Below are 243793 nucleotides of genomic sequence, written 5' to 3'. Positions count from 1 at the left end.
ATCTTATAGGACACATTTCCAAAATGAAAGTGTGCACAGAGAAACTCCACTTGGAGCTGGGAGGTCCCACTCCTGCAAAGCTCCAGCGGAGGTGGCACCCTGTGCTGGGTCAATGCATCACAGCACTGCCATGTCCAGACCTGAAGGTTTGGCTCCATGAGATGGGTTTACATGAGCAGCACTCCACAGACTGCAGCAGACCAAAGACCCTTCCCAGCCCATCTTTTTTTTCCAAGCCACCCAGTATCCTGCAGCACCCTGCAGGACAGGAACTGTGCTCATGCAACATTCCAAATGGCACAACTCGCCCCATGGGAGAAGAGCTGGGTGATGCAACCAGGTACCACTGCATCCCCTTGACCTCACAGAGACCAACCCATCTGATACAGATTCTGCAGCATTATTTTGCATTAATGAAGTGGAAACTGTTTCCTAGTGGTGTGGCCTGTCTGAGATTGTATCTACACCACAGCAGCCACACGCTTGAGCAAATGGAAATGTGAGCTGCATTCTTGCAACACATTGCACACAGAACAAGATGTAAAAACCTCTCTCCTTTTTGTTGGGGTTTTCCCAAGAAGAAGGTAATTTCCACCAAATGATGCCTTTTTTTCCTTACTTCCTGTGGCGCAAAGAAAAAGGGCTTGGACAAGATGGTTGGATTTATCTTCTTTCCACGTTGTTGAAAGTTGTGTGCTGCCCAAGATGAAAGCTTGCTGACTTGCAGGGGAGGCATTTAACCTGGCAAGGTGCAACACAACATGAGCTCTTCTTGGAGCCTTACCCCTGTCCCAGCACCAACCACTGAATTTTCCATCACAGCCTCAAATCCAAAGGTCAAATAATTTTATCCATATACAGAGCACAAAGAGAAGCAAAATCATCCACAGCCTTCCCTCTTCTCCTCTCCATCTGCCTCTTCAGCAGCCATGGGTCACCTTGAAGTCTCTGTGACAATGTTTACGGTGAAGGGAGGCTTTGATACAGCAAATGACTTGTCATCAACAAGCGCTGATGGCACGCCATGGGAATCAATGTGAGCCCAGCAAAACATTTACCTGTGCCGTGCTGCACAGAAACAGTGCTCAGTGCCAAAATATTTGCCAGGATCCTGAATCAGCACACTGGGAAATAAGAGCTGTGGGAGCCAGGCTGGGATCACAGCAAGCTGCAGGAAAGCTCAGGAAGGAACCTGAGGAATCCCACTGTTAATATGGGGTTCTGTGGATTTTAGGGATAAAAAAAAAATTGAGCATGTTCATTCGTATTTTAAAGCCACATCCTCTCTGGCACACCTCAATCCATTGCATCAAGCTGCAGAAATAGACAGAGATAGTCCAGACCCCAACCCAGAGACCTGCAGGGTTTGGCTTTGCACAGCAGCCAAAATAACAGGCACATAAATAGCAGCTATGGACAAACCTAATTGTATTGATCCATTGCCAAAGGAAGGAACACTTATAAATAAAATCTGTATTAATAGATGCTCTCCTTTCTTCTTCCTTGCTGGTAAGAAAGAGCAAAGCCAAGAAGAAGGCCATGGGAATGGAGCATCCCTTGGCATCCCCAACACCTGACCCAGCTCCCTGCAAATCAGCCGGGTGCTGCAGCTGCATGGTGATATCAGGCTGGGTACTGGGAACAATCTCTTCTCCAAATAGTAGTCAGGTGCTGGCACAGCTGCCCAGGGAGTGGGGAGTTACTGTCTTTGGGGTGCTCCAGAACATGGGATGTGGTACTGGGGTATGTGGTCAGTGGGCATGGTGAGCTGGGCGTGGGGATCTGAGAGGTCTTCTCCTACCTGAATGATTCTGCAATGCTGAATTTTCACACAAATTTCTCACAGAAACGCTATAATGAGGAAAGGTTTGAGCCCCGTGATGCTCAGCAGGGCTCAGTGACACAAAGCCAACAGTGACACCCTCACTGCTGTAACATCGTATTTCTTTGCTCCCAAGTCAGCTTTCCTACACCCACAGGTATTCAGTTAATGTGGTTTGCCAATTGTCTTCTTTTCATTACTTGGAAAAAATGATAACATCCATAGTAGAGTGGAGACAAAAATCAAATAGATGCCTAAATTAGTCCAGAGCAGCAGAGAAAACTGCCGTGCGCTGCCTTTCCCCACAAGCAAGCAGAGAAATGCGGACACATTTACTCCTTCCTTTTGATCTAACAATCATCTAAATGGAAAAGTAATAGAGCTGGAGAATAAAAGCAACTAAATCACACTGCACAGCCCAGGCACTGCCTCTTCTGTAGCAGTCAGTGCTCCATGCCCAGCTCTGGGCATCTGCTTCATGCCACACAGAGCACACAGCAGGGAATGTTCCCTGTGCTGAGGCCTGAACTTCAGGCTGTCACTGTGTCACACTGTGAGAAGTGGGTTTGGAAATGGGGCTGTAAGAATCCCTTGCAGCCTCTCCAGAGTTTTCATGTGAGGGACTCAGCTGTAACGCTGTAATGCCACAACCAAACCCAAGGTGCAAATCTCTGCCCATTGGCACCCACTCTGCATCTACCAGAGCACCCAGGGCTTGTCTGCTCATTGGGAACTGATCATCTTTGGCTACAGCATTATTATACCAAGGTCAGCATTGCAGACCGATCCTCAATGACTCAAACCCATTGTAAGGATGAAAGAAAATCATATAAGCCCGACAAGAGTGCTACATTGGCACGTGGTGAACACCAGGATCTTGTTAAATCCATCAGCATGGCTACCACGTTCCCTCAGCTGCACAGAACTGAGTCCAATGGGACAAAGCCACCAGAAGACCAAGACTACATGCAAGAGCAGCAACCACAAGCACACGGCTACTGGACTGAACAGGATCTGAGCACAGAGCCATCTCCCTTGGGCAGCCTGGGGCCTGTGAGGGGCAGTGGCAGCACAGGACTCCCAGGGAGAAAGGTCAGGCTGAAGTCACCATCCATACCAAAATAAAATGGGTGAGGAATTAAGGGAGGCCATAAGCCAGAGCCACACCTGGATGGATGGACACGTGGGAGTAGCAGGGCATGCAGAGAGAGATGTGTGGATGTGGCAGGGTGGTACTTACAGGATGCCCTGGAAGTGGGGAGTCACCATTCCTGGAGTTGCTCCAGGATAAGGAGATGGGACACTGGGAGAATATGGTCAGCGGGCATGGTGGGATGGGGTTGGACTTGGGAATCTAAGATGTCTTTTCCAACCTCAATGGTTCCATGATTCTATCACAGGGTTGGTTGTGCAGTGTGCACATGGGGCCCCGGGGAGTCATTCCCCACTGGTTCATCTCTGCTGTTGTCATAAGCAAACCTTTGGATCCAGTAATGGAGCTCAGAGCAGCCTCTGGGGCTCTGGGCCCAAAACACTGTAACAAACACTTGCCTGGTCCCTGAGCCAACTCCTGCTCACTGATTCACCCCTGGAATTCCCATTGGGCAAAACTAGCACTGTGTGAGTTTTGTTACAGTTCAGAAGAAGCTGACTGAAGCAGTCAAAGGCACTGACTTCAGTGTGAGCCACCAGGATGTTTCCAAAGACAAAATGCAGAGCAGTGATATTCAGTTCCCTACTTTTTCATCATTTTCAGATTCAGAAACATCAAGTACACATGCACATAAATAATTACAACATGTTTTCCATTCTTGACACTTCCCAGCAGAATATTTAGCTAATGATGCAAAGCTGTCATCTTTAAAAATCATTTCCCCTTTGTACTTCTCCTTGGAAGTCTGTTGTTGGATGAAGGGAGAAATAGCACAGGCACCGAGCCATGCCTTTCTGCAGTGAAGATGCTTCAGATTCAAAGGACCTAGTTCAAGGCCAAACCCTTACACATCTTATGGAGAAGCGCCTATTTCAGACCCACATGGGTTTTTTTAGTCCAGACACACTTTGAACCATCACGACCCGTCCACAAAACAACGGGACCCCAGTTCAGCCCTGCCCACCCAGCACGACACACGAGCACACATGCATCCCCACGCACTGCCCTATTTCACATACCCACTGCAAATAAGCAGAAAGTGCCCTTACACGCTGCTGGAGATGGACCGACCGAGTAACGCCTCAGGATGATTTGAAAGAAATTACGTAACACACCCAGCCGTTCCTCCAGCCCTCTCTCGAGCTGCCGCACCATCTCATTGTGTGCTCTCAAGCTGCATGCATGCAGCAGAATATCAAATTTTCACCTCCATAATCACCCGTGACATTCAGCACCGGCTCCCATCCGATTGCGTTTTCCCCGTTTTAATCGGAAAGTAATTAAATAGCAATACCCGTGCTGAGAGGCCGGGGAACCGCTCCCACGGTCGGGATGCTCCGTTCCCGGCTCGCTTCGGCCGGGCCGGGCCGCGCTGCCACCGCGACCCCCGCAGCCCCGCTCTCACATCCCTCGGCGTTCGGGGAGGGCCGTGGGGTGTAGCGGGGCGGGCACTCACCCAGCAGCAGGCAGCCGGAGCCCGCGGAGCCCAGCAGCAGGGCGAGCATCCCTGCGGCGCGGCCGCTCCCGCCGCGCACTGCGGCGCGCACACTGCGCACCCGGCCCGCACCGACACCGCGCGCTGCCCGGCATAGGGCGGTATTTTTAGCATCCCTCCTCCTCCTCCTCTCCCCATCCTGGCCATCCCTCCGGCTCCTTCTTACATCGGGAGAGGCTGCTCGGCAGTGTGCGCAGGTCCCTTCCTCGCTGAGCACCGGGGGAGGGACTAAAAGGAGAAACTTTATTCCTCAACGATGGGTATTTTCGCCTTTGGTCCGTGAAATTGCCTCTGAATAGTGACCAGCGCAGTAGCCGAAAGCCTCGACCAGCAGAAATACCAGCAGCTCCATCAAAACTGCCAGGAGACAGACAGGCATTGCTGTGAGATACATCAAAACCTTAGAAATACAGCAAATGGCTACAAACAAAAGGAGATGGAGCGTGTATGTTGGCAAAAACATGGGGTGCGGTGGGAGGAGCCAACAGATTTATATTCTTAACGATTTCATTTCTCCCTGAACGAAGCTGGTTGTAGAAAATTAATCTGAGCTCCGTGGAACTAAAAGAGCTTTGCAGAACAAAGCTCTACAACGGCTGCGCCAGCAGTGAGCTCAGATGTCACAGCCCCCGGTAAGCACAGCCAGTGGGAAAATGGGTCAGGAGTGGCAAGGAGTGGAACACGCACCGTGTCCTTCTTCTCGAGCAACAAGCGTGACAGATCTGCAGGGCAGGCAGAACAGCAGCAGGCAGCTGTTTAACTCCTTGTGAGCATGGAGCAAGATGAACCCAAACATCCCCTGCACTTGAGGAATTAGCCCTCATTTACCAATGATTAAAGCTGTCCTGTCCAGAGCATGATTTCCTTTGAAGATAAAGGCTTTTGGCTTTCTTAAAGGTGAGAACAGAGCTGATGTAAATGAAGAATTTCCATTTGATGGGCAAAGACACTTTAAATGTGGTTTCCTTCTGATTCACTCAATTTAAAAAAAAAAAAAAAGACTTAAAATTTCCTGCTTACAGAAGACCAACATCTGACTAAAACTGATATCACCTGTTAGTGTCACTACTGCCCACTGCTGAAAGCTGTAAGGAAACTGCTACATCCAACCACTCAGGTAAACTGGGCTTCCAAAATCCTTCATCTCAAAGCAAAAAACAAACAAACAAAAAACAACAAACAAACAAACAAAAACTACAAAAAAACTGAGGAGTGCCGCATTGGAGACTTAAGATAACCATATCTCTATCCTCAGACTTCAGTTCTTATGATAAATGCCTCCAGAGACTACAGAAGTTGTGACTTCAGCTACACTGGGTCCCGGAAAGATCAAGTAAATTAGATCGTCTAGCAGCAAAGAAATTATCTTGCCAAGGCCTATTTTATGGCTGTTTTACTTAAATGCTTTTGTCTAGTCTGTTTCTGAAACATTCATTCTTGATAAGGAAGAACATTTTCTGCCCCACTTTGTACCTTCTTCCATGCTTTTGAAGGCTGTTAGCACGTCTTGTTCTCTGCAAGCAATCTGCCTCCCACAGCAGCTAGGACTCCCACCCCAGAGCACCAATGTTACTTGCTGAGCCTTGCCTCTGGGCTCCTACAAGCCTAGATATGACAACACTGGAGCTGAAAGATAGGAGAAAATAAGCTGTCCTAATCATATAGCATCTCTTGGTCTTTCAGGAGATGGACTTACAAATTAATGCCTCATTAGGAAAGCTGAGGGAGCAGTAGGAACCAGTTAAAGCCCAGCAGCTTCCACTGAACTCCACTGAAACTTATAGCAAAGATTTGCACGTTGAGTTCTGAAGAGGCCTTTCCTCCTCCCAGCCAAGGAGTGAAGGCCATTGACACAACAAAAACCACCTGGGCCTCCTGGTTCTGGGGACCTGCAAGGCACCCGCCTATGTTCTGCAAGGAAGAGCTTCCCTGACCTCATCAACTCCAGCAGCAGCTCCTCCAACCTCTGTGTCAACTAAAAAAAGACTGCTGACTTCCTGTGCTTCACCACAAATTTCCTGTCTTTCTGTGAAGTTCTCATGAGCCTTTTTCTAATTCTTGACTTGGGTTTCAATCCTTTGGTAGCTTTCCATTGTAACTCAAGACAAACGTTGCCCAAATGGCCATCATAAAGTCCAGCTGTGGAGATCATTTTCTGAAGCTGCTCACATTTCTAATTTAAGTGCTGTCACTCACTATTTTCTGTCGCCTAGGATGAGAGCAATGGAGACTTTATTTCATGAAGTGTGAGACACCTGTCACGATGCTGAAATTTTCCACAGTAAGAAACCACCCAGAATCCTACTCAGAATTCATGAGTCAAATAAATGTTTCAAATAGCTACAATTTCACAGAGCTGGCTCTGTGACAAAGGTCATACCTCTGACCATCAGTAGATACAGACCACAACAACGGGCTAACAACTGTATTCCTAATATCCAGACCAAAAAATACCAACAGAAAAGACTGGTCAAGGAATCTGAGCATACATTTCTCTCTAAGCTATGTTAAGTTTTCCAGTTTATCTGTTATCTGAAGTTCCTGCTGCTCTGCTCCTTCACACTCTGGGCCATAGGAAATGCACGCCATACCTCATCTTGAATAATACTAAAGAAATCTAAAATTGCTCCAGCTCATCTCACCATTAGAAGATTCATCTAAAAGAAGAAATATCCATTTCTTTTTTTTTTTTTTCTTTTCAGTTCTCTTCTGAGTTCATTCAATATTCTGCTGTAATCTTGTTGCTCAAAGTAACACTAAATACAAAAAACACTCTTTGAAAGTGTTCAGTTTTACTAATTCTTTTTTAAAAAGCGTGTGCTATATTTCAAGCTACAACTTGCCCAATTTTTATTTCAGGTTTTTCAATCTCTTTTCATCCCCAACCAGCTGGTAAATTGTTACTATGGCAGCACTGAATGCAGTGACTCAGCACTCCCCCACATTTTAGTATCAGCTGTCTGCCTTCCTTGTTTCCTATGATGGTAATCATGCCCTCTTTTCTGTTTCATTGCAGAATTATGAGATCATTCTCCCCTTGTCTAATTCAGCATTTGTTGAGGAAATCAGTGTAAGAATCTGCTAAGCAAATATCATAACTATCCAGGATATTGTTTTAGCTTCCATTTTGCACTGATCAGAAGGATGCTCGAACTGCTTCCATCAACTCTCAGTGCTTTTCTGGACTTATGTTACCCATTGCTAAGTGAGTTATAGTCTGACATCAAACCACAATATGCCAAAACATATCCCAGCTACATTGGGTAAGCAGAAACTCCCCCTCCTTTCATTGCAGTTCATATGTCCTTGCTTCCTGCACCTGGGCAGGAACTGTCTTCCTCTTCCTTCATTTACCTAGATATGAAGTTGCATCGATGCCTGGAGTTTTCACCTGGTCTGGTCTTTTGTCTGGTTTTCACTGGTGAAGTAATCACCCAGTTCACATTATTACAAGCAGAACTACTGATTATAGAAATAGAGAAGATATATATACACACACATATATTTTAATCTGTACCTCCAAGTAAACTGGGAAGATGATGAATCCAAAGCAATCATCCAATTTGGTATGTCCAAAAATGTAAGAAGGTTTTGATGAATCATCATTTTGAAAACAAGTATTTTTGATTACTGTGGAACTAAGAAAGCCCTTGGCTTTCTGTCTTCTGGTTGCCTTATCTCAGAGCTAGAAAGGCATGAGCTATCTCATCTAGGCTTTTCTCTAAGCTGAAGCATTTCCTTTACCTCCTTTTGGCACCTAATGACACACGTGAGTTTAAATTGGCTGGCTCAGGTTGTCACAAAACAAACTCCTCCTTCCAAGGTGCAGCTTGCCATTGCAAGTATAACAAAATTTACCTTCACTGTCATTAAGTGCAGTGGAAAATTACCTTCTTCACAAATATTTGTTACAACTTTTGTGTAAGACTGCCAGCCACAATTCTATAAAGTGAAAATCAGGAGATGGGTTCAGATAATAGAATCAGTAAGGCTGGAAAAGATTAGGCTCATCTGGCCCTACACTGACCCACCCCCTCTGCGCTCACTAACCACATCCCCCAGTGCCACATCTGCCCTCGTGCTCTCAGCCGACGGCAGTAGAGCCGGCGCCTCCAGCACCACGGACAGCGGCCTCCGCACGCCGGCACAACCCGTAATTACCGCCGCTGTTAATTAGAGAAGACCCACTCGGCCCCCATCACCTCACATAGATTTGCGATGGGCTCCCAGCTGTGCTACGTGCTTGTTCCTTCCATGTCTTCTGCTCCAGATTCCTCAGTTGTTTCTTTTTTCTACCTGTTGAAGAGAATTCACTTAAGTCTATGCTGTGTGTACTAACAGTCATCCGTACAGAGGAATGTGGAAGGAATGTGGACTTCTGAGAGTTGGAAAGAAATGAGTGCTTGGAGTAAGGAGATTTTACATTTGCAGGAGCCACAAGACACAGACCAGCATTATTTGGCAGCCCAAATCAGTAATAAGCTGACCTTACAGTAAATCTTAGCAAATCTGTTCTGCATCCCAAGGCCAAGAGAAAAGTGCCTAGTACTTCTAAAAGCTATATAATCATGCTGTATGGTGTCAACTTACCCTCCCTGTGTGACTTTGACTTTAGGATATCTTGGCCAGATGAAGAGAGAAGTAAGCCTTCCCTCAAGTCAACAGAAGCAACTGCTTCCTCTGCATGATACATAAGCATTTAAAGCATCCTGATGTTTTATGTCATTGATTTTTATTGCCATGTTTTTTATTATTAACTTGTTGAGAGCTCTTCTTTAAACTAGTCTTCTAACATCCTGCATCAACCTTATCAGCAAGCACAGTTACTGTAGGAATACAGAAAGAATCACCTGCTACCTGGAAGACAGGGAGCCAGGAGCCAAGTACAATGCAGCTGACAAGGCAGGTGTCTCACTATCAGAGTGCAGCCCCACAGCAACCAAGCACAGCAAGTAGGACAGACCTGGGGATGGCAGCCAAGCATCTGGTCCACCAGCAACCATGTGGTGATAAAGGAAGTCTGAGGTTGAGTCAGGATCAACCCACTGTTTAGGAAGGGCTCGTGGCCTGACAGAGGCATAGCTGCAGCTGATCTGGAAACCAACTCTTCTGCAATACAAGCAGGAGTTGAAAGAGCTCCAGGGCTGAGCTTAAACGGGCTCCTGGACTGTGGGCGGGGTGTGAGCAGAGGCCCAGCTGAAGCTGGTCAGAGCCAACAAAGCTTGTTGTTCCACAGGGCTCCATCTGGTACAAACCTTAAGCAGCAAAGGCTGCCTTTCAACATTTGTCTCTATTTGGTAAAGAGAGCACCTCATGTTGTAACTGTTGATGGCTTTTATCAGTCAAACTTTTACAACAGGGACATTTTGTCAGGCAAGAACACATACAAATTGTAATTCTTGGACTCTGAACCAATTTATCATGTGTGAATTTTTAATACCTCTCATTAATTTCATTGTATTTAACTTATGTATTACTGTTAGCTGGTGTGAATGACTATAGTGACAAAACACCTCCCGGTTGCAAGAATAAAAGCTGGATAAGAAGCTTGTACACAATTATTTGCAGGAAAAGTCAGTGAACTGCTGATGCAAACTAGAAAAAATAGAATATTTCATTTTGAGAATTCAAAACCCGCAGCAGGTATTAGACTAGAACTGACGTAATGCCCTACTTTATGGATCTGGTTTCTGTTCACGTCTATTTATCACCATCATGAACTCTCTGAACTACTTCTGGCAGGGTGATGCAAAGGGGAGAGTGGGTGCCACCCCTGCTCTGCTGCTGCCCCAGTCAGAAGGCTCCAGCTCCAAAATAAAAGCAAAAACATACAAGAGCGGATTGAGAAATCTTTGTTCAGCTCTTCCTACATTACAGTAACAAGTGAGAGAACAAGTAGTTCTATTTTTATTTTTTATTTTTTTCTCAGAACCAATTAAGATATCAAGTTGTTGTACCTCATAACCCTATGCTCTGCCATAATCGCATAAAGCAGATAAGATGTTCAGTGTAACCTCTTCTGGTTTAAGGGACACATTTACAGCTGAGGCCCAAGAGACTCCTGTCAGTGAATGGGATCAAGAGCTGATCTCACTTAATGCTGTGGTCAGTAAGCAATTCAGTTGAAGTAAATTATGTTACACATTTCAGACTGGGAGTAAAGCATCTACTCCCTTGTACAAATAAATATAAGCATACATTGTAATGACCTTTGTGCTTTCATTACATTAGTTTGGGTTTGAATAATGGAGCACAAAGATATCATGATTTGGGTTGTGGCTAATGGGCCACACCTCTTGGATAAAGAAATGACAAAGCCAATATCTTAGCATATGTGAAAATTCCACCTTACAATACATTAGTTCAAAGGATAGCTTAAATTAATTTTTTGAAACAGATTTGGGATGAAGGATTCACAGGAGTATGGCAGTTTCACACCATCTGTTAAACTACCCTGCTTCTCTTTCCCTTCTCCATCAGCCCATGAGCAAATCACAGCAGGGGGAACAGAGAGCTGGAGGCAGGTCACTTAGTGACAGTATTGCATGTGCAGGCAGTGATGCTGTGCTGTGACTATGAAGCCACAGATCATACGTACTGGTGACTCAATGAAGTGTTGATCATATTATTTTAAAGAGGACCAGATTACTTTGATGCTTCTAATACAACACAGAGAAACAAGGCACTTCACTTCCTCTGCCTAGGCAAGCATGGAGATGGCCCCATGGCTGCTTTTTGCCACTGATCAGGGATATGACCTTGTCAACAGCAGCAGCCTGGCAGAGCTTTCTGCTCTGCTTTCTCCTGTAGTAATCCTTTCTGCCCCTCTGTTTCTGAGTGAGCTGCCATCTGCTGTCAGAGCTCAGCAGACACACAGTGCTGGGACGGAGCCAACGCCAGGGAAAGCAGAAGTCAAAGAGCTGCAGAAAAGGCTGCTGAGAGTGCAGTGAAAATGCCGTTTCTATGACGTCGTTACTATCTCACATAGTTATTAATGAATTAATATATTTAGGTTGCACTGAAGCGGAACGTCTTTTAAACAAGAGCCCATAGCATTTTTGTTGCAGACAACAAGCTGTTTACTGGGGCTTTTGTGTTGTTCCTCCACATGCTGTGAGCATGTGCCAGCTGCTTATTTATGCTGGTTTAATGTAAAGATGGACAGGGTCATGTAAGCTTTGTAATGGCAAGGTCAAGGATTCAGGAAACTGTTCTAAACTGAAGACAGGTGAGATAGGAATATTAAGGCTGAGCCAAGATTTGGCAAGGGCTATGAGAGCATTGGTGCAGAGTCTACTTGGGCCACATAGAAAGAAGAGTTCTGTGTCATCGATGTAACAGAAAAAAAAAAAAAAAAAAAAGTAAAAAAGTCTGAGAAATAATAAATCTTTCATTACCACTTGGAATCAAAATCATATCTCACAATGGGTACTATGGTTAGGCTGTGGTTGGACTTGATGATCTTCAAGGTCTTTTCCAACCTGGGTAATTCTAATGGAAAGAAATACACAGTATGCTCTAATAATACAAACACAAGATAAATGAATCCTTGTCACTGGAGTTGTGAGGAACCTCAAAGTCATGCTCTTACCTGCTCCTATTTCTTGGGCTTCAGCTCTTACCTAAATTGTTCCACGGGATGTTGCGTATTCACACCCATCGGCGGTGATTTTCCTAGGAAGGGAATTAGCCACGCAGTATCAGTCTGACTGAGCCGAGTTTGAAAGACATGGATGTAGAACCAAAAAGGGGAAGTTGGTGAGTGAAATAAATGAATACAATGAGCAGGAAAAAGGAAAAAAAACACACATGTGCTTTCGATGAAAGAAAAACAGAAACAACGAGCAGGCAAATCCTGGGCACAGGATTTCTCCCAGGTGACGCTGAGGGTTTCTATTTTCAGTTGCCTACAGAAATATGTGACAGCACTGTGAGGTGGCCATCGATACTGATCCGCTGGGCTCTTACAGCCACAAGCAGGAACATGCCTGAGATCTATTTCTCAGTGCCCTAGCTAGAGAATAACAGCCTGACAGCCACATAGCGGAGGCTGAAATCTCTCCCCTTTCTTTGCCCTTGAGTGACTTGAGGCTGACTGATTTTCAGCCCTTCCCAGTGTGCCATTCCCATCAGCCCACGTTCAGGTGGGGGATGGCCCTGTGTGCTGCCCGGATGGTGCTCAGTGATGGATGTGGGCTGTGTAGGACCGCTGCCATGGCTCTGTGGGACAAACACTCTGAGTCAGAGAGAAAAAAAGTCCTGGTTGTTTGAAATGCATGGCAGATTAATGAGCCCACTTTTGTTTAAAAGCCGTACAGCAGTTTTTAGGGTTGAGGTTCCTCTCAGCTGATTCAGATAGGTCAGGGTTCCAAAGGATGTGATTAAACTCCTGGAAAGGGTCTTGCAGCTACTGGGGAATCACGGTGTGATGTGGGACACTTTGCTGCACGTGGTCAGGGTTCTCCATCCACCAGCTGTCACTGTCTGTGTCAGCAGGGCACTGCGGGCCATGCAAAACATCCTGCTGGAAACATCCTGCCTGCAGCCAGAGCAGCCCCGCTCCTCCTGAGAAGGCAAAATGTGTCCCCAGGAGAGGGTGGACTTTGCTATCTCACAGGGTCTTCTGTTTTCACTTTCACCTCTGGTTGTGACCAGCTACAAAACAAAAGAGATTTGGACCCCAGGCTAAGAGAAAGACACTGAGGTGCTGGAGTTTGTCCAAAGAACGGGTAACAGAGCAGTGATGGGTCTGGATCACACACCCTATGGGGAGCAGCTGAGGGAACTGGGGAGGTTCTGTCTGGAGAAGAGAGGGCTCAGGTGGGACTTCATCACTCCCTACAACTCCTGAAAGGAAGTGGTAATGAGGGGGGGTGGGGTTAGGGGGTTCAGCCTCTGCTCCCAGATAACAGAGATATGATGAGAGGGGATGGCCCCAAGCTGATGATGGGGAGGGTCAGGCTGGAAATTGGGAATAATTTATTCTCCAAATAGTAGTCAGTGTGGGCACAGCTGCCCAGGGAGTGGGGATGTCACTTTCCTGAAGGTGCTCCAGAGCTGTGGGGATGTGGCACTGGGGGACATGGTCAGTGGGCACAGTGAGGTGGGTTGGGCTTGGAGGTATGAGGGATCTTCTCCAACCTGAATGATTCTATGGTTTCCCCAGTATAACTCATGGTGCTTTTCAATTAGCCACTTGAATTAGAACAATATAATTTCTATTTCCTAGCAGACTGAAGAGAGAAAACATTAAAGCAAAAGGAATGTTCTCTGTATATTGACCAGCTCACAAAGCTGGAAATGATGGCTAAGTCCCCATAAATTGAATAAACCCATGGAAATGCACATCAGAAGAACTTTGTCCTACTCTAAAGGTTACCCGTAGGTAAGGCAGCTGCCTGTGAGAAAGTTATTTTCATTTTGCTATGTAGCTCCATGAAAAAGTGGATAAAAAGTAAACATCATCTGTGATTCAGCTTGAAAGGTGATGTTTCTTTCATATTGTAGCTCTGTACTATTTAAGAAAATAACAATAAAAGAACAAAAGCAAATAACACAATGTTAAAGACAGCATTTCCTTTTAAGGACCGAACTCCAAGACCGTGCCCTTTCCTGCAGCTGGTGCTGAATTGGGTTCCCTGCATGGGAATGCACCGAGTGGTACTGAGCATCTTGGGATGCGTCAACAGCCCCCAAACATCCTCTGGTGTAGAATCCCACTGGCTTTATCAAATGTGACCATCTCCTCTAACGCACTTTCAAAAGTTGAACCTTTCCCCTATATTTTTTTTGCAAGCCTCACATGCTGCCTGTTATTTGCTGTTGCTAAAAGACTTACCAACATGTATTTTCCACACTGATCGAGTGATTGCCTTAATGCTGTCAGACAAGTTAATGACTTCTAAGAATAGAACTCAGGAAAGAAGTTGATTAGTAAGACTGAAAACACAAAAAATGCCTTTTTGTGTGACCTTATGTAGCACAGCTCACCCAGCTCCTGACCATGCCGGAGAAATGAGTCTCTGCAAGGCGTTGTGCTCAGGATTTTTGTTTCACTTGATAAAACCACAAACTTAGATAGGAAGAAGCTGCTCAAAAGGACTGCTAAGGATGCAAAGCAACTGCCTGAATGTTGGAAAATGTTGAAACATGAGAAGCCTTGCAGTCCAAGATAGCCAACCCTGAGCAAAGCATAAGGCTTCCTCAGAAAGAGGGGGGAAAAAAAGAAAAAAGGTCAGTTGTTAAGAATTTTGATACTGCCCGGATGGCCATCAGACTCTCCTCATCAATTTGGGCTGTTTTGCACCTATTATGTAAAATCTCCTTTTTTTTTGTTTGTTCAGAAATCAACCTTCTCTTCCAGATCTGGCTCTGGAGCTTCATTGAGTTGTGCCTGTGGGCCCGTCATGGTGGTTCATTTTGTTCTCCAGCACTATGGGCACTGTCTCACAGTCCTGCAGTGCCAACATAGCCATCTCAAGCTCACAACATGGGAGTATCCATAGGCACAAGACCTGGCTGTACTTTCTGCATCCAGCTGCTACCATAGAGCAACAAAATACCACAAGTTTGACAAAATAAAAGTAACCAACATGAAAAGCAGAGACAGTGAATGAGTTCCTCCAGTGACTGCTGAGCTGACGGCAAAATGCCACTGGGGCTGCATGGGTGCAGAGCCCCAGGAGCAGCAGTTGCCCACCACAGGCTGCACTCGAGACTGGGATCAAGTGGGATTGCAGTGGGGCACGCACTGGGAGTCCCTTGCCAACCCGTTGTTGCATCAGTCTGTGGGTGAATGATCTATTGCATCAAATTGCATCAGACCAGCAGCTATGGCTGAGGTGTGATGGCCAGAGGAGCACAGCAAGAACCTTCCATAGGGCCCAGAATTTGGCCACGCCGTCACAGCGCCGAGATCTGTAGATTAGATCTCATGAGGGCAATGCTGAGAGCACTGAGAAACACTTGCTATCTGTCCCTGTGGTTTTATGACGACACACCGGTAAACCTTCCATAGAAGGCTGGAAATGAGATCTACATAATATAAATCAGTTTTCTGACACATATATTTCTGTTTCTCTCTTATTCACATGGGAATTCGGCTGATTAAATGTATTTAACAGGATTATTTAATTGAGATCACCCGGTAGCCAGTTTTGACAGCTCCAGGAGGAAATTCACATTGGTAAACACACGCACATTTGGAAATAAACCATTGGAAAAAGAGTAATCCAACTGGTGTTACTGAGCACAGGGGATACCATCCCTCTTGGAGAAGCTCACTTCAGAAAGTAAGCACTCCACAAATCTACACCTTCAGCTCAGCTTCATGAGCAGCTGAGTGTGAGGAACTCAATCTCTCAGAAGATCTGTGCCGCATACATGTGGTCTGACAGCGGCCCATTGATTCATATGCATATTGCCTTCATGTTTCCAGTAACCCATCGCTGTGGAGGAAAGCAAACACCTTCCTACATGGTGGCTTGTCATGGACAGTGATGACAGCTGGGGGAAGGCTTAGCTGGGCCTTGGGTTATGTACTGAATCATTAGGGGATTGTTCGGCATTTACCGTTAGCGTAAGATTAGTTTAATTTGCTAATTTCAGAGAAATTAGCTTTATCTTGATAACATGAAGTTCAGTTTGGCCACCATTGACCACATGCAAATCCTCCTCTACACCACCTTCTGCTACACAGCAATACCAGGGATTTGGCACAGGTTCACAGTTTCCAACACGTTGATTCTTCAGTTTTTGTAGAGCAGACCTGCATACTTGTATGCTATTTTGTAAGGAATCTGTGTTTTCATGCACTGGTGAAGTTTGCCTACCAGCAGAATGGTCAGTGTTTCACAAAGCATGGCTTTAACTGCCAATACCACGCATCTTGTGGGCCAACCTACAAGGGGCATTTGTAGAGGACCATCTGTACACTGGCACCATAACCTCTGTATCTGGGTTATTTTTCTGAGGCTCTTCCTTTCACACCAACGCACAGTTGTTCTTACTCATCTGATGCAGGAGTTTGAAAAGATTCTGTCAACCAGGATGTAGGTAGGAAACCTGGTCAACAAAGTGCACCCCTTCAACTGTGTCTTGTGGAAAAAAAAAACCACAAAACAATAAAAAGATTAAAAAAATGTGTAGATAAGGTTGCCATCAAAGGGTCTTTAGGACGTGATGACACTCCGCTCTGCCCAGTCCCCTTGCAGATGAAGGAGAGGATCAATGGAGCTCATGGCAGTGCTGACATGACTGCATTGCCTGGGGATGAGCGCTTCAAGTCAATGGCAGCCTGTGGCATCTCATGTTGTCCTAAAGGATGGCTTCTTACAAATGGAGAGAATCCATTGCATAGGTTTTCACAGGAAGGTGTCCCATCCTCAGGCGTAATTCAAAAAAGGATATCATGGATTATTTGTATCATAAGCCTGGCTGCTCCTTCTCAGCGTTGGGTTTGATGTGATCTTATGAAAAGTGAGAAAAACTGGGAATCTCAGGCTGCTGAAATCAGCGAGGTGCCATGGAAGGGCAAGGCTCCATGTGCAGTGCTTACAGAGCAAAGCAATCAGAACAAACCAATACAGAGTGGTCAGGCAGCAGCAAAGGGTCACAAACACCAGCAGCACCGGCCCACAGGGTTTGGTGCGGGTGTGCCTCTTGCATTTGTTGGTGGGACTTTTATTGTGGGGTTTTTGTTCTGTTTTTTGTGGATTTTTTAAAAATCTTTCATGCTATAAATAGGCACCGTCCCCTGGGGATGCAGACACAGCTGTCTGCCGTGACAGTGACTTCTTCTGTCCTGCACATCCTTGGAAACGCCTCCGTGGCATGAAGCCCTTCCCTAATGAAACCCTTTCCTGATGAAGCCCTTCCCTGATGAAGCACTTCCTTCACAGCCATGATGTTGGCGCCAGACGCTGTTTTTCCACCCGTATCAGCCCAGCTACGCACTTACTCTAACAATCCAGACGGAATCCAACAGAATATTCATCAAACTCGCAGTCCCAACGTTTATCTCAGAGGGTCCCCCCAGAGTGCAGCACTGGATGATGTTTTTTCTGGCCAGCATCTCAACTGCAGGACAGTGTGAGTAACTGCCTCGTGCTGCTGCTCTGCATTACTTGCTGCATGTTGGGTATTTTATTAGTAGATTTGTTATCCCCATGAGTTTTCCTCCTGGAGCACTCTTTGAGCTCTGCAAAGTCCCTCTGTAAGCTCAGCCTCCAGCCTGAATGAATGCCCAAAACACCAAAAATCTCCTCCCAAAATACGCATGACTGTGACAGCTGCACCAAAAATCTTGGGAATTACTGAGGAGGTGTCACTGTTCAGAGAGAAAATATGGAAGGAATTATTGAGCCAGGCTAAAGAATCAATAAAATGACAAGGAAACAGTTGCTCACAGCTGGAAACTACCCCTTAGGTGGAACCCTATAGATATGGGGGAGTGGTGAGGTAGATGGAAGAAAGCGCACTGATGCTCTGAATTGATAATACGTTAACCTGAGAGATGTGCTTTCTACTTTTCCCTCTAACTTCACATTTTAAGCAAAGTCATATAGTTGCCTACAAAGAGCTCATCCCCAGGTTACAGCAGGCAGATGCAGGTTGCTCCAAGGGGGCTGACATTTCAGGAAGTAATGAAATTCATAAAACACATCCTAGGAATGAGAGAAAAAAAGAGCAAAACTTATGTGTGGATTCAGCACATCAGCTGACCCGAGGGGGAGCACTTGGTTCCCCAGCCTACAGGGTGCCCAGGCTCCTGCTGGCAGGCTGAGGGAGCTTTGCACTGTGGTTCTGGATGAGTAGAGCTGAAACAAGCAGGAGTGAAGCAGATAACAATGGAGTATAATGTCTGGAGAAAGCTGTTTGCTCTCTGGAGTTGGGTTAGTGGGCAAATATTTATTGAAAGTTTGCCCAGCACTACATCCATCTCTAGTAAGCAAACAGTGAGGAAATAAACAAAAGTGAATTGCTTGATACCTATTTAACTTCTCAGAAGAGCAGACTTACAGTAATTCCCCACTGGCTTGGAAAGATGTGCTGAGCTCCTGCTGCAGGGCTGCTCCAGCCCTACAGCTTGTCATGATTTAAGTTAGCAGTACCAGACAAAAGAACAAAGCACATCCTCAGAAAAGAAAGTTGTGGATGGCACTTTAAATAAAACATGGAAATAAAACACAGCACACAGCTGCTTGGTGTCCAGAGCCGTGGGTAGCCCAGGGGAGGAGCAGCTCCTTGCCAGGAGTGCTGTGTCCACATCAGACCCTGCTGTGGAGCCCACCTAGGGACAGCTGCTCCATGAAAGTAATTTTGTGCTCACAGTCCAGCAGGCTTCTGAATCACTGCTTATCAAATTCCCCCACTGCTGTTATTAATTAGCTTGTCCAGTGCACCAGCAGCTCTGCCCACATTAAAAGAGATTTGTCTGCTGCTCTCCTGCAGTTTGGGGACGGCTGCCTGACTGGCTGGAGGGGCACTCAGCACTGACTGTAGTTCTGGATGGGACAGCACATGGCAGGAGGGGCTGGAGCAGGAGGCTCAGGTAACTATCTTTCCTTCTATATACTTTCCCTGCTGCTATTCCACCCAGAGAGCCACGATGCTGTGCCAGAGCTCAGCGCTGCTGGCTGTGGGCAGCCCGGCCTGAGCTGAGCTGCACGTGTGCTCCTAAACCTGACATGTTGCAAATGTATTCCAGACTTCATTCATTCGTTCATTCATTCATTCAGACTTCACTCACATAATCCTGTGTAGAAACTGCACAGAATAATTGCATCAGCTTTAAGAGAAATGCTCAAGACTGTAAACCTTACAATGTTGAGGACCACCATCCCAGGTTTTGGGGGGAGTCTGTCCAGTTTCTTTCTTCTTACAAACTTTTAGAAGTGCTGAGGGATTAATATAGAACAAGATGTAATTCTCTACTGTCTGTATCTGTGCATGTCTATCTATGATTCACAAACAGATCCTCTCCTAACTTCACACACTCTTGCACTTACTTGCACCACTTGCTCCACTTACACCTTATCTGCATTAAGGGGTTGGAAGCATGGGGTGCAGAGGGGTTTGGGTACAGCATCTACAAGCTTGCCCTTGGTGTAGAAGATATGTAGACTCTTAATCATTTGAAAAAAACAGTAGATTCCATTCTTCAGGTAAATTTTCCCCGCCTCCCCTTCAGCATGAGCATGTTTGTGGTGAGATATTAATCATTTCCTCCTTCCAGCAGTGTGTATATAAGAGGAACCCGGGGCAGAGCACACACAGCTCACACCGAAGCACAGCTCCACGATGCTGGCCCAGCTCACTGTTCTGCTTGCCCTCGGGGTGCTCTGCAGCCCTGCGCCCACCAGCACACCCCTCCAGTGCTCCACAGTGTACTCCATCATTGAAGAAGTTAAGAGTGACATGAAGAACAACAGAATGACCGTAGCAGTAAGTTCCTCTCAGTGCCTTGCACTTGGCTGCCTGCTGTCCCAGGGTTTGTTTCAAGTTTGCTAACTGCATTTTCTCTTCACCAGGATTTGTCCTCGATTCCCATGGATGTTGAGGTAAGAAATGACATTTCTTCTCCTTGCAGTAGTTTCCTCAGCTCCCAGATTTCTTTTCTGCTTCACAACTTACATACATGGATTTGCTCCAGGAATACAGGGAAAAGTACAGGTATTGCAAGAGCTCACAGAGAGCTGCTGCTACAGCATCCCTGAGATGGCTCTGTGCAGGCAGAGGTCCCACTGGGGCACAGTCACTCTGTAGCTCCAGAATGCAGTTTTAGCTCATAACTACTACTGAGGCTATACCCCATGCAGACCCATGGCTGTGCTCTCCCACAGCCCCATGGAAAAAGGTATTTCCATGGAGATGAGCAGCACAAGTGAGAGGTAGGAGCCCATCTCCTGTTGGCAGACAGCAGGAGGCAAACAATGTCAGTGCCTCCTGCCTTTGGGGGGAATGGCTTCAAGCACCCACCAGCAGCAATTGTTGCATGCATTCCACCAGGACAATTCCAATGTGTTTTCAGCAGAGATAGGACAGCAAGAACAGAGAGAGGATTGCTCCTCCCTTCCCTTGAGGAAGGGATTTCCCCATTGGACCTCTGCAGGCTGTAAGGCCCTGGCAGCACCTGCAGCACAGCAGGAGGCAGCAGGGCTGCCTGGCTATAGCTTGCTTCCAAGCCAACACTACATATTTTATCACCATTGTCTAAATATGATGTTCGGTAAATTGCTGAATAGAAAATCAGGGGTTGTGCTTGGAAACACGGCTCTGAATCCCCCAGGTTATTGTTTGGGATGGGTATATCTAAGTTCCTGGAATACAGAGAATCATGCACATGGTCCTGATGTATCACACAGCTGCTGAGAACAGTTGTATGCTTGCTATTTCAGGATAAAACCTGCATGCGTAACAACCTGAAAACATTCATGGAGTCCTTGAAAGCAAACTGGACGGAGAACAGAAAAGCCATCTTTCAGCTGAGCATAGTTCACAAGTGTGAACACATCTTCCCGAATGCAACCTCTCCCCAGGTAAGCCTGGCATCGTGATGCACACACTAGTGAGTGCTCTTCAGGATCAGCTCTGCAGGGACACAGTGCCTGAATGGGCACAGCTCTGCCTGCTGCAAGCACTAGATATCTCATGCCATGATTGGTAAGAAGGGTATAATATAGGCATTATAATCTCATCTGATAATTAATAAGATGACTATGACTGCCCACTTCCAACCTTGAACACTACGCTCTTCCACGTGCTGCTGCTTTCACTGCTGTAATCTCAATTGCAAGAAAGATAATGATGTGAAAACCAATCAGATCTGGGCAGCAGTGGAAGCAGAGATCCACCTGAGGATGTGCACTGTGGCTGTGCCCAGTGCTTTGAGTGGAACCAACGTGGCCATAGCCCTGGGGCACAGGGAGCTGCCCCAAGGAGCACACAGCTGTAAGCAACAGCCATACCCATGGGACTAAGTTGTGCTCTCTGTTTCTCTTTCAGGTTCCTGATAAGGAATGTAGACCTGCACAAGTATCACGGGACAAATTCATGCAGGAATTCACAAACTTCTTGAATTACCTCCAAAGTGAAGGACTCTAACATGGACCTAAAGAGAAGGAAGGACTGCACCAAACACCAAACCCAGGAAGAAATGTGTAACTCTACTGCAACCCAAAATGTGATTCTACTATTAACTTATTCTCAGGAATATTGATTATATTTATAGACAGCTGTGTATATATATATATGTATAAGTGTGTGTGTTTTTATATGTTTATATAAATTATATTAAGAGGGCCCTGTTCTCTCTAGTGACTGAAACACACTGCTCAGTCAAAAGACTGAAATATTTTAAATGAGATTTAAGTTTTTTATATGGTCATACTAGTTTAACTCACATCATATCACTCTGTAATGAAAAACGTTATTTATATATTTTTATTTATTTATTTATTTATTTATTTATTTTTCTTAATGGATACTTTGAAATAAAATATTTGTTGTGACAAGGATGTTCTTGCATTGGTTCTTTGGGGTTCTGTTGTGTATTGGTGTGTGGAGGATGCAGTTCCCTTTCCCTTCCCATTATCAGTACCCAGGCACACCTGTGGGGCTTGGTGTTGCTCAGAGCTGGGCAAAGGTGCCCTGCAGGATGGGGACAAGGATGGGAACAGGGCCAGGAATGGGGCCAGGGATAAGGCCAGGGATGGGAATGGGGACAGGGATAAGAAAGGGGATGCGGATGCGAATGGGGTCAGGAGCAGGGACAGGGATAGGGATGGGACAGGGACAGGTGCCGCTGGGGCCCTCATTAGCAGAAACAGCCCTATGGCTTCACCTTCCTCCTGGCCCCAGAAGCAGCCTTGTGCAGAAGGTTCCAGCTTACTTTGATGAATAATAACTTGAGCCTCTGCCAGATTTATTTTTGACTAAGCAGAATGATGTCACCCAAATGTAACCAAATCCTGAACAATGCAAACACAAACACTTCTCTGTCAATCCCACTTGCTTTCCCTTGGTTGTCCCAGCTGACTGGAGGAGTTTCCCACATCCCATGCGAGCTGACTTATTGAACTGAATGAGGCAATACTTGTTTTCCAAATTGTTTGGGTATCCATGGCTATGGGAGGTACTTGGAAAGTGTGTACACTTGTAAATCTATGTCCTAGTTAATATTTAATAACATTATGTTCAAGAGGAATGTAACTGCCCAGGCTGGGCTGTAGGGATGTATGCCATGCATCGCACATATTGACACAACCATTACTAAACATTTGTAACCCTTCATGAAAGTAAATGGATTTTCCAGAAATAAATCTTCCAGAATTCAGCATCTTTGTCAGTGCTTTTTCTTTCCAAGGGGTGGTTTCGGAGATCCCCATCACTCAGGGGGGGTACACAGCACCAGGTGGGACAGAAACACGGATACTGCGGGGCTGCACCCTCTGGCAGCTCCCCCAGCAGCCCCAGGCACTGCAGTGGGTGGGGGGCACTGAGAGGACAGAACCTGCTGACAGTTCCCCAAAGCCACCAAACCACAGCCACCACAGAGCAGTCAAATACAGAATGAAGTGCAAAAAATGCCTGAGAGGCGCTGGCTCCTCATGGGCAGCTCTGTGCAGTGGTCCCAGACACATGGATGGAAGGATGGATGGACAGAAAGGTGGATAGACAGACATACGGATGGATGGATGAACAGACAGATGGACAGACTGATGGATAGACTGGCAGGTGGACAGATGAATGGATGGAAGGATGGACAGATGGATGGATGGATGGATGGATGGATGGATGGATGGATGGATGGATGGATGGATGGATGGATGGATGGACGGATGGATGGACGGACGGATGGATGGACAAACAGATGGACAGAAGGACAGATGTTCCCCCACAGCAACCCAGCAAAGCCCCACAGTCACCTGCACGACGTGTGCACTGCATTCCCACCAGAGCTGGGTGGCTGACACTGAGCCATGGGCCTTTTCCCTAAAGCAGTGAAACAGAGTGAATGCTGCACTCCATGCACTAAACAGAACAATCTCTGGTCCTTAGTGCTCTAATTTTGCACAAAAAAAAAAATCCCAACAGTAACAAGAATCACCCCAAAGAGACGCCTGCTGCTTCCAAATGTCAATGGCTTGAATTATCAATGAAGTGTTTAATTTTTCACGTGCATTGTTTTAAATTCTGCCTGAATATTTTACACTCTAATTCATCCTTCAAATAAATGGGAAGTTGTGGGTTCACAGGCATGTGAAAGCAAGACAACTTACTGTGTTTTAAGTAGAAAACATTACTCAAGCTCAACATTACTAGCACAGCAGTCCAGGAAATTCTGAAGCACAAAAGGGAAAAGTGAAGCTTTAATAACCAAAGTCAGCACTGGGTTGGCTCTGGATGGACACAGACTGAGTGTTGCCCAGGCAGCAGACAGCTGGAGCAGCACCTGCAAGATAGACCCAGACCCCATGGTTGAGATGCTCTCAGGATGCAGCTCCCTTCTCACCACCTCCCACACATGGGGATCCAGTGTGCCTCAGCCCTGAGAAAAGCTCAGCTCTACCGGCATTTCCAGAGCCCTGCCCTCAGCTCCCATCCCACGCCAGCTCATCAATAGCCCAAATATTGCTAAGCCCATTAGCAGACTGATGTGCAAACAGAGGTGCAGGGGCTGCTCAGCCTCAGGCAGACAGCACACTCATGTCGCTGGCATGGCTTCACCGATGCACGGAGCACTGATGCCACACTGCTGCCTCACTGCTGTAACACCGCTGATAAGAATCTTGCATCAAGCTCAGTGAAGCGCACCTGCCTTCAGACTTTGCCTCCCGAGGGCAGCTGCAGACCTGCTCGCATGGGCAGGAGGGCTTTGCTGTGAAATAGTTGTGTTTCGTACATCCCCAGCAGGAAAGGTGGTGAGCACCAGTTCTGTGCAGTGGAAGGGACTTGTGAGATCATGACGCAGCAGCGCAAGTCACTTGCAGGGAGTGCGCTCAGCTTCTGGAAGCTGTGAGCTGTGTTCACCACTGTTCATCTGATCAGAAGCTCCTCACAGTAACACCCACTCTGCTCTCACAGGACCAGACCCAGCCATGACCCCGAGGCTGTTCCATGCAGCCTCCTGCCCAGGTGTCCGTCCTGCAGAGCCACTTCCCATTGCAGCCTGGATCAGATCCCCATCATGCAGAGAAGTGCTGTCCCAGCTCCCTGCTGGAGGGCCCCTGGGGCAGATCTGTCCCCCTGCTCCATCCCTCCCCCCTCCTCTCCTGTCCAACACTGCTCCGGGTGACATTTCCTAGCCAGAAAGAAGGGACAGTGCCTCAGGGGTGGCATCACCCTCCTGATGGAGGTGGTGCTATCACAGCCAGGTAAAAGCAGCTCAACTCCATCAAGCTGTAGTCAGCTGTTATATCTGGATTCATATTCTTCAAGAGAAATTCCCCTTTTTCCTTACATGAAGGATTTGGTTAGATTACTCACTCCCCTTTATTATTTTGTTCCTATTTTATCTTCATCTTTTATTAGTCACTTGTCAGAACTCATAAACTATTTACATTTTCTGCCAACTGTAATCCTGTTTGCACACAATAGTGTTTGGAATACAGTCCTTTTTCTCAATAATACACGGTGGTTTTGCAACTGAGAAATTAATTGTCCCTTCCTGCCGGCCCCCTCTCAGAGCCAAATGTGAGATGGTCGGCGGGTGGGGCAGCAAGCTCAGAAGCACCATTACAAATTGTTTGGGTCATCTGCAGGGTTTCAGACAGTGCCTTCTCTGGCTGTGAATCACTGCTGTTAAACGCTGCCCGGCTGCTCGCCTGAGCTCCAGCCAAAAGCTCTTTACACGTCTGAGAACAGCAGCAGGACTGCAGGAGGTGAGGGTGATCCCAGGGAGCACAGGGGTCCGTGGGGAGCTGGGGCAGCATGGAGCAGAGCCTGGAGCTGTGCACCAACCCGCTGCCACCAGGGCTGGGCAGGCACAGGGGATGCTTGTGAAATATCTACTTTTGGAATTCAACAACAGGCTGCCCAGGGAGGCAGTGCTGCCTATCCCTGCTGACAGGTCAGGCTGGGGGGCTCTGAGCACTGAGCTGTGAGTGTCCTTGCTTGCTGTGGGAAGTGGGACCAGGTGGACTTAATGGTCCTTTCAGACCCAAACCAAGCCATGAATCCATGAAACTCCAAATCTCTAATTGTGCCTGAAAGGTGAGGAGCCTTGGCATTCCAGGACAGCACCACTGAGCAAGCAGGGAAATTTCCCTTTCTTTCCCCAAAACTGCTGAGCCACAGAAAAAGCCCATGAGTCCAAAGGCATCCAGACCTGCTAATCGCCCCCAAAGAGAGTCTGCCCGGGCACAGCTCCCAAGACAAAGGCAATGCAGGCAGGGGTCCAGCAGCCAAGATGTGACAAATGAGTCGGCCTTTCTGAGCTCACGCCTCTGTATAACACTCTCCTGGCAGCGTAATGGAAGGGCATGCCACTGTGACTCACAGGTATTTTTTGGAGTAATCACTGAGGAAGCCATAAAAAACAAGGGGAATACCTTTCCGTTAATGAAAAAGCCATCCTGTGCCCAGCAGTTATCCCAAGGCGCGCAGCCCTGAGCGTGGCTTCACCCGGCTGCGCTGAGCTCGGGGCCGCCTCCAGGCGCAGCCCACTCTGCAGACACCAGACAGGGACCGGCAGCCTCAGCCAGAGCACGGCATAGGGAAGGAATGTCCTCGGCTGGGAGCGGGCTGCACAGCTGCTGCAGATGCGTTGGCTGAGCACAGTCACCGGCGGCGACGATTTTACTTTCTGCTGTTTCTAAACAACATTAGAGCTCCCCCTGAGCTGCACGGGGAAGCTCGGTTTTCTTCATTCTGCAGGGGCAGACCACAGAGTTACAATGCTTTTAACTCCTTGCAGTGCTGAGACAGGAAAGTACCGATGCTGCTGTGCAAAGTATGTTGCAAATGCATTTTGGCTTCCTGCATTCAGGATGAGTGGAGATGCACGGGAGAGCCAAGCAGGGGAGCCAGGAGCCCATCACATCTGTCTGGATATCCAGGAGACCTGCTCTTAGCTATCAGCATGGGGAGAAACACAGACACCTACAGGTTGCACGAGAACACATGGATGGAAGCTTGATGCAAGTATGAGGATGCTGATCGGAAGAGCAAAAGGGGTCCTTAGTCCCAGAATCACAGAACATTCAGAAATGGAAGGGACCCATTAGGATCACTGAGTCCAACTTATAGATCCACACAGGACAACCACACAAGAACTAGACTTGTTCCCTTTTTGCTCACTAACTGAATTCTCCATCTAGGTAGGACCCGGGTATTTTACATGGCTCTGCCCAGTGAAAACATATCAGTGAAATCACATCAGTGAAATCAGATCGGAGCCCCACGTTGCCCTCACACAATCCTGCCCGGATTTTTTTGGTGGAGGTGGTGTTGGCCGCAGAGCTGCTGGGAACTCCCCGCACCCCCAGCATCCCACAGAAGCCATCCCCGTGCTGCAGAAAGGAAAGAAAGGTCAGCTCTGATCCTGCCATGAGATGAGCAGAGTGGCCACAGTGGTTTCTGCTCTGAATGTCTGCAAATGAGTCAGCGTGTTAGAGGCCAACTCTAGGTGTACGTACAGCAGCACACCGCAAGTTCCATCCTCCTTTCTGATGCTATCAGATCTTTCTTTTTCCACCCTGGCTGCAATCTAAGAATGTATTTGCATGTCATAAGCTGCTATAAAAAGAATAAAGAGAACTAGGTGGGGTTCCAACCAAGCAGTTGTTTTTTTTTTTTCCAACAGTAAAGGTCCGTGCTGCCCACTCCTTTCCCTTCTGCCCTTCCTGTAGAGACTCACTTCTTCAGCCAGCTGTGAGATGAGCATCAGTTCCCACTGCCTCCTCTAGGGGAAGAGATTCCTCCACACCTGGCTATGATGGATGCACAGCATGTGCACTCATTCACCTGAGACCTGTGAATTCCCTTTGAAACAAACATTCTGCTTTCTCCCCACCAACCTCAGCAGGGCTGGCCATGCACAGAGCCATAGGCACCATTTCTCTAGGAGGGCAAATGGAGGAGAGGGCTGAGCCAGTGGTTCTGCTTCCCCCTCTGGGGGATACACCACTTCCGCGGACTCTTTACAATCAGGAGAGAGTTTTCTTTAAAGAAAGCAGATGAGCATCACAGGGATGGATGTTCCCCACACTGAAAGGGTGCAAACCCCTTGTTGGCATGAGGCAAAGCTGGCCTTCCTCTGCTTGCCACCTAAGTAGCTCAGTCTCAGCTATGGGATAATGGCACTCTGCTGGCTGCAGGGAAAGTGGGGAGGCAGTGCCAGGGGACTGCAGCAAGGCAGGAAACCAATCCATGCAGCAGCAGAGTTGTGAGTGCAGGGAGGACAGGCTGCTCCAGACCCCATGCCTGCTTCCAGAAGGGCTCGTGCAGCCCACCAGCTTGTAAATGTGAGCAGGGTGAAGCATTAAGGAGTATTAACTAATGGAGAAGTATAGAATCATAGAACAGTTTGGGTTGGAAGAGACCTTTAAAGGCCGTCTCATCCAACCCCTCTGCGATGAACAGGGACACACACAGCTCCATCAGCTGCTCAGACCTGGGGTGGGGCACCACCTCTCCCTGGACAACCTCTGTCAGTATCCAATACAAACCTCCCCTCTTTTAGTCTGAAATCGTTTCCCTTTGTCCTACCACACAGACCCTGCTAAAGTGTCTGTCTCCTCCCTTCTTACTGTCCCTTTAGGTACAGAATGGCCACTCTCAGCTCTCCCTGGAGCCTTCTATTCTCCACCTGCACAGCCCCAGCTCTCAGCCTGTCCTACAGAGGAGGTTTTCCATCCCTTGGATCATTTCTATGGCCCTCCTCTGGACATGCTCCAACAAGTCCATGTCTATCCTGTGCTGAGGACTCCACATCTGTATGCAGTGCTCCAGGTGAGGTCTCCCAATGCAGAGCAGAGGGGCAATAAATGAGTGTTACTTTGAATAATCATAATAACATCTGGGTAATGTTTAGGTAGCTTTGTTTTGTACCAGTACTTTCAGCATCATAAAATTGCTTCAGCCCCTGAAAGCAAAATGGGCTCAAACATCTGAACTGCATAGCAGCTACTGAACTTCTGGGGGAGTCTTTATTTTAGACACATGTAGTTTCCCGTGTCAGATAAGAAAGTAACAGCTTCCACTCTACAGGTGACTTCTCGCCTTCAGCTTGAGCCTCTTTGTGGTGAGGTATTAATCATTTCCTCGCACAGTGCACGTATAAAAGGAAGCCAGGATGCAGCCATACCCAGCCCACGAGAGGAGCGCAGTGCCTCGCCACGATGCTGCTGCTGCTCTGCCTGCTGCTGTCCTGCTGGGCCCCCAGCTGCCCCAGCCCCGTGCCACCAGCCAAGGGCTGCCCCACCAGCTCCCTCCTGAAGGAAGTCATCGAAGATGTTCAGAGACTGCAGGTTCGCCTGTTCTGTTTGTTTTGGTTTTTGTTGCACGCCTGAGCTTTTGTTCTGGTGGAGCATCTGCTAATGTGGTTTTTTAACAATCTCTTGCAGGGCAGCAATGAAACCATGCCTCCGGTAAGGTTTTGTTTCAGCTCACATTGCAATTCTGCACGCCCGTGGTGTGGCCATGTACTTTCGGAGATGGAGGGAGGATCTGGCAGTTGGCAGAGCCCATCCTTTGGCAAGCTCTCATGCTCTCGGAAGAGGTGTCCCCTGGCTACCATGCCACCAATGGGTTATGACAGTTGCTCTTCTATGGGCTTCACTCAAGGCAAAATCTCCCCCCCTGAAAAATCAGTGTTCAGGTGCTGCCTTGATTAGAGCCACATGTAAGAGCTTGCTTCCGCCAGCACTGGCTCTCGCTCTTATCACAAGGCAGATCAGAGCCCCTTCTGAAGGCACTGGGGACATGGTCAGTGGTCATGGTGGGGATGGCTCAGTGGTTGGACTCAGCGATATGAGAGGTCTTTTCCAACCTTAGTGATTCCATGAGGCTGTACAGAAAAGACAGGAGTGACTGTGCTTTGTTATTGCAGAACAACATAACTCTCATGATGGAGCAAGGAGAAGAGAATGCAGTCGTCTATCTGGAAGAATTTATGAAGGCCCTGGAAAGCAGCAGAAAGAAGCCACTAGAGAAAATGGTCATGCACAATCTCCGGAGTATCTATGCTGCCAGGGAGACATGTACCGGGTGGCTGGTAGGTCTGGGGTGGATTTTCTGCTCACTCTTCTATGGGGTTTGGGTTAGTACAAAACCCATTGTTTTTCCAGGCAGCAGCAAAATGTGTGCATTGCTAAAGCATGTGGCTGCTTCCTGGTTTGGTGCCTTCATGGTCTTAAAAAAGACAGAATGAGACAATCTATAGTCAAGAAGCAAAATACAACTCGCACATCCAAGTTGGTCTGACCCTTCTCCTTTTTCCATCCCCAAGAAACATAAGTGGGAGCCAATGGAAAACGATGACTTTTTCAAGAATTTGGAAGAACTATTAAAGTTCCTGAACACATATGGCTACTTGGAGTAGACAACACAACTGCAGAACAGCCTGCCACGCCATGGAGTTCCATGAACCCTCTTTTGCACATCCTCATTGACAAGCAAAGCTCTTGGGAGACATTATTTATTCCTATAATTATTGATATTTATTCTATTTATTGGTAGGAACTTCAAGTTATTTATTTTTATGATGAAGAAACGCTGTAATTGTTTACTTCACTCTACTGGTGTGTGGGGAGGAGCTCTGTGGATGCTGTTCCCTCTCCCTGTGCACCATTCTGTGCCACCCCATAGCTGGCCACACACTGGGGTCAGAGCTTTGTTCCTGCACCTGAAGTTTCCAGATGCGTTCAGTGCAATTTTGCATCTCTTTGAGAGAGTCGATGGCAACTTGTGGTGAACATCCTCCTCCAAGGATGGGACTGTTGCTTTTAGACGATACCAAAGCACCTCTCTGAGCTGAAGAATATTGCTGTGCTACAAAGGCAGTGACAATTGCTTCAAAATATAGGAAAAAGTGGGGCGCAAATTGCCTGTTCCCAAAGACCCGAGTGCTGCCAAGATGTCCAACATGCATTTTGTGCAGTAAAATACTTGGGAAATTTGCATGCAGAACTCTATGAAATGTAATCAAACTCTAATGGGATCTATGCAAAATAAATCTCTCACACAAACGTGTAACCGCCATCATTTCCTTTGTGGTGATTTATGGTGATTTAAAGAGTGTTAGATCAGAAAGTGCCAGACTGATCACCTCAGTCCCTCCTAATAGTGAGATTCCAGCAGTTTTGGGGGCAGTTTTAGAGATGGTTGATACCTTTTTGTAGGGTCCAGATACCACAAATCACCACATTTGTTTTCTAGTTGGGATGAAAGCAGCCCATGCAGCTGTTCCTTTGTGCATTACAGGGCAGAGAGCTGCTACAGCCTCTTGCCTTCCCCCTGGCTCGATGTTCTGACTTCAGGAAGATTTGTCCATACAGAAGAAAGAAAACATGCATCAAACTCTTCCTTTGGGGCAGGATGGGATGGGAGCAGCCCCAGCCCACAGCTACGCCCACATCCCTGTGGAGCATTGCACACATATCTTCCCCCCAAGGGATTTTCCTGCTGGAGTTTCATTATTTCACAATACCATCATCACCACCTACTGCTGCACATCTGGATAAATCTTTCCTATATGCTCTGTTTGAGGGAGGGCATCTCCAGCAGCAGCACTTGTGCCTACAGGATGCCCCACAAATCACTGCTTGCAGAAGAGGCCTGGGGAATGCCACAGCCCATGGGAGGCTCTGGAGGGAGCTGACACATCTGAACAGTTTGCTGGTAAAAAAGTTTCTCCAAGGCTGCAGAAGGGCAGACATGGCAGACAGGGTGTGAACGGGGGGAAAACCAAAAGGTGTTGTTATCACTGCACATCCCAAAGGTATTCCAGAACAAATCATCAGCCAATGCTACCAAAGTAATGAGTGCTTAGAAGAAGCAACTCAGAATGCCTCCAGAAGAGGAATAAACACGGGCAATGGGGCTGACTCCAAGCCAAACAAGTGGCTAAATTAGCTAAAAACCAATGGATGCAAAAGGATGATGTGATTTTTACCATCGTGAGCAATGATGCATACAGCCTTCCAGAGAGGAAAGCGGTGCTTTGAGAGGGGCCATGATCCAATGTGATGAAGGGAGCTGTGGCCAAGGACTCCAGCCACTTCCAAGGAGCCCACAGACACACCCCGAAGGCACATCCCTATTGCTCGTGTGAACCCTCTCACTTACCACTAATATCCCCCCAGATGCTGTAACCATGTCCCACCAGCCGGGCTTTCCGAGCTCCCAGAGCAAACGGCTTGTCTCTCTGCGGCTGATGCATCTTAGTCGGTGCGTGCTGAGGTTTGGCAAGCGCTGCTCCTCAGGAAATTAAGCAGCAGCAGCACCAGCGGTCCGCATGCTGCTGGCGCAGGCTGCACTCTAGGCGGCACTCCTCTCCTGCCGAACGCCCGCAGCGCGACACGAGGGCTGCAGGGAGGAGAGGAAGGGCTGAGCGATGCCATGCATGAGGGAATGAGGGAGGAGGGCTGGAGGGAGGAGAGGCTCAGGCTGCCTCAGAAAGGTGGAGGAGCACGGAGAGGCTGCGAAGAAAACTGCAGAAGGGACCGTGTGCCTGAGGGTCCTGCACACTCCTGTCGTTCCTGCTGGGAATGCTGTTACCTCTGTGTGCAAACTCCGAAGTTTAGGCACTTGTGGTTTTGCTGTACTTCGGAGGGCTGTGAGTGCTTGCTTCCCCCACCTCGCAGTGCTCCCCACTGGTGACCACAGAAAGTCTTCAGGTGGTTACAAACGCCGACAGCTTTTCTCATTGTGTTGTTGGTACAGAGCATCCTCCTGTTACAAAGGACCAAGGGCCACAGGGAGGTTAAGGAGCAGTGGTGATTCTTGCCACAGCCACTGCACCGCACCAGCAGAGCAAGTCACAGGATCCCATGGGATGAGCACACCTGGCTATGTTGTATTGATAACATCTCACTGCTTGTCTGTAATGGCTTTAACTCCCTTCAGTGATGGGCCAAGGTGGTCCTTCCAAAAGGATGAGAGGATACTTCCAAATCTGGCATGAAAGCTTCAGAAAATAGGTTTAATGTGTGTCAGTACTTGCCTAATGGTTTGGCTGAAGACACAGCCCACACTGTGGCTTGTACCTTGTGGATCGAGCTGTTCCATCCTCATACAGAACACAGTGGCAGCGAGCAGCTGCCAGCAGCTCCCACCAGGGCAAACATCCATTCAAAATGTGGGAAAAGCAAAGGAGATGCAGGTCCTGCCCTCACCTCCTGCTCCATGTCATTGTCAGGAGACTGTGAAGCTTGTATCAGAGAAAGCAGAGAAACATTCATTGGTTTTCACATCATTCACTGTACCATCTTAGCATGTTTAAACATTTAAAAATGTGACTCATTTTTAATGATCTCTACCCCAAGCTGCTGGACAGCCAGAGCTTGCAGAGCTTCAGCTCCTTGGTTGGGAAGTGAGGGGCCAGGAGCCATTTCCTGAGCAGTTCAGGACTGAAGTTTGGGGGTGGGGGGGTTAAGAGAATGGGTCAGAACTTTCTTTAGAGAGAGGAACCATGGCAGAACTGGTGGGCATCTCCCATACAGCTGCTGCTGGAGAACCTTCACACAGTGCTGGAGGAGGGCAGCACCCACTCTGCAAACTGGCAGAAAGCAAGGAGCAAAGCAATGGGAACAAAGGGAACGTGCAGTTACGTGTTTTATAGTTGGGCCAATCCAAAACATATATAGACAAAGAGCTTAAAACACCATTCAGGCTCAAATTTTCATATTACATTTAGAGCTCTCCAAAGTAAAATGCGGGCTGAACCAACAGCAAGGATTTCCCTAATCACTTCCAGTAAAACCAACCTGCCACTCCTGCACTTCAGCAGGCATTTTATTTGAAATACTGCCTTTAAAAATCCAGCAGATTTAGAGAAGGGAAACATGTGGGACATATTTGGGCCAGACGCTCTGCTGGCACAGGCTGATGAGGATATTTGCAAAGCTCTGCACCGATGTGCTCCAGCTGAGAGCTCTGTGCTAACCCTGGCCCAACAGCACTTGCCAAGCTCACTTCTGCCATTGCAAAATGCCTTCCTTACAGAAGTCAGAGCTGTTACAGAGAGGACAAGAAGCGGGGCAGTGGGGGCTGTGCTGGCAGACATCAACGTCTCCCACTGTTCCACCTGGCTGCTCCAGTGCTGGTCACCAATAATTTCACTTTTCCCCATGGCCAGGAGTGTTTTCTCACCATGGACTCCCTCAGATGCTACTCCCTGTATGAACCATACTATCCCTTGCCTCCCAGCATGGAACAAATTACATGACTTCTTCCCTTCAGAGCTGTAATACTGCAGAGCTACCCCAGCCCTGGTTCCCCAATTGCTCTGCTCAGTTCTGCTCTCCCAGCACTGCATTACCAGGAGGTGAACCCCTTCTGCCTTCCCCTGCCTTGAACCCACCTTCCCCCATCATACCCAGCCCCCAACCCCCCCCCCCCCCCCAAAGCACTGCTGCAATTTCCATCTCATTCCAGCCCTTTTCCCCCGGCTCACATATTCACAAGTGCAAAGGAAACCAAGCACCAAAATTGCCCCCATGAAGTGCTGCATAAGGGCCATACAATGAACCAAACAATCCATTCTATAGGCAGCTCCCCCAGAATGCTGAGAATGCATTGCAAAATGCCTTCCTTACAGCTCTGTCAGAAAAATTAGTGATGTCTGGATAAGGTCTGCTCCCCACTCTTACTAATTATGGCAAACAAACGACCTTCTGTTTCACTGACAGGTCAGAGATAAGACATTTCCTATTGGAAATGGCAGTGCTATACATGGACGTGAACCTCTGCTCCCACATTCCTGCCAAGGTCACGTTGAAGACAATTGCTTTGCTCCTGAGGGCTCCATCTTCAGCTGGCGTCACCTACAGAGGCACTCAAAACATTAAAGCAGGATAAAGTGCAGCAATATGGGATGCAGTCTCCACTGATGAGTAACAATGGTCTTCCTAGTTGTGTTACTCCAAGCAGAATTATTTCCTCCGGCATTAACGAGTCCTGCTTTGGCAGCACCTTGCACAACATTAGTGCCCTCTCATGGCTCCTGCTTGCATAGAAGCGCTGCCCCCGGGGCTAGAGGTTTTAGGAAGTTTACAGGACCATTAATCAGAAACACTTCTCAGATCAGATACGCTGCCAATTCGAAAGCTCAAGTTGTCGCCTCTTTCCTACTTTATTGATTTGTAAATGAGATAAAGACACTGATCACATCCTGCCCTTACTGAGCTTCTCTATATAAGCGAGCCCAGCAACCACCAGAAGAGATAAGCCTGAATTCAACGCGCTCTTCAGGTTGAAGCCTGAGCCCCCAATCCAGCACCTTCCAAATGCATCCATATATGCTGCTGCTGCTGCTGTGTGGATGGAGTGCATCCAGCCACTGCCTGCCTCCAAAGAAGATGCTACTTCTGCAGAGCAAGAATAAGTCTTCCCTCATCGAAGAAATGCTTTGCTTACTTGAAAATGAAAACACAACTTTAAACGTAAACCCTTTTCCACTTGCCCCTCACCAGATTTGCTTCTTGAGGTGGTTTCCAATTTGTAACATGGAGTTTTCTGTCTTTTTCAGAAGCATCTCACCACACCGACCTGCATAAGGGTAAGGAACAGCCGTTTCTCATTTCTTATTGTTGGGTGGACTCATGGTTTACCATCTTATAACTGAGAGGAAAGCTCCAGGGACATTTGAAGGCAGCATGTCCTTGGCAGTGAAGGGCTTACCAGGCTCCAGCACAGCTCTGTAAGCCATGGGGCAGGGGGAACCTGCACTCAGAAACCTGGCCCAAGAGGGGCACAGGGCCATCATGAAGACCCAGGGTTGGCTCAGGGACAGCCCTGAGTGCTCTGCTTGCTTTCCCAATATAGCAGACATCACATTGTTCAAGAAATTGCCTGAGCATGGCTTGCATCCCATCCTAACAGCTCTCAGACATAGATTGTGCACCCTCCTCAGTATCTCTACGTTCTTTTTAATGCTGTTCAACTTCCAGCAAGATTTGTAAGGTCTTCTCACTAAATGATGCAATACAAGGAAAACTGCTTGGAGTAGCTGTCTATGAGCATCCTACATCCAAGACAAAACACTCTCAATTTAGAAGGAACTTAATTCCAAGAGTTGTCAAATTCTCTATCAACAGAAACAGTAGTACTTCCTCTGCAGAATTTGTGGCTCTAATAGTATCGAATACCACACTTATGTACTCCTAAAGGAAGGTATAACAAAGAAATGTTTCCAGAAGTGATTCATTCAAGGTGGTTTATGGACAACTAACTTCCTCCTACAAACCAGAATGCCACTTTCCTTCCCCTTTTTTTCCTCCTAGTCCACAAACTGTGCCTGTAACAACACTGAAGTGTTTATTCACCAGCTGAACAGTTTGGAATCACCGTGTATGAAGATAGTTAAAAGTGATATGAGAAAGCTAAGAGACAGCTGCTCAATTCTGAAGGTAAGCTTCTGCTATTCAGTGGTAGTTTCCAACATTTCCCTGCAGTTCTCTATCTGCATAGGCTTGCTGCGCTTGTTGATCTGCTTCAGTCTCCTGTTAGTTCTCTCAGATAGCACGGATCTGCTGGGAGCACATGGAGCATCCCACAGGCTCCACAGCGTTTCCAGAATGTGGATATTATGAGGGAGATTGGATGTACAAATGGGAGCTGGATTTGATGATCCATATGTGTCCCTTCCAACCTGGGATATTCTATGATAGCCAGGGCTGAGTTCACTGCTAGTCTGCAAGAATAGTGTGAAGTGGTGTAGGGCTGGAGCCTCATCCCAGGCAGCTAAAGAGCCCTAAGCCTTGGGGTGGAATGCCTCTGTAACTCCTGCATCAGTCTCTACTCTTTTTTCTTAGAGAAAATCAGCCCATGAGAATTCCTGCAGTGAGATGAAAACAGATTTCCCCAAATTCAGGGACAACCTGGAGGGATTCCTGAGGTGGCTCAGCCAGATGGACCACTGCAGGAACATCACGAGGGATGAGCTGGATCTGGATGGCAGAAGCGAAAGCAGCTGCTCTCTGCACTGTACAAAGCGGCTGTAGGAGCAGTTCCCTCAGCAGCAGTGGGGCTGCCTGGGAATGGGGGGGAAGGAGGGGCTCCCGCAAAACAGAATCTGTGCTAAGAGCTAATGCAAGTAAGTGACTGAAAGCCAAAGGCATCAATTAAAACTTTATCGACCACGTGCAGCCAAGTGTTGTCATTTACATAGTCTGCAGTTATCAGATGTGAAATGTGGTTGTGGCACCTGGGATACAGGGAGAGGAGCTGGGCCTGTGGGTTGTGCACACAGGGGCAGGAAATACAGCCCTGACCTCCTTCTCACGTGTCAGATGGGGACAGGAAGGGTCTCCACATGGGGAGGAGGGTTAAGGGGCTGGGATTGTCAGTGGGTACCAATGGGACCCAGAGCAGCCCCATTGGAGATGTGGCACCACCAGAGCCCACCCTGCACTGAAGTCATTGCTTGTTGATGGAGTATGCATTAAGCTTCAATAGGAATCCAAACAAATTAACCTGGAGGCTTCACCTGTTGCCCTCTCACTGCACTTTGAAGAGCTTATACTCAGTTTTTTTCAGACTTTTTCCAGCATACATTTATCCAAAACATATCAGACAGCATCCAGTGTAGAGCAGGATGTCAGAATTGCTGTTTGCATCTTATTGAGCATTAGAATCACAGAACACAGAATGTTTGGGTCGAAGGGGCCTCAAACTGTTGGACACCTCCATGCTAAAGCAGCCACTGGGACTGCACTGTGGGTCTCAGGTCAGCTCTCTGCACTGCACAATGACCACTATGGAAAGACCCATGGCACAGTGACCTCTAAAAGCTGATAAGAAGTGATACTGATCTAGTGGAACAGCCAGCACTCAACCTGCCTCACAGAGACTACTCAGCACTCCGAGCAATACCCAAATCTGCTCACGAGTTTGGCTCCATCTCACCTTCCAGCACGCTTCAAAAAGCAGCAGGTTTTAAACAAACCACTTTTCAAGTGGCTGTCTTCCAATGTTTCTCATTCCTGAAGTCACTGTTTCACATCATTTGCCTGCAAACTTGCCATACTTCCAGCGCTTTACTCCAGGAGATGCATCTCCCTCACCCACCAGCACTGCTATCCCAGGAAATACTTCTGTTTAAAGAAAGAAAGTTACTGAAGAATGCTTAGTTTGGCTTCATACAGCCTAGAGATGAACAGAAGTGCTCCTGTCCAACACTATAAGAAAGAACAGAATCAAACCTGCCAAGCACCCAGAGCTGTCAGCTCAAACAAGCACATGAAGAGCTGATCCACATTAGCAATATCTGTAACTATTTCCAAAAATCACAATCCCCACAGAAATGCAGGCAGATACATCCTTCAACATATGGACCACAGTGGCTGGCAGAGTCGTAGTGCTTTTGTAATAGGCATTTACTGTGGAAAAGCCCATGATTTCAAGGAGCTGCCAGTGCCATTCCACACCACCTGCTGCTGATTTTGCTGAGCCACATCAGGGTTCTGCTCTGAGAACCCACCCTGCTCTTACCTCCAAAGCATCAGCATTAATTTTACTGCTAATATCCTGAGCACAATGCTTGGTCTTACTTCAGAATCAATGGCATTCTGATATTCCATTGACCTTTCCAGAAAGCCCCCAGCGTGATTCATATTTGCTTTAAGTCCATACAGAGGTAAAACCCGAGCCACCCACTCTCACCCCCATTGTGCCCACACACAGCTCTAGCTCACTATCTCCGTATCGACATTTACTTCTCAACGCATCCAGCTGCAGGCCCAGCAATGCAGGAAGGAAAAAAGGTCTGAATTAAATCTTAACCACTGAGACCAGGGATGGAGCAGCATTTCCTCTCTATGAGCGCATTTATGTTGCTGGGTGCACATCCCATATGTGCTCACACAGAGCCCTCCATCCTGCAGGGCCAGGCCATTCCTCCCCTCCCAGGTCACAGTGCTCAGAATTTGTTTATCCAGACACCTTTCTCCATGAACTCAGGTGATTTCTACGATGAAAATTGCTCTCTCTTGCTGGAAGGGAAAAATAACAACAACAACAAAACCAGGCACTGCTTTTGGCTCATAGTCCACCCAGGAAAAGCCCCACAGCTCTGCCAAGGGTGAAATCCCAGCTTCTTGCACAATGCTTGAGGTCCCATGGCCACCAAGTCCCACCTGAGACAGATGTCCATCCCCATGGCCAGGGGGCTGCCAGAGCTCTGCCCAACAGCTCCGGCCCTACCTGCACGCACCAGTCCCCATCTCATGCTACCAATCCCCACCAACCATGCACAGCAGCTGAAATAAGAAAGGAAGATAGCATTCACACAGCATTACAGAGCTCTCATGTCTCTACCAGGAGGCTTTCATTGGAAACAAGTAACACCACAAGTTTTTGTTCCAAGAGATGAATCAGACTTCTGGTGCAAATGACACATTTGGAGCAGCCCTCCCTCTGCTCCTCCTGCCCTGCTTTAGGGGTGCACACCACTTCAGTGCTTGGTGAGAGCAGAGCAAGTGGTGAGCTGCAGGGAATCACACTGAGCCTTCATGTGGCCATCACATAACATGGGATTTGGACAAGAAAGCAACCAGAGGTGGGCAGAGATGCTGAGAGACTCTGGTACAGGTTGTGCTTAATATCAATACCTCTATGGAAAAACAAAGAGGCCCACTTAGGGGGATGGTTGATAGCATCTACCACCACGGCAATCTGAAAGCAATATTGAAGTCACGGCAGGAAGGAGATGGTGCCAGACCCGCAGGATTTAACCCAAAGAAGGCACAGTCAGACACTTTCAGCACTGAAATGGTTTCTCCCTTCCCATGCCTTTATCGAAGAGTGAGGAAATACACCAGGCACTGAGGTTACAGTACCTCTTTATCACAGCAGAGATATTTCAAGCTTTGTTTTTCTCTTTAAAGACAGAGCTGTTAGCCACATCCTTGAGTCGTGAGTGCAGTGAGCTACAGGGGGTAAAACACCTGTTCTTATTTAGAGGTACCAGAGCCTTCTCTAATAATATTAGCACTAACATATAGAAAGGAAAAATAATCTCTTTTCTGAGTATGCAATTTTTAAAAAGTCAGAGGAAGAATTAACAAGCATTAAATCATTTAATTGCAGTAACGCTCCATCAGAAATCTATAGACTGGAACAACAGCCGCCAGTACCAGTGTCTCTATGGGAAGTGTAAGAGAAATCATTTCTCAAAGGCTTCAGTTCTGCAGAAGCCCAGTCTGGTCCTGCTCAGGAACAGTCAGTCCTGAACTTGCCTTATTTCTCCACATGCAATTTCCTAAGCTATTTGAACCTTCATCCAGACTTTGCACCACAAAACTCTGAGTATTCTCGAAGGCAATCAGAAAAAAAAAAAAAAAGGGAAATTTGGATCTGATATCATTGGCAACAGCATGGCCTCTGCTCTAACAACTTCCATAAGTGCTGAGCTCTCGTGTCTTAACGCATATTTCACATGTGATACACTCCGCACGAGAAGGATTTTAATTCTTATTACTGCCAATCAAACATCCCTTCCCTGCCCTTATGACAGAGTCTGAGCTGCCTGAGTGGGCAGCAGCAGTACAGGGAGCACAGTGCCCTGCTGCACCTTCAGTACTGGATCTATAGCAATCAGCAGAGCAATGCGCCCCAGAACTCACTTCAAACACTGCAAAACAGTGGCTGTTCTACTTCAGCTTAAACACTGCCACCGAGGAATTGCTTGGATTAAATGGTGAAAAAAATGTACCATCAGAGCAAACCATGTTCCCACTGGTCAGAGGCTGCCTCACTGCATCAAGCTGCATCATGGAAAGACACTTACCTGATGGCTTTGTTGCTGTGGACATGCTGCTACAGGAACGGAGCTGCCAACATGCACAGTCTGCAATGGGAGGCATTAACAGCGTGCTTCAGATTTTGAGGAATCATAAACAATAGCTACAGCAATAAAGAAGAAAGGGAGAGATGCAGGGAGCACCCACCCTCAGACCACGGCCTGTGACAAGGCTGTGGTTGAAGAGCAGCAGGAGCTCAGAATGCACGCAGTGGTCATTGCTGTGCCTCAGCTTCCTGCACAGCCCAGCTGTATTCCCAGCAAAGGGCTGTGGCATGCAGTGAATTCAGGCTGAGACCCAGCACAGAACCCTGCACTTGTAGCATCCCCATCTTGCAGAGCTCCAGCACAAAACCTTGCATCTGCCATGTCCCCATTCCGCAGCACCCAGCCCCAGCAGCCCACAGGAAGCACAGTGCAGCTTCCCGAAGTGCAGGTGACTTGTCTGCAACCTGTGCAGGATCCAAATGACTCATCAGAGCACCCCTCATCCTACTGTTACTCAGCCCAGCATCTCTGTTCTGCAGAACTCTCTTTAGCTGCAGCTCTTCCAATTCTGCAGCTTCCCAACGAGAACAGCATTTCCAAATTGCAGATAAAGAGCCTTAAAACGCAACATGAAGCACTACCTGTTTGCACTGTAGCCCTTGTTCCTTATTTCCAAAGTTCTACAAGTTATAGCTATCAGTTTAATAACACAACATCTCAGATGCTTCCATGCCTACAGGCAACCCATGTTGCACAGAAAGGTCTGCTCATAGCTGCTGCTGGCCAAACTAATAGCTGCTCTACCCCAAAGCACCTGTGGAAGATTGCACCACTCAAAAAAGCACTGCAGCCATCTCCAATTAATTTATCCAAGTGCTGCTTTGCAGCCAGGGTAGATTTATTTACAACAAAATCAGCTCTTGAAAGCATCACTGCTACCACATTTTAATAGAACTGTAATCCCAGTACCTGGTTCATGCACTTCAGGTCTGCAGCAAGTAGCAGGAAAGGAGAAGACACAGCCCTGGGAGGTGGGCACAGAGCACCCCAAAAAAGCCCTCACACTGCTCAGTGTCCCAGGAGGAGCAGCACACAGAATTCTGCTGCCAACAAATCCCCTGTCCCACAGAACGCCTCGACATGAAGCACAGCCATCAGTTTTCTGTCTCACGCTTTGGGACAGGTCTCTCCAATATCCCTCAGGCTTTGGGTGTCACCTCCACCAACCCCCACCCTGTATACCTCACCCTGAGGTGTCCCCAGGTGCCATTGAACATACACAAGGGGATACAAACTGCACTTGGTGGCACCAGTTATTCTTATGCACCAAACCCTGCAGACACCAGATGAACCTTCCCAGTCATCAGCTGGGCACAATCCTACCCCATGGAGCTGCTAGTACTGGGCGAAATATATTTACTACAAACAACAAGCCAAGGAGACAGAGCCACTTCTGCATTTTCCCCTCTTCATGAGGGTCTTTCACAACCTTACCATGCAGACAGAGTGCAGGAACTTGATTCAGATTTAAGACAGGTGCAGTAGAAATAGAAGAGCACAACTCTGGAAAGAACCTGCAAAGAACCAACCCTAAAGGAAGTGACCACAGTAAATAATGCTAGGAGAAAAGCTCCTTGCTACTGTTTCCCTCTAAAATTAAATGCACCCCAGCTTTTACGACTTCACAACCAAACACTGCTCACTGTTTCCCACTTCCTGTGAGCGCATCATGCTGCTTACCAAGAAAACCCAGGTTATCACACTGAGCAGAGAGCACAAACCAACCACAGCCATATGGGCTGTGCAGAGCTCTCTCCACAGGCACAGGGGCATAGTGTGGTACAGTGCACAGATGTGGCACAGGGGCACAGTGTGGGTACAGGCAGAGGAAGGCTGGGCAGCATGAAAAAGTTAACACTTCTGAGGAAGTGAGAGACTGAGGCTGCGGGTGGTAGCAGGGATACAAGTTCACGCATTGCACAGAGTCAGAAGTCTTGTCTGTCTCTTCTCATTGAGAGCTGAAAGTGAAGGAAAGCAGTGTGGAACCCAAGCAAAGGCTGTGAGACCACAGTGCATCGCCCGAGCTGCCACAGCTGTGAGAAGCAGCACTGCTGCCTGTACCATGGCTGCTGTGCTGGAAGGAAGGCACAGAGCAGTGCCTGCACTGCCCAAAGGGCAGGCCCACGGCCCAGCTCAGCCCTATGGCACAGGGACCAGCTCCCCTGCAGCCTGTAGCAGGTCATCACAGAGAAAAGACCATTTTCCTTCCTCATTAGTGGATCTACAGCTCTGCTGAGGTACACAGCCCATCTGCATGACACTCACCTTCCCCACAGAACACCAAGGCTGCTCTCTCTCTGAGAGGAAGAGGTCAGCAGCTTTGCTTGCGTGGCCTTCACCACAACTAAACCTTCTCTCCAGGCACCACTCTCTACACTTTAGGTCAAACGTCAGTTTTCCCCTCTCAGGTGATTAGATAGGAGACGCTTTTCCGCTGTAACCAGAAAGCAGCAGCTTCTAACACAGAAGATAACATCCTTCACTGAGTCTACAGAGCTGAATGTCTGTGCTTTAGGTGATTCCTAACCTGCATGTAGGGCTACAGTCCTGCTCCACAACACACTATATGCCCACACAGCTGGGCTGGGGCCACAGCTTAAGAAGCCACATGCTCACATTGGATGTTGATTACCAGCATGGTCTGGGGGTGGCTCCTCTTCTTTTGAGTACAAAAGCAGTGATAAGAGACCATGTCTCCATGACAGTTCGTACGGTATCTGCTTCCATCAGTACCTAAAAGACCACATCAGTGAGTGACAGGACCTGAAGAGCTCTGAAAGACCTCAAAGCATAAATATCTGTGCTAAGTATTTAAACCCGACAGAATAAAGCAAAGTCAGCGATATGTCAGAAAACACTGTCTCAGTCCAAACCAAACTTTTAAGCAACAGTGATACATTACAGAAGCTCCCTGTCCCTGGATGAAGGTCTGTTCAAGCATAAGAACTCTAAGTCTAAAAACTACTACATGAGCTTCATTTTAGGCTTACCATCATATTCTGTTCAGCCTGTAGTATGATACAAGACAGAATAGGGAATATTAATCTGACAAACTACACAAACACACCTGTGAGGTTATGGAATGCCGAGTCACATGTGCTCTTCCCCCTAAAATAAGCATTTTGCTTCAGCTGAGATTAGCAATAAGCATATCCTCAGTACAGCACAACAAGCAGTTCTGCACACACACTACAGCCCAATTCAGGGATGGTCTTAATCAAGTTGGAAGACAACTGAAAAACAAAGCTTTTTCCTAGAGAAAATAAGCAAGAAAAAACAGCATTAACAGTTCAGTGCAATACAACTCAGCTAACAACAGCATTTCCAAGCCAACAACACAGTTTCAGGAGGAAGATGTACAGGTTTTTGGCTGGAGGTCTGATGAGAACTTCATCTGTCAACATGGTATGTTGATAGAAAGCCTAAGTAGATTCTTCTTCCTCCCCACAGAATCGAAATGGTCCAACTAGAAATTGAGGGTTTGGCTCACCACCAGTTCTTCACATCTGCGAGGCAGTCATGTGTCAAATGCTTTGTAATAAAGCAAAGCTCCTTGTTTCCCAAGTTTATGCTGCGCTGAGAGATTTTACTAGGAAAAAGCAGAGGTCAGAAATGAAATAGTCTGAGCAGCCTGCCAACAACCACAACATTCATGGCAGGCGAAGGAGTGCTGTGAGATTAGGCAGCAACTACTAAACTCCACCCTGCAAAAGCTGTTGCTGGACTCCACTGAGTCTGGAGCAGGTAAATGGGGACGGCCTAGGTGACAGAGTGCCTGAGAGCTGCTTAAAAAGCATTACCTTTTTCTTGCTCATTCAGTCTTTATACTTTTTTCACTGCATACTGTGCAAAGGAACTCAGTGTAAATTATGTTTGACTTTAGGACTGGCTGAAAGTCCCAATGTAATTGAAGTTTCTCCCACTTACAAGTCTGTCTCATATGCTGGGATATTAACAACTGCCATATCAAGTGCTCTCATAGGGAAAAACACTGTCAGCATTACATCAGTGACAGTTACTCTTACAGTCAAAGATCATCACCACTGCTTGGAAAGGGCATCAGGTTTTTCTGAGAGCCTCTCACGCAAGAAAAGGTAACACTGGGAAGGGCTTCTGATGAGTGTGATACTGAGATGGCATTGCTTCACTGGCCCTTAGCGTGCAGCCTGCCTGTTCTTTACAGTACAGTTCCAAAACAAATTAATCTTTCCAACTTCAGCAGAAGCTGCAAGAGTTGTGTCATGGTCCAATATTTAGCACTGCCCAAAACCATGTTGTTTTTCTAAATGAAAGGGTAATGAAGAAACAAACCCTCAAAAAGGAAGGAAATAAAGGCCCACTGTTCCCTAAATCCAGTACTGATCTCCATCACGGACACAAGAAAATATTCTTTGAAAGAACATTTATTTATTTCAAAACTCATGATCCATAGAAATACAATAAAATTAACATGTACACAAAACTTTAAAAAAAACTTTGGTTTGAAGAAATATTTAACATCTAAAACTTATGAGGTACAAAAGGCACAAGACCAGGCACCCAAGCATTCTGGATCACCCACAACATTGTTTGCACCATTACTAGAGAGAACGTTGAGGGTGGAAGACCAGTAAAACAATGAAGATGGCAGGGGTGAGGGAAGATGGAGACAAATGACAGCAACTAAGACAAGAGATGTGTACAAAGCCATTTACTTTCACTCACAGGTGTTACATTTGTCATTCTGTGACAAGTGCCAGGACTCTTGTGGGGGGGGGAAAAAGACAAATCATTTCTTAGAAATGAACTGGAAGAACAAACAGTAGAAAAGAAGACAAAGAGACAAAGGTCTGCAGCAGGCTGGATTTCAGTCCACTTCTGTTCTCCCACAAGGTCTTAAGAATTCATTTCCTCTTTCATGAAACCATTTGTTAGAAACTGCGGAATGAAGACATGGAATTGGTTACCACCATGCACCCAGTCTGTGTACAGCACTGAAACCCATTACTTCCATTGATGTTTTACACTTCTCCACCCACCCAGCAGGAAGCAGAAAGATTCACAGGGCCAGTATAGTTAGATTCTGGTGTCATTAAAGGTCATTGAAGAGAAGAGGCAGCTGAACAATGTAGCTGCTTAATGCTACATATTGATATGTGAGTTTTCATTACAGCCAAGTGACTCCAGTAGTTAAAGCAATAATACCCAGTTATTAAATGCTATTATAATGGTTCAGTATGTCACCATCTTTGTACACACCAAAGGTTTTGTTCCTAAAGCAGTTTTACTTACCCCATTTACACCCTACTAGCACTGGACAAGCTGCATGCCTTGTTCTATAATCACCTTCACCACTTCTGAATAGGTTGTACCAAAATACTGCTGTTCCCTGCAGAAAAGATACCAGATGTGGATTAGCCAGAACCCAGCCAACATGCTGAAGTTATTGACATGAGGAAGAGGGATAATGCCCAAGAACTCAATTGCAAGCTCTTATGAAACACTTCAGCATAGGTGACAAATAGCAGAACATGGAAAAGACAACTTACTCTCAACTCCAATTCAGTCGTGTTCAGAGAGTGAAAACAAGACTTATTTAGTAACAACTCTGCATTGAAACCATTTCTGCTATAAACACTAAGAATCAAGCAAGCTGCATGGCCACATTAAGTGACTTAAACAGAAACAAGACTAACAAGAAAAGACAGTAAATGGAGAGGGGAGATGAGAAGCAGCCATACCCAGAGTGACTTTACCTTCTTGGGCCATATTGCTGCCCCAAAATCTGGGAAAACTGTAGCTCCTCCAGCTTCCACATCACTCATCTGATAAAACAAAGTGAGAAAATAAAGTCAAACCGATATTTATTTACAACACCTTTTGTACATAGAGTCCCACAAGCTTAAGTGTCCCTTGTCCCAGCATAACCCACCCCTCTGTGACTCGCACTAACAAGGAAGAGACGGATTTCAACCAGCATGAACTGCTAAGCTGGTTATTGAAGGCTATTTCAGCTGAAGGCTTTTATTCATGAATAAGCTCAATGAAGTGCTGACCTACAAGTACATATTATACAAATTAGCCATAAAAAGAAACCAAACTGTGAACCTGCAGCATTAATAAGCCATCACTGCAGAACAAGGGAGAAGACCTCAGAGTAAAGTTAATTTCAAGAATTGCATTCAGGTTTCTGATTCAATTAGAAAAATAAGTTCCTGTTAATACCACATTTTCTCAAATTGAAACCATGTCCTTGGAACTCATTTTCATAACTTAGTTTAGCATCTTGGTCAACCACTTCAAAAACACAATACAAGCAGAAGACCTCACCTTTCTGCACAATTTTTTTGCTGCTCCCCAATATTTCTATTCTACTTCAAGTGCTTTAATACATACACCAACAAGGCTCTAAAGAAATGCTTACATCCTTATGCTTTGTCGTTCTATACTGGAATGAATTTATACCTATTGAATTTTTTAGCAATAATGGACTCACTCTGAGCTCTACAGACATGGCTCAAAGCCCCTGGAAACACTTCCATTAAACTAGGTAATATTTTCACTGATCTCCATAAGTTTTTAATCAGGAACTAATGGAAAGAAACAAATTAATCACATCCAGTTCCCACAGAATGTAAACAATCAAAAACAACCCCCACATTCTTCACTGCAACTTGGATTTCTGTTGAAAACAGATGTTATTACCACTCAGGTGTCCTCCTGCTTGGTACCTACAATGCAAGGGCACAAGATACCAAAGGAGTACAGTGTTTTGCCCCTTCCAGCTAGAAAGCTTGTGCACACAACTCCCCAAGTGTATACCTACATCTTAACAACAAACCACTCTTCAGTAGAAACAATGCATGTTTGATATGTTCTACACGGGACACACAAAGGGCGAAGTGCCTTTGACCACATACAACTAGCAGAGCATAAGCTTCGTATTAGTCACTGAGAATAAAGGTTTGTCCAGGAGTCTGAGAAGCAAGACTGAGAAACAAGAAACCTTGAGGTGCTTTGAATTGAAGCCTACTGGCAGTCTCAGACTTGCTGCCAAAGCTGAAAGAAGTTCTGGCTTGGTTCTGGGATGCAATTTGCACACAAAGCATTAGCTTAGCTATAACCATTCCCTCACTCTTTACATTTGAAGTTTCATCACTCAGAAGGCAGATATAGCAGACTGGGTGCTCGTAATTACCAATACAGTTAAGTATAGGTTGACCAAGTATTGCCAGAACAAAACTACAATAACAGTAGGCTACAAATAGCTGTGCAATTACGTTAATTGCCAATTAAGATTTGGCACACATGGTCTATAGCTGTATAAGGCATACAGCTAATGACTCTCTTCAGTTTTGTTTATAACCATTCCCCACTTGCATCAGGTTTGTGAACCATGTCTCTTCCACTTGCTGAAGTGACAGTTATACTGGAGCATTTCCAGCTCCTGTCAATCACCACACCATCAAGTGCTGTCAAAGCAGTGCAACAACATTCCTGCCTCACAGTAAGTGGTTGATAGTAAGTGCTCAACTGAGCATTGTGAGGAGTACCCCACATATACACATTTAAGAAGTAAGTCAAATTCCTCTCCCAGCAATGAAAGTAAGAAATTTCATAGCAGAGCAGCCAGAAAGGAAAAACTAGGCCCTATTTAATTTTTCTGTTCTGGGGTTAACAAACATCCCAATTCTACAGACTCAAACAGGACAGCACCTGATGCTGTTGAAGAGTTGGAGACTCTCCTTCCAAGCACCAACAAACCCCTACAAACAACCATGCCCGCTGCAAACAACACATCACTAAGATACACCCAATTCATAAAGGAGCATCATACTTACATAGTTTAAAAAAGTGGCCACACGATTTCCAGTCCCTAACCGCTTGAAAGCATCTGGCTCATCTTTCTATAAAATTAAATGAGAATAACTGCAAACTTCAAGCTCACAGACAGCAGACAAACAAAGGTACTTACATAGTTAAGAAACGTCGCTAGCCTATTTCCTTCCGATTTGAGTGTGCTGTCAAAGGGTCGCTGTAACAGACAACAACTTTAACCTCACATTCCGAATGGACTCACACTAGAGTTACATATGCAGCTCCGCATGAAGAGCCGCAGGGTCAGAGAGCTGGAATTAAAGAGGGGATTCACAGGGCAGCACTAAAGCCATCACAAATTGCAGCCACAGTGCATAAATGCATGCACATTGCACGTTGGTGCTATAAGGAGAAGTAGCACGCAAGTAATTCTCAGGGCATTAGAATAGAAGCAATGCTTTTAAGTGGTCTTTAAATAACCAATAGGCTGTTACTGTAGTGGACACTGATCTAAAGTCAACAATTGATGTTATGAAAAGTTCAGCTTGAACAGCATTTAGATAAGACATTAGAGTCTCAACGTGTGATTATCTCAAATGTCCCAAGAAAATTCATACATTTCTAATAGCAATCAATTAGAAAAGCAGTAATTATCTCAAATGGTCGTCTATCTAGAATTAAGGACCATATCAAGAAGATCAAGTGTTGTAAGTTTCATATGTCAAAGCATGAGATCATATGGGTGTCACTTTAGAAGCAGAAAAACACCCAGAAGCCCAGTACAGCTGAAGGGCACAGAGAAAAATGCAATTAGAAGTTTATTTGTATTGTTAATTGTCAACAAGTTTCAGCCATGTAACATTAAGATGAATTCTTCAATATAAAACTGATCTTCAACACAATAAATGCAGACCCACATTTGGAAAAGACAAACAGCAAGAAAAACTCTAAGATGTTGTAGTTCAATCTACGTGATTATTTCAACAAAACATTTTGTTTGAAATGGGTTTGCACTAAGAACTACATGCACAAAATTCCTGCATCAGTGCATGCAAATTCAAGATTTGCATAAGATTCTTCTGTAACGTTTGAGCACTCAACACAATCTGAAAGTTGAAATATGTAGGTATGAAAGCTTCCCAATCTGAGAGCTGTGAGGGAACAAAAAGCTGTGAGGCCGATCAGACAGTGAGAGAGCAATGTCTCTGGATTCCAGTACTGGAATCTGTGACGCACAGAGCCTGGCAGACCAGTCCAAGCCCACGGCAAACTCCCCGATGGCCTCGCTTTAACTGATGACTGCAGCCAAGGCTACATTCCAAATGGAGCTCTGCCCCAGCTGCCTAATCCAAAAGTAAAGACCATAATGACCAAATTGATATCTGAGGTCCTTGAGTTCAAAGGCTCTGAAGACAATTCAAGAGCATTGGCTTCACTCTGGAAACAAAGCACTCCTAAAGTTCACAGCAAAATTCTCTCAACAGGCCAAAGCTAAAGAATAGGAGCCTCCACAGTGTTGAGGATTAAGTTATTATTATTATTTAAGATTTATGAACAGCGTTAAGTGGGGCCCCTTCCATTCTGTACTCAGTTATTGGGTTACCCTCAGGCTGCAGCAATCCATTCTTTCTATCCGGTAAAAATACTATAATATTTTGAATTAATATGGATTCAAGTGAAGAGATGATTCTACCTGTAACCAAGGCACCACACAGATGGATTTTGTGTTTGTAACAGCAAGTCATCACAGCTCTTCAGTGTGATTCATGCTCCAAAACTGTCTTAAAATTGCAGTGAAGAGTTTGTCTTCTCCCCTCCCATACAGCTAACCTCAGCTCACACTGCCAGGTAGAGCCCTCTAGTGCCTGGTATAGATCCAACAAGTGCCAGTGGTAAGCTCCCCTGCTGTCATCACAGCACTGGCATCCTGGACAGAGGTCACAAAGCCCTGCTGATCCCCTGCAGCTGCAATCACAGCTTCAAAGGTTTTCATCAGAAGGGTTCCAACTCAAAGGCTTCCATAAATGCTGCTCTTTTGGAGGCTGCTCAACCAAAGTACCTTAAAATACCCAAAAAAGGACTCTGACAACCTTGCTAAATTTATTAACACAACGGTATACTGAATATCAATTTAATCTCCATCCAGGATGTGTTTCCTAATAGGTTAACAGAAGGATTACATATAAGAGCAGCATGGCTATCACTCAATATCTCCACGCTGTGCAAGGAACCAAAGGGTCAAAGATAAGCAGGCAGTCAGATTCATTCATTGGTCTCTTGAACTTCTAGCATCAGGGAAAGGAGTTTTCCAGAGGTCATAATCCATTCCATGCAACTGAGCTATACAGTAGAGTGTTTTAATAGAAAAGACATTTTAAGAAGGGTTTTAACAGTTCCCAAAATGATCTGTTCCCACCCTACATCCAAGGAGCAATTGGAAAAGAAACCTTACCCTAGAGAAATCAAAGTGTGGCTCATACTGCCCTCCCATTCCATAGTTAGCAACCTGCAGAATAGAAGAACAAAGTGAACTGCAAATGACTGCTGAATAAAATAACTCTTACAGATCCAAATCATCCTTTGAAAAAATGATGCTCTGTGGCAAGATTGTTATTTACATGCTTAACTCATTTTTCTTCAGATTGCCAGTAATGAGGTGTGCAGATAAGCATTAAGTGTTCCTTCCCTTTCAGTTTAAGGGTTTCACTGAGAATTTCTTAGTACTGATGTTGCTTAACAGCAGCTCTCTTTGCTTATCACCACAACAACCTCAATAAACATGAACCCGCAGCAACAGTTGCTATCATACTTACTCCCTACTCCTCCAAAGAAGCAGGATCTGAGCAAGGGTATTTCTGTAGTACACATCTGATCAAGGAGATGATACTGTTCATGACCTTCCTCACCCACTCACCAGGAACCCATGAGTTCAGTTAACAGAATGCCTAGGAAGGGCTGGTGAGGAGCACTGCTGATATTTGTTTCTGGATTCATACCACACCACCCCATCAAAGAGCTACTTGTCAGATCTCGTCCTGGTAAGATGACAGTGTACCAACCTGCAACAGCTCAGCTGTTTTCACTGTTAACCCCGTGATCTGCTGCATTCGTTGATTCACCTTCGCCACAACAGGATCATCATCTTCCTCCAACCATGAACTAGGGCAAGAGAAAGGGATGGGAAACACTGAAACATCATTATGAAATACAAAGCCCCAACCACCAGTTTCCCAAAAGAGAAGGATTTCTTCTGCCCTAAGTTACACAGATGAGCCATTTACCATGCATTTGTTGTGCAAGCTTTTGCTGCATACAAAGCATTTCTAGTTTTCACCTTGAGGTAGCACACGAGGGCTGCTAAGCACAGAAAACTTAAGGCTGAACTCTTTTCTAGGCTTACCTTTTTGATACCCTGTAGCTGGCCACTGTAAGGACACCGGTTTTGGGATCACGTACTGTGGCTCGTGCCAGCTGTGTCAAAAAAAAATCCCAAACAGGAAGAAACATCAACTACAGGTCAAAAAATAGACTTAGATCCTAAATAAAATCAGCAGCTGGTTCATCAAATTTCAGAGTATCACAGGATGAAAGTTAAACTCCAACCTAAATTTTGTTCCAGTTTCAGGGTAGAACAGTATACACAAATGCAATCTACCACCTGCAGCTGACTCTAGAAAAAGCAATTGACTGCAAAAGCCAGGATATCCATTAAATCCACAAGCAGTGCTAACTGAAGTACCTTTTAAAAAGCAACTTCTTAAGCAGCTGGACTCCATATTAACAAGATGGAACAACAAAGTTAACATATGAAGCTTATGTTCTTGGCAGAAAGTGTTGGATGCTCCATACATTTAATCAGCCCTCTCTTCATGTGGACTGGAAAAAACCTCATTCTTAGACTTAAAAAAACACAGATGAAAACATTTGCAAAATGAATTACAAATTACATGGCAGACAAATCCACTTGTCCTCAGGACAAGACTCAATATTACCACACTAAGATTTTCCCATTTGGAAAACGCCTGCAACATCTGCTCTCCGTGACAGATACTTCTAAACCAGCTTATCCACACATTTTGTACAGCAAGTAATGTAACACTTTTAGGCTACATCATATAGTTACATATAGGAGCAGTCTGGAACCTTGCAGAACTGACCAGATTCACAGTGGCAGCAAAGCAACAGCCTGCTGCTACCTTAACAGGCCACTTGGGTTTCATACTTGCAACTGAGAACAAGAACTGGGACACTGTGAGGTCAGACCACACTTAAATTTAACTCCTGAAAACCACAGACACTTAAAATCATGCCTTCTTCCTTCCGCTTAATTATAGGCCCCAGAAAGCCTTTTTATTTGCACTTTCTTCACAGTAGGCAGCTATTTCCTTCATTTCTCCTCAAATAAGCCTCCAGCCAGTTTTACAATCCTTGCCTCGTCCCTCTACAAGAGCTTCTGGCACATCTACGCATCTCATTCTGACTCAGTTATTCTGCTCCAGATTTCTCCTGCATAAATCATATCAGAATAAACAGGCTGACAATGCTGTTCTCCACTGTGCAATGAAGCATAGCTTTGGGGATGCAATTCAGCTTTCCAAACTTTTTATTATGCTGCTGCTTCAGCTTGTACATGCCTGCTTGATTTCTGCCCTTTGCATTTAGATCTAGTGGCATATCTTTGCCTTTTCAGGCTCCCACACCAACAAAGTCGAGAGTCTTGGTGACCATTTCCAGCACTGAACAGCTGACAACAGTCAGCTCTGATGTATTGCCTGTCAAGTTGGAACTACTTCTTGGATCTGGAATAAAAGCAATAGCATTTTGCAAAAATAATAATGAGAACCAACTTGAGTATCACATACAGATGTTGTTTCTCTACAAAATAAGAAATACTGGCAAGCATAAACTGTAGATAATACCAAGTGTTTGGACCCAGATGTAGAAGTTTCTTGAAAATGCAAGAAAATATTCATCCTTCCAGGCCCAAAACTAACACAGTGCTTTAGAGTTTGTCTCAGAGCTTCCATGATTACTAACTGAAATTAAGCTACATTCACCATCACCTCACCATAGGATTTGAATTTTGCAGTATTTCAGTAGTACTGCAGAACTCAAAGCTATTCTTCCTACAGAACAGTTCAGATTTGAGTAATAAGTTAAAAGGAACCACTTTCTTATAATTAAAGTCCAAATCTTAAGACGATAGGATCAGCTTCCAACAGGAGGTAGATACTAATGTTACAGCTGCATGGGTGATACAAAGAATTTCTTTGACATTACTGACATTAGCAAAACCTAGCAAGCCTTAATATTTTCCATCATTAAAGCTTTGAACAAAAGCTGTAAAACGAACAAAAAACTAATAGCTGCCTTACTTAGAAGGTGCTTGAATCATTAAACTTCATAAAATCAGTCCTTCAATGTTCCTATTTTATCTGAAGCTCTTAAAGTTTTACAGTATGACATAATAGGAAAAGTCTGTTTATAGAGCTGAGTCCTCTTGGAGGAGGAAGGGTGCTGCCAGCACTCCCACAGCTGGCCACTACTCACAAGCCCAGAATAACAAGTAATTCTGGGTGTCCGAAGAAGCATCAGTTCCTCAAACCATGTCAACATCAGTTTATGTTTACACTTAGAAATGCATGAAGGCAATCCTTGACTGGAATTCTATCACCACAGTTGTTAGTAGCAGCTACAGAAGTGCTAGAATGAGCTATTCCTATATGCAGTTCTACTCTCATGTGAGACCTTACAACACATAAGATGGAGCATCTACTGCTGATCTCATATTGACAGAAAGGAAACAGGTTGTTAAATCCACCTCTAGGAAAGTCAAAGAAAATCATTAGCTATGTGGGGTTACTATTTTATCATGTATACTCACATCATTGGTTAAAGGTACTGCCGTTCAGTTCAGCCTCAGTTCAAGAAGCTGACTGAAGGTACATTGGACATCTACCACTGTATGCCAGGCAGCCACCTACCTTTCCATGTCCAGCCCTTATTTACTGAGGAATTTCACACAGCTCAGTGCAACACTGCATGAACACCTTCAGGAGCCTTGGCTTTAGGGTCCCACATCACCAGGCAGTTCTGAAGTTGTTCCCTTTAATTTCACAGTGTATTATCTGTGAGTATGAAATTGTTCTCTCAAATCCTTTGCCTGGCCTTTGCTCAAAGATGAAAGCATTCAATTAGCAGTCAATGAGATGAAGGAAAACTTACCCTTGGTTTTGCCAGTTGTTTAATTTTCTCGATTTCCTCATCAGACATGACATCATAATAGCGTACAATATGAGGACTATCCCATTCATCTTCTTCTTTAAAGGGAGCTATGATCAGATGAGGGTTTCTGTTTCCATTGTGGTACCTACAGAACAGCCTTTTCTGCCTCCGAGGAGTCTGAAACAAGACACCAGGTAAAATGCATTATTAGCTCAACCACTATTCATAGACGTAAAAAAAAATAGGCATAAAAAGTGTGCCTTATTTCACAAGCACCAGCAAAAGCTGTCAGCACACAGCTAGTGTCAGAGGTAGGCAGCAACAATACTGCTATTTATTGTGAATAAAAACATGCTACTCAAGATGCCACTGAAACAATCAGCAACGCTAATCTCAGTTAAACCCTAGGAAGGCAATAAAATTCAGATTCAATAAATATACAAAATTAGGCTCTTAAAAAATGTCTGATTCTTATAATTTCAGCTACGCAGTGCAATAAATGGATTTCTTCCTGCACTTTGAAGTACCAGAGGTTGGCAGGTCGGTATGGTCACCCCAGAAGGACCCACCAAGATGCACAAAAGGGGATTCCATAACAGTGGCAAAGCATAAGAAGTTCTCAGTGGAAAAAGCCTCCTATTGTAGCAATAGAGCCAGCAACTAAAATGACTGAATAGACAAACCATCAAGAGACTCAATTCTCAACCTTTAAGTTGAGAGCTGTTCTGTACAGGATTAACAGATCAAGACAGAGGCTGAGACATAAGTGCAAGTCTCAGACTGGTCAATTGCATTTATTTTTTCTTGCACAGCTTAACAAATCAGCAAAGTCAATCGTCCTTACACAAAGGCTGTACAGCTCTACATTTCTCTTACCATTTTCACCCCTTCACCTCTGCAGAGGGCCTCATAGATATCACGCTCTGGCAAGTAGTCAAGAGGTCTCTCATAGGCACTACTTTGCACCACTGGCTCTGTAGCTGCCACAGTCTTGTTTGATGACTTCTCTCTCTCCTTCTCCAGCAGCTTCTCAAAGTACCGCAGATTACTGCCTGCTCTCTCATGAGTACTGTCTTCAGTGGGGAAAAACAGACAGAACTAGTAACTCATACATTCTCAGAAATTGTTAATAAAAGAATTTGAGATTAAAGCCTCCTAAAGCACCATCAAACAACCAAATGCTCCTGTGTGTCTTTGCAAAGGGAAGCTGGGCATTCTTCTGTAGTAATTTCTGAAAGGATCTCTTACAAAACGTTCAATTCTGAGTGGAAAAAGGTTTTAGTCAACACAATTTTCCTGTACTTTAAATACTGTCTGTCTAATTCCACCCAGGAGAAGGAGACCATGAGAGATCAAGCCAGGCTGCTTGCAGCACCCTGTATCATCACACCTCTCATCTGCACTGCACAAGTAGGCTTTAGACCAGTACTACAGTAGAGCCCAGCCACAAACCTCAGTCTCAAACACTTCCTGTAAAGTCTGGAAGCTCAGAAGTTAAGCATTGCCATTTACCAGCTTGCCTATACCAGAGGTATACAGGAACACATTAGACCTATCATTAGTGATTACTGCTGTTGATATGAACCAGTAAATACCATCAATAGATGGCTTTAAACATCTATTATAGTTACCCTAGAGAAGGAACAAGTCACAGTTCACCACTAAGTGTTTCTGGACATAGCGCTTACAACACCTTTTTGCTTTTGACCTTCCAACCTCATTGTCTCTCTCATTTAACTGACCAAGATGGTCACTGAAGTAACCACCCCTTAAAGCACAAGCTGATATTGGCTAGATAAAGGTTAGCCCAGAACAGAGGAAGCTCCCACAAGGGACTGTCAAGTCTGTTCCACTGTCTGATGCTGATAAGGCTTTGCATTGTGCTACCAGTGCTATGCATAAGTGCAGAGGGAATTAGATTCAATACAGTCATTCTTGTAAACTTTAATCTAGGAATTTCAATGTCTGCAGAAGTTACTCATCTTTCCCATTCTCCTCCCTGCTAATAAAACAGCTTCACTCACTCTCAGGATGCAGCCAGCATCTAGATTAAGAACCACAGCTGATTTAAAAACCATACAAATATTTCAGCCAGAAGGTGTTAATTAAAGATAATAAACCTTCCCAACACAAGCAAAGCTGTATTTAAATGAATGCCTACTTGCTTACTCAAAAGAAACCTAGAAACAAACCACAGATAAAACCAAGCCTCAGGAAATTCCATCTATAGTCTGACTGTTCAGAAAAATATACTAAGATCTCAGGCAAAGAAGCGATCTAACATCAAAGAGCATCTGCACAGAAAAAAAAAGAAAAGAAACATTAAAAAGTCAGTAGGATTTGACAGAAGAGGTAGTACCCTGCCTGAGCCCATGGCAGCCTTGTTATCCACTGGAATCCTTAAGTCCAGGCATTAACCAGTACCAGACATCACAGTTCAACAGAAGATACAGTGGTCAGACAGACACTTGGGTTTCAGGTAATAACAGCATGGCCTACAGAACAGCTTGCTGAAGATGTTTCATGCACAAGTAGGTTTTTCTCCATAACCTATATTTGTTTATATACCTGGCAGAAAATCCTTCCAGTCAGCTCACCCATAAGTATGGGCCATGACTGTTCTTGGCTGTTACTGACAAAGCACTTACCAAGGGATATCAGGCGTCTTGTAAGCTCCATGGCTCTGTGCAAGTCCCCAAACTGGAAGACAGCATAGCTGAGATAATCTAGGATCTCCACTTTGCTGACTGTAGTATCCTCACCCTCATCATGCTGTTTTAAGGCTTGCTCCATCCAGAGTACTGTGTGATAGTAGTCACCATCATTGTAAGCAGTCTTGCCCATACCAAAGCAGTCACTCACTGTCAAAGACGATCTATATTTTGTTCCTAGTAACAATAAGAAGATCTTTAAGCAACCCGCACAGAAGATTCCTTGCCCTCATATGTGGACGCACATTGAGAAATCAGTAAATATCAGAAATATCTTCTGCTGTAGATAAAGGCAAAAGGGACTAATGTCAAGCCTGCTAAGCTAAGTTAACACTGTTAAATCATCAGAGATGTCTGGCTATACGCCACACTGCATTGTTTGCTCTTGAGGTATATATTTGTGCATAAGCAAGCTGATTGTTATTTAGGCAAACTAGGTTCAATTGTGAACAGGTTTCCGGTTGCTCCAGATCAGGGGCACAGATATGGCTTCATTTTAAGTTCACTGTCAGTGACCTACATTTAACTAAAGCCATTTTGTAATCATAACTTCCCACATTCTGATGAGGTCTAGGCAATTTGTAAGCAGTGTTATTGAAACAGGTTACAGTTGCTAGCGCATCTCTTACAAACAGCTATCAGGACTCCTGAGAGAACAATGACACATCATAATGTATTTATCTAGTCTTGAAAGTAACTTTGTGGTAAATATTGTTATAGTCTTCATTTCATAGATAAAGAGGGCAAGAAGAGAACCATGCTTTGCAAGAAGCCATGAGAGCAGTGAATTAGGGAGCATCTCCTTTGCTCAGCTCATAAGCTCCCAGGGAACAACCATTCCATTTGCCTACATAGCTACCAGTATGAGTGGCTTTGTAGCTTTGGTACTGAGACTACAAAAAAAGCCAAAACAGATTTCCCCTTAAAGTAATAGAAATAAAAACTGTGCTACTCGAGCTGGTCACTGCAGATCACAGCTCCCTGGCTTGGCTGGAAAAACAACCTCAAGGCTATTCTCAAAACATGAAAGCAAATGCAACCTCTATTGCTTGAGCTACACAACTTCAGAACCATAGTCCTTCATTCCCACTCAAAACGGACTTGTGGAGAGTTTGAGGGTGTTGCTGTTTGCATCCCTTTGAATCAGAGGACACCATCATGCACTTGCCTGGTAAGTTCCCTCGAGAGAGTGTCTCAGGATCCAGTTTGTAGGTGTCCTGCAGGCGCATCAGAGCCTTGGCAGCTCCTGTCTCATCTTCTTCAGTTGGAAAAAACTGACGCTGAATGGTGAGATTTGTGATAAATCCTTCACAACAAAAGGAAAAGATGCAACTTTAACTGTTTGAATAAGTTCAATCAACCAGATTAAAACAGGACGCATCTGCTTTGTTTCTAAATTCTAAGATTCAAATTAACTAGATTTAAAGCCTCTCATTAGGTTCTTCATTTATACAAGCACTGCTTTCTGTTCCACTATAAGACAGTTAGCAGGCAAATGACAAGAGAAATAACCATCAACAATTTCATTTGCACCACATAATTACTGACATACAATGACAAAAAGTCCTTTACCAATTCAGTACAGATCTCATTTTGATTCTTATCTGCTGATCAAGATGGTCAAATGTGACCACTTACAGAGGCAGCGTATTGGGAAGAAGAATGAGTAAGCTGCTACACAGAGGAATATATAATTCAAGAAAAGATATAAAACAGCTGATAACTGCTGGCCACTTTAGGACATCCTATTCTCCTCTTTGCTGCAAACTACACAAGCAAACCAGATGTAACATGCTTATGACAAGTAACAGCTTGAGTCTTTAAGCAGCAGGTTTCACCCACTTGGGTAAGCAATAAGAAAGAGCCCAGTCATTAGTTTACGTTTCAAACCAAATTAGCAACAGTATTTAAGCCACAGCTGAGTCTGCAGCTTCCAGAACATGAGGGGAAGCAACGGTGCTGCTAGGGGACTTCCCACCAACACCTTCCCTGCAGCTCTTTACCATTTGTTGTATCCTGAAGAACCAGGTTTTCTAATTCCAGCCAATCAGTATTTAAACGCTTCACCAGCTTATATGCATTCACAGGGTGTGCCAGGTACCCTTCCGGATCCGAAGTGGATTTGCTTGTCAGCACATCCATTTTTTCAGCCCAGCTGGAAAGAGAGAATTGTATGCCTCAGCCTGAGAGCAATTTCTGAATGCGTGTCTTCCTTCTGAAGTCATCCTAATTACATAGCTAGAACCAACTGACTGCTGCTTTTGCTATCGTAACCAGATGTAAGGCTTTTAACTTCACAAGGATGAAGTGAGGCTCATTGATTACTTTTAATCACAACATTCTCCTTTTCAAAGAGATTTATTTCCCTGCCTATTAATTTAGATCTCAGCAGGCATTCATCTCCCCTGCAATGAGTCTTAGCCATCAGTTCTCAGCATATTGCACTTCAGAACAAAAAGCATCGTTTATCTATCTCAGAAATGTGTGCAAATTCCTATTATTCCTTATGACAAGCATTCAGCCAGCCTCTCTCCAGTACTCAGTAAGAACAACTTTGCTGAGATAAGCCAATAACTGAATGCTAGAAATCCCCTTTGAGTCTAACCCCAAACTCACTAAGCCACGAGTGAACCACGGCTGTAAGCAGTTTAATACAGCCACTGGCACATACTGCCTTATTCTGTGTATCGTGATGCTGCAACAAAGCAAGAGCCCTCTGCAGAGATATCAGATTAATGCCACAATAAGACACCACTTCAAAAAACATATCAGCTTTTACTGCATCCAGTATTTATTTTGCAGAGTAGTGATAAGGTGAAGTTTTACTCTGTTCACAACAGTATATTGAATCAAACATCTCTATACATAGAAAGCAATTGTGTCAAATGCCACCATATTCAAATGATGAAATTCAGCATCCCTGTTACACAGTATATCTCTCAGATTAGAGCTCAAGCATTGTGACAGTTGAAATATACTCTTGCTTACCAATACAGAATAAAAGTCAACTGCAAATTTCACACATTCAAAGAGAAAGCTGACATATGCAAATGGTTTCTGTTGCTTTGAAGAAAGGATGCATAGCTTGAACTTGCATTCCCTTTAAACATACTTGAAAAGGAGACAGTTTTTCTTCAAAAGGGCAACTTTTCAAGAAATAAATATTTGTGTGTACAGAAGTGACAAGGAATTTGGATCATGTCACGGTTTCATAACCCTAACCCCACCCAACAACCCCAAAGGGAGACCAAGCTGCCAGTTACCATCTGGAGTTCAGAAAGTCCTTGGAAAGCATAGCTCCAGTTACAGGCACACAGCTCCTACCAACCCAGACCTCAGACCATTCTGGTGTCATGCCCTGTTAGGTATAACTTTTAGCTAGGTAAGTATTAACAGCCTTCCTAAGGAGGACTGCATTGTCAGCAAGAGCCTTAACTGATCTGAGGCACCAGGATAACGTGAGCTGTGCACTGCTTGCAACAGGTAGCCCAGAGCAACAGCACCCACAGGCATTTAACCCATGCAGATAAGGCTCCTCTTTGCTGCCTTCTACATGGCAGCACTACTTATACTCTCATTATATTTATTGGGGAAACGCTTACCAGAACAGGAAGGAGTGCTGTAACTGAACACAACAGGTTATGCACTTTGTTGCCCTTTGTCCTTATGCAAATCTCTTCCCTACCTTTTAATCTGAGACAGTTTGGTCTCTTCTGCTCGGATGTATTCTTTTAAAGACTGTACCAAGTCCTTCTCTGCATAAATCAGATCTGTCATTTGACCTGAAAACAGAATACAAGCAAGTGTTAATCACAGTTATGAGAAGTGCCCCAGCAGCACCAAAGACCTCAGTTGCTGCAGCCCATTTAAGAACAGACAAATCAAAGGTGCGCACTTAGAGCTGGGAAGACCTACTACACATACAGGTCTGACATTTCAAAAGCCTCATGAAGCATTTAAATTTCAACTTCATTTGTTCATGTAGCTTTGTGCCTTCTTTTAAGCCATCTCCAAATTGCTTTGCTATCATAATTATATGCCAGACAATCAAAATAAAGGTTTGACATTAATGAAGCTACTGAGTCAAAGCAACAAGAGATCCAGATGCCATAACATCTGTTCAGCATATGGACAGAAATGAGGTCACACCAGCCAGCTACTACTCTACCATCCAACTGACTTAAAATTACAGCTTTTCAATAGTGGTATCTGTGGAAACACAACCTACCATTAAGGAGGAACTTCAGACTGACGTTTACAGACTGACAGTCTCTCCTCATCACCATTGAAGAGAACTGCTAGCATATCCATTTGAAGGTTTGTGACAAGCTTTGCTTTTTAAAGAGCAGCAGACCCAATGGATATACACAGCAACAGCTTTAGTTTCAGCATTCCAAAGTCATTATTAGTGAGGCATAATTAAGCAGAAAGGTAACAGGATGTTCTTTTCCCATAGACAAGCAAGATCCAGACATAGGCAAATCCAAAGAGAAGATGGTCCTTCACAGTAACCCTTGCAGCCACATAGGTAAGCACTATTCAGTCAACACTGGAGCACAAGAAATATGTGCTCTCAACTCCGCTGCTTTGCTCTGGCTGATAAATTCCATATGGGATGGAGCTTTATCATTCAGAAGCACTGTTTCACTGAGCTCAAAAGTTGAGCATACCTTATCTTTATGGGGGGATTCCACAGGGAAATATTAGACCAAGTCACAGCAGAACTCAGTTTGTGCTTACTTCTAGGATTGACTACAAAAGTCATACACTGATCACAGCTGCTAGGACTCAAGAACAAGAATCTCATAAAATCAAACTATTTTCAAGGCCTGTAGCAACATGAATTAATTGGGATTTATTGAAGTCTTACAAAAGCAGATAGGGTGGAGGAGATATTTTTCCTTCCTATTCCTAAACCCAGCTTAGTTAGAAGACAGAATGTTACATTTTGCAAAAGAATATTTCATGTATTTATCATGGGAGTCCTCTGCATGAAATCAGCACCTCAGGATGAAGCTTTTTATCATAAGCTTTGTGCTGCATTCAGAACACCAGATGCACAGCTCTTAATAAAACACAGACTGTCATCTTTTACTCAGAGTCCTCAGAGAAACTTGTACCAAGTTAGTCATAATGTGCTGAGCTCACCAAATGTGAACAACATCCAGAGATACAAAACCTGCAATGCAGGACAGCACCAAGGATATTGGTGTTGCTCTCCCTGATGAAGCATTTGATAGAGCCATACAAGGACAGTCATATGATTCATCTGTAAGTTTTAACAGTTTTGGCAGTCACTTTAGCTGCATCATAACACTGTTCATTGGTTGGTTCCATACCTATTGAAGTGAAGAACTCTGCCTCTGCATGCCAGATCAAGAAAGCACTGGTAAAGAACACCAACCACAGCCAGGGCTTCATCTTCTAGAAAGCTCAGACCTGGAAAATAGGAGTTTTAACATCTTCCAGCAGCAATAAAGTCTCAATAAAACAGTCAGACACACAGACATGGGAAACAGTTATATAATACTGTCAAGAAATACAATTAGTGAGAAAGCCAAATAAATAACACATTTTGTAGGGTAAAAGTGGCAGCAAACACTGGAAAAGTTTAAAGTGAAAGTTTCCAGCTCTACTCGTTCAAAATACATCATCCCAATAGTATGACCTCTGGACACAGCCCTTATGGCTTTTGGATTTCAAGGCCGCTGCTCAGCGAGTGGAACAGCCACCAGAGGAGCTCACCCAGCATCCCTACACTGCAACAAAAGGAAGGAGATAGAAGGAGGTGGCAGGTGGATGGTGCCTTCCCTTCCTCCATTATTCAAGAATGCAGTATGATAGGAGTCCCATCCCTTAATCCAAGATCCTTGGTACATAGATGCAAACTACAAGCACACCAATACCACCACCATCACTGAGAACAACAGACATACACTATTCTATTACCACACTGCAAGATATTTCCTACATTTTCCTTTTGATTGCCTTAAGAGGCTGTACGAGGAGTCAGAAACAATTACTACAACAGTTTGCAAGCATGAGTAAGCAGTAGAACACTTTCTCAGATGGAATACAGAAGACTTCTTATGGTGCTGTTTCTCACCCCCCCTGCAAACCACGTATTCCCAAACAATTTGTTTAAGCTCATTCAGAACTCATACATGGGTAACGTGAGAATCAAGCAAAGCTGAATGAACAGTACCACGCAGAGGTCTGCCAACACTAAAAGCCACTATAAGTGATATAGCAGAAAGCACAGGGACTGGAGAGCACTTGGGAAGCACATCAGTTTGGATATATTGAGCCAGAACTGTCCATCTGCATGGGCTGTTCTTGTCTCACAGAGTGGTTTTTTGGACACGCTACACAAAGCCTGGCAAAACAATTACAAGGGAGTTTTCCAGTTTAAACAACACAACTTTGCTTTCTCCCTGCACCTCCCCACCATGTTCGCTCATGGCTCAGGATATCTGCCAAGAAGAACACTTACTACAGCTAGCAGCTTGTCTTTACAGCATATCTTTAACAGCTTTGCCATCCCACTCAGATTTTCTAGAGTCAATAAACAGAAACCCTCAGTAAACACAAACCAGCTCTTGCTCGAAGCAGCAGACACCTGGCTGTAGGACTTCCAAACTGTTTGTATACATTCTTTTCATAGCTGTTACTCAGAAAACCAGCAAGAAATAATGAATTACAGGAGACTAAGAGTGATGTCGTAACAGTTTTGGAAAGCACAAGTGCACGTGCATACACACACGTGTATGGCTCCCCTCCTCCCCCCAACACACTACAGCCAGGCCATCTGCTAACACAGAACAGCACCAGAAGGGGCATTAGCACCTCCCACCATGACCAAGACACCAGTAAAGCCAGTCTACTTTCTTTGGACCATGGAAGAACTTAGTTGCACAGGAATGCCTTAACTCTATAGATAAGAGAGCTGCAGGACAAGTATTTCCTGCACTTCTGGCTTTTTTCAGCAGCATCTTCAGCATGGTATGTCTATTATCCAGGCAGGTGAATTCAGGATTTCCTTTTATTCCAATGAGAGCAGCTACATTGCTCTGCAGCAGGATCAGGAGACTTGAACAGATTCTCCAGGCTCAGTTCAGCCTAAGTTAAACAACACACAGGGCTCATGCAGGACCTGAGAGCAGGCAGCATATGCTGTGTTAAGAGCACAGATACCTTAATGTGTTCTGCTCCCTGGAGGTGAGCACTACCCAGCCTCTGGGACTGCAACAAGAAGCAACTCCAGGGACACTTAGAGCTCAACAGCTCCACGTACAGCAACATCTTGTGCTTTGCTCCTTTCCTCCCCCTAAAAGTACCCAGCCAGCAGCACAAAAAGCCAACCAAATGGATACTGTATAAACACTTTTCGGGAGTTTAAGCCCTCAATGAATCATTGCTCCCACTGGAAAGAGCACCGTCAGGCTGCAATGAGCACTGGCCACAGGAAAAAGTTCTTCTAGACCAAATAGACCAGGATGGAATTTTTCTTCTCAAGTTAGACTGAGTTCTTTATTAAACACACTAAAAATTCTCAAGAAGATATAAGGACACAGACCCAATCTATACAAGTTAATTGCACACCTACTAGGATTATCAGCTTTCCACCCACTAATCAGGGTTACAGACTGACTCTTCTTCGGTGCCTGCCTGCGCTATTAAAGAGACCTGGAAAACCACTGCTAAAATAGTCCTTCCCCACTGCATCTAAATTTAACACATCATGGAGCAGCATAACAAGCAAGTCACTATTTCAAAGCCACCTCAGGCCACAGATGGGTTCTCAGTGCATTTACAGCTGAGGTCCACATGCCAGGGTCTGAAGAACAGCCCATCTTCAAACAGCAATTTGAGGCTGGACTCCTGGATGAGCCAACATTCTCCAAATGCCAGTGCTTTACACCCAGCATCTGTTACCTGCAGACACAGCAAGAAGTGCTCCATCCCCTTGACTCCTTACAAGGCAAGTGGCTTCAGAAGTTGTCAACAACTTGCCATTAGTCCTAAAGGCTACACACAAGGCTAATTATATTTAAACACAACAGTACAAACAAAAACCTGCTGGATTGTTTTCATACTTAGAGCCAGAGGATGGACTGAATTGTAAATGCATTCAGGATCATTGTAAAGATCTTCTCTTAATACAGCTAGAAGAAAAGCAGCCATAAAATCATCCAGCTCAAGGCAGCAAGTCTCACAGCCAGCAGATCCTTGGCACATGATGCAGCTCTAAAACTAATTAAAATGATTAAATAGTGAAGAAACATTAATTTTATCCTAATAGAGCAAACCTTCACTGCTAGCAGAAATTGAGACATTATTCAGGGTCATAACCCATTATCCATATGTAGTCAGGTGCTCCAACATCCAGCTTCTCCCCTGACCAGAGAACGTATAAAATCTAGGGTTGATCAGCATCCCACCCTGATGCAGTTTGAACCTCACACCTGGATTACTGACACCATCAGTGCAGCATGCAGTTACCCTCCTAGAACAGACAGCTCCTGCTCACAGCGAGAAAGAGAAAAGGCAATGCTTCCTTCCAGCATTACATGACTCCTTACAAACAAGTTCTTTTCTCCCTTAAGGATCACCTAATAATTGCTTTCCAGTTCCCTCCTCCAGTATACTTGGAGTTTTCAGCTCAAAGCAGCTTATGCCTACATCACCACCTTTCTTGCCAAAGGGCTTAATGTGCATCTGAAAACAATTACAATTGCTTAACAAATAATACAACATCATTTCCTCATACGTTTCATGGCAAGCCAAAAGGAAAAGAGGAAAAGCTGTTCACTTGCACGCACTGACAAGGACATGGTATGTCTGTGCAAAACTGCACGCTTTGTTGCTTTTAAGTGTAAAATGTTATGCTTGCTGATACTCCCCTCAGAAAGCATAAGCATCTGGATCAATGCATGCAAGCTCATCATACAGCTGAAGCCAAAGTCCACACTGTTGGTAAAGATACAAGCAATACAGCAGGCTCTTCTCCCACTGCAATATGCTTTCCAGCATTATGATCCAGACTGCATTTTCCTGTGCAAAGCCCATAGCTTTGGTATATCATGATGCTTTAGACTGCCTTCCATATGTTCATGTTACATGAGGAGATTTTCCATTCAGAAAGACTTGTTTAATGACACATCAGTGGTCAGCAAGGTACTCCTTTCAACTGGAAACAGCAACTGAGTCAAAGCTCAGACGTGGGACAGGATCTCAGATCACCCTGGAACACATCTCCTGACATACCCAGCATTCTTCATACAGAGAGCCATACATAAAAACCAGGCCCAGCCAGAGGAAAGATATCTATGTTTACTGCTCACTTCTTTGGAGGCTCGCCAGCATGCACAGCACTGGTATTATAAACAGACTTGATTCCTGACTTAAATCTAGACAGAACTTCTCACATCGAGCAGTAAATCATGCTCCCCCTGCTGTTACAGCCTGAAATGCGCCACCAGGTTTCACTGCTGTACTTCCTGAACTGAAACGTATATCTCAGTAAGTTACAGCATAAGCAGAATTCTTTCCCTTAGAGTCACAGCAACGGCAATTTACAGTTCTCGGGTGGCATTCTGTCTGAGAAATCACAGCAGCAGTTATTGGATTTGTATATATTATATATATACAACATACCTGTATTCCCAAAGTCCTCGATGCCAGTAGGCTGCAGCACCCGCCTGGAGAAGATGGCTGTGTGACCTTCCAGAGCCGCTTCACCCTCACAAAGCACTGCAAAGTCAAAGGAGAGGAGGTTTGATTACACGTTTATCTTCTAGGAAAGCCAGTCGGGGGAGATGCTGCCCGAGAGCAGCCGGCACAGAGCTATAGAATCCCTGTAGCACTGCCCGCAGGTCACGGAAAAGCTCTCTGTGCATCACACCCCAGCACCCCCCCCATGTGCATAGTGACAGTCCGAGCGGTGATCTAGTGACTCGGCACACAGCTGTGCCTGCGGGCTGAAGGGAAAGGATTTCTATTCGACAATGAATCTCAGCTGAAAGCGAAAGGAGCTGCGAGCGGAAGAAGCGCGTCCCGGAACCATCGCAGAGCTGCAGCTCCGAGCGGCAGCCGGCATGGGGAGCAACATGGGCCGCCCCGGGCAGTAACACGGGACGGCCGCCCTGCAGCTCTCGCACCGCTGCCGCCCGCAGGGCACCGCCTCCAAAGCCGCCGCTAATAACCAGGTGCCGCAGCCCGCAACGCCGCCTGCTTACAGACAGCCGTTCTGGCTCTTTCCAGCCCCGCCGAGACGCGCCGAGTCGGGCCGGAGGCAGAAGGAGCGCTGCGACAGCCGCCCGGTCACCGGCAGCCTCCGGGGACCCGAGAAGCGGACACACCCGACCCTAAGCACCGCCCGCAGCCCATCACCCCGGTCTTACCGCAGCCCCTCTGGGCACTCTACCGGCCCGCACGATCCCGTTCCCCGCTGCCCCGCCCCGTCCCCAGCCCCGCTGCTCTTGAGCCGCCGCCGCGCTCCGAGCCGCGCCCCCCGCCCCGCCCGCGCCGTAATGCCGCGAGTGGAGGCGCCGGGCCGCCCCGCGCCGCTCAGCCCTACGGGGGTGGTGGGGCCGAAGGCAGCGTGGGAGCTGTGGGACAATTCCTACCCCTGGGAGGCGGCCGCCAATTAAAAGCGTTCATTACCAGTCTTCACAATGAACAGTGATCGCTGCCGATCATCATTACAGTCAACCAAAATAATTCCTAAATAATAACTACAATTGGAAACTCAACCAGAGCTTAAGGAACACCACAAACAACATCCCGCTTTCCAGATTGACTCCTCCGTCACCGCTCCGCTCACTGAGCAGAAACGCAATGAAACAAGGCTGAAGAAGCAAGGTTTGGGGAGATAACTCCTGCCAGAATCCAGAAAGAAAGGGAGGAATCAGGGGAACAAACAGCATATGGAGATTATTTCACTGGAGCTTTTAGCAGCTACTCAAATCACAAGCCGTAACAAAAAGGCCCAGCTGCCTTGTCAGCAGGGCTTCCTACAGAGCTCCATACGTCTCACATAGTACATGCTGCACGTTAACAGTCATTCCAGCTCTGTTTACAAAGGATTGCATGGCTGTCAGTGACAGAAGCAGCCTGCAGGACTGTGGCTGCACTGCAGGCATGGGAGCCTGTTATAGACTATACAAACAATGTCAGCCTCGGGAGATAGAGCTGTGATTCACAGCCAGAGTTTTAAACCCTTTTAACTTCTTTTTATGGCAGACTTTTGCTGTTACGTCATGGATATGTTGATTTCTTTACTCTCATTTAGTGCAAAAGACTGAAAGTGTATTTGTAAGGGGAGCACTTGGGTCTGGCTTTCCTCTTGTCAGTACCCAGCTGTGCAGTCCTTCTGACTGTGTATACAGCACAAAGAGCCTGGACCCTGTAACGGTTCTACTTCCCATGTTGAGCTATTCTTGTACAGTACCATCCTTTCTTTAGCTATATTTGCTTTGAAGTCCTTTTAGAAGAAAACGCTGAGCTCGCAGAGTGCCCTTGGCTGGGAGTGGGATGTGTGTTGGATTAAAAGCAGCTCCTTTCTGCCTGCACTGGGGCTGAGAATTGCCCGAGATCTGCCACCAGCCAAGGGCTGGAGAGAGCACGGGGCCACAGGTGGGTTTTAATGTCAGACTCAGCTGATCTCCTATTAGCACTGCCCACACTGGCACCTGGAGAGCTGTGGCACAGAGATCTGGTTTAAGAACAGGAGAAACACACATCTCGCTGGAGCTTCTGCTGCTTTTCCTAAGAGTGGAATTAAGATCCTTCTGCAGAGAGCTTTGGCTGCTCGATGCACACACAAGTATTTTTTGGATGCCCCCCCATCTCTCATGTTACGAGGTTTTCTGTCTGAGGCCTTAGCAGAGGAAATATTACAATTATCTCTGAGTACTTACATAGAGCAGTGTAGTATTTCCCATAAATCAGTGCACTGAGTCAGACCGGAGGAGGCAGGGATGTGTCTGAGTAACAGAACTCTTTCTGACCTCCGCGGGGCTCAGATTTCTCTCTAAAACAGTGCTCTTAGAAGTACGCATGTAGAAAGACCTTGTGCACAAATAGATCCAAATTTAGCTGTGGGCCTGTTGCACTTCCCTTGTTGTTTTTTGTGAATAAGAAAAAAAAGAAGACATTGGATCCTGAAGGAGCAAAAATAGAAGCCCAAAACACAAGAAAAATTCAGTGCAGCAGGATGTGACCACCCTGATATCCCAAACTTTGGTGCAATTTACTCTTCTAGTGATACACTGCTGCCATGAAAGCCACGCTGTGTCACTCCATTTATTCATCATGTGCTTCACTCAGTGTCTGCTTGCTGGATTTCATTGCATGACTCAGGTACAGTGCTGCCCTGTGCAGACTGAGCAAATCCAGAGTGTTAAATGCTGAGAGGTCAGCACTCTGCTCTGAACACTTCCTGAGCAGCCAAACCTGCAGCAGGACCCTCCTGGAAGGGGCAAATGGCCCCTCAGCCTCACACTGCTCTGTGCTGAGCCCTGATGCTGCTGAGCACACAGTGGTATTCAGGATCACGCTGATTTGGGGACACCGAAGTGCAGCCACTGGAACTGAAAGGATGGGATTTGTTCCTTACTTTCTGCTGCAGATAAGCCAGACGAGAATGAGTGTGAGATAAACGCTCCCATGGAAAAGGGCTGTCATAGCAAGCAGCAGCTCCAGCTGTCCCTGTGCCAGGTGGGAGGCTGAAACTGGATTCACGGGGAGACGAGGAGCACGGGGAGAAACCAACAGCTCAAATTCCTGCTCCACGTAATTATGGTGCAGTCAGGGCCGGTCTGGCAGTGCTCTGAGCCGTGCCCAGCTGCACGTTTACAGGGTCATTTAAACTACTGCACACATAGGAATTACCAGCGGTTGCTTGAGCAGCTCATTTAAAAGTGCACCCACAGAGAATTCAAAGGGTCCGACTACAGGGAAGGGAAAAGCCATATTCAATCCTCCTGATGTTATTTGAAGTGACACTGCCCATATTTTAATTATGTTTTCTAAACTGTCCTACAAAGGTACTTGGGGATGTAGGGATGCAAACTGCAGCTCTCACTGAGCACTGGTGAAACAGGGACTGAGGCAACTTTATAAATGATGTCCTGGATATCCAGCTCCTAAATCTGCTGGTACTCACTGAAGGAGGCCGACAGCACTGCAAAAGCACTGGGAACACAACCCCCATCACCCACACAGCCCAAGGAGGCTGTGGATGCCCCATTCCTTCAGGCATTCAAGGCCAGGCTGGATGTGGCTCTGGGCAGCCTGGTCTGGTGGTTGGTGACCCTGCACACAGCAGGGGGGTTGAAACTGGCTGATCTTTGTGGCCCTTTTCAACCCAGGCCATTCTGTGATTTTATGGCATGCATGGGAGGCACCACTCAGGGTGAAACATTTTCTATATCACATCCATGTTTTAGGCTTCTTAATCAAAGTTTGGCTCCCTCCTTAGCAGATGAGTCAGCTCTCTGCTACGCCTGCCCGGCAGGACGGTGAATCACCCTATGCTCCCTGTCTGCATCAAGGGGGAGTCCTGGCAGCAGTTTGAGCCCTCAAGAGCTGCTGATGGCTGCAGCAGGGCTCAGCCTGGGACATGCATCTTCCATCTCTATCACTGAACCCTGAGGTGAGAACAAGGAGGAATGCATCTGGATCCTGGGAAGCTCAACTACTGAGCATCACCTGTCTGAGCTTTATGTTCAGTGCAGAGCAACAATGTCACTGCTAACAGCTGAAAAAAGCAGAAACCATGATGGAACACAACAGAACTACCAACCAAAGCCTGGAAGGCAACCTGTGAGAGATTTAATTGAGGGCTTTGTAGAGGAGAAGGGCGTTTTGATACAGAACAAAGCCCAGGAGAGAGCACAGAGGAGGAGGAGGATTGTCCTGAGCCACGCAGACCTTCCTGCCTGCACACAGCCCTCGCATGAGGCCAATGCTGAACAGCTCTGAGTCATTCCTTTGCAGACTGCAACATAAATCAAATCCAGAAATAGGAAAGGCCAGTCGGTCACGTCATTCCTTTTAGGTTTAGGGAAAGATGCAGTTAAGAAATGTGGGGAAAAGTCATTACAAGATCATGAGAAGAAAGAGAAAAATAAAAATAAAAAACTCAACCTTTATCTTATTGAGGCTACTAATTAGTGGATGGAAAGCCTTAAAAAACCCAGCAACTTCTTGAAGCAGTCAGATGGGTATGGAACCTTTCTCTTAAGGCAGAGGATGGTTTGCAGTCGCTGTGCTTTATGTGGTTATCCTCCTGGTGTGTAACTCCTGCCTGTGTGGGGTCAGTGCAGGAGCTGGGATGGTTCTCCAAAAAGGATGTCACAAAGAACAGAAGAGTCCCAGCTCAGCCCAGCCCAGCACCCACCCTGAGGGGAAACCCAGCTGACCAAGAAGTGCTCACACAGAGAACCTGTTGGCTTTGTGCAAGCTCTGATAATTCATCATCTGAGCTCCCGTTCAGTACTGCAGCAGTGCTGGCCCTCCTGGAGCAGCAGCAGCAGCAGCTGCCCAGCAAAATGCAGCAGTGCAGTAACTCCAGGAGCCCCAGAAATCCGTTCTGGCACGTCATTGGATTTTAAAAATATTTGGCTGGCTGGAACAGTAGATCTTTATTCCTTCCCAGGCAGCACAGTGTGTGCACTGTATGCTCAGCATAAGTAAACAATGAATGCCTGAGCGTGAACATTGGCATAGAGGTATGAAATAAAGCAGTGAGTTCCTTTCACTTCTGCTGGAAGGAGGAAGCCCGTCCTCTGCATGTAGCCATGCTCCAGCTCTGTGTGTAAATTCACACCGAGCACTTATTGGGGTTACTTCTGGGCAAACACTCCCATGATGGGAGACGTGAGATGTGACCCTGCTCTGCTTCAGGAGCCCAACTCTGCTCCCACAGTGGCTGCAGAGCACTGTGTGTGATGGAAGCACCATTCAGCTTCTCCTTTTCTAAGCATGTGTGAATAAGCCCAAGAGCTTCCATCAGGATGGGGTGTGTTCTTCCTCTGTGCTACGAAATCACCAATTAAAAAAGGAAAGAAAGAGGTAAACAGGCAAAGGATTTAAGCTGCAATGGCAGCTCCATAACGTGTAAGGAGATCAGTGTAACATTGTAGCAGATTTGAGGTTTCTTTACAGGAATTTTCAGAATTCCTGGTGTAATTGGGGTGCTATAACTGTGTGTTTATACTTCCCAGTCTGCTTCTTGTTATATATGTATTTACTTCAGCTCTACTTAGCAATTAGTGAACGGAGGCATTATGGCTAATGAAGATCCAAAGCTCTGTGGTTAATGTAGAAAATGAATACACTTGGAAAAGTGTAATATTAAACCAAAGAGGGTAACTAATGATGCCTGTGGTAGAGATGTTAAATGTCCCTCGGCTTTTTTGCTTTCTCTACAGCTGGATGGAGAAGTGAAACAAAAGAAAAAGGTTTTTTATTTAAGAAATACATTAAAATATCATTAAAATAATCTTTGGTTGTCTTTCTAGCCTACAGGACTTGGCTTATGTTGCATATGTGTGGATGTGACAGGGAAGACAACACCAGGAAAACTGTTTTGGCCTACAGACAAATCTTCAGCAAGTGCAAAGAGTGAAACCCTCCTTATCTCAGAATGGCTTTGTCCTAATCAGCAAAGCTCCAAGCCCAGGAGACAAAGCTATTTTGGATTAGCTGGGGACAGACTCTGACATTGCAGCCCTCACACTGATTTTGATGAGCCAGATAATTAAGTGAAGCATTCCAGGCAAAGCTACCATTAGTGCTGGGTTTCTTTAAGAATGCAATTTGTTGCACCTGGTGCAAATACCACCACGTGCCCAGTGTGCAAAGCTTTGCATTTTCCACCTCTCCTTTAAGAATGATTTTTGCTGCACAGCCCACCAGGCACCTCCCACGGGGGTAAAACACCTCTTTATTTTTGTATGGTGTAAGATTGAATTTGGTTCCTACTGCTATGTCAGCTCCTCGCTGGGTATTGCCTCCATGGCCTGGCATTGGTCTGCACCCCAAGGGCAGGGCCGGGCTCACACCACGCTGGGACCTCACACCGTAGCCGGGGTTACCAGCAGCACATCCGTGCTGCTGCAGGACCCTGCACGCCCCGCTGCCCGCCACCTCCCATTCCCCTACGGGTTCTGACTCACGCAATGCCTGTTACACGAGCTTGATGCTCACCCCGCTGATTCTGGGCTCGCAGGAGGTGTGCAGCACCCGGCTCGGCGCAGCTGGGGATGCTCCAGCGAAACCCAGCGCGGATGTCCCTGTTCATCGCAACGAGTTGGACCGGATGATCTTTAAATATCCCTTGCAACTCAAACGGGTCTACGATTCCACGATAATCTCGCAGCAAAAGGAGCAGAGAAGGGTCCGGTAGAGCAGCAGCCGAGCGGCCCGGCTGCGGTTCCCGCTGCGGCCGGGAGGGAGCAGCCCGAGCCCGGTCCGAGCCGCAGCGCCGGGGATGCTCGGAACAAACCCTTCTCCCTCCGTGAGCCGCGTTGGCTCAGCGTGGCTGTGATGAAATGATTATCGCCTAAGGGGAAAGTCTGCGCTACCCAAGGAAGCAGAACTGGGTAATAGCGAGTACGTGTTACCTCAGCTCACAATTAAACATAAATTCCCATTTTGCCTACATGCTGCGACTCCACATGCAAGAAATATGTTTCATTATACATCACGTTTTGTTGGGGTTTTGTTTTGTTTTGTTTTTACACAATGCCAACTTGTACTGTACATAGTTTGGGAATGAACAAAACTGGCACGGAAGTCAGAAAACAGATTTAATGCTTCCATTGCAACCCAACTGGAAAACAATGGGGATTTGTGTATCGAGGATGTGTGCTCGTTTTCTCTTAAAGCAAAAGAATGGATTTATGTTCTGCAACACCTGAGCATCCTGACCTTATCCTTGGAGACGGCAGACATACCTAAACAGAGCAGCTCAGCAGCTTGGTGGTAACACACGGTGCTTGTGGGCTCTCGTTTTCCTTGGATGGGGAATTCCAGATTTCTCCCCTGATCCTGACAAAATTATTTGGGGTTGATATGATCCACCTGGAAAGGAAATCTGCTTCCATTGGCCCTGCCCTGCTGCCCGTGCAAATGCTGGCTCTGAACGGTACACACTGTGATGGCTGCTGAATCTCCAGCACAAACAGAGCAGTGCCAGGTCCCCCGAGCTGCCACCACGGTGTGGTGCTAAATGCAGCCTTTGTCACTGCATCCCCAGCGAGGCTGGGAAACAGGAGCAGGGGAGCACGAGCTGCCCGATTGCCCTCAGCCCCCCAGCAACCTACAGAGCGTGTGTGGCCTGGCAGAAGCTGTTTCTAAATTAATTTACTTCAATTGGCACTGCTGCTTTCTGGTTGGGAAATGGGGTGAGCAGCAAATCAGCATCAGCAGCTCTCCCTCTGATTTTAACCTTGACCAGCCAGGATCTATACCTCCAGCTCCATTGGGTGGAGAAGTGGCTGAGACATACCAGGGCTATTTCTTTGTGTCGTCTTAGAGACACGTGGCAGGGGGTGAAACCCTCCCAGAAAGAGAGAGAGTGAAACCAGAACTTTGACAACGCTCCCGAATGAGCAGAGAGGCAATTAGCACGCCAAGCACACAGCAGGAGCTCAGCCAGCCCTGAGCAGACACGGTCAGCTGGCTCTGCTTCCCGCAGCAGTGCAGCACGTTGAATGTACACTCCCATAAAGATGTTTTAAAGCACTTGTGAAGCAGCCTTGGCCTGTGGCCAGGCACTGTGATGCTGGTGAGGGCCCCATGGGTGAGGACACTTAGGATGCTCCATGGATCTCCATCATGGGGTTGGGGTCCCCCAAGATGCTGATGGGAAGGACTTTGGGGACAGAGCAGGTTCTGCTCTGCCAGAAGCATTGGGAAGCCATCCCTGCTCTTTGCAGCACCTGCCCCAGGGCTCAGCAGGGCCATACTGTCTGCAGGACATATGTGGGCTGCGTGTCCTTCCCACACATCCATGAGAGCTGCAGATGTGCTCACCAAACACAGAAGTGCTTCGTTCCTCTTGGAATCTCACTCCTTTCTGGATAACAGTGACCAAATCAGTGGCTGAAAGATGGAACATCTTTCCAACATCTGGGTAGAGGACAGAGGGGTGTCGTGCACTTGCATGTTAACATCAGATATTTATGTGAGCTGAAGGTGAATAGAGTCTTTCATTTCATGTTGAAGTCACATAAAGAGAGAAAGGGGGGAATGCCTTGTCCCATTTATTAACATAAGTATATGGAAAACCACATAGAATGTAAGCTTTTATTATGAGATGATCACAAGAGGGACAGTTTATAGTTAAAGGTCACAAGAAAAGGAAGCTCAGCCCACAGAGCAGCTCTCAGCCTTTCATGCCTCACTCTTCTGCTATGTCATTGTTTGACGACAGGGCCATGCATCCTACGCAGCGCACAGGCTGCTTGCTGTACTTCTGGTCCGAGCTCCTGTTCCCAAGGCAACCAAACTCAACAACATTATTGGTATTTTCCATAGGATCATGCAATTTCTCCCTGCCCGGGAATGGAGGCCACGTGAGCACTGAGGGATGCAGACGTGTGGGCCGGCGAGTGCTGGAGTGAGAGAAGCAGCAGAGGATCGTTCAGCTGTTGGGAAATGCAGCAGTGATGGGAACAGCCTGACCCCACACTGAGGCAGATGGGCAGAACCTGCGATGTTTCTCACATTGATGCTGCAGCCTAAAGTCAGCCTGAAGCTGAGCTACTGAGCTGCCAGATGTTGGAGCACTCGAAGGTGGGAATACCACAGGAATTGATGAGACTAAAGGGTGTGAAACAGGGCTACAGGGTGGTGGCAGTGCTGCTCACAGATCTGCTTTCAGCCTGTTCATTCATGGCATCCCAGGTTCTCCAAACAGTGTGGGCTGTGCATCCTGAGTTGCTCTGTGCTCCAAGAGAGCCTTCGTGCATGGCACATCCCTGGCACACCCTTGAGTACATGGCACATCCCTCAGTTTCTTCCCAAATGACAACAGGAAAACTGATTTACACACTGAGATCTAGAGATTAAGAAGGTACTTGAATGCCATTTCTGCTCCTTTAATGAAGACAGATTAAAGAGAAAAAAAAAAAAAAAAGCACAAGGGGTAAAGGTCTGGTTTTGAACTTGAGATCTCACACAGCGTGCCAGCAAGTGCAATTGTCCAAGCACAGCTGCCATTGGTTGTTTGCTTCATGCTTCTGCCCCAAAGGGCATCCCTCAGCCACAGCTGAACTTTGGCACTGCCTCTGGCTGAGGGACTTTCCATCCCCCACTGCCATGGGGACAGCTGCCCCTGGTCCCCCCCATGCAGATGCCAGCAGCTCAGGGCTACAGTGCCTGCACGAAAGCACAGTGTTCCTGCTGCATTCCTCCACTAAGGCAGCTGGGTTGCATGATACTGAATTTGAAGTCAGACCAGGGAGAAGGCAGCGCGTGGCCAAGATGAAGCTGCTGCTCCAACACCTCTTTCCATTGAGAACATTTTTTTTCCTGGGGGTTCCATAGTGTGTGAGTCACTCCTCCTTTACACCTCCCTCCCCTGAGCACATCTGTCATCCCCAGCCGGGGTAACGCAGAGGTCATGGGGAGGAATAGAGGAGAGGCTTTAGGAACACCTCCCCCAGAAAATATTCCCTCTTTGTAGAGAAGAAATACAAATCACACCAAATCCATCAAACTCCTCAATTATGCAATTACGACATGGCTGTAAATACACCTCACCTTGCCTTTCCCTTTTTTCACCTCCTTTCCAAGAACCCAGGGGATAGGAGCCCCTGTTTTGCACAGCTTCCTGACACCATGCCAACTGCAGAGAGCAGCTGAGGCTGTATTGTGTCAAATCAACCAAAAGCCAGCATACTTGGCAATAAATACATGCATGATGTTATGGTCATTTCGATACAATGACTGGTTTCCTTCCAGGGCAATCTGTTTTCACTGGTTCTAAGCGTTCGTGGTAATGCTGTAGCTGTGCAATTCGTTTCATTCACAACCCAATTAGCAACGTGGCCCTCGCTAATGTCATTATTACACTGAATTATAAGAGGGCTTCCAGGCCCTGCTCACATCTGCTGTCCACCTTGGAGACCAGCAGTACTGCTGCACTTGTGAAGCCCACCACTTGTGATGGTTTTGCTGGTTAAAAATAAAAATCCCTATTGAAGCATCACCACTGATATCTCCAAATAAATAATTAGCAGTGAGCCAATCAATTAATGGGGCTAGAAGCTCAGCTGTTCTGAGGTGGCAGAGCAATGTTTGCAGAGGACTGCAGCCACGTGGCCAACCCAGCAGGGCTCTGGGATGCACAGAGGGCAGCACGGGAGCTGCTCCATGTGTTGGTACCCAGCTTTTGGGCAACATGCCCAGCATGCTCCCTCCTTCCTCCTGGAGGTGCTCTCCCAGCTGTAACCAGTGGGAAGGCTGGGACAGCAGTTTGGGTTTTCTGGCTAAAACACCCAAATTTCATGCTGGGGCACAGCAATGTGGGCTCCTGGATGTGAACAGCTGGAAGGGAAGGAGAGGGCAGCAGCTGAAATAAATCGTGTTTAGCCAGGATGAGCACAGCCCCATAACAATGAGGTGATGTAAAACCAAAGCATACCTTCAGCAGTTAATTAATGGGATCCGATGTAAACAGCCCCACTGGTACCCCCAGCTTGTGCTCTGCTGTAAAACCAGACACTGACTCACAAAGAGCTGCAGGCCAAGGTTTGTAATGGCTTTTTTGGCTACGGTCAGACAGAAAAAGGGTAAAAAATTGCAGCTTGGGCTCAAGGAATAAATAAAGAGCAAATGTGTACAGACCTCAGAGACTCTTTTAAAAATAAAATAGATATTTTTAACAAGTTTCTCCAAAACACGGTGTCTTTGTGGAGATTCCAACTGAGCTAACAGCACAGAAAGCTGAGGTTTATTTGGGGACCAGACCCCAAAACAAAGAGGATGACCCTGGGAGGTTGTTGTGCTTGTGTGTCTCCCCCAGCAGTGAGCTGGGGGCATAGGGCTGGGCTGGTGCTGAGCACAGGGCAGCTCATGCTCACCAGGTGCCCTTATCCACAGATCTGAGCTCTGAAAGCTGATTTATAAATCATTGGCCTTATGAACTGGTTGAAGAGCACCCAGAAGCATCACACGTTCAGGAGAGATTATCCATGATGCTTACTGCAAATCTGTTGGGCTTCAGCAGCTCTGTATTCGGCTTCTGTGAGAACTGTGGGAAGGGAGATCTGAGACAGCAAAGCAGAAAGATCAGTTCACTCAGTAAAACATTTATCTGAAGCAATCAGAAGCCCAGGTTCTGCAGAGCATCGCTGCTGCCCTGAATTCAGTCACAATGTGTCTACACTGGTCCAACTAAAATTAACCATGACCATCTGAGCTCAATGAAAGAACCCCATCAGATACACTAAGAGTGGGAACAGATTTTCTTAATGGGACCATCTTGTTTCTCTGGTCACACGTGGAGTGACATCGGTTTTACATTAGCGGTGGCAGTCAGCCTACTCACACTTTTCTCAGCAAAGCTCTTTGTGAACACGCAGTCCTAGGGCAAAAAAAAAAAAAAAAAAAAAAAAAAAGCAGAAAACCTAAAGCAAAGAAAACCTTACAGCTTTTTCCTTGGCAATCACAGCAAGTGGAATATATGATTTCTCCCACAATTTGAAAACATCAGGTTTCCTCAGCAGTACCCTGAAGTGAACTCCATTTCGGGCCCCAGCTCAGCAAGGCATATCGTTCCGTTAACTTTGGTGGGAACCAAAGGCTCACAGAAAACGTTGGCACATCTTTAACAGCACAGTAATGTTGTACTGAGCCCTTTGGGGAATGATGACTTCATTCCCGGCACAAGGAGCTGAGCTGGGGACCAAAGATCTGAGAAGAAAGTCACTGGGGCCAGGAGACATGGCTGGGAGCGGGGCTGGCTTCCATGTAATATGTGCACCATGGTGGTCCTGTTGGGGAGTTTACTTACAGGCAATGAAAAACAAATGGGGTGGTTTTATATGTCAGAGAACACTGGGCTGTGGAAAGCAAAACAAAAGCAAGAGCTGCATTGTGCTCAGAAACATCCCTGTTCCATTAGCAACCTGATAGATTTCGTATTCAGTAACTACAAAGCAAAGACCTGGGAAATTTCACAAGCAATCCATTCCTGTTTCTGGCCCGACCCAAAAAGCCACGCTGACAAAAGGGCTGACATTCCTTGGGTCAGAGCCAACACTCAGAGCATAGGGCAGCTCCAGCTGACGTCCATCAGCCCCGGGCTCCTCCCACCCTGACCACATCACCACCAGTGGGTACGGGTCACCATTGAGCCACCAATGAGGCTGGGACACCATGCTGCCTTTTCTACTGCCCCAAATTAATGTGTGTAACCTGTCCCTTGCAGGTCTGCTTGGAAGAGGTGAGCATCTGTGGGTAGGAGCTGCAACCTTCTACACTGGGGGGGTTTGGGGAGCCCAAGGGAGGGCTGGAGGCCATCACCTGCTGCTTCCTGGTGACGGCTTCCTTGGGGATTAGGAGGAAGTGACCAGGAAGGGCGATGGAATGGAACCAGGTCTCATTATAAACTAACAGGCCACAAATGGGCGTTCAACGGAAATTGCTTGAGTTTCTTACATAGAAAACTTTAGGTGACAGTGATTGGACTGCCCAAGAGAGAAAAAAACAGGAGGCGGAAAGCCCCTCTTGAAAACCCTTTATAGCAGAATTATGCAATGCACGGCCCTACACAATTACAGTATTTCCTTACCACTTACAGCAACTGCTCCAGCTTTGTCAAGGCCTCTGCTTTCCGCAAATATCAGCACTGCAACCAAAGTTATATGAGTTTTCTCAGCACAAGAACATGAAAATATATGAGGCAGACTGTTAGCTGGCACTAAGCAGCAGAGATTATTGGGCTTGGAGCCGGCGCAGACTGACACCGGCCAAGGATACAGCCCTGCTGATCGGCCGCCTCTAGGAGGATTACAGGAAAAAAAGGCCATCAAAAAGCCAAACACCAAACTTGCCACCTGGGTGCAATTTGTGGCTTTCAGTATTTGTTTAGGTCATCACATATTTCGTCTCAAATGAAGCAGCCGTGAAGTAGCGCAGCACTGTCTGGCATAGAAGAGCTCCTTAAATGGAGATAATTAGCAGGAGTTCCGCTGAACCCAGGCAGGCTCTGCTGCACATTCAGCTACCGCGTCCCTTCCTGATGTGCTGCTGCTCGGACCCGACGGAGCCAGCAGTTTTCTCTCTTTTTAGCTTTTTACAGTGCGTGACCCAACCTGATGAGCTAACAGGAACCTCACATCATTCAGGACCAGAAAGCTCTGTCCAGGACTAAAAATACCACAACTTGCTTGTCCAAAAAGAAAGACAAAGTGTGCTTCCCTGAGTGCTGTAAATATTCCATTGGACACCATCCTTAACAGCCTCTTACTCACAGATTCTGTCTTCTCCGTCACTGAAACAGAGACAAGGCCCAATGAGCTGCCTCACTCATGTGGTGAAGAATATTTTCCTGACAGCACCGTCCAAGGTTTTTTGCCAAGATCAGCGAGTGGCTTCCACCATTTCCTTTGTCAGATCCCTTGCAGGATGAAGAATACAGGGCGGTTTTCCCCTGGTACCTGTTATGAGTTGGATCTCCTCCCTGCCTGGTGGCACGGGGCATTCCAGACGGCCTCTTTGCTGCAAAACAAAACCTCTGTGCCAACACCATGCAACAAACCCAACGTGTCCCCAGTTTATGCCATTCTCTGGCCATGGGCTGCCCTGAGAACATACCCCGCGCTTCACTTTCCCTGCAAAGAATAATTCTTCTGTCCAGGATTATTGTTTCAGTCTCTTAAAAGAACAACATGACACCTATTCAGAAATCCTGCAAAAGCACAATGCAGAGAAATACCGGGGGATCCATAAAGCAGAAAGCTTCCTCCAGCACATGTTTAAACTATTCGTGGTTCTCCCGGGGCATTCTGAACCGACACAATTGACTCCGCGTCCATGAAAACAGAACAGCAAACATCGACCTGAGCCAAGTATTTGTGTGCTCACTCCTTCAGCTGTGACTCAGGCTGATTTAAAAGTGGAATTGTTTGGTTTGGGAAGAGGAGGCTCAGAGAGGACCTCATGGCTCTGTACAGCTCCCTGAAAGGTTGTGATGAGATGGGGGTCAGCCTCCCCTCTCAGGTAACACTGATGGGATGAGAGAAGGTGGCCTCACATTGCCCTAGGGCAGGTTCAGGTTGGATATCAGGAGCAACTTCCCTGATGGAGCAGTCAGACACTGGCACAGCTGCCCAGGTAGTGGGGTGTCAATGTCCCTGGGGTTGTTCCAGAATTAGGGGATATGGCACTTGGGGACACAGCTAATGGGCTTGGTGAGGTGTGGGTTGGACCTGAGGATCCTACAGGTCTTTTCCAACCTGATCGAGTCTTGAACCTCAGGAACATGGTGCAACACCTCCTCCTGAGGAGAGCCCAGGTGATGTCCCTACAGCATGGGGACAGGCATGGGTCAACATCAGTGCTGCTGGGAAAAAAACAAGTGAGCTTCAGAGCACCGTTATGGCTTACAGCCAACCAGAAAAGCATATTAAGTCTTCAACGAGTCATGGCCAAATGGAATGGTCTGAACAATTCCTTCTTCCTCCTCATTTTATGAGCCCCCAGAACTGCCAGGCTTTGTTTGATCTTGTAACACCTCACCTTGCATTCCTACACATCCATAAAAATTCCATATTCTTTGGCAAACAAATGCTACTTTGTACAATGCCTTTTAAAGTTGAAATATCCTCCTCTCAACAGAGCCCTCAGCTGCTCCTGCTCGTTGGGGCTCTATCCAAAAAGGTGCAAATCACAGGGCAGCCACAAGCTCTTGGTCCTAAGGGATTTCAGATAGATCCACTTTGAATGAACCCATAGGAGCGTGGGGCAGAAGGCCGGGGTCTCCAGCACAGCTGCCTGATAATTATAATGCTCATAATATTTGCCCACTGTCATTATCATCCCTGCTGTCCCTGCTGGGTGCACTCCTATGGGCATCGCTGTACCTCAGTCAGAGCTTTCCATCCTGATAGACATGGTTTTGTACAGGATCCCAAATATCCTTTATTTTATTTAAACTCTGAGGGCAAATTCTACTCCAAATGGTGCTATGTAACACTCAGCCTAACTGAGCTGCCCTCAAGGAAGCAGAACAGAGCCATGGCCTGGCAGAGGCAGCCCTTGGGTCAGGCTCTACTTTCTGCTCCTTTATTGTGCTCGATTAAATGGCAGACCCACTTCTCCCAGTAATGACAAATCCTTCAACATACTTTAAATGCTGTTTTCGGGCTCAGCTTTTCCAGGTCTTAATAACAGCATGCTTGGAATGAAGGGAAAGAGGAAATTAGGTTACCATTTGTGCAGGATGAGTTTCTCCATGGGGTTGGAAGGGATCAGGGCTCGTAGCCTGCAGCCCATCAGCTCCCTGTGTGTGAGCAGACCTCAGTGATGCCAGAGGCAGGGAGTGGGCAGGGATGTCCACACTTCTCAGAGCCCTGGGTGAGGATGGCCCAAGACCAAACCTGTTCAAACCCATCTCATTTGGCTAAAGCCAACCTGCCAAGCGGGTATGGGGAGGGATGAACCAAAGGGGACAACCTCTTCACCCACACGGCTGGAAGGGATGGGCACCTCCACCCCAACACTGCTCATGCAGGGAGGGGACCTGGAGCAGAGGCAGCAGGCAGGGCTACTGGCAGCTGGGTGAGCAGTGATGGATGGTGTTGTGGCAACAGTCGCTGCAGGAGCAGAATGGGAACAAAGGGAACAGGATGCGGCTGTGAAGGAGGCTGATGTGTTACATTCCTGCAGGCATTTATGAATCTGTGCTTATGTGCTCAAATCCAAACACTGGCAATCACTTGTACTTTTTGCCCACTCAGCAAAGCTACCTCCTGTGTTCAGGGTTCCAAACGTGGGCTGTTACATTTTTCTGTGATCTCACAAACACCAAGTTAGGGAATATGAAGGGAGAAAAACAGGACAAGACATAGAGGGTGTCACTGTAGATAACTTCTGTATAAGTGCTGTAAGTGATGAAAATGGAGGGGAAAGGCCTCAGTGTGGTGCTGGGTGTTGTGGTGTGTCCTGTGCTCACCCCCAGCCCTGGCACAGTGACCACGTGCCTTTACCCCACTTCTTAGCACGCTCCTTGTCCCTCTGTCCTAAGCAGGTTAAGTCTGTGGAGTATTCTGGAATGATTCTGGGAAATCCACCTACAGAAACCTCAGTGATTCCTGAGGTTTAAAGCCGGCATCTGAGGAACTCAGCCTTCCAAAAACATTGCGTTTGCTGAACTTATCTCTGAGTGATAAAGGGCAAACTCTTCTTGACCTGCATGGATTGGGAACTTTCAGCTTACTTCCCTGCGTTCTGTAGCAGCATGACACCCAAAAAAGGAAGCACTGCTATCAATGAAGGCCAGAGGTAGGATGATAAATGCCAAAATCCCAAGGAAAGGCTTAAAAGCTATGCTGCTGAGTAGCTTTTCTTTCTACCTTATGAAATGATGATGATGGTGATGTGTGGTCTGTCTGCAGAGCAGCCGTGCAGCCAACGTCTGCAGTGATTTCACAGGGGCGAAGCAGAGAAGTTCAGGGTTTGCTCAGGAACCAGATCAGTACATGTGAGGCTCTGACCCTGACCTTCCAGGAGCTGCTTCAGACAGGAAATCAATCAGTTTAATCCCGTAAGGGGAACAATTAGCCCTACAGAGCAGCAGATCACTGTAATCTCGTCTTCTGCCCACAGCCTTACGCCTGCGCTTCCCTTGGAGTCCCTGACTGCAGCTCTAGGTCACGGGGTAGATTGGGGCTGGAGGTCCTTTCATCCAAAATAGACTGTGCTCTGCTTTGAAAACATACAATGGAACACTGTGAGCTTCCCATCAGCCTTGAAAAGCTGCCTTGTGCTCGTCCCTGGGGCTGCCCTTGGTGGGGAACAGCCATGCTGTGCTCCAAGGCAGCTGAGCATCGTGCTCCCACTGAGGGGTCCATGTGGGGCCTCATCTGCTTCAGCTGCAGGCTTCTGTGCTGAGACCTGTCCTGCATGCAAAGCCCCAGCTGTGTGAAGCTGCAGTGGGTGACTGGCAGTCTGCTGAGCCACGACTGGAAGAACGTGTAAATGTTCCTTTGTTAGCAGTTGTTGTGGCTTAAGAACAAAGTGCATTTTGCTCTGTCAGGCCCTACTGCTTTTCATCCACTGAACACATTTGAAAAGACAAAGGATTTGCACCATGGATCTGCCTACGCTCTGGTGTCTGGCAGCAGCCATGCACTGCACTGCACTGCACGGCATGGCCATGCACAGCCATGCACAGCCACATACAGCCATGAACAACTATGTACAGCCATGCACAGCCATGTGCAGCCATGAACAGCCATGCACAGGCACATACAGCCATGAACAGCCATGTACAGCTATGCACAGCCAGGCATAGCCACGTACAGCCATGTACAGCCATGCATAGCCATGCACAACTTCTTGCACTTTTCTTTGCAGTCACCCCACGAAGCTGCAGCCCATCCTGCCCACAGCTCCCAGGTGGGATTTCTTCCAGCTCCATTTCTTCCATCACACTGACAGTGTCTATCACAGCTTGGTTTTTCACCACGGGATGCCTCAATCCGTGAGATAAACTTTTAGATAAATGATTTGGACAAACAAAAGAATGAACCAGAATTCCAAATGACAGCTTCCAATACTTGGGCACTGGCCAAGGAACTTTCAAAAGCTGAAATAATAGCTCAGATCTGAGAGATTCTGCAAAGCCCATAAATTAAATAATCCTTTTCAAACCCGCCGCCGGATCTGCCATGGGGCTGAGATTTGCCTGGACTTCATCCAAATAATGGGCTTCAAAATTAAATGTTTTCACAGGATGTTGTTTCTTGGATAGTTTGGATGTTTTTAACTATTAAGTAAAGAAATAAACTGAAACCCCACCGAATTTGTTGTACATGAACATAGAGAAGGTCCCCTTGGGTCAGAAAGGCACCAGAAGGTGCTAATTTAGGCTGGGGTAATGGAAATGAAGATGAAACTGTCAAGGACAAGTGATGAATGCATGAAAAGCTACACTCTGAGAAAGACTGACTGCTGGGAGGGCGAATCCAGCCCCAGCTGCACACGCACCATGAAGCTTTGCATGGAACTTTCCTCCTACAGGGACTGCGAGTGCATGCAGTCAGCATCGCCTTAGGGACCCCTTCCAATCCCAAATGAGAGTGGGACAGCCCATGTCAGAACCTGCATTCCCAACCCATGCAGCCAAGGAGCTATGTTAGACTCCCACCTCCATTTAGAAATGAAATACAGGTGGTTGTAAAGGACTTCTTAACAATGGAAGTACTTTAATTCTCAGGTGATAACATTAACAGGAGCTTGGAATTTTACACTGGCTACATCAGATAGAAGCACAACAGAAGCCCTTTGAGACAAGTCATTCATCCAGAACCTGCAGGCAAATAAAGCTGAAGGAAGCATTTCTGAGCTTGATGAATGTCCCATTAAAATGAACTTTTCATCGCATAGGATCTCATTAAGTGAGCAATGTGGGGAGCTGCATTCTGCAGCACACAACAGGAGGACGCCTTTGGGCTCAATGCCCACCTGCAGAGATGTAATATTCTCCACATCCACTCTCTGCAGCTCAGTTTTTGTGGGAGCTCCCTGCAGGCTTCCAGCACAGCCCCAGCCCCTTTGCACACACTGCTTTCACACCATCTCACCCATGTGCCAATCATGTGACCAAAAGTGTCCTTTGCAAAGGGTAAATTGTCATGGCTGGTGGACAGTTGGTCCAGTGGTTGGCAACCCTGCACATAGCAGGGGGATCGAAACTAGATGATCATTGTGGTCCTTTTCAACCCCGGCCATTCTATGATTCTATGACCCTATGAAGCGCGGTCCCCAGTGCATTCCCTGCTGCAGGTCTTCCTTGTTGTATTCCTGCATGCATTCTTGTTGTACACCCAATTGTGCAGTGAAATGTATTCCAAATAGAAATGGAAAAATAGAAAATGTAGCTACAGGTGCTATAGGGGGTCAGCACTCATGCTGGGAGTTCCAGAACCATTTGGAGATCCTGCAGGACAATAATGCTGTGTTAAGAGTGCAAAAAGTGCTGTGCAGCAGCCATGAAGCCATCCACAGACACCAGATGTGCTTGCCAGGAGCAAAGCAGAAATGCTGAGCATCTCCTCAGGGTCAGGGCAACTCAGGAGGTTACATTCATAACCCACAGATCAACATTTAAATAATTGCAAAGATATCAGAGGAACTTACATCAGTGTTCACCAGACCCAGCATCACTCTATAAAGAAGGCTCTAGGCTGCACCTGAGGAGTGCAGCCCGTGCCCAGAAGAAAGTCATCTGAACTATCAGGCTGTGGTGATCCTTAAAATCACCCTCGTGTGGGCAGATGTTCAAAGTCATTATGGGAGGGTCATTATTGGGCCTTCTGGATAAGCATGGGGCCTCTGCTGGACACTGGAGGGTGGCACATGGAACACAAAGCTGAATATCTGCTGATCTGTGATAACAAAGGAAGGAAGCAGAGAGACACCGGTGGCAAAGGGGAGCTCGAATGAAGTGCTTGAAAAAGAAACAAAGAGGTGATAAGGCTCCAGGGTGGAAAAATACTGGAAGCAAACACCAAGCAAAACACTGGGAGGAGAAAAAGTACAGCAAATGGTGTGGTGAGATTGAATTCATGAACACGTCTGACCTTCCCTTTGAGTAATGCATGGTCTGTGTTAGAGCTTGCTGGAGAGTTTCATGCTCAGCAAAAGGAGCACACCAGAGATCCTGCTATCAGCTCAGGGCCAGGGTTTGCTCCCACAGAGAGGCTCGTATCACATTCAGGTGATCCTGGTGGTTTCTGATCCAGAAGCACAACTTATTTTGGGAAACGACTCAAAATACAGCTGAAAAGTCATCAAGTTATCAGAGAGAAAACAAAAAGGAATAGAAATCACAGAGTCCACTTTTCTTCACTGGAATGAGAGTAGGACTGGGCCCTTTTCAGGCTGCAGAATTGCATTGGCTTTGCTTAGAGAAAGCAAAGAGGTGTGTGAGCAATTAGGGAGAATGGGGCAGTGGGGAGATGGGGTTTTGGTGTCCTCCTTCCCAAAACCTGGAAGGAATGCTGGGGACTGAGGGGTCAGGAATGAATTCCTGATGCTGTGCTGTGACCCGAGGGCTGGTCCACACGTGGACATGTTCCAGGGGGAGGAAGTCAACTGCAGATACTTCTATTCAGAGTAAAACTGGCTCTCCTTCAGCTCAGTTTAATGCATTTTGGAATGTGATTTAATTTGGAAGGAGCACACCCACAAGTTTAAACCAATGTGGTCAATTCCCATCGCTCTTCACATGGGTTAACATTCAGGTTAGGTGAGGGGCAGCCTGTGCTGAGCACGTGAAAGGCCTCAAAGAGAAAATGTCCCCAAGTCAGCAACTTTCCACCCGATTTTTGAAAGGAATGCTTTAACAGTGGGGATTTCTGTGTTTTCTTCATCTGTTTCCCAGGCCAACAAATTACTTTGAGAACCCAGCAGAGCTGGCTGCACTCAGAAACCACCCTGGGACCAAAAGCCCCATCCTTGCCTCCCAGCACCCGGCAGAAGGGAATTTTCCCCTGCAGGATGGTGGGAGCTGCTCCTCCAGCACTGCACACTGTGTCACTGCTCGGCTGGGAGGGTTTTCTAATGCAAGAAGGAAACCTCCGGCCGGGCGGCTCTGCGAGTGGTGATATCACCCAGGAATGAGGGATGATTCATCGTTGCTGCACAGACAAAAGGGAGCTCTGCAGCCTGCGCCGGTGTGGACATAAAGGATGGGTGAAGATCCGCTGCTCCTGCTGCACCTCAGCTCTCCTGGAGGTGTGACCCCATCCAGTTGAACAAAGCTTGCCATGTTTTGGGCTCAGAACAGCCACACTCTGCCCCAGATCACGAAGCAGAAGCTCCCACTCAGCCCAGGCCAAAGCATCCCGCACAGCCCAGGCACGGCAGCTTCAGACAAACCCTCCTATGGCACGAGCAAACACGCAAAAACATTTTGCAGCGAATAGCACATAAATCAAAGTCACAGAAACTGGGCAACATGAAGCCACTGCGCAAAACTGGACCTTTCTAACAATGCCTCCTTTGTTCAGCCTATTTGGAAGTCAGAGATTCCAGCCCAGCCCTGCCCAGGCACAGCGGTGTTTCCCAAGCTCCAGCATTACGAGGTTCCTGCTCACACCTCTGCTTCCAATGGAACCCAGGTCTGAACTTTGCCCACTCTGACTCCAGGCTGCCACCCAAAATGTCCTATCCAACACCAGGTCATCCACTGTTGTCCTACCTGATGCTGTGCCGCCCAGTGCTGTGCTACCAAATACCATGCAACACCCTCTATGGTACAAGCATCCTTCCAGCATCCCAGTGTAATTTGGGGGATGCAGTGCATTAGGTGGCAGCCCCATTCTCACCATACAACAGTGGGGATGCAACACTGTCCTGGCAGCCCAAGACCCTTCATGGGCACAGCCACGGCGGGCTGGCACAGTTTCCCAATTTGAATTGAGCAGATCATTTCTGTTTGGAGTTTCAGCCTTCTCCAACATGCAGGTGGTGGTGAACAACCAGTAAAGCCTCCTATTTCACCAAAATATCACAGCATCTGCCTCGCAGTCCCAAGGAAGTAATAGAAACACACATTGGCTGTGGCCACACAATTGGTTTCAGTGACTTGGTTCAGTTTTGTTTTGACCACACCAACCATTCAACCACCCCCAAAATCAAAGCGAAACCAAACTGAGCACCTTAAAACTCCCGGGGTTGTTTGTTGTTTCCCCAGGGATGCTGGGTGCTATCGGGGGCTGGGAGCCCCCACCCCCAGTGTCCCTTCCAGGCAGGGACAAGAAGCTCTGCTCACCTATCAGGATGCCACCAGCTTTATAGCACAGGATCGGGACCCCTCAGGGCCACCCAACACGGGGACGTGGCCCATCCTCCCCCGATGGGACGCTCTCCTCTGTCTCCCCGCCGGCCCCCACCCGGCCCCGCACCCCCCCCGCCCGCCGCCCGGGCCCGCCCCCCCGGCCCGCCCCACTGCAGGGCCGGCCTCGGGGCCTCGGAGCCGCTTTAAGTGGATGCGGCGGCAGCGGGCGGGAGCGGAGCGCAGCGCTGGGCACGGAGCCCCGATCCCGCTATGCCGCACTCGGTGGCTCTGCGCGGCCCCTCGCCGTGGGGCTTCCGCCTGGTGGGCGGTAAGGACTTCAGCACGCCGCTGACCATCTCCAGGGTGAGCGGGGCGAGGGGCTGCCTCCATCCTTCCCTTCTTCCTTTCTTCCCTCCTGAGTCAGTGTTCTTCGGTCTCCGGTGTAGATGCTTTTCGGATCCTTTTGTAGTCTTTAGTTCCTAAGATTTGGGTTTAAAGTTGGCAGAGCGCTCGGGCTCGTTCTCAGAAGCGGGTCTGTGGGGTCTCCGGGGGGCACCGGTGGGGTCGGGGTGGAGCCCTGTGCGTGGCTGCGGGGTCTATGGTAGGACGAAGTGTTTTCGTAGTGCTGCATGACAGCTCGAAGATGCGTTCTGGAAGCTTCTTAAGAGCATCTCGGTGAGCACACGGTGGGCTCTGTGCATAGAGAGGTTGAGTTGAGCCCCATGCAGGATGTGGGAGGCTGGGGGTGCACCCGTGCTCCATCTCTGTGCCATGGTGGGAGTGGTGCCCAACGCTGCTCAGCCCTTCCTCTGAGTTTGGGGTTACCCGTGGGCTCAGGGTGGCTCAGCAAGCACTGAGAGCCATTGAGAGGCTCTGGGAACAGCTGGGTCGTAAAGCTGTTGTCCTAACACATAAAAGCTGTTTGCCGTCTCTTTCTTCACCCGCCAAAGCCATGACAGAAAATGGAAAGCATTTACCCTGAGCTGTAAAGAACGAATTAGGGAAGAAAGCACCTCTTAAAATCAGTTGGTTTGTGTTGGAGCTCAGATGTGCCTATTTCATAGTGCCCAGTGGCTGCTTTTGTTCTGGTGCCCCTTGTGGGGGTGAAGGATGGATGTGGCGGAGCTCGGGGAGGGTGGATGGAGAGGAGGTGAAGGGCAAACTCTCTTCCCCTCAGCTGTGTAGGGTAATATTGAACTTCACTGTTGCCTCTGGTGTTCGCACAAGTGTTTCTGCCATGAAATGGAACATCTTAAGGCAGAGGAGGGAGCTGCTTTGCTGTTGCTTTGAAAAAGTTTGGCTTAATGTTCAACAAGAGAAAACAAAGTCTGCTTCTGCACATTGAGGCAGCGTGCAGCTGGGATTTGGGACCTCTGGAGGTGTGAGAATGATGTTTATTGGGATGGACCCTGCTCTGAGCAGAGGAGTGTGTGTCCCAGGGTGGTTCTCAGGTCGTGGATTAGGCTCTCCTCCCTCCCATCCAGCTGCCTTGGCTGGGTGGAAGGCAATGCTTCTGGGATGGTGCAGGGCACAATGATGGGCACTGGGCATACTGCAGCCCCCATCCTGGGCTCAGCTCCCACTGTAAAGAGCCATCGCTGGCTTGGGAAATAACACCCAAAAAAGGTGAAAAAAACAGTGAAGGAGGAGCTGTTGTGTGTGAGCTGCTGGGTTCCCCCTACAGTGAGTGGTAACAGTGGCTGGGTGAGGGGGGTTCTAAGAGCTGTGCACAGAGTAGGTGTGCTGCTGTGCTCCTTCCATCTCAGAATCATCCATGAGGTAATTAAACTAATCGCCTGAGCAGCAATTAGATCCCACTATTGGGCCAAACCAAAGCTGTTCCTCCTGGTCCTCCAACCTGGGCAGGGGGAGATCTGTAGGGCTGAAGACAGAAGTGTGGGAGGGATCCTCCTGCTGCAGCCCATTGTTGAGGCTCTTGGCTGGCTCCCGCCTCCTTCCAAGCGCTTTCTTATTTTGTATTAAAATGTCATTAAATTACAAACAGAGGCTGTAAAAGGCACAAGTCCTGGTGGGAGGAGGGAGCAGACCACGGGGCTCCTGCATCCTGCTGTGAGCATCGTCTGCCTGCCTGCTGCCCTCCTATACTGCATGGGAAGTGGGGTGCTGGGTGCATGGCTGTGTGCTGCTGGGTTCCACTGGGAGCTCAGGGGCTGTGTTTTGGGATCTGAGATGGCTGTGGGTGGCTTTCAGACAGGTCTTGGTGCCAAAGGCTGTCTGCCTCTTTCTAATCCTACTCCTACTTATTGTGAAACGTGAGTTCCCTGTGTAGGGATTTGGGGGGGGGGGGGGGGGGAAGAAAAAACCTTGGTTGCTCATACGTTGGTTTCTCTGGTTCTTTCTAGACTGCTGAAGGAAATTATTTTTTTCCAGTCCCAATAGCCCAATGTTGTTTGGAGCCCATGCTGCTGCCTTCCTGGAGAGCCCTCCCACCTGAGTGCCATTGCTCTGTGGGCAGAGATATTAAATTGGTGGAGACCAATCCCAAAGTGAGGCTGGGGGGGGGGAAGGAGGAGAGATAAAGAAGTGATGCTGTAAATGGAGCTGTTGAAGCAATGGGCGCTCAAAGCCAAGCCTTAGGGAGTACCTGCAGAGGATGAACATGAAGAAAACATAGCTTTGGCAGTATGGGAAACAATGATGTCATAGAACCCTGGTTTGGAATGGGGCTTGAATGAGTTACCAGGGCTTGCTTTACCCATTAGCTCCCTATGTGGCCACAGTTGCACAGGTGCAGCTGGTGCTGGTGAGCCCATCACTTGCAGCTGTTTCCAATGAGCTCATTAAATTGATCCATGATCTATTTGAAAGCAGTTCTCTTCCCTCTGTGCTTTGATAATGACAAATGGGGATTGCATTGAGAGCAGCTGATGCTGAGCACGAGGGTTTGAGCTGGATCATGAAGTTCTTCAGCCTTAGAGATAAGGAAATGCTGATGGGTGGGTGGGCTTAGAGCAAGCAGTGGGGGGCTGCAGCTGGGCTGTGTGCTGGGGAGGTAGCCCTGCTTTGCTTTGCTCCATGGTTACAGAAAGTTGGAGCTGGGCGTAGTGCATTGTGTAATTAAAGGTTCCTCCTTCTAGGGATATTTATAGGGGATGGGAAATAACCCAGCGCATCTGCTTAGAGTTGGTTTAATGACTCGATAGGGGTGGGTTTAGAGCTTGGTTCATTTTCTGGTAGTTGTCAGCTGCTGTTCCTTGGCTGAGGAGGGTGACAATGAGGTAGGCAAGGCCAGGGGCTGCTGTAGCTCCATGCAGGTATGCGGAACAACTGACACAGTGCTGTGCCCATAACCACATCAGTCACTGCTGTGTGTCTGAGTGGGATCGCAGCTGGTCTGCCCCTTGTTGGGATTAGAAGACAATCAGTCATTAGTGTAACTAGAATGCATTTAATGGCCTGAACTTGCCCATGGAGCTCCTGCAGCAGCTGGCATTGCCTCCTGTCTGGCTCTGCCAATGCCAGGCGCTGCTGCTGTTTGTCATAGCTCAGCAGATATTGACAAATGGACTGAATCCCGTGTTATTAAATGTTCTTTTCTTAAATTAAAAGATTATTTAATGGCCTTAAAAACAAGGCACAGTTATTCTTTTATCTGCTGCCCCCAACACTGGTGTACCCATTGGCCTCCAGCAGAGCATGCATTTTCAGCTATGGGTGTGGAACCGTAACATGAGGAGACTGAGAAATAATGGGTCTGCAATCCATTATCCGGGCATTGTTTGGCAAGTTCGGGTTGGCTTTTCAACATAAGGAACTTTTCTGTTTGAGCAAACAGTTCTGTTGCAGGCTGGGGTACTCGAGGAGGGGTTCTGTCAGTGGACAAATTCCTCTAAGGGCTGCTGTGTTTGCTCCCCCCTTGCTGTGTTCCTGCCCACTGAATGCAGTGACTTACGGGGTGGGTGTTCTGCAGGCTGGGATGGCAGAATGGGGCTGGGGCTGATAACCCCATAGATGCCCACCTGCTGGCTGCCTCAGAGCACGGATGGAGCTGGAGATGCTAGCAAAGGGAATGTAGCTTTCCCTTTGCTCAGCTGCTAGGCTGTAAAGCTGTTTCCTGGCTTTATATGCAAATAGTGTGGATTGGGTTGTTTGTTAAATGGAAATAACCCACTTTGCTGTGTGCTCTGAAATAACAGCTCTGATAGAGCCTAAAGCAAGGAACACCTCTGGCTTCTGCTGCCCTTCAGCTTTATTGTCCCCGTGAAAGAGTTGTGTTGCTGTTTATTACACATCTGTGTTTGTTCCAACATGATCCAAATGGGAATTATGTTTTTAAATGGAAGGAATTCATTTTGCTTGTTCTTTCACCATCAATGGTCTTGCAGTGATGGCTGTAAGGACTCAGTGGAACATCTGCACCATTCTGGTACTGAACACTGAATGTGAACAGCAGATGAGCACTCACAGGTGTGTTACAGAGATGTTTGCTCCTGAGAATACTGAGTTGTGGAGGCTTCATTTAATAACTGGAAACAGTGAGTGCTGGTGCAGGAGACAGCAGTGGTATTGCATGTTGGAAGGAAAGCTACTGCTAATTACCCTAATCAAGCAGGCTGATAATCCCAAGTGGGAAACCAGGCGGAAAGAATGATTCACAGAGGTCTATTCATACCCAGGCTGACCTTGGTGCGGGTGCAGCCAAACAAATGCAGCACACCCCTGAGAATGGTTCAGGCCTCTGCTGGGTTGAGCAAAGCAGAAAGGGCTCTTTTGGCTGTTGTTAGAGAATTGACATCACCTTCATTTCAGAGATGGAAAGATTGCCTGTTGGGACAGGTAGGCAGAGCTGCTTGGAGAAGTGCATGGGTGTAACCTGCTTGATGTAAGGATAAAGTAGAATAAAGTGAGGTATCGGAGTGCTCCTGTTGGTGTGGGCAGCGTGCAAGGGAAATACCTGGGGTGTTTGATTTGGTCTTAAACTTTTTGTTGCTCTATAGCACAAAAGGTGTTGGTTAAACATAGAATCATAGCTCGGTTTGGGTTGGGAGGGAGCTCTGAAGGCCACCTGGTCCCACTCCCTGCAGTGAACAGGGACACCCACAGCTTAGTACTCAGAGCTGCCCCGGCCTGACCTGTGCCTCACCACTGCCTCTCTAAGCAGCCTGTACCAGTGCCTCACCATCTTTAGCATAAGCAGCTTCTTCCTTTTTTCCAATCTAAATCTCCCCTTTTTCAGTCTGAAGCCATTTCCCCTTGTTCTGTCACACAGTCTGTTCCCCTTTAGGAACTGAAGGGCCACTTGAGTAGGTATGCTTGCTTAGGGGACATTGGTCCTTGACTTTTACTTCACATATGCCATTATGGATTATGCAGCATTAACACAGATGGTTGTAATTCACTCCTCTTTCTGGCTGAAGGAAGTGCAGGTGGTGTCTGCAGGTGGCACAGTGAGTCCTAGAGCATGCACATCCTCTTATAAATAATATTTGAACTTCTGTTTGATTTGAGCTCCGTGTCATCTCATGGATACCCAAACACTCAGTGAATTATCTATATGCTTTAAGTCACCTGTGACCACAGCTGCTGGAGTGTGGGGCTGATAACGCAGCCAAAGCAAACTTGTTAACAGGAGGTGCACACTGTGATTTGCTGTGGGTGGGGACTGCAATGAGGCACCAGTGAGCACTGAGTGTGATGGGTTTGTGCATAGCCATGAGCACCACGTGTGTGGTAAGCCCTACAGATAAGGGCTGAAATGTTTGGTTTCAACTTCAGTACTTGCTCATGGCCCCGAGCAAGAGGAGGATGTGTTGGGTCATTGGAGCAGTGACAGATGTAGAGCACAGTGTGGTTCAGGGGGGTTTGCAGAAAGTAAACTTCTCTCACCATACAGGAGAGAAAAAAGCCTCTGCATGAGTGTATTTCTACCCATAAGTTCTCCAGACATCACAAAGATGCCTTCAGAGCCCCTCTGTCACTCCACCCTTCTTGTCAACTGGAGAAGCAAAACCTTGCAGCTCACGTTCTCACCCATTCAACTCTATGTAATTCTGCAGAAATACTGACCCTGGGAGCTGTCACCTGCTGTAAGGCACACAGTGCTGCCTGGAAGCCTTCAGCACACACAGGGCTTCCAGCACAAAGGCCAAACCCTATGGAATATCTCAGTGCACAAATAAAGCAGGGAAAGGTGGCAGCAGCAGCATGGGGAGGATGGCATGTTGCTTTCACCAGGCTGGGATTTCAGGTTAGCTCTCCAGCTGGGTGTGAGCTGCTTGTGCTTGGTGCCTTCAGCTTGGTGGCTCCAGCAGGGTGTGCTGGGTGCACCCATGCTTTGAGGGCAGAGCTGCAAACAGCTCTGGTGTCCTCTGCAATGTGCTCAGTGTGTCCTCTCTAAAGAACCCTCAGAATTCCCAGAGATGCTATGGGAAGTTGGGGCTTTCCTGTGGGGCTGACCCCAGCAGGACAAGCCTTAGGTGTTGCACAGCATCCCTAGGCAATATCTTTAAGATGTGCTTCTATATAAGCAATTATGAAAATGCAACTGGATTAGCAAGGAATGTACACTGGCTCAAAGCACTGGCTTGTCAGTCTTAAATCCAGTGTAGTGTGTTGCAGGTGAGTGGTGTGGCCTGCATAGGATCGTGTGGGACTGTGCATCTTAACCCGTTAAATTCTGTGAAAGTGACTTCATTAATGGACGGGATGAGTTGTTTTATTGCTGTAGCACTCAGTATGTTAGTCTGCTAACGTAACTTGTTAACGTGACCAATAAAGCTTTTGCTTAAGCATTAAGATAATCTTACTGATCTTTCCTAACCTTAATGATTCTATGATTCATTATTCCAGCTGGTGATATTGGCTTGGTTCTGGAGCTCTCCCATGCAGAACTACTGCTGGGTGGGACTGTGGTGCTTGGCTTGGTCCCTGCCTGCCCATGGGGGTGGTGGCAATGCCCTCAGAGCAGCACTGGGTTCCTTCTTGGGGTTGGCTCTGTGCTTGTGTGAGGCTGGTGCCTTGCTGGGGTTGTGCTCCAGGACTGAAGGAATTATGCAATGCATGTTTCAAGAGTCAACTCTTAGTGCAAATAGCATTACTTACCAGACTAGCTGGTGCTGGGAGCTGTGCTGGCTTAGTGGAACACTTGCCTCAGTGTGCATTATTTCCTTGGCCTGAAGTCAGATGCTCGCACTCAGTAAATCACAGCGGGGCCCCAGCGGCCAGATGAGAGGCACTGCTGGGCTTGGGGTTTTTCTCAGACCTGCTCCAGCATCCCCATGGCTGCTGGGTTGTTCCTATTGCAGTTAGAGCCTGGTGGTACCTCCCGTGGGCAGTGCTGGGATGGAGCTGCCTCATGATGTGGTGACACGGATGTCCTCGATGGGGGGCAGTGCTGGGGTCTGTTGCTGTAACTGTGCTCATGGTCCCCCCAGTTCCTTTGTGCTGGCACTGGGCTGATGCTTTCAGCACAGCAGCCGTATCTCTGACAGGGAGAAAGGTAGTGTGCGGGCATTTGCTTCAGTTTTAGTTCTCTGTCTTTGTGTTTTATGTTGATAACATCCTTACCCATATACACGCTGTGAGAGGGGAAACAAAGAAGCAATCCTTTACTCCTGCGGAGGGGTTGAATGCACAGTGTTGCTCTCTCCTGACAGGGCTTGGCTCTGTTGGAACTCAGGGAATGCCCCGTGTTGTGCATACACTGTGGGGCACATGGGGGGGCTGGGTGTGGATGGAGCAGCAGGGCTGCGTGTGCCAGAGGCTGTGATGGGGGGGGAGGAACTCCACAGCAGCTCGTTCCTGGCACTGCTGGGCACCTCCCGAACAAACAAGCCTTGTTGCTGGTTTTCATAAACATGTCCTATTCTCAAGAATCAGCTTCTCTGGTGGAGGCCCCTCCAGAGAGCACAGAGCCCCAGTGACTCAGAGCAGGTTTGGTTTTGCAGTGTTTGTAACTTTGTGATGTATCCGGTTACTCTGAAATTCATGAGTGCTGTGTTCATGTCACACGTGCTGCTTGCAGCAGAGCAAAGCCCTCTCTCAACAGAGGCATAGATTCATGGGTGTCTGTGTTAGTGGCTCCCTGTTGCCATGGGATTTCTGTGCCCTGCAGATGTGCTGTACATGTCAAGTGCATGGCTGAACTCCACAGAACTGTGGCTTCAGAACATGAGGGCCATGGCTTGAAGGGAAGCCCTGTCCCTGTTTGTGGATGTGGATTCTCAGTGCTGGTTTGGTGGCAGCTGGCATTGGGAAGGAAATGTGGCTTCTGAAGTCCTCAGAGCATTCTGGTTTGAGCTGACCCACGTCCCTTTGTTCCTTCATGTCTACTTGTGCATTTCCATGTGGTAACCTGGAGGCTGGACTACAAACATATGCTCCAACAAAGCTTATTGGACTTAATACTGTGCTCTTAATGGCTTGCAAGAGGCTGTATGGTCCTGCCCTCACAACAACACCGTGGCACAGCCTGGTTTGCTTTGATCTGGCACCTTTGGTGCTGATGGTGTCACACAGCTGTGGTTGGGAGAACTTGGCTTGAAGCATCTTGAGCACCATTCACTGACAGATGTGAGCTCTTGTCCTGCCACGTGTTCCTGTGCTGGTTCCCAGACTATGACCCTGATGCTGTATCTCAATCTAACGCGTTCTTGGAGCTCAGCTCCATTTCCAGCCCTCAGTCATCTCCATGGGTAGTGTAAAATGCTCATATGAAGGTGCTGCCAAAATAATCTGAAATAAACCAGAAACCAAAACTAGGAAACAGCAAAGAGCCCCATCCAGAAGCAGCTTTTCTCCAAGGAAGCTACGATCTGGTTAAGATCATTGAAAGGGGAGAAATGCATCAGACATGAAGAACAGACGATAACAAGATGTGGTGGTGTTGGGTCGGGCTGTCAGCACAGGGCTGGGTGGCCAACACCAGGGGATGCATGTGCCAGCACGTTGTTGTGTAAAGGTGTGTGCTTGGCAGTGCTCCATGGGCTCCTGCCTGGCATAGGGCAGGGCTGGCAGCTTCCCAGGCTGCTAAAGGAGCCTAATGCTGGGGAATGCCATTGTTTCTAATGTGGGTTCAAAGGAAAACAACAGGACAAAGTAATTCCGGAGGGGGGGGGGGGGGGTGAAATCTCTCTGAGGTTAAAATGCCGCATGTCACAGCTCTGCAGCTGATACGGGCTGCGGTGAGAAATGCCTCCCTTTGTTTGCTGTGGGCTGAGTCAGAGGCAGCCAGGAGGGGCAGGAGGTGGCTGGGCAGGTTTGTTTGCAGGAACTATTGAAGAGCAAAGGGTGAGCGCTGATCTGCTCCGACAGCACGACAAAAGGCTCAGCGTGGCATCAGCTCCGCTCAGCTGCACAGAGAGTTCAGAGCTCCCCATGTACCTCCACGTTCAGGGTGCAAACGCTGTGATGAAGTGCTTATAGACATGCTTACCTGTCCTGCCTGTGTTGCACCGTTTTGTCTTATCCTGAAAGTTAAAAGCGTAATTGGGTTGATGTAAAGGAAAGGGTGACTTCTCAAGGGTTTTTTTTTGTAGGCTATGGGATTGGCCCTATGTCCAACCACAGGCAGTACCCAGCTGTGTCATTAGTACCTTGGGGAGAGAGTTGGAAGCTCTGTAAGGTTTGGAAGGTCCTACACAAACAGTCAGGATGGGCTGTGGGGATGGATGGGCTGTGGGACGCTTCATACAGAGCTATAGAGTGTCAGTTCCTTGAAAAACAGTCAGGGAAAAACTGATGTGAAATGCAGCATCCCAGCAGGAAGCAATTAGGGTGACTGCTCTCACCCTTAAATTACATCTTTCTCTGAAGTTTTTATGTGCATCTAGGGGCTGATGCTCAGAGCTTGTTTTAAGGCCTGTGGGCTGAGGGAGTTGGACTTGATAGTCCTTATGAGTGCCTTCCAACTCATGATATCCTGTGATTCTATGGTGAAGGTGGGCATTGTGTTGTTTGAGAGAGACCTGGGCATGTGCTGGGGCTGATGGGAGCCCCATGGGCTGAGAGCTGGCACTTGATGGCCCCTGTATGCGGCATGACCTCCAGAGATGTTGGCATGACCTGAGGTGGGACCCGAGTGCTGTTGGCTTAGAAGAACACACAGATCTTCTCCAGAAATGGGCACATTGAGGGAGTTGTTGCTATTAATAAACATTAATTTCTTTAAATTGAACATTCTTTTAAATGCATCTTTTATCTCTTCTTGCCTAGATTAACCCTGGAAGTAAAGCAGCCTTGGCCAACCTGTGCCCAGGAGACATCATTCTGGCCATTAATGGGGAGAGCACAGAAGCCATGACACATCTGGAGGCACAGAACAAGATCAAGGCGTGTGTGGAGCAGCTGCTGCTGTCTGTGAGCAGGTGGGGAAGGCTTGCTGTGCTCATGTGCTGTGTCCTCAGTAGTGTATTGCACTGGTGCTTTGCTGTTTGTGCTCTCATGTCAGCTTTGGTTGATGCTTCTGCAGAAGGCCAGGTGTGACATGGGGTTTGGTTCTGGTTGCATCCTGGTGCAGTTGTTCTGTGGTATTAGGCACAATGAGGTGAAAGCTGTTCTTAGAGGGGTACTGATAAATGAGTGGATCTGGATTCTTCTCAGCACCTCACAAGGTTCCTGAAGGCTGAGCTGAGTCAGACCCTGCGGATCTCATATGGGGTCATGCAGCTCCTACAGACCAGAGCAGGAGCAGCACTGGGGCCAAAACCCCATTTGGGAGAAGCCTCCTGTATTCTATTGGCTCCTACTCATCATTTTCCTAAATGTCTCTTCCATGAATGTACGTTTGGAGGTGCTGCCAACTGCATGTGGCATTTTTGTTTCATAATATTTCAAAGCAAAATGAAGGTTTGTTTGGATTTCTTTGCTTTCTGTTGAAGTTAATCTTTTAGCTAAAGGCTTTGGATGCAAGTCACAAATGATCTATTCCTTATAAGGCTCTTAAATGGCTGCTATCTCTTAATAGATTTAAATAAATTTGTCCTAATTATCCACTTCAGATTAAAAAGGCATTTCCTGCTATGAAGAGCTGTCACTGAGTGTTTATGCTTCTCTTAGGAAATATGTGGCTTCTGACTGGTAGCCGGGTCCCAGAGCGTGGTGCTGCTGCCCTGCTTGGTGTGTGGGGAGTGTTGCTGTGAAACACAAACATGGTTTTGTTCCTGGGGTGTTCATGGGGCAGAGGCACTTACAATGCCTGACTGCTGCATGGACCGCCCAGCCATGCTATAGTGGTTATAGGGCTGCTACTATGGGAAAGAAAGGATTTTTCATGCTGGTGGGATTTCTCCTGGCTAAGGAGGGTTGTCCTGCTTTCACCAGGAGCTGTTTTCAGGAGGCTGCTACTAAGTCCTGTTTCTTGGCCCCTTTTTAGCCACTGGCATCAATTGGCATCTCTTTGTTCATAGAAACATAGAGACTCTTAGATTGGGAGGGACCTTAAAGCTCATCTTGTTCCATCCCTTGCTATGGGAAAGGTGTCAGCCTCTAGACCAGGCTGCCCAGCATGTCATCCCACCTGGCCTTGAATGCCTCCAGGGATGGGGCACTGCAGCCTACCTGGGCAGCCCGGGTCAGTGCCTCACTGCCTCTGGGAAAAAATTTCTTCCTAATGTGTAACCAACGTTCCCTCCTCTTGTAGTTTAAAGCCATTCCCCCTTGTCCTGTCACTATCAGACCGTGTAAAAAGTCTGTCCCCTTTCTGCTTGTAAGCTCCCTTTGAATACTGGAAGGCTGCAATGAGGTCTCCCTGAAGCCTTCTCCAAGCTGAACAGACCCAACTCCCTCACACTCTATTCATAGGGGTGGTGCTGAGCCCTCTGACCATCCTTGTGCCCCTGCTCTGGTCCCATTCCAACAGCCCCATATCTCTCCTGTACTGGGGGCTGCAGCCTGAATGCAGTATGCAGATGGGGCCTCACAAGGGCAGAGTAGAGGGGGAGACAGTCTTTTGTTGGCTGAGATAGAGTTGCAGGTATTCTTTTTTACCCTGAACGTTGACTTTCTGCAACGGTGATGGTACGTGCAGTGTTGTCCTGTAATGCTGAAGTTATTCAGTACTTATATGTCCATGTTTATATGCAGAAGATAAAACTTAGCTGAATAGTGAAAGGGAACATTGTCATCACAGCAGCTTGAAGACTTCTTTCCATCTACCCAGCCAGATGTGGGGCTGTGCCAGTGGCCATCACACACTTCGTGCCCAGCAAAGCTCCAATTGCTCTGTGCCGTGCCTGCTGGAGGTGGAAACTTTGTCATGCCTGGAACGGGGCTCTGCCAGGTGTGACTCAAGTGCCTTGATGAAATCATCAGACTTTTTGACTGACTTCTTTTAGTCTGTAAGCTCAAGGCTGCATGGCTGCCCCCAGTTCATGGCTGTAAGACAAGGGCATGAGAAGGGGACTGAGAGAAGCAGGGACAGAGATTAGAAGTTAGCCACTGTGGGCATTAAACTCCAAGCTGAAGCATTGTGCATCCCATTGCCTGCCGTAAGGGACTGATGGAAGTTGCTGTCTTGAGGCAAGATAATCCAGGGGTTTCTGACCTTTATTCCTGCTGGCACATTAGGACAAAGAGATGATGCTTTTGTTTTACTTCATTATACTGTGCTGACAGCACAGTGGTTCAGGAGCTGCAGCAGTTGCCCTGTGCAAGCACTGTGCAGTCCTGCTGTTCACCCATCTCCTAGAAAGGAGGTGGTTTGTTCTTCAGAGCTGCTTCCCGTTTTGGTGCTCTGAAGCCCAGGGTTTGCTGGCAGCAGTGTTTGCTCCTCAGAGGCTCTGTCACGGCTGTGTCATAGAATCATATCTGAGAGGTCTTTTCCAATCTTCCTGATTCTGTGACTGTGTGTGTAAATGCAGATTTAAATCACCTGGATGGATGCAGAGAGCAGCGGGGGCCAATGGGGATGTCTGTGTGTGGGGTAACTTAGCTCAGCAGTGAGGCCATCACAGGACATTTTGGTTATTCTGAAAGCAAATGCTTTGCAGGGCCCTGAGAGCTTTCTGTGACTCCTCCTGATGGGGAAACTCTGACATTGTGTCACTGTGACATACAACAGGGTTGGTTTAGTTTTCAGGTTGCATTCAGTGAATTGCCTTTGATTGAGAGTAGGAAAGTCAGAATGGGTGAAAACCATATGGGAAGAAAAAGGGAAGGGTTGTTGGCCATCCAGTGGGGCAGGCACACAGACCTGGGTGTCCCAATAGCAGCCTGACCCACCTGGACACTGTGTGCATGGGGTGCATAGAGCCCTTTGGATGCAGTGGGAGATGCTGATTATCAGATTCACCTGATGAATATTCTCAGTGACACTGTTGGGTAAGCAAATAAAGAACCAGAATGAGTGTGGTAGTTTGTGTACAGGATAGATCACTGGGGTGTAAAGCTTTTCTATGCAGCACAGATAGCGTTTGTTCCCCATGCTTGGGAGGAACCAGCTGAAATGGGTTTTGTATTGGGATAGGGACTGGCACCAGTGAGGTGTGACAGTGTGGATGAGCTGCAAATGGACGTGGGCCTCTTTCTTAGCACAGTCTGTCATTACAGACCTTACACTGGGTTTGGCTCTCTTGCCCGGTGGCATGGCAGGGGCTGCCTCTGCATTCAGTCTGGAAGAAGACAGAGTGCTCCTTACCAAAGGCAAACATGCAATTTCCTGGCTGCACGATGGGAAGCAGTGCTGGGAGCAGCCTGGATCTGCACTGAGTGCTGGGAGGATGGCAGGAGGGGCGTGCAGTGTCTCCTCTGAGTGAGAAGCTGTGAGAGCTGAATAACTGCAAGCTGAAAAATCACATCTGGATTCTCTGTGGTGCTTATAAAAGTTATTTTTCTCCCCGTAGCCCACCTTGTCCTTCTCCTGGAAGGCTGTCAGCCCTCGGGCTGGTGCGTGCTGTGTTCTCTGGCCCTGAGCTAACTGGTACAGCAGCACAGCTTGGCCTCCTCTCATGTAATGCTGTGTACTGTTCTCACTGCTTCTAAAGAAAACCTCGGCTGTTCCTTTACAGTCAGTGTCTCTTGTGGTTCTGGTGCAGCCCCAGTTATTAGGCAATACTTATTTCTTCAGATGGGGGTTATGCTTCAAGTGAAAGCAGCTACAGAGCTTGGTTGGAGCTGTGCTTTGCTGAAACCCATGCAAGGCTGCAGCATGGGCTCTGCTCCCTCCTGCTTGTCTCAGGGTGGGGATTCTCTAGAAGGAGAAGTCTTCCTTCCCTGGAAGAGGATGCCCAGTGATGAGATCTGCCTGGACCTGCACACTGCTGACTTTCAGGAGTCTCCCTGTCTCTGCGCACATCTTTCTGGATGCTCCATCACCCTGAGACACACTGCTGGGAGATGGAAGAGTTACAGTGCATGATGTAGCCCTCCTGGAAACTTGAGAGCAACTGGAAAAGTGAATCACAGCTTCCCCTCTGGAGCCATACGAGGATGAATGGAGGGGAAAACCTGTGGCATTCCATTGCCTGGCTCTGCAGGAGCAGCTTGAACTGGGGCAGGGGAAGAAGGCAGCAGCCCCACAGCTGTGCCATGTGTGAGCTGCTGGTGGGGATCCTGCAGCCCCACAGTGAGCTTCAGCATCGCAAGCATCCCCTCCAAGCAAGGCAATGTCTGTGTGGGCAGCAGGAGTCATCTCTGCAGCTGAGACCTTAATGGTGGGTGATGGGCAGAACCAAAAGCTGCTGCTCTACAGAGACGCTGAGCAGATGGACTGCAGCGATGTGGTCATGGGGAGAGGTGGTGGCACGTCCTGGGCTGCACTGCTGAGCGCTGCACATGAACCTGGAAAGGGCTGCAGGATGGGGATGTGGGGTTTCTTGCAGTGCATGAATGGCTCTGTCAATGCAGAGAGCGGGAATGGCAGATCGTTACCAGGTGCAAAAACATTGCGGTGAAAATGTGCGAGTGTATGTGAGTGATTCTTTGAAAGCGATATGGAGTCTGTTAGAAAACAAATTGTGGGGTAAAGGGTGTCTGCAGCTTGCTTTATTTGTTTTGGGTTTATCTTGTTAATGAGTCTGTTTCCCACGCAGCCTCATGTTGAAGGCCCTGCTCAGGTTATTTTCCTTAGGATTGTTGGGCAGCAATCAAAATAGAGCAGAGCGTTGTTAATGCAGAGTAATGATTTCCACATAGCTGACTTTAATCCCCTGCAAAGCATCTGAAAACACTTTTCCCATCCTTGAGCTGTGAATTCAGCAACTTGGAACATGTGAGTGTGGTGTCTGAGCTCTCAGCCATTGTGTTACAGAGTGTGATCAGCTTTTGCTGTAATGGAGCAGCGCAGGAAAGTGCCTCGGGGTGGCCCTGCTGAGCACAAAGTCCTTTATGGGGCTCCTTGGTGCTGCCTTGGGTTCACTCCTGTTCCCTGGGAAGAGGGGAAGCCTGAGCAGAAATGCCCCCTAATGCTACAGTAGACCTTGATTTCTCTTGGGTAGAGCTGACTGCTGCCCCAGTCCCCTCAGCTTGGCAGGAAGTCTCTGAAGATATTGGATAGAACCAAAGCTGTGCCATATCGATTTAATTTCAGAGCAGCTCAACTGGAAGCTGCTGCTGAGGTCAGTCTGGGTTTTTCCGGCCGTTGCTGGGGGCTCGTGAGGCTTCATGTGTATGTGGGAAACTTCTGGTGATGGCAAAGCTTCTGAGATTCGTCATTAAAAGCACCAACTATGATCAGGCTTCTAGCTGGGTGCCTGCACTCTGCCCACCTCTGTCACCAAGTGTGCAGACCCACAGCTTTGGGAAATGCATGTTTAGCTGCACTCTGAGTTGGGGTCAGTACATGGAGGGCTGCAGCCTGGCAGTGTTGGTGCGGAGATGATGTGCTGCTGCTTATCACTCCTATCGACTGCAAGCAGAATGGCTTTGTGAATTGCACTTATTTACTGGCAAGTCAAAATCTTGGGGGATTTCTTTTTATGTGAGCTGTGTTTGGCATGTGGGCTGCAGAGCTGTGCAGACAGGAGAGTCGTAACCTCAGCAGCAGCGTGAGCCAACATTGGGCTGATGCAGTGCGTGGGGGGAAAGCACGGAAACTGTAATGAGGTCTCTGCCAATGCAATTAGGAGCTTTCATTGTTCTGGGCCTCCAGATGAGATTCTGAATGCAGGATTCTGGTTCTGAATGTGGAAGCAATACATGCAGCAGCAGATGATGGTGAATGCTGGGAATGCTGCCGTTCCCAGAAAGGTCAGCTTCCTCTGTCCCAGCAAACAGCAATCTGGGAGACCAATTGGGGCAGAAAGAGCCTAAAGTCAAGTGATTGTGGTAGAGAGAGCTTATCAGAACGAGACATCTAAGTAGGAAAAAGAGCAAACTCCTTCCTGTGGAAAAAGCAGCGATGGTGAGACCGGGTGGTGATTTAGAGCAATAAAGCCTCAGTCCTCAAGTTGCTGTCCCACTGTGCATGAAGGGCAACAGCAGTCTTTGCTTTTTATGGGCTTTGGCTCAGGCCCTGAGTCTGTGGGGTGTGTGTGGCAGTGTGTGTGAATCAGGGCTGCATGCACGTGGATTTCAGCGGAAAATACTGAACCCAACACCCCTCGTCATGGATTCCTGGGTTAAAACTGTGCTCCTCCTTCTTCACATTTGGACTCTGCAGATAATTAAGCCCAAACTGAACGCAGCACATATCAGGGGCCAGAGTCCAAGGAAGGGCACTGGGCTGCAGTGAGTGATTGGTGCCTCCTGGAGCAAGAACATCTTCGTTAAGGTGTGTGTGCAGGCAGTGAGGTTAAGCACAATGATGTGTGTTGTGTGCTGGATTTCTCATCTCCCTGCTCATCCCTGGTGAGGATGAGAAGCAGCAGAGAAGGCTTTGTCCATTCATGCAACAACATACAGGTGGTTGTATGGTGACGTCTTTGAAGAACCAATGTTATCTGCTTCCCATTTGGTTCCTGAGCAGTACAGACCTCCATGTGCTGCCTGGTGTGGCAGTGCTGGAGGGATGCACGTGAATGGAAACTGGATTTCAGGACTTTCCCCAGTGGCTGCATTGAAAGGGGTGAGATGGCTTGTTCCGTACATGCTTTTTCACTGGGAAGCAGCTGTTGTTCCTGCTGTTCCTGTATATAGTTTGTCATGATGTACATGTATGTTCTTTGTTATCTGCATCTGTTTTTGGAAGTCTCTTTTTAAGTCTAAGCTGAATGTACCTGATTTCCCATTACAGAGCTGAGGAGAGGAGCTGGTCACCACCCATATTGGAGGATGGGAAGGCACAAGCTTACCGCATCAACATCGAGCCTGAGCCGCAGGTAGGGGAGCAGCAGGATGGCTGTGCTGGGTGGCAGAACTGGGCCTGGGAAAGTGTTCTCCTGGGTCTGTGGGCAGAAATGTCAGTGTGGGGATGGGGTAGAAACCAGGGCAGGAGATGAACTGGTGTCTGCCTGGAGCAGCAAGGCTGGTGCTCAGGGATGGAGCTCATGGTCCCAGCTTGCTAATGCCCTCCCACTCTGCTCCTTCTGCACCTGCCGCCTGCTTTTCTTCCTGAAATTCACCATGTCCTCTTAACCCTGTGGTGGTGATCTGCTTTAAGGGTGGTGATGTGGGGTTTGCATCATGGTCTCCTCTCTTCCTGTCTCACTCCTTTCTCCTCCTTTTTCTGTCTTTCAGCAGTTCTCCCCTCTGTCCTCAGCTCTTTCTCTTGACCTTCCCGTGCACTCTGCGTGTCCTGGCCCTGTATCTGCAAGGTGATGGCACTGCTGCCTGCAGAAGGAGCCAGAAGGTGATGGGCTGAACTGATCTCATCCTGTACCCATCTCCAACCCAGCAGCTCCTTAGAAAATTCACAGGTGACTCTGGTTCTCCTCAAAAGGCAGAGGAATGCTGTTTTTCCACTCCTGCTCACGCCCCAGCTAGCTGAGTGTGTTGCATGGGCATAAAATTCTGCAGTGGCCACAGCCAAGATGTTGTGCTGGTGCTGAGTTCTCAAATACTGATCATATGGTTCTTTACTGCCTGAAGGTGGTTTGTGTTGGAGGCTGTTCCATAAGAGCCCTTCTCCAGTGCTCACAAAACCCCTGGGAGTGGATGCTGTTGGCTTGACTCTTCTGCTCGTTGTAGCAACCAGGCATCCTGAGTGAACTCTGAGACTCCAGGGTGAATAACAAGCTAATGTGATGCTGCTGGGGGTAGTGTCTGTCTTGTTCCCTTCAAGGAGTGAAGAATTGCCCTGACTGCACTGGAAGTTACCCAACGATGAGCTCAGTGCGGGGAGAACAGGGTCAAGTCTTCCACGTGCCACCAAGATCTCTGCATTCACACCCATTGAGGCTGTGGCCATTGCAGCCAATCTGCCAAAATTTTGCTTTCCTATATGGTGAGGAGGGGCAGCAGATGGGGATGAGGGCGTTCACTTGAGCTGCAGCACAGTGGCCGTGTCCCTGTAGAAGGGACCCCTCTTGTCCCTCCTGCAGCGTGGGGACCAGCTGGAGCCTTGGCGTTGAGTTCTGGCTGTGCGTGCTTCATTAATCCATTACGGCAATCTCTTTTCTGACAGGCCTTCTTAATAGACTTTGATGTGCCCAAAACCCTATGAATAATGTTAAATAAGGAACAAATGTGCAGCGGTTCCACTGCCAGATACAACATTTCTGACATTTAATGCAGATTGGTTTTGATTCCTACTATTAATATATGCTGCATATGGATCTTTTTAAGAAATTAGACAGTTACAAAGAGTGTCAGGAAGGGGGCAGGGATGGATTTCCCTGACTCCAAACCTACACAAACAACATCTAAATCTGGAGCAATCAGTGGCTAACCTAAACACATCTGTGGCAGGGCACCAGGAAAGGCCTGGGAGCATGATGGAGAGGGTTCAGAGAGCACATTCCTGCTCTTGCTCTTCCCAATGGCTGCAACCTGGGGCTCCATGCAGCTGGTGGGCATAAGCCCATTTCCCATTTCTTCTCACCCAGCAGCCTCTTGGTTGGGGTGGTTACTGGTTGAGAATCCACTCTCTGGTATTCTGAGCTGTGCACTATCACAGAAACCCTCTGGCTTGCCCAATGCTGAGGATGATTGAGCTCTGATCTGGTTTACTGGGTGGAAGGGTTGCCCAACGTGTCTCTGTGTGCCTGTGGGGTTTGTTCTGTGGTTTGACATTGAGTCACTTGGAAGCAAATGAATGTTCTCAGTCCACTGCAATGCATCGAGCTGCTGTAGCTGTAACCTATGTGAGGTCATCTCTGTACCTCTTCTGTAAACCAGCATAACTAGCGAGTGAGCTTCAATAATCCCAATGCGTGAAAGAGGAAAGAGTGTTTTGAGGGGAAAAGGGAAGAAATTAGGATGAAATTTTCAAAATGGTGGGCCTTTTTTTTCTATCCAAGTATCTTGCATAGCTTGCTCTCACTGAAAGTGAGTAGGAGCTGTACTAAGATAATGACAACCTGGGCAGATTTAGGACAAAATAGCCCTTCATCCAGTGGTGTTTCCTAAGGGAAACGTATTGTTGTCCTTGATAACATCTGTTCCAGTGGTGACTGTTAGCACAGGGAAGGAGAGATGGCATGTTGCTGCACTGGGGAATACTGCATGTCTGTGTGAAAGCACACAGAGCTCCTGGTTGGGTCCATGGGGAAAGCTGACTCAACATACTGCAGTTTCCCTTTCTGCTCACCTACAGTGATCATTCTGTGCAGCCACTCGTTATCATTTCTAATCCCAGTGTGTTCCTGAGCCACCTACGCAGTCAGTAAATAACCCTCAGCACAGTGATGCTCTCTGACTTCCCTGCAGGAAGCAGAGTGCTGCCTGTGCAGGAGGGCTCTGCCTTGGAAGCATTATGGAGCCACAAGGAGCACGTCCTGCATCCTCAGCAGAGCACACACTCCCCACTTGTCCTGCTTCCCTATGACAGTGTTAATGAAGCAGCTCTGCTTGTACAAAGCCCTCCTCTGTCTGCTTGTTAAACACACCCTTGCACTGCTGATATTAAAAACATGCCCTCTGTGCTGGAGCGGGCCAGATAAATGGAAACACATTTTGATCATTCCTGCTGTTCTTGGGTAACTTTTTCCATTGCTGTGGGTTTCTAAGAGGCCGTGGGGGAGCTGGGTCCCCTCGGGGGCAAAGTGCTGAGGGGCTCCGTGTGCTCCCAGTGCAGTAGTTGCTCCTGGGGGTGGGGACCCTGTGCCTCCACCAGCAGCCGTGAAGCTCTGCAGTGCTTTGCTCAAGGGGAGAGATTGTCCTGCAGTCAGATGTGTGCTGTGCAGAACATGTGCGAGCACAGAGATGGAATACTTTCCTAACTTATCCCAAAAGCACTTTTTAATTTTTATTATTATTATTAATAATAATGCCTCATTTTACATCCCAGAGCAGCTTCTCCTGAGAGCAGTCCTTCAGCAATGGGTCGGTGCCTCCCGCCCCTCTGAACAATTTTGGATGTTAAGAAATCCCCAGCCATCGCTTGTGGATGATTTAGGAGCTTCCCCATCTGTGCAATTACACATTAGAATGGCTGCTGTCAGGGCTGTTGTAATCCCGCTTCATTTAGCACTGGGAGGAAATGTTCTGCTGTTCCTCTTTGCTGCTTTAATTCTGATCCCCTGCTCCTACACGGGGGGACAGCAGGGCTTATTTGGGTGTTGGTGCGATTACTCCTTGTGCACAAATCAAGGCTGCTGTATGGAGGGATATGTGTCTCCAAAATGGTCTTCTGTGTTTGTGAACTCATGTCAGTGTCAGATGGTGGGGCTCAGCCCAGCCCTGCTCCGTGCTGTAGCAGCTTTAAGAAATGCAAAGGGAGCTTTCTTGCACTGCTGGCAGAGATTTAGCAGTTACAGAATGTAGTACAGAAATAGGCCAAACTGAGACCTTTTGGAGAGAGCTCTCATTGCAGAGTGCTGCCTACAGCATCCTGAGCAGTGAGGGCTGGGATGTGGGGCTGTGTCCTGGGTGGTGGGACAGAGGGCTTTGCTGTTGGGCAGATGTCTGCAGGATGTGTGCAGTGAGGTGTACGTGGCAGGGAGAGCTCTCCTTTGTACTGTGGTTTGTACTGGAATAGAGTTTTGGCAGAAGAGCTGAGGTCCATCTCGTAAAATAACTCACATTCTCCGTTCATCCAGCTTCAGTAAACTGTGTCCTTATCTGACAATCTTCTGAGCTGAGCTCGGCAGCAGGGCTGTGCTCAGTGGTGCTGACACCCACTTGTTTGCAAAGCAGCACGCAGCCAGGCCAGCAGTGTGCTCACAGCGTAGCAGATCTCTGTTGGTGAGCTGTTAAAGTGTGCATGGCATGGGGAGGGTTGGTGCCCTCCTGTCCCAGCTGCCTCCCACCAGCAGTCACCTTCCTGCCCTGCTGTGCTGCCCGGCTCTGTTCCCAGCTGCTCACCCAAGAGTGACTTGGAATAGATGGAGAGAAGTGGCTGCACAGCATGGGCTGAAGCTGGAGGGTCGATCTGTTGCTGGGGGCATGCCACAACCTCTGTCTGTTCTTTGCATTAAGATGAACACGATGCTGTCTGCCCTTTGAGCTCCTTTGTGTGCTAATAAGATTTCCAGGACTTCTGAACCACTTTATCAGATACGAAGCGCTGTGCTTGCTGTGCTATTGAAAGGCTGGATAGAGAGGAAGGGATGTCTGTGTTGCGGTTTTGTGCAGAGGCTGAATTTCAGTCCTGAGGGATGTGCTGTTGTACACCCATGCAGTATCACCATGCCCAGGGTTACAGCTGGCTTTCCCCAACACTTGGGCACTGCTGCAGCCCTGCACGTATTCCAGTACAAATGTGACCCTGGCTCTGCAGAGCGATACCTCTGCCCTCTTCTCCCCCACGGTACCTATCATTTAGCTGAATAGTGCAGAGGTCAGGGCAGAGGAATGCTGGCTGTGTCCCTGGGGCACATCTGAGCTCAGTGATGGCAGCTCAGGGAGCAGCTGGCTCCATGGATGTCCCTGCAGGAGGGACATGAGTGACTGCATGGTCACAGTGAGACCTCTGCACAGTGACCCTGGCGCTGAGTGATGCACTAACTCTGCATTTTGACAGCACACATCAGGCTGCTGCTGTCCTGCTTGTAGGAAGGCAACCGGTCTGAAGCACATCAGGGAGCTGCTGTTGGCTGAGCTGTCAGTGACCTTCATCTCTGTTAGGTCTGCTGCTGGGTGTTTATAAAGGCAGCAGGATTGCCCCCCCTCTGCTTTGCCTTAGGAAAATAAACAATGCACAGAGCAAAGCTCGGTTGGTGCCATCCCATGGCTGTGAGCCCTGGATGTGCCCTGGTCCCTTGAGGTGCCTCTCACACTGATGTTTTGGTTTTAGTCTCTGTAAGATGAGGTTCATTCTGTGTTCCTGCACTTCTAAGAGTCTAGCTGAAAGTGACATGAAGTGAACACATTTTAAATGCTTTGGGTCACAATGTCATTACATCCTTTGTTCTGTGAAGTTGTTCCTAAAGCGTTTATTGGACAGAAATGTGAGCTCCCACAGCTTCAGAAGCAGCACTTGTGCAGTGAATGCCTGCAGGGCTGTGGGCAGTGACTGCTGCAGCACTGTGCAGCCCGATGGAGGCAGCTCTGCATGCCAAGGGAAGGGCTTGGGTGTAAATCCATCATTAAAAGGCTTCTAGCTCTGGATCTGGGTGTTATTCCCATTGAGCACCATTTCAGCTGCCTGTTTGCCTTGATGTACTTTTAAAAACCCGCTTGGATTTATGCTTTTTGTCGACCCTAAAAATGTTGGTTACAGAATACGATATAAACTCTTCCAAACAGAGAGAAGAAACTGAGACGAATTCTCTAAACCCTTCCAAAATTCCTGGTTGGCTGCACGTTTTTTTCTAGCTCTGGGAACACTTATTGTAGCAGGGATTAACTTGACAGAAATGTTTAATTTCTGAGTCGTCTCTTGCATTGTGGATTTGACTTCAAGCCTGGGAATGGAAGTCCCACTTCAGCTGTACCAGCAGAGTCTGCAGCACAGCTTTTGTGAGCCAGCAAAGCAGAGTCTGCTCTGTACCCAGGGTTTGCCTAGAAACAATGAAGCTGCAGAATATACTTGTATGCGTATTCTGTCCTTCTTGCATGGGGTCCCAGCTGGATGGAGATGCTGGAGCTGAGCAACACCTGAGTGAGGGGAAAGCATTCCTGCTGCCACTATGCATAGACAGGTCATGGGCTGAGAACATGCCTTTGTGCCAGCAAATGAAGCAAAAGGAATGTTTTTCATTAGGAAAGTGGAAGGTCTCTTCCTATTTCCAGCAGAGATGCAGACCCAATGTAAAGGTTTGGGGCAGAGCTGTCTTTTAATTGACTGAGCGATGTTTGGCAGGAGCTGTGAAGCCACGAACCACTCAACCTGGGCTCCAGGAGCCCCCAGATGTTGTGTGTCAGCTCAGCCCCTCTTGGTGATGGATTCTCCTCAAAGGCAAGCATGAGAAAGCAGATTGCACATCTCTGCTCTGCAAGCGCTCCACGCCGTGAAGCTGAGCAGGCCAGCTCTCAGAACAGGTTTGCAAACCTTCTTAATTTAAGAGAGGCCATAAAAAGCAGGAAAAAAAGCCAGCGGAGAGAAGCAAATTGGGTCCCAAAGGGGGAAGAAATTTTGTGATCTTGAATTTAGAGAACTGGAAAGAAATCCATCTGGTTCTAGGTTTCTGAGAACGAAGGCGTGAGCTCTGTGCATGATGTAAAGCCTTGTGCAGGTCTCGTAGGAAAACTCTGAACCAGCTTTTGTGATGGAATAAGGGAGACTGAACTCGATCCAGGGAATGGTTTTTCATGCAAGGGGGAAAATTTTAGCAGAGAAATGAAGGGAAAGAACAAAGCTCTTTGTGCACTTAGAGGGGAAAAATGCTTTTTATGTGTTCCCCTTCAGCTGCCCCCTGATGCCAGCTTGGCTCAGCAAACCTGCACAGAGATTGGGGGGGGGGGAGGGAGGGGAGGGAGTGTCTCAGCAGGAGCCCATCTGCCTGATTGTCCCTATTAGGAGTTTGGGGTTCCCAGCCCCACTGGGGTAGCAGCACCCTGCTGGTTCTAGCACTCAGTGCTGGACTGGGCAAACCTCATGGTTATGGAAGTATTTACCCCTGTTTTATGAATTGCTGAGTGGGGCAGGAATGAGCACACCATGCTTTATGAGCTGCTTTGGGTTAAGGCAAACCTACAGGGGGGAAGGCTCTGTTGTGCTGTGGGAAGGGCAGGAATCCTGGCACATCCCAATAGACACAGAGCTGTTTGGGCCTATAGCTCATGTTGTCCTGCCATCCGGGGCATGAGCTGCTGCTTGCCTCCCCAAATCCTTTACAATCCCTATTTTCCTTCCCATGTCATGGTTGAAGCATATTTCTTTGTTTCCCTTGAAATAGTGATGTCAAACTGGAAACCTGCAGCCTGGTTGCAATTTTTAGGGTTTTTTAAGAGCAGAAATTGGGGAGTAGTTAAAAATATGTTATTCCTGGCAGTGGAATTCCCTGTTTAATAGCTCATTTGGAGCAATTGGGTTGAAAACCACTTTCCCACGTGTGTGCTGCGTAGTGATGGCACCCAGGCTGCAGTCACACATCTGGGGTACAGGGAAACAGGAGGGCCCCATCCCACAGCTCTTACTAAAGCCCTGTTTTTATCAATGGGGGTTTTGCCTGAGGAATACCGAAGGACTGGACTTGACAAATGGGTTTTTCTGGCAGGATCTGCTTGTTATTTCTCTTAACCATTCATTTTTACTATGTTTGGAAGTGCCAGTGTTTTCCCCTCTGCACCAGTGACAGACATTTGTTTCCCATTAGTATTTATTGGATCGTTTTGGTCATATGTAGGCTTTGCATTAGAGCCCAAGCTGTGCTCTTTGCTGGTTGTTTGCAGGTATTTTTTCTCTCTGCTCAACTTTTGTGCCACAATGTGGGCAGTGCTGTCCTTTGGAGCAGGGCAGCAGCACTGCACGTCAGCCCTGGGATGGGCGAAAACATTAAAGAGAGCACGGCTGCCTGCAGAAGCACCTATTTGTTTCATCACCACGGGTGTGTTTGTGACTCATGTGGATGGAAATAGCTGCAAGTAGGCAAAAGTATGGGAATTCCAGAGGAAAAACCCAAGAACTCAGCTTTGGGTCACACCATGTGCCTACAGAGCGGCCGGCTGCTGCTGTGCTTTGCTAGGTGAAGAAGCAGGAACAGCCATGGGGACTGGAGCAGGAGACAGTGGGACAGGAGAGTAAATGGAGAAACAGGCAGGTTTGCGATTAGAGCCCAGGAAAGGTTGCATAGATTCAGCAAGATCTAATTACAGACTGTTCTCCTGGTGCAAACCTCTAATTTCCACGGGGTGTATAAAATACAACTACTGCACTTTCACATCACAGAGCAGCCTCATGTTGCATTTGCACTAAGAGTAATAAACCTCACGCTTTTTCTGCTTTTCCTTCCATTGCAGGATAACGGCCCTGCAGTGGGCAAGAGGCCCATGTCCCACAGTGCAGGTGGGAGCCCAGTGGACGGCAGGCCAGCACTGAGCCTGCAGCACTCCCAGCCCATCCGGCCGCAAGCAAGCAGCAGTGCCGATGCCTCTTTGCCTCTGCAGCTCAGTGGGCTGCACATCGCTCCTTCCCAAAGGTATAATGCATGTGATGCAAAAGGACTTCAGTTTCCCATTGACAGCTCTTTGCTTGCATCCTGCTGAGGACAGGAGCTTGTCGCTCAGGTGATACCTGGGATGGTGCTCTCAGAGCTCCTCACTGCACTGGGGTTGCTGGGTTTGGTGCCTGCATTGCTGGTCAAGAAGAGGTAGGAAGGAAAGCAAAAACTGGGGCTTGGCAGATGCCAGATTCTGAACAGAACTCCTGTGTTTACAGGAGCTACAAAACCCTTGTGTGAATATAAAGGTAATGTTTGATTATCTGTCTTTGAGGTGGCCAACCTTTCTGCTATTTCAGGTCTGCATAAGACCCCCTCTGTTGCTGATAGCCCCCAGCCTGGGGCTGGCACCAAGTGCATCACCATCCTGGTTCTTCAGAGCATGAGTTCATATAGGATCAGTGTTTTTGTCCTCCACAGTCTCAGCAGCCAACCCTTGAAATGGGCACTGGGATTGCTCACAGAGAAAACAAAGCCCAATGAAATGGGATGTTTATAAATGTGCAGTCTGCTCTGTGCAGCTTTCTGGGAGGCCACCAAATAAATAATGTTCCTAGGAAAGAAAAAGCTTTTATACCAAGAGTAGCTCGGGTGGGTCTTGCTGAGGCAGGCTGCACTGGGCTGTGTGCAGCTGTCTGATGAGGCTTGTAGGATCTTGCTCTTTTATGGGGTCTGTAATGACCTTGGTGTGCTTGGCACTCGGGAAGAAAAAAACCTTTTCCCACAGAGCTGTTGTATGCTCTCAGGCCCTAACAAAGCACAGAAACGCTTGAGCTCATCTCTACTCAGTAAGACACTTACGCATCTACCCAAAGTGTCCTTTTCTTGAAAGGATGCTTCTCAGCCATCCTGGTGTAATGCTTTACCTTCTTTGTCATACCCCACGTGGAAGTGCTAACTCAGAGCTACCCAACAGAGCACCGACCCAGAGGGCCCATGGTGAGGACAATGGTCCCCTCCATGCCTGCCATCAGCAGTGGGTAGATTCCCTTAGACTTACGTAATTAATTGTTGTTTTATCCTTTTTATTTTCATTTTTCCTCCCCATTGAATTCCATGTGTGGTGGGGAAGTGTGCAGTGCTTGTGAGCAGCTGCCCTCTCTCCTGAAGGCATCCAGTAGCTGGTCCTGCCCTGGCTGCATTGCTCAACAGGGAACAGACAGGAAACAAGCTGATCCCAGTTGGAAAAGCACTGTGCTGGGCTGGGCATGCCTTCAGGCCTAGATTACAGGGAAGAGAGGTGTTCTGCTGCATCTATGTGAAACTGGATTCCATCCAGGTACATCCCTGATGAGCTGACAATTGCTGTGTGTATCTGATCTGAATTTTTCTTTGTTTTCAAATAGCACCGAACCCTTAAAGTCTCTCCCACGGAACAGAAATGGGATCGATGTGGAGTCAGATGTTTACAAGATGCTCCAGGATTACGAGAGACCTGCCTCAGAGCCCAAGCAGTCGGGGTCCTTCCGCTACCTGCAGGGCATGCTGGAGGCTGGGGAGAATGGTAGGTTTGCTGATAGCAGCATGCTAAGTGTCCCCCAAACACCTCCATTCTGCCCCTCTGTGCCCCAGTCTTCATGGCCCTGCACACACCAGGTTGCTATTGCTTGCTTTGCTGTGTTCCTTTTCCCTTCTGAGCTTCAAGTGCTGAGGGATGTGAAGGGTCCCAGTAGGAGCTGGGGTTGTTACTGCACGCTGACCAGCTGGGTTCTGCTGTGCATTGCCCACAGCTCAGCTGGAGCTGTGCAGGTTCTTCACCTTTGCAGAGGGCATCTCCATGGCAGCTGTGTTCCTGTTGGTACAAATGGAATGGTTGAAAGCAGTTCAGTAGGATCATCGATGGAAGATCAAATGCCTTTTTCAATAAATGGCATTTACATAAGGTTGTGGATGGTCCTCAGCAGGAATAGAGATCAGGAGCTTCTGGCTCACTCTTAGCTCAGTCCCAGCTTCCTGTCTGCTTCATTAACTCAGGTCATCGCCAGTTCCGTGCATTAAAAAGTAAGATCCCCAGAAGATACATTTCAGCTTCTTTTTATTTGCCTTTCAACTTTAAGTCCTTTGAGGCTTTTATGTTCAAGCTTTCAGGCTTCTCTTTGCAATCACTGAGGCTAAAAGCTTCTTCTCGTTTCCTTCCAGGAGCCTCTTACTCTAATCATGTGAATCCAGGAACTTAGATTTTATGGGAAAATACCAACTGCTGCAAATCTCATTATGAAGCTGCAAGAGTCGTAGAAGTCAGGGCTCTGTGCTGCAGTTTGAAATGAGAGAATGATCTGCTTTGACTGGGAGGAGTGATGCATGGGGGTTAGATGCCTGCCAGCAGCCCTGCAGTGCCCCAACTGCTGCATAAGGGACCGGCAGTTACGGGCATCTGAGTGACAAGCATCTCTCCCAGCACAGAGCTTTGTAATGCCTCAGCAAAGTTCAGATCACCAGCAGTGCTGCTGCTGGGTTGTTTGACTGCTTCCAGCCCACTCCCTTTTCCTTAAGCCTACACATGTCACAAAAGCACAGCACTTGGCCCTACGGTGCTGCTCTTCAGATCTGCTCTGCTGGGGGCTGAGGGATGGGGGGCACTGCTCCTGGTGGCTGCACCTCCTTCAGCTTGAGCAGTGCCATGTTGGGCCTGCAGCTGTGCCTGGAGGCTGTGGGCTGGGAAACAGAAGCAAAGGGTCCATTGTGCCTCTGGGCAGCCTGGTCTGGTGGTTGGTGACCCTGCACATAGCAGGAGGGTTGTAACTACATGATCATTGTGGTCCTTTTCAACTCAGACCATTCTATGACTCTACGATTGTGCTGTATTCCTCTCCAAAGAGCTTGTTTCACTCTGAGATTTATTTTTATTCACCCCCCCTTCTCTTTTAAACATCAGGTTACCCGAGTCCTGAGAGGTGGCACAAACCTCCCAAGGTGGTGGGACAGAACCTTCCTTTTGGAGGGGTTTTCTGCGGGGAGATTTTTACTGTTTCTCTCTTTTTTTCTTTTTTTTTTTTTTTTTTTTTTTCTTCACCAAATAGCATGGCCTAAATAATCACTACATTCATCTGTGATGCCTTTTGAGAACATCTGCACGAGTATCCCCATGCAGTGTCTGGGCCCATCTGTGCACCCAGATGTGTGGCTGTACAGGTTGCTGGTCTCACTGTTTGCATGTTTGCTCTTCGCTTCTGTACAGAGAGTTGTGACAAGGCTGAGTGCATCTCCTCCTGGGGATAAACAACCCTCTGGCTCCTTAACAACAACAGGAATAAAGAACAAGGTGCCAGAGTGCAAATCCTCAATCTGTGTCTAAAACTCTTGGCAGGTGAAAAACTCGACAGACTGAGCAACCCTCGCAGCATCAAACCTCCAGGACCAAAGCTCGGCGCTGCCATGTCTGGACTGCAGCTGCTCCCCGAGTGCACGAGATGTGGCAATGGGATTGTGTAAGTGCTGCTGTGTGCATTGTGCATCCAGGTGGATTCCCACCAGCATTACAAGTTAGAAGGTGTAGCAGAATCCTTGAGTCCCTTTATGCTGATGTTTTCTTTTATGGGGGTGTTTTTCTTGCTAACAGGAGGATCACTGAGATGATCAGAGGGCTGGAGCACCTCTCCTATGAAGAAAGGTTGGGGGAGCTGGGCTTGTTTAGCTTGGAGAAGAGAAGGCTCTGGGGAGACCACATTGTGGACTTCCAGTACTTGAAGGGAGCAAATAGACAGGAGGGGGAATGGCTGTTTATGAAGGTGGGCAGTGACAGGACAAGGGGGAATGGTTTTAAACTAAGACAGTGGAGGTTTAGTTTGGATATTAGGAGGAAGTTTTTCACCCAGAGGGTGGTGACTCACAGAAACAGGCTGCCCAAGGAGGCTGTGGATGCCCCATCCCTGCAGGCATTCAAGGCCAGGCTGGATGTGGCTCTGGGCAGCCTGGGCTGCTGGTTGCTGACCCTGCACATAGCAGGGGACTGGAACAAGGTTGCTGTGGTCCTTTTCAACCCAGGCCATTCTGTGCTTCTGTGACTGAAGCTGGAGTTGAGGAGGACAGTGAGGACTGCCCCTTTTAAGGGAATCTTGCATCCAAATGCAGAGTATTCACTCAGCAGTTCTGCCCTGCTTATCACAGGAATAGCACCGTGCTCTGGCACTCCCTCACTGCCTCATTGAGGGAGGATCGCTGTCAGGGTCAAGCAGAAGAGATCAGTAAGTTATTTTTGTCTGTGTGTTGAGGAGTGGCTCTCGGGCAGACATACACTGAGTCACATTTCAGAGAACACCAGCATTCTTCTTTGTGCTGTAAGAAAGCAGCCTTACAAATAACAGTTTTCCTGTGCATGCCTGCAGCTCTCCAGCTTCCAGCACAGGGATCAACAGCAGGGAGAATATGGGGGGGGCAGGGGGGGCCTTTCTGCTGGCTGTGTCCCCACTGACCCCACTCTTCCCACCCCCAGGGGAACCATCGTCAAAGCCCGCGACAAGCTCTACCACCCCGAGTGCTTCATGTGCGACGACTGTGGCCTCAACCTGAAGCAGAGGGGCTATTTCTTCATCGAGGAGCAGCTGTATTGCGAGACGCACGCCAAGGAGAGGGTTAAGCCCCCCGAGGGCTACGATGTGGTGGCTGTTTATCCGAACGCTAAAGTTGAACTCGTCTAAACCCAGGGCTCAGACGGCGCTCGCCCACCCGCACACACGCCGCTGGCTTCGCAGAGTGGCTGTAATCAACTCTGATTACTGCAGCCCGAGTAAAATGCCTTTCTGTAGATAAAACCGTTTACACTTGGGATCTCCAGGGGATGGTGTTGAAAGCGTATGAACAGGTTTTTCCCTTCTCTTTGACACTCTTTTTTTGGGGGAAGCGGGGTTGCTGTGCTGGGTTATTAGTCTGTGCCTTAACCTTATCCAAGATCTGCATAAACATTGATTCATTCTCTACTTTTTTTTTTTCTCCCCTGTAAGACCAGTATTCCTTCCTTCCCTCACTGTTATCTGAAGGAAGGAAGGAAGGAAGGAAAGCTCGAAGAAAATAAGGCACTTTACCTACCGAGAGCTGCCTCCTGTATTGCAGCTTCTGTCTCCCACCCACTGGTGACTGCTCTGTGCGCTGAGCACCCAGCAAGGTTTGCTCCTGCCTTCCCCATTCAGTTGCTCTCTCCTGGCTGCCCAGCAGGACATCTAAAGGATGCTGAGGCAGCAGGAGCCCACCTGGCTGCCCTCCTGCACCCCACTCCCCATCACTCCCCACAGGGAGGTGCTCTGTTTCTGTCCTTGCTTTGACCTTTTGTTCGGCTTTTTTGCAGACCTCCCCCCCAGGCTGCTGCCCCTGCCCTGACCCAGCAGCTGGGGATGGGGTGGCAAAACCCCCCCTGGAGGTTGGAAGGAAATACAGGAGATGCTTGGCCCTCAATCCTGAGCAAGTGGATGCAATCTGTGGCAGAGCTTTATGTGGACTTTATGTAAGGGGGAGGTAATTGAGGCTGTTGGGATGCTGTTATGATGGAGTTTTTTTCATGTTCGTGACTGGAGAAGATGTGCAGTTCAGACACCCTGTTGTCAGATGCCACCACAGTGATGGTTCTGAGGTACCAGTGATGGTACCAACCCTGTGGTTGGTACCGCCAGGTCCCTCTTGAAACACATTTCTGCTTTCTATGCTTTATAAATAAGAAAGTTCCTTCTGTAAAGGCAAAGAGTGTTTCCTTTGTGTTACTGCATCCCCACATATGGGGCTAGCAGGACTGTGCTGCAGTGACCCTGCAGGTGATGACCCTGTGGGGCAGGTGGTGCTGGGGGGCACTGAATAACTTCTGGGGTCTGTGAGAACCTTTGTATTGTAGCCCTTGATGCAGGAACAGCCCTAGAAACAGAAGTGGGGGAAAAACACCACCTCTGGGAGCCAGAAAGCTGAAAGTGAGGTGCTGGGGGTTAGAGAAATGTCTGCTCCCTTCCATGGACAGGGATGGAGATGAGTACTGCCATCTCCTGATGCACCAGGATGTCTATCCCAGCTTCTTCTGCCATCTGCATTTTTCACTGTTGAAGTACAAGGAATGTGTGGCAATGTGATCAACCCAGCTGAGCCTGGGTTTGCTTGTATTTGTATGGCCTTGCTCAGTAGTTCAGGCCAGCTGAATAGAAATACTTGGGACAGCTGTAAGTGATTAGGAGACTAAGGCTAATCAGGTATGAAGTGTTATCACCTCTTGTTTGTGGGCCTCGGCTTGGAGCTTGTTAGTTTGCAATCAGCAGCAGCATTTGCTCTGACTTTCCTTATTAACCTCACTTGTTCCTGGGCTGGCAGCAGTGCTTCTCGGGGGAGGGGGTCGTTGGGGAGGAGGGTGTTGGGCCCATTCTGTGGTTTCATCATAACTGCTGCTCACAAATCACTTCTGTTCCCTTTATGGCTCTGTTTGGAAGGTTGCACTTCACCCAGACCGGGGCCTGACAGCCCAGCAAGGCTCTCCCACATCACTGCAGGAGTTGTGTTCCCCAGAGCAGCTCCTCACCCCACGGCACAGGGAATGCCCTAATAACCCCATGAGCTGGAAGCACCAAAGTGATGCTATGGGCACAGCAGCCCCAGGCTTCACCTGCAACCTCTCTTTAGTTTGGAATCACATTACTATTACCCACAAATCAGTATTTTTCACACCATTCTCTCCTGATGTTCATTCCTACAAGTTATCAACACTTTCCATCCTCCTGAGGAGTGTAAAGCTGGAGCCACCTCGCAGCAATCAGACAGTGACTCTTGGCACTGATTCCCCATATGCTGCCCAGAGCCAGCACAGGGCCTGGCCTCGCCAGCCCCACCTTCTCCCGCTATTTAACGCTGTAAAACATTTGCAGGATGATGTGGTTTGTATGAAATACAAAATAAAACAGTATTGTCAGGTTTTTTTTTTGCCTCACCCTAATTGCTTTCCCTTTGATCCTCAGGTTTCTGTCACCAATATGTGTGTGTGTGCTGGAGATCCCATTGAGTGCACAGTCACCCCCGATGTTGTTTTGTGCTCTGCAGCACACTGTGTGACCCCAGATGTGCTGCTGTGTTGTGCTCTAAATGCAATCCTGTGACATAAACACAGCACAAAGAGGGTTTTCTTACCCCAGATCCACTCGTTCCTGCTCCACCAGCCCTAAGGAAACATGAGAGCTGCACCTCTCCAACAACGCATCATGCATCCATTTGAGTCTGAGGTTTGCTGTTGGGGATGTTGGGTTTGCATTCTCATTGAGTGGTCTGGGTTGAAAAGGATCATAATGATCATGTAGTTCCAACTCCCTGCTATGTGCAGGGTCACCAACCACCAGCCCAGGCTGCCCAGAGCCACATCCAGCCTGGCCTTGAATGCCTGCAGGGATGGGGCATCCACAGCCTCCCTGGGCAACCTGCCCAGTGCATCACCACCCTCTGGGTGAGCTCCTTTGGTGCATGGGAGCGATGCGCAGTGCAGCCAGTGCTGGAACAGATCTGCCAGCTCAGGGCTTGGTGTGGGCAAGAGAGAGAGCAGCCGTGGGAAGAAATGCTCCCAAATAGTTCCATTATTGCCGGGAGTTGGAGAAAGTGTGCTGTCATTTCCAAGAAGCAGAACAAGAATGTCTAACGGTTACGGATTAAATCTCATGAGCGCATTTAGCGCTTCCTGCACGCGTGTGTAATTACGGAATTAAGGGCTCAGCGGGGCTGTTCGAATGTTCCAGGTGAATGCCAGGAGGGTGAGAGAGGTCTGCCAGGTTTAGCAACCAGATAACAGAGGGCTGTTTGCTTATGGGGCTGAATTTCCATAGCGCCCATCACTGCTCAGTTCAGTATGGGGGGAAAGCAGGAAGTGATGCGAGTTGTTTTGCCTCCACAGATGATTGATCAGAAAGGGTTTATTTGGAAAATAATCACGTATGGGAATTGTTGTGTCTTAAGTATTTTAAAAAGCCAAAAGCTTCTGTGGATCTGTGCGTGGCATGAAATCTGCTGGCATCCTTTCATGCACTCTGGGTGTGTAACCCTCTCCTAATTACTGCACGAATTCAAATAATGAATGTGCTTACAGCCCTTCCTGCAGCCACTGCTTTCATGTCTGCCCTGGAACACTCGTGCGGGTCTCAGGTGGGGTTATGCCCAGCAGCGCTGTACCCCCAGCTCCCCTCTCACTGCTGCCCAATGGTCCCTCTGCCACGTGCCCTGTGCTGGGCACTCCCTGCGCTCCTCCTTGCTATGGAAACACCGCCTGCTGAGATCAAACGGGACGAGGAGTGCCATTTATTAACTCCATGAGGTGGGACGGGAGCCAAATTGGTTGAAGTTCTAATTGTTTAATTTTTTCCATGTATCATCGGCGAAGTTTCCTACTTAGCCGGCGTGATTTCCACCGCCGCACCCCCTTTTTGTGCCGCTGCTTTTGTTTGGAGTTGTTTAACTTCGCCCTGGTCGCTGGCCGGGCGCCCCAGGGACCTGAACAAAGATCTCAGCTGTTCCATTTGCGCTGGGATGGAAATGCTGCTGCTGGAGGAGGGGAAGCAGTGGGAAAGAAGCGCTGGAAAATGTGTTCCCTCCTCGCTTTCTTATGTGTGTCAGAGGCTATTTTAATAACTGTGGGGAAACAAACCTTCCCCACGCACACCGTAAAACAGACAGGGCTGCTCCTGGCGGTGCTGGAGCCGTCCTTCACGCAGGGAGCGCTGCTGGGGCCGCCCCGTGGCACGGTGCGGAGCTCAGGAGCGCGTCAGGCTCTCGAGGTTCTGAATGGAAACATCTCCTTGCTTTAGGGGAGCTCCCCGGCTCTTCGGTCCCAACCACGAATGGGAGGTGGGCAATGAGGTGCGAGGGGCGCACGGTGCACGGGGAGGGCGTGCAGCGCGGAGCGCAACGCGGCTCCGCTCCCTGCGGTGCCCCTCCCGCACCATCTAGTGATGGAAAGAGGAATTCAACCAGGCTGAGGCAGGATCGGGGAAAGACTTGCTAAGAGAATGAGCAGCGCTGGGCACGGGCGGCTCCTGGGTTACGACAGAGTGATACAGCGAGGGAGCAGCAACCTGGCAAAGGGAGGAGCGGTTTTAGGAGCTTCTATGGACTCGCCCAGCCGGCAGACACTGCCTCGGGTAGGATCCCCGCTTCCATCGGTTTCACGTGGTTCCTGCAAAGGTGCAACTCCTTGCAAATAACGGCAGGCACCTGCACAGAGGAGACCCCCGGAGCAACCACCCAGACACATCACACAGCCTGACAAAACGGTTTCTGCTTTGCCCTGCTGGTCTGCAGGCTCTAATGTGATCCAAGAACTGTGTGATCAACACAGAGTTACAAAACTCCATGTTCCCGTCTGGGCTTTTAATTCCCAGCTCTTGTGACAGTATGGGGACCCCTGAGAGTCCTGTGCAGAGCGGGGAGTGGGGCTGTCCTGGACAGGAACTGCTCCAAGCAGAGCAGGAGTTCCTGGATGGTGGCAGTCACACTGCCATCAGTGACAGCCACATCGTCACCCCATGTCACACACAGTGGGGATGATGTGAGCACACAGGAGCTGCTCTGCTCCATGGCTGCTCACATTCCCTCTATCCCACTGGAGCTCCAGGCTGGGTTAGGCAATCCATTTGCTCAAGCACAGTATAGGAGAAAACACAAAGGTTCACGTTGAACACGTGAAATTTATATTGCATTGAGGATTCATCTGTAAACCAGATTAACATGAGCACCTTATATGTGTTAGCACTTACTTTTATATGCTAAATTTGCAGACTAACCACAGCTGTTTATGAGCACTGCAAATTATTCCTCTACAGGGAATTACGGTTGACTGAATAATTAGTGTTGACTGAATAATGACAGTAAATAAGGAGCTGAGAGTGCACTGTCTGAATCCTTACATCTTTAAGGACTGGGGCTGCCCATATGCACTCCCTGATCTCCCCATGTGACCCCACTCACTCTTATCACCAGGACCACCTTTGGCCAAGCAGAGGCTCAGAAGGGTACGAGCCATCCCTTGTGGTCCCTCTGCAGGCAAGAGGAGTCCCAGTCTTTTGCTGCATGACATCATCTTCCACCTCTAATCTCAACTTGCAGCTTTCTGCCTGGCCCGGATCAATGCTGCCATCTGCTTCTCCTGCCCAGGCACTGCTGCAGAGCACTCCTAGCACTGCACTGCTCTTTTCACAGCCTCCACCTCTGATTGTCACTGCTACCAAGATGCCACCTGAGCAAGCTGTGTTCTCCTGCATGTTGCTCCTGGGATGCATCTTTAAAATAAAGACAACAAGAAAGCAACACCCCAGCCAGGAAGGAGCAGGCAATGTCCACTGTAGCACTTTCTATGCCATCTTTGGGGTAGGCCCCTTGCAGATCTCACTGCTTCCCAGCACATGTGCAGCAGCAAGCAGCCCATGGAACAACAGTGCAAACAGGAGCTGTATCTTCCTGCTGCCTTCCTTCTGCCCACATCACAGCCCTACTTTCCCTCCTGGCCCCACACATGGCTGTGCCAGCACTGATAAGAGGACAGCCCCAAACCAGGACGCACAGGGCTGCCCTGCACAGTGTGTGGATGTTTCGGTGTCTCCCAGGGAAGACTGCAGCTCAGACCAACATCACAAACACCACAGGAGCCCGGGACAGAGCAGTGTTATGAAACAATTTGAACTCTGAGCACATTTCAAACCCCGCCGTGTTTCTGAGTGCCCCATGAGCTATTTCAGGAGATGATGACAGTGTTGCTCAGATTTCCTGCACAGCCTTGTAGCTGTGTTGTGCAGCAGCACTCAGCAGATAGGATCTGACACGGAGCGCTGCTCTCCCTGAGCTGGAGCTGCTGCAGGAACCCTCTGAGTGGACACTGCTGACCTCGTGTGTGGTGTAGGGTGAGCACCAGGGAGATAAACATCGTGCTGCAGGGGACGACAGCTCCTGGGGGGTGTGAGTGCATGCAGTGTGTGAAGCTGAGGCTGACGGTGGCTGTTTCCCCATCACTGCCATGTAGGGGGGCTTTGCTTACAGAGATGCTCTGCCTGCATCTCAGGGGATGCTTCAGGCCAAGGCTCTGCTGCTGACCCCCCTGTGCTGCCCATGGCTCCATCCTAAGTGAACCCATTCCCCAGCTCCAGCCAACCCCAAAGCTCCGTACTGCGTTCTGCCGGCGGTGACGGGAAGCAGCGGGAGGCGAACCAGGCTCAGAGCGCAGCGCTGCGGGGCCACGTGCGGGCGGTGCGGCTCAGCGCTCCCGCAGCGGCTCGGGGGGCGGCGGAGCGGATCCTCGGAGCGGGACGCACCGCCCCGCGGGGCCGGACCGGGGCGGAGCCGCACCGCACGGGGCGCGCAGAGGCGCGGAGATTCGTGCAGCGCCATGCGGGACTACGAGGAGGTGACCGCCTTCCTGGGAGAGTGGGGCCGCTTCCAGCGCCTCATCTTCTTCTTGCTCAGCGCCAGCATCATCCCCAATGGCTTCAACGGGATGTCGGCCGTGTTTCTGGCCGGTACCCCCGAGCACCGCTGCGCTGTGCCCCCCGGAGCCAACCTGAGCGAGGAGTGGCGGAACGCCAGCATCCCGCTGGAGCTGCGCGGCGGACTGACGGAGCCGAGCCGCTGCCGCCGCTACCGCCTGGCCGTGCTCGCCAACCTGTCGGCGCTGGGGCTGCGGCCCGGCTCCGACGTGCAGCTGGCGGAGCTGGAGCAGGAGCCGTGCCTGGACGGCTGGGAGTACAGCCGCGATGTGTACCACTCCACCATCGTCACCGAGGTGCGTAGGCGCGGTGCTGTGCGCGCTCACGGGTGGCGGGTCCCCGGGGTGGGGGCTCCCCCCCCCACACACCACCTCCCGCAGGGCGAATTCCTGAGGGAATGCGTCGGATTCCTGAGAGAAAGGCTGGGGCCGAGGTGATGCTCTGGGGAGGTGAGCAGGAGCTCTGCAGCGGCCCGTGTTATCGCTCTGTGTTTTCATATCGAGCGCCGGCGTGGTTTGTTTGGAGAGGGATTTTCTGTGGCAGAGAGGCTGAAAATAGAAGCATGATGGTTTCTTCGTGCTGTTTCCTCCTGCTGCTTTCTCCCTGCTGGCACACTGAGCGTCCTGGCTAATTCCCATTGATTCGCTTCTTGGCACGGGGATGCTGCCACTGCCGAAGGACACGGAGTGTGGGGCTTTGGTGGCTGGGAGCCCTGTGGGTAGTGACCCGGTGGGAAGCTGACTCTGAGCTTGTGGCCAACCTGCCCTATATGACTTTAAGCCTGTGCAGTGTCATCATCTGTGCAGGGACATGGGGACGTCAGTGGTGACAGACACAGGAGCACTTCTGTGATTTTTATTTAGATGGGGTCTCTGTCTCTGCTGGTGATGAGCTGTGATAGAGCACAGTGTGACACCCCAAAAGCTGTGGGACTGATGTGCTCTTTGGTGTTGTATCAGAGGGTGATGGCAATAACGGGCTCAGCCCACGCTGGTGTTTGGTAGCCAATGGCCCCACGTGCCCCTGGATGGGCAGTGTCACACAGTGTCCCCAGCCAGGATGGTTCCAAGTGTCCTAGGGGGGAACAGAGCATCCCACACAGACTGAAGCCATTGTAGCCTTGGGCTTGGGCTGTGTTCCTGCACAGCTGTGGAGATTGAGATCCTGCCCTTGTCGTGCTCAGTGGTGCCAGCATTAACCCTGCTGGTACCACAGGGTCACGTTCCACTCGTGCAGCCCATGGCTTGTGCTTGGGGTGTGCCGTGGTTGGCACTGACTGCAGCCCTGGTGACTCAGCAGGGCCATCAGTTACCAAAGCCGCTGCATGGCTGGGAAAGGTTATGCCACGAACTCAGGGCTGTGAGGCTGTGCAAGGGGCATGGGGACACTGATGTGTGCAGGAGGGAAAAGTGGCATCGTGGGGAGGGGACAGCAGCCCCTGATGTGCTCAGCCCCCAGTGCTCACTGTAGGGTTTGCCATGGGGACCTGGGGCACAGCAAAGGGGCCAGAACACTCTCAGTTTCAGTGGAAACCAAGTGCTGGGTTCCCATCTGTACACCAGATGGAGAGGATTCTTGTTGTGTTCGGAATGGCATGAACATGTGGGAAAGATTTTGGATTCAGTTTTGAAACAGGGAAAGCAAGCAGTGATGAAACCATTAAAATGAGCAGTTTGGTTAAACTTGTGATGCTGATTTTTGTGCCCAGCGTTTCTGTCTGTGTTCACAAAGACAAGTCTGGGCACACCATCAGGCAGTCTCCCTGCAAAACCATCCTCAGCAGAGGAACAGAATTGGATGGTACAAGATGAAACGCTGGAGGTTGTGTTTGGTTCACTGAGTTGCATCAAATCCTGTTACTGCTGCTGGAAAGGAGCAGGCTGGGAGATGCCAGCTCCATGCAGGGATGTCTGGGGATGTGCAGGTCCCCTGAGGCAGAGCATCCCATGCACAGACATAGGGTTGGTCTGAAAGCAGATGACAGAGAAGTGATGTGCCAGCACAATAGCAAAGAGCTTATCATCATGGTAACGGTGGTATGATCTTCACCAGCTCTTATTCCTGGTGGTAAAAGCTTGGAAGCTTACCTGAACTTTGCTCTGCAGTGCACTTGGCCAGGGACATTACAGTATTACTTATTTGCTGGTTAATGGATAATTAGTTCAGCAAAAGCCATTTGGACACCATGGCTGTGAGTGGTGCAGCTCTGGGTTGCTGAGTGCAGGCACCTTCATCAGCAGCACTGTTCTGCTGAGCAGCCCCAGGTGTGCTGGAGCTGTGGGTTTGGTTGAGTTTGTGTGTTTTATGGTTGTCAGATGCAGTGAGTTCCTTCAGATAGAAATCCCAGCCTGCCATCAGCTGCTGTATGCTGCATATCACATCCTGCAGATGTACAAGGCTCTCAACCCAATGTCATTAATTCCTGCTCTCTGTGTAGCATGTCACGGGACAGCTGGTGAGAGGCATTAGGCACTGGGGAACACAGGATCAGTGCAAGTGCCTTCAGCTGGTTCCTGTGGCTTTGTGTAGGCATTTTGGAAGTGCTGACCCCTCCTCAGCTCCCACCCAGCAGTGCAGAAGCAGGCACTGGGATGCTGTCCTTCTAGGACAAGAGGTGATGGCCTCATGTTGCACCAAGTTCAGGTTCAATATTAGGGAAAAACTTCTTCTCTGGAAGAGCTGTCGGGTTCTGGCGCAGCCACCCAGGGAGTGGGGGCTCGGTGGGGTGGGTTTGGGTATGGGGATCTAAGAGTTCTTTTCCAACCTTAGTGATGCTGTGGTTAAATAGTGACAAATATTAATCCTGGGGCTTCATTTCCTACCCATGTTCTGAGTCCATAAGCCCCTGAGCTGTTGGGAAGCCTCCTGGTGCCCCCAGAGCAGCATCTAGGTGTCCAGTGCAAGCCTGCAGCTAGAGTGGGTCAGGGTCACTGGGGACTGCTGCCCCGGCTCTGTCTATTTGTTGGGTGCCACATTTTCATGAGTAATGCTCTGTGTTGGCTGCACATTCTGGCACTGCACTATTTGCTGACTGCATGAAGTTGGGCAAGTCAGGACATGGCAACTTGGAAGCCTTCTCCCTCGTTCCCTGTCCTCTTGGCTTTTCTAGGAACATCCTACAGGAACTCTTCCTTGTAAATCTCGGTGCTGGGAGATCACAGGAGGATGCAGCACAGTGGCACAGTGCTGGCCCAGGATAGAAGCCCACGGAACACCAGCTTGTACCATGCAGGGGCCCTCATGCTGCCATTCTTTTGCCTTTGTTCAGGTTTTTTTTTTCTGAAGAAACTCTTGCTTTTCATGTCCCATTTCCTGAAGCTGAGTTTTGCTTTATTTTTAACACAGGGCTTGATTTCCACCAGGTTTACAGAAACCTCCATTCGCTTTGACAAGAGTCACAGATCTCAGCACACACTTTCCAAGAGCAGCATCCCTAGTCCGACATTAAAGGAGTTGGAGCCGATGATCCCTATGGGTCCCTTTCCAGCTCGGGATATTCCATGACTCTGTGATCCCTGCAAGTGTCAGATCTCTGCTGGCTTAACTTTCCCCTCCATCTTATCAAGTGCAATTAAGATAATTACAGATGATCACCCAGTCCTGGCCCATGCCTACCCACCCCTTTCTTCCAGCAGGGACACGATGCTTTCTTTTAGGTACTAATCAAACTGAAGGGGTTGAGGCACACCACACCCCCTGGTTCCTCTCCAAAGGACAAGTCCTGGCAGAAGCAATGTCCTTGCAGCAAGGCTAATTACTGAAATTACTCTGCACTTTGATCTGGGGCTGATCAGCCTACCTTCAAGGTACATCTGTCATCCATTTGAAGTTCTACAGCACCCTGTAGGTGTGCCCTGACCAGGGTTGATCTCTGGGACGTCAGTGAGCCCTGCTGCACTCATGATGCTCTTCTGGTTTTTTTTAAGCTCTTTGTGGGTGCTGGGTGGAAGTTTCCATGCTGGCTCCTGTCCCAAACCTCGTCCCAGCTGTGAGGGTGAGCGATGAGCACCTGCAGGCTGCAGGGGGAATGTGCAAAACCATCCATGTGAGAAAACAGAGTTTGTTCTATGCATTCTCTCACATTGATTCTGTCAAACCCACAAACCAGAGAAACCGAGGTTGTGGTTAGTAAGCATGGTAGGGATGGGCTGGGGATGGACTTGGTGATCTTAGAGGTAATCTCCAACCATAATGATTCTGTGGTTCTATGACACAGGTCTGGATGCAGGCAGCCCCATGGGCATGGGCAGCTGCATGCTGGTAGCAGAGACCTCAGTGTCCCAGCATTGAGGATGGGGGAATTCATCCAAATTCTATGGAAATGGGTACATTCCTGGGAAGCAAAGGTTCCTCTGCTTGTTGGGCAGAGGCTGAATGTGGGCCCTTCTCTTGCAGTGGAACCTGGTGTGTGAAGATGACTGGAAAGTGCCGCTGACCACCTCCCTGTTCTTCGTGGGTGTCCTCATCGGCTCCTTCATCTCGGGGCAGCTCTCAGACAGGTAATGCTGCCAGCACTGCACAGAGCAGGGCAGAGTCCAGGAATAGCCCAGGCTGGAAGCTGTAGGATCCATAAAGGAGCTTAACACCTACTTCTCCACATTTCAGTCAAAATCTGGTTTACCTTCTTTAGAAGTTCTGCATCTCACACCACACCTAGATCCCTTTCACCACAGCTTGATCCCATCTTTACAACCATGTCCTTGTGCTTCCCCAGGTTCGGCAGGAAGAGCATCCTCTTCTTGACCATGGCTGTGCAGACCGGCTTCAGCTTCCTGCAGATCTTCTCTACCAGCTGGGAGATGTTCACAGTGCTCTTCCTCATAGTGGGCATGGGACAGATCTCTAACTACGTGGTGGCCTTCATACTGGGTAAGAATTGAACTGCATTAGTTTTAGTGCTTGCTTAATATACTATTTTTTTTCCTTCTCAACCTGCACTTCATTAAGGACAGCACTAAATCCTTGTTGGAACAGTTCCTAATTTAGGCCACTATGACTTTTTTTTCTCCTGGATGCCTTAAGGGATCTCTTCAAATGATTAATTAGAGCCTGTACTTTCTGCAGGCTTAGAGAAGAAGATGGGCGCAGCAAACATCAATACAACCACCCATTTCTGTCCTGTTAAGGGGAAGAGCTGTGGGGAGGCTTAGGGCTGCTATCAGTAGGAACAGGGCTGTCAGCAGCAGCAGCATTTGGGGCTCCTCCCTGCCCAGCCCCTGTAGCAGAGGGATCTGCACACCTCTGAGCAGAGTGGCATTGCCATGGACAGCACATAGCCATGCTCCTTGTGCAGCACTGCATCTCAGCCAGCTGCTGTCACCTCCTTCCATCCTGAGGTCGGCTTTGTCCCTCATGCTGCATTATTTGGGACTGTGAAGGGGTTAGTTGGGGCCAGTTTGAGGCTACCAGCATCACCCTGCATCCATTATGCTGCATCTGCCAGGGGAACTGCTTGTACAGAGTCAGGGACTTTGGGCAGCAAAAGTGACCCTGATGGCTGGGTAGCTGCAGGCCCTGGATGGCCACAAAATCTCTCTGTGTTTTCCCAGGTTGAAATGTGGGGCAGTGCTGTGTCTGTGGAGCTGCAGTTAGGGGATGCTGCTGAAGCTCCTGGCAGAGCTGTAGGGCTGTGTTCAAAATGTCCATGTTCAGGTGCTGAGACTGTAAAACAACACCAGTTTGTGAAGGTGTGCTGGTCTCAGCCCAGAATTGCTGTTTCCTGGCTGGGAGGATGAGGGCAGAGGAGGAGCAGAAGGAAGTAGTAGCTGGCAGTTCATATTGGCTTGGTAGTGCCACAAGCCCTCTATTTTTACATTATGTTTATAAAAGGATCATGGAATGGTTTCATTGGAAGGGATCTCACAGCCCCCCCACCTCCACCCCTGCCATGTGTTGGCTACTCCCCACCAGCTTGGGCTGCCCAGGACCCATCCATGGCCTTGCACACCTCCAGGGAAGGTTTACAACATCCCTAGTTTTTATTGCTAGGTGTGGCACTGGCCCCAGGCTGTGTCACACAGCTTCTGCTGTCATATGGTGATGCTGAATTCAGCCACAGAGCGCTATCAGGGACCTTGCTGCTTGTGTTTCATGCCCTGCAGCCACAGCGTGCTGCTGGCAGTGCAGCCTTCTGTTCCCAGAGATAAAGCAGCACTGGTTCCCACCCACAGACCAGTTTTCCTTGGGCAGCAGCAAATTACTTGTTAACCCCAAACTGGATGTGCTGCAGGTGGCCCTGCACTGGGATGGGGGGAGGGAAACCTGCCAGCTAGGAAACCTCAAATCCAAGGGCAGAAAGCTCTGGGAAGGGGATGAGCTCCATGGCACTGAGCAATGCAGAGCAAATAGCTCCTGCAGTCTGCCCTGGTTTGGGCTTAACAGGCAGTTGTGGAAATCTGTATCTTAGATATGAGGCTAACAAAGGTAATTTAGGAGCTCTCTGCTTAGTTCATTCCCCAGGCAGAGGTTATTCACCTTCACAGGGACTCTGGCTGCTGCTGAGGGCATTGGCTGCCATTGGGGATCAGTATTTCCCATCTGCTGGGGGCAAAGCACAGAGCCTTCACATTTCATTTCCACGTGGCTGCCATTATTTCTGTTCCCAGCTCATTTAAACTCTGGGAGATGTTAAGTGGAGGACTTCATTAAAAGACACTGTCAGCTGTTTCTCTTTTAATTTGCAGTAGAGGAGGACGTGGTGATCCAGATTGCTCTGAGCCCTGTTAGATCTGTCAGCTCTAATGGCAATAACACAGGAACTGCACCATTACTTCTTGGTGGCATCCATTGAAGTGTCATATAAGGGGAACTGCTCTTTTCTAACATTGCTCAGCTCATCTCTTTGTAAATGCACTAAAGTATATAGTCACGATTGACCAGGAAGAGTTAAAATGCTAATCCGACCTCCCTTGTTTTAAACAGGAACAGAAATTCTTGGCAAATCAGTTCGTATTATATTCTCTACGTTAGGAGTTTGCATATTTTTTGCAATTGGCTACATGTTGCTGCCCCTGTTTGCTTACTTCATCAGAGATTGGCAGATGCTGCTGCTGGCGCTCACCCTCCCCGGGCTGCTCTGCGTTCCGCTCTGGTGGTGAGTGTGGGTGTCCTGGGCACCTCATCCCCTTCTGGTGGATTTTCTATGTCCATGTGAAGGGGATTTGCTTTGAGGTGGAGGTGGGGGAGGAGGGGAGAGGAGGGGGAAGGAGGCTTCCTTGTTGGTTGTGTTTTTGGTTGTGTTTTTGGCCAGTTCTAGGCCCAGATAACCACCTGCTGATCCTGATGCTGCCGTGGGCTTTTCTTTTCATGGGCAAAATCTCAGCAAAAGGCCAGCAATTCACTGTGCTACGTGGTCCAATTCTCCCCTGAGGGTTATTTTGCTCATTTAACTTGAAATGTCTCAAAGTCCTTCACCACAGTTGCATATCCTTCTGTCCCAAACTGCTGCTTGATGGGGAGGTTGGTTTTGTATGCAAGCCTTCAGATTTCTGCTACAGGATCGGCACTGTGAGCATGTGAAATATGTCCCTAAGGCATGGCTTCAGTGTCCTGCTTTGCAATTTGGTGGGAATCTCCATCAAAGCATGCAGAAGATTGCTGTGAGTGCACTTTCAGTTTGGAGCTAATGCAGTGGTGACAGAGCTCACATGGCACTCAAAGCCAGGACATGGGTTAACTCTTTGAAGAGCTGCTCGGTAAAGGAATTATAGAATCACAGAATGGCCTGGGTTAGAAAGGGAAGAGGGTCTAGTTAAGGAAGGGTGAGACCTTCTGTCCTGTGTTAATTCACTCTACGCATGTTCTGGAATTGATTGGAAACTTCCATCAGGGACCCAGCCACCATCCTTTGCTTAGAAGAGCCTGCATCAGATCTGTGGTGGAACTGTCATGTTTTGTACATAAGATTCCTATGACACTGAGCTTTTTGATGCACCCCCTGCACATTTAAAGCATTCCCACACTGTATGCAATTTCCTGAGAATGATTTTGCTAAACCTTGGTTGAGCTGCCCCCATCTTTGCTGTCTATGCACTAACTGTGCAGCATGCTGGGGAACAGTGGTAAATGAAAGCTGCCCCCAAGGAGAAGTGCCTGTGCTTCTGCTTCAGCATGAGGACACACACATCCCATGTGCCCCAGTCCTCCCCTGGTCCCATTGAGATGGGTTGCATTGCCTGCGTGCTCCTCTGCTGACTATAAATGAGAGCATCATTCATACAGTGCATCCATGTGGTTTAAATAATGCCTTACTTTGGTGAAAGCATTGAGTCATTTATTCTGAAACTCACTGCAGGATCATCCCTGAGTCCCCCCGCTGGCTGATCTCCCAGGGAAGATACAAAGAGGCAGAAGTTATTATCCGAAAGGCTGCAAAAATAAACAACACTCCAGCCCCAGCTGTGCTTTTTGACGCCACAGAGGTATGTGTCACACATCCTATTGCTTTTGGCTTGTAGTAAACTGGCACAGCACAACTTGCTTCCAGCCGCAGCTGACAGAGGCTGGCAGGCCTGCTGGCCTCAGGTAGGTGTTGGGGCAGCAGGTGAGAGATGAGCAGCTGCAAGGCTCACTTCTTGGTTTGGCTTTTTAGTAGAAAAACTGTTTTAGCGGAAGTTGGTTATGGTTTTCAGGGCAAGGGTGACCCAGCTTGCTTCACCCTGGGGGCACTGAGGAGCCCTGAGGAAGACCAGTTTGACCCCATTCCAGCTTGGGGCAGCATCAGCTGTTTGCAGTTTAACTACAGTCCTTCGCTGAACTGCACGTGAGCACTAAGTCCAGGTCCACATGTGCAGGGTCGGTGCAGCCCAGGGATGCTCCGGTTGAACAGAGCAACAAGTGCTGGAGCTGCACTTAAAGCACGTGATTAGGGTGAAGGCACTGAATCACGTTAAGATCTTCTGCAGGCCTGTTTTTTTGTGTTTTTTTTTTCTTGTATTTCATGTTTTCTGGTTAAAAAGAGAAAGCCAAGGGACTGCCTACAGCTGTGACACAGCTGGGTTTCGTGCCTGCCTCCCTACAGGAGCTTTGTCCTACTCTGAAGCTCCTGAAGCCTCAGAAAGAACCCAGGCCAAGCTGATGGTGACCGTGGTTCTATGCTGGGTCTGAATTTCTGCATTGTGTCTCCTGACATCTGGTACAGCAATAGCAAAGCACTGCACACCCCTTGTGAGACTTGGAGCAAAATGCTGCACGCTGCCCCTCTGCTTGGCAGCACCAAGTTATGGTGCTTAAATTTTGGCTGAGCTGATGAAGATCTCTTTTCCAAACATCCGTGGTGCTGTAAATTCAAGTGCATGTTCCGTCTATGGGAAGTTATGGGCACCCTGGAAGCATTATCTTTGCTGCTGGATGTGACCTTTCAGGCTCTGGAAGTTGAGTACTGATCATCACTCTGTGCATATCTGGGACCAAGCGACAGCTCAGCTGTGCTCTCTTCGTGGGAAGCTCGCATCCCAAGAGCCTGTCCACAGCAGCCTGAGGATGATATCTGCACCTGAAGCCTCCTGCTGAAGTATTGTTCAAATGCTACAGTGAAGATGTTCCTCAGAAAGCATCATCCATTCCTAGGAAAGGGAAATCTCCTGGGGAGCCCCACAGGAGGGTTGGGGCAGTTCACCTTCACTCTGGGGCTGGGAGGAAGCCTGGCTGCCAGCACTGACATCTGCTTGGGCTGCTCTGTGCCTCAGCAGGGTGCTGGCTTGCTCACCTTGGCCTCTGCACTGTGGCCCAGCATCAGTCCCCATTATCCCCTGCTGGCAGCATGCAGCTGAACTGGTGTGCATTTATCTCCCACCCTTTTGGAAGATGAGCAGAAGAGAGCTGAGCACACAAGAGCATGCGCACAGAAAAACGCCTTTGCTCATGAGGTTTCTCCTGGAAGGACTGTTAGATCCTTGAGGAAGTGTTAATGCGCCGTTATGGTCATCCAATTTATGTGCACAGTGCAGCTGTCCCAAGTGCTGCCTTTTTCAATCCAAAAACTCAAGCCACCAAGGAATGCTGCTGGTGCAGAGACCAGCTCCGCTAAGGACTCGGGCTGGCCCTTTATCCCAGTGCAGTGGTAACTTCCTGCTGCCCGAGCTATTGGTATGCAAAGGTTATTGTGCTCTGAGGTGTGTGGGAATTTTTTTGGTTTTGTTTTCCTTTTTCCTTCAGATGCAGGATTCGAAGCCTCAGCAGCAGCAGAAGGCTATCCTTCTGGACCTATTTCGAACCCGAAACATTGCAACTATTACTATTATGTCATTACTTTTGTGGTAAGGAAATGTGTATTCCTAAAGTCCCCAGGCAATAGAACAATCTCTGATTTGAAGGCACGTGTCACAGGTTTAGATAGCGAGTTTCAGCCTTGGTTCCTGCCCTCACATGGCCCCTTGGCTGGTACATGTCTCGCAATAGCTTCTGCACCTGCGCTGCATTAGCACACAAGTGTGGATGTGTAGCCTCGACTCAGTGTCAAACAGAAAGGAAACCATCTGCAACAGCCTGTGTGTGTAATTTTTTTTAAGTTCCCATCTCTGTAGACTCTATTTAGAGAAAAATGCCTCATAGCTGAGGCAGCATCTCAGTAACATAATGAGCACCAAAACCGAGGCCAGCACTTACGTAGTTTCTAGCTGTGAGGTCCTGGTCCCTGCCTGGGCAACCACAAGGAGTGAGGACCAAGTAATGCATTGTAGGTACAGAAAGGGGCCACAGTTTGCCTGTTTCCCCACAAGGAGGGACCTGGCCGGCATACTCAGTATGCCTGCAGGGCAGCAGGTCTGAAACCTGAACGTCCAGCTCTGTTGTGAAGATTAAAGTCAGATGTATGCAGATTGCTGAGGGTGGGAGAGCCCATCAGTGGAGCATGCCACAGTTGGCATGGGAGGCCTCCTAGTCTTGTGTCATTGTGCTGTTAATGAGCCCCCTGCAGGGAAAAGCCTTAGTGGGTGGCTTACACAGAGTCTCATACTTGGTGTAGAAGGTGGAGGAAGGACAGAGAAATGGGAGGTCTGCAAGCTGCCATGGATGTGGTCACTGGAAGGGATGGCAGATTTAGAAAGGTGGGGCTGCCTGTGATTTGGCTGAGCCACACTGTCTGTGGTGATGCTTTGCGACATCCGAATTTTGGAGCAACCTCCGAGGCAACACTGGAGGTGCTCAGAGCGCAGTGTTTCGGGAATCATTTGGTATTATTGCTTTCCTCAGGTTTTTCACCTCTGTTGGTTACTTCGGCCTTTCCCTCAACACTCCAAACCTGCATGGTGATGCCTACATCAACTGCTTCCTCTCGGCGGTCATTGAAGTCCCAGCATACATCATTGCCTGGCTGCTCCTGCGCTCCCTGCCTCGCCGCTACTCCATATCCAGCACCTTGGTTTTGGGAGGAGGTGTTGTCCTCTTCATTAAGCTGGTTCCTGCAGGTACGAGATCCAGCACACCCATTAAATAAAACATTGCCATGTTTCATGCTTCTGTCTCGTGGTTCTGTGCAACTACTGGGATCAGATTTGGGGTCTGAGGTCATATTTATGCTGATGGCTGTTAGTGATTCTTTTTCCAATACACACATATATGCTGAGTCACACACTGTTCTTAATTGTTGTGTCAGATTTCTGAGCTTTTTATAGGCCAGGGGAACCAGCCAAAAATGTACTGTGATTTATTTGGTTATGTAGAGAGGCTGAAACCTCCCTGCAAGCTTCCAAGACTTCACAGTGTGTAAATCTCCACAGAATTTTGCAGAATAGGGGGTGGATTTACGCTTGTGCTTTGTTACTGTGTAATATGGAATTCTGGTCTATTTCGAGAATGCCTTTTCATTGGGAGTAAAGCAAAAGCTGAAAAGTACACAATAACCTGTGCCTTCTGCAGGGTGCTCAGCAGGGGGTCTGCAGCCAAATGGGACTAATAGGCTGCAAAACTGGAAACGAAATAAAACAAAATATCCCACACAACTGCTGTGGGAAGACAAAACAAAGCAGCAATAGGGTCCACGGGAGATAAAAATAATACAAGTAATGAGCAAAGAGTGTTGTTTATTCATCTTGATTTTTATCTTTCTCCTCCAGATCTCAATGTCCTGTCTGTTTGCCTGGTGATGCTTGGAAAGTTTGGTATCACAGCTGCGTTTTCAATGCTTTATGTCTACAGTGTGGAGCTGTACCCAACGCTGGTCAGAAACATGGCAGTCGGAGCTACGTCCACAGCTTCCAGGCTAGGCAGCATCATTTCTCCCTACTTCGTTTACCTGGGTGAGATATCCTGCACTCTTGCCTTGAGCTGCATAATTGCCCATAAAAATACCTGAGCTTCTGAGGTGCGGGTTCAACTGTGAGCCCCCTCCATTTGCTGTCTTCCAAGTCCGTTCTCTCACATTGGCTTCACTGTTCTGTACTAAGCCAGGCACCTTGACATTCATTTTGCCTTTTTTCTTACTGTTTAAATCTCAGTCTTTGCTTAGAAGTGTTCATTCCCCAGTCTGACATCCCATTCTGAGTGCTGCACAAAGACAGTGCAATGCAAATGTGAAATAAGAGGCAGAATAGCCTTGGTGCTTCTTGGGCTCTTCAGACTCTGCTTCAGCATATGTAGCAGTAATGGGCATAGACAGGATTAAGCTTTTATTGTTACATTTTGCTCACAGGTTCCCATAGGCTCAATCTTTAGAAAGTCTTGTTACAGTCATCAGAATGGTTTTCTAAATATTAAGAGGTTTTAAGAGAAACTGGTGAGCTGCTGAAATTTGCTAGGGCTCAGTCAGGCCCTTGCAGTTTGTCCAGCTCATGAGCACTGAGGAGATCAAATCACAAACTTTGGCTCCAAATGTGAAATACCCAGAGGCCTTCATTTTAATCCTAGCTTATTCCTCACATTAGAAAGCATGCTGCTATATCCCAACTACAAAATAAAGCTGTCAAGTTCAGTTTGGTCTTTCCTCTGCCTTGCCTTCATTCCTAGCTAATCCCTTTACTGAAAGACCACTTAAGTTCTGTGTTACTGTGATGAACGTCCTGCACTTTGCCTGAATGCTGGTGCACTAACTGCAGGCTGCTGGCAGGGGCCGCTGCTTTCATGTCCTGAATGAGGAGCTGAGCAGACCAACATCAGAGCTTCTTGTCTGTCTGCAGTGATGCTTCATAGAATCATAGAATTGTTTTAGTTGGAAGGAACCCTTAAAGGTCATCTAGTCCAGCTCCTATAAATGAACAGGGACACTTACAGATCCATCAGGTGCTTCTTCTACTTCCAAAGAGGAAAGTATGTAAGAGTTCCCCCACTAATGGTCCATTAGTCTGAATTTTGCCTCTTTGCTGCATTATTCCAAATGAATTCTGCACTGCGGTGATATCTGAAAAGTAGACTTAATGCGTGGGTTCATTGAAGGTGGCCCCATAATTGATCTTCTGTCCTGTGTTCTGCCAGGTGCCTACGACAGATACCTGCCATATATCGTCATGGGAAGCCTGACTGTGTTGATAGGGATCCTCACCCTGTTTCTCCCTGAGAGCTATGGCAATGCTCTGCCTGAGAGCTTTGAACAAATGCTGAAGGTGAAATGGTAAGTCAGCCTTCATCCGTCCCATCCTCCACAAGAATTCAGGACTTCTTTGGACATGATCTCTTTCTTACAATGACAAAATGTTTCATCAGATCTATTGCAAAACATCAAAGCTTTTAGAGCGCCCTTTAGATCTGTTGTTAATTCTACAGACAGCTCTGAACCCAAGCACCGATGTGCTTGAAGGTGGGCACCTGCAAACAAAGGCCGACTCCCACCAGGTGCTGTTTTGGGTACCCTAAGCAAATATGCCCACTGAAATCTGTGTCGTACATCATAGTGCTGATGCAGTAGAAACAGAGCTTGCTATCCGCCACTATGGGTGGGAAATTAGTGCAGAAGAAAACTGAATTAGTTGAAGTGCAGCTGCATAGACACCATATACCATTCAGCTTTGTGAGGGAGAGTGAAAACAATTTGCCCTTATAGGGCAAAAAAACAACCAAACAAAAAAGCTACATGGAATTGCCTGTCGCTAGTGTCTGGTTGGTAAAGGAGCTGCCATTGTGCTTTCAGGGTAAGGAGATTTCTCTAATCTGTTTTTGCCCTGTGTTTATACTAGTAGTGTAACATGGTTATTTTAGCAGCGTTAATATGGAGGGCTCATTGTCTGGTCTCACTCTGTAAAATGTTTTCTGCCTTCTCAGTCTTTTACTTGCTTTCAGTTTCAGGAATGGGCAACAAAACACCAGCATTAGGAATTCAAAGGAGAGTCCTAAAACTCTCATAACAACGTTGTGAAGAAGGACGCACACACTCAGAGCGACTGGAAGAACAAGACCTCAAAATGCATTTTCTGCCACAGGAAAACAAACAAAAACACAATAGCCAACTCTATGGCACTGTAGTTATTGTCCCTTGTGCTACTAAACCCATGTAACTATTTCCTGAACAGATGCTGTCTGCTCCCATAGGGCTTTTAGTTTGTAATTCAGTGTTCTAATTCCTGGAGTGTGTGAGCAGATCCAGCCCCTGTTGAGAAACAGAGGTCTGCGTGTGCTAAACATGACTTGAGGAGTCATAACATAGCAATGACTGCCCTCATTCACGTACTCAATGAAAGCTGCTAAAGAATAGAAAGAAGGCAGCAGTGGTGATGGTGGTGGTTTTCTCTCACTGCATACTGACTGGAGGAAGGGAAGCTGGGTGTCTCTTTGAACATCTCACGTATCTCTAAAGGAAAGATCCCAGCCTCATTTGAAATCTGTAACCAAGGCTTGATGCGACCTGGGATCCACTTCTGATCCACTTGTCCCCATAAAAGCTGATGCTGCTGCAGTCACTGGGCTTCATGAGTGTTGAGGTGTAAGGACTGAGCTAGGGCTATATCTTGCTCATCCTTTTTATGGGCCATGCCCACTTGCAAAAGAAACAGGCTTTGTCAAGTAAGTGGTCCTGTTCAAACATGCTCTGCATTTTCAGCTTTTGGGTTTCTCACAGTAAATTGACATAAGCAACTTCTATATCCTTATGTGGTTCTTTTCCAAAGCATTTCACTTCTCCTTTGAATATATACTACGTTATGCTGTACCTTCCAGTTTTGAAATCCTCTACAAAAACCTGTGTACCATTTACAGATTCAAAGGAGATTTGATGCTTGCAAAAATCTGGTGTTCTGCACAGGAGATCTTTATGTGCAGCTACTAAGAATTGCAAAGGGCTCATTGGGGACCATACTTCTCTTTATTTTCTTTTTTTTTCCAAAGCAAAAGTAACGCCAACAAAGGCAGTATTTTGTTTTTTCAAGTCCTACAGGTTATCTATGTATTTTATAAATGTTTGGCAAAGCTAGATGAGATGAGAAGTTGAATGTAGTAGAGCTTAGGTTTGTGCTACTACTGTTTTATGAGCACTGCACTGTTTGAAAAAAGAAGTGTAATGCCTTTTACTTTTCTATTTATTGGTTGTATGTGGACTTTGTGGCCGCATGAAGTCTCTCATGCTGGGTAGGCTGATTTTTATCTCCTATGAAAACCATTTAGTGGCTATTCACATTCCGTTGAGGCCAACAAAAGCACACTGTCTCCTCTCTTAATGTGAGAGTTCACGGCATTTTGTCTCGTGCTGCCATTTGGCACAGGAGTGAAGCTGTCCCTGTAAGTTCAAGCACAACTATAAAGGTTTATAACATTAAAATGCAAGGAACTTGTGCAATCATCTCAAGCTGCTCTTTGGGATGTGGCAATGCTACTTCCTTTAATACTAATTTTCTGCATTCTGTCTTTTTGCCATAAATGTAATGTGCCATAAGGCTAACAGCCCCCACGTCCTCATCCCTTCTCCAACTGGAATTTCCTTAATGACAGCAGTATTTCATTCTTTATTTTCCTTATTGCAAAGTTAATCTATCAAACAACTCTTTAGGTGTAACTAGATTTCTGAACCAAACCTTTCTGCTGGCGTAGGACAGGTCTGACTATAGACAGCCTGTATTTTTATGAAGACTTTTATATTAAGTTCATACTTCTTTTATGTGATTGTTGGCTTAGGTATTTCTGAAAGGTAAACCTTTCTGAAAGGTAAATATTTTTATATTCTTGAACTTTGTAGTATCTTAAAACTAGATTCCATTTTATTATTATTATTTTTAAATAAGGAAGAGGATTGTGGGTTTTTTAAATACCTTGTTTTAATTGGTCTCGTTTTTCTTGCTTTTACCATTGATCAAAAGCTGGTGTCATATTTAAGTGTTTTTAATAGCAAATTAAAGAAACAGTGCAAGAGTGGAATGCATTGTTGCCAAGAATGTGATGTTCTTACATGGACTGAGTGTGTCTGAGCACAGTCAGAATGAGAAAATGAGATTGCTTCAGCTGATGAAGCACTTGCAAGGAGTATTTCTGTCCTCTGACTGTATCCTTCCCAGGCCAGAACAGGCATTTCTGAAGGAACTCAAAGAGAAACAACCTGCTGAAGAATCAGATGGGGATGAATCTGGAGGGCAGGAGTGCCAGATTCTGGCAAGTTACTAAATGTTTAGTTGTAAAGCTGAAGAAAACAGAATTGGCTTAGTAGCCATTGGCAGAAAGTAAGTGTATTTCTGATGAGAAACCTAAGGCTTTCACTGCGATCTTCAGTGAGTTTTGTGTGTCAGATGCTCGGTGGGGCTCACTGTGGGACCTGTGTGCTCACCCGAGCTGGGAGGTGCACATACAGCTCTGACCCGAAGATGGGGAAGCACAACTGGCTGGCTCCCACTGATAGCACTCAGCCTCAACTCTCCTCTATCACATTTACCTGGGTCTCTTTGTGTAACCTCTTATCATCGGTAAGATCTGACACTGGCTTATCAGATACCTTAAAGCAGGTATAAATACATAGTTGTCGTCACCTGGTAACTCCTGTCTTTAATGGAATAAAATGTGCACTAGCATTGTGTAACCTACTGTCTGTGTGGTTTGTAGTTGAAGAATAAAGTCTCCTAAATTTAACAAATTGTGTAAAAATGTTTAAAGAAGCAATTAAAAATGAACTTAACTCCCTGTGAGCAACCTGGACTTGACCATAGCAGCATTTCAGCCTCACCAGGCATTGACCACAACGATTTGGCCTTGCACCATGCACTGGGCTCTGATCACTGCAACCTTGATGCAGCTTCCTATCACTGCTGCTCTGAATCCCCGCAGCTCCAAGAGGTGTTCATATTTTGCTTTTAGTCCTCCTTAGATAGCAGTAATCATCCTCCTACACCGCCTCTGTCCCATGATGGTCACCAGTGGGATCTCCCTGCCTTTATAGACCAGCATATTTCCACCCTGTGTTCCCTTGGGAGTGGGGACTGAGCGGCACATCGGGGTAAAGGCAGCAGGGGAAAGCAGACTGTGCTGCTCAGTAGCTGTAGCTCCCTATGTAGTGACTGGAAACAGGCACACATCAGCCCACATTCGGCTCAGACCCCCGTTCTCGTTCATCCCGGCCCATCCCGCCCTACTCCCCGCCGAGCCTCCGCCGCGCCCCCGTGCCGCCCGCAGTGCACGCCGGGAGCTGCCGGCCGGGTTGATCCGGGCCGGGCCGGGCCGCAGCGCCCGGCCCCACCTGAGAGCCCTGAGCCCGCTGACCACACCCCCGGCCGCTCCCCCGCCGGCGAGGCCCGGCCCATGGCAAAGAGCTCGGCCGGCGGCTGGGCGGCTCGGGGCCGGCCGTTTCCTGCCCGTCGGTAGCGGCGGGCGCCGTTGGGCTGCGCCATGCGGGACTACGAGGAGGTGACCGCCTTCCTGGGCGAGTGGGGCCGCTTCCAGCGCCTCGTCTTCTTCCTGCTCAGCGCCAGCATCATCCCCAACGGCTTCAACGGGCTGTCCATCGTCTTCCTGGCCGGTACCCCCGAGCACCGCTGCGCTGTGCCCCCCGGAGCCAACCTGAGCGAGGAGTGGCGGAACGCCAGCATCCCGCTGGAGCTGCGCGGCGGACTGACGGGGCCGAGCCGCTGCCGCCGCTACCGCCTGGCCGTGCTCGCCAACCTGTCGGCGCTGGGGCTGCGGCCCGGCTCCGACGTGCAGCTGGCGGAGCTGGAGCAGGAGCCGTGCCTGGACGGCTGGGAGTACAGCCGCGATGTGTACCACTCCACCATCGTCACCGAGGTGAGGGGAGCAGCGGGGCTTCAAGCTGAGCCCGCGGTCAGGCTCGTTTGGTGGGTTCCACCTGCAGAGCCCGTGTGTCAGCCAGGAGCTGCCGGCAGGACACGCCGTCCGCGCTGTGCTGCCAAGGGAGTGTGTGTGGATCTCAGCACTGCTGTCCCGGGCCACTCTCGGTGGCCCTGAGTGCTCCTGCTTTATATCTGGCATGCTGCATTTAGTTTGAGATCTAAGCTAATCTCTTCTGTTTAACTCCACTCGTAAAAGCGGTCTCAAACTGCAGTGTCTCAGCTCGTGTGGCCTGTATACAATGCCTGCAATTCAGCAGGTATCTGCTGGAGGACCTTGGGGAACAAGGATCGGCCCGGGAACAACGGGCTCAGTTGGCTTTATTGTTGGTGGTTCAAGGATGTCTCTTTGAACTCACACATCAAAAGGGGTTGGTTTATTTTCTTTATAAAGGAGGCAGAAGTCATCCTGCAGGTGCGGCAGTTGGATGCAGCAGGGGAGTCCTGTTCTGTGCTGTGCCACACAGGACCCAGAATTTGCTGCCTATCAGCCTGACACCTGCTGTCCCTGTTCAGCTCAGCTGTGTCCTGCCAGCAGAGCTTCAGACCCAAGCAGCCAGTGAGGCTGAGGCTGTGCTGCTTGTCCTTGTGTCAGGTGCAAGCTGCACAGACCCACAGGCACTGGTTGCCTTAAGACACAAAGAACTATTTGGGTTCCAAACTGCAGATAGGACTTTTCAGAAGGCTTGTTAACCATTTGTACCATTCAATTTCCTGTCTGTACATGTGAGCAACCTTTGCAGAACTGTAGCAATGTTTTCTGCCCAGTGGCCTTTGTTCTTTGCTCTGCCAAACAGAGATGGATGTTTGTGCCTGCTCACAGCTCTGAGCACTGAAATCCATCTCTGGTGAAGGAACGAAGTGAAGAAGAGACCGTGGGAGAGATGCCCTGTTAGCACAGGGGAGCATGGGCATGGCAAAATGTGAATTGTGAAAGCTTCCTTTGAACATGCACAGACCTTAGGGCTTGGGTAGCTGCCACAAGGTGTTGCCTCACCTGTTTCTTAAAGAACTGCTTTCTTCACAAAGAGTAAAACTAGTACCTGGTCATCAGTGCAATGTATGGCTATGAAGGGCCGATGTGCTCTCAGGACAGCTTAAGGTGGTTGGCATCCTCTGTAATACAGCATTTTGCAGGTGAATGTGCTGGTTTTGTCTTGAGTGCCCCAGTACTACAGTGGCTGTCCTGGTTGAAGCGTGGTTTGTCGGCACATTTTTCTCCCAGCTTTGACTCAGTGCAAGTTACAGTGTCTGAACTGTCAGCGCATCTTCCAGAAGCTGTGAGATCCCTAAGGAGAAGGAGCTGCTGATGTTCAGCTACGACTGCAGCAGCTCTGCACAGTTAGGCAGGAGTTTTGTGTCTGGGGGAGGCAGCGTGTGGTTGCCCAGACTTCATGCACCAAGGCAGTATTTTATTCTCCCTTTAATATTAACGCCTTGGAGCCAGTTTTGCAAGAGCTGTGGCCTTTCACACACTTGCAGGTTTTCTCTGTTCAACGTGTTTAATTTGCTGGCTTGGTGTTGCTGTTTTCATGGTTGACTAATGCTGTGTTTGGTTGCATATCTCCAACTCGTTGAATAATCATGAGGACCTTTGTCCCACATTTCAGGAGCTGACACGGGGAGGGGGATGGGGCATTTTTTAAGAAAGGTTTTTCTACAAATCTCTCCTGACTCCAGGGAAAACCCTCCGCTCTGTTTCTGCTCTGCACGGGAGACGTAACACATTCAGCTCTGTCTCATGTGACGATAGGCTTCCCTTTTTCCCAGCAGACATACAGCACAACGGTAGCCGGTCTGCCCTATTTAACCTGTTCCTCCGGAGCAAAATCCCTTTTTCCTCCTTTGCTTTTGGATAGGCTGTATCACGAGGCATAAGGAAAGCATTGCTTTAGTCAAAGTAACCGTTCCTCCCTGAGTCCCATTAAAAAACAAAAGAGAATGTAATCAGAAGAGTTTGTGTGTAATATCATATAGGGTAATTCAGGGGAAAGTCCAACTTCCTCTCCCAGTCCTGTGTGTGAATGCCTGGTATCTGCTGTGGGATCGAACTGAGCAGTGACTTAGGGCATTAATAGCATAGAGGAATCACATCATTAGTATACATTTGATGATGAAAACAGTTTGTGAGAATTCTTATGTACTCCCATATGGGAATGTTTCTTGTATACTGATACTTAAATAGATAAAGAGTTTTGTGTATGCATTCATTTTCCATTTTACAAACATGTGGTATTGTTCATGCAAAATCAGCTCAGTGCATCTTTTGTGCTCCAGAAATGCATGTTTCATGCCTTTTGTAGCCTTAATGTGTGTCGGTGGCTGTTTTTGCAAAGGAAGAATGCTCATTGTGGAGTTATTGCAGCACCCTGAAGCCTGCTGTGATGCCGAGGCTCTGGATGCTTTATGAACACACAGGGAGAGAAAGCTTCCATGCACATATGACAGCCCTGAGTTTTCCATTACACCAAGGGATTCTAGTCCTGCTGTGCTGGCAGACCCTTGAATAAGCGATGCCAGACCACCGGGCAGTGGTGACACCTGGAGTTACATGAACAGGCCCCATAGCTGTTCTGTGTAACTAAAGTTTTGCTGTTCTCTTTCTGTTGGACACAAGGAAGGCCGTGTTGTTAAGTAAAAGCAGGCCTATGACAAGGGTCTTAACTTCCACAAGCTTCCCTGGTCCGGGAGCCAGCAGCAGAGGCATGAAACAAAGTCAGGTGAGCCAGGTTCAGCACTGCTGGCCCCATTGTTCACATCTACAAGGTCTTCCTGTGCAGGAAGTCGCACCCTAATTTCCTTTGGTTCTTGTCCATTACAAACAGCACGTCCTCTTTACTGCTGCAGGGTAATACTGACTGTTTTTCTGGCTGAGATTGATATCAACAGTTTCTCCATCTCGGAGCTGCCCCAGCTATGAATGTGAATATGAATAGATAAGTACTAACAAGCTGTAACCAATTCGTGGGTGCAAAATGTGAGTGTTAGTAGTCTTGTCTGAAGGAGGGATGTCTCATTTCCAGCTCCTAAGTGGATGTGAATGGCAGCTGTACTGAAATGCTTTAAAAATGCACTGGTTTAAAATAACTACAAGGGAAGAAATAGGGTGAAAGCTGTGAAAGAACATCTAAAACCACTCAATAACTTGGACATCTGAATGGATTTTCAGAGGAAAAGTTGTTTAATAACGCTCAGCACTCTCAGCTAAATGGAGAACATTTACATGAGTATGATAGAGACCATATTCTGAATAGATGGCTGTAAGTACTCCATTGTGAGATGGGCCCAGGGGCTTTCTAAAAACCTGCCTTGCTTTACAGAGGGAAGCAGTTGGTGGGAGGGTGTGTAATGCTGGATTTGCTTCAAAACTTACTAAAAATGTTGATATTTTAAAAAGCAAATATTAGCACATGAGCCTATCCCACTTCTACTGTCATACGTGCAAACATAGCTGTGCACAGCCCTCAAAGGTCTTGGTGTTTGTTGTAGTTCTTTGTGTAGGGTTCTGGTTACCGGTATCGGGAAGCACAGTTGATCCTGAATTATGTTGTTGACTTTGTGATTATTTCTATAACTCTCCAAAGGTATTTGGTGGCAGTTTGTATCTGTTTGCTGTGATGCTGTAATTGCGAGGACTTTGGACATGTTGTGGAGTTCCCCGATGTTCAGACTTGCAATTGCCGTGTTATGGTATGTCGCCAAATAGTGGGTGGATTTTATGCTTAAATATTGTTGTTGTATTGCTATTTAGTGGTTAGTTTGTTAGTTCTGTTATATCTCCTTGGAAGAGGTGGCAAAATGCCAGTGAAAGTTGCACAGAATGAGGCATCTGCATCAGTGTCTGTGTGGAGCACTGCATGGTTTCATGTCAGAACTCATGAGGTGCCAGCTCTTCTTCCAAGGCAGCTGATGTTCTGCAAGCACAACGGGTACAGTATCTATACATAGAAAAAGTAGATAACCTTTACCTCTGTGTGGCTTTGAAGTGCACAGAGAGCTTGGAAGAAGTACCTTTTTTATATAGGATGTGGCAATGTCATCAGCTGCATTTGTGGCCAGTACTTGCCCTGCAGCTTTAGTTTGATGCCTTTATTTACACCACTGCCCCGTTCTCTGCAGAACTCAAATGTTTTGTCTCAGAGTCTGGATTTTGTCGTGATTGTGGAGGCACGTGTGAGATTGCTTTGGCTCTCAGCTCATTGTTGCAGGTATAAGGCTGCTCCTGAAGACATTGCCTTGACCCAGTGAGCTCTGCAGGAAGTATTTACAGCCCAAAGTACTGCACTCTGAGTAAGAAGATAAGCTTAAATCACAGCAGATTATATCCTCTTCCAAAGTTAAAATAATAATTGTGAGAAAACTCTGTGCCATGACATGAGCAGTGGGTAGCAGTGTGGAGGAGCTGACGCTTTTCAGGATCAGTAGCTGCTCTTTGGAATGAGGTTGAAACATATTCTTGTCCTGTTTGGAGCCACGGCACCTTGCTGAGGTGTGCCTTATCTGAGCCTCTGGGGCAAAGGCTTTGCTTACTCAAGGGATACCAGGAAATGAAAATAGCACATGATTTTTAGAGCACTGGGTCACAGCGCGCTGTGTCCAAACAGCCCTGCCAGCAGCAGGAATCAATCAGTAACTGCTCTTGGGATCCTCTCTGGCCTTCCAACTAAAATGCTTCAGTGACTTTCTTGGTCAATGTGCAGTTCAGGGAAGGGTACGGCTGCAGAGTGGTTCTGGAGGACTGATGCCATCATCAATATGAACAATGTAGACCTGTCTGGTGACTCATTAAAAAGCTGAGGGCTTCATTCATTTACTGACTGGGGTGAGAGGTAACGGACCTGAAAATCTGCCTGTTCTGATAGTTGTACACGTGGAGGTTTGGGCTATAATTAAGTGATATTGCACAACCAACATAGTTTTCCCTTGGAAACCCAACACTGAAGTTCTCTTCAGTGCCTGGTCCAAGTGCTCTTCATCGTAACAGATGCTGTAATTGTGTAAATAGAGTGGAGACAAAAAACAAGATAGTAATTAGGGCAGCATCTGAAGGACCAGTGTGGTTCCACCTGTCATGGCAGCGTAACACATTTCATAACCATGAACTTTTCCAAGCAGTGTCTTTATCTCAGTATTCACAGGAAATGTTTGTTATTGGGCACAACATGCTGGTGTCCAGCAAACCAAGTGTGGTGCAGGCTTGTGCTGAGCTGCAGAGTGGGGGACAGCTGGAAGGGGACATCTCATTCTCAAGCACAGGGTTCAGCTGGATAGTAAGGACTTGTTTAATAACAGGACTCTGTAATCGTTGAGCTTCATGTCTGGTTCCAGCAGCTGGCAGAAAGGATTCTTGGAGTGAATCTGTGTCAGTGCAGGATTTCTGCTGGGAGTGGAGCTTGATTCACCATCACGTAAAGGCATACGATAATCACAGAAGCCTCTGTTCTGTATGAATGCGGTGGTGACCATTCACTGTGTATTCCCAAGGCACTGTTGGCTTTGCCAGAGGTTCTTGGCTGCCATAGGCTGTGTGAGCAGGCATCACTCAAGTGTTCTTCCATCTATAACGCAGTGTTTGTTGGATGAATGCGTATTTAATCATATACATGTTAAATCACAGTTTTTAATCTACTTATTAATAATCATGGATTATTGTGGTTGGAAGGGATCCAAAGGGATCATCACATCCACTCCCTGGCTCTGCACGGGGCCACCCAAAATTCAAATCCTATTTCTGAGAGCTGTCCTCTGTTCCAGAAGTACTTTAAAAGCAACCAGGTGGAACCCACAGAACTGAACTGTTTGTAACTTGGGGTGGGAAGGAAGGAGTCATTGGGATCAGTGTCAGTATTTTCATTTCAACCTTTTTAGCATGAAATGAAAACTCGCCCAGTTTCCATCACTGACGCATCACGTGGGGCCCTGTGGGAGCTGTTTGGAGGGCAGCAGTCAGCAGGGCCTGGCCTTGTGTCACAAGGGTCGGTGGCCTCCAAATTCCACTGCTGTGCTCAGGACCTGAGGGGCAGCAGCTGCAGGCAGAGCCCAGCACTGAGGGGGGGTGAGGTGCATCCCTGCTGCTCTGTGCTTTCTTCTGGTATTTACCAATATTTACGTACTTTTTTTTCACTCCCTTAATGACCAAAACAAGATGAAGACTCTTTCCGTAACAGTTGATAGAGATAACAAAGTAACACAAATGCTATTTCCAAAAGGTGAAACTGTTGCGGGTAAGAGGGTTGCAAACTGTTGCAGTCTTCATTTAATAGGTATCTTTTTTTTCCTTCCTGTTTTTGCCACCGTGTATTTTCATTTTGAAGATGGTGTTTTGCTTGGCTTGTATTTATTTCAGCGTGTGTTCTGAAGGTTGTGAGTGATGCTTCCCTGGAGAATTGAGATCTGCTGGGCTCTGCAGGTCCTGGCGCAGACCCACACTTTGCAGTCAGGTCCCTGGTGAGCAGTGAAGTCTCTGGAAACCACATGAAAGTGTAATAAAAGAGGAGGAACTTCTCTCTACGTAGTTCAATTTCTCTTAACTTAGAAATGTGAGGTTTTAATGCAAGGGTTCACCATATGCAGGAAAAGAAGATCTGGGGTTTGTAGTGATGCCTTGCAAACCCGGCAGGATTCAAAGTGAGCTGAATGGAGAATACGATGAAATTGGGAGTGACTTTCACTTGCATTCACAGGGGTAGAACCATAAGTGTCAGCCATTGACTGTGTAAAGAAAACCACAGGAATCTACACCCGAGGTGGTGGTGGTAGTGTGGCCTCAGATGGGTGATCTGAAGAGGGATTGGAGCTGGTGTATTTGGCCTCTGTTGAGCAGCATTGTATGGTGCTAATTTTCTCAAGCTATGTCTGTGCTTTAAGTTGGTTATTGTTTTCTTTTGTGGAAGCTGTCTGTCCAGGGAGCACATTTTCCTCAGGCTCAGCCAACCTGCTCAGAAGGAGGGAGGGGAAATGCTGTTGATTTAAAGCCTTTCATGTTCTTTCTCCTTGCAGTGGAATCTCGTGTGTGACAATGACTGGAAGGGGCCCATGAGTACCTCCCTGTTTTTTGTGGGCGTGCTGCTTGGATCGTTCATATCGGGACAGCTCTCAGACAAGTAAAGTATATGCACCAGAACCACTGGTCTTTGATGTGTTTTGCAAGCAGTTCGTGCATGTGAAGTTTGGCACAAATGTTTTCTGTGACCATTAACATGTCCTAATTCTGTGACTGTCCAATCTGAATATACACAAAGCATATAGAGCACATGTCCTAACTTGAACCAGGATGTCACAGGGATCGCTGGTAGGGGTTATATTTACCACTTTATTTTTTCAGAGTAATCACTTCTGCAGCAAATTGGTTTTATGCCAGAAGGTGTAAGGAAGAGATGCTTTGCTTCTTACAAAAGTTTTCCTTGTTATGGTTTTTTAATATACTGATCTATGAACTGTTTGCTGTGTGGAGGTGGAGCATCTATTATTGCTTTTACATTGTAAGTAATGTTGCTGACAGCGAGTTGCCTTCCTGCTCGCTGTCTGAAATGAATGAATGGTGTTTCAGCACATACCTGAAGGTGACTTGGCTGTGACCCTTGGAATATTATTTTCTCGTGTTGTGTGGATCTCTTCATGTATTTAGAGTAGTTGTGCATGTGCTGTTTCCTGAATCTTTGCTTCTTGCAGATGTCATATTTCTAAGGATACACATGAGTCATTTCTTTCTGAAGATTTAATTCATGCTGTTCTTTTTTTTTTTCCTTTTCATCTAATCCATGGAAGATTTGGCAGGAAGAGTGTGCTGTTCTCAACTCTGGCAATGCAGACCATCTTCAGCTTCGTTCAGGTCTTCTCTACCAGCTGGGAGATGTTTTCTGCGTTCTTTTTGCTAGTCGGCATGGGACAGATCTCAAACTATGTGGCTGCGTTTGTTCTTGGTATGGAAGTCCTGCTGGGCACAGAATGCTGTCTGTTGTCTTGTGTGCTTTCCTGCTTAGGGCTGGTTTGTTTTGTCAAGAAATGTTCTTAAGAGTTTGTCCTCATCACATGTGGATGACTCATGCTATCTTTGGAAGCTTCCAGTTGATAGTAATGAAGTCTGAATTAATTTAATGGGTTACCAGAGGACTCAAGTGTTTCAGTTAATAGAGAAGTAGAGAATTCTAGAAGGTTTTATGGGTCAGGGTCTAATCTAGGCATCTCTGAATTAAGCTTTAAAGAAGCTAGTCTCTCCATAAGCTGCAGGAGACCCTGTGGAGATCAAGCTGAAGTTAAGTACTAGTATATCAGATGGTTATTAGTCCTCAGGTACAGTAGATAATAAAAACACAAAAATACAGAAGAGTTGGCTACTTCTAGCTAAAGAAATGCTATATGGTCTGATTAGTTACTTTTCATACTTATAATTACTGGGTTGATGCAAGATCATCACATGAGGCAGGTCTGTTGTGCCTCCAGTACTGCATGGCTGTGTTCTGTACTGCCCCATGGAGTATGTCTCAAAGCCAGTTATTTGTGGTTGCTATTATGTTAAAAGAATAACCTTTGCTCTTGTTCTGAACAGGCACAGAAATTCTTGGTAAATCCACTCGTCTGCTATTCTGCACGTTGGGTGTTTGCATCTTTTATGCCTTTGGCTACATGTTGCTGCCACTGTTTGCCTATTTCATCAGGGACTGGAGGACGCTGCTGCTGGCACTTACTTTACCTGGGCTGCTCTTCATCCCACTGTGGTGGTGAGTATAATGAAAACAGAAGACTTTAGACTTTAGAAGTCCTGTCAATGGGTTTTTAAGAGCCAGGTGTTAGCCAGGCTTTAGCACTGAAACTCAGGAACAGTCAGAATAGTGGCCACTGTATCCTTTGCTGTTCCCAATCCTTTAGACTTAAGTCTGCAGCTTTGTGAGTAATCTCTGTCTGACTTATGCCTGAAGAAGTTAGTCTCCATTTTCCTTGAGAGTTCTGGAAAATTAAGTGATCGTACATGAAAAAGGGGAAGAAAAATAAAAACAAAAAAAAACTTTATCCTTCTGTACCAAGTAGCACCAGTTAAGTGTTACGGAAGGCCTAAAGGCAGAATGAAAAAGCAGCTATTTTGGAAAGTGACATGATGACAGATCTGACAAGCTGTAGCTGTAGAGCAGTACTTGCACTACTGTGCAACCTCAGTACTTCCTGCCTTAGTTAATGAAATGCTGCTTTCCAGTGATGTGAACTTGTGAAGTTGAAGTCAGCCACATGGTGGTGGTGTTTCTTCACTTACGCATAAAAAGAATGTGATCGCATCTGGCTTCTCTTAGTGAAGCTGAAATACCTCCATAGATTTCACTTTCTGTAAACACTGTCACATACAGCCAAGTCAAGTAAGGATTTTTTATGCCTTAGTCGCTATGCAGGTGCCTCTTCATTTACAGAATGCTGCTTCTGTATTCACATTTCTGAATTTCTTTCATTAAGCCATTTTTTTCCCCGTACACTGAAAATTTCTGTTATTTTTTCTTCTTTCTTTTTTCCCCTGAATCATTCCTCAGCTCTTTGTACTGTTACAATACACTGACACATTTTAGTCTGTTCTTCAGCCTACAAGTCAGCTCTTGTGAACCTGATTTCTGTTGTCTTAGCTTTTAATTTCTACAAGATGTGTCAAGTTTTGTCAGGTCTTTGTGCCTGGAACAACACATGTTGGTGTCTGAAGCAGTGAGTTCTTTGGAAATACTGGCATATAATTCTGAATCTTTCTTACAGGATCATTCCGGAGTCTCCACGATGGCTGATCTCTCGGGGACGGTTTCAAGAAGCAGAAGACATCATCCGAAAGGCTGCAAAAATTAATAAGGTTACAGCCCCAGATGTTATCTTTGACCCTAGTGAGGTAAGATTCACTTCACAGTGTGGTTGTTTGCTGGGCTTGCTAGTTATCTATGGAAAGCAATTAATTTCGAGTTTTGACTGCCACTGTATCATGCACTTCTGAAATGGTTACAAGTTTATCTTTTGCCAGAAAAGCTTTAAAGCAAAATACCCTTTCACTGTTTGTTAAGGTTTGAAAAGCCCTTACTGTCCCAATTCCATGCAACATTCAAATGAAAACAGCTTTTTGAATATGGTTAACAGCTTTATTTTCTATTTAAACCACATTTTAGGAAGAGAATGTAGTTAATTTGGTTTGCATGTTGCTTTGTGGTCTGAATGCGTCCCAGATGAAGCCAGCAAGTTAGCAGGAAGTCTAGTTTATCACAGTGATAAATACAGTGGATCTCCTTAGCCCAGGCAGCTGGCAAAAGGTTTCTTTAGGTCTTCCAGGCATCTGAGACCTGGCCATGTGGCACCTAACAGGGAACTCAAAGTCTCCTCATCTCAGTCTTTGTTTTTCCTCCAGTTTCTGATCTTTTTGGACAGAAATACCTGATTCTGAGTGGTTGGATATAGATAATGCTTACGTTCTGCATTTTATGCTTGGCACTATAAATGTTGATCTTCAAGTTCAACTTCTACCACATAGAGGAGATAAAGACTTGAGCATCCTTGAACTGGAGTAATTAGCAGTAGAACTGCTTGTTTCCTTCAAGTACCTTTTGGTGTCCTTAAGCTGTAGAATGAGTTCTACATTCATTTATTCACAGGCCAGACAGACAAATCATTTGCATAATCCAGGGGAATGGGCACCTGTCTAGGCATCTATTTGGGCACAGTTGCTCAGCTGTATTCCCACTGACACTAGACTGTCTAGTTGTTGATAAGAAAATTGATTACTTCTATTCTTGTGTATTTACTTGATTCACAAAGGCTCTCTGAGCCAAATGTTTAGTCGTTAAACTCAGAGGTGTTGCTATTGAGGCTGAAAAGGCTTCATTTGGCTTGCTTTAAGCTTGAAAACTTGCCCTGTGCCAGCAAGACAACAGAAAATGAGCTCTGGCTTCAACATTCGGGTAAGGTCATCATCCCTGGAATGCCTCCATTTTCTGTTCTTAGAAATACTGATCTGTTCCCCATCTCTGAGCAGCAAAATGCTTCACATTTCCCCAGAGAGGGGGGTGGATATTTCTGATCACAGAGATAAAAATCCTGGGACATCAACCTCCAGAAACACAGTTGATGACTCAAAGAAAAAGGAACTAGATTAGCAGGTGTTTGTTTAGCTGCAGAACTCCCAACCATCTTTTTTTCTTCTTCATTTTTATTGTTTTAAATAAGTTGTGACACAGTCACTTGTGCAAAGCCTTTCTTCAGCTGCGGTCTGTTTATCTGTGTGCTTTCTGAAGAAGGTTGGCATCTTTCCCCTGAGGTCTTAGGAAACATGTTTATGCTGCAGCAGGATTCTCAGAAACAGGCTGGCCCTGAGGCACTGTGCAGCTGGAACGGAGAAGCTCACAGGGCTGCTGCCATGGAGTATTCCTCTGAAATGATTAGACTCTGAGGTTTCAAAACCAATTTGGATTTCAAAACCAGTTCAGATTCAGCAGGTGACTGTTCACAAATGTTCCATGGAACATCAGCAGGGCCTGGTTGGCTGAATTGGCTGAATAAACAGGTTTGGATGACGAGTTTCATTCCAAATCACTTTGCCTTCCCTTCCCTTGTAGTTTTTTGCTCTCCCCTGTCCTGCTAAGGGACTGTATTATCTGGCAGGGCTCTTTTTTTTTCATAATTGATCTAAATTTTGCATTGTTCCTGGTTTTGTTGTGGTTTGTTTGGGTTCTCTTTTTTCTTTCTTTTTTTTAATGCTTCCTGTTTGTAGATATCTTGGCAACAAGGAGTGGCAGAACTGGAAAGCACAGAGGAAAGGTCATGTGATTTAAGAGAAAGGACTGTGTGCTGAGAAGCTGCTGCAGCTTGTGCAGGGGGGAGGCTTAAGCATAGGCTGATTGGAAGCTATCCAGTGTAAAGAACTGCCTTTAAGAGAAAATGAAGATTTTATGAAGGCAAATGCACTGAACTTTGGAGTGCGTGAGCAGTAAAATGCAATTTTATCTTCCAGGTCTTAAGAACGAAATATTGCTTGGAAACAATATTCTCTTGGCTGCAGAGGGTATATAAACCTCATGCTTTTGAGACGTGGAGGAGAAAATACATGTTTTCAGTTGAGGGACAAGACTCAAGGGTTCTGTACAGTCCCCAACATATAACTTGCAAAATATCACCTACCTGAGATGGAGGAGAGGCGGATGAGGAACTAAGTTTAATGAATGGTTGCTTTTATCTCTTCCCAGCTTCTTCCACTGAACCTGTCTGATGTTCTAGGGGAAAAAGAGTTTAAGTGGTACTAATAGAAAGTAGAGGATGCTAAGGTTGGCCAGACAGAAAGAGTTCAGAAGCGTTTAAAGTAGTGGGTGCACTGTATTGGAGTGACAGTCTTACTTTGTGATCATTTTCACACACCATAGTGTTCACAGTGTTGACAAAAGGAGTTCAGTCTTTCAATTTGTAAATCCTTTATGGAGTCTAAGGCAAAGAAAACGCTTACTAATTTCAGCTCAAACGTTAAGTGACTTTAAGAAGGAGCAGCTATTTTTATAGATACTTGTGCCCATATACATGTTTGGTTAAAAGCAAGGCACCTGTTTCAGCTTTTACAGCATATCAGAATGGTCCCACGTGTACTCAGAATACTGATGTGTAAGCCAAGCCAGTGGGCTTATTGTCATAACTGTTCCACTTGTGGGATGCTGATGTTCTGTGCTTTTTGTTTGCTTCTTTCCAGCTGCAAGATTGGAGTTCCCAGGGCCAACAGACATACACCATTTTGGATCTAATGAGAACACGAAATATCCTCACTATCACGATTATGTCAGTGATTCTGTGGTAAGCAGAAATGTGGTTGAGGAATAAGTAGACACAAAAGTAATAAAACAATAAGGAACTGCTCTTTGAACACTGAAGTGTTCTAAAGAGGTATGGGCAAAAACGATGGCCTGAAGTGGCATCATGCTGTTTATGTAGGTTCTTAGTTACATATGCTGAAGGGCACGCAGTAGATGAAGTTTTGCAATGAGAAAAAAGAGTCAGCGTTGTGGAAGTTAGTTGCATATCTTAAGCGCTCTTGCAAATCCAGCAGAAAAGTATTTGGAGGCTTTGGGCTAGTTTTAAACTGGTTTTACCTTGTTGGTCAGTTACCTAATCTGCTTTTAAATCATTTCCCAAAGTGTAAAGCATCCTGTGCTGGTTCACAGCAACATTTCATATATAGATCCATGGTATATTCTGAGTTATGAATTGAAATTCCCTGCAAAAGGTGTAATTCATCAAGGTTTGCTGGTGTGATAAGCTAAGGCAAACAGCTACTAAAAGTGAATTCCAGCTAGAACAAGTAGGTTTGTTTGTTTGTTTAATACAAAAATAACCCCTAAAAGCCCCGTGTTGTACAGCATCACTGAAAATCCCACATAACTGCTATTGAAGAGAATAGCTTTTACTGGTGCATCATACACACCAACAGGGGGATTACCTCTGTTATTCCAGGCAGTTTATTTTAAGCAATTGAACCATGAAGGTTGTTCTCCTTTGAAGTGAGAAGAAAAGAGAACTTAATTTTGGTCAGTGGTGCACTTAATACTGTGCAGTAATTTTGCTCTGGGTTCTGCTATAACATAAATGCAATGGGAAGGGAAGTGCTGAGTGCTCTGTGCAGGTCTTGGACACGTGCTGAGCCAGTATCCTTATTTACCATGTGCTGCTTGCTAGTGAGGCATAACCTCCTTTTCCCAGTACCTCCAAAACAACGTAGATTTTATCTCCAGAGATACTTGTGTGTTTTCCCTGGTCATATGTGCCAACCTGGCAGTGACACAGTTATGATGGCACTGTTCCCAGCCACTAAACTTCATCTTGTTAACTCAGGCACAGAGCCATGCAAATGCAACTTGAATGGTATCCTGCCAACTTTGGGCACGGTAGAGAAAACCCCAAGTTGTTTGGATCTGCTATGATGCCATACTCCTTTTGTCTGAGCTCATTCAGCAGGGAGGGTAACGACCCAGAGCATTCTAAAGAACAATCTGACGGATCATGTTCTTCTTTCAGGATGATAATCTCCGTTGGTTATTTTGGACTTTCTCTTGACACGCCCAACTTGCACGGCGATGTCTATGTGAACTGCTTCCTCTCAGCAGTGATTGAGGTTCCAGCCTACATTATCTCCTGGCTGCTGCTTCGAAATCTCCCCCGACGGTATTCAATGGCTGCTGCGTTATTCTTGGGAGGCTGTGTTCTTCTCTTCATTCAGCTGGTGCCTTCACGTATGGAATCATTAGTTGATCTCAAACACACGTGATAGGTGAAGTCCAGTGCCATGCACTGGGCAGATGTGGAGGAAAAGTATCCTGAAGGGACTAAATATAGATGTATGCTTCCTATTTTTGCCATCCTTCCTTGGTTCTTCAGTGCACCAGCACTGGGAGCTCACAAAATATAACGATTGAGATATGTTTTTAAAGATAGGTCCTTGATTTTGTGGTGTGGATGGATCAGTGCCGTAGTCCAGTTTTGGCCTAACTCAGATCTTTGACAAGGTGCTCCAGTAAACTCATGGAGGTTACCTGAAGGCTGCAGAACTTGCTTCTTAAAGACTGCTATGGACTGTCGTTAGGGCTGTTTAAAAGTTAATGTGGAAGTATTTTTGATAAGCAGAGATGCTTGCACTGCATTAAAGTTAATAGTTAAAATGTGTGGCAAATCTGAGGAGGTCAAATTAACATTTATTGGATATCAAAACAGCATGCATCTTCAGGGTGGTTAGACTGAGGGTTGTAAACTCAGTCTGATGAGGAGGTCAAATGTAATGGCAGAGTAGTCTTGTTGCTTAGCACTTCTTTATTCTTTGATTTGTAAACAAACCAGGATGAGTTTATTTGACATAGGTAATGCATGAGGCACTTCGTTTTTTTTTGCCAGAGTTAGTTGGAAACTGATAAGATCTGTTTTGATTTTTCCAATTTTCAATCCAACTGTCCTGGTTAAAGTCAGCTCAGCATTGTAGAATTGACTGGTAGCTTGAAAAGTTAAGGAGAAACCAGAGTAGCAAAGTAAAATTAACTTCTTCAAATGCTTAACTTTGCTCAGTTTATTAAAAGGGGACGTATGACATTGTTTGCAAGAGCAAAGATCTGCCTCCAGGAATCTTGAGAAACCTTTTGAAGTCATTGCCCTGTTGTACTTATTTTTAAACCTCCTCAAGAGGAAAGTGGAAATTGTTGGGTCCTAGTTTAAAACAAAGAAGTTGCCCTCACTCAGTCACATGTGCAGGAAAAACGGACACCAGATAATGCAATTAATTACACAGGAGTTATGCAATCACAGTAAATTTACTGACTATCATGAACTGCCAAGAGTTTTGTTGAAGTTCTTGCATTTTAATTTCAGATATTCGTGCCCTATCTATTCTCCTGGTGATGTTAGGGAAGTTTGGGATCACATCTGCCTTTTCAATGGTTTATGTTTACACGGCTGAGCTCTACCCAACAGTAGTGAGAAACATGGGAGTTGGAGCGAGTTCCATGGCCTCCAGGCTTGGCAGCATCCTTTCGCCTTATTTTGCTTATCTTGGTAAGTGAATGTGCTGGGAGGACACTGATGGCTGGAAAGCATTGCTTCAGTGCTGCCTGCAAGGCTTAGGACAGAACTGAACCTGAGTGCAAGACTCAGTTGCAGGGTATAACATAAACTGAAACAAAATCAGTTCTACTCATTCTTGAACAGCCCCCTCCTCACAGGCATCATGAGTGTGCCCACAAAGACTGTCAGCTGTCCAGCACTGCAGTGCTTGTGTCCACGTGGTGGGTCTAGAATCTGTTGTGACACTGTGGAGGTCAGGGGGCACCAGCTGCTTTGGATGCTATACTGAGGGGATTTTGTTTTAACTAACAGCTGTTCTGAAGTACAAACATTGTCAGTGGCTTGAAACTGAAGCTACTTTTTGTTGCATTCTGCTAGGTGCCTATGATAGATACCTGCCTTACATCTTGATGGGGAGCCTGACTGTGCTATCAGGAATTCTGACTCTTTTCCTGCCAGAAAGCTATGGTATGCCTCTTCCTGACACAATTGAGCAAATGCTGCTGGTAAAAGGGTAAGTATTGCCTTCTGATTTTTATACATCTGTTTTATCTATAAATGTAAGCGTATGCCTCTGCCTGTTCCCATTTGTAGAGCTTTGCTGAAGTATTTGATTTGCACTAAAGTGTTCTGGCAGTAGGAAGGGCTACAGCACAAGTAAGGGCCAATATACACGTGTACCACAGAAACTGCTGGTTAAAAGTCAGAATTCTAACAGGGATTAGTGAATTATGAAGAACTGTCTAAGGGACGTTTTTCTGGAGGGAGGTGGGATGCACTGCGCTAAGAGAGGCAAAGTGTCTTTTCTGGTAGGATGGCTGAGCCGATAAGCAGAACTTTAAACTAAGGGAGGGGCAGCCAGCAGCAGCCTTGTGGGGGACTGGTGGGTATGGGTGACGTGGAGGAAAGGGCATCTACAGGGTGCTGTTTTGGGGAAAGACAGGGGGTGGGGGAAGGCACTTTCTGGGACATCAGCCTGCTGGGGTGCCTCTCTGAGGTGCTTATACATGGTGCATGTAGCATGAGGAGTAAACATGAGGAATTAGATTTGTGTGTACAGTTGCAGATCTTGTTGGGATCACGGAGATATGAGATGGCTCCCACGACTGAAGTGAAGTCCCTTGCAGTGAAGGGATACAGGCTGGAGAGAGATAGGAAGGACAGACTTTGCTTTATATGTTTGCTTTTAAAGGTATAGTGACATTTTATGGATATAATAACCAGCTCACTGACAAAAACATTTTCAGCCCACAATGGTGAAGTATCAATTCTGGTTGAAAGTAGGATATCTTTTTTTCCTTATTTAAATGGGCTTCATTTTTAGCCTGTGTGTTTTAAATGATTCTGCAGTATCAAACTGACACAAAGTAATTTACCTCCCTAAGTTCTTAAAGCAGTGCAAGTACTGCTGAATTCTTCCAATTTAGGTCAGCTGACCTAAGGAAGCATTGAGAGTTGGGCCTTCTGCCATGATGGCTCCAAGTGAAGCCAGTTACCCACTGTTAGAAAAGGACCCATTCAACTGAAGTCAGCAGAAAGTTCAACTTAGATTCTGTAATGTCCAATAGGGTTCCCAGTATCAGTCTTCTTTCTGTCTGCTCTGTTATTCTATTTTCCTGTTTCTTTCTTTGCAGACTAGAATACAGGCCTGCATCTAGTGCCAAAAGGAATTCAAAGGATGAAGAAGAAAATCCAGAGATTTTTAAGAGCACTTCTTTTTAATGAAACACCTTCTTCCTGGTGGACTGCAAGTTAAATGGATTTGCTCCTAACGCTCATTCTAGAAAAGGGCTAGTGGCAACACTTCTTCCTGCAATTTTAACCTTATTTATTAATTTAAGCACTGTGTTCCATGTATTCTCTTTTTATATGACCACAAATACTGTGTAGCCTTCACTGATATATTTTTTTTCAGCCAGTTGTTTTAATGCATTAATACCAAGGAACAGTATCTGATCAGACCTTTGGAAGTAAGTGTATACTTGAAAGTGAGCTCAAGGGCTGGCAGAGCACCTGGACTCCACAGTGAGTCTTCTTCAGAGCTAATGGCCATCAAGAATTTAGAAATGCTAGAAAAAGCTGCTAATTACTTTTGATTTCTTGACTTCTGTCTTTGGACAGGAAACTTATTTATTACAATGCAAACATGCCTCTGATCTTACTCAAGTGACTTTGCACGTGCTGAGTTTGCTAGCAGATTCAGAAAGATGCGAAGAAAGATCTTTGAGAATGAGTTTTAACCTGGTGTGTTGTGATTCAGTGTGGGCTGAAAGGATGGTCTTGCACAGGGCACAGCATTGAGGTTTTGCTGACAGAGTCCTCTGGAATCCAATGCTGGATTGCAGCTACAGCTTTCTGATGGTGTTGTTTACATCTGACACTGGAACACGGCCCACTTTGGGGCTGTATTTATTCCAAATGATGCAGAAGGTTTTTGCCTGTGTGTGGAGAGGGTGGTGGTGGTAGTGTGAGCTTCCTCCCTTTTGGTGAGTGCTTGAATGTCTGAATTGCTTGGGTTTTTAAACCATAGTCTGTGCAATGTGGTTGGTGGAAGTGATTCTCCTGTCCTAGTTCTGTCCTTCCTGCACACACTCACATACATGCACATGCACACACTACCAGCAGTACATGCCACTGTGCTGAGAATTCCCGAGATCAATATTTACAATGCATTTCTGACCACTGGTCTTTGATTCTCAGCTGCCAACTGTACAACGCTGCGAGGTCTGTTATTTCACTGCACTCCTGTTCATTGTTAATATGAATTATGTTAAGATTGTTTTTAAAAAATCACATTGAAAATCTGCTGAGACTGTTCCTTGGGTCACAGCAGCACCCGTTGCCTGTGTCTGTTTAAATGTGTGCATACACGTGGTCTCATTTGTGCCATTCTGAACTCACACTGCATTACAGTGTGATGGATGTGTGTAGTGAAAGCATTCATCCCGTGGCATTTGTTTTTGTGTTGTCCTGTCTTGTAGAGGCTGAATATGCAGAACCAGAATTGTGCTGCTTGGGGCTGGTGAGGCCTTTCTGGCTGCTGGCCCTGGAGCATTGTGCTGCTCTGTGCCAACATGCAACATCAGCTGCTCCGAGGCTTTTGTTAAGCACAGCTCTGTACCCTGTCCTTGCCAACCAGGCTTTCTTAAGCTGTAGGGTTTCACTGCTTTCCCTGCATCTTCTCACCTACTTGCTCAGTGCTGTGACTGCTGGGTGCAGCAGGGAGCTGGTTGGTGATAGAGTGATACAGGGAAACTCGCTATTGTCATTGTCAGCTCCTCTGGGAAGAGAAATCCCCAAACTTTGGCAGGTTCCACATTATTTGTGGTTGGTAGAAGGCCCTTTAAAATGCACCTTGTGATTTCAAAATGGAGCATATGTGCAAGTAAACTTCAGGAAAGTGCATGAAAACAAGCAGGCTGCATGGTGTTGCATCCCAGCACCCCAAGTCTATGATTCTATTTGTCGCATCCCCCACCTTTTCCAGAATACTCATTGCAATTGTAAGAATATGCTCTAAAAGTCAGCACAAGTGATTTATGCCATGTCTCTGATAGGAACCAGCACATTGAAAAGCAGCTTTTTTGTGCTGCAGGAGAAACCTCACCGCAGGAATTTGAGGCCAAATGTTCAGCTGTAACTTCCTTGTGATGAATTTGCCAACACAAACAGCCCTGTCCCATGAATCTTTTCCTGGAAACCGTTTTGGAAGGTATCTTGAAGTGTAAGATGCATGCCTGCCTGGAACCTGGCATTGGGAATCCCTGCTGAAGCCCATTCGGTGCAGTTTCATACAGGTTATGCACCTTCATGTGTCTCAACAACAGGCTTTTGTTCTTGATGATTCTAATGTTTATTAAGTGCTTGTTTGGGATTTTTAGTATGATTAAATTGGGGGAGTTTCCTGGTGGTGATTAATCCTACTACAATGACAACCTCTGTGTCACAAGTTTATGTTTTCTTCCTCACTAATCTTGTAAAAATCCAGAAGTGAGTCAGAATCAATCTATTTAATACAGCATCCTGTGGTACTCTGTTTACTTTCCTCTTCTGCCCTAATCCTCGAGCTTATCTCTGCAACAGGGAACTTGTTTTGGTGTGAAGTCAGAATCCAGCTGTCAAGTATTTCCTAAAGAACCCCGGGGGATGTTTTAATAGCATCACTGGGCAAGCAGGATGTGGGTGGAGGGATGGACCCAGCTGTAAGGGTGATGTCAGTGCTGGCAGCAGGTCAGATGGGCACCAAACAGGCTGTGGATGCCTTCAGTACCAAACGGTGGGGTTTAGTGCTAGGATCAGATGGCACCCGGTTATTGAATGTGCTGCTTAGTAGTGCAGAATCTGTTCTGCTGCCCCTTGTGGAAGGCCTTGTTTTGTGAAAGCTCTCCTGTTATCCTTAAAGAAGTGAGGAGTGATGCTTTGTAAGGGGTCGGGCAGAATCTGCATATGAAAGAGGGGCTGTGGTTTGGCTGAACTATAACCTGGGAAATGCAGGAGGGCTGTGATGCCCTTAACATGCATTACAACCATTGAGATCTCTGGTCAGGGAACATCACTGCACGCCACAGGATCAGCAGTGAGGAAAACAGCATTAAGGCATTGGCTTGGGTTCATTCCCAGCTGTTTGATTCCTTTCATCTCCCTGGGAGAGATGCACAGCCCCACGACTTTGGTTTCTTAGCTCTGAAAGTACCACAGTTTCTTCAGCCTGATATTCACATTCAGTGTGTGATTCCCTGATACAGCTCTCCTGGCTCTGGAAATTGTGCTCTCATGAACATCTTTGAAAGATGAAATGTTAAGAAGCAGGTGGTTCAGGATGATTGCTGACAGCCAGGCCAATGAGAAGTATCACTTCAGCATTAATTTCCTCTATGCACTTAAGTATGTTGTGAAAGTGTTGTTCTTCCAGGGGATTTTCCTATTGAGAGATGATGGTACTGTATTGCTGATCTTGTGGAGCTTGAGATGAACGTGAGTTATCCCCACCTCTTTACAGCTGCTTGTGTTTCATGGCCTCACCCACAGGGGTTCATTTATCAGCTCCCTGGGGACCGTGAGCACAACAAGCACCTGAGGAAGCGGTTGGGACCGTCTGTGTGATTAAGTTCGTGTTGCAGTATTTGTAGGATAGGACCTTAACTTGTAAAGCCTTTGCTTAAAACACAGAATCAGCTTAGGTAGCACAACGAGATGCTCATATGTGCCTTTGGGGTGTTTTGACCCGCTGGTAATGGCCACAGCCTTGTATATAGAAATGTATGGAAATTTCTTCTGGGAATGTAAATACTCTTAACTAAATTGTTTCTTAACCCTGTTGTTGTTTGGTTTTTTTTGTTTTTTGTTTTTTTTTTTTTATAGAAAAATGCTTGTTTGTAAAATTCTGAATAAAATCATATCTGGGATACAAATAACAGAGCTGCTTTTTTATGTAGTCCTATAGATTTTATGATGGTTGATGTGTTCTAAGCTAAGGGTTGGGGTTGGGGTCCTTATAGCTTAGCAGTGTTTGCAGCTCCTCTGGGTCTGTACAAATGGTCCTCAAAAACCTGAGCCACTCCGCCAACTTTATTTCCTCCCAGCCACGAGTTCAGTGTGACAACAGGCAATCAGTGAGGTGACACCATGGGGCACCTGGAACTTGCTGGGCTGCTGATGGGCTGCTTGGCTGCAGGATGATCTGTGGCTTGGAATCCTCCAAGGAGCTGGAGACAGAGCAAGGTGAAGAACTGGTGTTTAAGTAACAGCTCATTTCCCGTGGTCCCTGTAGAACATGGAACTTGATTCTGGAACCCTATGAAACACTGGAGGAGAGCTAAGTTGGATCTTGACCAAGTACCAGCCTTCCTCCTTTAATTAAATGGCTTCCAGCTGGTTAAATCCTAGCTCAATGGGGCATCTTTCTGCTGGATGTCTGAGGAGTTTCAGCGTTTAACAGCCCAATGCTGTTTGTATATTGGATCATTTGAGTTGGGGTTGTTGTGTGCATCCATACAGCAGCGGTTCTGCCCACCCCTCGATGCACATCACTGGGCTGTGCCTGGTTGTAGCAGCTGTGCAGTCACTGCTGATCCTCATCTGCTGCAGCACCGGGCCCTCCCCTGCGCATTCTGATCCATCTCAAACAAAAACTGTAAAAGGAAATGAGGAAAAAGCAAATTATTTAAGAACATGAAATCCTTGCTGCCTCTGTCAGCCCCTACCGTGGGTTGTTGCTTCGTTTCTTAGACTTCTGTTTGTAGAAATAAACGTTTACAAGAGGGGGAAAAGCATCTTTCTTCTAAGCCACTGGGGGTTTTAGAGATGAGTGTCTACAGCTGCAGGGGAAGTTTCTCTGCCCCTCTCGCACCTCTGATGCGAGATCTTTAACCTCTTAATGCTGCTGACCCTTCCCTCCATCGCTTTCATTCGCTGTGAGCAGCGCCCCTCGGGCTCCCCCTGCTCCTCGTGGGTCGGGGGCCGAACTCCCCCCGCAGCCCCTGGCGGGTGGGGCCGGGGCGCTCCTCCTCCGCTGCGGAGAGGGAAAGGGAAAGCGAAAGGGAGAGAGCGGGCGATGTCCCCGCAGCGGGGCCGAGGCAGGCGGCACACGCAGCCCGCAGAGGAGGGCAGGTAAGCGGGGGATGGGGATGGGAATGGGGGAGCGGGACGGGGGCTGCCCCGGCCGGGGATGCGTGGAGGGGTTCTGACCGAGCCCCGGTACCGGGACGGCCGCGGGGTGCCCCGGTGTGGTCTGCGGTCTGTCCGGGCGCTGCTGCAGCGCTGACCGCCGTGGGCAGGTGCGGGTCTGAAGGGAAATAACGGCTTCTTTGGGATCGGGTCTATCCCACCCGCACTCGTGTACCCCGCATAACTGCACCGAAGGACTCCTTTTCCTTTTCCCCCTTTTTTTCCTTTCCCCTTCTTCCAGCTTCAGTTATCTGAGCTGTTTTCTCCAATCCCTGCTGCTTGCCTCCGCCTGGCTATTGCTCTCATAGCTACTTTCTGATACAGCAAAGAGAGGCAGAAGGGAACCGGTGCCTCACAGACAGCCCCTTCCCCGGCACAGCACGGCTCTCCCAGAAAGGGATCAGCATTTGGGAAGCCAGATTCTGTGAAGTCTCTGGATATAAACTGATTGATGCAGATTGTAATTAACCAAAACTGTATTTTCCCTTCGTTCTACATCACATCAAGTGTGAATAGTGGCTGGTGGTGGCAGAGCCGGAGGCTGGAAAAAAGGAGAAAATGGGCTTTGTTAGAAGAGAGCAGCGGAGCAGTGTGAGCAGGGAGGGCTGTGCTGAGGAGATGGGGCAGGCTGAGGCCAGACCAGGAGCTCAGCACAAATGTTTTAAGACTGGTGGCCATGAGTTCCTTCTCTTTCTGTGGTCTTCTCCTTAAATCCAGAGGTGAGCTGAAATCTCAGGGGCCAATGCACCCCTGGGTGTTGGGGAGACAGAGGTGCCAATGGGAGAACTCAGATGAACCCATGGCATCAGGGTTTCCCAGAAGTGCCAGAGTTGAAAGCCCCACTCTGCACCTTTGCCCTCGGCAGCTGAAATCCAGCTGTGCCTCTGCCAGCTCTCCTTATGGGGAGGAAAAGCCCCATTCAGCAAACAGCCATTGCACAGGACGCAGTCAGGGGACCCAGACAATAGGACAGGGATGGCTGATGCTCAATGATGGCTCAATGCCATCAGTGCTCCCAGAGTTGCTCTTCAGATGCACAGGATGCACAGAGCAGAGCTTGCAGAGAGTTGAGGTTTGGACAAAGAGCTTGTTGACACCATCTGAAAATGAGGTTGGGCACAAACAAGGCAGTGGGATTTTCTCAACTCTTTGCCCTCAGCTCAAGAAACAAGGCTGTGAAGCAAGCTCTGGAGTTGCACTATGAGTGTTCTGTTGATGAATACCATAGATGAGCTGATGGAGTGATCCATCCTGTCTTCAGAGCACTTGGGGAATGCTGGCTGTGGGGCTGAGAGGCGAAACAGCAGAGTGTGCTGCTCACCTCATGCAGGGAAGACAATAAGGTGCAGTAGAGACTTGTTTGTGGTGTCTTGCATCTGTATGACATTGGGGGTTTTGGTGCTCAGAGCTGAGCTGTCGGCCTCACTGTGTGGGTTTGCAGCTGAGCTCTCATGGCCCTGCATCAAAGCGCTGCTCCTTGACCCCACTGAAGCTCTGGAGATAAGGCTGCAAATTCACCTCTGGGAAAACTGCAGCAGCTTTCTCAAAACTGAAAGTTGGATGCGTTTAGCTCAGCTTGTCAGGCTCTGGAAATCACATGGTGCCAAGAGCAGGTGGCAGCCAAGCCATGGATATATGAGCTCTCAGCTCCAGCTCTCCCCGAGATCTGCTCTCCTCTTGGATCGAGCCTTTATGGCCCTCATAACTGATTTTCGGTGTCGTCAGAGCTCGCCCAGTGCCTGGCAGGGCTGGGGATGCAGCATTGAGGCTCCCTCACCCTCTGAGCTGAGTCAGAAGCACCTCTGGCTGCCAGAGCCCTTGGCTCATCTCCTGCTCTGTGCTTTGCAAAGCCGCAGACAGTTCTGCTCTTGTGATTAATGCTACAGAGCAACTGCTTCAGCATTTGTGATAACACAAACCTGAAGCAAAACTCTGTTTCTGCTTATAGCATCAAACGGGAAATTATGTAATTCTATGTGCACTGCTTGCTTTACTAATAAAAGCTTTTCAAGCAGCAACGTTAATTTGCTCAGCAGCACAACTGGCACGTCCGGGCCGCGGTGCTGCTGCCGCATCAGCTCCCGGTACCCGGAGCATCGCCCCGCTCTGCGCACGGGGCCGGAGGGATGGGCTGCAAAATAGGCTCAGCCTCCACTGACATCAAAGGGAGCCCGGAGCAGCCCGCTGGGATGGAGGCGGGGGCTGACGAGAGGCGGAAGAGCTGCGCCTTCCCCTGGGGACTGCAGAGGGCGGTGGTACCCAGCGCGGAGCAGGGCCGCTGTGGGCCGGGTTCATCAGCGCTGCGATGCTCAGGGGCTGTTGCTGCTCTCCTTCCCCGGGTGGAAAGGGGCCTCCCCGCAAGCGAAGCAGTGTCGGGGCACGCACAGATCTCGTCTTGCCCTACTCCGAGCTCTTTGCAGGTGGAAACTGCCCGTGCAGAGGCAGGAGAGCTGCAGCTGTGTTGTTATCGGGCAGTGTGTGTTGTCTGTGGTGTAGAGACTGACGGCTGAGACTCGGGGCAGCAGGATGGAGGATGCTCCGACAGCTGAAGGCATCCTCAGAGCACAGCCATGGGCAGAGCTGTGCTTTGATCACCTGTAGGGTGCACGGTTCCCTGCTGGGCTCCTTTTTCTCTTCTCGCCTCCTTTGCAGTTTGTGGCTGTCGGTGCTTCTCGACAGAACCTTCCTCTGCCCCCGTCAATCCCAGCAGCTGCTGCACACAGTGGCTGTGCTGTTTGGCAGGCGCAGGGCAATGAGCTGCTGCCAGCCTTGTGCCTGTGGTGTCTGCCTTCCCCTGGGGCCCAAACCTCCCTCTGTCATCCCTGTGCAGGAAGCCCTGCACAGCTCCATTCTGTTTCTACTCATTCCTTGTTCTGAAAGCCAAACTCAGCCCCAACAGCAGCCTCAGGCTGTGCCACATTTCCTGGTGTTCCTGCACAGAAACAGCTGCATTCATGGGGCTCGAGAATGAATTCATCTCTATGGTGAACTGCACAGAGCTTCTGCATGGGCTGCAGAATTGCTGGAGAGAGACAGAAAAACATGAGAACCACAACTGTTTTGGGTTCTGTGCCACCCATTGCTGTGCCAGGGTGCTCTACGGGGCTTCGTTTCCTTCAGTGCTTCTTCAGCATCACCGCAGCCTCAGCCTCCTGTTTGTCACATGCCCTGGGCTCACACTGTCCCACCCTTCCTGTCTCATCCAGAGCTGCTGTGGGGAAGGAGCTGCCATGGCAGCTGTGCTTATCGCTCCCCAGCAGCTGGGGATGCCTGCCAAGCACAGCCCCATCCTGCCAGACTCAGCATGGGAAGGTTGTATGTCTGTTCTCCTTAATGCTCTCAGCATCGGCTCTGCCATGGAAGCCTGCAGGGAGTGGTGGGCTCCTTCTCACCTGGGGCCACTCATTTGCCATCAGTGATGCAGAACCACCCTGCAGCTGCTGGCACTGCAGAAGGAGGCGGTGGCTCTGCAGGTGAGGCAATTAATGGGAACCCAACTTAATGAGGTTGTGTGCTGCTTACACAATGAAAATGGTCTTCAGCTGGTGTGCAAGTAATCAACCTGCGACTTAAGCTGAACTCTCTTGCTATAAATATCTTCCTTTCCGTCAGCAAGTGAGTATGAGGAGTGTCTGCAGAACCAGTTCTGCCACCCCTCTACGGGAAAAGGTTCTTCTGTACGATTCTCATAAATCAGTGCAGTCTGAATGAGAAGTCCCATCCCACCAGGATGCCACCAGTGTTGGGCTGTTGGCTCCAGTCTCTGCCTGGTCTGCTGGCAGTGTGTGCAGATGGGGAGGTCCCAAGTGGTAGCGACTCTGAATCTGTGCTTTTCCCTCTGTTTCTGCTCAGCTCCTGTCTGCACGCCTGGAAATTCTGGGTATGGAGTTAATGATCTCCAGAGGGCAATAAAGCCAACGGCTTGTGGCTGTGCTGAGGGAGGTCGCACTGTGCCCATTGATGCTGCCGGCAGTGTGAGCTTGCACGGGGACTGCTGCACTGTGCAGTGCTCTGTGTGATGAGGACACGGCCTTTGGAGCGGCCCTGCTGCAGGTTCACTGCCCAGCCCTGCCAGGCGTGCAGCACAGTAATAACTGCTTCTCGTGCTTTGCAATTAGCTGCCTGCTCTTGGTGCATGCGCAGGAGCATTTACTTGTCGCATGCATGTTTCTATCAGAACGTAATGTTTTGGTTTAACTCCTTTCATTGGCAGGGTGTGATGATTCTCCTCCTCTGGGGTGACTCACACCTGCCTGGATGCCGTTCTGTGCAGCTGCTGATGGGGAGGAGGGTGAACATAGGGACAACTCCACAGCTGATTCCATAACTGCAAACTATGCAAAGAAACACAGGTGGACAACTTTGGTTTCATGTACCTTATTTCCATGGATCAAAGTTCTCCTGTATGATCCTTCCCCGGTGCAGACAGCCTTGGTTTAACCCTATTGTTGCCATGCAGCTGTGTTGGTGCCATGCAGGGCTGTTGTTGCCATACAGCTGGCCCACTGCAAAGAAGCAAACCGTTGTGTTGAGATAATGCAGTAGGGAAGAGATTAGATAAGGAGAAGGATTGCCTTATCCATCTGACCCTTGGAGTTCAGACCCACGAGAAGCAAGAAGGGGAGGCATGAGTCACAGGCAGTGCCGCTGCAATGCACGTTTCTGCATCCTGAGGGGTTTTCCTCATTTCTCTAAACACAAAGCAGAGCCAAAAGCCTTGAGGAGGTCGATAAACATGGCAGTGACTGTCCCAGGCTGCACAGCTTTTCTTCTGAGATAAACAACGCTGTATAAAATAGCTGACACTTCACGTGCAGCAGTCGCAGCATCTTCCTCTGAAGGAGCACAGTGGTTAATGATGCACGGTGTGTGATGAGGCTGCGATAACGAGTGGCTGTGGGAGGTCCCTCTGCACACAGAGCCTTGTCAGTCTCTTAAAGAGCTTTGGTTTACATCACATACACGGTGCAGATAGAAGTGGCCCATGTTGTGCAGTGCCGGTGTGCAGCACATGAGCATGACACCCTCCTCTTGCAGCACCAGACCATGAAGCCGCCCTGGGTCACCACAAGGGCTGCAGGTGGGCCTGAAAACCAAACTCCGCCCATTTTCATAGAGCTGATGGGATATTTCCTTGCAGTGTTACTTCTCAGCTGTGTGATGCCCCCCAGCTGTGTGGGAAGAAAAGCTGTGTGGGATGCCCTGCAGCTTTTTTCCTGCTTATCCTCTGTGCGGTGAAAGCACAGCCGGAGCAGAGGATCAGTAGGGATAACTCATAGCCCCACTGACTCCACAGTGTTTTAATGGTGGGAGTGCAGGAGGAATGCTGCTGGCTACCAAGTGCTGTATGTGTGAGAGGCCATTGCACAGGAGGCAGTGCAAATGTAGGAGTTGCAACAGGTTGTCTTCTTTCTGTCACCAACAAGCTCTATGGGTGCCCACTTGGTTTCCTTGCTCAGAGGGGAGCTGCTCACGTCCTGCTGCACATCTCCCTGCTGCAACGTGCCCCAGCAACTCGCTGTCCCAGCACTGTGACCTTGGCTGCCAGGAGTGCGCCATTGGCTCTGCTTTTGTTTGGCTTCAGAGAGCACTGTCCTCTGGCCGACAGACATAAATCTGACCCAGACGGTTAAAAAGAATACAGCATCCATTTGTTGAAGTACGTCCTTCCCCAGTCATTTATCTGGCCTGCACTCTGTTTAGAACCAAATGTACACACATCTCCAGGCACACAAAGCAGCCTGTGGGGGGGCCTGGGGGGTAGTTGGTCTGTTGCATTCATCGGACCTCCTTGACTCTTCTTTATTTTGCATGGAAATGTGGGGGTAAAATGGATCTCCTGGATAGATACCTATTGTTTTGTTTCAGAGAATCACTGTAGCTGGAAAAGACCCCTCAGACCCCCGGCCCACCCCACCATGCCCAGTGCCACATCCCCACAGCTCTGGAATGCCCCCAGAGATGACGCCTCCCCCACTCCATGGACAGCCCGTGCCCATGTTTGACTGCTCTCTGGAGAGTAAATCATTCAACACCCCCCCCCCCACCCAACCCTCCCGTGGCCCAATTTGAGGCCAACCCCTCTCCTCTTATCTCTGTTCCCTGGGAGAAGAGTCCAACCCCCACTGCCACAGCCAGCTTTTGGAGAGCTGCAGAGAGCACTAAGCTGCAGACAGCTGGGATGTGGGAACTCTCTTGGCTTTAGATCCTTATTCCTGCTGCGTGCACTGTGCTGCAGGAGCCAGGAGCGCTCAGTGCTGCTGGGTTTAGCCTGGGCCTGGCACAGTGCTACCCTGGGCAGGAGGGGCTGCAGCTTACAGTAGTTCTTTCTGTTTGCCAGGACTTGTAGTGCAGGCAGCTTTGCCCTGGAGAGGTATTTGGGAGTGTGTCTGCTTCCCTCTTGGCACTGCTGTTCTGCAGAGCAGGCTGTGCCGCAGCAAGCCATGCTCACAGCTCCTGCAGTCAAGTGCCATCCCTGCACGGACCTTGCACTGCTGCAGTGGAGAGCAGATTGCTTCCCGTAAATGAGGGCATGCAGTGCTGGGAGGAAACAGGCTGAGGGGGCTGGGGCGAAGGTGAACGATTGAAGCCAAGGTGCAAGCATGCGCCCATCTGCTTTGTCTTGAGCAAAATGGCAAAGCAAAAATACTGTTCCTGTACAGGGAGCTGCTGCAGCACCTCTGCATTATGAAGAGCACCCATAGGTAACCATATGGTATAGGAACCCATAGGTAACCCAGGCTGCCTGGCTGAGTTCATGCTGTTCTGCAGTGTCATAAAGCGTTGGTGGGGGTGTGTTTGCTTTGATTACCACTACTCAGTGACTCTCGTGAGTGTGTTGGTTTTGGGGCTGTCTGTCATAGAATCACTCTGAGATCCCCATGCCCAGCACCATGGTGGAGGTCTCTGTGCCCACCAACCACTGTCCCATTGCTGATCCACAGGGATCTGCTCAGCTAGAGGTGCAGGAGGCCCAGATGTGGGTTAGGCCTCTCTGGCAAAGTATTACCCATAACAGTTCTGCTATGGTGCTCCTTTAGCTGGGAGGGGAGTTGGAGCTGCTCTGGGTTTGGGATGGCACTGGAGAGCGGTGCAGCCCTTCCCACCCCTCCCTGCCCCACAGCTTAGCTGGGCCGGGCTGATAGGCGCCATGCCAGGAGCAGTAGTGCCTTTTGGCTGACCTAAGAAGAGCAAAAATGTTGAGCTTAGCACTGAGAAGGATCGGTTTGGAGGAAGCGATGGGGAGTGGCCCCAAGCAGCAGAGCACAGCGGTGCGACTGAGAGCTGGAGCAGCGCAGGGCTCATCCCAAAGCACAGCTCAGTGTGGGGCTGGCTTGCAGCCCATGCTTACCAGCTGCTTTCAGAGAGGCTCAGGGATATCTGCATGAACTAGGAAAAAAAAAAATATATATATATATATAGCTAATGAAATATCCGCAGGAAATTTTGACATGATTTTGGTGACTCAGCTGGTTAATATTAGCCGTGTTACATAAGTGGAGGTCCAACAGACCAGCTTTAATGATTCTAAGATAAGCTACGCCTTCATTTTGCCAGTATGATTCTGTCTCGTAGTTCTTGCTTGCTGATGTGCTCTAGGGTGTTTTGCATCACTCAAGGGCTGTTCTCTGCAGCCCCATTGCTGTCTCCTTTTATCCTGATATGATTTTTACCTTCCTCTCTCTTTTTTTCCTTTAAAAGTTGAACTAGAAAAACACACAATGTATTAACATTGTCCCTTCCCTTACAGCACGTGGTCATACCCAGGAGATGCACAGGGTGAGGTCCTACCGGGTCACCCCCTCATTACAGGGATGTGGCGGTTGATTTTGGGGTCCCATGGCAGCTCCACATCCACGATGACCAAAGGACCCACAGGGACAGTGGCCTTGGAGGTGGCTGATGACTGCAGACTGCTGGATTGCTCCACACCTGGATGAGATGTGAGGGTACAGGGGATGTTGCCAGCTATGGGTCTCCTCCTGAGCCTGGATCATCACAACAAAAGCAGGAAAGGTTGGATGGGACCTTGGGCAACCTGAGCTGGATTTCAGATTTCAGCCCCCAAAATGTGCCAAGCACGAGCCTTCAGCGAGAGTTTCGTCCACCCAACCCATGCTGGATGAACCTGGCTGTGTTTCTCTGCTGCTCGCTGGGGGAATGAGGACATCAGGAACTGGACACATCTAGGAACAAGAGCAGGTGCTGGGGCTTGAAAGTCCAGGCTCACCCCAGCAAGGCACTGGGTCCTCATTTAGCTGCCCAGCTTCTTATAAAGTCAGATTTGTCATCTCAAAATAGAGTTTGCTGCAGAACAGAGAATATTTAAGAGGGGTTTGTTAAGTAACATCTGCTGCTGTACTGAAAGTTCAATTCAAAGTGTTAAAAACTTTAAAGAAAAAATGAGGTTTGGGTTAAAATAAAAGGTCTTTGGAGAGGTGTCCTTGGCAGGAGCCTTTTCTCCCCTGTACATACAGCAGATTTGTTCATGTTTGCCATTATCCTTCAAGCTGAACATCAAACCAGAGCACAGCAAAGGGCAGCTTTCGAGAGATAAACCTGGAGGAGATAATATTTCACACTGCAGAAAATGCATCTCAGGAATTTTCGGTTCTTCTTCTCTGTAACATTACAAGGACCTTTATAAAAAGTGTCACAGCTCGTGAGCTAAAAAAGAAAAAGAAGAAGGAAAAAAAAAAAAAAAAAAGAAAAGAAAAAAGAAAGCAGCAGCTTTGTGGCTTTGGATGCATTCAGTGCGTGTTTGTGGTCGGCGTTTCCCAGGCTGCTCGGGGGTGAGCACCAGGTCGGCCCTCGCCCTGAGCCTTGCAGGAGCTGTTTCTGTATGAGTGATGGCAGGCAATGAACTGAACTGCAGCTCTGAGGCTGAAGGCTCCATCCTGAGGAGGGGTTTGGGATGGAGATGCAGCTCCCAGCTGCCCCACTGCTGCTGTGTTCACTGAGGTGGGAGTGGGCACTAACCCTGGGTCTGGGGTTAGAAATAGGTTTTTCCTCCTTAACCAGTGAGGTTTGGCTTCACCCACATTAAATTCATTGCCACAAGGTGAGATGGGGCACAAATGGGTGAGTGTACACATGAGGAGGTGCTACAGAGCAGCCTCAGTGCACAATGTGGGGCAATGTAAGTCACCCAGTGCTGCCATAGGAAGAGGTGGGAGGCTCTGGTTTGGCAGTTAACATAGCAATTAACCCAAGCTCAGGGTTCCCCTGGGTACATCCTTGGTGGTGCCTGCATGCTCGCTGCAGATGGGTTGTTGTGGTGCTGGGGTGTACTTGTGTGCTTGGTCTGTGTGTAAATACAAGGAGGCAGGTACACAAACACTGCCCTGCACTCAACCTGGCTGCTCTAAAGCAAACCCACAACACGTCATTAGAGGGAGGCAGTCCAGGAGGTCCAACCCTGATACACACGGGTGCACCCGCTGCCAGCCTGCTGCACCCACATGTTTCGCTTCCATAGAGCTCCACAGACATTCACTGCATGAAAAGTATTCCTAAAACTCAACACAAGGGACAGATCTTTTGGTTTTCTGTGTTTTCTCCTCTGGGTTGGAAGCAGGTTGGATCCACCAGCAGAACAGACCACAGCAGATGGGCTGCTTTCCTCCTTCACTTATTTTCATGAAGATGATACCTTACACGTGAGGTGCCACCTCAATCAATCACTGCACAATGCCTTTCCTTGTCCCCTCCATGCCCTCAGCAGTCAGACATCTGACTCTGACTGCTCTCTTTCCCACTTGATACAAGGAATATTGTGCTTGAAGGGAAGTACACGGAGATGAAACCCTCTGAGAAACATCACAGCCACTTCTCTTTTCCCATCAGCAGATATTGCTTCAGTTCCCATTTCCTACCATTGACTTGCATTGGCTTCGGGCCCTGTTCACTGTCTGCTTGCTAAGGATTTCTGAACCTCAGACCATGACCTAATTTCACTATTTAAAATCAGACCTTCAATATTCCTATTGTGTTTTGGTTTTGAATGGGCATTTGTGCAAAACAGTTCCATTTTCTCTGCCTGCAAGCAGCACAAGATAGAGGGAGGTGCTCACATCACGGTACCAGCAGAGCCCTGGGAACATGGGAAGCATGGGAACAATCCTTGTCCCCCTCCATCTGGAGCCCTGTGCCCACCTCCCTCTGATCAAACCCCATCAATCCCTCCAGCCCTTCATCTTAAAGAAAAGCACAACAAACACTGGTGTGTATCTCATGCCTTGCAAGAGCTGAGAGCTGCAGAACACCAGAATCCTCCTCAGTTCAGAATCAGCTGCTCGGATGGTCACATCAATGCCCTCTCTCACCATCGCCACCCTGCTGCCATCCTGCTGCTGCTGCCCCACACCCTGCAACCTTTGCAGCGATTATTTTTGGTCCCGCGGAAAAGGAAATAGGAAGTAGAGCTGCTCTGATGCGTTTTTGCACGCCGTGGGGCTCTCCCATGCTCAGACAGCACTGCTCGCCCTGCAGAGCGCTTTCATTGCCGTTTATTCACTCTGAGATGTTGCAATCAGACCAAAATGGCAGCGCAGTTACCTGAGGGTGGAAGTGAGTGAGCCACAGCCTGAGGGATGAGCACGGCTGGGCTCCAGGGCTTGGGCTGCAACCGCTCTGCTGTCCTGGAGCTTCTGATGCCTGGTTCAGAAATGTACCTAAGGAATTTTGCGTGTTCTTGTTTGAACTGCACTCATTCTTGGCCTTAATCGTGCCTTCCCCTCCATCAAACAGATTTTGGGTTTGGCTCTGCTTGTTGCCGCACAGTGGTGCTGAGGACTGCCACTACTCATTGTTAGTGGAGGGTCTGAGCAGCTCTGGGGGGTGCCCAAAAAGGACAGGGACCAGCACTGACACCTGACACAAGGCAAAATGGAGCTCCTGCTCCCCATTATTTCCTTATGCCTTCATATATAGAGGCCAATGGTCTGAAGGCCACTGAGTTCAGAGGCGCTGCACACCTCCTTCCAGCCCTGCTCACCATCCTCACCTCCTGTTTTCTTCATCAGCAAGTGAGGAGTGGTCTGGTGTGGTTGTTCTAGAAACAACACACATTCCAAGGCACTTCCCACACTGCATAGAAGCAGAGGGACTCTTTTACTTTGGTTTTCTGCATCTAGATTGTTCCACTGAGGAGGATTCTTGAGAAATTAAAGCCACTTGTGTGCATGACTGAAGCACTAATGAAACACAAATGTGGGCAGAGGTTCTGGGAGCTTTGCTCTTGCCTCAGATAGCAAATTTAAGCCTTTAACATGAAATAATTTGGCAGAAAAGCCGCATAGAGACCGATGGTGACTCAGCTCTGCTGCTGAAGGCGTGTAGAGGGGCACCAGCTGGAAGCTCTGCTGTGCATGCAGAACATGAGAGCTGTGCTGGCAGAGCTGTGAGTCTGGGGGAGCAGGAGGAGCTGCCACCTGGCTGAAGCACCAGCAAAACTTTACAAGAACTCATCTCAGCTGAAGGGATGCTGGGGGAGACAGCTGCTGATAACAGAGATGGGAAACAGGTGGCAAATCAGTGCCTAACGAGGGGAGAGCAAAGAGCCGCCTTAGTTGTGGTTATCTGCTCTGTGTTGGGGTAATGGAGCAGAGCTGTATGAAGGTTGGTGATCTCTCTTTTGCTGGCTGTGGGCTTGGTGGGATGATGGAAGAATGCCTGGAAGTTAATGGTGAAAATGAATTCTTGGCCTGTCTGACCCGTGGGGCTGTGAGTGATGGAGATCAGGTGGTGGTGGTGGGATGCAGAGTGGGAGGGAAGGAGGAAGAGACTGTTTAGCCTGGATCCTCAGCATGGCCTTATGCTCTCAGGGAGCACCTCTGCTTGCAGTAAGCATGAGGCAGAGGGCAGCAGCAAGGTGTGCTCTGGAAATGCTCTGTTGGAATGTGGTTTGGGCCAGGGGGATGTTGGCGGTGTGAGCATTTCCACTGCTCCCTCCCTGAGCACCGGCTGTTGTCAGCTGCAGAATCACAAACAGCCACAAAGGACGCGCCCTGATTTATGCATCAAATACCAGGAAAGGCTTAAATTCTGTTTGTCACTCAGCAGATGGTGACGGTTGCCCCAGTATGTGAAATATTTCATGCCTGACACCTCAATTCAGGAAACAGTGGTTTGCTCAGCAGAGGCGCAGGAGGCAGTGAGCTGTTATCGAGGGTAACACTGCCCTTTGCTTCTTTTTCTCCTCTGACAGAGTTTGTTTTCTAGAGCAGTGTTGTGCCCGTGGGCACATGCAGGGGGGCACAATCCCAAATCATGCTTTTCTGGGGGGTGTTTGGTACCATAGTGGGTTCGTTTTCCTGCAGGTCCTGGCTGCTGCCTGCAGCCTTCACTTGCTGGGTTCCTGTTCCCTGGGCACCTTGTGCCTGAGGTTTGCTGAACCACAGGGTGCTCATTGCAAAACTGGGCTGTGGAAATCGCTCCCGGTGCTCTGAGCTGTGGTTCTGTAGATCTGGAGCAAAGCTCTTACAGACAAGGCAGCAGTAGGGGGGTGCTGCACCATTCCCTCACCTTCCACCTGTGTCCTGCAAGCAGCAACAAGCAAGGGAAGGTGGGTATCTTCCTCCTTGTTCCCACCTGAAGCACCTTCCTGCCTGTCTTTACACAGGCCGTGCTGTGAGCAAAGCTTCCTCTTGTGCAGACAGAAGATGCGCTGCTCTCCACCTTGGAGGTACTTCCTGGTTTCCCAGAGGGTTGGCAACACCATCTGGAGGTGGTTCTGTAGCTGCAGAGGTGCAGGGCTTTGTTCCATGGTGCACAGACCTTTGTGCTGGGCTCTCTGCACCCCTGCAGGTGCCCCAGATTCCAGCGTTACCTCATCAGGGTGAAGGAACAGCCACCAGAAGTGGAGCACACCTTACAAACACAGCAGCCCCGGCCCACAGGGTGGGACTTGGAAGTCCCTGTGATGTCTTGTCTGGGGTCAGCAGTGTGGAAATGGGTTGTGCCAGCTCTGATTGGACATTTTGTTCATAATTACCCCTTAAACTCACTTCTGAGTGTGCACTGAGTTGGAAAGATATGTGTGTTCTGAGTGAAATGCTGGGATTCTGTGTGCTTTGAAGGCAGGGGGTAGGAGATGTGGGCAGGCGTGCAGCTATTTCCTGCAGCAGCATCCTCATGCAAGCAGGGTGTGGGTGCAAAATGTTCTTGTTCATGGAAAGCAACAAAAATCTTCTCCAGAACACTGAGCTTGCATCTCTGAAATACAGGAAATCCTTGATTTGGATTGGAATGCAAGTTGCAGTGCAGTGTATTTCTATGGTATGGTGTTCATGCACCAGCTTAGAGCCCTGGAGCTGCATCCTGCTCCCCATCCCAGGTGGGATCACAGCTGGCTTGCAGAGCCCTCCCCAGCAGAGGGAGGCTGCCTTGAGAGGGCCAAGCCTCTTAAAATCAGTGGAAATTTTAATGGTGTCTTCCCTAAAACCAACAGCTACAAAAGGACCATTTCAGTAATAAATAGAGCTTTAATTAAGGCTACCACAGAGCTGACAGCTGCTCAGTCACAAGATGTAACTTAAAAATAGGTCCAAGAACATACCTACTCCTCACTGCGGGTTTGTTTAAAAAAAACAACCTCTTCCCTTGTCTGCTGCTTGTTCTCACCTTTGCCCCGTGGAGCAGAAGCTGCTCTGTGTGATGAGTGCACAGCAGCAGGGAGCAGTGTGGTCCTCATACAGCTGCTGCAGCCCCACAGCTCAGGCGATGCTTCGCAGGCAGCATCCGTGGGGCTTTGCTGTGGCTCAGGTGCTGTTGTTTGCTGGGGTGGGTGTGATGGATGTTGTGCATTAGTAGACAGGAAGATGGTGCGGTCCACATGCTGCTCTCTGCGTCCTTTGGCAGCAAAGGTGAAGAAAACAAAGCGGTACCTGCCTGGACTTGGCTCTCCAGTTCATTTCCTCTTTCTGAAGATGTCTGGAAGACCTTCCCAGCATTCAGCTCATTGCAGAACAAGTCCCATAAAACATATCCTTGCAGTGCAGGTATGAGACCTGGGCATGTTCCGTGTTGTGCCTGTGGTTAGCCCGGCTCTTGTTACCTAATAGCACAGCTTGCTCCTAGCTGCTCTGTGTCATGCTTGTGCTGGGCTTGCTTTGAACCAGGGCCAGCATCTTTATGCTGCACTTCATTCCATGTACTGCCACTGCTGAACCACCACTGATCTGCAGGGAGCAATGCCTCCCTCTGCTTTTGGTTGCTCAGAGACAATTGCCATTCTACTCCTGGCAGGGACCTGCCCAACCACTCCCTTAACCTTCACTACCTTTAACTGCTGCCCCACCTGCTTTAGCACAGGTTCCCAAGGGGGCAGCAGGCAGGCATCCCTGCAATAGTGGCTGAGCTCAGTGAAATGCAGCTGGCTGTGTTCTGGAGGTGGGTCCCCAGCAGCAGAGCCACGTCTCTGCTCACTGCAGTGTTGGGTGGGGGGGCAGCACACAGCGCTGTGGTTTTGTGCAGTGAAACAGAGAGCAATAGGCAAGAGCTGTACCTGAGGTGTGACATTTCCTACACTGAAATAGGACTGTTGCTTCTCCTGCCCTCCTGCTGTAGTTGAGCGCTGCTCTGTACAACCATCAGCACAGCCTTTGGGTGTTCCTCTGTGCAACTGGAACACATGCACTGCGTGGTGCCTGAGAGCGTCCCACAGCCCACCCCTGGCACTGGGCAGCTGCAGTCCTGGCAGTGGGAGCTCTGCCTGTTTGTCTCCTTGTGGCAGAATTTTCCCCTATTCCTGGAAATCTCCTGACAAACCAAGGCCTACTCCATCCATGCGTGTCCCTGTGCTTACCTCTGACTTCATCCAGCCTGCCCAGCCCACGGAAAGGAAGGTTAGCAGGCCTGTATCCTGGTACCTCAACTCATGCTGAGTGCAGGGTAAGGAGAGCAGTATCCACCACTTATCTACTGCCTGGCCATTCTGTTACCCACCCCATGGCTGCAGCGCTTGTTTCTTACCCATCCTCCTGCCTTGTTTCCATGACGTGGCACTGATTTCCACCTTGCTAAGCTGGGCAATTAGTGGAATGAGTGTATAATTGCCCTCACCTGGCAGCTCAGAATCCCTAATGCCATGATTTCACACCTCCATTCATACCCAGTCCATGAACTGATGCACCCACCAGCAGTGGGACTTAATGCCTCTGTGCTCAGAGCATGGAGAAAGCCCATGGGTTTTGGGTTTGCAGGTATTTTCTCCCTTCTTAGGGAAGATATTCACCAGTCCAAGATCTGATGCTGACTTTCCTGTAGGTGTTTCAGCCAAGGAGAAGCCAGCCCCATGCTGTGCAGTGGGACAGGACCCTTTCCCCAGCCCTGTGCACAGTGGGGCAGCAGGGGGCTTTACTGGCAGCAGTCAGGAGATGCTCAGCAATGAGCCTCTCCATTTGTGCCATGTTGGCAGCGTGGGGCTCTGTGTTGTGTGTACAGATGTGGAGGAACCTCAGGAACCAGCAGAGGACGATGGTCCAGTGTGATGGTCCAGAATGATGTATGCAGACCTGCACACCTGGCTGTTAAATCAGCAGCCGTTTGTCTTTGTAATACTAACAAGCATTTACTATTAGCTCCAGTTATAAACTCATACCTTTGGTCTGAAGTATGGCTGCCCTTTATAGGTGTGATATCATAAACCACGTGGTTGACTGGAAATGTGTCTAATTATCAGACCCGATCAGCATGGCAAACAAAGCTGGGGCAGTAATTGAGGGCTGTACTGCCTGAGGGGCAAAGCTCATTGCGGTGCCTCTGCTGTGGGCACTGAGAGCAGAAGGTTCCTGGGCACAGCACAGCTCTGCACCACTCTGAGGGTGCTGCTGATGGGAGCTGAGAGCTCAGAAGGGTGCTGAGCAAAACGCATTAATGGTGGAAGGGCATTTAAATGATGCATTTGGGCATAGATCTGTGAAAAGCAGCAATGCTTTATTTTTCGGTGAAGGGTTTTCTCTGATGCGGGGGGGAGGGGATGCTGCAATGAACAAGTGCATGGAATTATTGCTCCTGCAGCACTGAAGGTCAGTTGGCAGCAGCAGAGGTGTTCTGTGCTCTGGAAGCAGGATGGTGAGGCAGTAAACCTGTGGGAGCTGCTGCTGTGGGACTGTCTCTGTGACTGTCATTTTATTGTCAGTATGTTTGATCCTTAATGATCTAAAATTAAGATGAGTTTTGCCCTTGTTTCAAAATCAGCTTTACATTTGCATGTTAGCTGCCAACAGAGCTGGCTTGGGTGCAGTGCATGCAACAGCAGCCTGCAAGTGCCAGCTCTGCTCATCTCCCAAATGGGTGCCAACTGTGCCATTGGCTCTGCTTTTTTTTCCCACCATGGAGGGGTGATCTCTGCTTATTTGCCAAACAGCTCATTTAGGACAGGCAAGCTGAAAATAATCCAATGTCAAGGATTTAAAATGATTTTAATAGAATGCTCTGTGCAGGATTACAAGATCGTGTTCTTCCAGGTATGGGCAGCCTATGCTGTTCCTTAGCTTGCATCTGGAGTCCCTTCTGCACAGCCCACTGCCCCAAGTGGCAGCAGCCCAGCTTCTGCACAGCACCACACTCCTGCCCTGGGCACTCCTCTGTGTTCTTCCCATCCCAAAGGGCCTAAAGCATCACAAGCAACAACCAAAACAAACAAACAACTTCAAACTTGGCAGCTTGTCACCCAAATGCCTGCGCTGATAAAGTCCACTTCATCATGGGGCTTCACTCAATCAGAAGCACTTGGTTGGCAAAACAGCTGCTGGCAGGCAGTGTGCATCTCCACGGCCTGATAAGGGGCACTTGTATGAATGGCTCTGGGCTGGGGGATGGCTCTGCTCACTCTGGCCTAAGATCTTGGTCAGCCCTCTAATCTGTGCTGTGTTGGATGCTGTTCTCTTGTCAGAGCATTGCTGTGAAAAACCCTTAACACATCAATGGGCAAATGAATCCACACGTTATTTTGGGTGCTGTTTGCATCACAGAAAGTTTCCCTTCTCCCTCCCCAGAGCATAACAATGTCACAGTTGTTCCTAAGCAAACCCCATTTCCTCTGGTTGTGTTGATGAGCACAGAATGGTTTTGCTCTCTGGGTGTGAGAAAAGGGGCTTCGACCCAAAACAACCACTGTGCTCCATGGCACAGGGAGATGGGGCACAGAGCCTGGCAAGGTGGGAGATGGCAGCCCTGTGTTGTGCCAGGTGAGAGTCAGGTTGGACACTGATAGCAATTGCTCCTTAGAGACGGTGGTCAGCCCTGGCACAGCTGCCCAGGGGAGTTACCAGGGAGTTACCATCCCTGCTGGTGCTCCAGGACGTGGAGGTGTGGCACTGAGGGATGTGGTCAGTGGGCATGGTGGACTGGGCGGGGGTTGGGCTTGGGGATCTGAGAAGTCTCTTCCAATCTGAATGATTGCAGGGGTGACATCTCAGCCCATAGGTGCTGGCTCTGAGAACGGCCACCACCAGCTTCCTACGGCTCCAAATTCCCCTGTGAGCCCCATGTCTGCTGTCTGTGTGGGATCCTTGGAGCAGCAGAGCCTGTGACAAAGGCAGTCGGAAATGTGTGCCTTGTTCCAGCAGTCTGGGTTGGGTCTTCCTCTCCTGGCGCCTGGTATTCCCCTCAGTCTGCCTTCCCTCCCTCGTGCTCAAAGTTATCCCCAAAGGTTATTGTTGCACAGCTCTGAAACAAGATCTAAACAGCCCGAAGCAGCGAGCTGCTCACTGTGCATTTCCCAGGCCTGGTGAGCTGCATGGGAATACAGCCCGTCCCCCACTGCTTCCCTTGGGCACCTGCCAGTTGTCCAGATGGTTTTTTTGGTGCTTTCTTCCCTTCGGGTGTGAGTAGGGCTGTGTGCTGGAGGCTGTTGGTAGAGAGCTTCAGTGGGAGCTGTAGCCAATAGAGTTATGTTAAAGGCAGCAAGAGCAGCCTGTTTTCATGCTGGGTGACTCTGACAGTAAGGGATGCACGCTGCTCTGTAGATAGGGTGGTGGACAGGGATGTCTGTGGTACCTTGTCATTTCCAGTTGCCTGTCTTACCTTGGCCCAAAGGCAGTGAAGCTCACTGGCCCTGTGCATCTCATGCAGTTCTCCAGTTCCTATTTCCCTCTGGTATCAGGGAGGCTCAGATGGAGCAGGGCAGCACTGCTCACTGCAGGGCTTTCTGTGCAGCAGCAGATTCCCATGCTAGCAGCTGGGTGCACGTTGCATCAGCCAGCCCAGGCAATGCTCTGACATGTCATAACTTTCAAGCCTGAAAGTCTAGCAAATGACAAAATATGCAGTGAAAAAGTAAGCACTCTTTCCCTTTTCCTCCCAGACTGTGCTTTCATTCTGGGCAGCACTAACTCAGCTCAAACTTCCTTAGCAAGGGAGCTGCCAGCTGGCAGATGCTGCTGGCTCATGTATCTGATGACAGCAGGGGCACACCGACCCCATGTGTGCACCTGGGCCATGCAGGGCTCCTCCCTTCAGTGCACTGGGATTAGGAGAGAAACATGTGCTCTTAGATTCCCTGGGTTTTCATGACTCATGTGAATAACCCCCCTTGCTGTCTATCCCCAGCACATCTGTTTGGGTGTTTTCAGGGAGTCTGGAATGCATCCTCTCCGAGCTCTCCAATGAGGGAAAGTAAACATGTCATATATAAAACATTTTTATTACAACAAATATACAACACTTTATATACAAAAATAAAATGTACAAGAAAATAAGTCTATGGCATCTTAGTGATTTGCTTTCTATGCATTATGCATGGACTAGAACCTCCTCCATCCTGCTTCTGTGTGTCCTTGCCTGGGGCAGCTGCAACTCACTGGGTGTAGAAGTGCAGGATTTCCAGGCAGGAGGAGTTCTAGAACAGAGCTCTGAAAGGCAATGCATAAATAGAAGTTCTGCCCTCGTCAGTGCAAAATTATATCATGCGGCAGCTCCTCGACTGTTCAGTGGGAATGGAAATGGTGTGCCTATGAGCAGATAACAGCCTACGAGTGGATCTGGGTAAGTGTGCTAAATGGAAGCAAAGCCTAAACTGAATTTTCACATTTTATTGGTCAAAACTATTTACATGAGTTGAAAAAATCTAATCTGAACTTGAACTATGTGCTGGAGCAAATCAAAGAAGAGAGAGGGCCAATTAGTGCAGTTTCTCTGACTAAGTGTAATGACTGTCATTAAGATCATCACGTCAGCAGTGTTGCACAAGTGAGCAGCAACCAACAGAGACCCATCGCACTGTCTCCTAAGCACCCCATGAATAAAGTGCTGGGTGCTGGGGATGCAGGACCTCCTGGCCTGCAGTATGAGCATCACCTCAAGAGCACAGCATTTGTGCCCCATGTGTGAGATGGGATCCTCTGCTTCTCATGGAGATTTTCTTACTATTTTAGGCCTAAAAGTGAAACGGAATAAGACGGCTTCTTTCCTCTTCCAGTCAGTAACAAGTAACTTGTGCCATTCCCTTCAGGTCTCTAAGAGTCTCTGCAGAAATGCAGTTCACAGGCTGGGAAGTCAGTGGTTTACAGGCTGCAGGAAATGGCCTGCATGGGTCTGACGGTGTCCAGCCAGGAGAAGTCCAGGCTGTTCTTCTGGTCCAGTATGCGGAAATCCAACTCCCCTGAACAGAAAGACACAGAAATGAGCACAGAACCCAGGACAGTGGGAGCATGAGAACCAATGGATGGTAATGTATCAGCAAAGGAAACCACCCTCAGAGGTGAGCAAATACCTTTGATTTGCATTTTGCTGCAATACTCCATTCTCCCTAATGAAGCTCTTCAATTTAAGCTATCACTAGTAGAAAATCTTATGTTGCTAGGAAAACTGAAGAACAGATCTGTATTGTACTTCTACTGGAGGCTCTTTTTATCTCAACAAATTCCCTACAGACTCCCAGCAGGTTAATTAGAGGAATTCACAGTTTCCCATGTCATGAGGTTCCTATTTCTCCCTCCCAGTTCAAGAAGTGTCTCTGATGAAAACCCTTTCCTGTGCCTCCCACCCGGACCACAATGGTAGCGAGTCTTTGTACCTGACTTGTCGATCTCGCCATCCTGCTCCTTGTAGCCAAATGTGCTGCACATGTTCTGCGTGCCTGGCTCATTGGTGAAGAAGCCCTTCCCCTCAACGCTGGTTGTGTGCCAGTCCTGGGTGGGGGTGGGTTCAAGCATCTGTAAGGCAGTAAGAAGATGGTAAAAAGCCTGAGAGTGACAGGGGTGGGGGAAATATGGGTCCTCACACACTGAGTAAATTCTCGTCTACCTTTAAGAGCTCATGTGGGGGGAAACAGCACAAGAAAAAAGGTTTTGCTTAAATAATGACAATGATATAAAACTCACTTTACTCCTTATTTAATGAAAGTTAATGCAAAGCAAGGAGGGTGGGAGCACCTTCTATCAAGGAACCCCATCTCCTTATCAGTGGGATGAGTGCCCCATGTCTGGAAACAGAGATTAAAAGCCAAACACGTGGCAGAGGGCAAAATAAGTCTTTCTTGAGAACTCAAAGGCCTCATGGGCTCCGATACAGCAAACTTTGCTTCTAGCAGAACTCAATGGCTTTCACTGACTTCTATGTACAGCATCTCAAGTTCATGCTTGCAGAATCACCTTTTTTTTTTTTATATTTCATTTTTTCAGGCTTCCTCATAAGGGTTTTGGATTACAGGAAGTACGTGTTCAGCTCACATAGGGTTATCTATGGGTTAGGAAGCCACTGCTCTTCCTTCCTTGGTTCAAACAGCAACTTTGGACAATTTCAATTGAAAAGAAGGGTTATTTTTACCTTTATAAGGTTTGAGTTCATTTCATCCTCATCTTCATCCACAATTTTTTTGTAATCACAGAAAAAAGAAAAAGATCCAGATGTCAGTTTTCCTCACAAGGCAGCCACCATCCTTTTGCTTCCTCCCCAGTGCTTCACATCCTTGCCTCACACCAGAAGCACACTGAGGTTTCCCACCCCAGCCCTTGCTCGCATGGGAGCTCTTCTCTGCAGGTGGTGGGTCCAGGACCCCACTGTGCCCCACATGTTATACTGAGGAGCTGCTCACTGCTTGAGGTCCAGAAGCAGCTCCACAGCCCAAACTCTAACAGCCCACCCCAGCTCTTCTCTACCCTGGCTGTGAGGTAGCTCTAGAAACCCAAATCCATCTGATAGAAGCTGCTTTTCCTATAGACCAACTCCAGCTTCTCTTAGCACCAAGACACCCTTGCCTCCAGCACCAGGAGAGCACTGAGAAAGTGAGGTGGGAAGGAAGCAACACCAACCTTCTGAGGACGACCCCAGAGGGGACACCTGGAGGTGGTGGTAGATGTCATTGGTGCTGTCAGCCATGGCGATTTCCATTGGCATCCTCCAGTCGTTCAGGGAGCCGCTCACCTCACAGGACGAGAGGTCTGGGGGATGTACAGGGAGGGGTCAGAGCAGGTCCCACTACAGCACTTGGCACCCAGCACAGAACCCCCCCGCCTCTTCCTCCTCCTCCTCTTCCCCCTGCACAGCCCACAGGCAGCTCTGTCTCTTGGTGACACCGCTGTGGCTTTAGCACCAGCAGCACTTTTCTCTCTGCTCGGAGCTGAAGCTCTCACCTAAGGTGATGGACGTGTTCTCCACCTCCACTTCCTGCCCCGTGTAGTCGTGAGCGGTGTAGCTGCTGTGGTCATCAGGCAGAGGAGTGCTGGTTAGTCGTTCTGCTGACTCCTCCGTCCTCATATCCTCATACAACTACAAAAAAAGAACAAAGCATGACAGGTTGTCTAAGAACTCACAAGTTCCCATACGAAAGACATTAAGCTTGAAAACCACCAAAAAAACCTCCAGCTCCTTTAGCTGCCTGTGCAGACACATACCTTTCTCTTGCTCTTGTTTCTTGCTTCCCTTGAAGACTTCGACTTCCTTTCTGTTAAATAGAAATAAGACGAAGGTGAGCACGGCTGCAGGGCTGCTGAGCAGCTCCACCACTGCTGCCAAGCTGAGCCCAGGGCACCCCCTGAGCACCTTGATTTGGGACAGAATGGGCTGCTTGTCTAAACCATCACCAATAACAACAAGCCCAGCAGCCCCAGTGCTGCCTGCAGGTCTGTGGGACGCTGCCTAAGCAGAGTGGGAAATTTAAGCAGTGCTTAAGCTGAGGGCTTACCCTTCTTCTGGTCCTTTGTCAAGGGGGGGAGCATCCTGTACACTCGGACAGCGCTGGAGCCTTTGTTGATGCTTTTATCCTTCACTTCTTCAATGTCGGGCAGTGAATTCATGGCACAGCGGAAGTTTGCCTTCCAGGTTTTTGGGTCAGGGTCCTTCTCACCTACTTTATATCTTCCTGTTAAGAAGAGATGGGATGAGTGTTGAGTGATTTCATTGCACTGATAGTTCTTCACCCCAGAAAAGTTCTGTTTCCTCTGCCATGTAACACCTGAGGTGTAAGCCAAGACAAAAATGGAGACACTGGAGATATTCACATGACTGGAGGGACTGAAGCCAGCACACACCTGTATGGATGGCCCAGCTTCGGAAGAGGCAGGCGTCTTTCTCCATGTCCCAGCCATGCTTAGCTGCATGTTTCCATGGGATCTGGAATATCATTTTATCCTGAAATTAAACCAACAGAAATTCAAATTAACAATAAAAGCATCACATGCCAGTTTGTAACGATGGCTTTAATCAAACAATTCCCTCAGCAGCAGCTCAGAAACTTTGAAACCCTCTCCTCACATCTTCATTTATGAACTGCTGATCCACCTGATGGGTTTGGGAATGCTACATGCAGTGGTACAGCAGCAATGAGCAACAGCTTCAGCTCAAGCCAGAACCACTGCAACACATCATACCTCATCTGCTAGTGTAACTACAAGACATTTCCCATGTACACTTGGATACAGAATCCCTTGAAGGTTTACCAATAGGATACTGTATGAATCCCACCAGAACCATATCCTAATAATGCCTAATAACACCTTGGGATAAATTGGAAGCTTCAGAGACAGAAATCTGACTCAGTAAGCCTGGTGATCCCACTCCTATGGGGAGTGAACAGCAACAGGGATGTGCTTCCCAACACCAACCTGAGATGAACTTAGGTCAGAGCTTAAAGATTTCTGTCCTATGGGAGGAGGTGTAGGAGTAGCTGCTGGGCTGGGACAGAAGGTGGCTTGGCTACAGTAAGCACCAAGAGATGAGTTTTCTTGGTTCTCAGTCAAGTTCAAACTGCATTTACTTTATCATTACCCTCTATTGTTGCCTAGAAAAAGACTGAAATAGTGCATTCTGTACCAAGCAGAGCCATCTTTCCTGAAAAGGAAGTTTTCTTTTAAAAATAAAATTATATATATATTAACAAAATGCTTCTCCATTTTCTTCTTTCCTTTATGATCTTGACTTACGTTTAATGGCAACTAAGAACAAGCGTGGTTAATGATACGGTAATAATAATTATGATGCAGCGATAATAGTAAAATAGATGGCTCACCTTGTTGATCCAGATCAGCCCCGGTATTTGATTGGAATTGATCTGCATTTCCAACCAGGGTCTCATGCGCATCCTTGAGACAGGCATGTTTCCTGCGGGGGGATACACGGGGTCAGCTGAAACCTCATCTCTCCTACCCCAACCACCTCGCAGTGCCTCCCCTCTCCCAGCTCTCCCAGCGCTCCCAGTGACCAGAGCAGCGCTTGGAGCCTTTTGCTCCATTCCAGAGCAGTTTCTGCTCCGGGTCCTGCTCCGTGACGGGGGCGGGAGGAGGCACAAAAGCGGACAGCGGGGACCCCCGTGTCACCCCTCTGTGCGGCCACCGGGCACTCTCTGCACGGCCGCTCCAAGTTCGCTCTCTGCACCGAGAGCAGCGGTGAGTCCGCCGTACCTCCTCCCCCCCCCTCTCGTAGTGGAGCGCTGCAGCCGTCCCCCCCCACCTCCGCTTCGCTCTGCTCCGCTCTGAGCTTCCTGTTTGCGCTGCCCGCGGACAGCCGCTCCCGAACAATGGGGCTGCGGCTTTCCCAAGCAACGAGACAACGACCCGCAAAGTTCTCGGAGCCGGGGGAGAGGGCAGACGGCGCCGAGCCGGGCCGAGCCGGGCAGTGTGCGGATATTCAGGGTGCAACCCCGGAGTCCGGCGCTGGCTCCGGTTGAGCCCCAAAGCCGTAGCCGCGCCCAGACGTCGCCGTCCCCTTACGGCGTGGAGGATGTCCCGTCCCGTCCCGTCCCGTCCCGTCCGTGCTGTGGGCGCGGGGCTGCAGCCCCCGGAGGATGCCCGGTGCCCCTCGAAGGCTGCAGCATGAAGGGCGCAGCGGCACCTGAGACAACCCCAAAGTGCCTCAGCATAATTCAGGATGGCGGTATCTTTGCTTGGCGAGCCGGGCCGGACCGGACCGAGCCGGACCGGACCGAGTCGAGCCGTGTCCCCGTGGGGACGCATGCAACCAAAGCAGGGGGCGATGAGCGCCGGGACCTACCTCAGTGTGAGATCCTGTGCTGAGCTGTGCTGTACTGAGCTGTGCTGTACTGAGCTGTGCTGTACTGAGCTGTGCTGAGCTGCGACAAGAGGCGACGAGCCGACCCGAGCGCTCCGTGCCCGACGGCTGCCGACCCAGCTCTGCCGCCCGCGGGTCGCGCCCTCGGGTATAACGCGGCGGCCGGGATTCCCCGCCGCCCGGGCTCGGCAGCGGCTGCACCAATCGACGCAGCCGCTGGGGGACGGTCGGGCCGCTGATTGGTCGTTGCTTCCGGCATCATTTCGGGGAAATCAGGCTGTTGTAGCACCAGAGGAGCGGGGGGAGCACCGCCCCCAGCCGGCACCGCACGGCCAGGGGATAACGGTGGGACGGGACGGCGATGGGACGGGACAGCGGTGGGACAGCGATGGGCTCTGTACACCCTGCGGCTCCGCAGACACGGCTCTCGGCCCCAACGAGGGTTGTCCCGGATGACAAAAGGATCTCAGCCCACAAACACTCAGTGTTTAACCTCCTCCTCCCCTTCCCCACCCCCCGTCCTGTGATTTCACCCCTGACCCCATGAGAGTGCAGGTGAGCTGCAGCAGTGCAGCACTGCAGCACAGGACCTCTGATCTAACAGCGAGGGCACAACGAGCCCCAAATGCACACCCGTAGATCCGCCAGCCCAGTTCAGCACTCGTAAAGGAGGAAAGGAAGTGGAAAAAAATAAGGGTCAGAATGGGGCTATTTTTAGTGCAATGGGAATTGGCCGGTGCTCAGCTGCACTTAGGGAATGTGCTGGGAGGATCAGTCACTCTATCTGACGTGCACAGCACCACAAGGACCACGGCGCCTCAAAGCAACGTGATGGCACTGCCCTGCTGAGAGCTGCATGGAGGGTCCGTGCTGCATCCTCGTGTGTACTGTGCCAGCAGTTCCCAGAAAGGGACTTGGAGGATGTGGAGGAATAAGAACTACGGGGATGGGTGGCAGGAAGGTCAATAGAAAAGGAAATAAAAGAAATGAAAATGATAAGTGATGTTCCTGTGTTTATATTTCCGTGCCCACTGTTGGCTTCCACATGTGCAGAGCTGCACTCCTTCCCAGTATGTACATGACTGATGGACACAGGCAGCACCCAGATCCCTGAGTGTAGCACAGTGCTGCTGGACACTGGAACAGCCCAGGGCCCACCATCCTGCTGGGCAGTGCTGCTGCAAGCATTGATCTCAGATCTCAAGTACTGGACCAGGGCTGCTCAGCCCAGTGCTGGTGGAACCAGAGCCTTCCCGCAGTGCTGCTCTCATGCAGCAACCAGCTGAGCTCCATTTGCTTGGCTGTAGGTGCTGGACTCTCACAGACAGCCTGATTTCCCATCACCATAAAATGCCACGCGTTGTGCAATACCTTACAGCGAGTCGTATGTTTCTGATCATCTGCCTTCTGGGTAGATGGCCAAAGAAGTCAGGGCAATGGAGACATTCTGTAAAGCCTGGGAATGCTTTCTTCTCCCACCTTCCCCAGCCAAGGCTGCGAGCTGCTGGGCTGCTTTGAAATACCCTTCGATGACTGTGAGATTGGAGTCATGGTGTCTATCTGCTGCCTTAAGTGAGCAGAATACTGGAGCACTTAAAGGGCTGTTCCACCTTTTGGCTTGCCTGGGTCAAGTTGAGTGGAGCAGAATTGTTTTGGGGTGCCTATAATATATACAATTAATGTATATAAGTAACAAAGATTCTCTTCTTCTCTCCTCCTCTGGTTTGTTTTTTTATTAGTTGTGTTTGTTGTTGTTGTTGTTGCTGTTTTTTAACTAAAAGATAACAACAGAACCACAAAACAGTTGGGCTGGACATGTGGGAATGCTTTCAGGGCAGGGATGGAGTCATGTGCAATGGGAAGAGACAGCCTGGGCAAACAGAGTCACACTGTTGCACTCCAACTCCACTGCCATTTCTGTGCTTGTTTTCAACAAGAAGAATAGTGGGAAAAAAAGGCCAGGCTTGGATTTAGTGCAGAACTCTCACCTCTGAAAGTGCCCCATGTTTTTTGCCAACTCATTTTTTCACTGTCTCAGTAGCACCTTCCATCCAGGTTTTGCCTTTGTGCAGGGTGAGGCAGGGCTGCTGGTGAGCTTTCAGTGTCAATAAAGATAGAAGGCATCAGGTAAATCAAACACAGGAGGAGGCAGAGAGGCACGGGGCTGAGACAGGGCAGCACAAGGATGTTCCCAGCTCCTGGGCTCTGATCTGCCTCATGCTGACCCCTGGGCACAAGGTACCTGGATTTAGGAGCGCCGAAGGGTAGTGAAAGGAACCTGAAAAAGAGATGGCAGAAGGTATCTGAGATCCCAGCGCCAACGCCATCACAATAAAAGAGTCACAGTATCTCTCACACAACATAAATATTGACAAGGCAGGTCTTGCTGTGGTTCTTTCAAGCTCCAGCTTCCCCTGGTTTGTTGCTCAGCCCTCAGCTGGCTTCACATCAGAATAATCCTGAGCTTCCTGGGCTGATGACTGTATATCGTAAATGTGTCAGAGGTGCTTCAACGACCTCATTGTGAACCGTGACTTGATTGATCAGTGACTTCTGCACCACAGTGTCTCTACAGCTATTTTTAGTGTGTATCACTGGCAGCAACTGGCATCAAAGGGGCATCAAATAAATACACCCAGCATAGAAATGCAGCGTTAACTCTACACCTCCACTGCTTTCCACGGGTATAAACCCATGCAGTTTGCTTCCAGCAAAAGCCCATTAACCTTTCTATCTGGGTTATGCCCTATCAGCATAGCCAGTTGCTGTGGGAGTGCCCTTCTCAGGCTGGGATGCAGTCTGCTTGTTTGCTGCTTTCTTATCTTTCAGCAGAAACAAGGAACTGACAGCTCACCTCTCTCACTGGGGCTGTGTCAGGCTCTCAACACACCAAGGCTGCAGAGCCCATCTGTGCCACCGTGCCAACATACCTCAGCTGCTCACAGTGCCTGGCAAGCAGTGTGCATGGTGCAGGAAGGCAGGCACGTGGAGGTGGGGTGTGCTCATACAAAACATGAGCACGGAATAATGCAATTCAAGAGGCAAATACTCACCAGGAAAGTGTTTTGCCCCACCCAGCTGCCAGCCGGCTGTCACACACAGGGAGCTGCCACTGCTCCCAGCTCTCTGGTCTGGGGTCCCTTGGTCCCCATCTGACTGCAGGCTGCTCCCAGCCCCTGCCCTGCAACCCCCACTGCCCTCTTCCTCATATCACCCCACAACTTGCTGACCATCTTAACAGTGAACTGAGACATGGGGAAAGAAGTCACCAGAAGTATTACATCACATCTACCCAATGCAGGGTGACCCCAAGCCTGGGTATGTTTCCCTAATTCAGAGGATGTTTATCTCTGATATTTTTACATAAAACCAAACCAAATCCCCAGGAGGTGCCTCACAAGTGGTGTGTGTTACCCTGAGATGGACACAGCTCTGTCTCAAACAGTGATGTCCTGTAAACTGGTGCTCCCAGGAAGCTCTGGACTCCACGTGACACCAAAAAGCACCAACTGTGTGGGATCAGTTGGGAGAACACAGAAGTAGAGGATTGTGGATTTGGCCAAATGATGTTGATGCAGCACTTCATTCCCCATCTCTGCCCCTATGGTCAGTTAAGCAGCCATACAAGGCAACCTGAGGTGGTTTCACTCCAGTGCTTTGTAAAACAAAGCGTGCTGGCTGGCACTGGACTGCATGCAGTGAATTGGGTTTGAGGAGAGGGTCCCATCCCTATATATGTCTGGATATCACAGCTCTGCTGGGGGAGCACAACTGCACAAAGCAGATGGGAGGAAGTGTGGCTTCAAGGTGGGGAAGAGCAGGAGCATGGGGAGAGTCAGCTCTTATCTGCTTCCTCGCCATGCCACCTGCTTCCTTCCAGTGATGCACTGTCACCTCCCATGCCCACCAGCACCCAGCAGCCCCTCCAGGCTGAGCACCACACATGGCACTTCCTCCTCACCACCAGTGCCAGGCTTCAGTCCGTCCCCATGCCTCCTGGTGTCCTCGCAGCCAGACTATGGGGCTATCCTGCAAACCTCCCCTTCTTTTCCCCACTTCCTCCCTTTGCTGCCTGCCTCCCCTCGTTACATTGCACTCCCTGTAAACTCTGCTCTCACCCACATCCTTTATCATTCTCTTCCCTGCTCCCCTTCCTCCCTTTCCCCATCAAACTCAGAAACAAGGATTCTGCTTTGCACTGGATCTCCTGGTACATGGAATAGCTGCAGAACCCACCACTGGGAAGCCCTGAGACCCCAGCAGTGAGCACCCAACCACCCGCTCCTGGGGCACTGTGTGTGGCTCTGAGTGGTCTGGGCAGGAAGGGGTTAATGCAGAGTGGGTGCAGGGTGCAGGCTCAGCCCTGGCTACAAAGGCAAACACCAAAAAAAAACCAGCTTCTCCCAAGCCTGCAGCCTTGGGAGTACAGCGCTTGCTGCAAGCTCTTTCCATTTCTTATAAATGGCTCTCTTACAAAAAGGAAGTCTGGCTGAAGCACATGCAGGGCAAAATGTGAAAAATGTTGATGCTGTGCCCAGTGAGGTAATACTCACAGGCACTCTGATCCTCGGGCTGCAATGAATACATCCTGGGATGGGCTGCGTGCAGCTTCCTGGAATCCAAAATCTCAGGACAAGAAATCAGTGCAGTTCTGCTCACTGATGACACAGCCCATTTTCAGACCAAACCAACACGAGATTCTGCTCTCAGTTTGGTGGGAGAAAAAGGAAATTCAGTGAATTTTCAGCCATTCCTCCTGAATTTCCCACCCACTCCCTGCTTTTCTCTGAACCTCGCAGGAGGAGACGGCTCTTCCACAAAATGTTTGCAGAGCAAAGCTCAGTTTGCAGTGGAGCTGCAATGCATTTGCCTAACGAGGGACAGAGCTGCAGCTGCCCAGACCTCCCTGCCAGAGGTGGACATGGGAGCAGTGGGCGCCTGGGGGTCTTTTCTTGTAGGGCACTGGTGCAAGCAGGGCTGGTAGCAGCAGAACATGGGAGCTGTACTACGGGGGCTGCTAACTATGTCCCTTGCCCTGGTTAGGGGCTGCTGGCTGCCGCCCCCTGTTCCCACACCACATCCAATCCTGCAGCTCTGCAGAATGACTCACCACTAAATGGAAGATGTAGTGAAGGACCTGTAAGCATTTCACCCTTGGGGAAGGAATGAATGGCTATTGCTTTGTTTCCAAACCTCCATCCTCTCCTATTGCCAAGAGGCTGCCAAAAAAGAAACTCCTGCTGTTGCCTTTCAGGGTTCACCTTGTTGGCACAGTGTAAGCTGTGGGGCAGAGGAGTGAAGGCTGGGAAGTGCTGGGGCTGTGCTCTGTGCTAGACTTTTCTGTCCAGTTACAGTTCATAGGAGAGACCAGAAGCCTTACTTGATAACAGTGCATTTCTCATGGGTCATACAGAAAAGAGTCATCCCTAGAGCTCTTGGAGGCTGCAGGAGGGCTCAGCCCAGGTCTGCTGGTTGCACCCTACTGTACTGAGCCAGCCCAGATCCAGTTGGGTGCCAGAAAGGGAAAGGCTGAGCTCAGTGACCCACCGAACCAGAGCTCAGCTGTGTGTTACAGCAGCAGGGCTCATCCACAGGGAGCTGGGGGCACTCCTGGGCAGCACCTGGAGGGACACCCAGAGATGGGGGCACTGTGCAGGGAGCATCCATCCCATGCAGGTCTCTGCTCAGGTGTGATTGCTTCTGAGAAAGACGTAATGATGTAGGTTGCTCTGAAAGTAATGCCTCCTATCTATTGCCGTGGAAACTACAGCCAATAGAATGATCTCAAAAATGTTATTTGATAGAGCAAATTCTCAGCTACAAAACATTGTTTTTCAGCATAGCTACTCCCACTAGCTATGTATTTTCACTAGTGATGAATAAGTGCCTGCATACTGCACTCACACAGATCTGCCCCAGCAGAGCTGCCTCACTGTCACCACTGCTGCAACAGCCCCCTCACCGTGCCCACATCCACCCTTTGGTCAATGAATGTCAGTAGGTGGGGAAGTTCAACCCCTACTGCCTTACCACCAACATCTTCCTCTGAGCCAACGGGATGAAATAGGAAACATTGCTTTTGGAGCAGCCCTCTGTACCTGTATATCTATCCATTAGTCTATTTGTATCTACCAATTACTCTGTAACCAATGGAGACCAAATGCACCAACAGCCCTTCCTTGGCCAAAGTCCGGGAGCAGCATGGCGGCTATAGGCAACACGGGGTCATTCCACCTCTCTCAGGGTTCGCAGAGGACAACGAACCCAGTGCATGTTTGCCACCTGGGTCACCCCTCACTGCACCACATCCCTGATCTGCCCGTGGCTGTTCTCATGTTCTCAGCACAGCACGGCTGATGGATGGGGCAGCAGTGCAGGAGTCACCTTTTGGCCTGCGGTACTTTGGGGTGCTCAGGGCAAATGTGTGTGTGTGTGTGTGTGTGTCCCATCTGCAGCCCCAGTGCAACGCTGGGCATCCCCCCTCAAGAGTGTTAGTTTATTGATTGCATCGTACCACCGTTATGTTATTAATTATGTTACTTATTTTCTCTTTATTTATTTATTGGTGAAGAACCAACCCTCCCCTTCTCTCCCGATCCATCCATGGGGTGGTACCGCTCCTCCCGTCCCGCCCCCGCCGCCGAGTTTCGGTTCCCCGCGGGAGCGGCTCCGAGCGCTTCCGGGAATCGGCGGTACCAGGCGCGGCCGCGTGGGGGCGCTACAACACGCGGCGGAGCCAGGCGGACCGGGGGGAATCCCAGGCGTGAGTCAGGGGCCGGGAGCGGCCGGGGCTGCATCGAGTGCGATGGGAAAACCCGAGTTAAGGGAAAAGCCCCGGGGCGAGGAGCCGCCACCCCACAAAAAAACCCCAACCCTGAGCCCTTGTGCTCGCAGAGTGCGGGATTCTGCCCGTGGATGCGCAGATAAGGAACGGATTTGATCGTTATCATCCGCAAACGCTCTGCGTGCGGTGCTCATTAATTACCTTTCACACATCGTCTTGTGTATGTCTGCCGTTATTTCACAGCGATGAACGTGCAGGTTTAGCGGAGCAGGGCCACCCCCGGGCCAAGACCCGCGGACCTTTGCGCTTTGACGCAGCAAAACGAGCTGTTAATCCTGAACTGCTTCTCTGCGAGATGCTCTCCCCGCACAGCGACACTAGGGGGGTGTCTCAACTTGTTTTGAGTAAGTTCAAAGCTGGCTGGCGTGAAGCTCCATAGACCAGGCGCTGTGTGCCTCCAGTCTGAGCCAAGGGAGCAGTGCCACCCTGTGCAGCATTCCTCTTGCTTGAGCTTGCAGCTCCTGTTGGCAGCTGGCACTGCTCTGTTGGCTGCCTGGCTCTGAATTACACTGCTAAGCCACGTTACAGGCACCAAAGTGCCCACAGGGTACACGCCATGGCTTTAATGTCAGTCAGTGAATGGTGCCTTGTGCACAAGCCACGGTCTTCAGTCAGAGACATAAGTGGGAATGCAATGGGAAGGTGAGACCAACATTCCTAGTCTGGTATCATGCAGAAAATACAACCCAGGTGCTGCTGAATCAGAGCTGGGCCCAGCCCAGTGCTGGGATGATTCTGTCTGTCCACAACCAGCCACCACCCACAGGTTTCTGCTCTGACACTGCCCTTACTTAGAAGATTTTGCACCTCAGCTTCTCTTGGCAAGGATTTGTCTGGATGCTTTGTGGGAAGAAAACACACACCAGCGTTGTACCTTATTAGCTGTATTCTGTAAGACCTGGCTGTGTATTGAGAAGGTCTGAGAGAGATCTCCATCCATCCCTCCAGAATAACAGGGCTTCTAAATCCCTATTTCATAGTCAGCTGCCTCATTTGCAGGAGAAATAATCAAGGGAATCATAATGACATGAAGAAACACACAATTGCACTCTGGAAATGAGTAATATATTGTTACCAGGGCCTATTAAAATATAATAATTACTACAATTCACCATTTAATAAGTAAAATAACATTTCTGTATTTAATGCTAGGAGAAGTGATTGGTTTGGGGGTGTTTTAGAAGTAGGTATCGAAAGCACAGCTGGAACCGTTTACTTCTGATGCAGGTGGGTGAGGGGATGTGTTAAGGGCAGCACAGCTGCAGCCTGGTTTCTGGGTTAAGCTGGGAGCTATTTAAAATTCAAAACTCCTCTTTTTGGTGATTTTGAAGTTGTGCTGCTGGGTTAGTTTAAGTGGTGGAGGTTGGTTTAATTTCTTTGTTGTAGGCAGTTCTATCACAGCCAGATCTCACTTCTCCTTCAGTGCTTGGTTATTCCTGGTTGTCTTCTCATGACTTCATAAAACAGGAGACTACTGATGCCTTTTCTTCTCTTGAGCTCTTCTGAAGTGCACACACTATTCTCAGTGACATCTGACCCAAGATTTTGGCAGTAAGTATTTATGTGTGTACGCTGAGCTCTTGTTGTGTTGAGGTGACATCAGTAGGCTTGTGCTTGTTATGCCAAAATACATGTGTTCTATGGGCATGTCCCTGTATTGCTGGGTTTGGGGCTGATGGCCCCTGCTCCTGGTGCAGCATCAGTGGGGTGAGGGATGTGGGGGGGGAAGCAGGGGGAATAAGGGCTGGCTGTGTGAGGGTGTGGATGAGCAGTGCCTGTTCTGTGCTAACATAGCACCAGGTGCACTGAGAGCTCTGAATGTGATGAGGGCAAGAGGTGATGGATTCGCGTTGTGCTCTGGGAGGTTCAGGTTGGACGTTAGGATAAAATTCACTGAAAGAGTGGTCAGCACTGACATAGATACTCAGGAAGTGGGGAGTCAGCATCACTGAGGTGCGGGGATGTGGTCAGTGAGCATGGTGGGGTGGGCTGAGGATGGACTTGGGAATCTGAGAGTTCTTTTCCAACCTCAATGGCTCTATGATACGTTAAGAATTAAGAAGAAATAATACGGATAAGACGTTGATCAGCTCCATCCCACGGCACTGGGGCTGCAGCGTCGCGGCTCGCCGGGAGGAGCTTGGGACCGTCTGCTGTCCTTTGTCGTTGCTGCCATCTGCTGCCGGGGCCGGCACTGGGAGCCGATAAGCACCGCCCGGTGGGTCCCGGCTCTGCTCCCATAGTGTCCGCTGGGGGCTGCGCTGTGCAGCCCGGATTTGGGGATCGCTTCGGTTGGGGAAGTGCAGCTTTGCCCCATCCCTCAGTGCCACATCAATGGCTCCTTAACGCCGGGCTCTGCTTGGTTGTCAAGGACTGTGTGCCTGTTAGATTTACCCCAGTGTGGAAATAGCTCAGAGGGGATTTGTGTGTGTGTTTGTGGGGTGGGGAAGGAGAAAATAGAAGGTGGCAGAGGAGACATGGAGATTCATTTATTCCCTTTATGAAAAGTAGCAAAAATACACAATAAATATTTTCTCCAAAATACATATATCTAAAAAACATGATGTGATTTAGTTGACACCGTACAAATAAACTCAGAGCGATCAAAGCATTCCCATCATCACTGCCAGCTTCACAAACAGCATCTTGAGGAGGCACATACCTGGCTCATTTAATCTTCAGTAGCCCAGCCTCCCCTGATCTATAGAAGCTGCGGGTGAAGGAGGGAGCCAGGCTGTGTTTCTCAGCGCTTAAGAAAGGTTGTGACCGGGCTGCAAAGCATCAGCACGATGTTCTCCTAGTGCTTGCCAGTGGGGGTTGTATGTATATGCATAGCAATGCTTGTGCAGGGCATGAAAAGCAGAACCGTTAAGTGAAGGTGAATTTGCAGTTCACCCTCATCTGCCTTCAAAGCAGTGACAAAGCTAATTCTGAACTAGGAAAGTTTTGCTGGTATAATTACAGTGATTAATCCTCTTAATTACAGGCCTGCTATAGCACTGTGGCTTTTCCAGTGTAGCCAATATCAATTCCCTGAGGAAAATTAACTATTCCAGCAACGCTGGTTGTGTATTGGACTATATGTGGGTTCTTGCTCTTCTAAATGTGATATCAAGAGCAATGCCCATTTGGGACCTGGTTCTGCTGAGGTTATGTGCTACCAGCAAATGTTTCCAGCAGGAATTTGGCCTTAAAACTGAAAAACATGGCTCCTGTGCTTAGAATGTGCTCGGTTCCCTCCTGAAACTGAGGGACCTGGTCTTAGAGAAAGGCAAAGGAAGCCCCTATCCCATATCCCAGTGCACTGCTTGGTACTCATGGCCCAGCAGTGCCCAAGCAAGGGGTGAGATATGAGCATCCATCTGCATTCACCTTTCTGTGAGTGTTCTGAAATCAGAAGGGTTTGTGATTAGCCAATATTTCCATCATACCCTGCTCTGTTTGCTTCATCAGCGAGCAGTTGCAATTTCATCTACAAACATGAATGGCTTTTTGTCATTGATACCTTCTGAGGTTCCATTCTGAACATGAGCCAGCACAGCACTACTGAAAAGAAGAGGTAACCTTTGCAATTTGAACACAAAGAAGGAGCACATTTAAAACACACATACATTTTGCTGCTTGTTTAAGCTTATGGTGAGTCCGGGAAGTTGTAATTATGCTCTTGCACCTCTTGATAATTTTCGAATGAATGTTCTCAGTTTTTCTATGAAGTTCTTTACGTTTCTTCTTTCTGTGTCACATTCTCCCTGAAAAGTTAACAAGGAAAATGAAATTACTCAGTGTTTAACCACTGCGTTTTTTCACCCTGCTATCATTACATGAATGACAATGTTTTCCTTAAGCTTTAAATAAGCCAACTGTGGCAATGAATATCCTCGTTATAGAGGTTTGAACATCAGAAGTGCAGACGCAGGAGGATAATGCCAGGATTTCTTCTTCTGTGTACTGAACAAATCAGCTCCAAATGCAAATCCCCTTTCTGTAACCATAAGGGCACAGTTACAAACAACAGACTGTGTTTTACAGATCTCTGCTGCGCGATCTCTGATAGACAAGATATTGATCCCTACCTCTTCTGCCAGGTTTGCCGTGAGAGATGGCTTCAGTTTCTCAAAGCTTTGGAAGAAAGCACTGAATCTCCTCATCTCAGGACTGTTTTTCAACAGATCCATTCCTTCAAACAATATTTTGATGCAGTTTTCATCCTAGGGTGGAAGAAATACCAAAACTGTGAGACAGGAATTCATAACTGTAAACTGCACCTAGTTTGCTGAATGTCATTGACATCCAGCTGGCTGGGTGACAAACACGTGGCATTCCTGACTTCTATGCTCTTGTTTGCCAATGCCTTTAGAGAAGCACACCCAAATGATGCTCGTTTTTCTTTGCTCCACGACAGCTTTTGTTTTGCAATGCCTGGATGGAGCACGGGATTAGTGTACAGCACAGCCCCTGCTCTTTCTGCAGCCTGAAGAGCAGTTTGAGCTCTTACATCTGCTCCTGCAGCTGATAATTCTGGCTGATGCTTTCTGTTTGCATGCTGCTGGCCCTAGGAGCTGCGACTTTGGAACATGAGAGAAAGAGGCGAAATGATTCCAAAGTTCTCCCAGCTTTAACCCCACTATATCTGCATGCCCAGAAGGCAGAGAGAGTGTCTGCGTGGTGCTGCAGAACTGCCTGTCCCTGGGAGCTCATCCTGCAGCCAGGAGGTGCTGGGGCATGAATGGAGCACGGAAAGGCAATGCCTGCACTGTCTGGTATGGAGGCATCAATGAAACATACAGGAGAGAAAAGGAGAAGGAGGGAGGGGGGGGTGCTGTCAGAAGCAGAATCAGAGATAAGTGTAGCAGGAAGAGAAGGTGAGGAAGACAAAGCAAAAAAATCAGCGCTGGGTGGAGAAAACCAACCTGCTGAGGTGTGGTCTCATGCTGTGCACTCCTGGATGCTCCACAGCCCTGAGGACTGTTTCCTTGTGCCCTGACTGGGGAAGCTGCACGCTTTGGTCATGCAGCAGAGCAGGGAGGAGCGATGGAGCTGGGAGCTTTGCATCTGATTTACAAGGTAATGGGTTGGGTTTGCCAGTAAAAATAAATGAAAAAAAAAAAAAAAAAAAAAAAAAAAAGAGTTCTGTAGCTAGCTGACATCAGGAATGTGAATTATTCTGCTCTCATAGTAAGTCAATTGCTCAGGTTGTATTGTCAGAAATACACATCTGGCTGCGATATGACCTGAAGAGCTCCCTACTGGAACGTGACTTCCCATTAGAACCACATTTCCAGCTGTAGAATGAAGTTCTTCAGTGGCGTCTGCTTCCAGAGAGGGAATGTGGGTCTTTCTGAGCTGCTGAGGAACTTCTGGAGATGCGAAAGGAGCCAGAAAATTACATAGAGAGGGATTTGTTGTCCTATTCTTACAGTCCGCTTTCGCAGTGCTTGTCAGCGAGTGATTCTCAGGGCAGAAAGCACCACTCAGATGCGATGCGATAACACAGCTCACCTTAATTACAGCCCTGCAATCCCTTTGCTGACAGCAAAAGCAGAAAAAGACATTCTTAAAAGCGGTTTGACACAAGCAGAGCACTCACACAGGCAGCAAGGAGGACAAGCAAGCAGTACATGTGAGTTCATTCTTCATCCCTTCCTAACATCCTTCATTTCAAGAGTTAAAGCAGAACATTGCTCTGTGTGTTCTGCCACAACGCCACAGAAGGAGATCAGTTACTGCATTACTTTCCTTGGTTACTTTGATTTTTTCTTGACTCAAACTTGATTATTTGAGATAAGCTGTTGATAACATTTAATAATGTATAATAGCTCAATTTTCCAACTATTCTTATATGCAGGTGGAGTAGTTTAGGAGATCATTCAGAAAACTTTAAGATAAAGTTCCACTTACATCTGTAGAGACTGGAGTTTCAATCCTTAGATTCTGGAAGAAAAAATATATAGATTATATATATATATTAATTAAGCATTTCAAATACCATCATCATTAACACTAACAAAAATAAGGTATGACATAAAATGATTGCTTGGCTTTCAATAAAGGTTCAGTGAACTATTCAATCTACCAACATGTCCAACTGCTGAATAGAAATAGAAAATGGGATTTACCAGTGTGCCTGCTGACTGATAGATCTGTTGTAGCCATGTCTGTAGCTCAGCCAGGTTGCTCCGCAGAGGAATGGCAGAGGCGCCCACAGTGAGAAGCAAAAGGTACAGATGGGTCCTCATGGTCCTGATGTGCTCGGAGAACCAGTGGGTGCTTCTGGAGCTGTCCTCTACCATTGCGTGGCCCCTCTATGGGGAAATAAATAGTTTGGGCTGGTGGTAGAAAAAAAAGGCCATTTGTTAAGACTTTCTGGAAATTCTGTGATTAATTTTTGGGTATACTCCTTACCAAGTCAGCATTTCCATATATGTAGGTAGTAAGGAGACAAGGATGTGGCCTCTTTCTACCAGAATCAACAATGCACGTGATGACCCAGTGTGTGGCCAGCCAGCTTTTATCCTCACTGTGCTTCTTTAGAAATGGGAGCCTGATAACTGCATGTGATCATCTGATAGACAATGAAGTTTCAGAGCAAAAATAACTGCGGAGAACATGCGGACTAATGTCTGGAAAGGAAACCATGTTTTTGTAATACTTCTGATAACGCTTTATCAAATCTTAGATATTCCTTTAGAATCAAGTAGCTTGCATCAGCAGGTGGTGGTGGTGCGTGGTGCAAGAAATGTGCCGATGTGACACTTGAGGGCACAGCCAGGCATCATGGTGGGGATGGGTTGGGTTTGGATTTAAAAGTCTTCTTCAAACTTAATGATTCTATGGTTTTATGTATCAGGGTGGCCATGTTGGGTGGGCACTGGGAGCTCCATATCAGTGGGCAGACTGTGATGGGCTGGGTGAGGTTAGGTTGGTAGCACCCAGCACCTGCATGGCAGCAGGGACAGTGATGTGCTTGGTGTGTTGGGGTCACATCCAAGTGATTGTTGGCTTGAAACTATTGCTATATATATATAACTATATAGTGACCTTGTTCTATTCCATGTGCATCTGAGCTCATATCCAGCACAGCTCCTGTCCCTGCTGTGCTCTGGCTGCTCAGTGGTGAACTTCAGGGCCCTGTTACATCTGTCTCTATTTACCATCACCTTCTGTAATTCTTGGGCACTGGAATTACTATCCTGATTTTAAAACTTAAAAGCAGCATTGACAGCAATCAGCTCGCAGCTTAGTTTGAGGTATCCCACACAACCATGGCTAACTGCTAACTTCCCCTATTCAAAGTATTGAGATATCAAGGCAATTATAATTGCTGTAGCACTGGGCTCAGGGCCATAGGGCCAGGCTGCCAGCCATGCTGCTGTTCATGAGGCTTATCTTGTAACTACTGCTACCCAGGCAGCAGAGAAATTGACCTGCTAGAGCATGTCCAGAGGAGAGCCACAAAAGTAGTTCGAGGGATGGAATGCCTCTCCTGCAAGGACAGGCTAAGAGCTGAGGCTGTGCAGATGGAGAAGAGGAGCCTGTGACCTGAGAGCAGCCTGTTAGTATCTAAAGGGGAGCAACAGGATAGAAGGGAACAGACTCTTCAGCAGGGTCTGTGGTGATAGAACAGGGGAAATGGTTTTTCTGACAGGGTTAACTCCCTGTTATAAATCACAGAGGAATGCGATTTATACTTCACTTTTTCATGACCATCACATGTTTTTGTTACATTGTCCAAGACTGTAAGACTTTGCAATGCAGAGGGAAGGCACCACAAACACTAACAAAATGGGTAGGAGTAGGAATAAGCAAAGAAGATACAGGAGAAGAAGGCATAACCCATCCAAACTTAACTTTTGGATTGGTCTAAAGGGGCTCTGTTCTTATTTGGAATGATCAGGACTATGAAAGTGAATTAATAATCACTTGGGTGCTGTGTTGTCGGGAAAGGTGGCTGCTGGGCACAGGAGCTGTGTGCTGCTGTGTGCTGCTCTCACCATAGGCTCTGTGTGCTGGTGCTGTTAGCTGGTAGCTCTCTGGATTTTGCTTGTTCATCTAGATAAGAACGGAGATGCAATGCTCAGATAAGCATTCTTGGCTGATGTGAGAAGTAAAGCAGCATGGATGTGGTGAGCAGCTTGTGCCTCTCCATCCCACCAGGCCCAAGAAAATGGAAATCTCTGAAAAGCCAGGACAGGCTCCAACTCCTTTCCTCCATCATCTTTCCAGTGAGGATGGTGACAGCTGCTCGGTGCCACCCGCAGGAGCTGGGACTGATGGCAGTGATGTGGCAGAGCTGACTAAAGCCCAATAGAGGTATGCCTGGGGTGTCCCCTTCTTGTCCCCCACACTGTGGGCATGGGGCAGCCTCTGAGAGGGATGAGATAGTGAGAGAGCACTGGGGGTGTTTTGCTGGATAATGAGACGTGGGAGGTTAAGAGGAGCCCTTGGGCAGTGTGATGGCATCTCTTAGAAACTGTGCTGGGTCCTTCCCTACCTTGTCAGGAAGGGCAAACAAGATGTGTGAGAAGATCACAGGGTTTCAGAGATCTTATCTTTGTTTTTAAATCCATATTCATAGCAGGGCAATGTTTGACTTATAAAACCTCATGCATGGAAACTGCATTTTATCAGCACACTTCCTCAGTGAGTGCTATGTCAATGCATTTTCTCTGTGTCCTGTGTGACTCTCAGCACCCCACCACCAGCTCAGAATGCAGACCCAGCTGAGCTGAGAAATTTTATAAAAGCAACAAATGGCCCAAACAACATGAGATAAATCCTTGTCTAAGGAAGGATACATTTCAATAGCATTCTGTGTGAGTGACAGCTTTCTGGAAATGCCTTGCAGAGTGTCCAAGCAGCTTTTGAGAACAGCTCCAGCTGTGCCAGAGAGGGGACCAGGGCCAGGGATACAGGGGTGTGGGCATCCCTTGCCACTGCCTGACTGCTCTGTTGGAGAAGAAATACAAAGCAGGGACCTGGGGCCAGGGGGACCTGCAAAGCATCAGGAGCAGGCAAGAAGTGCAAGCAAAGAGGGATGTAGGGGCTGGAAGGTGACAGAGGAAGCGGCTGCTGCTTGGATCCTTGCCAGAGCTGATTAAGTTGGCCGCTCTCTGTAGCGCAACCACTGTCAGACTCAGCTCAAAGCAGAAAACTCTTGGGTGTCACAGGAAATGTGGGCAGCAGAAGAGTTAAGAAACAACCCAAACCACGGCCCCACAGCTCCCTGAAGTGACCTCACAGAGAGGCGGCAGCAAGATGGATCCTTTGGCTTTCCACATTTCCTCCTGCATCTTTAACATCTCATTTCCAAAATCCTTCAGCTACTTCTGCCAGCAAATGAATTTAGTGTGAGTCTGGAAATCTGTGATTATAACTCTCACAGCTCAAACAACTCATATCTCTGGTCTCTGGCTCTTTGTTCTCTGTTTTCTGATTTTTATCATTGAAGTAGCTTGCTGGATTTCAGTTCCCATGCCATAAATCTCACTCTGCAGAAGCAGTCTGGCTTTGTGTCCTCACCTCTGGTGAGAATCCCCTGAGCCCAGGCTCTGCCGAGGTAGCTTTTTGCATGCATGCACCTTGAGGATGGGCACACAGGGCCTCTACCAGTGTGGTGTCAAGGTGTTCCAGAATGGTGGAGACGTGGCACCTGGGGCATGGTGGGGATGGGCTGGTATTGGGCTTGGCGATCTTGGAGGTCTTTCGTAACCAGAGTGATTCTGTGACTCTGTGTTTCCAGAAGAGCAAAGTGAAAACTGATTTCCCTCCAGCTACAAGAGAATAATGAAAGAGCACTGCTGTGTATGAGCTGAGCTTTCACATAGTTGCATGATAATATGCAGCAGTCAGAGCCCTTCTGCTGCAAAGCTGCCTTAACTCCGCGCATCCTTTAAGCAGTCAGCAGTATTTGTCTGTGCTTGATTCAGGAGTTCTGGCCTGGCATCAGTGAGTGACATCAGTCCCACCCATCATGTGGCACTGTGTATTCTTTGTGTTTTGACAGGACGAATGTTGGAAGGTGACGTTTAAGTGTCACCTGTAGTGATGTTACAGTCACACAGTACTGGTTGGTGGAAAGGTTTTATTTTTTTTTTAAGCAGGACTATGTGGTTTCTGCAATGCTGTGCTTGCTTCACTCATATTTCATGGTTTTACGCAGCAAACTAGAACAAATCACAAAATACGAGGGAAAAATATCAGAGTGCTCTATCCTTGACTCAGTCGTAGCCACCTTCGTCGTTACAATTGCGCATGAAAGCTGTTGTTCAAGTGCTTCATGACCTCTCCATGGATCAAGCTTCCCAGCTGTTGCATCTCCGGGATGCAGTCACTCCTCAGGAGCTGAGTCACCTCCCCAGTGCTGAGTCACCCAGCTCTGCTGAGGGAGGCACCTCCATGTGTCAGGATGCTTCGAAAGTGTTTGGCTCTCCTGCAGCTGCTACATCTGTCAGGGTGACTAACAAAGCAGACAAGTGACTTGTGGGGCAGGTCAGTGCTTCGTAAGTTTCCTCTGGTTTTGTGTCTATTAGCTCCTGCTGAAGTTTATAATTCATCAGCCCAATGTATTAGCCACCTTCACACTAGCAATAACAATGTCTGGTTTTGTTCTGGTTTATCTCAGCCCAAGATGGGAATCCCCTTGCTGTATTCTCAGGACCTGTGAAGTCACCCTCAGCTCTCAGACACCCTTCTGATCCTTTATGTGTCACTCACTGTGTATCTGTTACTATCTTCACAAGGGCTTGCTGGTTTCTTGAACTTACATTCTCAGAACCATTCTGGTTGGAAAAGACCTCTCAGATGCCTGACCCACCCTGCGTGCCCACAATGCCACATCCCCACGTCCTGGAACACGATGACTGTCCACTCCCTGGGCAGACTTGTGCCTATTCTGACCACTCTTGAGAGGAAAGTTCTGATACCCAACACAAACCTCCCCAGCACAAAAACGTAATTTTGCTCAGTTACCTATTCACATTTTATTTCATTGATTATGGCTTCCCAAAGATATACGTATGTCAAGTAGCTTTGACTTAAAACTTACTAATGACTGGGTTGGGCAGCTACTCACACTACTTCGTGCCTCAAAAGCCAGATGTGATTTCACACACATGCAGAAACCCATTACATTTATTTGGGAACCAATGAATGCTTCTATACTATAACTATACTATAATACCTTTTTTTATTAATATAAATAAATATAAATTTATTATATATATATATTATATAAATAAATAAACTTATATAAATAAGTTTATTTATATAAACTTAACAAAACAAAACTACTGTTTGAGTAGGGTTGCTGGAGCTCTGCATGAACCTAAGAAAATGGAATACAATGGCTGAAGGGAGAAGATAACACTGCAGACAAGGTGGGAGGACACTGCTGTGTTCCAGTATTGGTCAATGGGCTGAGCTGCTCACCGCCCCCACGGGGTCACCTATTGGGTAAGAGTCACACCCTCAGTTATCCCAAATTCTCAGGAAACTTAGAAATCTCTGGAGCTGTTCCATGATTCAACACAACTGCAGTTGGGCGTATTGTTCATCATCCCGGTTAACCTCACATACTTTGTAGATAGCGCATTCATCACCTGCAAGCCTAAAGGATCTGCATTCTGCTGCTTTAGTAAATGACACTATTCACTAATAGCTGAGATCCCATCTGAACATGACTAGATGAACAGGGTTGTGTGCTGACTGTGAACCCATAATCATGGCAGTTATTCTGTTAAATGCGACCAGGCTTACAGTGCTGCATTGGGCATCATGTAGAATCTAATCTCAACCATCCCAAACCCTCATCAATGAGGAGAAGCTGGGAGGAGAGTTTTCTGCCCATCTCTCTGTTCTTTTCACACAACAGCTTCAGAATCCAGAAAAATGTAGTTTTTATTTAGGAAAAGTAATTTCACTTACACAGTTTAATCAAGGGTTTTATTTCAGTTATTATCACCCATACAAACACAGTAGAATTGATTTAAGTTCTTACTTTATTCATTATAACTCTGAACATTTGGACTCTGTACAAAATATAAAAGCTCTCTATAAATTAGAATTAAATAAATACGTTAATAGCCACAGTGAGAACTGATAAATATCTGTCAATCCTTATGTAGAACATCCATGCTCCCATCACGCTGCCTCCTTGTGGAGCTGCTGTGCCGCACTGTGCCAGCCCTCACTGTAGTGTTGGCACCTGGCAGCTCTCATGCAGCCGCTGGAAAAACCTCTTGTAGTGCTCCAGGGCACTCTGCAGGAGCTTCTCTTTTGTTTTACAAGGCCGATTTCCCTCAGGTTCCTAGAATAATGGGGTAACAGGTAATAGTGATAATGAGGTTGAGGAGGAGGTGGATGAAAAGAGCACAGTGGTGGTGACTGTCACTTGTTGTTCAGGCAGTGTTCAATGAGAAGAAGAGAGACACAATGAATGAGCTGATAGAAAACATGCAAAAACCAGGACAACTTCTTCCTGAGTTACTTTGCTCACTGAGCTGAGGCTTAGGGCCCCTTCTCATTTACCTTCGGGCCACTGATGAGCCCAGGATTTACAGATGTGTTCTTTGGAAAGCTGTATATTGCATCCCAACCCACAGCCTTCATGCATTTAGTTTTACATGACCATTGCTGAATGGCAGCTGTAATACTCAACAGTGCAAAATTAAGAGTATTACACAGATAATGCCAACATTTTGCCATCAATATTATTGGACCAAGATGTTCAGAGGTGGTTAATCTCACATGGTTTGAAAACAAACGAGCAATCCTGTCACAGTTATTTCTAATTGTTACCCATGTAATCAACATCAATAGTACTCAAGGAACTTACTGCATGTTCTCTTTGGAAAGCTGCTATTATGTGGTGTGCGTTTCTCCCCATCTGATAAATACGCCCTCTCATCTGGTCATTCTCCAAGTAGCTGCTGGTATTCAGCTGTGCCATAGTTTTATTCAGGTGACTGCCAACACAGCTGCACTAAAGAAATAATCAAACAGCAGCAAAATTACAGTATGTCAAAGAAGTTAAAGTTCATCTCACTAAATTCAATAACAAACTGTTGGGAAACAGAAATATCAGTTTCCTGCTCTGTTTCTCTATGAGTAGGAAGGGGATGCTCTCCTATATTTTCTGATTGGAAGGTAAAGAAGCTAGAATAAGAAACAAGCAATCAAAACAGATCACTATAAAGGAAATGCAAACCAACATAGCAACAAGAGTGGTAAACAGGAATAGAGGGTGTTGGGGTTGTTATTTTAGCGAGATCAGAGCGAGTGGCCTGAGGAGATAAGATCTGATAATTGCCTCTCAGAGCTGCATTCTCTGTGCAGGACAGAAGCTGGCACCCATCTGTCTATCAGGTGCTGCTCTTCATCCTTTTTTTAAATTGCAAACAACCTATTTTTCTCTGAAATTAAGGCCTCCCAGCAGCAGACCACCTGCTCTTGGTTACCCTTCATGAGGCTCTTGTCATTTACAGAGCCTGAGAGACCTGCAGGCCATGGGCTGAAGCCACCGATCAGCATGGAGGTTTATGGGAGACAACTCGTGCCTGTATACTGCATCCTTCAGAGATGAACTCTGCTGTGCTTTGCAGTGCCCTGCTCCTCTACCTGCCCAGAGGTAAGAACATGGCAGCATGTCGGTGTGAGTGGAGCTCCCTGCCTCAGGTGACAGCAGGTCCCACTCTGAGATCAGACATCAGTGTTGAGAACAACTGTGGTGCTCAGTTCGTCCACAGGGCTCACGAGATTAACTTCATCAGGACTATGACTAAAGTTCAAAGGCTCAGGCCTCAAAATCTGTTACTCGTTTGTATAACTTTTTGTACATGTTCATGAAAACACCACTGGTACAAATATTCCACTTTTGAGACGCTGGGTCTTTCACAGAGCTCTGTTTCTCCAGATCAGCTACAAACCATCCCCATTTTCCAAATGCTTAGCAGCAATACAAGAGAACTGTTAGAAGTCTTACCTGAAATCTCCCCGCAGGTACTTGGACAAAAAGCTAAAGTTGAAAAAAAGAGGGAGAGAAAGAGAACAGTGTCAGAAGGTATTTCTAAGAGACTGCCGTACCGCTCATCATCTCTATCTACCTATCTCCTCCATCAGGTTTTCTATTTCTGAACTTCCTTTGGAGACACAAATGCCAGCTTCTGAGGGGAGGCTGACATGGGGCTCCTTCAGAATCTCACGTTTAGTAAATAAAGCACAGGAGATGCAGGCTGGAGCTGCTACTAGACCTGTGCGATTTCATACCCCCATCAAGAAAACTAGAAAATAAAGAGGAAAAGAGAATGACCAACCTCCTTGTTTGCCAGCTCCACTACTTTCTTGAAGTTCTCTTGAAATTCCTCTATTGCACTGCCCATAGAGACAGAGAAGCAGCAACTCAAGAAGAAAAAGTAGAAAAGCAGCATTTTTGCTTCCAGGAAAGCTACGTTTGATTTAAGCCCTTTTAATGCCATACACTGTCTATATATACCCAAGAACACCTTGAATACTAAATTGAAAGGAAAATTTTCTTGTATAAGAAAAGGCACAAGAGCACTGTGAAAATTATTGTAGGCATGTGGGATGCCTCCGTGGGGACAGGTTGGGGGTTTCCTTCCCTCTGACATCAAGAAGGGGAAAATACCTTTGTAGATAAGAGATGCCATTTTCTTACACTATATCAAAAGCTCATCACAGGAAATGGGAGTATTCCTTGTATAACACATACATTTATGTGGTTCTATTCTTCTTTTTGCATCCTGTCATCAGATAGATGGAGATCCAGAAACCTTGGTAGTTCTTACATTCCACCCAGCAACACGACCACCTCTGTTCAATAGGGTTGTCTAAAATAAACTGCAGTTCTAGGCTGAGTAAAAAACGAAAGCATACAGACATACACAGACCCTAAAACAACAAATTTGATTTTAGACTTCCTCCATCCCCCTTGATGTTCTGCAGAACTTAGCATGTGGTGAATAGGTGGGGAAAGCATGGGTTTAACTATCAGCAGATAAATAGTAGAAGCTTGGTAGAAATAAGGGTAGCAATTAGCAGGCTTGGCATCAAGTAAAAACCTTGCTTGAATTTGAGACGTCCTGCAACGGTAGTGGAAAAACTCGATGTGTGAATAAACGGCCAAACACCAGTTCCAGGTGGCTGGGAAGTGTTTGTGAGAAGGTAAGAATCAGTCACAAAAAGGTTACAACTTTCCAACAAAATCAAGCTAATCACTGAAAACGTGAGAAGAATCATCTGGTTTTCCATCACCACCTGCCTGGGGTCACAGCCAAAGGAGACCTTGTGAATGTCAAGGAATTTATTGGTACCTGGTTTGGTGAACAAATCTATTTGTCTTATCGAAAATACCACTCCAATTATTTAAACTTTGTACATAATTTTTGATCTTAAAATACACACTTTTGTCCCAAAATTCAACAAGATGCCCAGGGAGGTGGTGGAGTCACTGACCCTGGGGGTGTTCAAGGAAAGACTGGATGTTGTGTTGAGGGACATGGTTTAGTGGAAGCTATTAGTAATAGGTGAGCGGTTGAACTGGATGATCTTTTAGGTCTTTTCCAACCTTGGTGATTCTATGATTCTACGACTGTAAGATAAGTACAGTCCTCTCAAATGGGTCTTATCTCCTTATTCAGAGTTCTATTAAAAACGTTAGCATGTCTACTATAACATGTTCTATTAGGGTCTACATTTTGGTTTGTCTAAGAAAAATTCATGCTTGTTGGGTTGCTATATTGGCAATTATCTAATCCTCACTGGCTGTCACCAGCATCTGGATAACAGGATCAACAACAGTGTTCCAGATGGCTCTGAAATACTGCAAAGGTTTGCTCCAAATTGATCACAGCCTGAAGGGTCACAGCACGTAGGTACAACCTGCAGAGGGACAAGATACACAGCAGTCTTCAGTCCATCATCATCATTGCAGTTTGTATCACGGTATCAGTGAGTCTTGTGGAAGAATGTGAAGAAAGAGTAGTGACATTACAGAGGGTACGTGGGAGTGGAGTGGAAAAAATGTATGAAGGCAACATAGGATAAGAGCCTCCCAGTAAGATGCAATTCAATTAACTGAAGCAAAAAGCACCTAAGATCCACATGCAAGGTTCCATTTTCCAGCTGAGCACAGAGATATCATCAGTATGCCTGTGTGTGCCCTGTTAATGCCCAACAAGTTAATGGTACAATCAGGCAGAAGATAACATTGGTTTTCATTGCTTCCCTTATAATCCCTTGCTGTTTTGGAACAGGTCCTTGGCCAGATACCTGCTAAGGAGTAGATGCTCTCCTGTATCCTCACAGGTGTGACTTCTGCTGTTGGCTTTGGCAATATTCCTTGGGCTTGTTGTGCCAGTAACACAACAGTGAACACTGACCTCTTCATGTCTCAAGATCTGTAGTGGTCATTTCACACTTACAAACCTTTTTCACAGCCATGAATAGCAGGATTATCAATCACCAGATTGCTACCTTAGATGAAGTCTGAATTGCTAGCCACAAAACCACCTTCTAGCTGCCAGCTCACGATAAGGCCCAGGCTAACTTCCTCATCTTTAATTTGCTGTTCATTTTAAATGCAGATGATGTTGGGATTGAGTACAAAGGGCTGTTCCCAAAGTTGGCATCCTTTATCTAGCCTTGAACTTGACCAAAGCAAGATTTGCTGCTTTGTTTCCCTAGTATTAAGGGACCCTAGAAAAAATCAACTTGAGCACCGAGAGAGAGTTTTTACTCACCCACAATTACTTCAAATCTTTCTACAGCCCCCAAACCTTCCTCCAAGTTCTCATATTCCTTTCCAACCCCTCTGCAGACACAAAATGTCTGTGGCTGAGTCACTTCTGGTCAAACCTGTGCCCTGTGGCACTGACTGTGCCTACAGACACATCTAGATACCTTGTATTATCCTTGTGATGCTCCATCGGATTATTTTTATGCACGTTGTGCATGTGATCATTATTAACAGCTTTAAAAACTATCCCAAGGTGATCAATGTCAGACAATTAACAACATGAAGAGTTCATATTTTCATGGGTACACAGAAAAATACCCAGATAGTGGTTGAGAGGCTAACCAGGAGTAGCTGGAGCTTTTTGTATTGCAGGGAAGTGGTTGCCTTCCCTTTCCCTACTTCATTTCCCAAGTAAGAAATCGATCACATGTTTAAAAGTGATTTGAACTTTTACTTCCTCATCCCAGTGAATGAACAGCATTTGAAACAGCAGCTCTTGCAGTGCAGTGTCTGCCACAATGCTTTGTACCAGTTTTGTAACTAATGTTTTTGAGAACCAGCCCTACATCATACAACCAACCACTTCACAACGCATACCCCAGCTGTGGGCATCTTCTGACTCCATTTTTTCTCTTTTTTCTTAAGAAAGAAATTAGGAAGAAGAAGCTTAACACTGTGACCCAAGGCAAACAAAATGGGTCTGCTTAGTGGCAGATAACTGCATGAATCTCCAGCTACTTTATTTTGCAGTCTCCCATTGGATGCATGCGAAGATCAATCCTGTTTTCTAATTGTAATTAAACTAAGAAAAAGAGTTTGTCTTTGGGTTTCTTTCCAGGCTGTACATTGTGCCAGTCACCTGGAGCCACTTTTGCTCAGCTGCCATTGAGCTCTCCACGGAACAGCAGCAGGTTTCTTTCACTCGGTGTAAAGAAGCTGCAATTTAATTCCACATAGCTCAACAAATCTCATCTTTGTGCAAGACAGCTCAGTCTGCATGAGAGCTTTGCAGGGCATTCTGAGCAGATCTAAAGCAGGATTGGTAATGGCAGTGACACAGTCTCTTTAGAGACAGCTTCTATTTCCAACTACAGGTGTAAAGTGTGGAAAAAAGTTTTACATCCCTACAATTACAACTTTTCTACTTCATAAGAAGACATCTGCCTGGGTTTCGTGTTCCGTGAATCAGAATGGTGTGTGCATTGATCACCACCATCACGAATCCAGGAAGAGAAAGCCAATGTGTCATCACATGGTTGACGCCTTGCAATTGCTGCCCTGTGCCAGAGGGTCCTGGTATCATCCAGCACCATTTGTCTGCATGCACTTTGAACCCAGATAAAACACCAGCTTCAGAAACATCAAAAACACAGTATTTGTATAGAGACTTGAAGGAATAATAAACCTACATGGAGTAATCCTACAGCGAAACAGATAACCACACTTCATCCTTTTCCTGCACAAAGGGGTCGGGGTGGGATTTTTGCAGTTGTTAATCTAGATTTCCCATGAAGCACGGTGAATTACCGGCTTGTACCACACCTCAGACTTGTAAACCATTTCCTGGCTCTCATGGTCGCTGTGAGAGGGATGCATCACCCGGCGTCATGGTGAACCACCGCTCACCCACAGCCCCGAGTGCTCAGCACTGGAAATACTCTTTATCACGCACGGTTACTGATAGGTTGGGCACGGCCGCAGGGTCCAAGTGGCCTCAGAGCTGGTGATGCTGTGCCACCCTTTTGTTCTTTATCTTCTGCTGCTTTTGATTCAACGCTGCGTAATGGGCAGGGAGCGATAATCAAACCCAGCGCTGGAAATGTGGTTTTCTATTGTCTGTCCTAAGCTTAAAGCACTGAGCTGGACCGCTGCACACATAGGTACCATCCTTTGGCTCTTAATTACAGCAATGAGAGATTCAGACCTCAGTGATGCTATAGATGGATCCAGCACAGGGATGGTTGGTACTGGATTGAGGTGCCATTTTGTGTGGCTGCACTGGGATGCACTGGGACACGGCTGAAGGCTGGGAATGCTATAAAAACCCTAAAAAGGGATTATTTCAGAACTGTTTTCAGTTTTTAGTGGCTTTTTCACCAGGGGATACAATAGCGGGCTGCCACCAGGAGGCCCCCGGGGCTCTGGAGGGAGCAGAGGGGACAAAGGGAAGAGGAGCCAAGGGGAAGTCAAAGGGCTGCGGGCAGCGGGAAGGAGGCACGTGGAAGGGGATGGGGGCGGAGAGGAGCCGCGGGGAGCGCCGCTCTCCGCCTGGCCGCCAGGGGGCGCTGTGAGACACGGGCGGGGCGGAGCGAGGTAGGCCGCGGTGGCTGCCGGGGCGGCGCGGGGTGTTTGCGGCGCGGCGGGGAGCGGAGGTGACGGCGGTGTGGGCTCGGGATGGGGGCGATGCGGGCCCGGCGGTGAGGAGGGGCCGGTGTCCCTGGAACATGTCCACCCCCGCCGTGCTGTGGGGAAGTCCCGCTGCCCAGCGCTGCACCGCGGGCTTTCTGCAGGAAATGCCCCTTCACGGCCGCGGCTCATCGCGCTGTAACACCGCTCACACAGAGCGGGGACGGGGCGGGGTGTGAGGATCTGAGGGAACAGACAATAGAAAAGTATAATAAACAGCAAATATATAACGGGGCTGAGGAGCTGTGAGGCTTCCAGGGACCCTCTCTGTGTGCCCTGCGCTGTGGTGAAACTCACCGTGTGTTTAATGCTACGTTGTGGTCATTGGGGTTGGGAAAGAACATTGGGATGGTTATTCCAGCCATGTTTACATGCTCGTGTCGTCCTCCTTTAGGGTTACACTCACATTTTGCCGAGGCTTTGTGACATTTGTATTCCTGATTTAGAAGGGGGAGGTTCAGCTGAAATGGCAAAGATTGAGAAAATGAGCATCCTGGGAGTGAGGAGTTTCGGTGTGGAGGACAAAGACAAACAGATCATCACCTTCTTTAACCCCCTGACCATCCTGGTGGGACCCAACGGCGCAGGGAAAACGGTGAGAGCTCTGCTGCCAGCCCTGGGCTCAGCCCTGCCGGCTGCTTCCCTTAGGAGACTGATTAATCATTAAGATTGGAATTCTAAGCTGTCGTCCTAATTATGTGCTGCTTTCTGTTTTCTCAGACCATCATTGAGTGCCTTAAATACATCTCCACCGGAGATTTCCCTCCTGGTACCAAAGGAAATTCGTTTGTTCATGATCCAAAGGTAACAGCCACAGTGATGAGATTCAGTTGATTTAGTGTATGCATAATCCACAGTAACATCCCCAGCTGCACTCAATTTATGGCGGTACTCAAGGATTTAGTAGACGTGAGCTGACCATAACAGAAATAGGGGTTTCCAGAAGCTGGCAGGGCTTGAAACTCATTTGGATGTTGAGAAGAGTTTCCCTTAATCACCCTCTTGTTTCTGCCAAAGGTTGCCAACGAAACAGATGTGAGAGCTCAGATTCGATTACAGTTCCGAGATGTTAATGGAGAGCTCGTAGCTGTCCAACGATCCATGGTTTGTACCCAGAAAAGCAAGAAAACAGAATTTAAAACACTTGAAGGGGTCATTACCAGAACAAAGTAAGATTTTCACTCACTTCAGTGTGAAATTCAGTTTCAGAGCTGTGTATTTTTGTGTATAAAATGAGAAAACTTAACAGTGTGTTCTCTGAAGTTGCTGCCTGTGCTCTGAGATGAAAGGTCTGCAGTTCCAACACATAATCTATTAATTGATTCAAAATCTCACATTTGAAAGCCATTGTTTTAAGAACTGCCCGCATCTATTGACTTGTATTTATTTGAGTTTCGTATTACTAATAATATAGATTGAAAGTGGCATTGCAAGGAGGACATAAGCTTTACTTCCTTTAGCACCACTTTCAGTTTCAGGACATGGTCAGCCCGTGTTTAACTCCAGTCTCCACTATTTAAGAGGTGTATTGACTTGCCTTTATTCAAAGTGGGTTTTGCTCCCTCTGGTGGTTCTGCAGAGCTTTTCATCGTGTAGTACTCTTGACTTAAAACGTTTACTGCAAAGTGCCAATGATTTAAATGGTAATTGCATCCTTTAATAATCGTTACTCCTAGTAAGATTTGTAACCAGTGCAATGGAAAGTGCTTGTACTGTTGATGTTTGATTTTATCTTAATAACTAATAACTACGGCTTCTCTTTCTGTGCTATGTAGGCATGGCGAGAAGGTGAGTCTCAGTTCCAAGTGTGCAGAAATTGATCGAGAGATGATCAGTGCCCTCGGTGTTTCCAAGTCGGTGCTTAACAACGTCATTTTCTGCCACCAAGAAGAATCCAACTGGCCGTTAAGCGAAGGGAAGGCTCTGAAGCAAAAATTTGATGAGATCTTCTCAGCAACAAGGTTTTTTCTCTTTACTGAGATGTCCCATCCATTGGTGGTGATGGCTGCATTGCTGATGGGACCTGACAGTTGTGTGATTGTTTTTTTAATCCTTATTTTTTTAAGGTATATTAAAGCCCTGGAAACTCTCCGTCAAGTACGGCTGAAACAAGGCGCGAAAGTAAAAGAATGTCAGGCAGAACTGAAATACCTAAAACAGAATAAAGAAAAAGCCCAGGAAATCCGGGACAATCTTGCCAACAGAGAAGCTCAGCTGTCTGCTTCTAAGGAGAATATAAAGTCTATTGAGAGTCAGCTTGAACCTTTAAAGGTGGTTTGTGTGTTATTTGCATTAAGATTTTAGTATAAAACAACACAGAAGTAAAATAGAACACAGCAAGATGTCAAAGCCAGGGGGATGTCCTGATGAAGACCTCACATGTTTATGTTCTTATCTAACCCAGTAGTCTGCAGCAGAATTAAGCAACAAACCTCAGATGCTGCTCTAATCTGTATGCAGCCATCGGAGGCATGAGAGCAGCCTGTGAAATTGTTGTAGCAGCATTGGGGTGGGTTTTTTGTGTCTTCATTTAAAATATCTCCATTAAATATTTAGCTGTTTCCCATAAAACTATTGTGAACTATAACTAAAAGTAAATGGGAATTGGGGTATTTTTGTTTCAGAGTTATTTCATAAAACTGAAGGTTTTACGCTTTAGTGTACTGTATTGCATAGAACATTTGATTGTGAGATTCATAAATCTCTTACTTGCACCCTTCTTTCCTTTGCAGACTTCTCTGGCAACAGTTGAGAAGAGTCTCATGAAAGTGATGATGCTGGACAATGATGTGAAAGCCCTGGAAAGCAGGAGGAGGCAGATGGAAAAGGATAATCAAGATCTGCAACAGAAAATGCAAAAGGTTGCCTTTAGATTCCATGCTGCCATGCTTTCCACAGAAAAATCAGTTTGCCTTTTGCTACCAAATGAACTAATTACGCATCAGATGCTGGTTAAGAACATTTCCATAGCCCAAGTTGCTCGCTTGATAATTCTTGGATTCTGTTAATCTAAAACCTCTGTTGTGCCTTCTTGAACATCATAGTGTTCTTTATAAAGTCATGTTTAGAAGCTAACTTTATTTTTTGTTTGGAGAACAGGTTTTTCAAGGAACAGATGAACAGCTCAGGGATAGATACCAGAACCACCAGAGAACAGTGAAGGAAAAGGAGAAGAGGTTATCAGACTGTAAGCGGGAATTAGATAGAGCCTCTAAAGAATGCCAGAGATTTAACAGTGAGAAGTCAGAACTACTTATTGAACGAGGTACACTGGTCTATAAATGTGTATTTATCCTTTATGTCATTAAGATGTGAAATAGATTTGATAAGAATTGAAGGTATTTGGATGGAACCAAACCCTGGAAGTGTGTGTTAGGGCTGGGTCAGTGTGCTCTGGGAATCTCACAGGCAACCGCACCTCAGCATCTGCTTCCTCTGGGATTTTTAATGTGCACTTGTTTTGAGTTATCATTACAGCATGCAGTACGCTTCTTCTTAAATGGACCATCTTTTATCGAAGTACTCAAAGCAGATGATTTCTGGTGGTATAAAACAGTCAGTTTGATTTTCATCACATTTGTTTTTGCTGTCTGAGCTTGTACATGCTCTAAGTTATGAAAATGACTGCTAGCCAGTTACGACTTTGTACATCTATTCCAACCAAGAAGCATGTGGAAGCTGAATCTGTAATGTTCTTACTGTGGGGGCAGTCAGAGCGCTTCATTCACAGTAAGTTTCCCTTTCTCATGAAGGTCGTCTACAGCTGCAAGCAGATCGGCACCAAGAGCACATCAAAGTGAGGGATTCCTTAATTCATGCTTTGTCAGCACAGCTGGAATTAGATGGCTTTGAGCAAGCACCTTTTAACGACAGACAGATTGCCGTCTTTCATGAGTTATTGAAAGAGAGGCAGAAGAGTGATATAGAAGCTGCAAATCAGTTAATGGTAAGGATTTTGTCATTTTGGGGTTGTGTTATTGTTCCATATTAGTTGTCAGTGTGTTATTAGCCCGTATGTGTCTTTATGGTGCTGGGGGAAAGGGGGAAAGTGCTTCAGTATCTGAATGTGTCCCTGTCTTGCATTGTAACTGTGAAGATTTGCAAACTAGTGTGAAGAAGCAGTTTGAAGGCTGTGTTGAATATATGAATATTGAGTGTATTACTGCTCACTTACAGAGAGAATTCACACAGAAAGAGGCAATGAAGCAAAAACAGATTGATGAAATAAGAGATAGGAAAACTGGATTAGAGAGAACCATTGACCTGAAATCAGACATTCAAAGTAAGAGGGAGGCTGAACTGAAGAATGCAAAGTATGAACTGCGTCAGTTGGAGGGCTCTTCAGACAGAATAGTGGAGTTGGATCAGGAGATCATAAAGACGGTAAGTTATTGTGCTTGAAACCCTTATACAAGTTTGAAATGAAAATGCCTGCTTAGAGTATATTCCTTGTGCTCAGTGAGTTGTTAATATTGTAATAGGCATGGCTGTGGTATCATTGGATTATGTAGGTAGCAGAAGATTTTCATGGTCTTAAATTACTGGCCAGAAAAACAAGTGCTGTTAGGTGCCATTTTTCCAGATAACTTGCTTATGAAAGAGACTGGTTGGTTATAAGCATTGCATTCTGTGAAACACTGTAATTTCCTACATTGCTGTACGTTTCCTATGGAAGCATCACAACCTTTATCATTTTGCACATGTTTTTTGCAAACCTGGTATTGATCCTGTACAGCAAATGTTATTGCTGCTGGGCAGGTTTGAAGAACTTTCCTCTGCTTCTTTTCAGTTAGAATCTTATTTTCTGCTGTGATTATATAGTTCTTCTGGGCTTTTGTTTTGTTATTTAGGAGCATGAGCTGGAGAAAGCTGAGAGGAACAGCAATGTAGAAACTCTGGAAAAGGAAGTGCAAACTCTGCAGAAGGAAAAAATCAACCTGGACAAAGTTCTTCGGAGGTTGGATCAGGAGATGGAGCAGCTGAATCTACACACCACAACTATTACCCAAATGGAGATGCTGAAGAAAGACAAAGTAATTTTTCTATTGTTTCATAAGAAAGGGAAATGGCATGACTTTAATGCAGTTCCTCCAGGGTATGTGTGTCTTTTTCAGATATTTATCATGTTGTGTATAAAGCTTCTGTGTGACTTCATGGAAACCATTTTCTTTCTGAATACTTGAGTGGCATAAAGCTGAACATAGGAAAACATTAATGTAAAATGCCTTATTTCTCAAGGCAGACAAAGAGGAGCAGATTAGGAAAGTAAAATCGAGACATTCTGAAGAACTGACCCTACTGCTGGGATATTTCCCAAACAAAAAACAACTTGAAGACTGGCTTCATGGCAAAAGCACTGAGATTAACGAGACAAGGAACAGATACGCCCTGCTAAAGTAGGTATTAGTTTAATTGATTATGTCTCCAGAAGTATTTATGCAATTAGGAATTTCAGTGTTGGGAAGCTTAATATGATTAACGTACTTGTTACTTTAATTCATGATTATTTATAGAGATGTCCTCCAAGTGAAAGAAAGCAGCCTGCAAAATGTATATAATGTGAAGCCAGTATGGTTTGTGTTGGTTAATAAAATCAAGACATGACGTTAGAAGTGTGTCAAAGGCAGCACTAAAATTAGATTACACAATATTCTAATACACCTTTAATGCTATTCTATGTGAATGAATGTGTTCTGGGGAATAAAATCATGGCCCTCTGGCTTTCTTATGAGCTGCAGAATGGTTAATAACCATAGTGATCCGAGTGTGATTGCATATTCCTGGTTTCATTTGATTATATAAAAGAATTTGACAGAAGGAGACATCAGCACACTGTGCAGTGATAGACATTAAATTTCCACAGAGCCGAAGAGGCAAGATTTGAAGTATAAGAACAGTCTAGAATTCAGAAGTATGGAACATGAATGTAAGGGTGTATTTCTGTAATCTAAGAGTCTGCATTGATGTTTTAGCAAACAGCTGGCATCAGCAGAGCAGCAGAAAAATTACATCAGTGCTGAACTAAGGAAAAAAGAAGAGCAGTTGTCCAGCTTTGAAGCAAAGCTTTTTGATGTTTGTGGAAGCCAAGATTTTGACAGTAACCTGAACAAACTGCAGGATGAGATTGAAAAAAGTTCAAAGCAGCGAGGTAAATTTGTCGGTAGCTCTGCATTTTTGCTCATTTTAAATATAAGCCAGAGATACTGGGACAGTAGCTGAGGAGGTTTTATGTTCGCAGGACAAAAATCAGCATAGAAACAGACTTAAGGGAAGTTATTACTGAATCTTTTAACTACCTTTAACATCATTTCCATATCTTTACTGGTTCTTCTTTTCGGATTTAATCAAGATCAGTTGTTTTAACTCTCCCAGTTTGTTCACATATAGTGAGTGAGTTAATTATCTGCTGTGACATAGTATGCATGTAAATGATGACCTTAGCAAAACTAAGGAAATGTTTAAGCACTTGAATCTGCCAGGTGTGAGGAGAAGCACGGGGCTAGCAGTGTGGCATAGGTTAGATCTTTAAGGCCTACCCGCTCTCTGGGAGAAAGCAATTCCAGAAAGAAGAATTGGAGTACTTACTTTCACTGATAATTCTTGAGGGATGGCTGAGGTTTAATAGAGTAATTCATGTCAGAGAGAACTTCGGAAGTGGTGATTTAGGGCAAAGTGCTGAAAGCAGGGACAGCCCAGGTTGCTTAGGGCCATTTTAGTTTCCTATCTCAGTGATCTATATGTTATAATTTTATTTCATTTGTGGTAAATATGTACACAATTTGAACCTATTATATACTGTATATTCAACATCTTCTGTTCTATTTCTTTTTAAACCAGCTGTGCTTGCTGGAGCCACTGCAGTTTATTCACAGTTCATTACGCAGCTGACAGAGGAGAACCGGTCGGAGAACCAGCCGTGTTGTCCAGTTTGCCAAAGAGTTTTTCAAACAGATGCTGAACTGCAAGATGTGATCAGTGATCTGCAGTCAAAGCTGCGCCTCGCCCCAGACAAACTGAAGTCAACAGAGTCTGAACTTAAAAAAAGGGAGAAAAAACGTGATGAGATGATGGGTCTTAAACCAATTAGGTAAAGTCCTTAGCGAATGGTGTTGTTGCAAGCCGTTTTCTTTGGAGTTCTTGTTTTTTGATCACTGAAAATTATGATGACATCTGGGACTCTTTATTTTAGGGTTAGATATTTCACTTAAGAGATAAATGTTTTTCCAGCATTTCTTCTCTGCTCACCTGGACTCCAATATTAAACTACCTTATAATTTTGGTGTTTCTGATCCTTTGGTGTTTCTCATGTGAGTGAGGCAGAAAAAGTGGTTGTATAAATTCCTTTTCTACCAATCGTTTACACTATGCAGGAGCAGTTGACCTCCTTGTTTTTTGCCATTACAATTTAAAATGGTTGTTGTTGTTTCTGAAGTTTTCACACCACAGTAGAAGTGGGTTTCTTGCCAGTGGGTAAGAGACTGATTTCGAGGTATTTGCAGACCATTATTTTGAATAGATTGAAGAATTTAGTGAGTAGAACTTTCCTTCACAAGAGGGCACTCCTGTACAGTGGATTTTAGGCCCTTTTTTTGCACTTGCTGTACTTAAATTAAAAGCCAGAAGAGATTGATTTGTTTGTTTGGTTTTGTTTTTAAATCTCTCCTGCCTTAGGGGATACTATTTGGGCTAAATTCTTATAGTAGATTTCGTGGTCTTAAATATCTTGAACTGCTGGATTTGTTTTATATTTAAGGCAAACTGTAGTGGAACTCCAAGAAAGGGACATACCGGACTTGAGGAACAGGCTGCAGACTGTGAACAGGGATTTTGCACGCCTGAAGGGTGAGATAGAAGAACAGGAAACACTTTTGCAAACAGTTCTGTCTGAAAAGGAAGGTGCCAATGCCTGTTTACAGGACATAACTCTCATGGAAAGGTACCAGGTACGTGTCTGTAATTTCTGTCAGTTTGTAAAATGACACTTGTTTGCTGCCAGGTATTTAAGTAGTTATCCAACAATACCACAAAGAATTTGAGGTGATTAACACATAAGAATAGTTTATAAGGCAGCATAATGTGGCAGACCTTATTACTAATCATAGAATCATAGAAGCATTAGGGTTGGAAAAGACCATTATGATCTTCTAGACCAACCATTGTCCAGTTGTTGACCCATCACGTCAATCCACTTGTTGTGTTGGCAGAGATGATGTAAAAATAAACAGTTCTCTTCTTGCAGAGACAGATTGTGTGTGTAACTCCTTTGAGGCAGTTTGTGTGCATCAGATGTCTGTCCATACTGACTAATTTCCTCTCACCAGTAGGAATGCCAGCTTCCAGCAGCCTGTGGACTAACATAACCTTGTGCTAATGATGTGATGTTGCTCCAGCAAAGGAGTTACATTTGAAGGTGCTTTGAGTCGTACATGCCTCAAACTCCCAGGCTGTTTCTGTGGCCAAAGATTAAAGAAAAGAAAGAAAAACCTGTTGTCAAACACTAATATAGTAACAGCAGCACTTTTTGTCTTACTTTCAGACTGATATTAGGGACGTTGAAAGAAAAATTGCTCAGCAGGAGGCTAAGTTGTTAGGGGTTGATTTAAATAGAACTGTTCTGCAAGTAAGCCAAGAGAAACAAGAGAAAAAACACTTGTGGGATACAGGTAGGTCACACAAGTCTGATGTTTTGTTTTTATTTTAAAAACAATATTCTGACTTCCTGTCAATGTATAAATTTTAGTTTGCTTATTTTATGGTCTGAGATAACCATATTCTAATAGTTTTTGTTTGTTTATTATTTTTGGGGGAGGCGTAATAACTTAATTTGGAGATGGGTTTCTTATATAAGGAGGGCATAAAATGTTGTTAATAATGTATCAACCATTTCACTGTGTGTGTGGTTTTATCTGCAGTTACTAGTAAAATTGAGTTAAACCAGAAAATGAAGCAGGACCAGCAAAATCAAATTCAGGAGCTGAAGAGTACAGTGAATGAACTCAGAGCAGAGAAACTTCAGATTTCCAGCAGTGTGCAGCGTCGTCAGCAACTGGAGGAACAGACAGTGGAATTAACCACTGAGGTTCAGTCCTTATACAGAGAGATCAAGGTAGGACATAATGAGAAACCCTTGTTGGGTCGTTGCTGGCTGTTGACAGAATGTGAAAATAAAAAGGACTTTCCTTAACTGCTTTTCAGGAAGCGAAAGAGCAGGTATTTCCTCTGGATGCAACTTTAGAAAAACTGCAGCAAGACAAGGAGGATCTCATTAATAAAAGGACTGCAAGTAATAAAGAAATACAAGAGAAGGTTTGTTTGCATTTGACGTGGCTGGGGGACGGGATTACGCACTGGTGTTGGGGCGTGGGTGGAAGCCTTGATAACAAGTTGGCTTATAGCTAATGCTTTTCTTTTGTGGAACTTTAAGGGAAGAAAAGGAGCATAACGAGTTGTAGTGTAATCTTTGGTGTTCATATTGAAAGGCTTCTGGGGGCATTTGATGGGCAATGTTGAGGGCTTTTAGTGCCACAGATGAGTAGATCAAGAATGGCTGTGAGCTGTACTTGGTAAGAGGCAAACCTGTCTTTGTCAGGGCAAGTGTTCCTCTTGTCTAAGCACAAATGAGTCTTTACCATTTATTATGGAAAGCAGTAATAAGGAGCATCTGGGCTTCAAAAGTCAGAGTACTTTGTTGGTAAATTAAAGGGAATTAGGATAAGGAATTGTATCTTGCAAGTAGTATAAGCCCGTTATCTGTGATGTAAGCCATACCAGTGCCTGGATGTGAGTCTGCAATTCATTTGAAGTGTTTTCCTTGCAGATGAATGGCATAACAGAGAAAGTTAAAGATATAAATAAGTACATGAAAGAAATTGAAAACTACATTCAACAAGGAAAGGAAGAATATAAGAAGGTAACCTAAAAAGCAGTCAATCAATAAAAATCTGCTTTTAAAAGCATTTTTGTTTGTAAATAATACACCTCTTTTTTGTTTCTTTAGCAAAAGGAGTGTGAACTTGATGAGGTCAATTCCCAGTTAGTTGCCTGCGAGAAGCAGAAGGAAAAGATTAGTAAAGAGATGGAAATTATTCGACAGGATATTGACACTCAGAAGGTAAGTGCAGTTTTATAGTGAAGTATACTTTGCGTAGTTGAAGTGATTTCAGTCTGCTGGTGCACAGTTTGTCTCCTCCTGAGGTACTTACTGATCTGTTGGTCAGAGTGGCTGCTGTGTGGGGCACTAGGCTTAAAAAAGCAAACAAACAAGACTTGTGATTTGTATACACACAAAAATCTCCATCATTTTTGTGTGTATACAAGAGTTAAATCCATTGTGATAATAGCCGGCGTTTTCAAAAGCAGCTTTGTGTGGGAAATACCTGCCTTCTAGAAGAAGGCTGCTGCAAGATGTTTCTCATTGCAGGTGCCAGGAGTTGTTTGTCACTCCAGATTTTGTCATGTGCTTTAAATTCTTGTTGTATGTGTTTCCAACTCTGTTTGTGTTCTGTATAGGAATGAGGCATCCCCCACTCCATCTCACATCTTACCTGTACTATTGAGTTAGGGGACTACATGATTTTCCCACTTGTATCATTGATTAATATTCACACACAGGGTCACTCTTAGGTTCATCTGTGATGATAAATATTGTGAAACATGCTGATTTCCACATGTCCTATTTCTAGTACAAAATAAGTTCATACTGTGATAGTTTTCAGTGCTGTCAGTTGTTGCATGGTCCAAGTGTGTTGTTGAGTTGTGCAGGCCTCATACTTTGTAACTGAGAATTGATATACAGTAACTTCATAGGGCTTCTTATTTTCTGTGGAAACAGATCCAGGAGAGATGGCTGGAGGATAATCTTACTTTGAGGAAGCGGAATGAAGAGTTAAAAGAAGTAGAAGACAATATAAAACAACTTGTAAAGGAGATGGGAGAAATGAAAGTCCCACAGTTGAAAAAGTAAGCATCTTCAGAACAGAGCAGCACGTTTTGTGTAAGAATTCATTGAATATTGAATGCAGTATTCATTGTTTCAGTGCTTCCTGTGTTGTTAGCATGTACCTTTCTCCCTGTTCACGTGGACTGCTTCCTCCTTCAGACTCATGCTTGCGTGTGATCCTCATGACAACATAGATGACTTAGTGAAATTACACAGTTCTTCAGTCTACAAATACACACACAACCTGTTCCAATCTAAGCCATTAGTTTTAACAGTTTCCCCTGGTTAGTCCACTTTCAGAAAGCATCATGAGAATGAGAATAGTTCATTTTCAATCTACTTGGATAGATCTCAGCAGGAAAGTCTGTATTTATTTCTGTAGCTTAATAGCAGCTTAATATTCAGACAATAAACATTTTTGAAAAGGAATCATCCCCATACAGCTCCTTATGTGCAAATTACTTGTTTAGCTTTGGCAGGACACCCAACTGTTCATTGTATTTTTTTTTATCAGTATCCTCATGGAATTCCTGCAGTTAAGTCAGTTGTAGCCGTTTGGATTTGCTTTTCCCATTCAGAATAGTGACTGAAATATGTCTTTAGCAAACTTAAGTATGTTTTTATTTTAATTGTGCCTTAGTTCTGGTAGCATTAATACTGTAATTTTAACTGTTACAAACTTGACGTGTACAAAAGAATGAGCTGCTGTCTAAAAGAAGCTACAAACTAGAACCATGACTGAAATATCATGAGATGGTTTGTATGTAACACTTGTTGATCAATCATGATTTGGCAGTGAACAGAAAAATTTAGAGGAGAAAATAGAAGCACTGAAAAGAAACCATCACGTTGCATTGGGCCGACAGCGTGGATTTGAGGAAGAGATCATTCGGTTTAAAAAGGAGCTTCGAGAGTCACAGTTCAAGGATGCAGAGGAAAAACACAGGGAGATGATGATTGTTATGAGAACAACGGAGCTGATGAACAAAGATTTGGACATCTATTACAAGGCCCTGGATAAGTAAGTGTTGTTGTGTGCAGTTAGTTCTTATATTTAGTGTAGTTTTCATTACCACTGATAGCCTTGATGCAAAAGCAGATTGCAATATCAAACTGCCTAGGAGAACTTTTAGAAAATAAATGGTTGTAATTCTTTGAGGTGCATAATTATTTCTATTAATAAATCAATATGTTTAATCATAGAGTCACAGAATGGCCTGGGTTGAACAGGACCATAATGATCGTCTAGTTTCAGACGCCCTGCTGTGTGAAGATAGCACGTTGTACACTGATGTGTTACTTCCACTGTTTTTGTATTTATCCTAAATAACCAGTCGCTGTAGCCTTCCTTTTTTTTGTTGTTGTTTTTGTTTGTTTTGCCTTCTGAAGAAAACTGATTTCTGAAAGCAAAGTAAATGAATGAAAATGTGCTACAGACTGCACAGGATTGGTAGAATCTGGGAACTCCATAATGTATGTAGTGTTCAAAAGTGCACTGGTGATGTTAACTGGAGTTTAATGTAGATTTAGGTAAGTTCAGTGATCATTATCGTTTTATTCTCAGTTCTCTGTTGGACCCTTTCTGACTACTGCTTTTACATGTTAGGACTCATATTTACAGTAGAGCAATTCAAGTTGAGAAGAGAGTAGGGAAGTGAACTCAACACATGACCCATTTGTGCCTTCTGTGCTGAAATCCCGGCATGAAATAATCTTTTGCTCTGCTGCTTCTGGTGGTTAGAGGATTTCTAGGCAATAAACGCATTCACCTTCATTTTTAATATGAGAACTGATGAAAAAGCCAGGAATTTTCAGGCTGTTCCTCTGTCCCTATTCCTTTCTGGTTGCGTTTTCCCACTTGAAGGCGTTTTTAGGAAGCTTTTCTAAATGTGTCTCCCAGCACTGCTGATTCTGGCCATACCATACCATAAATAAGATCTGCCACGTGGATTTCTTGTTCCCCACGATCTTCTTCACTGATAAACAATTGTGTTTGCATTATAGAATATTGCAGTACAGAGGTGAGGTTTGGTTTTGTTTTTTTACCGTTTTCCAGTGTGGGTGTTTTTGTACTTATATCAGAGAAAGCAAAGATGAAAAGAAATGCACCTTGCCTTGGATGGAAAGTATAGTAAACTCTGTGATTGTTCCTGCTTCCCCTGGAAGTTTGTTTCATGCTTTTGGACCGACCAACCAAAAATAGCATCTCTAACAATGTAAACAAATAGAAAGTGAAGTATACAGCCCTCTGAAAAATATAAAGTTTCCATGTTGAAAAGAAGTGACTGAGAAGGGTTGATAAAGGTTTCTTAAGCCTTGTGTAGCATAGAGAAGGGGGAAAGGAAATGACTGTGAAAGTTCCAAGCAGCAGTTTGATATACAAGGCAGAGCATCTTCTGGCCATGCAGAATAAAGCTTTGGAACACAGAGTTCTCTGTTACAGTTGGAGGATCAACTAAATGCAGTCATGGAGATTGTAGTTCAGAAAGACAGGTCTCGAAGGCTGTTGAACAGTGGGGTACAGGAGAGCTCTGTTTTAATCAGTGTTAATGATAAACTAAATGTATTTAGTATTTGAATGTAAGCCAATCCAAAATTGGTTCTGTAAAGATGTAAGTTGTTCAGAGCATTTATAATTCCTTCCTTTCATCTTAAATGGAAATGCAATCCAAGAATTTCCCTTTTAGAATTCAGACTCTTTTTGTATGGTATCAAATGATCTATTGTTTCTATTTAAGGCAAAACAGGAAAGCAGACTTGTAATTTCAAGAAAAATAGATAAGCATCACTTATTGGTAATCGTCTGAAAAATCAGTGAGACAAAATGCTAACTCTAATGGCCAGAGACTGAAAGCTGAATATGTAGCTGGGAAAAAATGACTTTTGAGTGTTCTTCTGTGCTATCTATTGATCTTTATTGATTTAATGCTTAGAGGCTTTTGATAGATGCTGATGAAGAATGCATTCTTGGATTTAATCAAGCAAATAGTGGGACGTGCTTTTTCTTTCTTCAGACTTAACTAATCCTCTTAGAGTCGCAACTTCAGTATTCCTCAGAACAGGTAGAAGTGATTCCTGTAAGAGGGGAAGTGGGAAAAGTACGCGTCAATTTCAGAATTACTTTTGAATGCAAACCTCTTTTTTTTGGAAAGAAACTGTTTGCATCAAGAAAGCAAGATTTTTTTTATTTTTTTTTTTCATTAAGAGCACTGCATTTAAAAAGCTGGCTTAGAAAAGTAGCATCATGTCCTTTTTTGAAGGCTTTCCTGAGGAATCAGCTATTGCTGGTCTGAAGACTTGTTGATAATATTAGTCAGGGAAATAAAAAATTATAAATTATATCCTATGCTACTCTTGCTGCTGAAGAGAAAAGTAGCTCTAGTCATGACATCCGTTTAGGTAATTAACTGTATGTTTCTGCATTCAAAGTGAATGAGTTGTTAGTATAGTCCTAGTAAAAGTAATAAGAGAATGGGAAGGGAGCTCTTCCCTTCTCCTGTAGTCCGTAGCAGTTCGCAGTGGCTTGTATTAAAAATTTGTGGGTTTATGTTCTTTTTTAGAGCAATAATGACATTTCATAGCATGAAGATGCAAGAAATTAACAAAATAATCCGTGACCTTTGGCGAAGTACCTACAGAGGGCAAGGTGTGTATTCGTAGTATAGTCCATTATGGACCTGTTTTATATTCAGCACTGCGTGTGGAAAACTGTTTCTTCAAACTATTGAAAATTCAGGGTGTGGAAATGGTTGGTTCCGTTCAGTAGGCTGTGTCTGTTGGTCACCACTGTTGTGTCCTTTTTATTACACATTAGTTAATTCTTAGTTAATTATTAGTTAATATTAATATATATTAATATATATTAGTTAATTAATAAATGGAGGTAATTTTCCTTTTTCTCTGTCTTCCAAAGTTGAGGTTTCTCTGAGCCAGGGAAGCTGCTGTCAAATTCTCGCCATTATTTCTTCACTTTAAAAACAAAGATCACTTCAAAGTATTACGTATTGATGGGAGTTGCAAGTAGATTTGTATAGCTTCTCTGTGCTATATCTCTCAACTGAATGTCATTTAGCCATTTAATGTTATGGCATTTCTAAAGATTTTTTAATAATGGAAAACCTGTCTCCATTTTCAGACATTGAATATATAGAAATTCGTTCTGATGCAGACGAAAATGTTTCAGCATCTGATAAAAGAAGGAGTTACAATTACAGAGTGGTGATGATAAAGGGAGATACGGCGCTGGATATGCGAGGAAGATGTAGTGCTGGGCAAAAGGTAACGTGTCTGTGTGAGTTTCTTTGGCAGCCAGGCCTTGAGATGTCTCCTCTCCTTACTTTTCTCCGTCCAGATAGCATTAGCAGTCGTAGAAAAAACAGTGCACAGTATTTTATAATGCATACAGCATTTAAAAGCTATTCCATGAAGAGATGTGATGGTGGTGTTGCTCGAATGTGAAAAATACTGTCAAGGTCTCACCTGTGTGTAGAAGTGTATTTGTTTTGAAAATTCTATACTAATGTCAGAGGGAATCCAAAACTTATAAAACATAACAGTAGGCAAAAAGTGCATCTTCTCCTCAAGCAGTTAGGCTAAAATGTTATGTAAATGAGAGTGAAACTTGTTCATGGTGTCTTAGCCGATGTTCTGAGAATCTTTCTTTGATCGTGAGCAGTGATGACAGCAGTTGTGATGTTTGGAAAGTATTTTTGCTAGCACTGTTTCCATCAAGCGTTCTATGATTTTCACTAATTCATGGGAGCTAATAAAAACACAGTGAGGACTGATGATACCAAGCTAACGTGTGAGTTGCTAAATAGTACCATCATCAGTTTTAGTAAGGAGTCGTCAGGTCAGTAGTTCAAACTCAGTGATGATGACTTCCACCTTCCTTGCGCTATGGGGATGAGGCTTCAGCAGAGGGAAGAAAGAGAGCTAATGGCAGCTGAAGCATCCTTGGGCTGGAATCCTTCATTCCAGTATCTACAGGACTTTGATTATTTCATTTCTTTCCTGTTTTCCAATAGTACTTTGTGGAATGGACCTTCTGATTCAAACGTCAAGTTTTAATGTAGTTTTTCAATAACTAATTATCTCACAAAGTTATGGTAACTGTCAGTACGTTGTTACGTGAGCTTTAGTCATGGTGTGTCTTGGTATGATGTTACGCACAGTCACTCTGAACACTGAGTTTTTTTGGTTCCTTAGGTACTCGCTTCTCTCATTATCCGTCTCGCTCTGGCAGAAACGTTCTGCCTCAATTGTGGCATATTGGCACTAGATGAACCCACTACCAATCTCGATCGAGAAAATATAGAATCTCTTGCACATGCCCTCGTGGAGTAAGTAGTTCACAAGTTTCTTGTGAAGTTTGGACACTTCAAATTTTAGTATCAGAAGAAGTAAATTGTATTTTAAGCTTTGGGCAGAGCAGTAACGTTAGATTCCCTTTTCTTTACTTGGAAGAGTAAAAATATTTCTTGTGTCATTTGGGGGGTTTTGTTGCTTTTATGTGTTGGAATTTTTAACGTGAGTAAAAAGAAATGCTCACCTACTAAAACTGGAATGAGGTATGTGTGCACTGACTAACACATTTCTGCAGGATAATCAAAAGCCGCTCACGACAACGAAACTTTCAGCTCCTGGTGATAACTCACGATGAAGATTTTGTGGAACTCCTTGGCCGTTCTGAGTATGTGGAAACCTTCTACAGGATCAAGAAGAACATTGACCAGTGCTCCGAGATCATGAAGTGCAGCGTCAGCTCCCTTGGCTCATACGTTCATTAACATTTTAAGTAAATGTGTGTTGATTGGCTTACAGAACTCGGAGTAAGGCATCTGAAAATACTCTGTCTTCATGTCATATCCTGTCATGAACATTTTAGCTGGCATCTGAAACTATTATACTTTTAAACTTTGTGTCATTGTATGTATTTCTGCAGCTGGGTTTAAGCATCACCATTATTTGGTAGTATGTAATGATTACAAAATAGCTACCTTTTAGATGCGTTTTATGCTTTAAAAGTGGAAATAAAGTGTTGGTGGCCTTTGTGTATGTCCTGATCTAGATCTGGTTGCAGAGTCTTTGGAACAGCTGTAGCTTTGTCAGTACAAAAGAACTTGCTCTCCATTTGTGAATGATTTGTGAATGATTCAAAATCATGTCAAGGTGATTCACATCTCTAGCCAAGGTTTGTTCATAGCTGCCTGTCTGGTCTGCAGGAAATTAACAGCATTCACCGAGGACGTTGTTGCTGTTTCTGCAAGGTATGCTTGCTTGGGATCTTCACGAAGTATAATATCTCCCTTGAAAACAAAGGAAAGTCCCTTATGACTAGATGAGTGAATGGGTGACAGAAGCAAATTTTAACCGTGTTCTCTTTCTTTACATTTGGGCAGAACTGCCGTTTACTGTCATTTAGCTGAAGATAATGAAGTTTATAGGAATTATGTCAAAAACTGGATTAATCGGTCACGGTTTTATCTTACAGAGCATTTAAACAAGTTCTCTGAAAATGATAACAAAAATGCCTTGAAGAGTTAATCTGCAGGAATGCTGAGCTTCACCTGCACTGCTCAGAGCTCTTCTGATTCTCTTTCCCTCGGTGCAGCAGCACCTGATGGCCAAAGGGAACCTACCACTCAAATAGAATGGCAGCCAAAAGGCCAGCTGGGCCTGATCATCATAAATATTGAGCTTTTAGATGAGGTACATCAGCAACCGATCTTGCTGTCTGTGAAGGCACACAAGTCCTGAGAGTTGTGATGTCTGTAACCAAATAAGGGAGCATCTATTCTAGACTGAATTGTGGGTAAGTCTACCAACAGAAGCTGGAATTAGAGCTCTTCTTGCAGACACCAAATGTTGCCTGACACTGACAGTGTGTGACCAATACTCAGTTTCAGAGCAAGAATCCATAAACCACTACTGAAACAAACTGATTTCAGCAGCATGTTTTTCTTTGGAGAATGCAGGAATGACTGGAAATGTTGCACATCACCTTCTTCCTGCTCCAAGGGGCAGGGATGCCTTTATCCAATGCTTCCCTACGCATGAAGAGGCGTTTCCAAAAGCAGCAGAGGAGAGGGTGAGCGGCCCCAGGGCAGGTTAAGCACCACGGACAGAGGCAGCCCTGCTGCCCTAAGGCTTTGCTTCAGGGATGGCAGCAGGAGGTTCTGTGGAGGCCCTGTGGGTTGTGCTGTGATATATGGTCATGCAGGGACTTTCATAGTCTGAAAGGAACAGCATTTGCACCACCAGTATCTGGACAGTATCTGTACCAAAACTGATAGACAAAATGGCATCCTGGGTCTACTGTATGTCTCTGTAGCTGATGTTACTGAGCCCTGTATGAGACCAGGGCTGAGCGGCCTTGGATGTAGCTGCCATAAAGAGTAGCAACAGAAACCAAGCACTCAAACCAGGGATTATTTTCACTTGAATTTTCTGGAAATGCAAGCCTAAAGAGCCCAGGTGCCCCAGCCACTCGAGAAACCACTTAAAGATAAACAGATGAATGGGACTTCCTATCAATTATGCTCTCACCAATCCCCTGAGAAGGCAATTAACGCCAAACTTGGGGTGGGGGAAGAAAGAAGACAGAGGAAAATGCTACTAACATACGTTGCGTTTGCAGTTTTAACTAAGAAGCTTCACTGACTCTAGCATTACTTCCTGAAGGGGAATTTTCTTAAAGATACAATCAACAGAACCAAATGACTTTGAATTTACAAATTTTCCTGTTCTACCTGCTTATTTTAGCATGACACATACATCCCAGCTCACGAAGAGTTGCGTTATCTTCAGAAGCATTGCCCTACCTATGTGAATGAGCCTGTCTGCTATCGGGTGTCAGTACACAAGCAGTGAAAAAACGCAGTGATGCTTTTCACACCTTTCATCTGCAAGGGGAAGCAGTTAGCCGCCCCCGGCACCACGTCAAGGGCATCCCTGCTGCGTGTGTTTCCTGCCCCGCGCGGACGTACACAGAACCAAAAAGGAAATCAGAAATAATTCACCTGCTTTCAGAGAACTGTCAGTGGGCAGGAGAGCAGTGGGCTCAGAGAACCCTGCAGCTGCTGGGATGATAACTCCATAGCCATGCCAGCATGCAGCCCTGCTCTGGTAGCACCAAATACCCCCTTTGTCCATACGGAGAGGTGTTGGCAGCTCAGCCTGTAGGAGGGTTGGGTGAGTTCAGAGCCTCCCAGGTTTGGGGGAGAGGGGGAGTTTTGCTCCCACTGCTGTGGCCATGGAGAATGCTTTTAGGACTGAGAATCTGCCTCGGATTGAGGTCTTCATGGTGCAGCACCCAAGGAAAGTACTGGGAATCACAGAATGATTAAGTTTGGGAAAGGCTGCTAAGATCATCTTACCCATCCATCAACCCATCCCCGTCACCACCTCTGTACCACATCATGCATCACCAGCAGAGCTTAGTTTTGGTTTGTCCTAGATGGCAAGGTGATACATTCACTAGGAGAAAAATGGCCTTAAAGCCAGCCCTGTCTGAACAGCCTTGGTTCGGAGTGGAGTTTATATTAGAAATGGAAAACCAATGCTCCTGAGTTCTGACACTTCCTTTGGCACCAGTGCAGTCATTGTGTGTTTGGGGACCCACGGTTGCTTTGTGCACTGCTAAAAACTAGAATGCCGAAAAGATGCGACTGTCTACAAGTAAAATACCACAGACTAACCCAACATGAATAGATGATGCTTTCAAAAGTCTAATAATTTAATGTCGCCGCACAGCTTTGTTAGCAGCTAAATGTCACAGCAAATATCACGTCTCATCTATTTCATCTATTTCAGTATGACAGTTTGTTTACTAACCACGTCGGCAGCATGCCAGGAGGCAACGCTTCTTGTCTCTGCTCACTGCAAGATTACACCACTGGGCAACGTGGCGCAAGGTTGCAAACTCTCCTTCCCCTGGCTGCATCCTGCTCCAAGTAACTTGGTTTGTGCTGAAAGCCGGTGCTACTGCGGCCCCCGGAGCACAGCTCACCTTCCAGCTGCAGGGCAGTTGCAGACACCACCAGCACACAGCCTGAAATCCTCCCTTTGTAAACTCAACCACTGATGGAAGAGATACCGCATGTGCTGATGCTCCATATTATACAGTGACCCACATTTGGTTGTTGTTTTTTTTTTTTTTAATGCTTTATAGAATGTTTTATTTGAGTTCTCCACCATTTTCTATAATTAAGGGGCAGCACGCGGGAGAAAATGGCCTCAAAAAGATGTTGTGGCTGCTCTGAGGATTTATTTGAAAGTTTGGATGTTGTTGGAAATGAGAAGATGGTGATCGATGCTGTCCAAACTCGAGGCCTCAGAGAAGAGACAGGCTACTATTCCTGCAACCTCACATCTTAATGACACAACTCATCCTGCTCCTCCAGAACAGCTATTGCTCAGTGCAGGTGGGACTGACATGGGGATGAGTTTGGCTGCATCCTGAGCCTGGGCCAGCGCCACCACTGCCAGCACTGATGGATGGCACAAGGCTGCTGCTCTGACCAGAAATCACACTGCCAGAGACAGGACCAAGCAGGGGATGCCCCCAAGGGAGATGTGCTCTCTAAAATCAGGCTTACCTTCTGGCAGCTCCTAACTCCTTCCATTGGGTCCTTGAACCCATCCACTGCCACCATGCCTGCAGCCCTGCTCTGCCTGGCCATGCAAGTGCTCCAGTTCTGCCTGGGATAGCTGTGGGTCATTAGCCCCAGCTTCACTGTTGAAAAGGAGAAAGCAGGACACAAGGTATCAGGTTTGGGCTGCAGGTTTGGGCTTCATTGAGGGTTGCACTGGGTGTACAGCCACCCTTGCCATGCTCTGTTGTCACCATCCAGAGACACCATTATGGAGAGGCCCGACTGTGCCACCCAGAGACTGCTGTCACTGCCCATCTTTCCAATACATCAGGCAAGGCAGGGATTAAGCAGCACCCAAATCAACCTAAAATAACATGGTTGAGTTAGAGACAAATGGCGGCAGCAGCATTTTGCATGCTTTCCTTTTCAGGATGATGTTTTCCAATGCCTGCTTGGCCCTGGGCTCATTTCCATGGTGCCCTGGCAGCAGCAGCTCCCCAGCAGCTGGGATGCATCCACACCTGGGGCACAGCCCTCACCATAAGGAGATGCAGCTCAGCTCTGACCCACTCTGTTTGCGCCCTCATGACCCTGGGGATGCCATGATCAGGTCACAGCCTGATGTGGCCCTGTGTGCTCCCAGTCCTGGAGATGAGCAGCGGGAGCACTGCCAGCACCAGGTGCTGCACATCCAAACACTTCCTTCAGCACTGCGTGACCACTGTGAGTTAATGCGTAGTGCAGCCAAGGATGCTCCATGTGTACTCTTTTGCTCCCAGACCGCCACTCACAAAGCTCTGAGCTCCCTTCCCTCACACTCCCCGGCCCAGGAGTCCCCCAGCTCTGCTCCATTTCTCAGAACCGGGCTGTGGTTCTGAGCCACCCACACGAGCCCAATCAGTACGTCAACCTTCTTCCCATCATTGAGTTTATGTTACCATATCAATATTTGAAGGAATGATTTTATCTGCCCCGGGGTGGGGTGACACATGCCCCCCACGCAGGTCTGTGGCTGCAGAGACATCCATGCCCTATGACGCCACATCCCCGAGACATCTGGACCCCAACAGCCGACCCCATCTGCTGCGATGCTGGGAGCTGAGAGCTTCTCCTGCAGGAAATGGCTTTGGGGTGGATGGACAGACAGACACACAGTACTGCATGCACCCCGGCTCTGTCCCCTCTCAACGCCTGCAGTGGTTGTACCCAGCCCTCCCTGTTTTGTGGGAAATTCAATGGCTGGGAATGATGTCCTGCTTCTGTCAGCTGCCAGGAGAGCAAGCAGCAATTGCAGGCTCTCACAGTGATGGAGTTCTCCATCCCTGCTCTGCCACTGCAGTGTCTGGACATCCAGTATAGAAGCAAGGCAATACAATGAGATGGGAACGGTTTGAAACTCAGCGTTGGGATGGACCAACTGTAGTGAGCATTAAAACAGCTATGAATAAAATCTTGTGAAAAAGGAAATGTTTGACACATGGCCCCCGGGCACTGCAGAGCTGTCCCCACAGGACGGGGTACGTGGTGCAGAGCTGAGCCAGACCTCGCTGAAACCCCAACACCCACACGCCACAAAACTCCCTCCGCTGCCTCTTCCTTTACATGCAAGAGCAATTTTTTTTTGTTTGTTTCTTGGCAGATATTTAACATCTTGATAAAAGTCTTGAGGTTTTCTTTCCTTGCAAATCTGATTTGGGCTACTTCAGCTCTGCTGCCTTTATGGCCAAGCACTGTGAATTCTTCCTGGCTCTGGATTCACCCACCCCCTCCATCTGCAGCTGTTCATTGCCCCTTCTCCAAAGCACTGTGATGATCCCCATGGTGCCCATTGCCACCAGCAATGGTGGACTCATCCATGGGGTCACCCCTGGGGACCCATGTGGCAGTGAGGTCCCTGTGCCCGTGGTTGGAGTGCCCATAGAAGCAGTGCCCTTCACTGCCCCATTCCCTAGTGCATGAGAGGGAAATGCATTAGCATTCAAGCAACCACGCAGGGTTGTGCTGAATCCCATGGCAGGAGAGCCCACCAGTGCACATATCCACTGTGGGTCCTCTTTGTCTCTTTTATGGGCAATAGAAGGAGAGCTTTGGGTCATGAGCCCATTACCCAGCTTTGTTTCACCCCACAACGTTTGGCTATTGCTCTCGTTTGTGGCATTCCATGCATGGCACACGGTGCGGGGCTGCACCGGGATCCTGTGACGCCAAGCAGAAATTCTAGACTTCCCATTTTGGTATCTCTGATTCTATCAATAAGGTGATTAAAATCTGCATGGTAGGGGAATAGCACATCAAGTTGGTTAAGGGCAAAAAGTCTTTGCTGTCCCCATTACATAATCCCTTCTTTGGGGAGCAGGGCCCTGCTGCCCCCCTCAGCAGCACAGGAAGAACCTATATTTGGTATCGGATGGGATGATGCTGCCGGGCCATGCTATAAAATCACGTCCTGCCAGCAGTGAAGCACTGAAGCCCTCAGAGCGAGCCAGGTGGCAGATCCAGGATGCACCGCACACTGAAGGCTGCCCTTGTTCTCCTCTGCCTGGCAGAGCTCGTTGCCTCCACACCGCTGGTGACAAGCTCATCCCAGCTGAAGCTGTCGGACATCACCCAGGGCATCCAGCAACTCAACAAAGGAGCGCAGGTAAGGACCAGAAGCTCGTGGCTTTTCCTCACCAATGGCCATTAGTTGGCACTACTGACTGAGCATTTCTAGCTGTTGGCGGCCAGGACATCGCACAACCCTGACCATCTTCTTGCATCCCCTCTCCCCATGGGCTGACATCTGGAGGGTGCAGCTCTTCCCATTGCTGCTCAGCTGGGGCAGGGCAGCTGATGTGTGGGCAGTGCTGAGAAATGCTGCAATATGCTGCGGCCCACGTGGAGTGCTGCTTGGGGTGACCATGGGTGGCAGGGACATGGACACAGGGCTGGGTTTCTTTGCTGCTGGTTACAATGGCAGCAGCTGGGGCCCATTGATCCCCAGTGCCTGCACTGTGGGATGAGGACACCATGTCCCCAGGCAGTGGGTGGCACGGCTCTGCAATTGATGCTGCTCCTCGCCCACTGTTGGTTGGCTGTGGGTGGTGCCATCGTGGGGGTGCAGTCTGCTAACTACAGCTCTTGCTTGTATCACCTCCCCAGGTCCCTTGCAATGACACCAGAGTGGCACAGGTGGCTTTCAAGGATCGGAAGGTAAAAGAAAATTTAGAGATACATGGAAAACACACTTTTAATTGATATAACCATGAGCAGAGTACTTGCCAACACCTTGCACAAAACACAGAGCTCAGTTTGGTACTCACAGAGTGGGAGTGGTACAAGCACACCCAACTGGGTGCATCTCCCTGCCCTATAACCAAATGGGCCGGGCTATTGCCCAGCACCTACGGGTGCCACTGCTGCCTACATAGCACAGTGCAGCTGAGGGATTAGGAAGTCCCTGGGAGAACTCCCACCAGCCCTGAGCATTCAGGTGGGCAGCACAGCTTGAAGCCAGTGCTGTGGTGTTGACACTTGTATTCGTGTTCACAGCTGTCGGAGCACGAACTGCTGTGCCAGGCTGCCACGGTGCTGGCCAAGGTGACCCGCTGCAAGAAGGACTATGAGCCCCTCATCACCAACCTGCAGAGCCTGCACGGCATGACGGTAAGCACGGGGCAGGGCGATGCCTTCATCCCCAGCAGCTTCAGCATCCCCTGAGCACTGCACCCTGCACAGTGGCACTGCGGCCATCCCTGCATCTCATCCCATTCCCAAGCTGCAGGATGGTTCATCATGTGGAGAAGATGCTCAATTAATCATAGACTCATTAAAGTTAGACATAAATAATCATCAAGTCCAACCCCAGCCCCTCCCCACCATGCCCACATCCCCAGGTGCCACATCTCCACATTCCCATGCTTGCAGAAGTGTAGCTGTGTGTTTGTCCCCAGCCCCCCCAGGGCAGCTCCTTACCTCTCCCCATGGCCACAAGGTCCAGGGGGCAGATGCAATGGGACCTCTTGCTCTTGCTGCTCTGTTGCCTACAACCTGCAGATCACTGCTGTGTGCTCACATTTACGTTTCTCCTTCCCCAGAGCTGCTCACTGAACACCGACAATGAGATCTACCTGCGAAACTTCTTGCCGGCACTGGGGAACTACACCCAGGCGCTGTACCGCAGGATCTCGGCCACAGCTGCAAACTGAAGCCCGGCCCCACCGCCTCCACCCTGCAGCCCCTGCGCTGGGAGCTCCTCAGATTGGTTCTACAGCTCTTCACAGTCCTGAGCTCTTCACTGTGTGCACTTCCCCAGCTCTGAACCCAAACCCAACTCAGTCCAAAATGCTTGGGAGCACTCCAGCCCAGGCTGTTCTCTTTGGCAAAAGGGAATGTCCCCAACCCCATCTCTATCCCACTCTCATCCCATCCCATCCCATCCCAAACTCCATCCCCATGCTCATCCCTATCCCAAACCCATTGCAATCTCTCCATCTCCATCACCTCCATCTGCATCCCCATACCCACTTCCATATCCATCCCCATCTTCATCCCCATCCCACCCCATCACCTCTCTGGCTGAGGCCAAGCTCTCTGCATCCCATAACCGAGTGCTGCAGTGGATCCCATGTGTGGGGGGACACCGGGGACACATGTCCTTTATCCCCAGTGCTGGGTATTCCCAAAGCAGCCATCAACACGGTTCTTTAACTCATTCACCTCCCGATGCAGAGACAAACAAAACCAAAACCAAATTATCTGCTTCCTGTTCCTCTAATGAGGGGAGGCTTCTCATCCTAAACAAGATCAAGATCTGGGCTGAGGCACAGCACTGCACGGAGGCCCCATTGCAGAGCTCACCAGATCACAGCAGCAGCAGCAGGGAGCGGGGAGGCAGCACAGCTGGCACGGTGCTTTAACCTTCAGTGTCCTTTGTAATGTCTGTGTGCTTCTAAGTTATTGATAGCAATAGTAGGAGAATCTGCGGGGTAACTGGATCCAGTGGGTGCTGATGGGCATCGTACTTCTAGAGATTATTTATTATGTTTTATTTAAATAACTTATTTTTATGCTGCACAATCTAAAGATTCAAGTAATCCGGGCTGGTGGAAGCAGCTGTTTGTTGTGTGCTTTTCTTCAGCTCAGGCCCAATCAAAATGGAACAGGCGATGTTCAGATGCTTTGTGTTTAACTTGTATGTTAGTAGTGCTGTGGAGAACAGTCATATTTAACATACTGCTACCTCATCCCCAGGGAACTGTTAGTGCCTGATTAATTGCCTTTCCGCCACAACAAATGAATGTATGCTGATGGATAATTTATTCTTCTTCTCTGTATTTAAAAGTATTTGTATGATGTCAGAGTTAATATATTCAAATTATCCCACCTTTGGAAGTCGGTGTGCTGTTCTTTCGTTTGTGACTTTGCACTGATGTTGTAGAAATGTTATGCAATAAAGTATTTGTAATGGGAACTGCTGAGTCCCAGCCTGAGCCACTGATTGAGCATCTGGAGAAGAGGCCGGGTCAGCCCTGGGAGCAAAGGTGGAGGCAATGCAGCTGTATGACCAGAAAGGGTGCAGCCTGGCTCAGCCCCCTGTAAAACCTCATTAGGCTTCCACTGAGGAAGCATCTCTTGTTAGAGAGCTTTCCTTCGTGGAATGGCACTGCAGGATCTCCAGGATCTCACTGAATGCTGCTGCTCCATCATCTCATGTTGCCTTTCAGGTGCTGTTGGTACAGCATGGGGATGGCTGGGTGCTGGTAGGGAGCTGGCCAACCACTATGCATGTGTGTGATGGGGGTCAGCTGCAGCCTTGGCATTGAGTTTTTTGGATAAACCACAGCCTTTCCTTTGGGCCAAAGATTAAAGGGAAAGGTTAAGCTCTGTGGAGAAGGACTTGAGCACCCTGGTATCCAACAGGGAAGCAGCAGCGTGCTCTCATGGCCAAGAAGGTCACTGTGTTCTGGCTGATCAAATGTTAACAAACATTTGGTGAATGGTGGGCCATGAACCAGCAGTGTGTCCTGGTGGCCAAGAAGGTCAGTGGTGCCCTGAGGTGCATCATGAAGTGTGTGGCCAGCGGGCAATGGAGGGTCTCATCCTCTTTGCTCTGCACTGGGGAGGGCACACCTGGAGCACTGCACTCAGTGTGAGGCTCTCAGCTGCAGGCAGACGGGGACCTGATGGAGAGAGCCCACAGGAGGGTGCAGAGATGGGGGCCTGGAGCACCTGATGGGGACAGGCTGAGAGCCCCGGG

At 47.4% G+C, this 243793-nt stretch overlaps 10 protein-coding genes and 2 long non-coding RNA genes across 30 annotated transcripts; 9 read left to right on the top strand and 3 right to left on the bottom strand.

Annotated features, from left to right (window-relative positions):
* The first annotated feature begins 19711 nt into the window (after window positions 1-19711).
* Window positions 19712-21979, top strand: LOC146757906 (uncharacterized). The gene is made up of 4 exons (XM_085519404.1): window positions 19712-19911; window positions 20001-20030; window positions 20868-21008; window positions 21475-21979. Exons 1-4 carry the CDS (start codon window positions 19771-19773, stop codon window positions 21571-21573), a joined length of 411 nt encoding a protein of 136 aa, XP_085375530.1. The 5' UTR covers window positions 19712-19770; the 3' UTR covers window positions 21574-21979.
* Window positions 21980-34680: 12701 nt separating this feature from the next.
* Window positions 34681-36779, top strand: LOC146757905 (uncharacterized). The gene is made up of 4 exons (XM_085518706.1): window positions 34681-35075; window positions 35162-35191; window positions 35916-36041; window positions 36447-36779. Exons 1-4 carry the CDS (start codon window positions 34920-34922, stop codon window positions 36633-36635), a joined length of 501 nt encoding a protein of 166 aa, XP_085374832.1. The 5' UTR covers window positions 34681-34919; the 3' UTR covers window positions 36636-36779.
* An 8086-nt stretch (window positions 36780-44865) lies between these two features.
* Window positions 44866-67670, bottom strand: P4HA2 (prolyl 4-hydroxylase subunit alpha 2). Of its 9 annotated transcripts, XM_015875586.2 has the most exons (17): window positions 67617-67670; window positions 66871-66966; window positions 62553-62652; window positions 60899-60995; window positions 59217-59368; window positions 58382-58519; window positions 57151-57390; window positions 55379-55575; window positions 54503-54679; window positions 51678-51748; window positions 51337-51436; window positions 50730-50783; window positions 48435-48494; window positions 48301-48366; window positions 46216-46284; window positions 45752-45848; window positions 45156-45397 (listed from the first exon to the last, which is right to left on the bottom strand). In XM_015875586.2, the coding sequence occupies exons 3-17, from the start codon at window positions 62632-62634 to the stop codon at window positions 45327-45329; spliced, it is 1671 nt and encodes a 556-aa protein (XP_015731072.1). In that variant the 5' UTR covers window positions 62635-62652; window positions 66871-66966; window positions 67617-67670; the 3' UTR covers window positions 45156-45326. The 9 variants fall into 9 exon arrangements, with proteins under 9 accessions (XP_085374829.1, XP_015731068.1, XP_015731069.1 ...); XM_085518703.1 differs by lacking the exon at window positions 48301-48366 and having other exon boundaries at window positions 44866-45397; window positions 67452-67670; XM_015875582.3 differs by lacking the exon at window positions 48435-48494 and having other exon boundaries at window positions 44866-45397; window positions 67452-67670.
* A 21769-nt stretch (window positions 67671-89439) lies between these two features.
* PDLIM4 (PDZ and LIM domain 4) lies at window positions 89440-121652 on the top strand. Of its 2 annotated transcripts, none has more exons than XM_085518702.1 (7): window positions 89440-89567; window positions 99413-99564; window positions 106368-106452; window positions 114575-114753; window positions 116121-116278; window positions 118082-118202; window positions 119207-121652. In XM_085518702.1, the coding sequence occupies exons 1-7, from the start codon at window positions 89451-89453 to the stop codon at window positions 119409-119411; spliced, it is 1017 nt and encodes a 338-aa protein (XP_085374828.1). In that variant the 5' UTR covers window positions 89440-89450; the 3' UTR covers window positions 119412-121652. The 2 variants fall into 2 exon arrangements, with proteins under 2 accessions (XP_085374828.1, XP_015731066.1); XM_015875580.3 differs by having other exon boundaries at window positions 89440-89602.
* Window positions 121653-125953: 4301 nt separating this feature from the next.
* LOC107320084 (solute carrier family 22 member 4) lies at window positions 125954-143166 on the top strand. Of its 5 annotated transcripts, none has more exons than XR_014935405.1 (10): window positions 125955-126484; window positions 130584-130687; window positions 130903-131057; window positions 133110-133281; window positions 134482-134608; window positions 136344-136444; window positions 137379-137593; window positions 138324-138424; window positions 139596-139731; window positions 140397-141188. XR_014935405.1 is itself a non-coding variant. In XM_015875575.3 (10 exons), exons 1-10 carry the CDS (start codon window positions 126092-126094, stop codon window positions 140470-140472), a joined length of 1662 nt encoding a protein of 553 aa, XP_015731061.2. In that variant the 5' UTR covers window positions 125973-126091; the 3' UTR covers window positions 140473-143166. The 5 variants fall into 5 exon arrangements, 3 of the variants coding, with proteins under 3 accessions (XP_085374827.1, XP_015731061.2, XP_085374825.1); XM_015875575.3 differs by having other exon boundaries at window positions 125973-126484; window positions 138242-138424; window positions 140397-143166; XR_014935406.1 differs by lacking the exon at window positions 136344-136444 and having other exon boundaries at window positions 125956-126484; window positions 138242-138424; window positions 140397-143166.
* A 532-nt stretch (window positions 143167-143698) lies between these two features.
* Window positions 143699-165315, top strand: LOC107320080 (organic cation/carnitine transporter 2-like). 3 transcript variants are annotated; one of them, XR_001558129.3, is made up of 11 exons: window positions 143701-144308; window positions 151370-151473; window positions 152138-152292; window positions 152919-153090; window positions 154100-154226; window positions 157056-157156; window positions 158375-158589; window positions 159713-159895; window positions 160283-160418; window positions 160965-161096; window positions 161539-165315. XR_001558129.3 is itself a non-coding variant. In XM_015875573.3 (10 exons), exons 1-10 carry the CDS (start codon window positions 143916-143918, stop codon window positions 161624-161626), a joined length of 1674 nt encoding a protein of 557 aa, XP_015731059.1. In that variant the 5' UTR covers window positions 143699-143915; the 3' UTR covers window positions 161627-165315. The 3 variants fall into 3 exon arrangements, 1 of the variants encoding a protein (XP_015731059.1); XM_015875573.3 differs by lacking the exon at window positions 160965-161096 and having other exon boundaries at window positions 143699-144308; XR_014935404.1 differs by lacking the exon at window positions 160965-161096 and having other exon boundaries at window positions 158375-158521.
* A 1123-nt stretch (window positions 165316-166438) lies between these two features.
* On the top strand, window positions 166439-175293 carry LOC107320083 (uncharacterized). The gene is made up of 2 exons (XR_014935407.1): window positions 166439-166513; window positions 174321-175293. It is a non-coding gene; the product is annotated as an uncharacterized LOC107320083 (long non-coding RNA).
* Window positions 175294-185200: 9907 nt separating this feature from the next.
* IRF1 (interferon regulatory factor 1) lies at window positions 185201-191144 on the bottom strand. The gene is made up of 10 exons (XM_015875574.3): window positions 191003-191144; window positions 190023-190114; window positions 189046-189145; window positions 188700-188876; window positions 188410-188459; window positions 188149-188284; window positions 187828-187956; window positions 187343-187374; window positions 186591-186729; window positions 185201-186176 (listed from the first exon to the last, which is right to left on the bottom strand). Exons 2-10 carry the CDS (start codon window positions 190107-190109, stop codon window positions 186079-186081), a joined length of 948 nt encoding a protein of 315 aa, XP_015731060.2. The 5' UTR covers window positions 190110-190114; window positions 191003-191144; the 3' UTR covers window positions 185201-186078.
* Window positions 191145-200328: 9184 nt separating this feature from the next.
* Window positions 200329-204154, bottom strand: LOC107320068 (interleukin-5-like). Its single transcript, XM_015875539.2, has 4 exons — window positions 203951-204154; window positions 203763-203795; window positions 201938-202072; window positions 200329-201613 (listed from the first exon to the last, which is right to left on the bottom strand). The coding sequence occupies exons 1-4, from the start codon at window positions 204152-204154 to the stop codon at window positions 201521-201523; spliced, it is 465 nt and encodes a 154-aa protein (XP_015731025.1). The 3' UTR covers window positions 200329-201520.
* Window positions 204155-209175: 5021 nt separating this feature from the next.
* Window positions 209176-215428, top strand: LOC146757904 (uncharacterized). Its single transcript, XR_014935403.1, has 2 exons — window positions 209176-209315; window positions 211346-215428. It is a non-coding gene; the product is annotated as an uncharacterized LOC146757904 (long non-coding RNA).
* Window positions 215429-216897: 1469 nt separating this feature from the next.
* Window positions 216898-234024, top strand: RAD50 (RAD50 double strand break repair protein). 4 transcript variants are annotated; one of them, XM_085519152.1, is made up of 26 exons: window positions 216898-216927; window positions 217415-217615; window positions 217741-217824; window positions 218038-218189; window positions 218796-218981; window positions 219087-219291; window positions 219753-219881; window positions 220120-220285; window positions 220773-220966; window positions 221197-221403; window positions 221871-222053; window positions 222259-222416; window positions 222993-223168; window positions 223858-224107; window positions 224774-224963; window positions 225557-225683; window positions 225933-226126; window positions 226216-226326; window positions 226838-226930; window positions 227018-227131; window positions 227852-227979; window positions 228756-228980; window positions 231520-231605; window positions 232095-232237; window positions 233168-233301; window positions 233562-234024. In XM_085519152.1, exons 2-26 carry the CDS (start codon window positions 217487-217489, stop codon window positions 233746-233748), a joined length of 3951 nt encoding a protein of 1316 aa, XP_085375278.1. In that variant the 5' UTR covers window positions 216898-216927; window positions 217415-217486; the 3' UTR covers window positions 233749-234024. The 4 variants fall into 4 exon arrangements, with proteins under 4 accessions (XP_085375278.1, XP_085375279.1, XP_015731082.1 ...); XM_085519153.1 differs by lacking the exon at window positions 216898-216927 and adding an exon at window positions 216930-216986 and having other exon boundaries at window positions 217467-217615; XM_015875596.2 differs by lacking the exon at window positions 216898-216927 and adding an exon at window positions 216930-216986.
* Window positions 234025-239925: 5901 nt separating this feature from the next.
* On the top strand, window positions 239926-241769 carry LOC107320070 (uncharacterized). Its single transcript, XM_015875544.3, has 4 exons — window positions 239926-240196; window positions 240697-240747; window positions 241087-241200; window positions 241632-241769. The coding sequence occupies exons 1-4, from the start codon at window positions 240056-240058 to the stop codon at window positions 241740-241742; spliced, it is 417 nt and encodes a 138-aa protein (XP_015731030.1). The 5' UTR covers window positions 239926-240055; the 3' UTR covers window positions 241743-241769.
* Window positions 241770-243793: the final 2024 nt, after the last annotated feature.

This window comes from Coturnix japonica, chromosome 18 (assembly GCF_054131305.1).
Source record: "Coturnix japonica strain WE chromosome 18, WE-NBRP24, whole genome shotgun sequence".
NCBI lineage: Eukaryota > Metazoa > Chordata > Aves > Galliformes > Phasianidae > Coturnix > Coturnix japonica.
This window is presented reverse-complemented; position numbering and strand designations above follow the sequence as displayed.

Coding starts and splice junctions, on each gene's coding strand:
- RAD50 (XM_085519152.1), top strand. CDS start 217,487: ATGGCAAAGATTGAGAAAATGAGCATCCTGGGAGTGAGGAGTTTCGGT. Junction 218,982..219,086: donor GAGATCTTCTCAGCAACAAG/GTTTTTTCTCTT, acceptor TATTTTTTTAAG/GTATATTAAAGCCCTGGAAA. Junction 226,127..226,215: donor CCTTATACAGAGAGATCAAG/GTAGGACATAAT, acceptor ACTGCTTTTCAG/GAAGCGAAAGAGCAGGTATT.
- IRF1 (XM_015875574.3), bottom strand. CDS start 190,109: ATGCCTGTCTCAAGGATGCGCATGAGACCCTGGTTGGAAATGCAGATC. Junction 188,460..188,699: donor GACAAAGGACCAGAAGAAGG/GTAAGCCCTCAG, acceptor TCTATTTAACAG/AAAGGAAGTCGAAGTCTTCA. Junction 187,957..188,148: donor GAACACGTCCATCACCTTAG/GTGAGAGCTTCA, acceptor TACATCCCCCAG/ACCTCTCGTCCTGTGAGGTG.
- LOC107320080 (XM_015875573.3), top strand. CDS start 143,916: ATGCGGGACTACGAGGAGGTGACCGCCTTCCTGGGCGAGTGGGGCCGC. Junction 144,309..151,369: donor ACTCCACCATCGTCACCGAG/GTGAGGGGAGCA, acceptor TTCTCCTTGCAG/TGGAATCTCGTGTGTGACAA. Junction 152,293..152,918: donor TGTGGCTGCGTTTGTTCTTG/GTATGGAAGTCC, acceptor TGTTCTGAACAG/GCACAGAAATTCTTGGTAAA.
- LOC146757906 (XM_085519404.1), top strand. CDS start 19,771: ATGCTGGCCCAGCTCACTGTTCTGCTTGCCCTCGGGGTGCTCTGCAGC. Junction 20,031..20,867: donor CGATTCCCATGGATGTTGAG/GTAAGAAATGAC, acceptor TTGCTATTTCAG/GATAAAACCTGCATGCGTAA. Junction 21,009..21,474: donor CGAATGCAACCTCTCCCCAG/GTAAGCCTGGCA, acceptor TTTCTCTTTCAG/GTTCCTGATAAGGAATGTAG.
- LOC107320084 (XM_015875575.3), top strand. CDS start 126,092: ATGCGGGACTACGAGGAGGTGACCGCCTTCCTGGGAGAGTGGGGCCGC. Junction 134,609..136,343: donor TGCTTTTTGACGCCACAGAG/GTATGTGTCACA, acceptor TTTTTCCTTCAG/ATGCAGGATTCGAAGCCTCA. Junction 138,425..139,595: donor TCCCTACTTCGTTTACCTGG/GTGAGATATCCT, acceptor GTGTTCTGCCAG/GTGCCTACGACAGATACCTG.
- LOC107320068 (XM_015875539.2), bottom strand. CDS start 204,154: ATGGTAGAGGACAGCTCCAGAAGCACCCACTGGTTCTCCGAGCACATC. Junction 203,796..203,950: donor TTTTCTATTTCTATTCAGCA/GTTGGACATGTT, acceptor TTTTTCTTCCAG/AATCTAAGGATTGAAACTCC. Junction 202,073..203,762: donor AAACTCCAGTCTCTACAGAT/GTAAGTGGAACT, acceptor CTTCCACCCTAG/GATGAAAACTGCATCAAAAT.
- P4HA2 (XM_015875586.2), bottom strand. CDS start 62,634: ATGAAGCCCTGGCTGTGGTTGGTGTTCTTTACCAGTGCTTTCTTGATC. Junction 57,391..58,381: donor CTCTCGAGGGAACTTACCAG/GCAAGTGCATGA, acceptor TATTGTTACTAG/GAACAAAATATAGATCGTCT. Junction 55,576..57,150: donor AAGACGCCTGATATCCCTTG/GTAAGTGCTTTG, acceptor TCCCCACTGAAG/ACAGTACTCATGAGAGAGCA.
- LOC146757905 (XM_085518706.1), top strand. CDS start 34,920: ATGCATCCATATATGCTGCTGCTGCTGCTGTGTGGATGGAGTGCATCC. Junction 35,076..35,161: donor ATGAAAACACAACTTTAAAC/GTAAACCCTTTT, acceptor TGTCTTTTTCAG/AAGCATCTCACCACACCGAC. Junction 36,042..36,446: donor ACAGCTGCTCAATTCTGAAG/GTAAGCTTCTGC, acceptor CTTTTTTCTTAG/AGAAAATCAGCCCATGAGAA.
- LOC107320070 (XM_015875544.3), top strand. CDS start 240,056: ATGCACCGCACACTGAAGGCTGCCCTTGTTCTCCTCTGCCTGGCAGAG. Junction 240,197..240,696: donor AACTCAACAAAGGAGCGCAG/GTAAGGACCAGA, acceptor TCACCTCCCCAG/GTCCCTTGCAATGACACCAG. Junction 240,748..241,086: donor TGGCTTTCAAGGATCGGAAG/GTAAAAGAAAAT, acceptor TCGTGTTCACAG/CTGTCGGAGCACGAACTGCT.
- PDLIM4 (XM_085518702.1), top strand. CDS start 89,451: ATGCGGCGGCAGCGGGCGGGAGCGGAGCGCAGCGCTGGGCACGGAGCC. Junction 106,453..114,574: donor ACATCGAGCCTGAGCCGCAG/GTAGGGGAGCAG, acceptor CTTCCATTGCAG/GATAACGGCCCTGCAGTGGG. Junction 114,754..116,120: donor CACATCGCTCCTTCCCAAAG/GTATAATGCATG, acceptor GTTTTCAAATAG/CACCGAACCCTTAAAGTCTC.